This window comes from Vipera berus (assembly GCF_964194415.1).
Source record: "Vipera berus genome assembly, chromosome: 6".
Taxonomy (NCBI): domain Eukaryota; kingdom Metazoa; phylum Chordata; class Lepidosauria; order Squamata; family Viperidae; genus Vipera; species Vipera berus.
This window is the reverse complement of record NC_138208.1, coordinates 90,996,196-91,240,750: the sequence shown is the minus strand read 5'-3', so window position 1 is coordinate 91,240,750 and position 244,555 is coordinate 90,996,196. Positions and strand designations below refer to the sequence as shown.

Here is a 244,555-nt window from a genome sequence, read left to right as displayed (position 1 = left end):
AAGGGAAGGAAAAGGAAGGGAAGGGGACAGGGGAAGGGAAGGAAAAGGAAAGGGCAACTCTGGGGCAGCTTTGGCCTGCAATAAATTGCAACGAAACGTGTTTTTTGTGGGGAGAGCCGGGGGGGTGGGGGGTGGGGGGGCTACCTGCTTCTCTTCCTGAGAGCTGCTCACTTCCTGCTGCAAGAGTTCGACCGCTCGCCCCCTGCCCACCAGGGCCTCCTCCTGCTCCTCCAGCGTCCTTTGCAGCTGCCTCAGGTTCTGTGGGGAGAGAGACAAAAGGCAGGGCTGCTTCCAAAGCCACGAGACAGAAGAAACACGGATTTCTGACTGCTGGCTTTCGCCCAATTTGCATCTGTCCCTGCGGTTTTTCCTGCCTAGCTGTCAAACCTGGCTTTTCTCCCCGTTAAATTTCACCTTGTGGGACAGGGCCCCTCGTTCGGGTTTTTGTCGAGATCCTTTCGGATCCGGAGCTCGTCTTCTGGGGCTGTTCGCGGCAGCTTGGGGCCACCTCTGCAGATCTGATGCTTTTCCAACCCACCTGCTCCATTTCTGCTTCGCGGGCCGACCAAGCCTCCACCTGGCGTATTTCTGCCTGGTGCTGGAGAGCCTGTTCTTCACGGAGGGACTCCTTCTCCAGCACTTCCTTTTGGAGGGAGCTGATCTGCCGAGAGAAGAACGAAGGCAGAGAGATGACAAGGGGAGCCTCGCGCGCGCACAGCCAAGGTGAATGCCGGAGCCTCCAAGCGGCGCTCCGAAGAAAGCAAGGCTAAAATGATCTTCTTCCCGTGTGCAACTGGGAGGTCGGGAAAATGCTCCTGGTATCAAATGTACCAGACCCCCTGGAGGCGAGATCCCAGGGGAGACTCCCCCACGCAGGGTGTGAGTCCCTGTGTGCCCCTTGAGACGCTGCTGCCCTTAGCTAGTATTTCATCTGTATCTTACCCTTTATTGTTTCTACAAATAACTCAAGGTGGTGAACGTGTCCCACACACCTTCCTCCTCCTCCAGGTGGACATATGTACATATACATCTACAAAGGCAGCCAGCTGGTTTTCACGGCTCAGGCAGGACTAGAACTCACCGTCTCCTGGTGATTGGCCCAAAGTCACTGAGATGGCTTTCATGCTTAAGGCAGGACTAGCTCACCGTCTCCTGGTGACTGGCCCAAAGTCACTGAGACACTGAGATGGTTTTCATGCTTAAGGCAGGACTAGAACTCACCGTCTCCTGGTGACTGGCCCAAAGTCACTGAGACACTGAGATGGTTTTCATGCTTAAGGCAGGACTAGAACTCACCGTCTCCTGGTGATTGGCCCAAAGCTGCCCTGCCAGCTCTCATGTCTAAAGTAAGACTACAACTCACTGTCCCCTGGTGATTGGCCAAAGGTTAGCCAGCTGCCTTTCCTTGCTAAGGCAGGACTAGAACTCACCGTCTCCTGGTGATTGGCCCCAAAATCACCCAGGCGGCTTTCATGCCTAAGGCGGGACTAGAACTCGCTGTCTCGCGCTTTCCAGCCGGGTGCCTTAACCACTAGCCCAAGCTGGCATCAAGCTTTAGCAGCCAACCTGGGACCACAATTTCAATCGGTGTGTGGGGAAAATGCCGAAGCCTGTCTGGGCGAGTTGTAGCAATTACGCAAGAGAAGGGACGCACCTGGAAATCTACACTTTCCAGCCGCTGATCTTATGCTCCCTCGCCAACATTAGCCTGCGAAGGTCCCGAGAGGTCAGGGACCCCCAAAGGAGCAGGGTGGGCAGGGCTGGTTCCCTACCTGCGCCTGGGCATCCCCAAGTCTTCCTGCTGCTTCCTCCAGCTGCCCTCGGAGGCCCCTCACCCTTTCCTCCTGCTCCTCCAGTTGCCTCCTCAGCGCTCCCGTCTCCTCCACCGGCCTGTCGCTCTTGCTGCGCTCACCCTGATTGGTGCAGGAGAGAGGCGGGGCGTTTTTAGGGGAAGGTACGTGAAGTCCGCAACTTACGACCATTCATTTAGTGACTGTTCGAAGTTGCAACAGCACTGGAAAAAAGTGTCTTACGGCCGTTTTTCACACAGCCGTTGCAGCCTCCCTGTGGGTCACGTGATCAAAATTCGGACAACCGAGAAGTGGTTCATATTTATGACGGTGGCAGTGTCCCACGTGGGTGATTGCTTGTATTTATGACGGTGGCAGTGTCCCACGTGGGTGAACGGCTCGTATTTATGACGGTGGCAGTGTCCTGGGGTGGTGTGATCCCCTTTTTGCAAACTCCTGACATGCAAAGTCAATGGGGGAGCCTGGATTTGCTTCACAGCCGTGGGACTAACTTATCGGAGAGGACAGGCTTGCCAGCGGAAGCAGGCCGAGGGTCTCTGGATGGGGAGGGGCCACGTGGCCGAGCGGGACCCTCTCACCGGAGCCCAGAAGAAGCCGCTGATCTGCAGGAAAGTCTCTCCTTTGTCCCCCGTGGGACGTTTTGGCCGCCCGGCTTGGAGATGGCGACCCGCTCCTTGGGGAGGGGAGGGGAAGGGGCTCACCTGGACAGGAGGCGGGGGGGTCCCTTCCGGCTGCCCCTCGGCACGCACTGCCCCTCCCTGGGCCGTCAGCTCCTCCAGGCGCTTGTTCAGGTTGCCCACCTTGACTTTGGCCTGCAGCTTCAGCTTCAGCAGTTTAGCTTCTGCCGCCTGCCTCTCCTCCTGGAGGAGAACCACACAGTGTCACACAGGGTGAGAGCTACAGGGTGTGTGTGTGTGTGTGTAGGGATGTGTGTGAGGGAGGGGCAGGAGGATGTCCAGACACCGAAAAACTGAGTGAGCACTGTCCTCTGCATGAGAGGGTGGATAGACTTCTTCCCTAGGAGAAGCGCATTGCTTGGGGATGCTTGGGTGTGTGTGGCTGTGTGTGTGTTTGTGTGTGTGTGTGTGTGTGTGTGTGTGTGTGTCTGCACGGTCCTCTCTAGTTTGATTGATTGATAGCTAATCTTCATTATTTCTACAAATAATTGAAGGTGAGGATACATCCAGCACACTTTCCTCCTACTTCATGGCCTTAGGCCTGGGGTGACTTTGGGCCAATCGCCAGGAGGCTGTGAGTTCTAGTCCCACCTTAGCCCACACAAACACTCGCCCGTGGAAGCTCCTATGCAGGGGAAAGAGGGCAGGGGCTTTTCACCCACCTGAAGCATGGCATCCTTCTGCTGGAGCTGAGCATCCTTCTCCCGCACCAGGGTCTTCAGCTGCACCACCAGCTTCTCCGTCTGCGCCAGCCGTTCCAGCACGTCTTCCGGGCTCTCCTCCCCATTCTGCTGGCTGGATTCGAACTCCACTCCCTGCCAAAAAAAAAAACAGGAAGCAAAGCTGCGGCTGCTTTATTTATTAAACTTCTACACGTTGCCTATCTCACCGATAAGGTGACTCAGGCAGCTCCAGTTGACGTAAAGATCCTTTTACCTTCAGTTGATTTAAATAGTTTACACGGCCATTCATTTTAAAGTGGCTGCTTTGAACACAGAATAACAGAGCTGGAGCATCCACAACTTCTGGAGGCCAGCTGTTCCATTGGTTAACTGTTCTTGCTTGTCAGCACATTTCTCCTCATTTCTAGCTTGGTTCTCTCCTGGATTAGTTTCCACCCCTCGTTTCTTGTCTTACCTTCGGGTACTTTGGAGAATACGTGGAACACCCCCCCACACCTCTTCTTTGTGACAGCCCCTCAAATATTGGAAGACTGTTATCCTGTCACCTCTAGTCCTTCTTTTCACAGTTCCTTCAGCCCCCTAATCATCTTTCTTGCTCTTCTCTGTGCTCTTTCCAGAGTCTCAACATCTTTTTTACATCGTGGTGACCAAAACTGGATGCGGGATTCCAAGTGTGGTCTTACCAAGGCTTTGTAAACTGGTATTAATACTTCATAAGGGACGCGGTGGCTCAGTGGGTTAGGACGCTGAGCTTGTCGATCAGAAGGTCGGCAGTTTGGCAGGTCGAATCCTGAGTGCCGCGTAGCAGAGTGAGCGCCTGTTACTCATCCCAGCTTCTGCCAACCTAGCAGTTCGAAAGCACGTAAAAATGCAAGTAGAAAAATAGGGACCGCTACGGTGGGAAGGTAACAGCGTTCCGTGCGCCTTTGGCGTCTAGTCATGCCGGCCACATGACCACGGAGACGTCCTCGGACAAGCGCTGGCTCTTCGGCTTTGAAATGGAGATGAGCACCAGCCCCTAGAGTTGGAAACGACTAGCATGCATGCGTGGGGGAACCTTTACCTTTACATTAATACTTCACGTGATCTCGATCTATCCCTGTGTTAATGCAGCCTAGCACTGTGTTGGCTTTTTTGGCAGCTGCAGCACACGGCTGGCTCCTATCTAAGGGATGGTCCACTAGGACTCCGAGATCCCTCTCACAGTTGCCAGGTGCCACCTATACTATGTCTGTGCATTTGGATGTTCTTGCCTAAATGTAGAACCTTACTTTTTTCACCATTTCATCTTGTTGGATAGCGTCTAGTGTTCGAGTCTGTCCAGATCCTCCTGTATCTTAAGCCTGTCATCTGGAGTGTTAGCTATTCCTGCCAGCTTGGTGTTGTCTGCAAATTTGATGAGTTCCCCTTCTATGCCCTCATCTAAGTCATTTACGAAGTTATTGAAGTGTACTGAATTTAAGACAAAGCTTTAAGGTACTCCTACGCTGCTCTCGTGGTGTAGAAAGTTTAACAATCCTCAGTTGCAAACAACACATGCATTGTGTTTGCCTTTTCTTGTAAATGGGCTAGAGTCGCTTTGTTCAAGTTAGGCCAGCCGGATAAATCCTTTAAAACAAATTTGCAGAGCTAACCAAAGGGAGGGGTAAGCAAACAGCAGGCATGTTTGGGCAGAACTGGGAAAGAACCTAAAGGCTTTATTTGTAATTTCCAGTCTTCTCCACCAGAAATTGCAGCAAGCAAGGACACCCTGGTGTCTGAACAGAGGGAGAAAAAGCTACGGATAGTCCTCAATTTACAGCCATTCATTCAGGGACCGTCCAAAGCACGCTGTGCCTGGCTGAGGAATTCTGGGAGTTGAAGTCCACAAGTCATCAAAAGGCCAGGTTTGAAGACCCCTGGTCCAAAGTTACAGCACCAACGTGCCTTATGGCCAGCACTCACACTTACAACCGTCACAGCATCCACACTGTCACGTGATCAAAATTTCTCCACTTGGCAACTGGTGTGTATTTACCACAACTGCAGGATCCTAGAATCCTGTGGTCGCCATTTGAGACCTTCTGACAAGCAAAGTCAATGAGGGAAGCCAGGTTTGCTCAATGTGCTTAACCACACTGATTCGCTTAACAGGCGCAGTGACTCGTTTAACGACAATGGCGAAAAGGTCGTAAAACCAGCTGCGAGCCACTTAAAGATCCCGTTTAGCAAACAGAAATTCTGGCCCCAAATAAGATCACAAGTTCAGGACACGAAGACGCTTTTTTATCAAAAGGCAACTGGACTTCCCCGGGGTTTGTTTTTTTTTTCCCCCTTTAAAAGCTTCCCTTCCAAGAAGCTTCTTCACTTCTCCTTCGTTCTGAAGAACTGAAGAAGCTTCTTGGATGAGAAGCGAAATGTTTTCAAAGAAAAAACAAAACAAAACCAAGAATGTCCAGTTGCCTCTTGGAAAAATACACCTTTGGGCCCATCATGACCTGGACGATTTTAGAATCTCGTAATGTGAGGACTAGCTGTTCTTTGTATCCTCTCTGGGACAGCATGCCTGAAAGCATGTCAGTGTTCCAGCATCCAGCTGACTCGAGAACAATTAAGAATGCTGGCTTCGAATAAGAGGAGGCCTGTAATTGTAGGTTGACTGGCATCAAAGCACGGAGAAATCCAACCTAGAATTAAGGAGGAATTTCTTGACTGGCTTGCCTCCAGAAGGCTGCCACAAAAACAAACAAACAGAAAAAAGGCTGGGGAGGAATCAACCTATTCTCCAAAGCACCAGAACGGTTGCTGGAATTGGGTATGTGTAGTTTAATGAAGAGAAGGGTGAGGGGGGACATGATAGCAGTGTTCCAATCTCTCAGGGGCTGCCCCAAAGAAGAGGGAGTCAAGCTCTTCTCCAAAGCCCCTGAAGGCAGGACAAGAAGCAACGGATGGAAACTCATCAAGGAGAGAAGCAACCTAGAACTAAGGAGAAACTTCCTGACAGTTAGAACAATTAATCAGTGGAACAACCTGCCTCCAGAGATGGTGAATGCTCCAACACTGGAAGTTTTTAAGAAGAGACTGGACAGCCATTTGTCTGAAATGGTATAGGGTTTCCTGCCTGAGCAGGGGGTTGGACTAGATGACTTCCAAGGTCCCTTCCAACTTCTTCTTCTTCTTCTTCTTCTTCTTCTTATTATTATTATTATTATTATTATTATTATTATTATTATTATTATTATTATTATTATTATTATTATTATTATTATTATTATTACAATGGATGGAAACTAATCAAGGAGAGAAGCAACTTGGAATTAAGGAGAAACCTCCTGACAGGGAGGACAATTAACCAGTGGAACAGCTTGCCACCAGAAGTTGTGGGTGCTTCAACCCTGGAGGTTTTTAAGAAGAGACTGGACAGCCGCTTGTCCGGAATGGCGTGGGGTCTCCTGCTTGAGCAGACTAGAAGACCTCCAGGGTCCCTTGCAGCTCTATTCTGATGGAAGTTGTGGGTGCTCCATCCCTGGAGGCTTTCAAGAAGACATTGGATTAGACCACTTTCTTTGGCCTATCCTCCAAAACTGGTCTGGGAGAGAAGAGGCGACTTACAGAAGGCGACAGTGCCGGCCCGGCATCCTCTCCATCCCCCGAGAGTTCGTGCAAGACAGTGTTGGCCAGCCCCGATAAACGGCTGAGCATCTTCACCCTCCGGGCAACCAGCGGCACAGAGGGAGAACAAGGAGGTCAGCTGAAGCAGAAAAGGCACAGAGGAGGAAGGAGTCACGGCTTGCCAGCAGCTTGGATCCCCAACAGGCTGCCAAGTTGCATCTCAGTTTCCTCCTTGGCGGACACTCGGCTCCTTCGACGGTTAGTTGTTCTGCAACAACAAATCGTCATTTAACCCAAAGAAAAAGCTGGCATGCAGCACGGCAAACAGCAGCTCTGTGTTTATGTCCCAGAGTGAAAGATCTTCTGGGCGCATCCCAATGCTTAGGTGGATAATTTATTCAATTTCATTTTCCATAGCCACCCACTCAACCCAGTGACTCTGGGTGAAATATGCCCATTGGCCAGGAACAACAACAAAAAAAAAACGAGGTCCAGGAAACATTCTGGCAAATTGGTGTTTAGCCAAGCAGTTTGGGAAGCCATGTAATGAATGCACAAACCCTAGGCAGTCATTTTGTGAGAGCGCCCACGAGGCCCTCCCGGAATCCCACTCCTTCATTGCCAAGGCTAAGCAAACAGGAAGGGACGTTCCAACATGGTTAAACCACCCGAATCCTGGAGCGCCACGCTACATCCTGCTGGAAAGAGTTTTAATCAAAGCTGGTGTCCTCAGAAGACCTTAATCTCATGGAAGGGACCGTCTTCAAAGCAGACTCGGCTTTGAGGCCGCTGCTTGAGCCAGGATTCAAACTAGCTGCTCGCACTGTCACTTCGTTCAAAGGAGGTATAAATGGCACACGAATATTACACACCGTTTAGCCGCCCATTGACAACTCATCCTACCTTCCTTTTCTATCCGTTTATAGAAAGCATTCTGGCCCTCAAGGTCACGACCTAGCCCTAGTCCCAATTTGAGGATGACCCTAAAGGCACAGATGTGCAAGAGGGCATGTAAGCACATACATATATGCGTAGATACGTGTATGCATACTGGTATGTACAAACATATATACATGTGTGCATCGTACATACATGCATACATACTTATACACACAAACATGTACGTACGCATGTATGTGGGAGGAGTCCCTGGTGTAGGTTCGCAGAGAGGAAGAGGGGGAGGGGAGGAAGAAAAGGGGGGAGGGGAGGAGGAAAAAGGATGAACAGGGGAGGAGGAAAATAAATAATAAATAAATAAATAAATAAACCTTTATTGTCAAAGTACAACATGTGTACATTGAGAAAAAGGGGGAGAGGAGGAAGAGGGGATGAGGAAGAGGAGGAAGAGGAAGAGGAGGAGGAAGAGGAGGAGGAGGGGGACTGCGGGGTCCTTGACTCTCTCTGAGCTTCTCTGTTTTCTTGCAGACGTTTCACCACCACAATAGCCACCCTCATCCGGGCGAGCCTGGGCAGAAGGAGGCGCATCTCAAGGGGTCCCCCCGAGATCCGCAAGCCGGTCCCCGCCTGGGCTCTTCTCCCTCCCCCCCCCGCCCGGCCTTTTAGGTCTCCTCATCCACCTGCAGGCAGGCAGAGGCTGCACCGGTTGGGTCTCGGCCTGCAGCGAGCTCTCCCGCAGGCCCCGGGCGGGAGACGGCGGGGGGAGAGGCGAGGCGGCTGCGCCCTGCAGGCCGGAGTCCAACCGGTGCAGCCCCGGCAGCTGCGCCTGCAGAGCCGCGGCCTGAGGGGCCTCTGGGGAAAGGCGACCCCGCGAGAGACTCACCGCTGCACCGCGCCGCCGGGTTCCGGCCACATCAGCACCGGAAGCTTCCCGGTCTCTGCCCTCCAGGCACTTCCGGCTGCCTCACCTCCAGTCCCCGCCTCTTTCTCTCGGCCCCGGACCAATAGGAATAGGCAGCGGTCGAGACAGACAGATTCCCTGCCCAATCGCACGGTGCGGCTTGGGCTGTTGCTGTGGTTTCGCTGAGAAGGGCGCCTCGCGTCACGCCTCTTTTTCCACCAATCAGCAAACGCGGCTCGGGCGCCGCCCTGCCCGCACCAAAACAAACCAAAGGAAGCCAATGGGGGAAAGGCGCTCGTGCCGCTGGGCACCAATCGGCGCCCGCGCCGCCTGGAAGGATGGACCAATCGAAATTGGAGGCGGTGGGGGCAGAATAAAGTTAAACCGTCCCCGTCCAGTAGAGGGCGAGGGCACGATTTGCATATGGTAATTTATGCTAATCTATTGAGGTCTCCCTCCGGGCATCCGATGAATGAAAGGAAGCGGAAAAGCTCTTAAAAAATCCTTTTTAAAATGTATTCAATCATCAGTTCAACCTAATTTGCAGCGGAGTTCCCTTGTAGAGGGAGATGGGAGGCATATAAATTTAATAAATGAAAATATTTGTATAGGAAGGAAGGGAAAGAGAAAGAAAGAAAGAAATGGTGGAAGAAAGGAAGGGAGATAAGGAAGCGAAAGAAAGACAAATAAGGAAAGAAAAAGAGAAAAAGAGAGAGAGAGAGATAGGAAGGGAGGGAGGAAGAGAGATAAGGAAGCAAAAGAAAGTAAAATAAGGAAAGAGAACAAAAGAAAGAGAGGAAGGAAAAGAAGAAGAAAAAAGAAAGGAAAGAGAAATAAAGAGAGAATCATGTTGTTGTTGTTGTTGTTGTTGTTATTATATTATTATTATTATTATTATTATTATTATTATTATTATTATTATTATTATTATTATTATTATTATTATTATTATTATTATTAATTGAATTTCTATACCGCCCTTCTCCCAAAGGACTCAGGGCAATAAAATACAACGTACAAAAGTTAAAAGTAAAATTAAATTAATTTAGCCCTAACAATAAATAGTTAAAAATTAAACCCAACCCTTTAGTCCAGGCCGGCCTGTTCCAACAACCAGGTCTACGCATGAACTGTTATACTCACACACAAAAGTATACATAAAGATGCATCGCTCAAGTCTTTATCAACAAACCAAGCATTTTCTTCTCTCGCAGCCTCCCAGCGCCACACCTTTCGCATGGCAATGCCAGACAGATGCCTGGGGCTACGACTCCCACATTTCCCGGCCAAGATGGGTGTTGTAGTCCATCATTGCTTCCCCACCCCCAGGTGTGCACAGGAGGGGGAAGGATGCAGCCAATGACCTCAAACGGCTGGACTCAGGGGGGGTGGGGGTGGGGTCTCTCCTCTGAAACCCAGACCCCCCCCCTCAGTCTCCGGATGGGGATCCCCCTCAAGCTCTATTTCTCAACTTTTAAGCTGGGTGGACTTCAACTCCCAGAATTCCCATCTTGCCTTTCTGCCTAGGGCAGGGGTAGGCAACCTCGGCTCTTTTATGACTCATGGACTTCAACTCCCAGAATTCCTGAGCCAGCTATGCTGGCTCAGGAATTCTGGGAGTTGAAGTCCATGAGTCATAAATTTAATTTAATTTAATTTAATAATATTTATATACCGCCCTTCTCCCTGAGGACTCAGGGCGGTTCACAGGGCAAAAGTCAAATACAAAGTACAAACATTAAAAAGAGATTAAATAATTGCCCAAGTTAAAACAATTAATACAATAATAAAACCCCAAAAATAAAATTAAGAATACAAAAAAATAAAAACCCCACCAATCCCCATCAGGCTAGGCCGGCTTGTACAAACAAAAACGTCTTGAGATCGCGACGAAAGGAGCGAAGATCGGGCGCCATCCGGAGCTCTACCGGCAACTGATTCCACAGCTCCGGAGCGCCCACAGAGAAGGATCTCCCCCTGGGCGCCACCAATCGACATTCTCTGATCGGTGGCACCCTGAGGAGGCCCTCTCTGTGGGAACGCACAGGGCGCAGGGAGCTTGATGCCGGCAGCAGATGTTCCCTAAGGTACTCCGGCCCCATGCCATGGAGTGCTTTGAACACCATTACCAGTACCTTGAATCTCACCCGGAAGGCAACTGGCAACCAATGCAGCTCACGGAGCAAAGGTGTAACGTGGGAGTATCGGGAGACTCCCAACATAACTCTCGCGGCTGCATTCTGTACCAGTTGGAGCTTCCGGGTGGTCCTCAAGGGCAGCCCCATGTAGAGAGCGTTGCAGTAGTCCAGACGAGAGGCCACGAGCGCATGAGTGACCGTGCATAAATCATCCCGGCTAAGATAGGGCCGCAACTGGCGCACCAGGCGAACCTGGGCGAAAGCCCCCCTAGTCACAGCTCCTATATGGTCTTCCAAGAGCCGAGGTTGCCTACCCCTGGCCTAGGGAATTCTGGGATATGAAGTCTTCCCCAGAACGGAGATGTCTCTCCATTCCAAGCTTCCTTTTCTCTAATTTTTAATATTAAGTGTTTTAAATAAAGGGTGGTGTTTTTTTAAAAAAAACACTTAACATTAAAAATCAGGGAAAAAGAAGCTTGGAGTGGAGAGAAATTCAACCTGGGGGGGGTTGGGGAGGGTCACAACAGCCTCAGAGATGTAAAAAAAAAGGGGGGAGGGGAGTTCCCTGAGGCACGGAAACCAGTTCCGGCCTGCCTGCCTGCCTGGCTAGAACTAATCCAGGCCCAAATTCTCCTCAGCTTTGTCCCTTTGCCCGGACAATTGGACTTTAGCCGTAGCTGAGCCCTGAAAACGGGAGAGGCGGGTTACTGGTTAAAAAAGCTGCCGAGCGTTTCATTCTGGGTGTTTTTGCCTCTGCAGCAAAAGCGAGCCTGCTCATCATACCTGTCATAGTTAAAGAATTTAAAATTATGCAACCCTTCCAATAGGGAAAGTCCCCTTTAAGCCCTTGGGCAGGGGTCTGCAACCTGGACCACTTTAAGACTTGTGGACTTCAGCTCCCAGAATTCCTCAGCCGTGGTCCAGGTTGCAGACCCCTGCCATAGAGAGTCACAGCACAAGAGCTAACCTCTTCAGGCAGCCTTAAGTTTACCCCAAAACTTTCCGTTGCTAAGCGAGACCATTGTTCAGTGAGCTTCGTCCCATTTTATGGCCTTACCGGCCACGGTTGTTAAGTGAATCACTGCGGATGTTCACTTGGTCACACGGTCGCTAAATGAATCTGGCTCCCCCCCCCCTTGACTTTGCTTGTCGGAAGGTCACAAAAGGGGATCACATGATTCTATTCTATTCTATTCTATTCTATTCTATTCTATTCTATTCTATTCTATTCTATTCTATTCTATTCTATTCTATTCCATTCCACTCCATTCCATATTTTCTATTCTATTCTGTTCTGTTCCATTCCATTCCATTCCATTCCATATTTTCTATTCTATTCTATTCTATTCTATTCTGTTCTGTTCTGTTCTGTTCTATTCCATATTTTCTATTCTGTTCTGTTCTATTCCATTCCATTCCATATTTTCTATTCTATTCTATTCTATTCTATTCTATTCTATTCTATTCTATTCTATTCTAAAAATTAGAACTGATTAAATTATTCAATTAAATTATTATTTATTTTTTTTATTGAAAAGTTTTAAAATACAGTTTTCCCTTAAGAAACCCCCCTTCCCCCTCCCTGCTCCCCCCCTACCTCCCCCCAACCTCCCTCCCTCCCCCCCTCCCTCCACCCTCCCCCTCCCCCCCCGACTTCCCAGAGCTAAATACAAGGTATATATATAAAAAGCAATCATAAACAATCATATACTAACAACTATAAGTTCTAAAATCCATCACTCTCTAGCTTATATAGGATAAGACACACCTTAACAATATTAAATATATATAAAAAACTAGAATAAAAAAAAGAAAAAAAAAACAAAAGAAGACTTATTCAAATGCTACGTAAAACTTCTTAACCCTATACTTGATCTGAATAAACTCAATCCATTTTCTCCATTCCATAATATAGCGTTCTTGCGAATGATCTTTCAAATAAGCCGAAATCTTCGCCATCTCTGCCAGGTCGGAAACCTTTAAAGTCCACTCTTCTATGGTCGGCAGTTCCTCTTTCTTCCAATATTGGCCTATCAAAAGTCTTGCTGCCGTAATTAAATTCAACATCAACTTGGTGTCTACAACTGTAGCGTCTGCAATTATTCCCAACAAAAAAAGTTGCGGAGAAAACTTTATCCTCTGTTTAAAAATCTTCTGCATATTCCACCAGATTTTTATCCAAAAAGCCTTAACCTTTTTACAGGTCCACCATATGTGGAAATACGTTGCATCTTCATCACCACACCTCCAACACTTAGGCTGATAATTCGGATACATACTTGCAAGCTTTTTAGGATCTAGATGCCATCTATAAAACATTTTGTAAAAGTTCTCTCTTAAATTTTGAGCTTGTGTAAATTTTACGTTCCTCACCCAAATCTTTTCCCACATGTCCATTGTAATAACTTCCTGGATATTTTGGGCCCATTTTATCATACAGTCCTTAACAAGCTCTGTTTCCGAGTCAATCTCTATCAATGCAAGGTATATCCGTTTAATATGTGCTGACCCCTGATTTCTAATCTGCTTTATCAAATTTCCATCAGTCATTGTAAATCCATTTTTCTGGTCTTCTTTCCACCTGGCCTGTAATTGAATATATTGAAACCAAGATTGAACAACCTTCTCTTCTCGCAAGAGGCTATATGATTTCAAACACCAAACATTCCTTTCCAGGCTTAAAATTTCCTTGTACGTAGTCACATCATGTTTGAAACCAGCATGTATATTTTCTATTGCGTGTTTTGGAATTGCCCACAATGGTATCTTGCTGCTTAACTTATGTCTATACTTCTTCCAAACTCTCAGCAATGCCTGTCTTAAAATATGCATCCTAAACACAGTATCTACCTTCTTATCATACAACAAATATGCATGCCAGCCAAACAACAAATCATGGCCCTCAAGATTTAATAACCTCAATTGCGTCAAATTAATCCAATCACTTATTCCTACTAATGCAGCAGCTTCATAATATAATTTGAGATTAGGCAGTTTAAGGCCACCTCTCTCACGAGTATCCTGCATAATCTTAAGTTTAACTCGTGGCTTTTTCCCTGCCCACACAAATTTATTGATACCTCGCTGCCATTCCTCCAGATTAGAATCTTTCTTAAGAATCGGTATCATTTGAAACAAAAATAAAAATTTGGGCAGGACATTCATTTTCACTGCTGCAATCCGTCCCAGCAAAGACAATTGCAATTTTTGCCAACTCTCCAATTCCTTTTGAATTTTCCCCCATAGTTTTTCATAGTTATTTTTATATAGCTTTGTATTAGAGGGCGACAAAATCACCCCCAGATATTTAACCCTTTTAACAATCTCAAATCCAGTTAATCCTTCTAAGAGAGCCTTCTGTGAAACTGTCATATTTCTAGCCAAAATTTTAGTTTTCTGTATATTTACTTTAAATCCAGAAACCTTCCCATATTGTGTTATTATCTCCATCAGGTCCACAACAGAGTTCTCTGGCTGGGTCACTGTAACAACCAGATCATCTGCAAATGCTCTCAATCTATAGTCCTGATCCCCAACTTGTATCCCTTTAATTTTTTCCGAGTTCCGAATCTTAACCAATAGTATCTCTAATGTTAACACAAATAACAAGGGCGATAACGGACACCCTTGCCTTGTGCCCTTCTCAATATTACATGCTACTGTCAGGCTATTGTTAACTATAATTCGGGCAGTTTGTTTTTGATATAATGCCCTAATCGGCTGTAAAAAATTTTCCCCAAAATCCATTTTATCTAAAACTTTCAACAAAAATTGCCAATTCAATTGATCAAAGGCCTTTTCAGCATCTAAAAAAATTAGCGCTGCAGAGATCTGGTTGTGCCTTTCCAAAAACTCTAACACATCAACTATATGTCTCACATTATTTTTCATTTGCCTACCACTAATAAACCCCGTTTGATCCCCATGAATCACCTGTTGCAGAACCCTCATCAGTCTATTAGCCAAAACCTTAGCAAATATCTTATAATCTGTATTTAAAAGCGATATCGGTCTGTAATTTTTAACTAAAGTAGCATCCTGGTCTTCCTTCGGAATCAAAGAGATAAAAGCTGTTCTCCAAGACGGAGGCACCTTTCCCCCCCTCTGGATTGTCTGGAACAGTTCCTTTAACGGTTTTATCATCTCTAATTGTAAGTTTTTATAATAGGCCGCAGTCAAGCCATCCGTGCCTGGTGCTTTATCCACCTTCAGTTCCTTAATAGCTATAAAAATTTCTTCTTCTGTAATCAGTTGATTAATCCCCTCTTTTTGTACTTGCGTAAGAACCGGGATGCTAGCCTTCTCCAAATACGTATCAATATCTTTTGCATTAATGTCCTCTTTAGTATATAATTTCGAGTAAAAATCCACAAAGGCATCCTTAATAAGATTCTGTTGATACACAACCCTTCCTTTATACTCAATCTTATCTATATTAGATGCCCTTTGTTTTTTCCTCAGTCTATAAGCTAACCATCTGCCTGGTTTATTAGCATTGCAGAAAGTATTATGCCTAGCAAACCGCAGATTGGTCGCCACTTGATCAGCCATTAATTTATCAAATTGTCCTCTTAACAATCTAATAGCCTCCTTGATCTTCACATCCTCTGGGTTCAAAATCAAAGCCTTTTCTTTTTCCTTTATTTCATTCTCCAGTTCTTTCCTTCTAGTTTCCACTGCACGTCTATGTCTATTATTCATATATATCAACACCCCTCTCATATAGGCCTTGCTAGCATCCCAAACCATATCCATAGAGGTACCCTTATTCATATTAATCTCAAAAAAATCCTTCATCCGCTGTTTGCATTCTTCCACATTTCTCTGATTTCTAAACAAATTCTCATTTACGCGCCATGAGCGCCTATCTCCTTTTTCCTTATCAATCTCCAACCACACTGGACTGTGATCGGAGATAGTTCTTGCGCAGATCTTCACCTTTTTAGTTCTCAAAATAAAATCATTAGTCAACAAAATAAAGTCAATCCTCGAAAAAGATTGGTGTCTATCAGAATAAAAAGTATAATCCTTCTCCTGCAGATGTCTCTCACGCCAAATATCTCGCAATTCCAGGTCGTCCTTCATTTCAAAAAAAGATTTAGGCAGTCTAGCATGACTTGGAATGCGCTTAAAGGCTCCAGCCTTATCCAACTGTACATCCATAACTCCATTCCAGTCCCCCATAAAAATAAAGGATTTATAATCCAACTGGGTAAGCTTTGTATGAAGTAAACTAAAAAAGTCAGCTTGTTGTTGATTCGGTGCATATAATCCAACTAAAAGCGTCTTTTTACCTGCTAACAACAGCTCGATCATAACATATCTTCCATGCTTATCTGCTTCGATTAGATCCGCTGTTAAGGCACTTTTGACATAAACAACCACTCCATTTTTCTTATTCTCTGCAGAAGCAACAAATTGCGTACCCAGCCTCGAGTTCAATAAGTACTTTTGGTCCAAAACTCTAATATGCGTTTCTTGCAGGCATATAACATCTATCTTAAATTGTTTTAAATATTGAAAAACTTTCTTCCTCTTCTGCGGTGAATTTAGTCCATTAACATTCCAGGTTAAAAATTTAGTTGCCATGTATATCCTCGAAAAGCTCTTGGACCACAGCTTTGATAGGACTAGCTTCCTTAGGCCGTGCTCCTCCCACAGCTTGGCTATGAATGCGTTGTGAAGAATCTGAAGGCTTTTGCTGATCTTGTTCTTTTATTTTCTTTGCTCGTTTTAAAGCAGCACGTGTCACTCTTTGCTCTCTAGGATCATCCAAAGAAATTATAGCTTGATCTCCTCCAGCACCAATTTCCTCTGTTTCCTCCTCTTGTTGTTCTTCTTCTCCAGATCCCTTTCCAGCTTCCAGAAGCGTTAATGGGGTTGCTTTTAAGACATTATTGTAGAAATCACGCGCTTGTTTCACAGTAATCAGCCTGTACCTTTTACCTTCATACATCACCATCAGCCCATCTGGAATCTCCCATCTGAACCTTATATCTCTTTGCTTAAGCTCTTGCACAAGAAATGTATAGTCCTTTCTTCCCCTTAAAATCCTTGGAGGAATTTCCTTTAAAACCAAGACTTCTTGTTCAGCAATCACGACCTTAGCATCATAGGCAGCTTGTATAACTTGATCTCTAATTTCTCTTTTTGCAAAATAAACCACCACATCTCTAGGCAATTTTCTCTGTCTAGCAATCCATGAATTCACCCGAAACACTTTGTCCATAGCTGCTCTTATTTCAGATGCTGGCTGGTTCAATACCCCTTCGAGAGCCTCAGAGATCAGCTGCTTTAAATCTTCTTTAACATTCTCTTTTAAACCTCTAATTCTGACAGCAAACTGCATCTGGTAATATTGGGTAAGGCTTAACTCCCTTTCCAATTTGCCTCTTACATTTTCATTCTCCCGTGCTTTTACTTCTAATATAGCATTCCTTTGAGCCAAATCATCCACTTTTTCATCTAAATCTTCCACACATTCCGCCACTTTATGCACTGAAGTCAAAATGTCTACCCTCATCACGCTATACTTCTGTTCCATCCTCTCTTCCATTCTTTCCTCGAATTTCTCCAATTTCTCCTCCATCTGTGCAAATTTATCAGCAATTGATTGATTAATTGATTCCAAAAGTACCTGGGCATGTTTATCCAGAGCATCTCGCAAATCCTTCGATGTCAGCACTTCAGGAGGGTGCAACGCCTGTAATGATGATTGTTGCACCGGCGAGGATCCTCCACTCCGGAGAGTTTTAGAGGGAGGTTTAGCCGCCATCTTTTAATCCTCAATTATGACGCACTTTTAATTAAAGTTTAAAAAGTCCAACAAGTTCGAGAGTATAGTAAAATAATCCTCTTCACCTTTTTCCCTCTTGTACCGCTCTGCCTGCTCCTTTAAATCATAGTCCTTTCTTCAGGCAGGGATGGTTCGCAGACGCCTGGCTCTGCTCCAAAAAATTCGGAGCAGAGACGACGGCCAGCTGGGAGCAACCCAGGCTTCGGGGGAGTTCGATCCTTCAGCCGCCCAAGCTCCAAGCTCAGGCGGCCTCGGAGAACTCTACCCCTACCTGGGGCCTCACCCCCTCCTCTTCTCCCGAGGAGGGGGCTTCAATTTCGCCCGAACAGCTGATCGGCGCTGTTTCGGGCGAAAAAACAAACAGCTGAGCCGCGGGCAGCCAGGGGAGGCTGTCTTCGGCGCCGCGCCGCCACCGGAAGCCTTATTCAATTAAATTATTAAATTATTTAGGAAGCCAAAAGATAACTGGAATAACAGGCAAGTTTGGCCTTGGAGTACAAAATGAAGCAGGGCACAGGCTGATAGAATTTTGTCAAGAGAATACGATGGTCATAGCAAACACTCTTTTCCAACAACCCAAGAGACGGCTCTACACATGGACATCACCAGACGGTCAACACAGAAATCAGATTGACTTTATGCTCTGCAGCCAAAGATGGAGAAGCTCTATACAGTCAGTAAAAACAAGACCAGGAGCTGACTGTGGCTCAGACCATGAGCTTCTCCTTGCAAAGTTTAAGCTTAAACTGAAGAAAGTAGGGAAAAGCACTAGGCCACTCAGGTATGAATTAAATCATATCCCTGTTGAATATACAGTAGAGGTGACAAATAGATTTAAGGAATTAGATCTGATAGACAGAGTGCCTGAAGAACTATGGACAGAGGTTCGCGACATTGTACAACAGGTAGCAACCAAAACCATCCCAAAGAAAAAGAAATGCAAGAAAGCAAAATGGCTGTCTGAGGAAGCTTTGCAAATAGCTAAGGAAAGGAGGGAAGCGAAAGGCAAGGGAGAAAAACATACATATGCCCAATTGAATGCAGAATTCCAGAGAATAGCTAGAAGAGATAAGAATGCCTTCTTAAATGAACAGTGCAAAGAAATAGAAGAAAACAATAGAATAGGGAGGACCAGAGATCTTTTCAAGAAAATTGGACAGATGAAGGGAACGTTTAATGCAAAAATGGGCATGATAAAGGACCAAAATGGTAGGGACCTAACAGAGGCAGAAGAGATTAAGAAGAGGTGGCAAAATTACACAGAAGAACTATACAAGAATGAGCTTAATGTCCCTGATAATCACAATGAGGTGGTCACTGACCTCGAGCCAGACATCCTAGAATGTGAAGTGAAGTGGGCCTTAGAAAAGCTGAGCAACAACAAAGCTAGTGGAGGTGACAGTATTCCAGCTGAGCTATTCAAAATCTTAAAAGACAGTGCAGTAAAAGTGCTACACTCAATTTGCCAGCAAATTTGGAAAACTCAACAGTGGCCACAGGATTGGAAAAGATCAGTTTACATTCCAATTCCAAAGAAAGGCAGTGCCAAAGAATGTTCAAACTATCGCACCATTGCACTCATTTCTCATGCTAGTAAAGTCATGCTTAAAATCCTACAAGCTAGACTTCAGCAGTATGTGGATCGAGAACTACCAGAAGTACAGGCAGGATTTCGAAGAGGCAGAGGAACTAGAGATCAAATTGCCAACATACGCTGGATCATGGAGAAAGCTAGGGAGTTCCAGAAAAACATCTACTTCTGCTTCATTGACTATGCTAAAGCCTTTGATTGTGTGGATCATAACAAACTGTGGCAAGTTCTTAAAGAGATGGGAGTACCAGACCATCTTATTTGTCTCTTGAGAAACCTATATGCGGGTCAAGAAGCAACAGTGAGAACTGGATATGGAACCACTGATTGGTTCAAAATTGGGAAAGGAGTCCGGCAAGGCTGTATACTGTCGCCCTGCCTATTTAACTTATATGCAGAGCACATCATGAGAAAGGCAGGGCTAGATGAATCAAAAGTTGGAATTAAGATTGCCGGAAGAAATATCAACAACCTTAGATACGCAGATGATACCACTCTAATGGCAGAAAGTGAAGAAGAACTAAAGAGCCTCTTGTTGCGGGTGAAGAAGGAGAGTGCAAAAGTTGGGTTGAAACTTAACATTAAGAAAACCAAGATCATGGCATCTGGCCCTCTCAATTCCTGGCAAATAGATGGGGAAGAAATGGAGGTAGTGACAGATTTTATTTTTCTGGGCTCCAAGATCACTGCAGATGGGGACTGTAGCCAAGAAATTAAAAGACGCTTGCTCCTGGGGAGGAAAGCCATGGCAAATCTAGACAGCACACTAAAAAGCAGAGACATCACCCTGTCAACAAAAGTGCGTATAGTCAAGGCTATGGTCTTCCCAGTTGCAATGTATGGCAGTGAAAGTTGGACCATAAGAAAGGCTGAGCGCCAAAGAATTGAGGCCTTTGAACTATGGTGCTGGAGAAGACTCCTGCGAGTCCCTTGGACTGCAAGGCGATCAAACCGGTCAGTCCTAGAGGAGATCAATCCTGACTGCTCTTTAGAAGGCCAGATCCTGAAGCTAAAACTCAAATACTTTGGCCACCTAATGAGAAGGAAGGACTCACTGGAGAAGAGCCTAATGCTGGGAAAGATCGAGGGCAATAGAAGAAGGGGACGACAGAGAATGAGGTGGCTGGATGGAGTCACTGAAGCAGTAGGCGTGAGCTTAAATGGACTCCAGAAGATGGTAGAGGACAGGAAGGCCTGGAGGAATGTCGTCCATAGGGTCGCGATGGGTCGGACACGACTTCGCAGCTAACAACAACAAAATTATTCACTGGCCCATCTAACCTTCTCCTTTCTTGGCCAGCTTCCTTATGAAACTGACAGCTAAGCCACAAACAGGCAGCAGGAAACCTCTGACGATCAGACAGGTTTAGGAAGTTTTCAAAGACCGTCTGCGAGTTATCTGATACTAAGTAGGACGAATGCAACCTGGTCCCCATACATGACGAATGAAATCAACCAAACGTGAAGACGAACTTTGTGCGAGAAATCGCATGGTGTAAATAACAAACTTTTGAGCCAACTTTTACTTGGCGTGTTTGGGATGGATTTCCAGCCCAAGCATGAGGCTTCTGCAGAAATAAAGAACTGGAGAAAAGATTTGCTTTCCCCATTGCAGAGTGATGGATTGGCCGTTCACACCAGGAAAAGAGTTCTGAGCTGAGGCCTCGGCCAACAGCCCTGCACGGAAGACCCAGTCTCTGTTGCAGCTGTTTTAAGGGAAGTGGGTTTTTAGGAAGGAGCAAAGAACGCAGCAACTCAGAATGGAGCTCTACTGGCTTCTTCCCTCCCACCTTCAACGACTTTTCTTCAAAGCTAAATTCTCCCATGGTGTCCCTGGGATTCTCTAAGGCCGCCTCCGTACAACTACCCCTACCCTCATGCTTGAATCATCCCACTTTCTGGGATCACCCAATCCATTGAGACATAAATAGGCTAAGGACCTACTGCATGCTAAACCCATATTAAATAAACAGATTGAAGCTCAAGAGAGGTTAAAATTCATCTAATATGCCAGGTTTTTAATTGACGTGGTTAAATGGGTGTGGAATTCAACTCGCAGAATTCCCCAGCAAGGAGGAGGCGGAGGGAGGGAGAGAGGGAGGGAAGGAGGAAGAGGAAAGTAGGAAGAAGGAGGATGAAGGAAGAAGAAGAAGGAAGAAAAAGAGGAGGAGGAGGAGGAGGAGAAGGAGAAGAAGAAGAAGAAGAAGAAGAAGAAGAAGAAGAAGAAGAAGAAGAAGAAGAAGAAGAAGAAGAAGAAGAAGAAGAAGAAGAAGAAGAAGAAGAAGAAGAAGAAGAAGAAGAAGAAGAAGAAGAAGAAGAAGCTCTGAAGATCCAGCTTCTCTTGAACATGAACACAAGACGGGTAGGAAACTCTGAAAAATGAGATTATAAAAACCTAGACTAGCACAATACCACTGAAAAAGAAAGGCAGGAAATCCAAAAAGAAACCAGCATGGCTTTATAAAGAACTCTGAAAAACAAAAATGACACATCTAAAAAGTGGGAAGAGGAACACATAAAGTAGAATACCAGCAAATAGCCCGAATCTGCAAAGAGGAAGCCAGGAAACCTGAGGATTTCCTAGATCAGTGTTTTTCAGATTTGACAACTTCAAGACGTGTGGGCCTCAACAACCAAAACTCCCCATGAAGCAATTCCTAGGAGTTGAAATCCACACATCTCAAAGTTACCAAGTTTGAAAAACTGACTTAGATGGTCTAAGATCTGTTGTCTTTCACTTCACCGCATCCTTCGCTTCTACCGGCTGGAGGCCTGCTGGAGAAAATCCAGATGTTTGTCAAAATATTGTGGCGTGTTTTCATCTCCAAAGGTTGGCACAGGAGAAGGCAAGGAAATACAGGTCCATCCTTCAGAAAGTACATTGCAGAGTCAGGAAGCAAAGCGAGGAAACTTCTAATCCAGAAAAGTAAAGTCTGGAACAAATTGCATCCAGTTTCATAATCTGAACTCTGAGCTTTCTGCGTTAGAACAGCCACCCTCTGCGTTTGACAAAAGCATCAACAGGAAGACACAAAGTGAGTTTTATTTAGTGACCTCAACAACAGGATAGATACATTGTGACACCATGGTTCAGTAGATGGCTACTATTTCGCAGTGATTAGGACTCTAGAGGTCATAAGGGATGCTGGTGCTGGTGGGTCGTTTCTAGCAGAAAACCCCAAAGCCCGTATCAGTGCCTAAGCCAAGACCTATACTGTAGTATTTGTGACCAGCCTTCCCTACCAAGATCTAAATGGGAACAAGTATTAGAGCGCTTTTCACCTGAAGGCAGGACAAGAAGCAAAGGATGAAAACTAATAAACTAAAATTATTCTGATAGCATCTTCCAATATGTGAGGGGCTGCCCCAAAGAAGAGAGAGTCAAGCTCTTCTCCAAAGCACCAGAAGGCAGGACAAGAAGCAACGGATGGAAACTCATCAAGGAGAGAAGCAACCTGGAACTAAGGAGGAATTTCCTGACAGTTGGGACAATTAATTATTGGAACAGCTTGTCTCCAGAAGTTGTGGGTGCTCCAATACTGGAGTTTTTTTAATAAGAAAGTGGACAACCATCTGTCTGAAATGGTATAGGGCAGGGGTAGGCAACCTGGGCTCTTTTATGACTGGTGGACTTCAACTCCCAGAATTCCTGAGCCAGCCATGCTGAGGGGAAAGGGAGAGGTTTCCAAGCTCAGCCACACTGGCTCAGGAATTCTGGGAGTTGAAGTCCACGAGTCATGAGGCGGCCATAGTTCCCCCATGCTGGCTCAGGAATTCTGGGAGTTGAAGCCCACGAGTCATGAGGGGGCCATAGTTCCCCTATGCTGCCTCAGGAATTCTGGGAATTGAAGTCCACGAGTCATAAAAGAGCCAAGGTTGCCTACCCCTGGTATAGGGTTTCCTGCCTGAGCAGGGGGTTGGACTAGAAGACCTCCAAGGTCCCTTCCAACTCTGTTATTCTGCTGGGCAAGGCAGTTAAGCAGGATTACTAAAGAATGAGAGTCCTTTTGCAACTCCAGGGATATAAATAGGCTGAGGAATAACAGAAGCCTCTGGGCCGAGGTGAGGGCCTTCATCTGAGTTCCCAGAAATGAGCAAAACAACTTTGCTGACGTCATCACCTGACCCGGTTCTCAACCATCATGAAGGTCCCACCAATTGGCCAACCTTTCTTCACGCCCTACCTGAATCTGGTCTTCCTGGAAGAATCCTTGGTGGCCCGATGTTTTTCTCCCGTTTTCCCTCCCCCAACCCAGCCCTCCTTGACCGACGTGAGGAAGTAAATAACATCTCCTGGCCCCGAACCCACGGATGGAGGCCTGGCCACGCTCCGGTGGCTGCCCCTTGCTCTGATGAAGGCAGTGACCGAATCTCAACCTCTGCTTGGCTTGGAGGCAAATTTCAATTCTAGGGGCAAAGGAGATTGCCCCCCCCCCCCGAATGCCAGGGGAGCACTTCTCCTTCTAGCAAATGTCAGACATTAATGGTTTGCTCCACGCTGGAGAGGAGTTTGGCCCTGGTGGGTTAACGGATGACTTATTGTCCCGTTAAGACCGGCTTCCCTTGCATAAAACCAAGCGTTATAAACACTGGAGAAGCAGGCAGGCAAAGAGATAGTCCTAAGACTGCTGCCTTCCTCTGCCTCTCGTCTCCCCCAACTGCAAGGATGAAGGTGGTTGGCCCGGTAAGTGAAACACACACACACACACACACACACACACACACACACACACACACAATCCCAGACGAGCAAAGTCTCTGGTGAAGGGGAAGTCACAGGAAGAGGAAAGGAAGGATCCTGGTTGGGAAACAAGAGGCTGCATGCTTGCTAAACTGACAGAAGGTAGAATAACAGAGTTGGAAGGGGCCTTGGAGGTCTTCTAGTCCAACCCCCTACTCAAGCAGGAGACCCTATACCACTTCAGACAAATGGCTGTCCAGTCTCTTCTTAAAAACCTCCAGTGTTGGAGCCTTCACCGCTTCTGGAGGCAGGTTGTTCCACTGGTTAATTGTTCCGACTGTCAGGAAGTTTGTCCTTAGTTCCAGGTTGCTTCTCTCCTTCATTAATCTTCATCTGTTCCTTCTTGTCCTGCCTTCAGGTACTACCCTTGCTTGCCTTTGCCACAGTCTTTATTATTATTATAAAACTTTTATTCATTAAACATGAACCTCAGTCAACTGAACACTCAAATTGACTGGCACTAATGGTTGACACGGGTTGCTGCCAGCATCCTAGGTATCAACTAGGTATCTCCTTAAAATGTAAGATGATGATGATGATGATGATGATGATGATGATGATGATGATGATGAAAGAGTTAACTGAAACAACAGCAAAAATAACACAGCTGATTGCGGGAAATATGAAATCCATGCTTCTCTAAGCCTCTTTTTGTTGGCCCGGGGTGGGATCCAGAACGATCCCTGCTCAGGCCCACCTCACAGGTCTACAAGTTGAAGGAGATTCAGCTTGTGGTGCTATTCCCCCTCCCTAAATTCATATCCTCTGTTGAAACCAAGCCCGGCTCCTTCCTCAAGCAGCGAAAGCACCTCACCCCTTCCAGAATCTTCTTTTCCGCACGAAGATTGTTAATGGTGATCAGCCATAATAGCAGGACAAGGTCACCTATGTCCCTGCCATTGACCAGAAAATCTTGGTAGCTCTTCAAGCAGCTTGGAAGACAGACAAGCTGGGTTAGCGTTGTGACCCTGTGGCCTAATACAGCCTTACTGGCTGGGGGATTCTGGGAGTTGAAGTCCACAAGTTGTAAAAATTGCCAGATTAGGAAACCCTTATTCTAGGCAAAGTGAAATGGCCAGAAATCCTGACATTCCCTTCAACATTTATTGGCACGAGAGTTAAGATGTGCAGGACCCGAATTTTAAATATTTAGATGGTCTGCTGAGCTCTTTGGTCCTAAGGATAAAAAAGGTAAAGGTAAAGGTTCCCCCGCACATGCTTGCTAGTCGTTTCCGACTCTAGGGGCCGGTGCTCATCTCCATTTCAAAGCCGAAGAGCCAGTGCTTGTCCGAGGACGTCTCCGTGGTCATGTGAACGGCACGACTAGACAGCAAAGGCGCACGGAACGCTGTTACCTTCAAACCGGAGTGGTCCCTATTTTTCTACTTGCATTTTTACGTGCTTTCGAACTGCTAGGTTGGCAGAAGCTGGGACGAGTAACAGGCGCTCACTCTGTTACGCGGCACTCGGGATTCGACCCGCCAAACTGCCGACCTTCTGATCGACAAGCTCAGTGTCCTAACCCACTGAGCCACCGCGTCCCCTTGGTCCTAAGGCTACAGGACAGCAAAGTGAGAGACATACAACATCACCCAAGCTCAGCTTTCTGTCCAGTCTAAAGTTGCAGGATCCAATCTGGGTCGGTCACCGGGACCAGAGTCTTCCAAGCTTTCGGACTCACATGGAGCCCATCTTCAAGGAAATTCTCTCTAGCAGGGTGTGTATGCACTAGTCTCAAGGGCCACGTAAAAGCTTTCCTGCCCAGTGTGCCTGGCAAACTGTCTCCATCCCAACATATCCCCTGTATCTTTTTCTCAAATGTTGTTCTGTATCTTGTATCGTGTTCTCAAAAACAGTAACTGGGAGAGTCCTGGTGAACGGTCACTTAAACATGAGCCAGCAGTGTGCAGCAGCAGCCAAAATATCTAATACAATCCTCAGTATAGAATCAAAATCATGTGAAATATTAGTGTCTTAGTAAGGCCACACCTGGAATAAAGCATCCAGTTTTGGTCACTCCGTTACAAAAAAAAAATGTTGAGACTTTGGAAAAAGTGCAGAGAAGAGCACTAGGATGATTAAAGGGCTGGGGAATAAAACATATGAAGAAGAACGGCTGCAGGATTTGGGTATGGCCAGTCTAGAGAAGAGAAGGACAAGGGATGACACGATAGAAGTCCTACAATATTTGAGGGGCTGCCACAAAGAAGACGGGGGGATCAACTTGTTCTCCAAAGCTCCTGAAGGCAGGACAAGAAGCAACGGATGGAAACTAATCAGGCATAGAAGCAACCTGGAACTAAGGAGGAATTTCCTGACAGTGGGGACAATGGAACCTCTTGCCTCCAGACGTTCTGGGTGCTCCATCACTGGAGGTTTTTAAGAAGAGACTGAACAGGCCACTCATCTGAAATGGTATAGGGTCTCCTGCTTGAGCAGGGGGCTGGACTAGAAGACCTCCAAGGCCCCTTCCCAACTCTGTTCAGATTGATATTGATTGATATTATATTATAGCAAAACAAGGATGTGCTGGACCAGCTAACCTCTCCGGGACCCTCTTTCCTCAGCCATGTCAGTCTTCAGAGACTCCGCAGGATGACAATCATCTGGAGAACCCAAAGTCCAAAGAAAACTTCAGGAATTTCAAGGTCAGTGAAATTCAGCGTCAGAGGAACGATGCCTCTATTTTGTCCCATGGTTCCAGAGGGTCAGGTGGGAAAATGCACCAATTTTCCAGGAAAGACATTCCTGCTAGGCAGGAGATTGGGATTAAAAATATGGATATATTTGAAAACCACTTTATAAGTTAGAGGCAATAGTGCAAGAGTGTGCAATTTCTGTCCTGGCAGGGACCACCAGGAGCTGAGGCAAAGGCAACGGAGGCTGGAGAGAGACATGCAACAGGGCCCCCAGTTTGTTAGAGCAAGTGAGAAGGTCACAACACCTAGGTTAAAAAAGTGGTCTTGTCTACTTCATCATACAGCTAGTGGGATGGGGTCCTTGGTGGTGTCTGAGCTTGTTTGGAGGAGGAGGAGGAGGAGGAGGAGGAAGGAGAAGAAGAAGAGGAGGAGGAGGAAGGAGAAAAAGAGAAGGAGGAGGAGAAGAAGGAGAAGGAAGAGGAGAAGAAGAGAAGGAGGAGGAGAAAGAGGAGAAGGAGAAAGAGGAGGAGGAAGAGGAGGAGGAGGAGGAGGAGGAGGAGGAGGAGGAGGAGGAGGAGGAGGAGGAGGAGGAGAACTGCAGGGTCCTTAGTGCTCTGAGTTTGCTGGTTTTCTCACAGACGTTTCATGACCCAACTAGGTCACATCATCAATGCTAGAAGGGAGTGGGGTTTGCTCTCTTAATATGTACAAATGGTTTGTCCTGTCAATGTTGGTAGAAATCTTTGTGATGATCCCTGTTATTTACTGAGCTTGTTTACTGCTTGGTGTTAATCTCTGATTATCTGGGTGCTGATTGCCAGTCAGGAGGTGTTGCGGTCATTTAGCTTTGCGACTGCCTCTTTTGAACGGGATGTAGTTGTTGTTTATCTCTGTGTGCCTGTCGATGGCCGATTTGTCCGAGAGCCAGGCTTCCAGGAACTCTCTAGCACTTTTGGACTTGACTTGGTCAACACCTAGTCTGGGAATTGAAGTCCACCTGTTAGGAATTGTTGTGCAGAGGTCTCCTTGTGCTAGCAAAGAGTTGCACAGACAAGGAAGGTTACTGAGAGCAGTAACAGTCACACAGTAACCACAAGAATAACACTGAGTTGTGAAAGCAAAAAGTACTTTACTTTTGAGGTGGTGTAAAAACAAAAATGCACGGTCAAAAATAAACAGTCCAGGTCATACACAATAGCAACAGTCCAAGGAGTATTCCAAATACAAAGTCTTCTTACCGGTCCAGAGGTCAAATACACAGTTGTTCAGGTTTAACACAGTAGTAAACCAACAGTACAGCAAAACAGTAATAGTAGAGAGAGCAGTGAATTCAGAGAGAAAGAAGCTACGTTCCTAGCTCCCTCTTATGGCCATGAGAACACTTACACACCCATTGGCTAATTAACATCTTAAAGTCACAACATCATAGTTTATATATTTTCAACCCAACTATGTAGGCTATCACCATATGCCTAACACCACCCATCTTAAAAGTGGTCAGGTTTGAAGAACTCTGCCTTGGATTAATCAATGTTACTCACGGCAGTATTTCCAAACTGTCATTTCAGGATGGGGTGCTGATTGACCGCGTGCATCACACATACCTGCTCATGCACACCCATCAGACGGTGGAATTTGTACAGAAGAAGGTGGGTTCACCCAGGCAGACCCTCCTCTAGGGAGGGTCTCTCGGGCACCAAGCACAGTTCAACAACATCCAGGTGATATCAGCAACAAGCCAGGCCTATCTCGAGTTTTGGGGGGCTGTATGGATTGCCAGCAAGAGGCCCATCAAAGTCTGTCTCCCCACTTCAAAAAAAAGAAAGAGAGAGAGAGAGAGAGAGAGATGTTCTGGGTTTCTTACCAAGCTGGTCTGATATGACTTGGTTTTCTTCAGATCCTGCCTCACTTTCAAAATTTGCCTAACCCAGGGGTCTTCAAACCTGGCCCTTTGATGACTTGTGGACTTCAACTCCCAGAATTCCTCAGCCAGGCACGCGTGCCTGGCTGAGGAATTCTGGGAGTTGAAGTCCACAAGTCATCAAAGGGTCATAGTTCCCCCATGCTGGCTCAGGAATTCTGTGAGTTGAAGTCCATGAGTCATGAGGGGGCCATAGTTCCCCCATGCTGGCTAAGGAATTCTGGGAGTTGGAAGTCCACGAATCATGAGGGGGCCATAGTTCCCCCATGCTGGCTCAGGAATTCTGGGAGTTGAAGTCCATGAGTCATGAGGGGGCCATAGTTCCCCCATGCTGGCTCAGGAATTCTGGGAGGTGAAGTCCATGAGTCATGAGGGGGCCATAGTTCCCCCATGCTGGCTCAGGAATTCTGGGAGTTGAAGTCCACGAGTCATGAGGGGGCCATAGTTCCCCCATGCTGGCTCAGGAATTCTGGGAGTTGAAGTCCACGAGTCATGAGGGGGCCATAGTTCCCCCATGCTGGCTCAGGAATTCTGGGAGTTGAAGTCCACAAGTCATAAAAGGGTCATAGTTCCCTCACGCTGCCTGAGGAATTCTGGGAGTTGAAGTCCACAAGTCATAAAAGGGTCAAGTTTGAAGACCCCTGGCCTAAACAGTTAGAGCATAGAATAATAGGGTTGGAAGGGACCCTGGAGGGGTCAAGCAGATAGACCCTATACCATTTCAGACAAACAATTGTCCAATTTCTTCTTGAAAACCACCAGTGTTAGAGCACCCACAATTTCTGGGGGCAAGTTGTTCCACTGTTGAATTGTTCTGTGAAGAAATTTCTCCCTAATTCTCCTAAATAGAACATAGAATAACAGAGCTGGAAAGGGACCTTGGAGGTCTTCTAGTCCAACCCCCTGCTCAAGCAGGATACCTTATAACATTTCAAACAAATGGCTGCCCAGTCTCTTCTTAAAAACCTGCAGTGATGGAGCACCCACAACTTCTGGTGGCAAGCTGTTCCACTGGTTGATTGTCCTCACTGTTAGGAAATTTCTTCCTAGTTCTAGGTTGCTTCTCTCCTTGGTTAGTTTCCATCCCTTCTTTCTTGTCCTGCCTTTTGGGGGCTTTGGAGAATAAGATTAACCCCCCCTTCTTTATTTTCTACTCATGAAGTATTCAGACTTGCTGTAAAAAAAACCTCCTTCACATAAAATGAGAATTTTAGTTCATTGAACGGTCCTGTGTCATCCTTCCAAAGAGATATTCCCAAGCATGCTTAAAACCACAGTTAAAAGCCCTTTGCAGAGTAAACTGGGTTTAAACTGCCTCGTGTCGTTAAAGGAAGTTTCTCCTTAGCTCCAGGTTGCTTCTCCCCTTGGTTAGTTTCCATCTGTTGCTTCTCGTCCTGCCTTCAGGGGCTTTGGAGAATAGGTGGAAACCCCCCCCCTCTTCTTTGGGGCAGCCCCTCAAACACTGGGATGCTGCCATCATATCATCCCTAGTGCAGGTAGTAGTCCTCAACTTAATAACAGTTCATTTAATGACCATTTGAAGTTGCAACGGCAATGAAAAAAGACCATTTTTCAAACCATACCATCATACCATCCTCAAGGTCATGTGATCAAAATTCAGACATTTGGCAACCGGCTCCTTTTTACGACGGTTGACACATCCCAGGGTCGCGCGATCCCCTTTAGCGACCTTCTGATTGCAAAGTTAATGGGGGGGGGAAAGCCGGATTCACTTAGTGGCCATGTTACCAAGATAACAAGTGCAGTGATTCACGTTATCTGCGTTACCTGCTCAGCCACTCTGTCAAGAAAGGTCATAAAATGTGGCAAAATTCACTTAACGAATGTCTCAGCCGCCGAAACGTTGGGCTCAATTGTGGAACCGGTCCCTGGTGCCCAAAAGGTTGGGGGAGGGGCTCTGCTCTAGTCCATAACAGTGTCTCCTCACAGTTCCCTCTCCCTAGAACGAGCAATACGGTGGCTGCAACCTCCGTCAGATGACCATCATGGAGGCCTTGGAGCTGCTGGACCATGTGGTGGACGAATCGGACCCCGATGTGGATTTTCCCAACTCCTTCCACGCCTACCAGACAGCAGAGGGCATTCGGGAGAAGCATCCTGACAAAGGTGAACCCCTTGATTAGACCTGGAGTCCCTAGGACAGGGGTAGGCAACCTTGGCTCTTTTATGACTCATGGACTTCAACTCCCAGAATTCCTGAGCCAGCCATGCTGAGGGGAAAGGGAGAGGTTTCCGAGCTGAGCCATGCTGGCTCAGGAATTCTGGGAGTTGAAGTCCACGAGTCATAAAAGAGCCAAGGTTGCCTACCCCTGCACTAGGAGGACAAGAGACACACCCCGGCTTCCAACTGGATGCAGAAAATGGCAATTCTAGGAGGCTGTTTGATGTCCCTGTAGAAATTTGAAGGATCAGATTATTTGGGTGTCTGTTCATGTCTAGTTTCCAACTCCTAGAGATGATGGAGTCCATCATCCATAATTCCCCATTCTGCCATGGCAGAAGGTTGCTCTGGGACCATTGGTAATGGTAGTGTGTCTTCAACACATGGAGACCTCAAGCAGAGCAGGATGTTTTCCAGGGAGCCATCAGCACTCCTTGTGGTCACCAGGAGAGGAGAATGCTCAGCTGGACCTTTCTGCATGCGAGCCCCTTCTTCCTCACCCTCCAGATCTTCCTGGGTCCTGCTCTGATCCTGGCATCAAGAGGTTCCATGAGGCACTGGGTCTAAGCTGATGGCCCAATTGAAGTCGGACGGACCTGACACAAGGGGCAAAAACAGATTCTCACTCTCTCTGCTCCCATCCTAGATTGGTTCCACCTGGTTGGACTGCTCCATGATTTGGGGAAGATTTTGGCCCTGGCTGGTGAACCACAGGTGAGATGAAGAACGAGGGGCATGGAAGGGGTCAGTATTCCCAAGCCCTGCCCCTTAATACCCAGTGTTTACTTTTAGGAGCAGAAAAATGAGAGTTATGCTCATGGATGGGTGAAGAACCTGAAGCGCTAGCATCTCCACTCAATACACATTGAGGAATCACTAAATCAAGAGATCTCCAAACTCGGCAACTTTTAAGACTTGTGGACTTCAGCTCCAAGAATTAACTGGCTGAGGAATTCTGGGAGTCGAAGTCCACCGGTCTTAGAGTGGATGAGTTTGGAGACCTCTGCACTAAACGAAATTTAATTGTACGCGTGTTTAATTGTACGCTTGCCAACGCTGAGGACAGAAGAAAGGGTTCGGTCCAAAGAGTGACACCATCAAATAAATAGGAACCGAGGTGTTATGGGCTGTTTTTCTGATCTCGGTTGTTCCTACAGTGGGCTGTGGTGGGGGACACCTTCCCAGTGGGTTGCAAGCTGCAGGACTCAATCGTTTTCAAGGACTCCACGTTCCATGACAACCCGGACACAAGGAATCCTGTGTACACGTAAGCTCTTGCTTGGTCTTGCCTTGTAGCAGTCTGGATCCTTGTCTGCCTGGTCATCCTTCCATTGTTGCCTCTCCATCTCTGATGGAAGAACTTATTTGCAATAGAGGTGAATATCTGTACCTCGGGTTTAGGATGCGGGTGAAGTTTTGTTCTCCGAGCTTGTGGGCTGGTTTCCGAACGTTCTGTTACCAGGCTAAGTAACAAGATCACGCAAAGTGTTAATACCACTTTACAAGGCCTTGGTAAGGCCACACTTGGAATCCTGCATCCAGTTTTGGTCACACGATGTAAAAAAGATGTTGACACTCTAGAAAGAGTGCAGAGAAGAGCAACAAAGGTGATCAGGGGGCTGGAGACTAAAACATGTAAGGAACGGTTGCTGGAACTGGGTATCTCTAGGTTAATGAAGAGAAGGACCAGGGGTGACAGGATAGCAGCGTTCCAATATCTCAGGGGCTGCCCCAAAGAAGAGGGAATCAAGCTAGTCTCCAAAGCACCCGAAGGCAGGACAAGAAGCAACGGAGGGAAACTAATCAAGGAGAGAAGCAACTTGGAACTAAGGAGAAACTTCCTAACGGTTAGAACAATTAACCAGTGGAACAACCTGCCTCCAGAAGCGGTGAATGCACCAACACTGGAAGTTTTTAAGAAGAGATTGGACAGCCAATTTGTCTCAAATGATATAAGGTTTCCTGGCTGAGCAGGGGGTTGAACTAGATGACCTCCAAGGTACCTTCTAACATTATTATTATTGTTGTTGTTGTTATTGTTATTATTATTATTTTCAGCAGAGTTTGGGGAATGTCGGTGTCAGTATTCTTCTGTTAATAAGGGCCTCAGGTGTGGGTGTGTCAAGTGTGGGTCTTGTGATGGGTCAGGTGTGAGTCAACAGAGAGAGGCTTGTGATGGGTCTCGTGATGGGGAGGTTACATCAGGTCAGGGTCAATGGGAAATGAACTGCTGGTGGGAGTGGGGGATTGCGCGGGATGGTTGAGGATCAGTGCCGTCTCTGGTTGGCTGGGTGGTTGATTTGGATTCGGAGGGGATCCTTGTAGGCTGGTTGTAGGTTGATGTGTCTGTGGATGGCATTGCTTGTGGAGTGTCATGGAGTGTCGCGAACTCATGAGCATGGTGGGCGGTAGCGTGGCCTCTGATTTTAGTGTTGCTCAGCAGTTAAGAACTTCCCTGCTGAGGGACCTATAACCTGGTCCCATCACATTGGCTCTGAAAACGGAGGCATGGAGGAAGGATGGCTACTGTTGGCATTTATCTAAGGCTTGACCAATGCCTGAGGAGCCACCTGCAGGTGGTCCTCCAGATCCTTGTCACCTTCTTCAAAATGCCAATGGAAAAGCTCTTTCTTCTCCATTCTTCTCGCTTGCTAAAACTTCCAGACCAGAGAATCTGAGATCAGACGTTCTCCTTTTTTTAACCTCCTCAGGACCAAATATGGGATTTATCAACCCCACTGTGGCTTGGAAAATGTCCTGATGTCCTGGGGTCATGATGGTAAGTGCTCTCCACTGCACTTCTCAAAACACACACACACACACACACACACACACACACACACCCTAAGTGAAAGAGAAAATAAATCCTTGTTTGTCTGTGGAGATTCTCAATCATCCAACTTTGGTTGTCCCAAAGTTCCATCACTGGAGACTTTCAGAAAGAGACTAGACAACCATTTATCTGAAATGGTAGAGGGTCTCCTGCTTGAGTAGGGGGTTGGACTAGAAGACCTCCAAGGTCCCTTCCAACTTGGTTATTCTGTATAGGCTACAGAGTAGAAGAAGGATGGATGAGCAACGAAGGAAGCAGTTGAAGCAAGATTGCAACTTCTGCCTTCTCTAATTTGATGCTGTCCTCACGCCACAAAATCAAAGCAATTCTGGGAGTTGAAGTCCGACTTACCTGGAGGTCACGTAGGCTGGTCTGGATACAATTTGCAATTCTGCAACTAACTCTTTGCCATTTCTTTCTTCTTCTTTTTTCCTACCTGCTCCAGAGTACATGTACCAAGTGATGAGAAAAAATAAATTTGCCCTTCCAGAGGAGGTAAGAGACTGAGAAGAAGAATCTACTTCCTTGTTCTCCATGGGGTGGATGTGGGGGACAAACCCCCCACAGCTTCTCTTCTCCGTTGGAGGGATTTCCAGGGTGCAACTTGAACTTGAGGTCTTCAGCTCTCTTCACTGTAGTTGACTCACCTTGCTTGAGGGGGTGGGGGACTGTGAAAATACGTTTTTGGAGAGTTATCCTTCTCCTGGCCCAGGTTAACCTATGATTGGTTCCTTTGATCTCACCCCAAACCCACCTGAAGGCCAAATGTCTGGCGTTTCTCAACCATCCAGGTCATGGTTGTCCAAAGACAACCTCTGGTGGCACACAACCGCATTGCAGGTGCTCAGCACCCATCCTTGGCGATGGGTCCAGGTGGGGGCAGCTGCTGCAATGGTCGTAGCAAATGTCCCTCCCTCCCCCCAATCTCTTTGTGCCTGCAGGCCTTCTACATGGTGCGGTTCCACTCCTTCTACCCCTGGCACACCGGAGGGGACTACATGCACCTCTGCAGCACCAAGGACCTCCAGATGCTTCCTTGGGTGCAAGAGTTCAAGTAAGGAGCTCCAAGCCATGGGGGGAAGGGAAGGACCAGGCTAGACGTGTTAGTACCACTTTACAAGGCCTTGGTAAGGCCAGACCTGGAACGCTGCATCCAGTTTTGGTCAACACGATGGAAAAAAGATGTTGAGACTCTAGAAAGAACGCAGAGAAGAGCAACGAAGAAGATCAGGGGACTGGAGGCTAAAACATATAAGAAACGGTTGCTGGACTTGAGTATGTCTAATTTAACGAAGAGAAGGACGAGGGGTGACATGATAGCCGTCTTCCAATATCACAGGGGCTGCCCCAAAGAAGAGGGAGTCAAGCTGTTCTCCAAAGCGCCCAAAGGCAGGACAAGAAGCAACAGATGGAAACTTGTCAAGGAGGGAACCATAGAACATGGAAGAACAGAGTTGGAAGGGATCCTGAAGGTCTTCTAGTCCAGCCCCCTGCTCGAGTAGGAGAACATATACCGTTTCAGACCAGTGGCTGTCCAGTCTCTTCTTAAAAGCCTCCAGTGATGGAGCAGCCACAACTTCTGAAGGCAACTTCCGTTCCACTGTTTGATTGTCCTCCCTGTCAGGAAGTTTCTCCTTAGTTCTAGGTGGCTTCTCTCCTTGATGAGTTTCCACCCGTTGCTTCTCCAACCTAGAACTAAGCAGAAATTCACTGACAGTGAGGAGAATTAATCAGTGGGGCAGAAGTGATGGGTGCTCCGTTACTGGAGGTTCTTGAGAAGAGATTGGATAGCCATTTTTCTGGAATGGCATAGGATCTCCTGCCTGAGCTGGGGGTGGACTAGAAGACCTCCAAGGTCCTTTCCCACTCTGTTCAACCAGAGCGGAGGAGGCATTGCAATGCCCAACTTCTGTCTTGCACCTTCAAGGAGGTTATCTCCACAGCAAGCTTGCAGGTGCACAGAAGCCTCTTTGCTCCCCAGATGACTTTTCACATTCGTTTGCAGTAACGGTTTCTCTCTGGTTTAATGCTTGTTTGTTTGTTTGCCTGCTGCAGCCTCCTTCCCTCCCACCCGGCCTGGGGCAGGGGACCAAACCTGCCCTTTTCCTAGCAAAGGCTTTGTCTTCTGTCCTAGTCTTCTCCACACCGGTGGCCTCAGAAGCGTCGGAGATCCCTGGAGCAAGATGTTGGCTTCTTTCTGGCTTATCAAAGACAGCCAACATCGGCACGGTTCAGGACAACGGGGAACCCCACCTCTTTGCCACCCTTTTTCCAGAGGGCTGGAAAATAACACCCCCCCCACTTCTCTGTCCCTCTCTTGCAGCAAGTTTGACCTCTACACCAAGTGCGAACAGCTTCCTGATCCACAGCAGCTGAAGCCCTACTACGAAGGCTTGATAGCCAAGTACTGTCCAGGCCAGCTGTCCTGGTGATGCCCTGGACCTCAACGCCTTTGGACCTTCTGCTCCAGCTTCTTCCTTGGCAATCCCAAAGGTGCTTTTTTTCAGGAGGCAAGTGGACTTGGCTTTTCTTTGAAGACGTTTTGCTCCTCAACCAAGAAGCTTCTTCGGCTCCGACTGGATGGTGGGGAATGGAAGCTCACAAGGATCTTCAGCCAACACAACGTAGGCGCACGCTTCAAACCCAAGGAGAGACTAAGGCAGAAGCTTGTCCATCTCGAGGATACAACACCCAAACTCAACGTGGTATGTGCAGCACAATGCGGTGAGCCCTGTGCAGAACAAACCCATCGGGACGAGTCAGCCGTCCGCCTGCATTTGAAAGACAAAAGCCGCTCTTTGGAAGAAAGCCAAGAGGACAGAGAGGACCAGTGGTTTGAAAGAGGGGTCCAAGAGGCCCCCTATGTCAAAACCGAACAGCCCTCTGTCAGTGGAGGGAGGGGGAGGGATACCACATCACCCATCTTCGGTTTACAACACAAACCCTTCCAGCAGCTCCAAGGAGGCTCCACACCCATTTGCACCACTCAGGTGACCCCGAGGGCACAGATAAACCTCCAAGTGGCCTCAAGGGCTCTCTAAACGGATGCAAAGGGCCAGCTCTCTGCAAGGAGTATAAATCCTTCCCTTCCCCACCATCCAGTCAGAACCCGAAGAAGCTTCTCGGATGAGAAGCGAAACGTCTTCAAAGGAAAAATAAGAAAGTCCAGGTGCCTCTTGAAAAAGCACCTTTGGGACAACTGTGACCTAGACTCTCCATAATCGCTCCTTGGCAAACCTCCTGCAGCTGCCCTCCAGATGTGCTGGACCCCTGCTTCCATCATCCCCCCTCCCTCCCAGGAAGGCGAGGAGGCCTTTCTGGGTTACACAAAATGGATGAGGAGGAAGGGAAGGACCGGGGGCTTCTGTGGTCCGACTTGATGCTTGTTTTTATTTTAACCGTCCAGTCGGGTTCGACTCTCGTGGGAATCGTGGGCAAGGGCTCTCCACGCTGCCCTGTCAATCACAGATTCTTTCCCTTGTTGTACGTTGCCTCACTTTTGACCTTATCAAGCCAGCCTGTCCTTTGCTTGCCCGCTCGTGTTCCGCCGACCGCTCTTGGCCTTGCTGACTTTTCCAGTGAATTTGCACTCGGGACATGGCTAAAGTAAACCAGACTTTGGTGACTTTGGCTTCTAAGCGATGTGTCCGGTTTTATACTATTCAGCAGCTCCCCGTTGATTGATCTGGCTGCCCATGGGATACGCAACACAGAGAGCCCACAACGTATGGCCACAATTGAGCCCCAAACCTTCCGTTGCTAAGTGAGACGTTTCTTAGGTGAGTTTGGCCCCATTTTGCGAACTTCTTGTGGATCGCTGCAGTCGTTCAGTTAGTGACACGGTTGTTAAGCGGATCTGGCTCCCCCCCTTCTTGACTTTGCTGGCCGGAAGGTCTCAAAAGGGGATCCTGTGACACACACACACACCACGGGATGCTGCGACCGTCATATGAGTCAGTGGTCAAGCATCAGAATGTAAATCATGTGACCCTGGGAGGGAGGCTGCCACGGTCATAAGCCCCTTTTCTCAGGGGTGTTGTGATTTTGGTCACTAAATGAACTGTTGTAAGTCCGAGGACTACTTGTATTTAATGCCACAGTTCAAAGGCGTCAATTCTTCTCCACCCCCGGATGTTCCTCCGTGGCTTTGCAAAGTTAGTGAATTTCATCCCTGCTGACCCAGGAGTTTTATGCTAATATTAATAAAATGCTACCCAAAAGTTCCTTTTATTTATAGATGTGTGTTTGTGTGTGTGTGTGCTTGTATGTATATGTGTACAGTATACATGTATATGTGTATGTATGTATGTATATATGTGTGTATCTATACATATATACATAAAAAAGGTAAAGGTTCCCCCGCACACGCGTGCTAGTCGTTTCCGACTCTAGGGGCCGGTGCTCATCTCCGTTTCAAAGCCGAAGAGCCAGCGCTTGTCCGAGGACGTCTCCGTGGTCATGTGGCCGGCATGACTAGACGCCAAAGGCGCACGGAACGCTGTTACCTTCTCACCGGAGTGGTCCCTATTTTTCTACTTGCATTTTTACATGCTTTCGAACTGCTAGGTTGGCAGAAGCTGGGACGAGTAACAGGCGCTCACTCTGTTACGCGGCACTCGGGATTCGACCCGCCAAACTGCCGACCTTCTGATCGACAAGCTCAGCGTCCTAGCCCACTGAGCCACCGCGCCCCTACATACATAGATATATCACCAGGGCTCGTTGCCTTGGAAGAGTGAGGAAGATTCTCAGGGATGACTCACACCCTGGACGGTATCTCTTTACTCTCCTACCATCGGGTAGGAGATATAGGAGTATAGCCAGCCGTACCAACAGGCTGAAAAATAGCTTTTATCCGTGGGCTGTTAGGCTTTTAAATGGGACATAGTCTCTGTGAACCTATGCAAAATTGACTTGGGAGGCCGGTGTGTGGTATATTGGTTCACATGGTGTGGTGGGATGGAGGGTTTGTTGTCACTGTGTGTTGGGGGGAGAGAGCAGGGGGGGAGGCTCAGCTAATCTCAATGTACACATGTTGTACTTTGACAATAAAGGTTTATTATTTATTATTATATATAATTATATACATATATACACCCACACCCACACCGTATTCAGAAAGTATTCAGACCCCATTTACTTTTGTCAGTTTTGTCATCCTGTAGCCTGATTCTACAGTTGTTGAAATTCAGACATTCGGCAACTGGTGTGCACTTATGACGGCTGCAGAGTCTCCGGGTCACATGATCCCTTTCGGCGGCCTTCTGACAAGCGAAGTCAGCGGGGAAGCCCAATTCACATAACAACCATGTTACTGGCAACTTAACAACCGAGGCAAAAGAAAGCTTGTGAAATGGGGCAAACTCCCTTAACGAATGTCTCATTTAACGACGTGTCGGGCTCAATTCTAGTTGCGAGGACTATGTGCACACACACACACACACACACACAGAATTGGAATGTACAGGGTTTATTTAGAAAACCAAAGCCGTCTCTTGGGTCCCGCGTGTGGGAAAGACCAACTCGCCCCCCTCCCAAAGGCGTAAGGGATTAGTCCAGCCAGGGCCCCCCCCCCGTTGCGATGCAGCAGAGGGCAGCAAACATGCCCCCCCCAAGGTGGTCCGTGGGGGGAGGAGCCGGTTTGGGGTGGCAGGGGAGTCCCGGTGCCCACAGGGCAGAGCGCCAGCAGAAGCCACGTCCCCCCACCTCCCATTCAAGCCCCTGGTGGGATATGGGGAGAAGGGGGAGGGGCAGCGATGGGGTAGGGAGGAAGATAAGAGAGGAGGAAAGGAGGGAAGAAGGGAGGGGGGAAGGAAGGTGGAGAGGAGGAAAGAAAGGAAGGGGAAGGGAAAGGGAAGAAGGGAGGGAGGGAAGGAGGAGGTGGGGTGGGGAAGGAAGGAAGGGAGAGAGGAGGAAAGAAGGGAAGGAAAGAAGGAAGGCAGGCAGGACTGGAGGGGCTCTTGAGACTCACTTCACCCCACCAGCCAGACTTCACCTCCCACCCCGCCAGCAAGGACAGAACGTTCCCTGGGGATCCCCAAAGAACCGAAAGGGGGCTCCCCAACCATCAGCACGCACCCCCCCAGCCCCCAGACACGGGAGACCCTCGGCAACCCACCCCGGGGGCTCCCAGAGCCACCCGCCCCCTTCTGTCCCCGAGCGAAGGGGGGCCACAGAGCAAGAGAGGGCGGAGGAGAGCAAGCGGGGCGGGCTCTGTGTGCTCAGGCCCATCAGCCTTGCCCCTCCCTCGATGCCCTGGGGAGGACCTTCGGCGGGGAGAGCGGGGTGTTCAAAGGGGCTTCACCCCAAAGCTCGCGCATGCGTGTGTGTGTGTGTGCGTGTGTGTGACAGGAGAGAGGAAGGCGACCAGGCCCGTCGGGGTGGCGAAGCCTCTCGCCACCTGCCTCACGTCCCGCCTGGCATCCTGCAGAGGCTGGGTGGGGGGGGTCCCGGAGCTGCCGCTGCCCCCCCCAGACTTATTTCTTCTTTTTCGTGTGCCGCAGCCCGTTGGAGGGGGGCTCGCCGGCCGCCCGGCTCTTCTCCTCCTTCCTCCGCAACTGCCCGTTCTTCTCTCCGCCCGGCTGGTCGCCGCCACCCCCGGGGTCCGCCACCGCGTCGGCCGGCCGGCTCGGCTTGTGCCTGCCTCTGCCGGGGACCCCTCCCGCCGGCAGACGGGCCCCCAGTCCTCGCAGGATGCCCACGGCTGCTGCGGTGAGGTAGAGGGACCAAATGACAGCCGGGCCGCTGTAGGGACGGAGGTGGTCTCGAACTCGCTGCAACCAGCTGGGCAGGAGGGCGTCCGGGGGGCGCTTCAGGGGGGGTTTGTCCTGGAAGGAGAGGGGGAAAGACCACAGTAGGACAGGCTGCCCCCCCCCCACTCTGGATTTTCACCACCCGGGTAACCTACAGGTAGTCCCCGGCTCATTTTATTATATAAATATAATAAAATAAAATAAAAATAAAATAAATAAATAAATTTAGTGACGGTTCGACGTTACAACAGCACTGAAAAAAGGGAACCTCTGACCTCCCCTTTTCACACTTACGACCGCTGCAGCAGCCCCAGGGACACGAGGTCGTAATTCAGCCCCCAGGCAACTGACTCCTATTTATGACGGTCGCCGTGTCAGGCGGGGTCAGGCGATGCCCTTTTGCGACCTTCGACGGAGAGCCCGGATTCACGAACGGCCCTGTTCCTAACTTGACAAGGGCAGTGACTCGCTTAACAACTGGGGCAGGAAAGGTCGTAAAATGGGGCAAAACTGACTTTACTGCCACGCTTAGCGAAGCGATGGAGGTTTGGGGTTCAAGCGCGGTCGTAGGTTGGAGGACTGCCTGTAATTGGGGGCTGCGCAAACTGTCAAGATTCGCTTTTTAAAATACCGACGTTGAAATATTTTATGGCTTTAATTTCATTCATTCAAATTAATTAAAACCGCCCCTTTTCTACCCCAGCCTGGGCCGACGCCTCCCCTCCCTGAAGCTGGCTGCTTCCCCGAACCACCATACCCATGCTCCTCACCTTGAGCCCGTGATAGGCCAGCTGGTCTTCCAGGATGGGATCGCCCAGGAAGACCACAGGGTAGAATTCCTCAATCCGCTGACGCCGCCACCATTTCTGAGGAAGGGTCCTGCCGGGAGATGGGGAGGGGGTGAAGCTGGAGGCTTTCTCGGCCCATCCGACTGCCTTCCCTGGGCCCGGCACCCCCCCCACCCCACCCCCAGGCTCTCTGGCTTGGGGGCAACCGTTTCCCCTGGGCCTTGCTGGGGGGACCCAAATCCTTAGGCACGAAAGCCGGCTGGGTGACTCTGGGCCAATCACCAGGAGACGGTGAGTTCTAGTCCCACCTTAGGCATGAAAGCCGGCTGGGTGACTCTCACCAGGAGACAGTGAGTTCTAGTCCCGCCTTAGGCACAAAAGCCGGCTGGGTGACTCTGGACCTATCACCAGGAGACGGTGAGTTCTAGTCCCGCCTTAGGCATGAAAGCCAACTGGGTGACTTTGGGCCAATCACCAGGAGACGGTGAGTTCTAGTGCCACTCGAAGCATGAAAGCCAGCTGAGTGATTCTGGGTCAATCACCAGGAGACGGTGAGTTCTAGTTCCTGCTTAGGCACGAAAACTGACTGGGTGACTTTGGGCCAGTCCCTCTCTCTCAGCCCAGCCCACCTCACAAGGTTGTTGTGGTGGGGAAAATAGGGGGAGATACGTTTGCCGCCTTGACTTACTTATTCAAATAATAAAGGCGGGAAATAAATAAAAGTTAGAAGGCAAATCGCCCCAATGGGGGGAGGGGGAAACCATTTTCCTGGATTAAGGATTTCCACCTCCCTCCCTCCCCCAACTGTCCACTCACCCGTCCGGCTCGGCCTGGGTGAACCAGTATTTGTACCGCTGGGCCCGGATGTAGGTTGGGGGGTGGTCTCTGAAGGGGTACTTGGAGTCGTCCACCTGCACAAGGTGGATCACTGCAGGGAAACGGGGGGGGGGGGGAGAGATCGGTCAGTTGGTCATCTGGAGTAAGCAAACCGGGGGTCCCCTGCCCTCTGTCCCTGTTCCCCCACCACTGACACCCCCCCAATAATGCTGGAGATGGATGCAGGAGGCTCTAATCCGCCTGGACCGCAGGTGGGCAGCCCCCCAGACCAGAAAGCCCCCCCCTGCCCCCGCTTCTCCCTTCCAACAGCTTCAACCAGGAGCCGTTTTCTGAAAGATTCGCCCAGACGTGGCCTTCTGGAAGGCGACTCCATCGTTCTCGGCGATCAGAGCGAAGAGGTTGGACATTTTGCGAGTGCAACGCCCTTCCGCACACACCAGGGGCAGCGTTGCATCCCGCAGGGGGTGGGTGTCCTCTCAGGCCGAATCCCACCCAGCCCCCTTCTCTGGCCACTTCCCCCCTCCCCCATACACACACACACACACACACACACACCCCTCACAGCACCATCGTCCTGGGTGTCTGGACTGTGCTGCCACTTAGGACCAAGGGGGTCTCTCTGGGACCCTGAGAAGAAGGCTTGGAAGAGGGGGGAGGGAGGAAGGAAGGAAGGGAAAGAAGGAAGGAAGGAGAAAGAGGAAGGAAGGAAAAAGAGAGGAAGAAAGGAATAAGAAAGGAAAGAAGGAAGGAAGAAGGAAGGAAGGAGAAAGAGGAAGGAAGGAAGGAGAAAGAGGAAGGAAGGAAGGAGAAAGAGAGGAAGGAAGGAGAAAGAGAGGAAGGAATGATGGAAGGAAGGAGACAGGAAGGAAGAAGGGAGGAAGGAGAAAGAGAGGAAGGAAGGGAGGAGAAAGAGGAAGGGAGGAGGGGAAGAAGGAAGGAAGGAGAAAAAGAGGAAGGAAGGAAGGAAGGAAGAAGAGAGGAAGGAAGAAGAGGAAGGAAGGAAGGAGAAAGAGGAAGGAAGAAGAAAGAGGAAGGAAGGAGAGAGGAAGGAATAAGGAAGGAAGGAAGGAAGAAGGAAGGAAGGAGAAAGAGGAAGGAAGGAAGGAGAAAGAGAGGAAGGAAGAAGAGGAAGGAAGGAGAAAAAGGAAGAAGAAAGAGGAAGGAAGGGAGGAGAAAAAGAGGAAGGAATGATGGAAGGAAGGAAAGAGGAAGGAAGAAGGAAGGAGAAAGAGAGGAAGGAAGGAGAAAAAGAGGAAGGAAGGAAGGAAGGAAGAAGAGAGGAAGGAAGGAGAAAGAGAGAAGGAATAAGAGGAAGGAAGGAAGGAGAAAGAGGAAGAAAGAAGAAAGAAGAAAGAGGAAGGAGAAAGAGAGGAATTAAGGAAGGAAGGAAGGAAGGAGAAAGAGAGGAAGGAGAGAAAGGAAGGAAGGAAAGAAGGAAGGAAGGAAAGGGAGGGAGAAAGAAGGAAGGAGAAAGGAAGGAAGGAAGGAGAAAGAGGAAGGGAGGAAGGAGAAAGAGAGGAAGGCAGGAGGGGAAGAAGGGAGGGAGGGGGCAGGAAAGGGGGGGATTCCCCCCCACACGCACCTTCCTTCTTGCCCTGCAGGAGGCGGTAGACGAAGCTGGTGAACCAGGGGCTGTGTGTGTGGTGGCCCAGAGCGGCGAACCACATCTGCCAGTCCAGGCGGGGCTGGTGGGGGGCCACCACGGGGGGGGCTCCGCTGACGTTGCCCGGTTTGTACATGAACTCAATCTCCTGGGGAGAGGGGGGAAAGAGACGCCGGGTCTAAGCAATCCGATGGCTCGGCTCTCCGTCCCGGCTGCCCACAGTAAACCCCCCCCCATCGCGAGCCCCTTGGCGCTGCCTCCTCTGCTCTGCCAGCAGGCCCCTCCCTCGGGTTTGTGCCAGTCCGTACTCCAGGACGTTTATGCGGTCAATGAAGGGCAAAATGTTAGAAGAACCACCCACCCCAAACCAGAGTGAAGCAAATAAATACAACAGCACCTTAACAGCTAGCAAAATAAATCACGGAAGACAAGAGAGTCACTGCTCTGGGGTCCTTCGTGCTCTCTGAGCTTGGCGGTTTCCTTGCGGATCTTTCGTGACCCAGCTAGGGAACATCGTGAGAGCTAGAAGGGGAGGGGGAGGAGGAGGAGGAGGAGGAGGAGGAGGAGGAGGAGGAGGAGGAGGAGGAGGAGGAAGACTGTTGGGTCCTTGGTGCTCTCTGAGCCTGGCTGTTTCCTTGCAGACGCTTCATGACCCAACTAGGGAACAGCGTCAGTGCTAGGAGGGAGGGGGGGCTCTGCCCTCGTTTTATGCTAGTGGCTTCTCCCATCCGTCCTGGTGGACATCTTTCCTTCCGGGTGGCTCCTTCATCAGGCTGCAATTTACTGTTTGATTGTTTGCCTGTTTCGATAGCTTCTTGATTGAGATACTGTAGCTTTACGTTTGCCTCTTTCAAATGGGGTGTAGACGTCATTCATCTCCACCTGCCTGTTGATGGCCGGTCTGAATGCCAGGCTTCCCGGAATTCTCTGGTCAAGGAGATCAGCCCTGCCCAGCCATCCCTCACTCACTCTGACAGCAGCCCGAAGCCACTCACCGTCCACGTTTCCTTGTCGTGGCTGCCTTCCAGCACCACCTCGGGCCGCCCACCGACACCCGTCATTCGCCGGAAGAGCCCGTAGGAATTGGCCAGCTGGTAGCGATCCACAGCCCCAAAGACCTGATGGATGCCCGGCCACAGCTTCCCGTTGGACTCGTACTCAATGTACGTGAAGGGGACCTGCGGGCAGAGCAGAGGGCTGTGATTTGAACCCAGAACCTATCCTGGAAAGAAGCAGCAGCAACATCCGGGTGCCCAACTGGTCCGACCCAGATCTCAGCCCGTCTCCTTTGATCTGGCATAGATATCAGAAGGCGAAGATGGGCGAGGGCTGGGATGGGAGACCACTAAGTAAAGCAAGGACAGGGAAATTAAATGCAGGTAGTCCTCAACTTATGACCTCATTTGACTGACCTCAGAAGGATGGAAGGCTGAGTGAACCTTGAGCCGGTCAGGATCGAACTGCTGGCAGTGGGCAGCGAGTCAGCCTGCAATGCGGCACTCTAACCACTGTGCCATCACGGCTTCCTTCCTTCCTCCTTCCCTCCCTCTCTCTTCTCCTTCCTTCCTCCCTTCTTCTTCTCTCTCCTCCCTCCCTCTCATCCCTCTCTTTCCTTCCTCCCTTCCTCTTCTCTCTCCTCCCTTCCTCCCTCCCTCTCCTTCCTTCTTAGCAATAGCACTTAGACTTGTATACCGATTCTCAGTGCTTTCTCTGAGCAGTTTACAAAGTCAGCCTCTTGGTTCCTGCCCCCCCCCAACCACCTGGGTCCTCATTTGACCGAACTCGGTCAGGATCGAACTACCGAACTGCAGGCAGAGTAAGCCTGCAATGCTGTGTTCTAACCACTGGGCCACCACGGCTGTATGTTGTAAAACAAGGCGGGATCCTTAAATATACTGAGTTATTTAGGCATTCTGGGGATTTGTTGCTCCAAGCCTTAACCTTAACCGGGTATGCTCACCCTGGCCCATCTACTCCACCCCCCCAAAAAGACTCACCAGGCTGATAGTGAACATCCCCAGGGCAGCAGTGGAGAAAATGGCCCATTGCAGGACAGCCCAGAGTTTCCAGAAAAAGCCGCGGACACAGGCACTCCTGGTGGGAGGGAGGAAAAGGGGCATCAGACAGGAGAACCCCAGAGAACTCACCAAATATTTATTTATTTATTTATTTATTTATTTATTTATTTATTTATTCAGTTTATATACCGCCCTATTCCCGAAGGACTCAGGGCGGTTTACAGGGCAAAATTTAAAAACAATACAGTATAAAATTAAAATAAAATAAAATTAAGTATAGCCCCAAAAATTTAAAATCACAATTTAAAATCATTAAAGCCCCTCAGTCCACCCTGGGGGTGGGTGGGTGGGGGCGGGGAAGACATTCCTTTAACAGACAAAGGAGCAAAGCTGGTTCTGGGCAGTTCTGGAAGTTGAACTCCACCCGTTTTTAAACTTGGGAGAGGTTGGAAAACACTAATTTAAAGTATAACAACCGAGCCAGTTAAATGGTGTGAAGTAGCATTCGTGGATCTGAAAAAGACTGTGGGGAAAGGGGGAGGGGGAGGAGGAGAGGGAGGAGGAGAACAACTGTGGGGGTCCCTGGTGTTCTCCGAGCTGGGTGGTTTCCTTGCAGACCTTTCATGACCCAACTAGGGAACATCATCAGGGCTAGAAAGGAGAAGGAAGGAAGGAAGGAAGGAAGGAAGGAAGGAAGGAAGGAAGGAAGGAAGGAAGGAAGGAAGGAAGGAAGGAAGGAAGGAAGGAAGGAAGGAAGGAAGGAAGGAAGGAAGGAAGGAAGGACTGTGGGGTCCCTGGTGCTCTCTGAGCTGGGTGGTTTCCTTGCAGGCGTTTCATGACCCAACTAGGGAACAGCGTCAGTGCTAGAAGGGAGGAGGAGGAGGATTGTGGGGTCCTTGCTGCTCTGAGCTGGGTGGTTTCCTTGCAGACCTTTCATGACCCAACTAGGGAACAGCGTCAGGGCTAGAAGGGAGGGGAGTTTTGTGGAGAGGAGGAAGAATAGTCGTGAAGGAAAGTTGGTGAAGAGAAGGAAAAACGATGGTGAGGAGGAGGAGAACGGAGCCAGTTCACAGTTTGCAAGCCGCCCCCCCCCTTCCTGCCCAAGGTCAGCTCGGATCTCTCTCTGCAGAGACCCCCCCCACTCACCGGTACCCGGCCTGAAGGACCTCCCAGAGCAAGGAGAGCAGCCCCAGGGCCACCAGCGGGAGGGTCACCATCTTCAGCCACTGCGTGAACTCGTGGAAGGTGAAGGCTGGGGAGAGAACCCAGGTTGAGGGCGTCATGTGTGAAAGGGCCAACGGGAGCCGGGAAGAGCTCTCCGTCCCGCTCTCTGCCTGGATCCGACAGGCTCGCACGCGCAGCTGTCGTCACAGGCAACTACGACAACCTCAGTCAACGGGGGAGAGTCCTGGGTCCCCTAATCACAGCCCCCCACCCTGGAAATTGTGCTCCCAGCTCTAAAACCCTGGTGGGGGGGAGGGCAGCTTCAAGGCACCCGAGACCCCTCCACGCTTTGCATGGCAGAGGGCAATGCCCCCCCCTTTGCTAGGAGGGGTTGCAAAGGGAGCCGAGTTCTCGGGGTGGGGGGGACAAATCTTGCACCCACACACAGAGCGGGGGGGAGGGGGAGAGACCGAGCAGGTGGGAAACCCTCGGCTAAGTCTGAGAAAAGGGCAGCTGGGTCAAGGCCCCTCACGGGCCGAAGTGGGGCAAAAGGTCCCCCCACTGCAGCTCGGGGACTGCCAGGGACCCCCAACACCACAGGGAGCCCCCCTGACGTTCTCCCCCCCCCTAGGAAATACCTGTCTTGGATTCGAGAAGTCTCTTCTCCCAGTTGATGGTCAGCCCAAAGTAACGGCTGGTCCAGTAGATCAGGAGACCGTAGACAGCCAGCTCGGCCAGCAAGGTGGCCAAGCGCCAGGGCCAGCCTGCAGGGAGGGAGGGGTCAGCTCCGGCCACGGGGAAGGCTTATGTCCCCCCCCCCGAGGCAGCGGCCAATGGAGGGCACTGAGGACGTGGACTTGGGGCTGGGGAACTAAGGGCCCTGCGGAAGGGGCTCGACAGCAGGTCCCATCCATCCCGTCATGCAACTTCCAGGGGATGAGGCTGGACTACAGCTCCCATCAGCCCTTTCATGCAATGCCCCTCAAACCCATGATGCAGCGGCCAGCAACCCCATCATGCGAAGCCCATCAACCCCATCATGCGAAGCCCATCATGCAACTTTCCGGAGATACGGCCGGACTGCAGCTCCGATCCACCCCATCATGCACCTCCCATGAGATGCGGCTGGACTGCAGCACCCATCAGCCCCTTCCCAGAGTAAGCTGGGCGGCCTATAAACTGAATTAAATAAATCGGCGAAAAGGGGGAGAACCCAGGAACAGAGAGAAAGGAAGGGCAGGACCCAACGGCCCAAAGGAGACTCCCTGGGGCCTGGGGGACTCACCGCCACTGGCTTTCCTCCGCCCGTGGCCCAGCCACAGCCCCACGTGCTCCTCGTCCAGCAGGGAGAAGCTGAGCACCACCGTCAGCAGGTTGAAAAAATTGTAGTTGCCGGTGAAGACGATCAGGACTTGCAGGAGGACCTGGAAGAGGGGCAGATACAGGCAGTCCTCCATTTACGACCACAGTGGAGGAGCCCAACGTTTCTGCTACTAAACGAGACCGCTGGTAAATGAATTTTGCAGCGTTTCATGACCTTTCTCGCCACCGTCATTAGGTGAATCGCTGCGGTTGATAAGTTAGCAACCTGGTCATTAAGCGAATCGGGCTTCCCCCATTGACTTTGCCTGTCAGAAGGTCACTGCAAACTGTCGCAAATAGGAGCCAGCGGCCAAGGGCTCGAATTCTGACCACGGGGGAGGCTGCAACGTTCGTAAGTCGCTTTTTCTAGGCCTGTTGTGACTTTGGTCACTAAATGAGCTGTCGTAAGTCGAGAACTACCTGCATTCTGCCAGAAGGTGGCAAACAGGCCTTAGGCAGGCAGTGCCGAGTCATTGTGGTGAACAATTGTTATGAGACACAAAGAGTGCGTCTCTTTTCCTCCATGCACAGCTGGCTCGCTCCTCAGGACGTCCTCAACTTACGGCCAGCCACTCGGCAACCGTTCAACCTCACAACCCGCCTAGAACATGGGAGTTACGATCCCCTTCCGAAGTCCCGAGGGTTGGGGGGAATCCCCCACGGCCACATGACTACATTCCGGCCACTTGGCAACACAACCACACCGCAGTTGTTGACAGCTACGTTGTTTATAGAGTCCTGCGGTCCACGTGACCCAAAAATAGAACAACAGGTTCGCTTAATGACGGCAACGTTCGCTTTACGACGGCCACATTCACTTAACCACCACCTCAAAACAGGCAGGGAAAAATTTACGGCTGTCACAATGTGCAACTGTACATTGTGGTCGTATGTCGGGGACTGCCTGTAGTGCAAAGAGGGTCTAATTTATTTATTTATTTATTTTATTTGTATACCGCCCTTCTCCCGAAGGACTCAGGGCGGTGAACAGGGCAGTACATGTTAAAAGACAAAATACAAAAGTTAAAAGAGATTAAACATAGTGCCCACAACTCGTACAATAGGTTAAAACACAATTAAAAGCAATAAAACCCAAACCCATCACCCATCAGGCCAGGCCAGCTTGTTCGAAGAGATAAGTCTTTAGATCGCGCCGGAAGGAGTGAAGGTCGGGGGCCATCCAGAGCTCAACCGGAAGACGATTCCATAAATCTGGCGCGCCCACAGAGAACGCCCTCCCCCTGGGGGCCACCAGTCGGCATTCTTTGACCGGTGGCACCCTGAGGAGGCCCTCTCTGTGGGAGCGTACTGGGCGGAGGGAAGTTGACGCCGGCCGCAGGTGCTCCCCAAGATATTAATTAATTAGCAGCAACTGTCTGAATTCCACCCCCTCCCCGGCTTAGTTTCGCTGCCAAGCCCTCTTGGGGGCTTTCAGAGCCCGGCAGGCAGTTCCTGTGCCCTCTGGACGGGCGCCAGTTTTCCCCCTGGTGCTGGCCAGCCTAGCATTCCCAGCGCCCGGCCGTACCTGGCTGTAGAAGGCAACCAGGCGCAAGCGTCTCAGCGGCAGGAAGAAGAGCGGGGGGATGGCTATCTCGATCACGTAGGTGGCCACCACGCTGAGCTTCTGCAACCAGAACGGCAACTGGTGGGCAAACCAGGCGGCTGGGGTGGGAATGCACTGGGTCTCGTAGTGGTAAGTCAGCGCTGGGGAGAGAAAGAAAAAAAGAGAGAGAGAGAGAGAGAGAAAGCAAGAAAGAGGAAGGAGAGGGAATGCAAGAAAGTAAGAGAGACAAAGCGAGAAAAAAGAAAGAGAAAGAGAGAGAAAGCAAGAAAGAGAAAAAAGACAGAAAAAGTGAGAGACAGAGAAAGCGAGAAAGGGAAAGAGAAAGTGAGAGAAAAAGAGGAGAGAAAGAAACAGAGAAAGCGAGAAAGGGAAAGAGGGAGAAAGAGAGAGAATGAGAGAGAGAGAATGGAGGGTGGCATCACACTCGTGACAGGAGCAATCACGGCTGCCAGAGGGATGCCCAGCTGGGGGCTCCTTTCACGTCCTCGGCAAGAGCTGAAGGGAAGGATGGGAGCCCAGCTGCCCCACGACAGCACTCGAATGTGGGCCTGCTGTTTGCCAAGCCAGCATCCTAACCATGTGAGCCACATTGCCCCTAAGACCTCCAGGGATGGAGCACCCACAACTTCTAGAGGCGAGTCGCTCCACTGATGTAATTGTTCTCACTGTCAGGAAGTTTCTCCTTAGTTCCAGGTGGCTTCTCTCCTTGATGAGTTTCCATCCGTTGCTTCTTGTCCTGCCTTCAGGGGCTTTGGAGAATAGCTTGACTGCCTCTTCTTTGGGGCAGCCCCTGAGAGATTGGAAGACTGCTATCCTGCCCCTGTCTCGTCCTTCTCTTCGTTAAACTGGACACACCCAATTCCAGCAGCCGTTCCCTATATGTTTTAGCCTCCAGTCCCCCAATCATCTTAGTTGCTCTTCTCTGCACTCTTTCCAGAGTCCCGACATCTTTTTTACATCGTGTTGACTAAAACTGGATGCCGTATTCCAAGTCTGGCCTTACCAAGGCCTTGTAAAGTGGTATTAACACTTCACGAGATCTTGATTCTATCCCTCTGTTAATGCAGCCTAAGGACTGTGTTGGCCTTTTTGGCAGCTGCAGCACACGGCTGGCTCATATTGAAGGGATCGTCCACTAGGACTCCGAGATCTCTCTCGCCGTTGCCGCTGTCGAGCCCCCTCCCCCTTGCTGCACGGCTGACTCACCTGTGAGCCCCCACCAGGTGGGGCAGCGGCTGGTCAGCTTCACCACCCCGGAGGCGAACATCAACCGGAAGAGCAGCCAGCGCACGAGCCAGAAGGTCACCCCGTCGTGCGGCCTCCAGGCTGTCGAGCGCCACTTGAGCAGGTGCAGGGGGGCCACGAGCACCGCCAGGAAGCCCGTCTCCAGCAGAAGGCTGTCCCTGGGGGGGGGGAGAGGAGGAGGGTCAAAGGAGCATGGGCAGAGTGCCCTGGGATTCCGCCCTTCCCTTGCCAACGCTCAGGCGGGTTACGTGGCGCTCCCCGTGATCTTCGAATTACGATCGTACTTGAGCCACGAAACTCCTGTTACTGAGTGGGACATGTTATTGAGTTTTGCCTCGTTTTACGACCGTTCTTGCCATTTTGTTCAGTTGTTAAGTTAGTCACGTGACCGTTGTGGGAATCTGGCTTCCCCATTGACTTTGCTCGTCAGAAGGTGGCAAAAGGGGATCACGTGACACCCCGGCACACAGTGACCGTCGTATGTATGAGTCAGTTGTCGAATGTCAGAATTTTGATCATGTGACTGGGGTGGGGGGGGGAGAATGCTGCAACAAGTGTGAAAAACGGTCATAACTCCCTTCTTTCAGTTGTAACTTGGAACGGTCACTAAACAAGCTGTAGTAAGTTGAGGACTACCCGTACATTCTTTCCCGCAGAAACACAGAATGGCAAAGAATAGGCAATATAGAATAAAATAAAAAATAAAAGAAGAGAAGAGAAGAGAAGAGAAGAGAAGAGAAGAGAAGAGAAGAGAAGAGAAGAGAAGAGAAGAGAAGAGAAGAGAAAATGTAGAATGGAATGAAATGGAATACAGAATAGAATAGAAAATGTGGAATGGAATGGAATAGAAAATATAGAAGAGAAGAGAAGAGAATTCTTTACTGGCCTAGTGCAGAGGTAGGCAACCGTGGCTCTTTTATGACTCGTGGACTTCAACTCCCAGAATTCCTGAGCCAGCATGAGGGAACTACGGCCCCCTCATGACTCGTGGACTTCAACTCCCAGAATTCCTGAGCCAGCATGAGGGAACTACGGCCCCCTCATGACTCGTGGACTTCAACTCCCAGAATTCCTGAGCCAGCATGGGGGAACTACGGCCCCCTCATGACTCGTGGACTTCAACTCCCAGAATTCCTGAGCCAGCATGGGGGAACTACGGCCCCCTCATGACTGGTGGACTTCAATTCCCAGAATTCCTGAGCCAGCATGAGGGAACTACGGCCCCCTCATGACTCGTGGACTTCAACTCCCAGAATTCCTGAGCCAGCATGAGGGAACTACGGCCCCCTCATGACTCGTGGACTTCAACTCCCAGAATTCCTGAGCCAGCATGGGGGAACTACGGCCCCCCTCATGACTCGTGGACTTCAACTCCCAGAATTCCTGAGCCAGCATGGGGGAACTATGGCCCCTTCATGACTTGTGGACTTCAACTCCCAGAATTCCTGAGCCAGCATGGGGGAACTATGGCCCCCTCATGACTCGTGGACTTCAACTCCCAGAATTCCTGAGCCAGCCTGGCTCAGCTTGTAAACCTCTCCCTTTCCCCTCAGCATGGCTGGCTCAGGAATTCTGGGAGTTGAAGTCCACGAGCCATAAAAGAGCCAAGGTTGCCTACCCCTGGCCTAGTGTGACTGGACACACAAGGAATTTGTCTCCAGTGCATAAGCTCTCGGTGTGCATACAAGCAACAGGTGATAAATCATGATCATAATCATTGTAAAAATTCATTCATCCTAAATCATAAGATACAACATTCAGATAGCCATAGGATACTAAAAAAAAATCAATCAACATAAATCATACTAGGATACTAAATAAAATCAGTCCGCACAAATCGTGAGATGCAAGCAGCCTAGTCCTCGACTTTCAACAGTTCATCTGGGGACCGTCCAATGGCACATACGTGACGTATGACCCTTTTTTAACAGAACCATCATAGCATCCCCCCCAACCTCCCCGGTCACAGGATCAAAATTTCAGACACTTGGAAACTGGCGTGAACTTACGCCGGTTGCAAGGTCCCCGGGGTCACGTGATCCCCTTTTGCGACCTTCGGACGAGCAAAGTTGGGGGAAGCCAGATTCGCTTAGCGACCGTGTTCCTAACTTAACAGCTGCAGCGTACCGCTTAACAACTGTGGCAAGAAAGGTCGTAAAGCGGGGCAAAACTTAACAATCGTCCCGCTTAGTAACAGAAACCTGGGGGTCAGTTCGTAAGTTGAGCATTACCTGTGGAAGGAGCACTTACCACTGGAAGTAGAGGAACACCTGTCCCACCTGCAGAGGGAAAAGAAGGGAAGTCAAATTAACAGCAGGACTTCAGGTGTCTTTTACCTGAGCTTAAACCAGGGCCTTCAAACTTGGCAACTTTAAGACTTGCGGACTTCAAAGCTGGCTGAGGAATTCTGGGAGTTCAAGTCCACAAGTCTTAAAGTTGCCAAGTTTGAAGACCCTGGTTTAGACTTTTTTTCCCCCTGATGTAAGCAATTATATCCCAGCTACTGAATCTACCTGCAAAGGTCTCTATCCTCCACCCCATTAGCTAACCAGCCTCTAACCACTATCTAACCATTAACTAACCCAACCAACCACCAAGTAACCAGAGTTCAACAATTCCTCTCACCCCAATTTGGCCACCCTTACTGGCTAGGAATTTGGGAATGGCCCACTCTGGAGCGAGACCTTTTCCCCCCACACACAACACCCCTGTAAGGTAGGCTGGGCCAAGCATGCATGATGGCCTCCAAGGCCCCCCACGGACCTTCTGGGGAGAGGGTGCGGCTTGAACCCAGGTTGTAGTTCAACACTTCCTGTGGACTGGGAATTTGGGAAAGGGGGCGAGAAGATGGACCAAATCTTTTATGGGGACCTGGTTTGAATGAGTGTTGTTCGAACTTGGCCATTTTAAAATGTGTGGACTTCAAGTCCCAGAATCCCCCAGTTAGCACCTTGAGGTGAGGACGTCAACTCCCAGAATTCCTTCTTAGCACTTTAGAAAGTGAGGACTTCAACTCCCAGAATTCCTTGTTAGCATTTTAGAAAGCATGGATGTCAACTCCCAGAATTCCCTAGCCAGCAGTTAAAAAGGACTTTCTAGAATTCTCCAGCCAGCACCTTAGGAAATAAGGACTTCAAGTCCCAGAATTCCCCCACCAGCACTTTAAAAACTGTCCATTTCAACTCCCAGAGCTCCCCAATTAGCACCTTAAGAACTGTGGACTTCAGCTCCCAGAATCCCCCAGGCAGCACACCTGGAGGGAGAGGGAGGGCAGGGGAGGGTCCGTATCCAGCGCCCACCCCGTACCTGGTAGACGGAGAGGTAAAGGCCCCAGAGGGCAAGGAAGACCAGGCTGTCCCGTAGGGGCTCCAGCACCAGGGCCCCGAAGGAGAGCAGCGAGCCCATCAGGCACAGCAGCTCCAGGCCCTGCTCCGTGTCCAGCCCCAGGTGGGGGCCCAGCCACAGCAGAGTCGGGGAGTCCCGCAGCTGCTCCCAGAATCCTTTGCCAGTGAAACGAAGCATCTTCCGGGCCGGCAGGATTCCATCCTTCCCGTAGAGGCCTGGAGGGGGACACAGAGGGGGGAGGCTGGAACGCACCGGGGGGGGGAATTCCTCCCCCCCCCCGTCACCATACCGCCCCATACTGGGAGATGACGCCTTGCAATACAGGGGTCCTCATCTTACAACCAGGATTGAGCCCCCCCGCCCAATTTCTGTGGCTAAGCAAGGCTAAGTGAGTTTTGCTCCACTTTACGACCTTTCTTGCCGCTGTTGTTAAGCGAATCACTGCAGTTGTTAAGCACGTAACACGGTCGTTAAGTGAATCCGGCTCCCCCCCTTGACTTTGCTGGTCAGAAGGTCGCAAAAGGGGATCACGTGAGACACACACACACCCCCGGGACGCTGGAAACCGTCATAAGTACGAGTCAGTTGCCAAGCGTCTGAATTTCGATCACGTGACCGTGGGGACGCTGCAACGGCCGTCAGTGCGAAAAACGGTCATAAGCCACTTTTTTCCCAGTGCCATTGTAACTTTGAATGGTCACTAAATGAACACTTGTTAAGTCAAGGACTGTGACGCTGCAGTTCCCACAGTCCACTTACTCCAAAGTTCCTCCTGAGATACTCCACTCTCAGTTCAAGATAGCCAAGAGCCAAAAAGCCTCCTCCGATGGCTGGCTAATTTCACCTTTTCAATATCCCTTCTAATCAAAGATTAATTAAATTTCTTTTCTTCCCCCACTGCCCGTCTTAAAAAGTTCTCCGGTGTTTAATAAATGATCTAACTCGCTCTGGTGTTTTTGCTACTTATGGATCACCGGCCATTGTCTGCTCCGGTCTCCCTGCCAACCCACTAGCTTGACCCCAGATAATACACACACCGCACCCTGCAGAAAGTCACACCGCCCTTCGCAAATTTTGTTTTCAACACGCAGAACCCTTTGCTGGGACTTCTCAGCAGCCCCCGAGATTCGCTTCGTTGCTGCATTCCCTCTTTGTGCAGGCAGTCCCCGAGTTGCAAGAGTTTGTTTACTGACCGTTCGAGGTTACAACGGCACTGAAGAGTGACTTATGGCCGTTTTTCACACTTACGACGGTTGCAGCGTCCCCGTGATCATGGGATCAAAATTCAAACTCACTCCGCAACTGTCTTGCTTAGCAATGGAAATTTTGGGATCAGTCGTTACAAGCCAAGAGGTTACCCAACGCTAATCTCGAATGCATAGGTGTAACAGAATCACAGACTCCTAGGGCTATTAGTAGTACTAATATAGTAGCAACTGTGAGAGGGAAATTGGAGTCCTAGTGGACGATCCCTTAAATAGGAGCCAGCCGTGGGCTGCAGCTGCCAAAAAGGCCAACACAGAGCTAGGCTGCATTAACAGAGGGATAGAATCGAGATCGTGTGAAGGGTTAATAGCACGTTACAAGGCCTTGGTAAGGCCACGCTTGGAACATGGCATCCAGTTTTGGTCACCACGATGGAAAAAAAAGACGTTGAGACTCTAGAAAGGGTGCAGAGAAGAGCAACAAAGAGGATCAGGGGCCTGGAGGCTAAAACACAGAAGGAACGGTGGCTGGAATTGGGTATGTCTACTTTAAGGAAGAGAAGGACCAGGGGGGACATGATAGCAGCGTTCCAGTATTTGAGGGGCTGCCCCAAAGAAGAGGGAGTCAAGCTACTCTCCAAAGCACCTGAAGGCAGGAGAAGAAGCAACGGATGGAAACTAGTCAAGGAGAGGAGCAACTTTGAACTTCCTGACAGTGGGAACAATTAACCAGTGGAACAGCCTACTTCCAGAAGCTGTGAACACTCCAACACTGGCAGTTTTTTAAGAAGAGACGGGACAGCCATTGGTCTGAAATGGAACTTTAGAGTTTCCTGCCTGAGCAGGGGGTTGGACTAGAAGACCTCCGAGGTCCCTTTCAGCTCTGTTATTCTGTTAGGGATCTTGGAGATCTTCTAGTCCAGGGGTCGGCAACCTCGGCTCTTTTATGACTCGTGGACTTCAACTCCCAGAATTCCTGAGCCAGCATAGCTGGCTCAGGAATTCTGGGAGTTGAAGTCCACGAGTCATAAAAGAGCCGAGGTTGCCTACCCCTGTTCTAGTCTAACCCCCTGCGTAAGATAGGAGATCTTATCCCATCCGGGACAAATGGCTGAATCAAGAGGGGGAAACGTTTGCTTGTTTTTTTCTCAAAAGGAGGAAGAAGGAAAGGCAGGTTGCGGGGGTGCGGGTGTGGGGGGGGGGGTGGTGGTGAAGCAACCACGGAAGGCCGAACCAAATGGTGCGGGGTGTGGGGGGGATTAAGGGGGAGAGGGTTGGTGGGCCAGAAGCCCCCGCAGTCCACGCCAGAGACCCTTTGCACAACTGCACTGCCCATTGCCACGTGGAGATCTGGACACTGACGTGGGAAAGGGGGGGGGTGAGGCAAAAAAAAAAAAATCCACCGGGATATTCAACCCCGGGAAAAGGGGGCGGGGCTAAAGCAGAGGGGCGGGGCGGAGCGACGTCCCATTCCTGATTGAGGAAAAGGAGCCCGGGAGGGCAGAGACCCAGAGCCAAGCAAGCCCCCCCCTCCTCCCGCATTTGGTTTCTCCCAGGGGGCGGCTGAGAAGTGGGGTGCAGGGAGGGGGGGGCGTCTGCAGCAGGAGACCCAGAGCCCCCCATGGTCCCGTCCTCCCCAAATTTGAAGCCCCCTCCCCAGTGAGTGGCCACGGCTTGTGAGGAGGGGGGGAACCCCACAGAAGATGGGGGCCCCCCTGGTTCAGCCCAGGTTTTGTTGGGGAGGGGAGGGGGGGGAAAGAGATGCCAATGTCTGCCTCTCTGGCTCCAGGGAAGCGGGGCCCGAGAGACGAGTCAGGGCTCCGAAGGGAGGGCAGCCCCATTCAGACGTCCAGGAGAGCCTCGACCCTCCAAACGTAACGCGCTGCCCGGGAGCCCCCCTTCTCCTGCCAGCAAGCAGGAGCCCCCTCCACCCCCCCTCGCCTCCCCCAGGCAAAGCAGGAGCGGAACCCGCCAGGCTGCAAGCGGCTCCCAAAGCCTGGCCCGCTCGCTGCAAAATACGCTCCGGCCCCGGGACAGGTGGACGGCGGGACACACACACACACACACACACACACACCCCACCACGATAGAAACGGGTCCTGCCAAGAGAATCCCGCCGGGCGGCAAAGCCGGAGAAGCTGCCACCGCCGCCGCCTTCACACGAGCGGCTGTCACGCGTCAGCCGCCGAGGCGCTCGTGCGAAGCCGCCCTGCGAGCGCAACAAGGCAGGTCGGGGGGGGGAGGGTCAAACCCCGGACGCCGAGGGGGACACGGCTGCCCCCCCCTCCGGACGCCGCTCTCTCCCTCCCTCTCCCTCCCTCCCTCCTTTTGGCGCAGGGCGCCCCGGGGCATGTGCAAAGCGCCCCCCGCCGGCTCACCGGGCAGCTGGACGTAGAGGGAGGCGAAGGCGGCCAGGAAGGCGGCGGCCAGGCCGCGCAGGAAGAGCTGCCGGGCCAGGCGAGGCCCCTCCGCCGCCATGGCGCCCAATCTCCGCCCGCCGCTCGCTCCGAGGGAGCCGCCGGGGGGGCGGGGCCAGAACGCGGGGGAGGAGCCGGGACAGGGGCGGGGCGCGACGTCATTGGCCAGCTTCCCCCCCTGCCTCCGGCGCGGCGCAGCCTGTGACGTCACCGCCGTCGCCCGGGGAGAGGGAGGAAGGGCGGGCGCGCGCCGATGGCGTCACGGCCGGGCGGGAAAAGCAAAACGGCCGCCGCCGCCGCCGCCGGCATGGAGGACGCGGAGTCGCGCTTCGTCCACTTCTTGCAGCCCATCCGGGACCTGACCAAGAACTGGGAGGTGGACGTGGCCACGCAGCTGGGGGAGTACCTGGAGGAGGTAGGAGGGGAGTGCGGGGGGGTGGTCGGTCGCCGCACAACGACCCCGCGAGGTAGGCTGGAGAGAGAGAGAGAGAGGATATGGGGGTTAGGGTGACCGCCCCGCCGCCTCTCCTCCTCCTCCTCCTCCTCCTCCTCCTCCCTCCCTCCCTGCAGCTGGACCAGATCTGCATCTCCTTCGACGGCGGGAAGACCACCATGAACTTCATCGAAGCGGCGCTGCTCATCCAGGGCTCCGCCTGCATCTACAGCAAGAAGGTTGGGGGGGGGTTTCTTTGGGGGTGGGGGGCGAGCACGGCCTGGGGAGGGGTGGAGATGACCGGGCGAGGGGAGGCGCAGCCTGGGGGGGATGGCCAGGTAGGGGGAGAAGCTGGTCTGCCGGGGGGGGGGGGACAGGGGAGGGGCCGTGGGGCGGGGTTGGGGGCAGGAGGATGGCTCCCTGGACGGAGAGGGGGATGACAAAGGGGAGGGGGCGCCTGGGGAGGATGGCCAGTTGGGGGGAAATGATCTGCCAGGGGGGCAGGGGAGGGGACCTTTTCATTCTGGGAACTTTTAGTGCAAACGCTTTGGGGGTTATTGCCCATTTTGTTCTCTAATCCATTGTATTTGTTTTCTCAGGTGGAGTATCTTTACACACTGGTGTACCAAGCCCTTGATTTTATCTCCAATAAGAAGTGAGTGAGCCCCTCCACGGGCGGACGGATGGATGAGAGGAAGGGAGGGAGGAAAGGGTGAGAAAAAAGGGAGGGAGTAGGGAAGAAAGGAAAACGGAGGAAGGAAGGAAGGAAGGAAGGAAGGAAGGAAAAAGGCAGGAAGGAAAAAGGCAGGAAGGGATAGGAAAAAAGGGATGAAGGAAGGAAAAAGGGAAGGAAGGAAAGAAAGGGAAAAGAGAGGGAGGAAAGGAAAGCGGGAGAATCACTTTCAGCAACGTGTTTGCTTAACAACCACCAAGTTCACTTAATGACCACTGAAAAAGTCATAAAGTCAGGTCGGTTGCAGGACCGACCAATTTTACAACTATAGGCGAGGCTCTGTTACGGTTGTCATTTATAGCAAGGGTCCCCAACCTTGGCAACTTTAAGACCTGTGGACTTCAACTCCCAGAATTCCCCAGCCAGCAATGCTGGCTGGGGAATTCTGGGAGTTGAAGTCCACAGGTCTTAAAGTTGCCAAGGTTGGGGACCCCTGATCTGTAGGGCTGCCTACATTTTCTGGAATAAACTCTGCTTGTTTCCCTCCCTCCCTCTCTCTCGACCTCTCTCAACGTAGACGTGAGAAACAGCCCACCTCAATCAGTGCCGACGGGACTGATGGGGATGCCGGAGCAGCAGCAGAAGAAGAAGAAGAGGTGAGCTCCGGGGTGAACGGTGCTGGTTGTCTTCCTTCTGCTAGGTCAATTTGTGCTCTTGACCCAACAGGCCCTCCTAGGAACTAGCCATCACTAGGTAAGGCCTGGGAAAATTCAAAGCAAGATTCAGCCTGGTCTTTCCCAGAAAGGCAGCAGGGGAGCTGTAGACTGCTTGAAAGGTGATGCTTCAATGGAGCAGAACCCAGGGGAAAGAAGAAAAAAAAAAGCAAATGAAACTGACCGGACCTCTTTCAGGTTCACACCAAAGTTGTTTTTTTCTCGTCCCAAATCTGTAAATGATTATTTATCATTGCCGTATCTGCAGATGCTGGGTTGCTATCCGAAGCAACTGCTAAACCAGGACCGCCTTATTTCGAGGTTGCTTCTCCCTTTGATCGACTTCCACTTTTGCTTGAGCGTTCTTTAAGTGCCTTGAAAAATATGTTGACCTCTCTCTGCGGTGGGGGAGCCCTTCAGATATTGGAATATTGCTACTTACCTCCTCCTTTTTCAGGCAAAAGCCCAACGTTTGAACTAAGCAGAAAATAAAAATGGGTCAAAAGGAACAGAAAGTAAAGCGCAACACACACACCCCTTTTCTTTCCCCCCCTACTGAGATACAATCAGAAAGGCAAAATAAGATTCACGTTACCTGTCTATGTGAGTTGTAAACGATTGGCAAATACGGAGTGTGTGTGGGGGGTCAGCTTTCATTCCATCCAGCCAAGCGCTGAGGCAATTTCTGGCCCAAAAAAGCTAGGTGAGATTCTCCGCCAATCCAGCTCACGGTTGCCCCAAAGGTGCTTTTTTTTAATTTATTTTAATCCCATTTATATCCCGCCCTTCTCCAAAGACTCAGGGCGGCTTACAATCTAAGCACAAATCAAATGTGCTTAGCAATAGCAATTTTTCAAGAGGCAACTGGACTTTCTCGTTTTTCCCTGAAGACGTTTCGCTTCTCGTCCCAGAAGCTTCCTCGGCTCTGGCTGGATCCTTCCGTTCCCCACCACCCAGTCGGAACCTGAAGAAGCTTCTGGGATGAGAAGCGAAACGTCTTCAGGGAAAAACAAGGAGGTCCAGTTGCCTCCTGAAGAAGCCCCTTTTTTGACGACCCCTGTCCGTTTCCCTCTGCAGTTCCTCTCTCTGGACGACATCCAGCAGGCCAGCCGAACCAACATGGACCTGAGGGACGACCAGCAACACCACGTTAGTGGATCCACGGCTCTCTCTCTCGTTAGCTTCTGGCCAGGGTGGGCTGACTAAGCAAGCCTTGGACAGCTTTGTCTGCTCCCAGGACACCCCCCCACACACACACACACCTTTGCAGGTTTACAGATAGTCCTTGACTTATAACTGTTTAGTGACTAGGAATGGAATGGAATAGAAAATATGGAATAGAATACAAAATAGAATATAGAATAGAGTAGAAAATAGGAAATAGAATAAGAATAGAATAAGAATAGAATAGAATAGAGTAGAATAGAATAGAATAACAATAGAGTAGAGTAGAATAGAATAGAATAGAATAGAATATGGAATGGAATGGAATAGAAAATATGCAATAGAATACAGAATTAGAATAGAATATATGAAACAGGGCAGAATAGAATCAGAGTTGGAAGGGACCTTGGAGGACTTCTAGTCCAGCCCCCCCCCAGGACCCTTCCCACGCGCCCCCTTCCCCACCTCCTGTCGTTGCTGCCTCCGCAGACGGTCCCCGTTGTGCCCTTGACTCCAATGGCTCTGGTTCCCCCCGAAGACTCGGACAAGAAGGATAACCCCCTCTTCAGGTGAGAGACCCCCGGGGCCCCTCCTCCTCCTCCTCCAGCCCCCGGCCTCTCGCGGCTGATCTCGGTTTGTCTCCCTGCAGCCGGAAGGGGGAACTCCTGGCCAGCCGGAAGGACTTCCGCATGAACACCTGCACCCCGCACAACGGCGGGCTCTTCATGCTGGACCTGGCGGGGCGCTCCCCTGCCCAATGCCTAGCGGGCAGGAGCGGCGACTGGGGCCGGGGCAACCCAACCGGTACAGCCGGGGTCACCCCCTTCTTTGAAAGTTTAATTCACCCTTTCAACTTGGTCCTTCTGTAACTTCTTCCGATTTTTTTTAAAAAAAATATTTTTTTGTTGCTTGAGCTTGCTTTAGTTTTAATTTTGTTTTGTTTTCACTTTAATTTTGTCTTTTGTTCACTTTATTTTATCTTTTCATTATTCCCGGTTGAGCTGTATGTGTTTTTAATTTAATCTTGCCTTATTTCGATTCCTTTTTCGATTTTACTTTTGTTCCCTTTTTAATGTTAATTTTTGTTGCTTCATTTCGTTTGGTTTAGCTTAATTTTTGACTTTACTCAACCGTACTTTTTACTTTCTAATTATGTTTCATTTTTAATTTTGTTTTATCTTTAATTTTATTCTCATCTTTCTTTATGCATTTACATTTGTTCGTGAATTTGTATTTGTTTTTAATTTTATTTCCAGTTTTTTTTTCTTTTTGATTTTCTTTTTTTATTGTTTTATTGTAATTGATTTTAAGCCCGTTTTTGGTTAGGAATCAGTTGGAAAAGCAGCGAACGCAGCTGCCTAGCCCTGAGTTTTGTTTCCCAGAGAGGTTGGGAAGGCCCCTAGAATGCATTTTGCCTCTGCAAACGTTTTGCCACCCGTGGGAGAATATCGGACTGATGCCAGCGACTGAGGACACTTCTGGGAACCTCCGTTATTGTGTGTCCTTTGCGACTCCTGTCCTGGCGCGGTGGAGGCTTCGCCGTTCTGCACAGGGTTTCTGGCAGGGCTTCAGCAGACCCTCTGGGTGCCCCCCTGGAACTGCTCAATCGGCAGCGGAGTTGTGGTAGGTGCGCTCACACGCGCACACTTTTTGCTTCCGTGCAGGAACTGAGAGCCTCGCTCCAGCGGCAGCCTCCGTGGCCATGGAGGTCAGCACCTGCGAGACCCCCGTTCTTGCTCTCGACTTCTCTGGAGAAGGAAGCGAGTCACAGAGACCCTGTGAGTTGATGGGTGGGTGGGTGGGTGGGTGGGTGGGGGGGAAAGGAATGTTCTAGAAGAGAAGAGTTAGGAGAGAGGTCCCAAGGCAAAATCCCAGCTGGGGTGGGGGTGGGAGGGGGAGGCCGGCTCAAATTACGCAGCGAAGCTCGTGCTCTTGAAAAGCCTTTTATCCGGGGGGGGGGGGTGTCTTTTGTTCCGCAAGCAGTTTCTGAGAATTTAGTGCCAGCTGGGGGGGGGGGGGGTTCTCTAGGCTGATGGCCTGGGCAGAGGGGGCAAATTCGTTTAACTGATAGAAGAGGATCTTTAAAGCTCAACCGTTGAACTACGGCGCTTGGTCTGAGCTTGGCTGGTTTTCTGGCAGGCGCTTCGTGACCCAACTAGGGAGCATCAGCAGTGTTAGAAGGGAGGGGGGGGGTTGGAGGGGAAGAGGAAGGGGGGAAATGGGAGGAGGAGGAGGAGGGGAGAAAGACTACAGGGTCCTTGGTGCTCACTGAGGCTGGTGGCTTTCTTGTAGACATTTCATGATCCAACTAGGGAACACCATCAATGCTAGAAGACGGGGGGGGGGGCGGTTGTGGAGAGGAGGAGGGGGAATGGGGGGAGGAAGAGGGCAGGATATGGGGTCCCTGGTGCTCTCTGAGCTGGGTGGTTTTCTTCCAGACGTTTCATGACCCAACTAGGTAACATCCTCAGTGCTAGAAGGGAGGAGGATTTGTGCAGGGAGGAAAGGAAGGAAGGAAAAGAGAAAAGGGAGGGAGGGTGGAAGGAAGGAAGGAGAGGAGGAGGAGAAGAACTGTGGGGTCCTTGGCGCTCCCTGAGCTGGGTGGTTTTCTTCCAGACGTTTCATGACCCAACTAGGGAACATCCTCAGTGCTAGAAGGGTATATAAACAGACAGCAAGTACTTTTAGGAAGGCCTTGCCTGACATGCTTCCCCAAATTACAATTCTATCCTGGAGCCGGGTTTCTCTTACCGGACACCTACGTTTTTCTCCTCTCCCCCGAGGCCGCTCTTTCTGCCCGGCGTCCCAGGGAGCCACACTGCAGGGCTGAACTCTTCTTTCTCTCTCCGCCCCCCAGCGGGAGCAGCGAACCCTGCGGAGGACCACGAGGACGGCTGCGACCCCTTCCTGGCAGACATCCCCGAAGAGGGTCAGGAGGCCTCGCAGGCCGGAGCGGAGGAGCACGTCGCCCATCAGATGGTACGGAGGGCGGCCCGCGACGGAAGGGCAGCGGGCTCCTTTGGTAGGATCCGGAGACTGGACGCCCCTTTCTCTCTCTCCTAGAGCGCCCCCCGGAACAGGGGATACATGTTGCGGGAGAGACCCCCTGCCCCAGATGCAAACCCCCGCCTCAAGGTAAGGGCCATCCACTCCAGCAGCACCACGGGGGGGGGGCGGGGGGTCCTCAACGGCCACCTTTGGAGCCCCAAATTTCCGCTGCGAACCGAGACGTTTCCTAAGCGACTTGACGCCCCACCTTTGCGGCCTTTCTTGCCGGGGCGGCTAAGAGGAGGGCCACGGTGGTTAAGTGAGGCACGGGGTCGCTAAGCGGGTCCCGCTTCCCCGTGGGCTTGGCCCGTCGGAAGGTGGCGAAAGGGGATCGCGTGAGCCCTGGGGACGCTGCCGACCCTCGTCAACGGGGGTCAGTTGCCAGGCGTCTTGAATTTCGCCCACTTGACCGTGGGGGTGGGGGAGCTGCAACAGTTGTAAGAGTACGAAAAACGGTCGTAAGTCACCTTTTCGGCGCCCTTGCAACTCTGAACGGTCACTAAGGGTGGTGGTAAGTTGAGGACCAGCTGCAGTGGGGACCTTTAGCCTGGCAGTTTGTAACGAAAGACCTCTCGGTGGCTGTAGGCCCCACACAGACACACACACACACACACACACACACACACACACACAGAGGCAGCCCTTACCGGCCGTCCTCCCTCTCTGGGCCCGAGGCCGACCGGCCGCTCTCCCTTCTCTTCCAGGACACGAGGGACCCCTGGCGCGGCCTCGACCCCTTCAGCTCCTCGGAGGACAAGCCCTTGAAGAAAGGTGCGGATCCCTCCGTCCCCCCAGGCCCATCGGCGGGACTCGAACCCGCCACCCTTCCGCCCAGAAGCGCCTCTCTCTTGGAGACCGGGGTTGTCCCCTGGGAGCGGTCAAAAAAGTCAAGTGGCTCGGACCGTTGTTGTTTTCTTGTTGTTTGTACGTTTGTTTGTTTTTTGACCGCCCTCTGCGGACAGCCTGGCCTGGATCGGGTCTCCCTTGCCAGAGGAAAGCCAATGGGAGTTGTAGTCCAAGACGGCCGGGGCAGGCTGGAGGAGCCTTCCAAGCCTGCCCGCGTCTCTTCGCCATCTTCCTGGCGATTCCTGGCTTGTTAGAGTTCAACCCAGGCGGGCAGCCCTTTGGGACCTGGGGAGCGATCCTAGCGATTCCGAGAGAGGTGGGCTAACCTTGCCGGGTCTTGACGGGCCGGCAGGTGGTCCCACCCACCCACCCTCTCCCCTCTCCGGCTTCAGGAAGGCCCTTCGTCGTGCCCCGCGGCCTGGAAGACTTCCCCGGCGGCAAGCGCAAGAGGCGGCCGCCCGGCAAGCTGCAGGATTTCATCTCGTGGTTCGCGTCCTCAGGTGAGCCTCCTGCGGCTTGGGTGGACGTCGCCCACCCGCCTTGACCCACCTGGGGGGGGGGCATGGCATCCGTCAGCTCGCCCGCCGGCTCGGAGGCAGCCCGGCCCTTGCCCTAGCCGTGCTTCAAAACCACGGGGAGTTTGGGAAGAAATGTCCAGGTTTGGGGGGGCAAAACCGTCCTAAGCGTCAGCCAGGCGATGGCGGGACGCTCCATCCGCCCCTACGCGAGGCTGGGTTGCTGAGCCTTTGAAGTGCGGTCGCCTGCCCCCCTCCCCCGGGGGAGAGGGGCTCCCTCTGAACTTCAGAACCAGGTGGTAGCCCCCCCCCCCTTTGCAGGTAGGTCTCACCTTTGAGTGGACCTTAATGATTGGTTATAAGTGAGAAATGGTTAGCCGAGATTTGAAGATTAGTGTAAGGCAGGGGTCTTCCAACTTGGCCCTTTGATGACTTGTGGACTTCAACTCCCAGAATTCCTCAGCCAGGCACGCGTGCCTGGCTGAGGAATTCTGGGAGTTGAAGTCCACAAGTCATCAAAGGGCCAAGTTGGAAGACCCCTGGTTTAAGGCTTCGCTTAACCTGTTGAGTGCTCTATCTTCTTTTTTTCTTTTTTCATAGGCGCACACACACGCACACACACGTATAACATATATAAATATAATAATAGTAATAATAGTAATAATAATAATAATATAATAATAATAATAATAATAATAATAATAATAATAATAATAATAATAATAATAATAATAATAATAATAATATAATCGGAAGGGACCTTGGAGGTCATCTAGTCCAACCCCCTGCTAAGGCAGGAAACCCTATACCATTTCGGACAAATGGCTGTCCAGTCTCTTCTTAAAAACTTCCAGTGTTGGAGCATTCACCGCTTCTGGAGGCAGGTGGTTCCCCTGGTTAGTTGTTCTGTCAGGAAATTTATTATATATTAGATATATTCTACAGAATAGAACGGTAAATCCTGCCTTTTTCATATATACTATACTATACTTATATTTGTACTTTATGGTATTAAGCCAGGAGATCTTAACTGTTTTTTTTCTTTTTCCCCAGAGTCCAGCCTGGGTGGATTCTGCATATTAAATGTTAAAAATTTATTTTGCATTTTGATCGCTTTTTTTGTTCTGTAGACCATTTTTTTCCTTTTTTTGTCGCTTAGTGCTGGGCCTATGTCTTCGTAGTTTTTTTTCTCTTCTGTTTTTCTGTTTTGTATTCTGCCTTTTTATGACCAAAGAAAACCAACAGGCAGGGAAGGGGCTTCTTCTGACGTCCGAGCCCCTCCCTGCCCCCCTCCTTCTCGTTTTGCTCGGCTTCTGCTTCCGGCCAGTGTCCTTTCTGTGCCGTGGGGCGGGAGGGAGGAGACCCCCAAAGCCTCCCCCAGCCCCCTCCTCAAGGGACTCGCTTGTTTTCCAGAGCCCAACCAAGGTGGCCCCCAGAGGAGCTGCAGGAAAGGCGCCACGTTTGCTGGTGAGGGGGACGACTGGGAGGGAAAGTGGGGGGGGTGTCTGGCTTTGGCTGGGGCAGCACAGGGGGGAGGCCCCTGGTTCCTGCAGGGCTTGCAGAGAGGCCTAGTTCTTAGGAGCCCCCAATGCTGGGGTCACTGGTGCCTGGAGGACACTCCTGCTTCCGTGTGACCCTCGTTAGCTTTCTACTTATTTGCATCCCGCCTTTATTGCTTTTACAAGTGACTCAAAAGTGGCAAACAGCCATCGCATCTTCCTCTTCCTATTTTCCCCACAACAACAACCCTGTGAGCTGGACTGGGCTGAAAGAGAGGGGCTGGCCCAATGCCACCCAGTTGGTGTTCGTGCCTAAGGCGGGACTAGAAGTCGCCGTCTCCTGGTGATTGGCCCAAAGTCACTTAGCCAACATTCATGGCTAAGACGGGACTAGAACTCGCCGTCTCCTGGTGATTGGCCCAAAGTCACGCAGCTGGCTTTCGTGCCTAAGGCGGGACTAGAACTTGCCGTCTCCTGGTGATTGGCCCAAAGTCACTTAGCCAACATTCATGGCTAAGACGGGACTAGAACTCACCGTCTCCTGGTGATTGGCCCAAAGTCTTGCAGCTGACTTTCGTGCCTAAGGCGGGACTAGAACTCGCCGTCTCCTGGTGATTGGCCCAAAGTCACTTAGCCAACATTCATGGCTAAGACGGGACTAGAACTCACCGTCTCCTGGTGATTGGCCCAAAGTCTTGCAGCTGACTTTCGTGCCTAAGGCGGGACTAGAACTCGCCGTCTCCTGGTGATTGGCCCAAAGTCACTTAGCCAACATACATGGCTAAGACGGGACCAGAACTCACCGTCTCCTGGTGATTGGCCCAAAGTCTCCTAGCCTAAAGTGGGACTAGAACTCACCGTTTCCTGGTTTCTAACCTGGTGCTTCAACCAGTAGATTCAACGTTTAGAATACTCAGTTCTCCTTGTCCTTTGTTTCTACGTCTTTCTGGCCTACGCGTTGAGTCCCACCCTGACAGGGTTGTATTAGGATGTGGTAAGCCGCACTCAGAGCCACCCGCCCGGGTCAGACGGGCGGTGTAGAGAATTCAACAACCCAAGGCAGGCTTTCTTTCCTTTCTGAGCAGACCTGGAGGTCCTGTACTGGAGGAACGTGAAGGAGCGCCTGGTGGCCCAGAGGAGGCTGCAGAAAAGGGTGGTGAGCCAGGTGGGCAGAGTGGGCCACGGGAGGCTGGGCGGGCATCCTCGCCCGTCCCAAAGGGAGGGAGGGGCGGGCGATGCAGCCGGGAGGAAGCGAGAGCCACGGCGAGGGCCGCGCGGAGGACGAGCTGCGGGTTCTTCCTCTGGCTGGGTCTGAAAAAATGAGGGTGGTCTTACCTAGCTGGGTCAGGAAAAGTCTGCGAGGAAACCAGGTTCAGAGAGCACCAAGGACTCCAGAGCGAGCGAACGAACGAATGAACGAATGAATGAACGAACGAATGAACGAACGAATGAATGACTCCCTTCACCAGCACTGGCAGAGCAAGCCTCTGGGTGTAAGCAGACATCAAACCCCATGGCGTTCTAGCACTGAGGATGCTACCTATTTGGGTCTCCAAGAAAATCACCAAGGTCAGGCAGCACCGAGGACCTTGTAGTCCTCCTCCTCCTCCTCCTCCCTTCTAATGCTGATGATGTTCCCTAGTTGGGTCATCGAACGTCTGCAAGAAAACCAAACTCGGAGAGCGCCAAGGGCCCTGTAGTCCTCCTCCCCTCTTCCTGCTCCACCTCCTCCTCTTCCTCGCAAACCCCCCTCCCTTCTAGCACTGATGTTGTTCCCTAGTTGGGCCGTGGAACGTCTGGAAGGAGACCGCCCAGCTCTGGGAGCACCAGGGAACCCCCCCCCCCAGTTCAACCCTGAGCTACAGAATCATCTGTCGATTCCTTGTGTGACACGATGCTAAAGCGGCCACTCGGCCGTGGTCTGGAAGTCATTTTTCATAGATAAATTTGGGGGGGGGGGAAGGAGCCCGATCTAAGATCAAGGCAAGATCAGGCTGGCTTTTTTTAAAAAAAAAATTCCCCTTGAACCAGGTTCCGCAACTGGAGTGGCCGGGCGGAGATGATGATCCTCTGGACGTGGACCGGGGGGAGGAGGACTTTGATGATGCAGCCAACGATGGGCCAGGTAAGTCTCCCACGCTGCCTGGGGGCTGGGCCAGGGGGCGGCCCTCTCTCTCGGCTGGGTGTGTGTGTGTGTGTGTGTGTGTGTGGTGTGTTTGTGTAAAAGACCCCCACCATGTCAGCTCCAATCTCAACTTGCTCGAACAAGAGGACGACCCACCTTGAGCACCAGGACCCTGCATTTCGGCTTGGCCCAAAGCCGCCTCAGCAAGCGCGTTAAAGCCACCGCAAAGGGAGTAAACGAAAGCGGCCGTGGTTGCTAAGTGAATCACAGCCGTCGTTAAGCCAATCTGTCTTCTCCCATTGTCGGAAGCCGGCTGGGATGCTGCAGCTGTCGTAAATAGTTGCCGAGCAGCCGGATTTTGATGGCATGACCGGGGACGTAAGCGCGAGGAATGGTTGCCAGTCACTTTTGCCAGTGACGCTGAACGGTCGTTAAGCGAACAGTTGCGAGTTTGAGGACGGCGTTGCGTCTTCTCCTTCCCCAGGGGACTTCCTGCCTGAGGAGGAGATCCCCCCGTTGGAAGCCTCTGAAGGGATGCCAGGCGGCGCGGCAGGTAACGGCCAGGCGAACCGGCCCCTTCCTGTCCCCGGGGCTCTGAGCAGGCTGAGGGGGGGGGGTGGCTGGGGCCACGAGGCCTGCGGGGGACCTCCGCTATGGAAAGGCCAAAGGAATGGAGCCCCCGACCCCATCGGGGAGAATCACCAAGGTGCCGGCTCGCTAGCAGGGGGGTGGGGGGGCGGCTGTCCATGGGCTTTCCCACTGTCCTTTCCATCCTCCTACCCACCCACCCATCTTTCATCCATTCATCCACCCTTCCTTCGATCCTTTCATCCTTCCACCCACCCACCCTTCCTTCCATGAATCATTTCATCCACCCATCTACCCACCCACCCATCTATTCTCGGGGGGGGGTGTGTGTGAAAAGAAATAAGCCACAGAAGTTCCTCATGAGGAAGTGGGAGGGGTCCCTCAATTTCTCAGTTCCCTTTCAGGTCCTGGGGAAATCCCCTCTTCCCTTAGCTACGAGGAACTGGTCAGCAAGCACGCGGTACGTATCCTGCACCCCAGACGACGGATGCAATCTCCTCCGGGGTGGCGGCCTCTCCTTTTCGGAACCTCATTCTCCCCGAGGGACGGTTGCCCCACCCCCACCCCGCGTTGCTTTTCCCAAAGGCTCCTGGTCAGCCGAGCCGGTTCCTTCCCTTCCCCGTGAGAGACCCCCCCTCTCTCCCTGCTGCCTCCAGGAGCTCTTCATGGCCCACTCCCAGAAGTACACCCGGGAGACGGCGCTGTCCCGGCGGGTCCGCGACTGGGAGGAGATGATGGGCCCGCAGCTGGAGGAACAGGTGAGGTCAGGGACAGAGAAGACCCCCAGGGGCAGGGGACAGAGAGCCCTGGTGGCCCAGTGGTTAGAATGCAGCATTGCAGGCTGACTCACTGCCCAGTGCCAGCAGTTCAATTCTGACCAGCTAAAACAGGGGTGTCAAACTCAATTTCATTGAGGGCCGCATCAGCATTGCGGTTGCCCTCAGGGGGCTGGGTGGGTGTGGCCAGGGTGGGCATGGCCTACTGGGTGGGTGTGGCTAGAGTGCATATGGCCTACTGGGTGGGCGTGGCCAACTACATCGTTGGCATCAAAGGTGCCTATGGGGGCCTGGGCAGGAGTGGGACAGATCTGAGGGTCTCTGGCAGAAGGAGGGTCTCTGGGCCAGGGCCAAGGCAGTGGGGGCCGTTCCCTCACTGTTTCCAGGATGGCTTCGCGGGCCACATGAAACCACTTCGCGGGCCTCATCCGGCCCCCGGGCCTTGTGTTTGACATGTCTGAGCTAAAAGTTCGACTCAGCCTTTCGTCCTTCCGAGGCCGGTAAAATGAGGACCCGGATTGTTGGGGGCAAGCGGCTGACTCTGTAAACCGCTTAGAGAGGGGGCTGTAAAGCGGTATATAAGTCTAAGGGCTATTGCTAAGTGGGAAGGAAGGATGGACGGACCCTGGTGGCGCAGTGGTTCAAATGCAGCATTGCAGGCTGACTCACTGCCCACTGCCACAAGTTCGATCCTGACCGGCTCAAGGTTGACAGCCTTCCAAGGTCAGTCAAATGAGGACCCAGATTGTTGGGCGGCAAAAGGCTGACTTTGCGAACCGCTTGGAGAAGGGGGCTGTCGGGGATATAAGTCTAGGTGCTTTTGCGATGTGGGCTTCAGCACCCAACTGTCCCCCTCCTTGAACAGGAAGCCCGCAGCGCCTTCGACATCCACAGCTACGGAGACCGGTTGGTGTCCCGGTTCAGCCACCTGGGCGAGTGGCACTCGTTCGCCAGCCTGGTGGAAGGGCAGCCGGCCTTTGAGGTCTGCCGGGCCATGCTGGCTTCCCTGCAACTGGTAAGTATGTCTGCCTCCCTTTGGGGGGGATGAGGGGGCTGGGAGGCAGGAGGCCCTGGCTGGGCCACGTCGTTGCCCAACAGGCAGAGACCAGGAGCAGTGGGCTAAAACTGCAAGGAACTTTGTGATTGGGCGACACAGAGGGGAAGGTTTCTGCGCACAGTTGAACATCTCTTGCGGATGCCCGTGGGCAGGGCTCTCCACACCTGGCAACTGTAAGACTTGTGGACTGCAACTCCCAGAGTTCAATTCTCACTCCGGGGAATTCTGGGGTCTTTCCAGCCCTGAAACCTTTTTGCGTTCCTCCAGGCCAACGACTACACCCTGGAAATCCGCCAGCAGCCTGGCCTGGAGGAGGCCGTGGACACCATGGAGCTGCAGCTCTTGACCCAGGAAAGGGCCCATCAGCGCTTTCACACGTACACGGCTCCTTCGCTCAGCCAGCAGTGACGGCTCTTCCCCGCTGTCTTGGTGTATATATGTACATATATATAAATATACATATATATATTTATATATATAATTGCACGTATGTAAATGTATAAATTTGTATAGCTTCTCCTCCCCCGCCCCCGCCCCCAGTGTTTCAGCAGCAGTCCTTCCTGCTTTCTCACAATAAAGGCTGCCTTGTAGAGATAGTTTGTGTCCCTTTTTTACCCCAAACCTTTTAAGCATCCCCTAGGGATGCTTAAACAGAGTGAGCGCCTGTTACTCGTCCCAGCTTCTGCCAACCTAGCAGTTTGAAAGCACGTAAAAATGCAAGTAGAAAAATAGGGACCACTACGGTGGGAAGGTTACAGCGTTCCGTGCGCCTTTGGCGTCTAGTCATGCCGGCCACATGACCACGGAGACGTCCTCGGACAAGCGCTGGCTCTTCGGCTTTGAAACGGAGATGAGCACCGGCCCCTAGAGTCGGAAACGACTAGCACGCATGTGCGGGGGAACCTTTACCTTTACCTTTAGGGGAGGGGGGGGGTCTCCTGGCAACTTAAAACTTGTGTACTTCAACTCCCAGGATTCCTCAGCCAGCCCCCACCCCCTCAACAAAGAGCCAGAGGCGACCTTCAGAGTCAAGGTCGGGGGGGGGGGGACACTTGCCACTGTAACTTGGCAACAGGTTGTGGGCAACTTCCCGCCCCATCCATGCTTTGCAACTCTAGAGTCAGCTGTTTACTACCAGTTGCCCTTCCAGGAATGCTGCACTACAAATCCCACCTTCCTTGGCCAGGAAGCTCTTTGGCTTGGCTATTTGGGGGGAGAAATGGCTGCTGGAGCGAAACCCAGCCACGTGGCCGTTTGGCGTGGACCTTAAGCGAGTCAGTGGTTTGCCAGAGGAACAGTTTGGCCAAAGTTTTCATCAGAACCGCCGTACACGCAAGTCACGGGGCAGCGGGATCCTGCAGCCGTGTTGCCCAAAGTTCAGTCACGTGACCACGGAGGAGGGGCCCGGCCATCGGGCCCTCAAATCCAGGTCCTGAGCCCCCTTTTTCAGTTGGTCATAATTCAAAGACAAACTACCCGTAGTCCTCAACTAGAAAAGTTCATTTAGCGACTACTCAAAGTTACAAAAAAGTGACTGACTGTTTTTCACGCGGCCGTCGCCTGATTCAAATTCAGGCACAAACCTGGAACAACTGCAAGGATTCACATAACAACCGCAACAAGGAAGGTCGCCAAATGGGGCAAACCTCTCACTTAGCGACAGAAAACCTGGGTGTCAGAATGCATTGATATCACATTCATAAATGTATGGTTAAAATATTGTGCCTACCGGGATTCTGCCATACTGGTAGGAGGAGGAGGGGGGACTGTTTATTCAGTCTATCTGTAGCTGCTTTCAAAGAACCTTTGATATGGGGGAACAAAGGGGGGGGGAAGTGATCTGTCTGTTGGGGCTGGAGGAAGATGGCGATCAACAAAGGAATGCACGAAGTTCCTTTCTTCCCACGGGAGGACCTGACAACCCAATTGATGGGATCCTAACCAAATGGAGTTTTGAGGGGAGTGGGTTGAACCGGGAACATTCAACCTTGGTGGAGCAGTGGGCTAATGCCTCCTTAAGTAACACCAGCCTTCTGCAATTAGTGCAGGTTCGAGTCCCACCAGGCTCAAGGTTGACTCAGCCTTCCATCCTAAAATGAGGACCCAGATTGTTGGGGGCAATTAAGCTGACTTTGTAATAATGCCGCTTGGGGGTGTGTGTGAAAGCCCTAATAAGCAGGCATATACATAGAATGAAGGCTACTGCTAAGCTTGTAAGCCGCCCTGAGTCTTCGGAGAAGGGCGGGATATAAATGGAATTAAAATAAATAAAAATAAAAATATAGATTTGAAATGTGACTCAAGACCAGATCCTGTCTCTTATCTCCACAACCAATCTTATCCTTAGTAATTTTTTTCCTTTTGGACAACTGGGCTCCAAGAGTCCATATTTCATAAGATGTGGATGGGGGGGGGTGGTCCTGACCCTGGGCTCAAATTGTGTTCGTAGCCCGAGGACAAGTATACAAACACTGACTGGATGCAATTTTCTTTTTTTTTTTTTTTTTAAAAAAAAGGAAAGGCCAGCCAAATATGCACACAATACGGAAGACCCTTTCGGAGTGTGATTGTTGTTGTTGTGACAATCCTTGCAGAACCCACCACTCCAAAACGGCACGCAGGTCTGGTCAAAACAGCCACACACAAACAGAAAAACCCTCCACAGCCTGTCTTCTCGCTAGGCTGGGCCCTTTCAGCCGAGCATCCCAAACTGCCTCCCACCCTGGCCGCTTTGGTCCCACCGTCCCCGGCTCAGGCCAGGAGGCTCTTGTAGGTGGTCATGTGTCCCCTGATGCTCTCCGCAATCTTGACGTCCGTCTTATACCGATTGTAGTAGTCCAGGAACAGCCCGTCCGGGGCGAGCAAGTAGAGGATGACCGTGTGGTCCACCAGATAATCATTGTCCTCGTCTTTCGGGCCGGTGCTGTAGTAGACACGGTAGGACCGCCCGGCCTTCCGCACCTGTTCAGGTGTGCCGGTCAGTCCCCGGAGCCGCGGATGGAACTCCTTCACGTACTTGGCCACGGCCTCCACCGTGTCCCGCTCGGGGTCCACCGTGATGAAGATGGGCTGGAGACGGGGCAGTTTGGCGTCGGCGTCCAGCATGTCCACCACCCGACTCATCTTCTCCAGCTCCTCCGGACAGATGTCCGGGCAGTGAGTGAAGCCGAAGTAGAGCAAAACCCAGCTGCCCTTCAGATCCTCTTTGGAGCAGGGCCGGCCCGTGTGGTCCACCAGCTGGAAGCTGCCTTGCCCGACGGCCACTTTCCGCAGCTCCTCGATCCGTTTCTCCTTCTCCTGCTTCTCCTTCTCCCGCAGGAAATAGACCCAAGCCAGGCCCAGCTGAAGGGTGATGAGGCCGACCACCAACAGCCGGGTCCTGAGGGGGTAGTGGCGCTCGGACGGGGGGCTCGGGGACGGGCCTTGCGAGGAGGGTCTCCGGATGCTCAAAGCAAGCTGGCTAGCCGGACCTGAGGGGCGGAAATCCTTCCCCATCCAGAACGGGGAGGACCGCCGGGCCGGGCGGTGACCGGAAGAAGAGAGATGGTGGGACAGTGGGCGGGGACTGCCAGCCTGGCCCCTCCCCCAAAGGGCGGAGCAAGCTCCCAGGCGCCAAGGCCTCAGCCTGCCCCAGCACTGCAACATCCCGGAAAGAGCTGGAAAGACAAAAATGCAAGAATCGGTGCAAAAAAAAAAAAGGAAAAGGACCGGGGGATTCAGTTTGCAATTCCCCATCACGAAAAGGCTGCTTTCCCCCTTCACAATTAAGGAGAAGCTTCCTAACAGTCAGGACGATTAACCAGTGGAACAGCCTGCCACCAGAAGTTGTGGGCGCTCCATCCCTGGAGGCTTTGAAGAAAAGACTGGACAGCCGTTTGTCTGAACTGATACGGAGTTTCCTGCCTGAGGATGGATTGATTCATCATCCTCATCCTCATCATCATTATCATCTCCAAGGTCCCCTTCCAGCTCTATTCCGGATTGATTGAATACCGGGGGGAAACTCCAGGTTTCTCAACCCTGGCTGTTTGAAGACAGGTGGACTTCAACTCCCAGAATTCCTCACGTGGGCGGGAGGGTGCCTGCAGGGGAATTCTGGGACTTGAAGTCCACTCTTCTTCAAGCAGCCAAGGTTGAGGGGGAAAATGTGGCAAACCTTCGCAGGACTTTCCAAGGTTGGGGGGGCACAAAGCAGCACCAGCCCCAACTTGGCGGCTGAAGGAGAACCCCGCTTTTTTGGGGGGTGCGCTATCCAGGTTTTGCTTGCAAGCCGCAGGCTGGAGGGGGGAGCCCCGAATCTGCCCTCCGTGGGGGGGTCAGGCTGAACCCGCCTCCGTTGTAGCCCGGCGGAGCTGCTGCTTGGCTGCTGGCGGAATCCGGGGCCGCGCGGACCAGACCCCGGAGATCTTGGGGGGGGGAAGGGAGTGGGGGGGGTCCCGGCAATCCCGCCATGCCCCGAAGCCCACCCCCCAAATTAGGGGTGTCCACACGTTGCAGCTCCTGCGGACCGCTTTCTAGGGGTTTGCAACCGGGAGGGAGAGGAGGGCCCCCAGCGCAGCCTCTCTGCCCCGATCCTGCGCCCCACTTGCGCAGCCCCCCCCCCGGGGGGGCTGGTTTGCATGCTCAGGGACCTCTGGACTCCCCCTCCCATCCTCCCCGGCCAGTTTGCACGCCAAGCGTGACTTATTGCAGTCCAGGACCCCGAAAGCAAAGACACCCTCCCCGCTTTCTCCAGACACGTGCGCCCCCCCTCCCCCGCCAACTCACTTCCGCGTCGCGCAGCTCCGAGATGCTGGGCGGCCGGGCCGAGCAGCAACCTCCGCGCATGCGCACCGAGGCTGCCGCCGCCGCCGCCGCCGCCGCCCCTCCTCTTTTCCGCGAGCCGCCGGGCCGGCAGGGGGCGCGCGGGAGCAGCGCGCGGCCTGGCGAGTCGCGGAGGCGGCTTTGGATCGGGCGCAGCAGCCCCGCCTAGAGAAGGAGAGGGAGGAAGCCCTCCCCCTTTGGCAGAGGGACGCGGGGGGGGCAGACACCACCCCCCCGGAGGCAGGCCAAGGCCTCGCTGGAGCCCCCCCCCAAACAAGCAGGGGTAGGCAAACCTCGGCTCTTTTATGACTCATGGACTTCAACTCCCAGAATTCCTGAGCCAGCTACGCTGACTCAGGAATTCTGGGAGTTGAAGTCCATGAGTCATAAAAGAGCCGAGGTTTGCCTACCCCTGCCCCAAAGGGAAGCCCCCTCCTCAAAATCAGGATCAGCGTTCATTGCCCCAGGGCAGGGGTAGGCAACCTCGGCTCTTTTATGACTCATGGACTTCAACTCCCAGAATTCCTGAGCCAGCTATGCTGGCTCAGGAATTCTGGGAGTTGAAGTCCATGAGTCATAAAAGAGCCGAGGTTGCCTACCCCTGCCCCAGGGGAGCGCAAGGCTGCTTTGCAGGCATTCAGACAGACCAGGGAGCTGCCCTGATTTTCGGGGAGGCAATTTGGGGAGGGGGGCGAGGGGTGAGCTGCGAGGATCCTCAGCTTGAAAGCTGGTTGGGTGGCGGGGACCTGCCAGCTATGCTCACCTGGGCAAAAGAAGCCCCTTTTGGGTGGGCGAAGAGGCCCTCCCCCTCAACAAAGACCCAGGCGGGACCCTCAGAGCCAAAGCGGGGGGGGGGGCGAACGCTTGCCACCCGCAACTTGCAAAGGGGTTGTGGGCAGCCTCCTTTCCCTTCCCCGCTTTGCAACTCTGTAGAGCAGGGGGTCTTCAAACTTGGCCCTTTTATGACTCGTGGACTTCAGCTCCCAGAATTCCTCAGCCAGCCTGCCTGGCTGAGGAATTCTGGGAGTTGAAGTCCACGAGTCATAAAAGGGCCAGGTTTGAAGACCTCTGCTGTAGAGTCAGCCTTTCTCCACCAGTTGCTCTTCCAGGAGGCTGCACTACAATCCCCATGTTCCTTGGGCAGGAAGCCCCTTGGCTTCTTAGCTACCTACTTGTTTTATTGGGGTTTTAATATTGTATTTACTGTTTTTAGTGGGCATATATTTAATCCTTTTTTAATTTTTGTAACTTTGTATTTTTATTCTTGCCCTGTTCACCGCCCTGAGTCCTTCGGGAGAAGGGCGGTATATAAATATTATTAAATAAATAAATAAAAATAAAATACTGTAGGTGCGGGGGGGGGATGGCTGCTGAAGCAAAACTCAGCCGGGCAGGTGTTTTGGACGGAGCAGGTGAAGCTGGGCATCTTGGAGCCAAGATAAATTGTTCAACGGTTGCTTCTCAACTTTAAAAGTTGTCTGGAGTTCAACAGGGAGGGACCTTGGAGGTCTTCTAGTCCAACCCTCTGCTCAAGCAGGAGACCTGGCCTATATGTCCATTCCGGACATACGGCTGTCCAGTCTTTTCTTAAAAACCTACAAGTTCTGAAGTCAAGTCATTTGTTAAGATATTTAATTGAATAGCTGGAGCAGTTAAGGCGCACAATGGGCCAGAACACGCAGTTGTGGCTGATGGGTTGGAGAGTACCGGCTCCTGTGCAAGGCAATCTGTGATTGGTTGCTGGGTGCGGAGGGGGAGTTTCCTGGTTTTCCCGCCTTTTTCTTCTGTGTGCATGCTGTGCCTTGCTTTACCTGCTGATTTACCTCATGATATATTGTGGTGTGTCTGCCTATCGTGTCTGCTGTAAATAGAGATGTAAAAATATATTTATTGATATAAAGCAACAAGTTCGTGTAGTCCCAGCCAGCCGTGTTGAAGCCTACAAAGTCTCACCGTTGCCACGTTCGGAGAGCCCTGCATGAGACGATCTCCAAGATCCCCTTTCAAATCTGCTATTCTGCCTGTGTGTGTTTTTTTTTATCCTGTTCTAAGAAGTGAAGACAACTCCTTAAGCCAACAATGTCTAAAGTCTTGTTCTCCCCGTACAGTTTGCCATTTAATTTTAAGGTTATTAAAAGGCTTAGCTGGGATTAACACTTTCTTTCATTTGAAAAAAAAAAGAAAGAACACGGAAATATCGCCAGTCAGATTCCTGAATCAACCAGACAAATCTATCCGTCCGTTCCACCTTAGCAGGGTAATTGTGTCAAGGTATAAATCACCTTAGTAGAGGGCGAAGGACCGTGCTTCAGAGGATGCATGATGTGCATGAAGGAAGGAAATAAAACACGACGCATAATCTTACTAAATACCTTTTAATTACAAAAACTAAATGTATATTATAAAGAGAGCTAGCTGACTACATAACATAACAGACAGTAACAGCAAAGTGAAAAAAAGTAAAGAATAACTGAGAAACTTTTTCTAGACATGTGCACAAAACAGTCTGAAACCATAACATATGGGATTCACTATGGTTACCAGATAAGCTATCACCACAGGTGTAGAGAGCAGGGGAAATGTACAGTTAGAAATGAACTTTTCTGACGAACTAAAAAAAACACGTGCAGTGACAAATTGGATGGGTGATTTGGGGTCAGTCACCAGGATGGGTGAGTTCTAATTCCACCTTAGCAGGTTAATTGGATGGGTGATTTGGGAGCAGTCACCAGGAGACAGTGAGTTCTAGTTCCACCTTAGCAGGTTAATTGGATGGGTGATTTGGGGCCAGTCACCAGGAGACGGTGAGTTCTAGTTCCACCTTAGCAGGTTACTTGGATGGGTGATTTGGGGCCAGTCACCAGGAAACGGTGAGTTCTAGTTCCACCTTAGCAGGTTAATTGGATGGGTGATTTGGGGCCAGTCACCAGGAGACGGTGAGTTCTAGTTCCACCTTAGCAGGTTAATTGGATGGGTGATTTGGGGCCAGTCACCAGGAGACGGTGAGTTCTAGTTCCACCTTAGCAGGTTACTTGGATGGGTGATTTGGGGCCAGTCACCAGGAAACGGTGAGTTCTAGTTCCACCTTAGCAGGTTAATTGGATGGGTGATTTGGGGCCAGTCACCAGGAAACGGTGAGTTCTAGTTCCATCTTAGGTTACTTGGATGGGTGATTTGGGGCCAGTCACCAGGAAACGGTGAGTTCTAGTTCCATCTTAGGTTAATTGGATGGGTGATATGGGGCCAGTCACCAGGAGACGGTGAGTTCTAGTTCCACCTTAGCAGGTTAATTGGATGGGTGATTTGGGGCCAGTCACCAGGAAACGGTGAGTTCTAGTTCCACCTTAGCAGGTTAATTGGATGGGTGATTTGGGGCCAGTCACCAGGAAACGGTGAGTTCTAGTTCCATCTTAGGTTAATTGGATGGGTGATATGGGGCCAGTCACCAGGAGACGGTGAGTTCTAGTTCCACCTTAGCAGGTTAATTGGATGGGTGATTTGGGGCCAGTCACCAGGAAACGGTGAGTTCTAGTTCCACCTTAGCAGGTTAATTGGATGGGTGATTTGGGGCCAGTCACCAGGAGACGGTGAGTTCTAGTTCCATTTAAGACATGAAAACCAACTGGGGCTATTCGCCAGGAGAAAATTCTACAGGTGAAACTCGAAAAATTAGAATATCGTGGAAATGTTCATTTATTTCAGTAATGCAACTTAAAAGGGGAAACTAACATTGATCATGCCCAAGATGGCGGACGTGCTAGGCTGAGCTCCGCGACTCCCAGCTGTTTGGCGTCCCACAGGAGCCCCACAGAGGTGCTTTTTGCCCTCTGTGTTGGGGGGATAAGATAGGCGGACAAAGGGCTGTCAGTTTGCCGTTTTCGGCAAGTTTTTGGTTTGCCGTCTTCGGCAGCGGCAGTGGCGGCGTTTTCGGGCGGCATTTCTCAGCGGCGTTTTTCGGCGGCGGCGGCGCAGTCCTCCGTGTGCTCCTTGAGTCCCAGCGGCCTTCGGAAGGGCCTCGGCTGTTCCCGGTGAGGCCTAGGAGAGCCTGGTGGGACCGGAGGAGCCCTGAAGAGCTGGCTCCTTTCAGCAGGTTATTAATCCCGATGGAGCCTGGAAGAGGCTGGAAGGCCCGGAGGAGCCGCGCTCTGGAAGGCTCCGATCAGCTGATGTTCGGGGCCTATGGAGCCACGGCCTGGAACAGCGCTTGGAGTGGTGGAGTGGCAGAGGAATTGCGGTGGCGTCTGAAGCGGCCGGTGTGGAGGTGAGCTGGAGTGCTGAGGCCGCCCAGATGTGGGTATCTGCGGCCCAGTGGCGGAGTATGGACAATTCATGTTGCGGACGGTGGGACGGTACAGACCATCTCTACGTCGCTCATGCTCCAGGAGGCCGGCTGGATCAAGTTTGCGGCCTAGCGGAAGATCGGCGGGGAACTTGGTTTCCTCCCTTGTTTGCCTACTTATCGCCTGACCCTCTCCTCCCACGGAGAAGAACATTTGCAGCCAGGATATTTTGCTATTTTATGATTCATCAGGCTTTTATGCCTTGGACGAATAGCTGCTTAATTTCTTCTGTTGTCTGCCGTGCCCCCAAAGGATTCAGAAGGACCCGGGTATAAAGTCACGGTGAGAGAGTGGCTTAGACTTAACATCTGCTGTCCTCCCTAGAGGTAAGAGATCTATGGAGTATGCCTTATCCTGGGCGTGTGTTCCAGGCCGCTCCCTGGATCAGAGCTGCGACCGTCGTGAGAGGATGGTGGTTGACCTGTTCTGGCGGTTCACCCAGCTTGAGTGGCAGTGGAGCGGGGTTGGCGGTCTGGATACCCACTTACCTTCTGACTTAGACCCTCCTGATTGATTAATTAATTAATTATGGGATTGCCTTTTGCTGGACTTGCCTGGACAATCATGACTCGCCTTTGCTATACTAGCACGGACTTGTTCGCCCTCAGGGGTGCCCCCCCCTCCTGGGTGCGACCCGCCTTTTGCTCCACTTCTCATCTTGATGAAAGGCCCGTTTGTTGGGACCCTGAGAGATAATTGGGCAGGGGCAGGGGCCTCCGGTACAAATTTAATAAGAGGCCCCTGGTCACCTTTTTAGTTAATTTTTTTGTGGGGCTAGGAAGGGGGGAGGAATCTTGTGTTTGGTTGGAAATGGGGGGGAATCCACCAACTGTTGTTCAGGCCAGGTCCAGGATTGATCACGTGGGGGGGGAGCTGGGGTTGGTTGCCTCCGGAGCTCTGGAGCGGGTCGTGGGATTACCTATTCCCACGACGTTAGGGAATGGCAGCAGGTGTACGAACAGAGGGCCGTATCGACATCCGGGAGTGCGTCTCCGCTATTTACAAGCGGTGAGGCGCTCCGACCCTCTGCTTTCGCCCCAAGGTTCCAGGAGCGAGGATGTGCAGCCACCTGAGCTCCGGCTGGTGTACTTGAATGCCAGGTCCGTTGTCAATAATGGCTCCTCTCATCCGGGATCTGGTTGAGGGTGAGCATGCGGACCTGACTTGCATCACGGAGACCTGGTTGGGCCCAGAGGGTGGTATCCCTCTGGTTGATCTTTGCCCACCAGGTTTCCAGGTGCTGCACCGGCCTCGGGCTCAGGGTAGGGGCAGGGGAGTGGCGGTAGTTATGAGGGAGACCTTGTGTCCGCGGGAGGCCACCGTTCCTCAGATAGTCGGGTGTGAGTCCCTCCTCCTGAGATGTGGTCCTAGGGCGCAGTTGGGCTTGCTGCTGGTGTACCTTTCGCCTAGTCGCGCAGCAGCAGCCCTGCCTGAGCTTCTCGATATCCTCTCGGGGCTGGTGATTGAGTTCCCCAAACTTATGGTTTTGGGTGACTTCAATCTACCATCCCTGGGAGGATCATCTGAGTTAGCTCAGGAGTTCATGGCTTCCATGATGGCCATGGACCTGACGCAAGTAATTCATCGACCGACTCATGAGGCGGGCCACACCCTTGATTTGGTTTTTCTATCTAGACGGTGGTTAGATGATCTTGGTGGGGGCTCTCCAATTGTTTTGCCCCTGTCATGGACCGATCATCATCTCCTGCGGCTGGTCTTCCGTTTTGCCACTCCCCACCGTGGGTGTGTTGAACCAACTAGATGGTTCCGCCCCAGGCGCTTAATGGACCCTGAGAGGTTTCAGGCAGCGCTGGGGCCCCCACCTGCCTCCTTTGCTCACAGCTCGGCTGATGCCTTAGTGGAAGCCTGGGAAAGGGCAGCCACGGAGGCACTTGACCGAGTTGTACCCTTGCGGCCCCTGACCCAGTGCAGATCCCAGCGAGCTCCATGGTTTTCTGCGGAGCTCCGGGAGATGAAGCGTCGGAGACGGGGCCTAGAGAGTAGTTGGAGGTCCAGCCAGTCTGAATCTGACCGATTGCGACTAAGAACCTATATTAGGTCTTATCTCGCGGCGATAAGGGCGGCAAGGTCTAATCACTTCGCTACCCTCATCGTGTCCGCAGATAACCACCCGGCCGCCCTGTTTAGGGTGACCCGCTCCCTCCTTAATCAGGAGGTGAGAGAGGAACCCTTGCAGGGTTGTGCCGAGGAGTTTAGCCAACATCTGTCGAACAAAATCGCTCGGATTCGGACCGGTTTGGACTCCGACTGGGCAGAGTCTGACGATCAGGACATGGGTGGTCTTGTCGATGTTATCTGGGAGGAGTTTGATCCTGTGACTCCGGAGGAAGTGGACAGGATTATGGGGAGGCTGAGCTCCACCACATGTTTATTGAATCCGTGCCCTTCCTGGCTGGTTTATGCAGCTCGGGAGGGGACACGAGGCTGGGTCCAGGCGGTTATATCTGCCTCTTTGAGTGAGGGTAGTTTCCCCGCCGCCTTGAAAGAGGCGGTGGTGAGACCCCTCCTCAAGAAGCCTGCCTTGGACCCAGCTGTGTTAAACAACTTTCGCCCTGTCTCCAACCTTCGCTTTCTTGCGAAGGTTGTTGAGAGTGTGGTGGCGCATCAGCTCCCTCTGGTTCTGGATGAAGCGGATTATCTAGACCCGTACCAATCGGGTTTCAGGCCCGGGTACAGCACGGAGACGGCATTGGTTGCTCTGGTGAATGATCTCTGCAGGGCTCGGGACAGGGGATAGTCCTCTGTCCTAGTCCTATTAGACCTCTTAGCGGCTTTTGATACCATCGACCATGGTATCCTGCTGCGGCATCTCAGGGGGTTGGGAGTGGGAGGCACGGTTCTTCAGTGGTTCTCCTCCTACCTCCTGGGACGTTCGCAGTTGGTGTTGGCAAGGGGGGCAGAGGTCGACCTCGAGGTCTCTCGTTTGTGGAGTTCCTCAGGGGTCGGTCCTCTCGCCTCTCCTGTTCAACATCTATATGAAGCCGCTGGGTGAGATCATTCGTGGTTTTGGAGTTGGGTATCATCAGTATCCACAATCTCAGAAAATTAGAATATTGTGAAAAGGTGCAATATTCTAGGCTCAAAGTGTCCCACTCTAATCAGCTAATTAAGTCATAACACCTGCAAAGGGTTCATGAGCCTTTAAATGGTCTCTCAGTCTGGTTCAGTAGGAATCGCAATCATGGGGAAGACTGCTGACCTGATAGTTGTGCAGAAAACCATCACTGGCACCCTCTATAAGGAGGGAAAGCCTCAAAAGGTAATTGCAAAAGAAGTTGGATGTTCCCAAAGTGCTGTATCAAAGCACATTAATAGAAAGTTATGTGGAAGGGAAAAGTGTGGAAGAAAAAGGTGCACAAGCAGCAGGGATGACCGCAGCCTGGAGAGGATTGTCAGGAAAAGGCCATTCCAAAGTGTTGGGGACTTTCACAAGGAGTGGACTGAGGCTGGAGTCAGTGCATCAAGAGCCACCACACACAGACGGATCCTGGACATGGGCTTCAAATGGCGTATTCTGTTCTGTACCAGCCTGCTACCGGCCCTGCAGAAAAGGCAACCCCTTTATAAACGGCAAGAGGCTGGAATGACGTCTGCCAAATTTATTACTACAAAAAACAAACAAGACTCGAACCAAGATTCAGGAGCTTTGAAACACTATCTGAGCGGTTGCTTTCAGCAAACCAGCCCTCCCCAAACATTCCCTTTATAAAGAGTTCAGGGCGTTGCCTCTCTCTGCCTCCTTCCAAGAAGCCCCACAGCCTTCCTCTGTTTACTCCTACTTGACTGCCTCCTGCGTCGGGGATCCTTGAACAGGGCCAGCTGTGGGTCATCTTCATCCACACTGTCAGGCTCACACAGCTGGGTCTCCATAGTGACCAAGTGGGAGGGGCCTGGCTGAGGGCTATCATCAGCAAGATCTTCAACCCCCTCAGCAAGGTCTTCAACACCCCCCTCCTCCTCTGATTCGTCTGACCCAACTGCCGAACCCACAGGCTGACCCTGAATCACAACATATTCCTCTTGTCAAGCCGCTCCTGAACAACACACAACGTCAGAAACGTCTTACCTGTGCGGGTTTTTCGCACCCGGCGGGCTCCTCATGACTTGCCAATAAATGAGGACACGTCTCTCTGAGCGTTCTCGGGATGAGGGCCCAGACCAAAGTCCTCAGCTCTCTTTTATTGAAATACAATACCACACAAACAACAAGCAGCTATCCAATGGTTACATTTCAGCTATCCAATGGTTACATTTCAGCTATAGCCATGTATGGAATGTCATTGTTTCTGTTACTTTCTTGTACGTGTTCCAACGGGATTGTCCGTCTGCACGTAGCAGGATCATCTGATTTCTGGTAAACTGCAACTTATGAACAGAAACGAAACTTATCTCTGCCCTGAGTCAGACCTGCGCCATTTTATGTGAGCCTAAGGTGGAAATATCACAGGTTTCCTACATACCTGGGCTAAAGAAAAACAGACCTGGTCTGTTGCTCAGTGGTCCAAAGTCCTCTTTTCTGATGAGAGCAACTTTTGCATCTCATTTGGAAACCAAGGACCCAGAGTCTGGAGGAAGAATGGAGAGGCACACACTGCAAGATGCTTGAAGTCCAGTGTGAAGTTTCCACAGTCTGTGTTGATTTGGGGAGCCATGTCATCTGCTGGTGTTGGTCCACCGTGCTTCATTAAGTCCAGGGTCAACGCAGCCGTCTACCAGGAGATTTTGGAGCACTTCATGCTTCCTTCCGCAGACGAGCTTTATGGGGATACTGACTTCATTTTCCAGCAGGACTTGGCACCTGCCCACACTGCCAAAAGCACCAAAACCTGGTTCAGTGACCGTGGGATTACTGTGCTTGATTGGCCAGCAAACTCGCCTGACCTGAACCCCGTAGAGACTCTATGGGGCATTGCCAAGAGAAAGATGAGAGACATGAGACCGAACAATGCAGAAGAGCTGAAGGCCGCTATTGAAGCATCCTGGTCTTCCATAACACCTCAGCAGTGCCACAGGCTGATAGCTTCCATGCCACGCCGCATTGAGGCAGTAATTGCTGCAAAAGGGGCCCAAACCAAGTACTGAGTACATATGCATGCTTATACTTTTCAGAGGTCCGACATTGTTCTATGTACACTCCTTGTTTTATTGATTGCATGTGATATTCTAATTTTCTGAGATTGTGGATTTGGGGTTTTCATGAGCTGTACGCCATAATCATCACAATTATGACAAATCACGGCTTGAACTATCTTGCTTTGCATGTAATGAGTCTATCTCATATATTAGTTTCCTCTTTTAAGTTGCATTACTGAAATCAATGAACTTTTGCACAATATTCTAATTTTTCGAGTTTCACCTGTATTGTGATGTGTCTGCCTATTGTGTCTGCTGTGAATAGAGATGTAAAAATATATTTATTGATATAAAGCAACAAGTTCGTGGAGTCCCAGCCAGCCGTGTTGAAGCCTACAAAGTCTCACCGTTGCCAAGTTCGGAGAGGCCTGCATGAGACGATCTCCAAGATCCCCTTAAAAATCTGCTATTCTGCCTGTGTGCGGTTTTTTTATCCTGTTCTAAGAAGTGAAGACAACTCCTTAAGCCAACAATGTCTAAAGTCTTGTTCTCCCCGTACAGTTTACCATTTAATTCTAAGGTTATTAAAAGGCTTAGCTGGGATTAACGCTTTCTTTCATTTGAAAAAAAAAGAACACGGAAATAAATAAATAAATAAATAAATAAATAAATAAATAAATAAATATTGCCAGTCAGATTCCTGAATCAAATCTATCCATCTGTTCCACCTTAGCAGGCTAATTGGATGGGTGATTTGGGGCCAGTCACCAGGAGACGGTGAGTTCTAGTTCCATTTAAGACATGAAAACCAACTGGGTGTCTTTGGGCTATTCGCCAGGAGAAAGTTCTAGTCCCTCCTAGCTGGTTGAATTTGGGCCAGTGACTCAGCCCAACCCACCTTGTTGAGGGTAAAAAGGAGGGAGAGGGAGCATTAAGTATGTTCACCATCTTGAGTTACTTATAAAATAATGAAGGTGTGATAAAAAACGAACGAGCAACACAGAAAGAGCTGGTCCCACATACCCAACTGAAATTGTTTGGTTGGAATTGTTCATATCTTGGTCTGTTCTATCCCTTTTGGGCTGGGCGGCTGCAAAACAGAAATAAAGTGAATGTCCTTACGTTGGCAGGTGTGCAAACTGGATTGTAAACTTCATAAATGTAATATGGGTTTACGTAAAACATTTTGCAATGTGGATTGAGCAAAGTTTTGAGCTGATAATTCCCACAAGTGACATGGGATGATGGAACCAGCTTTGGATTGCTTAAGAATCTGCTTCCTTCTTCCTTCTCCTTTCCTTCCTGTTTTTCTGTCCAAAGGGAAGATGACAACTTTTTGCTTGTGCCGCTGTGTGTCGATGCTTTGTGATGCTCTTTGAGGCTCGAAGGACCAGCTTCAAACACTTTAAAAATGGAAGAAATAAATTAACGAAATTAGCTGTCCCCCATGAAAGGAGTTACACCCTGAGAAGTGACCGTCCTGAGATACTCACACCAGGAAAAAAAAACTCAACTAGATTCAGACAACACGTTGATCAGCTCTGAGAAATATCTCTACCTTTTTTTAACGCAATTCACAATGCTTGACTAGTTCTTCTGTGGCTTAGTGTGCCATGTACAGGAAGCCGGGATGGGGGGGGGGGTTCAGCTTGCACAATACAAATCAAGAAAGGGGGGGCTCAGTCAGTCCCAAATTAAAGTGTGATAGAAAAAATGATTCAGATGAGGAGGGGTGATTTTACAGATAAATCTACATTAAAACAGAGGGGGTCGGTTTGTGGTTCAGTGTTTCTTCAGAACCCAGCCACTCATTCAGCAGATTGTGTGAACGAGGCAGCCGTTACCTTTTCTTAACCTGGGTCGAGGTCCGGGCGTCTTGTGGGAACGCAGCGCTGCCCTCCATTGGGAGGATGCTGGGAGCTGTTCATTCCTGCAGGTTCTGAAGGGAAGTTAGAGAAATCTCGCTCAGAAAAAGGGGAAGTCAGCCTGTCACCAGCAGCCCCAAGACCCAGGGGTGGGGGTGGGGGGCTTGTCTGGATGCGTTCGAAGGCAAGGGGGACAATCAGCTTTCCTTTGGATTGTGGCACTGAGCTGGGGCTGGGCTGGATGACCTCAGGGAACATTTCAAATGGCAGGATTCTCTCTGCGAGACCTACCCTGGCAGCATGTAAATCCTGTCAGATTAAATTTCTTTTGCGCACAGGCGCTGCTTCCTGATGGCTTGACCAAAAATCCCCTTCTCAAGCAACTTCCCTCTCACTCCCCTTCCTCCCCCCACCCCACAGAACCCCCCCCCCACTTGCCTTGCCTATAAATGCCTCCATTCCCCTCGCAGGAGGGAAGCCTGGAGTTGCCTCTGATTAGAGTTGCTACCTGTGGAGGCTGAGAGACAGGTGAGTGCGGCTCTCTCACCTGTGGGCACCTGACAGGTGAGGCCCCCTGTATCCTCTCTCTCTCTCTCTCCACCTGAAGGGACCCCTTCCAGGGCTGCTGGTAATGCTTATTTTTCAGAAGGGGATCTGGGAGGCAAGGACTAAGGGATAATAATAATAATAATAATAATAATAATAATAATAATAATAATAATAATAATAATAATAATAATAATAATAATAATAATAATAATAATAATAATAAGAAGAAGAAGAAGAAGAAGAAGAAGAAGAAGAAGAAGAAGAAGAAGAAGAAGAAGAAGAAGAAGAAGAAGAAGAAGAAGAAGAAGAAGAAGAAGAAGAAGAAGAAGAAGAAGAAGAAGAAGAAGAAGTTGGAAGGGACCTTGGAGGTCTTCTAGTCTAACCCCCTGCTCAGGCAGGAAACCCTAGACCAATTCAGACAAATAGCTGTCCAGTCTCCTCTTAAAAACTTCCAGTGTTGGAGCATTCACCACCTCTGGAGGCAGGTTGTTCCACTGGTTAATTGTTCTAACTGTCAGGAAGTTTCTCCTTAGTTCCAGGTTGCTTCTCTCCTTGATTAGTTTCCATCCGTTGCTTCTCGTCCTGCCTTCGGGCGCTTTGAAGAATAGCTTGACTCCCTCTTCTTTGGGGCAGCCCCTGAGAGATTGGAAGACTGCTATCATGTCACCCCTGGATCTTACCAGGGGATCTTACCAGGGGATCTCTGGGGGAGAGAGAAAGGGACCCATAGGAGAGCCTTTCTTAGGAACTCCCCCCCCAACAAGGATACAGCAGTGCGGGACACCCATTAAAGCTATTGCAAGACCCAGGAGGGAGAAACGGGGTCCAGATGGGGAGCAGAAAACTCTGAGAGAAACTGTGGGGCTCCCAGCTTGGGGCCTGGCAGTGATGGGGTCCCCCTTCCTGAGGAGCCCCTGCCAGGGTCCTTGCTCCCCCTTCTTCTTCTTCTCCCCTTTTTGCTTCTCTCTGGACTTCACCCCATTTCACCCCCTTGCCTTTCTCTCCCCCCCCCCTAGTTCTCTCTGCAGGGAAGGAAGGAAGACCATGGGGCGATTCATCTTCATTACCTTCGGCTTGCTGGTCGTGTTCCTCTCCCTGAGTGGTGAGTTCGAGCGGGGTCTCTCGTGTCTGGAGAGGCCAAAGCTTTCGCATCTCAAACCCCTTCCTGATTTGACACACACACCCCTGAATCCTCTCCCCAAAGTTTCCTTTATTCCTGTTTGGCTCATTCTGCCCTTCGGATCCCAGCTTCTCTCTCCACCCCAAGACTGTTCGCAAGATCAGGCCTGGCCTGATGGGGGATTGGTGGGGTTTTTATTCTTGTATTTTTATTGTTGTATTTTTGGGGTTTTTATTAATGTAGTATATTAATTGTTTTAACGGGCAACTATTTAATCTTCTTTTAATATTTATAACTTTGTATTTTATTCTTGCCCTGTGAACCGCCCTGAGTCCTTCGGGAGAAGGGCGGTATAGAAATATTAATAAAATAAAAATAAATAAAAATAAAATATCTCCCGCTTTCTAGCCAGGTGCCCTAACCACTAGGCCACAAATGGCTCCGTTGGGGCTGCAAAGTTTCTTTTCTGGCTTCGCACAGTTCAGCGAATGACAGGCCAATGAAAGTGGACAGGTGCAGAGCAGACTGGCAGCTTCAGGGAAATTAACCAAGGTTAAAACTGAACCAGGCTTTGGACAATCTGCAAAGCCACTGTGTCTGTAAGCCAAGTCAGATTCAATGTATGGGCATCAAAGATGTTGATACTCAGTAGCGCAAAAAAGTTCTGCAGACCCAGCTGCTGCCTCCTCCTCCCCTCCCTCCTCTTCCTCCTTCCCTCCACTTCCTCTTCTCACCCACCTCCCCTCCTCCTCCTCCCCTCCCCTTCCTCCTTCTCTCTCCTCCTCCTCTTCTCTCCCTCCTCCCCTCCTCTCCTCCCCTCCCCTCCCCTCCCCTTCCTCCTTCTCTCCCCTCTTCCTCCTCCTCCATTTTTCCTGGCTATCTCTTCCTCTGTTCCCACACAGGAACTGGAGCTGATCAGGATTGTCCCTTCGATTGGTCCTTCTTCAATGGGTTTTGCTACAAGGTCTTCAGATTACTCAAGACCTGGGAAGATGCAGAGGTGAGACATGCTTGTGTGCCTGTGGATCTCCCAGCCCAGGCAGGGGAGACGTCCAGGGAGAGCCTTGCAAAGCCCCCAGGTCCCCTCTGGCTACGAGGAGATGGAGGGAGACTCGGCTGGGGGTTCGAAAAGGGAGCAAAGCCCCCGATTTTGGGGAGGTCTGAGACGCAGATATCCCGAGGACTCTTCCTCTGGGCCCCTTTGAGCTTCACTTCTCCGCCCTTTGAGCCAGCAGGAAACGGTGCCAGAATGCCGTTGAATGCCTCCCCCAGTTGCCGGACCCACCGCTGCCTCCGGGCATTAGGTGGGCGGAGGGCAGCAGCCTCATCTGGGTCCGATGAAGGGCCAGGATTTGCTGCTTTCCTGGCTTGTTTTCCTCCCCTCCTGCCCTACATCTCCCCCAATGTGGTTTCTTAGTGTGGCCTTTTCTTAAATTTGTTTTTATTCCACTTTGGTTATTTTTTACAAATAACTGAAGGTGGCCAGCACACACAATCGTCCTTTGTCCGTTTTCCCCAGAACAACAACCCTGTGAGGTGGACTGTCTGAGAGGGAGTGACTGGCCCAAAGATACCGGGCGACTCTCAGGCGGGACTAGAACTCCCGCTTCCTGGCTGGGAGCCTGGTGCCTCCCCCACTAGGCCAGCTGGCTCTCGGCTTCCTTTCGGGGGAGGAGAAAGCAGGTTTTGGCAGATGCCAACCGAGGGATCAGAGACCTGTCAAAACCATTTCAGGCTGGAGAAGTGAGAGGCGTTGGGGGGGATCAGGGAGGGGTCTAGTCCAGTTAGGCAGCCTCCCCCTTCCTGGACAGCCCTTTGTCCGGAATGAGGTAGGGGGGTGGACTAGAAGACCTCCAAGGGCCCTTCCCTCTATGTGAGGCTGTTATTCCGCAGAGGTGAGGCCTGAGTGTGCCTGGAGGTCTCGGATGCTCTGAAAAGCCGGGCAGTAGCTGGCTGGGAGGTCTCCCCAAATCTGGAAGGCTGAGCTGCGTTTGGCCCCCTCCAAGATTCTGCAAATTCTTTTTTCTGCTCCTTCCTCTCGGAAACTCGGAGGAGGGGGAGGAGGAGGAGAAGGAGGAGGAGGAGTAGAGCAGGGTCTGCAGAGCCCCCTGCCCCAAAGGCTGGTCCCGGGTTCAGTCCGGGGCCTCTGTTGAGGGTCCTGAAGCCAAAAGAGGCTTTGCTCAAAAACTGCCTCTTCAGGGAGGGCAACTGTGGGGACCAACGGAGGTAAAAGATGGTGGCCATGCAATCGGATCCCTGCTCTTTTCTGACATGCACAAATACACAAGCATCTTTCTCTGTGTCGTTCTCTCCCAGATGTACTGCAGGCAACAGGAGGAAGGCAGCCATCTCGCCTCCATCCACAGCTGGGATGAGTCAGCTTACGTGGCCAGGATGGCTTCCAAACGTGCTGGTCTCCTACCAGCCATCTTCAATGTCTGGATCGGACTGAATGATCCAGAGAAAGTAGGTCCTCCCTAATGCTAATCCTTATCGATTCCCCTTTGCTGTTTCTAAAGGTTTGTGGTTTTGTTTTGGGAGAATCTTCCGATAGGATAATAATAATAATAATAATAATAATAATAATAATAATAATAATAATAATAATAATAATAATAATAATAATAATAATAATAATAATAATAATAAAAATAAAAATAATAATAATAAAAAAAAATAAAAATAAAAAATAATAATAAGTTGGAAGGGACCTTGGAGGTCATCTAGTCCAACCCCCTGCTCAGGCAGGAAACCCTATAACATTTCAGACAAATGGCTGTCCAGTCTCCTCTTAAAAACTTCCAGTGTTGGAGCCCCCACAACTTCTGGAGGCAAGGAGTTCCACTGGTTAATTGTTCTCACTGTCAGGAAGTTTCTCCTTAGTTCTAGGTTGCTTCTCTCCTTGACTAGTTTCCATCCGTTGCTTCTTGTCCTGCCTTCAGGGGCTTTGGAGAAGAGCTTGACTCCCTCTTCTTTGTGGCAGCCCCTGAGATATTGGAACACTGCTATCATGTCACCCCTCACCCTTCTCTTCATTAAACTACACATACCCAATTCCAGCAACCGTTCCCTATATGTTTTAGCCTCCAGCCCCCCAATCATCTTTGTTGCTCTTCTCTGTACTCTTTCTAGAGTCTCAGCATCTTTTTTACATCGTGGTGACCAAAACTGGATGCAGTATTCCAGGTGTGGCCTTACCAAGGCATTGTAAAGTGGTATTAGTACTTCACTTGATCTTGATTCTATCCCTCTGTTAATGCAGCCTAGCACTCTGTTGGCTTTTTGGCAGCTGCAGCACACTGCTGGCTCATATTTAAGTGATTGTCCACTAGGACTCCGAGATCCCTCTCACAGTTAATACTATCGAGCAAGGTACCACCTATACTATACCTATGCATTTGATTTTTCCTGCCTAAGTGTAGAACCTTACTTTTTTCACCATTGAATTTCATTTTGTTAGATAGCGCCCAGTGTTCGAGTCTGTCCAGATCCTCCTGTATTTTAAGCCTATCTTCTGGAGTATTGGCTATTCCTGCCAGCTTGGTGTCATCTGCAAATTTGATGGGTTCCCCATCTATCCCCTCATCCAAGTCGTTAATGAAGATGTTAAAGAGCACTGGGCCCAGAACAGAGCCCTGGGACACCCCACTACACACTTCCTTCCATGTAGATGCGGTTCCATTGAGGACCACACGCTGAGTACGGCCTGTCAGCCAGCTACGAAACCATCTGGTGGTAATGCTATCTAACCCACATTTTTCTATCTTATCAAGTAGTAGGTTGTGATCTACTTTATCAAATGCCTTACTGAAGTCCAAGTAAATTAAATCTACAGCGTTCCTCTGGTCCACTAATTTTGTCACTTGGTCAAAGAATGCAATAAGGTTTGTCTGGCATGATCTGTTTTTGACAAACCCATGTTGACTTTTAGTGATGACATTGTTCGCATCTAGGTGTTCGCAGATTTATTGTCTGATTATGTTTTCCAGAATCTTCCCAGGTATTGAGGTCAGGCTGATAGGTCTGTAGTTTCCTGGATCTATTTTTTCCCCTTTTTTGAAGATGGGAACTACATCAGCTCTCTTCCAGTCCTCTGGTAGTTCCCCAGTGCTCCAGGATCTTTGAAAAATATAGTTCTGAGATCACGTCTGCCAGTTCCTTGAGAACTTTGGGATGTAATCCATCTGGTCCTGGTGATTTGAACTCGTCTAGGCTGGACAGGTGCTCACTTACCATTTTCTTGCCTATCTTAACTTGCGTTTCTATTCTGTTTTTTATGGCACTGGTTTGGGTAGGTTGGACTGTTTTTTCCCTTTGTGTAAAGACAGATGCAAAAAACGAGTTAAATAGTTCTGCTTTCTCCCTGTTGCTTGTCACCTTCTTGCCACTTTCCCCCACTAATGGACCAATCATTTCCTTAACCTTTTCCTTGTTTCTTATATGTTGAAAGAAGCTTTTTTTTTGTTATTTTTGACTTTGGTCGCAAGCCTTAGTTCATTTTGAGCCTTAGCTTCCCTCACTTCATCTTTGCTGGCACAGGCTATTTGCTAATATTCTGACTTAGTTATGTGCCCCTCTTTCCACTTCTTATACTTGTCCTTTTTATCTTTCAGTTTATCAGAGAGTTCTTTATGCAGCCATGCTGGTTTCTTGTTGGTATTGTGCTAGACTGGGCCTTTATTATCTCACTTTTCAAAATTTCCCAAGCTTCTTGAGTTGTTTTCCCCTTTAGGATTCTCATCCATGGAACCCTTCCCAAGGTCTCTCTGAGTTTATTGAAATTAGCTCTTTTAAAGTCCAAGACTCTAGTTTGGGTGTGTTCTATTGCTTGTGCTTCCATAATGCTGAATTCCAATATTGCATGATCACTTCCCCCCAAGGTTCGTGTGGCTTCGACACTTTCTATCATTTCATCTCTGTTTGTGAGAATTAAATCCAATATGGCTAATCCCCTAGTTCCCTTCTCTACTTTTTGGGAGAGAAAGTTGTGTGCTAGGTTTGTCAGGAATCTGTTTGATCTTCCACTTGTTGCAGAGTTTGTCTCCCAGTTGATATCAGGGCAATTAAAGTCCCCCATTACTCTCTCTCCAACGTTCTTGCCTTGGACAACGGCCGAGAAAGCCAAGGCAGAAATCCTTGAACTGCCATCCTGTCTCTCTCTCCCCCCCCCTCACCAAATCCTTCCCTCCTCCTGGGGGACCCAGCGCTGTCCTGAAGGGCCGCATCCTGCCCTGGCCCCCATCTCGGCCTCCAGGCCTTCCTCCCTCTTGAGGGCGCCTTGGATGGCCCCCAAACCTGGGGGAGACTCTGCTGGGCCTTCCACTCAGGGGCTTTAGAGGCCTGGCCTGGGGGGGGCTGTTCTTTCCTCTCCCCCCCCCCTTTTTATTTAACACAGAAATTCCTCGTTTCTGTCACCGGCAGGATTTCGTCCCCTGCTCTGTTGCATTTTCAGCTCTAGAAAAAAGCTCGATCATCTGCAAAGGAGGGGAGTTTGTGAATAGAATAGAAATATGAATTTCTGGCAAAAACAGAGGAGTAGTCAGCTTCCACCACACTAACTAACTAACTAACTAACTAACTAACTAACTAACTAACTAACCAACCAACTATGAGATACTTTTCCATTCTTAAGCGTTCCATGTGGGAGGGAGAGGGGGGGAGAGAGGGAAGGACGGAGGGAGAGAGGGGAGAGTGGGAGAGAGAGAGGGAGGGAGAAGGAGAGAGAGGGAAGGAGGGAGGGAGATGGGGAGAGAGAGGGAAGGAGGGACTGAGGGGGAGAGGGAGGGAGGGAGAGCGGGAGAGAGAGGGAAGGATGGAGGGAGAGAGGGGAGAGAGTGGGAGAGAGAGAGGGAGGGAGAAGGAGAGAGAGGGAAGGAGGGAGAGAGGGAAGGAGGGACTGAGGGGGAGAGAGAGGGAGGGAGAGGGGGAGAGAGAGGGAAGGACAGAGAGAGGGGAGAGAGGGGGAGAGAGGGAGGGAGAAGGAGAGAGAGAGGGAAGGAGGGAGGCAGGGGGAGAGAGAGAGGGAGGGAGGGAGATGGGGAGAGAGGGAAGGAGGGACTGAGGGGAGAAAGAGGGAGGGAGAGAGGGGAGAGAGTGGGAGAGAGAGAGGGAGGGAGAAGGAGAGAGAGGGAAGGAGGGTGGGAGGGGGAGAGAGAGGGGGGGAGAGAGAGGGAGTGGGAGAGAGAGGGAGGGAGGGAGAGGGGGAGAGATAGAGGGAAGGATGAAGGGAGAGAGGGGAGAGAGGGAGAGGGAGAGAGAGGAAGGAAGGTAGACAGGGTGGAGGGGCAGAAAGAGGGAGAGGGGGAGAGAGAGGGAAGGACAGAGGGAGAGAGGGGAGAGAGTGGGAGAGAGAGAGAGAGAAGGAGGGAGAGAGAGAGAGGGGAGGGAGGGGGAGAGAGAGGGAAGGAGGGAGAGAGAGGGAGAGAGAGGGAGGGAGGAAGGGAGACAGGGGGGAGGGGCAGAAAGAGGGAGAGGGAGAGGGAGAGGGAGAGAGAGGGAGGGAGGAAGGGAGACAGGGTGGAGGGGCAGAAAGAGGGAGAGGGGGAGAGAGAGGGAAGGACAGAGGGAGAGAGGGGAGAGAGTGGGAGAGAGAGAGAGAGAAGGAGGGAGAGAGAGAGAGGGGACGGAGGGGGAGAGAGAGAGGGAAGGAGGGAGAGGGAGGGAGAGAGAGGGAGGGAGGAAGGGAGACAGGGGGGAGGGGCAGAGAGAGGGGGGGGCTCTTCCCGGTGAAACCTGCCAGCTCTTCTCTCTCTGCCCCTGGGCCCTGCAGAGGCAGAGCCCCCTCCTCAGTTGGTAACGTGGCTTCCCTGTCCTTCCAGAATCGCAAGTGGCAATGGAGTGATGGATCCCGCTTCCGCTACAAATCCTGGAAAAGCGGAGAGCCCAACCACCTTTGGCGGAAGGAGTACTGTGTTGAGCTGTGGCTCTTCTCAGGTAAGCTGAGGTGGAGGGGAGGGAGCTGAGGGTGGGCTTCCCATAATGAAGACCCTTCTCGCAGCCCCCACCCCTTAGCCGCAGATGACCTTTCTTGACCTCCTGGATCTCTGATCTGCCACAGTCCGACACGCTGTCCAGACAAGGGAACACAGAACGTCCAAGGGACAAAAAAGTGAAAGCCATGATTCCTTCAAACAGTCAAACTGTATATCGAAATTATTACAGGACTATCAACTCGTAATTAAACGAACAATCTCCATCTTTACCTTGTTCCGAAAGGGCCTCGTTGTCACGGGGCATCTGGCTTTGTGTGACGGCTTTCCTTGCATTAATATACTGCTCAAAAAAAATAAAGGGAACACTTAAACAACACAATGTACTGTATTTAATAGTAGGATGTCTTATTTTCTGTTCCCTTTATTTTTTTGAGCAGTATATATTATCAAATGTCTACCCCGTTGCGGTGAGATAAATCTCAGCCATTTTTAGCACGTATAGAAGAGAGCCTTGGTGGAGCAGTGGGCTAATGCCTCCCTAAGTAACCCCAGCTGCCTGCAATTAGTGCAGGTTCACATCCCACCAGGCTCAAGGTTGACTCAGCCTTCCGTCCTTCCGAGGTAGGTAAAATGAGGACCCAGATTGTTGGGGGCAATTAAGCTGACTTTGTAATAATGCCGCTTGGGGGGGGGGAAAGCCCTAATAAGCAGGCATATACATAGAATGAAGGCTACTGCTAAGCACATTTGATTTGTGCTTTAGATTCTAAGCCGCCCTGAGTCTTCGGAGAAGGGCGGGATATAAATGGGATTTTAAAAAAAATATTAATGCATGCTCAGTCCAGTTATAAACCAATCACAAGAGCAGCCGAAAAACCAGTTTGTTCTAGTGGTTAAGGCACCAGATTAGAAAGGGGGAGATGGGGAGTTCTAGTCCCGCCTTAGGCACAAAAGCCAGCTGGGTGATCAAAATTTCTCTTTTGCTGCCCAGGGTATCTCAGATGGAACGATCAGCGTTGTGGGTCCCTGCGTTATTTCATCTGCAAGTTCCAGCCACAGGTTGAGGGAAGCAGCGGGTGAACTCTGGAGAACAATGACGCCCCCCACCCCACCCCACGTCCCACCTGCCGCAATCTCTACTCTGCACCCTGTCGTTCCATGCACGCTCTCTGTAGTCGGGATCTGGTTTTGCTGCTCCCGATGGGCCAGAAGGTCCAATAAATTCTGCCTAGCATGACTGGCCTTGTTTGTTTGGGGCACCCAGGAGACGGTTGAGGCCCGAAACTCAAGACCCCCGAGTCTCCTTCGTGGCAGGGCTCGGCTTTAAGGGGGGTCTCTTCAGAAGGACCATCCGTTGATGCTACAATGCTTCCTTGCATGTCCACCTCATTCTAGTTGGCGGGTTGGCAATCTGTTGGGCCTCAGCCCCTCTTTCTGTCCCCAAAGCTGATTGGCACCGCTGATACCCACTGCGGGCATGACGGCAGCAGGCTAAAAAAAGGTTAAAATCAGGGCAACTGGACCAAAATGTGTTAATCTGAGACGGGTTGTTCCTCACCCAAGTAACGTCTTCAGTCAAAATAAAAAATTAGTTAGGCAAGGAGTCATAGAGTCGTTGGAATACACCTACTCTTGCTCCCCCCAAAATGTATTGCAATGTGCCGACGAAGACTCAATAATCCAGGCCAAAGGTATCTTTAAAAAGGTTAAATGAATGAATGAACCTTTATTGTCAAAGTACAACCAAGTATACATTGAGATTGGCTGAGCCTCCATTTGTGCCCCCACCCCCAACTTACAGTGACACAAACCCTCCGTCTTATTACACCATGTGAGCTAATTGCACACAACACACCGGCCACGCTAGTCAATCATGCATAAAGTTTATAAAATTATTTCTCGCTCAAAAGCCTAACAGCCCACGGATAAAAGGTGTTCTTCAGCCTGTTGGTATGGCTGGCTATACTCCTGTATCTCCTACCCGATGGTAGGAGAGTAAAGAGATTCCGACCAGGGTGTGAGTCGTCCCTGAGAATTTTCCTCACTCTTCCAAGGCAGCAGGCCCTGGTGAGGTCATCCAGTGGGGTCAGGGGACAGTCCATGATGTCTTGTGCTGTGCTCACTACCCTCTGTAATGCCTTCCTATCCGCGGCTGTCAGACCAGCATACGAAACCACAATATAGTACGAGAGGACACTCTCTATAGCAGACCGGTAAAAGAGGGTCATTAGCCGTTGTTCTACCCTGTTCTTCCACAAGACCCTGAGGAAGTGGAGTCTCTGTTGGGCCTTTCTGGCCACCTGGGTTGTATTAACTGTCCAGGTAAGATCTTCACAGAGGTAGACTCCCAGGAATTTAAAGGAGGAGACTGTCTCCACACAGCCCCCTCCCCCTGATTTAAAGTGGGGCAGGTTCCTCCTTATTCCTCCGGAAGTCTAGTACCATCTCTTTCGTCTTGCCGATGTCCCGGTGCAAGTTGTTGTTGAAACTGTACCTCTCAGATTAACAAATGAATTACTACATGACTGTGACAGTCTGCATGGGGTGGGATGGTGGGACAGGGGGACCTTCAGTTGAGGCCTGGAGAAGGCAATGGATATTCTTTTTTGGGGGAGGGCGTCACTTCTCCTTCTAAAGAGGGTCTCCATTATGGAAAAGGCAAGCAGAAGCAAGGGGGATGCTGGCTGGACTAGGATTGTGTGTGTATGTGTGTTTGTGCACGCACAGGAGCTCGTGTGCACACGTGCGTGCCTAAGTATAATGTGGCTTTAGGTAAAATATTTTGCAATGTGAGATGGGCAAACGTTTGACATGCTAATTCCCGCAAATGACATTTGATGGTCCAACCAATCCAACATTTCAAGTCTTCGCTTCCTTGTTCCTTCTCCTCTTCTTCCGGGCGTTTGTTTTTGGAAAGGGGAAAAAAACAGCTTTGGGCTTGTGGCACTGGGTGTCGATGCTTCGTGGGACTCTCTTGTTCCGTTGTTAACACTGAGCTTGCCAACCACCGCTTAAACGGCTGCTAAGAAGACCCTTCTTAAGTGGTCCCAAATCCTGAAGAAACGGCACTGGAAATCGTGTCCATGGAGTTTAATTGGGCACAGGATAGCAGCATCGGGAAGGCTGTCATAGCAACTAAGACCAGAAATCATGGATGCGGCTAAGAACAATTATTGGAAAACATAGGTTTTAATTATGGGGAAACTCCCAGGGAACACAGGAGAAGACTCTCCCCCTGAAGGCGTGGGCTCTCCGTCTTGGGGGGGTGTCTCACAGGGGGGGATTCGGGGATGATGGTCGGACTGTTGTGTCTGCACCCTGCAGAGGGTGGACCAGCTTCAAACATTGGACGCTTCAAAAAGGGAAGACAGAAATTAGCAAAATCAGCTGCTTCTAGGAGGGCTTGGAAAGAGAGTTCAGCCCCGGAAGAGACCAGGCCGAGCCCCTCACAGCAGCCAAACCTCAGTTAGATTCAGACAACCGCTTGATCAGCTCTCAGAAATATCCCTCCCTGTTTTTAACACAACCCACAATTCTTGGCTAGTTATTCTGTGGCTTAGTGTGTCATGGAGAGGAAGCCAGAATGGGGAGTTCCATCTGGCTGCATCTGGGAAAGTCTAGAAAGGGCAGGGGGTTTCACACAATCCCACAATAAAAGGGGAAATATGAGAAAGTCATTGGTTAAAGTTTGTGTGGGCATTTTGCAGACAATTCTGCATTAAAACAGAGGGGGTCGATTTGCATTTGTTTATGTATATGTTTATTGGACTTATATACTGCCCTTCTCCCGTAGGACTCAGGGCAGTTCACAAGGAATTTAAAATAACAATACAACAATACAATTACAAAAGTTAAGAACAATTAAAATTAATTAAATTTAGTCCTTGAATAAAATAAAACCCCTGTTAAACTCCAATTAAAACCCAAGTAAAATAAAATTACAATTAAAATTCTCAGTCCTGTGGTTCAGTATTTCTTCACACCCAGCCACCCGTTCAGCAGATTGTGTGAACGAGGCAGCCGTTCATTTTTCTGAACCTGGGTCGAGGTCCGGGCGTCTTGTGGGAACGCAGGGATGCCCTCCATTGGGAGGACGCTGGGAGCTGTTCATTCCTGCAGGTTCTGAAGGGACGTTAGAGAAATCTCGCTCAGAAAAAGGGGAAGTCAGCCTGTCACCAGCAGCCCCAAGACCCAGGGGTGGGGGTGGGGGGCTTGTCTGGATGCGTTTGAAGGCAAGGGGGACAATCAGCTTTCCTTTGGATTGCAGCACTGAGCTGGGGCTGGGCTGGATGACCTCAGGGAACATTTCAAATGGCAGGATTCTCTCTGCGAGACCTACCCTGGCAGCATGTAAATCCTGTCAGATTAAATTTCTTTTGCGCACAGGAGCTGCTTCCTGATGGCTTGACCCCTTCTCAAGCAATTTCCCTCTCCCTCCCACACTGGAGGTTTTTAAGAAGAGACTGGACAGCCATTTGCCTGAAATGGTATAAGGTTTCCTGCCTGAGCAGGGGGTTGGACTAGATGACCTCCAAGCTCCCTTCCAACATTATTATTATTATTATTATTATTATTATTATTATTATTATTATTATTATTATTATTATTATTATTATTATTATTATTACTATTATTATTATTATTATTATTATTATTATTATTATTATTATTATTATTATTATTATTATTATTATTATTATTATTATTATTGATGGTTCTTACCACTGTTGTATAGATTATAGGAATCTGAACACAATTAGTGAATGCAATCTGTACCCCTTACCCCGAATGAAGGATATGCTATCCCACCTATCGAAAGGAAGGATTTTCACTAAACTAGACCTGAGGGAAGCATATTACCGCATTAGGATTAAGGAAGGAGATGAATGGAAGACTGCATCCAACTGCCCATTGGGTTGCTACCAGTTCAAAGTATTGCCATTCGGACTGCAAGGGCCCCCCGCAGTATTCATGCAATTAATTAATGACGTGCTAAGGGAGCACCTTCATAAGGGGGTCCTGGTTTACCTGGACAACATCCTTATCTTCACTGAGACCAAAGAGGAACACATCAACCTAGTCAGAGCAGTCCTGAAGAAGTTGCGAGCTGCCCACCTATATGCTAAACTATCAAAGTGCGAATTCCACCAGGAAAAAATTGACTACCTGGGATATCGCATATCCCCAGAGGGCATCGAAATGGACCCTGAGAAAGTCAGGGCAGTATTAGAGTGGGCACCCCCCCCCGCACACGGAAGCAATTGCAAAGTTTCCTGGGGTTTGCAAATTTCTACCGCCAATTCATCCCTGCATTTGGCCAAATAGCCATGCCCCTGACAAACTTGTTGAAAACGAAAGGGGGGTCCCCCGTGAAATCCAGCCAGCCTGTAAAGTGGACAATGGAGTGTCAAGCAGCATTTGAGAGGCTAAAGAGACTTTTTTCTGCTGAACTTGTCCTAAAACACCCAGATCCCGACAAACCTTTTGTAATACAGGCAGATGTGAGCGATGTAGCGGTAGGAGCCGTATTATTACAAGAAAATGATGGGGGGACATTGCAACCATGCGCATACACATCCAGAAAACTCACAGAAACAGAACAATGTTGGCCAATATGGGGAAAAGAGGCATTCTCATTGAGGTGGGCATTACTAACATGGCGCCAATTTTTAGAAGGAAATAAAATACCTTTCCAGGTCTGGACAGACCACAAGAATTTGGAAGCACTAAAAATGCCCAGGAAGCTCACTCCTAAGCAAGCCCGCTGGTCCCAACATTTTCACCGATTCAATTTCACTCTCAAACACTTACCAGGGGGGAAGAACTTCCTGGCAGATGCATTATCCCGCATGCCCCAATATAACAGCACAAGAGTTACTGACTTTAAACCACTTGTGCCGGAACAACAACTGGCAGCACCAGTCACCACCAGGGTACAAGAAAAAATGAAGCCGAAGGTAGATAGCCAAACTGGAATAGAATTCAGGAAGTCTTTGGAAAGTGATGAATGGTTCCAGAAAAATAGACATGTGTGCACAATTAAAGATGGACTGCCATGGGTGGGGGAGAAGCTATATATACCGGCCACACAGAGAATCAATTTCATGCAACTGTGCCATGATACAAAATCAGCAGGACACTTTGGCTTTGTAAAAACCTTACACTTAACTAAAAGGCAATTTTGGTGGCCATCTATGAAAAAGGACATAGAAAGCTATGTGGGTAGCTGTCAAATTTGCGCGATGGCCAAAAGAATGCAAGGGAAACTGCCAGGTCTGTTACAACCAGTGGCAAACCCCTCAGCCCCATGGAAAGAAATAGCCATGGATTTTATCGTAGAACTGCCAGAAAGTAATGGAAACACCGTAGTCTGGACTGTCACAGATCTGTTCTCTAAGCAAGTACATTTCATACCTTGCCAAAAAATCCCGACTGCAAAAGCATTAGCAAAACTTTTTGTACAGCATATTTACAGATTGCACGGGGTACCACAACGCATCATATCTGATAGAGGGGTGAAATTTACATTGGCATTTTGGAAAGAATTTTTATCCCTGTTAGGAACCAACCAAGGACTGTCATCTAGTCACCATCCTCAAATGGACGGGGCTTCTGAACGACTTAACTCTGTACTTGAACAATATTTAAGATGCTTTATTAATTTTCAGCAGTCCGACTGGACGGACCTACTGCCTTTCGCAGAAGTAGGATATAATAATGCAGTCCACTCAAGCACAGGTTACACTCCTTTTCAAGTAGCTACAGGCCAGAGTTTCAACCCAATACCAGAACTAACCCCAAAAGAACCGGTTATCCCTGATCTGAAGGAATGGATTGCTCAATTACAAAACACATGGCCAATCGTAAGGAAAGCGTTGGAAGATGCCAGAAAAGCATACAAGACACAGGCAGACAAAAAAAGAACCGATCCCACACCATTCAGGGTAGGAGAGATGGTATATTTATCCACAAAATACCTGAAATCACTCCAACCCTGTAAAAAACTAGGACCAAAGTATATTGGTGTCACTGCACGTTTTTTTATGTTCGTCAGAAAAGTTCATTTCTAACTGTACATTTTCCTCTTCTCTCTGCACCTGTTGTGATAACTTATCTGGTAACCATAGTGAATCCCATATGACTAGCTATGTTATGGTTTCAGTCTGTTTAGTGCGCATGTCTAGAGAAAGTTCTGGGTTGTTATCTGTATTGTTTTTTTTTCTTTGCTGTTACTGACTGTTACGTTAGGATGTAGCCCAGCTAGCTCTGTATAATATATATTTAGTTTTTATATTATATATTAAGTAAAAGGTATTTAGTAAGATTATGCGTCGTGTTTTTCTTGCCTTCCTGCAAGCATATCATGCATTCTCTGAAGCACGGTCCGTCGCCCTCTACAAAGGTGATTTTTACCTTGACATTTTGGTATCGAGGATGGTTTGATTTATGTTTTTGGAGATGCATGTTTCTGCGGCTGTTATCAGTTAGTTAGTGCTAGTGAGGCAGCGGTGATTAACTGCTGAAACATGTCAGGAAGGAAGCCACGGCTGAAACGGGAGGCCAGGAGCTTGTCTGTTGGGCATCTCCCTTCGACCTTAAGAACTCCGATAGCTTCGGCCACACACCTTGGAGAAGACGCACCTGCTCCTGTCGCCGATGCAAGGTCAGTCACTCCTTTTTCTACTTTTCCAAGCTCCCTGGCAGCTGCTTTTGGAAATGTTCACACTCCAGGGGCTCAAGATGAATTTCAAAGGCTTGGAGCGAAACTTAAAGTCCAGCCGAAGAAAATTCCTTCTGCTCCTTCAAGCCCCAAGCAAACTATGCGAGATAGGGCTATGCAAGGCTACTGTGAACAAATTGGGGTTTTTGAAAGGCGTTTGCAGCAGGCAAAGAAATATGTGTCAATGGTTCAGCAATATGAGAGGACTTATGAGCATGAACCGGCCATATTGCCACACCCACAAGGAGAAGCCATATTGCCTCCTTCTTCCCCAAAGCCAAAGTCACGCCCATCATTGAGTGTCATGCAAGACGAATGGGAACCGGAGGCTCCTATGTCACATGATTATGGGCTGTCCCAAAGGACATACAGAGCCACAGTGATGCCTGAAGCAAATGTTATAGCACCATCTACTGGTGAAGCTGCATTAAGACATGAATTGGAGCTCTCACTCTCGCAATTGTCTATGGAGGAGTCTTTGCTCAGAGATACAAGATTTCTGCCATTATCTGAGGCTCCAGTCCTTGATGGTGCTAGGATTCCTGTTACTATTGCTTCTCCTGTTAATATTGCTTCTATGCAAGCCCCTCTACCTGGCAGAACACAGCCATATTTAACCCACATGCAATTGCCACCGGGTTCTTATATGCAAAGGCCAGTGTCATCTGCAGGTTATGCTAATGCACCAGCCCCAGCGCCAGCGCCTCCTGCTGGCCAGGGTGGAATAGCAGCTCAAAGACAGTCACAGCCAGCACCAAGACTACCGGCAGCTTCAATGCAACTGCCGCATGTCCAGGCACAGGCACAGACGCCACTGGTGCCCCCTGCAGGTTATGGTCGGATTGCACAACCTGCACAGCCAGTACCTCAATTGTATATTCCTCATCAAACACCTTCCATTGTACCACTGGCTGGTGACTCAAAATTAAAGAAGTCAGGACAGAATTACAGGGCATGGGTCAGTGAGGTTGGACTTTTGCTATGCAGAGAAGGTACTCACATGATGGTGTTTAATCCTCCTGCCAAGCCATGGACTCCTGACATATGGGACTTGGATAATAGAGCATGCACAACATTATTGATGTCAATGGACATTGAATTGCAGCTCACGTTTTCACAAGATGCAACTGCCCAACAAATTTGGACTCAGTTAGAGACATGTTATCGGCCTACATCAATTGAGTCTACATGTTTACTTTTGTCTGAGTTCCATGGTTCCAGATTAAAACCTGGTGAACATATTGGAGCACATTTGACTACAATGAAAGGTATTAGAAAAGAACTGGGTGAAAAAGGCTATCCTATTGATGATTTTCAAATGATTAGCATTATCATCAATTCTTTGAATCATGAGTGGAAAGATGCTATTTCCAAGATTAATCAAGTGCCTATTGCTCAACGCACAGTGGATCATGTATGCCGAATTTTAGCCGAAGAAGAGGCACTTATGCAAGCTGCGCCACATTTAAGGGAACCACCTGCATCAAGAGCTTCAGTGAGGCGTGCCTTCCGTGGAAGGACCTACGTTCCAAGGATGCCAAGATGCTACATCTGCAATCGTGTGGGACATGCCACCCGGGATTGTCCCCAACGAGTTCCAGCGCCCGTCACATACCAGCCCAGAGGAACAGATTCCAGAGGAGGCAGAGGTAGAGGCGGACGACAAAGTCGTGGTCGTGGTTCCAGGTGTGATTCACAAGCTCCACTCGTCACATTGGTTGTGACCAACGATCCACAGCCTCAACCAGAGTACGACAGACGACTTCTTTGGACTTTGGACAGTGGAGCAGCATTACATGTTACCTACAGAAAAGAGCTTTACACAGAGATGCACGAGCCTGAACCTGAACTTCGTGAACTTTACTCTTTTTCCAATCATCCTGTTCAGGTCATGGGAAAAGGAACTGTCTACATTGAGGAGCTTGATGCTCTCATTCCAAATGTTTACTACGTTCCGTCTGCCAGTAGTAATTTGCTTAGTCAGAGTCATTTGTCTAGGTTTTCTCATTTTCAGGTCCACCATCTTGAAAAAGCAAGTTATATAGTCAAAGACGGAGATATTGTTGCTGAAACCATGTTGATTGGTGGTGTTTATTACTTAAAACCAAAGCCTAAGCAGCAAGAGCAGGCAAGTATACAAGCTCCAAAAAGGGAAAGCACAGGCCCAGAGAGAGACGTCCCAGAGAGAGATCCTGTTGCTACTCCAAAAGTTCCTAATAATGATAAAAATACAAAAAAGACACAGGTTGCTCACAGCAAGCCTGGGGTTCCTAATAAAAATGCTAATGTTGAGAATTCACTAACAGGTAAACCTTTGCATTCCAGGTGTATCCATAAGTGGCACAGAAGATTGGGTCATGCCAGTTTCCGTGTTCTGAAGAAGATGCCAGAGTTCGCAAGAGGTTTGGATCTAAAGGGGTGTAAGGTGTTTTTGGACTGTGCTGTCTGCAAGAAAGCCAAATCCAAGGCAGCAGCAATTCCAAAACGCGCTACACGCCTGTCAACACGCATTTTTGATTTGGTACACACTGACATAGTTGGTCCTTTTGCACCAACACTTGGTGGTAAAAGATATTTCTTGACAATCGTTGACAATTATTCTAGATATGGATATGTCTATCCTATGAAAGAAAAATCTGAGACCTTTCAGATCTTTAAAGACTTTGCTAGTCTTGTCTATACCCAATTCGAGGTCAACATTGTCAGAATCCAGAGTGATCGCGGTGCTGAATTCATGTCTCAGCGTTTCCAAGACTGGATGCGTGAGAATGGGATAGTACATCAGACATCTGCTCCTTATACGCCAGCTGAAAATGGGGTGGCAGAACGCAGAAATGGAGTTCTGCAAACCATGATGCGTTGCCTCCTTGAAGATGCTAACCTCAGTCTTCCATACTGGGGTGAAGCTATCAAATATGCTAACCATATCATCAACCGTACTTGGAGTAGTGTGATAAATCAGACCCCTTATTTCATGTTGTATGGACACAAGCCTGATCTCTCACATCTCCATATTTTTGGTTCATATGCTATGGTGAATATTCCTTTAGCCCAAAGAAAGAAAGGGGGTCCTGCAGCAAAAAGGATGAGATTTATGGGCATTGATGATAATTCAAAATGGAGCAAATACATTGACTCTCATCATGTTATTGTGGTTTCACAATCTGCTACTTTTGAGGAAGATGCTGACTGGTCCAGGATTCATTCTAACGATCCTGAAGTTTATTTTCCTAGAGACGATGTTGCTGATGCCACGCAACCTGATGATCGAGATGCACAGGATAATGTTCCTTCCACGAGTTCTTCTCAACCTACTGTTCCGTCTTCGCAAGCCGCTGATGTTGCTGCTGGCGACGATGATGAAGACGAGGACGACACAGAAGAAGAATGGACGGTTGGCCCAAGACGTTCTAAGAGGACCACAAAGGGAATCCCTCCAAAACGGTATTCGTGGCAAGTAACAAAAACACCTGTACCTTTGATTTGTAATGTTACACTTCCACCTGAGAAGTTCACACAGATCAAACATCTTCCTGAATCAGAGCAAGATAAATGGTTTGAGGCAATGCAGGCTGAAATGGACAGTCTAAAGAAACTTCAAGTGTTTACGCCTGCAAGCCCTCCAGCAAACAAGAAAGTTATTGGTACTCGATGGGTCTACAGGATCAAAAAGAAGCCGAATGGTGAGTCGTTGTACAAGGCCAGACTCGTAGCCCAGGGTTTCGCTCAACGTTATCCTGAGGACTATACAAATACATACTCACCCACGGTGCGAACTGAAAGTGTGAAAATTGCTTTAGCCACTGCAACTATCCTTGGCCTGGAAGTTTTCCAGTTCGACGTTGAAACGGCTTATCTACACGCTGATCTTGATGAAGAAATCTACGTGAAAGGTCCTCCAGGTTTCAGACAGCAAGAAGGGGATACCTGGTTTCTTCACAAAAGTCTTTATGGTCTGAAACAGTCTGGTTTAATGTGGTACTTATGTCTTTCTGACAAACTAAATTCAATGGGCTTTATTAAGTCCGAAACAGATGAATGCGTGTTTACTAAAAGATCCGGTAATAGGTATGAGATAATTCTTGTTTATGTCGATGATATTGTTTATATTGGTCCAAATAAGCAGATGAGTGAGGTTTTTGCTAAAGCTTTACAAAAGTTTTTCACGTTGAAGTCTTTAGGGTGTATTAACACTTATTTAGGTGTTCAAATTGCCAAAACTCAGAAGGGGTTTAGTCTCTCACAAGAAGAAAAGATTGAACAACTGTTACATCACTGTAACATGGAGGACGCTAAGCCTGTGAGTATACCCATGCAAACTGATTTTCACATTTTGGCACATGAACCAAGTCCTGAGTTCGAAGATCAAACACTATATCGCTCAGTCATTGGGTCGCTGCTGTATATTAGTAGTTGGACTAGACCCGACATTGCACTTAGTGTTAATCTGTTATCACGACACGTAGGCAAGGCAAAACAGTTTCATTGGACATGTGTTAAGAAGTTATTGAGGTATCTAAAACACACCAAAGACATGAAGTTGTTGTTGGAACCCACACATACTGACTATGCAGAGTTATGTTGTTATGCAGATTCAGATTGGGCGAGTGATAAGAAGTCACGGAAAAGTACATCAGGTTACATGATGTTCTTAAATGGATGTCCTGTTTACTGGCATGTGCGTAAACAGAATCTTGTTTCTTGTTCCTCTACAGAAGCTGAGTATGCTTGTGTGTCTGATGCATGCAATTCTTTAACCTGGTTTGATGCTTTAGTCACAGATATCTGGACACATCCGATTCGACCGATTACAGTGATGGAAGATAATGAATCTGTGGTTTATATTTCTGAAACACGTTTTACAGGTTCAAGGTCCAGACACATTGACATCCGATATCAAAACATAAGGCAACTGGTTAAACAAGGTTTTGTGTCATTACAGTATGTGCCTACACGTGATCAAATTGCTGACATGCTGAACAAACCACTTCCTACAGCCCAGCATGAGTATCTGCGTGAGAAGATGTGCCTTACTTGAGTCTTCACTTTGCTGACGAAAGAAGGGGAATGTCACTGCACGTTTTTTTATGTTCGTCAGAAAAGTTCATTTCTAACTGTACATTTTCCTCTTCTCTCTGCACCTGTTGTGATAACTTATCTGGTAACCATAGTGAATCCCATATGACTAGCTATGTTATGGTTTTAGTCTGTTTATTGCGCATGTCTAGAGAAAGTTCTGGGTTGTTATCTGTATTGTTTTTTTTTCTTTGCTGTTACTGACTGTTACGTTAGGATGTAGCCCAGCTAGCTCTGTATAATATATATTTAGTTTTTATATTATATATTAAGTAAAAGGTATTTAGTAAGATTATGCGTCGTGTTTTTCTTGCCTTCCTGCAAGCATATCATGCATTCTCTGAAGCACGGTCCGTCGCCCTCTACAAAGGTGATTTTTACCTTGACAATTGGAATATAAAAGAATCATAAACCCAGTAACAGTTGAATTAGAACTACCCAGAAATCTTAGACGAATACACCCAACCTTCCACTGCAGTCTAATAAAGAGAGAAAAACAATCACCACTACGAGAAAAAATCCCACCACCACCACCCCCCATCATGGTGGAAGGAGAACAACATTTTGAAGTGAAAGAAATCTTAGATTCCAGAAAACACCACGGAACGATACAATATTTAGTGGCATGGAAACACCTCCCCTCCTCAGAAAACGAGTGGGTTAACAAACTTCACGTTAAAGCACCTAAGTTGCTTAAGAGGTTTCATACAGAATATCCGAACAAACCGGGCTAACATTTATATGTTTTCTTTTCCCCGCAGATGGACCCATCTTTTTTTCTGAGAGGAGAGCCGATTGTCAGAATCCATTTATATCACATTTCATAAATGTATAGGTAGAACAATGTGCCTATTCTGGGGATGCTGCCATCTCTCCGAAGGGGGGGGGGAGAGGATGGTTATTCAGATTGCAGTAGGCTGTTTTCAAAGACCAGGAAAGCTTTTGATCTGGGGGGAACAGAGGGAGAGAGAGAGAGATCTGGGTTGCATCTCCATTTGGAACTGAAAGAAAGAAAGCAATAACAATAAACGCAAGAAGATTTCCCTTTCCCACGAAAGGGCCTGACACCTAAGTCAATGATGTGAGCCTGACAAAATGGATTGGAGGGGAGGGGGTTGAACCAGGAATGCTTTATACAGTATTGAAATGTAACTCAATGTCAGATCCCGTCTTGTATTGCCACAACCGACCTCATCCTAGTAAACTTTTCCTTTTGGACAAACTTGGATCCAAGAGTTCTTATTTCCTAAGATGTGGATAGGGGTGGATCCTGACACTCTCTATTTTTCTCTCTCAGTGTAGTTATCCTGAAATGTTTATCTTCCCTTCGGTCTGTTCTTTCTTTTTGATCCTCAGGTTTCTTCTGGTTTATATAGAAAGTCTTTTCCATTTTCAAAGTTGTCAATCCCTTTTCTGAGTTTTCCATTAACTGTGTTTGTTGATCAGTTGAGTCTTCTATGATAGTATTTGATTGCTCCATTTCTTCTATTATGTTCTGTGTAGTTAATTCTTTAGTTCTAATCAAAGTTTGGGTTCGTATATCTAGGCTGATATCTTGTTCTCTTCTGTAGCCTCTTATTTCATCAGTGGCTTTAAGAACAGTTTCATGAATTGCTTTCAACATAAATAAAATCTGTTCCTGATGTTGATCTATGTTCTCTTAAAGATCTGAATTAAAAGCTTTACAGTCAGAGAATGAAAATAATTTTATCACTGAGTATAGAACACAGCTGGGCTTCTCACAGCTGATTGCCAAGGTTACAAAAGTCTTATCTATAGTCTGGGCTTCAAGCCAAGTCTCTTTCAGACAATAACAGTTTGTAATATCAGGTTTAGCCACAAGATATCGCCTATACTGTTAAGATATTTTTTTTAAAAAAACCAAGATTTTAATCGTCTTTTTTCCTTCTTTTTTTATAAATAAGAACCCAAATGTTTAATAAAAATAGCAAATTTTTTAGTCCTCAAATTGTGGAAAGATAGAAATGCAGTTAAAGTCAGGTTATTGTCTCAACATTTTAAACTTCCCTGGATAGTCAGTCACTCCTGTTGTTAGACGATGGGATAGGATTTCCCTTGCCTCTCTCCACAGGGGGGAAAATACTTTGGGCAGCTTATACAGGTGGAAAAAATAGTTAGGATTGAAGAGAGGTTCAGATCTCTCCCAGACTCATTCATGATGCTTTGTAGGTGCTTCGGCTGTCTGCAGCCTGGTGACAGGCCATATTTCTATGGCTGGTCTTTCATCTGCCAGTTTGGAGGGCTACACGAGATCGGGCGGAAGGGCTACCGCCCTCCCGTGATCAAACAGAGATCCCTTCCTTGCTGGTTACCCCTACAGGGCGACTTTTGACCGTTTCCAAGTCCACCTGCAATGTCAAATCAGATGTGGAAGACGGAGCTCACCTTCCACACGTCTGTGGCAGCTGCAGTGGCAAACCGGAAGCCCACTTCTTCTGAAGTAATAATAATAATAATAATAATAATAATAATAATAATAATAATAATAATAATAATAATAATAATTTAATTTAATTTAATTTCTATACCGCCCTTCTCCCGAAGGACTCAGGGTGGTGTACAGGGCAATAAATACAATAAAATACTATGTACAAATGTTAAAAAAGAATTAAATAAGTAGCCCAATTACAATAGAAATCAATAAAATTAATATTAAAATACCCCAAACCCATCAGACCAGGCCGGCTTATTCAAATAAGTAAGTTTTTAGGTCACGGTGGAAGGAGCGAAGGTCAGGAGCCATCTGGAGCTCCACCGGTAAACGGTTCCAAAGGTCTGGCGCACTCACAGAGAACGCCCTCCCCCTGGGGGCTGCCAGTCGACACTCTTTGACCGACGGCACCCTGAGGAGGCCCTCCCTGTGGGAACACACTGGACGAAGGGAAGTTGATGCTGGCAGCAGGTGCTCCCGTAGGTAATCCGGACCCATGCCATTTAGGGCTTTATAGGTCATTACCAGCACCTTGAATCTCACCCGGAGGGCAACCGGAAGCCAATGCAGCTCGCGGAGTAGAGGTGTTACATGGGAGTATCAGGAAACCGCCACCACCACTCGCGTGGCCGCATTCTGCACCAGCTGAAGCCTCCGAGTAGTTCTCAAGGGCAGCCCCATGTAGAGAGCATTGCAGTAGTCCAAACGGGAGGTCACGAGCGCATGAGTGACCGTGCGCAAGGCATCCCGGTCCAGATAGGGCTGCAACTGGCGCACCAGGCGAACCTGGGCGAAGGCCACCCTAGTCACAGCTCCTATATGATCTTCCATGGAGAGCTGTGAATCTAGGAGGACACCCAAGTTACGAGCCCTATCTACGGGGGGTGATACCCCACCTCCCATGATTGTGGAGGCACCATTATGGAAATGGCAGGCAAAAGCCAAAGTGGTGTGTGTGTGTGTGTGTGATATTCTAGGCCAGAAGAAGACAACCCAGATGCCTTGGGAAGGATGGGAGGGAAGACTAGTGATGGGGGTGGAGTGCTGGTACAGCGACAGCCACAAATGAATGCCCATGATAGGCCAGCTGCAATGGGTGTGTGTGGGTGATCTGATGTGGGCACGAAAATATCACTGCAATCAATTGTTCTAGATCCGGCACAGTAAGCCAGAGAATAACTAGCCAAGAATTGTGGGTTGTGTTAAAAACAAGGTGGGATATTTCTGAGAGCTGATCAAGCGGTTGTCTGAATCTAGCTGAGGTTTGGCTGCTGTGAGGGGCTCGGCCTGGTCTCTTCCGGGGCTGAACTCTCTTTCCAAGCCTTCCTAGAAGCAGCTGATTTTGCTAATTTCTGTCTTCCCTTTTTGAAGCGTCCAATGTTTGAAGCTGGTCCACCCTCTGCAGGGTGCAGACACAACAGCCCAACTATCATCCCCGAAGCCCCCCCTGTGAGACCCCCCAAGACGGAGAGCCCACGCCTTCAGGGGGAGAGTCTTCTTATCTTATCCCCAGGAGGTTTATTATTATATATTCTAGTTATTTATAGACTTGGTCGGCCTCCCATCTTACTTCAGGGCAGCTCTGGGCAGCTAACAATCACAACAAGGATATAAATACAATAGTAAACACAACAAAATAAAGGGGGCCAATTAAAGGTTGGGGTGGGTGGGAGAAGGATGGGGGAGGTGGCACCTGTTGTTAATTGATGAGAAACCGCCCCCCCATTGTGATGCTCCCCCATTGGAGACCCAAGGCAGAGCCATGTCTGTAGGCCCTTGTAGAAGGAAAGGAGGGTTGGGGCTGACCTCATTCCTGGGGGGAGGAAGATGTTCCGCAGGGAGGGGCAACGGCAGAGAAGGCCCTTCTCCTGGACCCCCCAGCTGGGATTCCCCACCCCTCTTGCCGGAGGTCCTCAGCAATTGAGCCCGGCGCTCTCTCTCCCCCAGAACCGGGCCTGAATCCTGGCTGGGGGGGTCTCCGTCACCCGGGACCCTTTTCCACAACCATCCCTGGAACGGGGAGCTTGGCAACTGGATGAAAGTTGCCCAGGCAGGCGGGATGCAGGGGTGGCTTTTTTAAGGAGGGGGCCAGCCAGGGATTCCTGAAAAGGACGAGGAGGGAACTGGCAGCTGGGGGCCCTGAGACCCTCCCGGCCTCTGCCCACTTCCGGGCTCCAGCAGGGACCAACCGATCCCAGACAGCCAGGCAAGAACTCTCCCAGGTCTTAAGATCCCCGTTTCCCAGTGCCTGAATCTTGGTAGCTGCACCCGGAATTCCTGGACTTCCTTTTCCGGGGAGAAGGTTTGCCAGGAAATCCCTCCTGAGGGGCCCATCCTGAAGCCCAATTCAACTCCGCAGAGTAAATAGACAATCCGTTTCTCCACGATCTCGGGGTGCCTGAGAGGGATCCCCAAATTCCCAGAGTAGGGGCTTCAGCTGCTAGTTGGAAAACTCAACACCCGGAAAGCGCCTCATGGACCCAGCCCCCCCTCCCACCCCCCTGCCCTCTTTAGCGGGATGCCGCCATCTTGCCCGGGGGGGCACCGGGGTGCCAATCGGCTCTGGGGGCAGGGAAGGGGTGCTGAGGCCCAGCAGGTTCCACCCCCTTCGGATCCAGGGAGGGGGACGGGAGGAAAGCATCTGCGCCTGAGTGGGTGGTACCACCTAAGAGTCGCCCTCCCCCCTTAAGGCCGAGCCCTGCCACGAAGGGGGCTGGGGGGTCTTGAGCTTCGGGCCTTGACCGTCTCCTGGGTGCCCCAAAGAAACAAGGCCAGTCGTGCTAGGCAGAATTTATTGGACCTCCAGGCCCATCAGGAGCAGCAAAACCAGATCCCGGCTACAGAGAGCATCCATTGAGCGAAGGGGCCAGAGCAGAGATGGTGGCAGGCGGGGGTGGGGGTCGGGTGGGGGTCTTCCTTGCTTCTCCAGACTTCACACAGCAGGATCTTCACACTATACCCGGAACTTGCAGACGAAATTGTGTGTCCTACTGCAGTCCATACGTGACCAATGGTTATCAGCTGGACAGCAAAAGAGAAGTTTTGATCACTTTTTGCAGAGATTCCCTGAGAGACCCAGAAGATCTTTTCAGAGGCTCCTCCCTCATTTACAGGAGGACATGAAGATACCACAGGTGGAGACTCTCCTCTGCTAAAAGAGGCTGGGGGTTCAACAGGTTGTTCTAACCCAGATCACTTACCTGGCCATCACGTTTCTTTCATTTCTTTTGTCTCTTTTTTAATTTAATTTGTATTTATATATATATCCCCCTTTTTACTCTCCAACTAACCCAAGGCAGCAAACCAGCAAACACCCATTTACTCCTCCTTTTTTCCCCACAACAACAATCCTGTGAGGTAGGTTGGTCTGAGAGGGAGAGGCTGGTCCAAAGTCACCCAGTCGGCTTTAGCGCCTAAGGTGGGACTAGAACTCCCCGTCTCCTGGTTTCTAGCCTGGTGCCTTAACCAGAGACCAAGTCGGCTTTTAAGATGCTCTTTTGGTTGGTTTATAATTCGACCAGGCATGTGTTAATATTTCTCTTCTGTACACACACACACACACACACACACACACACGCAGAAACACACAAACACACAAATGTGGCCGAGGTTCTTCTCACCGCAATGGGGTGTTGCAAGATTGATCTATATCTGAGCAAGCAAACCAGGCAGGAATAGCCAGATGCCCTGAGACAATGATGGCCTTTCGGAACAAGGTTAAGATGGAGCTTGTTAGTTTAATGATGGGCTGATGGCCCCGTAATAATTTTCATATAGAGCTCCAGTCTCGTTTTTAAGGGTTTGTCCCATGGTTGTGTTGTGTTCCCTTGTCTGTACAGAGTGTGGGACTGAGGCAGCTGAGAGATCCAGGAGGTCAAGGAAGGTCACCAGTGGCCAAGGGGTGGGGGTTGTGAGAAGGATACCTTTGGTCCTTGAGGAGGGAAGCCCACCCTCCTTGACGTAACACAGTGTGCACCACCACACTGACTTACCTATCTTGAATACGAAACAATTGATTCCTTCATTCCAGGCTTTGTAGTCAAGCTTGGCACCATCGGTCCACCCCCAGTTGCATTCCTGGAAAGACAAGGAAAGACCCTGAGCCGACTGAGGAGGGGGCTCTGCCCGTGTAGGAACCAGGGACAGAACAAATGTATTCTCTCTCTTTCCTTCTCTCTCTCTCTCTCTCTCTCTCTCTCTCTCTCTCTCTCTCTCTCTCTCTCTCTCTCTCTCTCTCTCTCTCTCTCTCTCTGTCTCTCTCTCTCTCTTTCCTTCTCTCTCTCTCTCTCTCTCTCTCTCTCCTTCTCTCTCTCTCTCTCTCTCTCCATGAACCTCACTTGACCCGGAGCAGCTAAGCAGGGTCACACTTGGTGACCGCTTGGGGAGGGGACAGTCAGGAGATCCAGAGGGAAAAGAGGAGGAAACGGCCCGGAGGTGTCCGAGGAGTCACCAGCTCAGCTTGAGGCCACTTTGCCCGATGCCCAACGTGGTGACCGCTCCGAACGACACTCATTGGTCTCCGGAAGAGAAAGCGCCTCAAAGCCCATCAGTCCCTGCATGGGGGAAGCAGAATTAGAACCCAGGGCTACGGGGGACTCTCGGGAAGAGAAAAGCATCCTGGATATCTTCAGTCACGTATTCGGATGAGCTACTTCGCTCTTGTTGCCAGAAATTCATATTTCTATTCACAAAGTCACCAGGAGCTGATTTCAACTCCAGGCAAAATCCCCTCCTTTGCAGATGATGGAGCTTTTTTCTAGAGCTGAAAATGCAACAGAGCAGGGGACGAAATCCTGCCGGTGACAGAAACGAGGAATTTCTGCGTTAAATAAAGTGGGGGGAGGAAAGAACAGCCCCCCCCCAGGCCAGGCCTCTAAAGCCCCTGAGTGGAAGGCCCAGCGGAGTCTCCCCCAGGTTTGGGGGCCATCCAAGGCGCCCTCAAGAGGGAGGAAGGCCTGGAGGCCGAGATGGGGGCCAGGGCAGGATGCGGCCCTTCAGGAGAGCGCTGGGTCCCCCAGGAGGAGGGAAGGACTTGGTGAGGGGGGGGGGAGAGAGAGAGAGACAGGATGGCAGTTCAAGGATTTCTGCCTTGGTTTTCTCGGCCGTTGTCCAAGGCAAGAACGTTGGATAGAGAGACCTCGGCCTCCCACCAGAGGATCCCTCATAATACATACATTCATACATGCATACCTCCTCAGAAAGTGTACATTTGAATTCATAAAGATTAGCATTGGAGAGGACCTACATTCCAGACATCGTTCAGTCCCATCCAGATAACACCGTCTTTCAACATTGCCAAGGTCTTCTTGACCACAAAATCTGCTTCTGCAATGTTGTGCAAGGAGACCAGATGGCTGCCTTTGTGCTGTTCAGTGCAGAATTTCTGGGAGAGACCAAACAGAGAAAGAGACTTGTTCAGCTGAGAAGCAGATTTGTGTCTATATGGTGTGTTGTGTGTGTGTGTGTGTGTGTGTGTGTGTGTGTTTCTGCCTCCGAGAACAGAGCAGGGCTCTGACTGGCTGATCCTGGCCACCCTCATGATCTCCCTGAGACCCGCAGTTGCCCTCCCTGAACAGGCAGTTCTTGAGCAAAGCCTCTTTCGGCCTCAGGACCCTCAACAGAGGCCCCGGACTGAACCCGGCACCAGCCTTTGGGACAGGGGGCTCTGCAGACCCCGCTCTCCGCCTGCTCCCTGTCCTCCTCCTCCTCCTCCTCCTCCTCCTCCTCCTCCTCCTCGTTTCCGAGAGGAAGGAGCGGAAAAAAGAGTTTGCAGAATCTTGGAGGGGGCCAAACGCAGCTCAGCCTTCCAGATTTGGGGAGACCTCCCAGCCAGCTACTGCCCGGCTTTTCAGAGCATCCGAGACCTCCAGGCACACTCGGGCCTCACCTCTGCGGAATAACAGCCTCACAGAGAGGGAAAGGGCCTTGGAGGTCTTCTAGTCCACCCCCTACCTCATTCCGGACAAAGGGCTGTCCAGGAAGGGGGAGGCTGCCTAACTGGACTAGACCCCTCCCTGATCCCCCCCAAAAGCCTCTCATTTCTCCAGCCTGAAATGGGTTTTGACAAGTCTCTGATCCCTCCGTTGGCGTCTGCCAAAACCTGCTTTCTCCTCCCCCGAAAGGAAGCCGAGAGCCAGCTGGCCTAGTGGGGGAGGCACCAGGCTCGCAGCTAGGAGGCGGGAGTTCTAGTCCCGCCTGAGGTGTGAAAGTCACCGGGTGACTTTGGGCCGGTCCCTCCCTCTCAGACCAGTCCACCTCACAGGGTTGTTGTTCAAAGGGGCTCAGAGGAAGAGTCCTTGGGATATCTGCGTCTCAGAGGTCCCCAAAATCGGGGGCTTTCCTCCCTTTTCGAACCCCCAGCCGAGTCTCCCTCCATCTCCTCGTAGCCAGAGGGGACCTGGGGGCTTTGCAAGGCTCTCCCTGGACGTCTCCCCTGCCTGGGCTGGGCGATCCACAGGGACACAAAGACGTCTCACCTCTGCATCAGCCCAGTTCATCTCTTCCTTAAAGACCTTGTAGCAATTCTGATCATAGGCAGACCAACCAGAGGGACAACAGAAAGCAGCTTCAGTTCCTGCATTGGAAGACAGGACACCCAATGAGAAGAGAGGAGGAAGAGGAAGGCGGCGGAAGAGGAAGGAGGAGGAGGGAGACAGGAGAAGGAGGGGGGAGGGGAGAAGGGAGAGGAGGGGGGAGGAGGAGGAGGAGGAAGGAGGAGGGGGAGGGTAGGAGGAAGAGGGAGGGAGGAGGAGGGGGAGGAGGAGGGAGGAGGAGGAGGAGAGCTGGGTCTGCCTAACAAGCTTAACCTGCTGTGTTGCAAAGATCTTTGATGACAATAAATTGCAACTGACTTGCAGCTTCCTTTGCAGATTGTCCAAACCTTGGTTAGAGTTAACCTTGGTTAATTCCCTGGAAGCTGCATGTCTGGTGTGATGATGATGATGATGATGATGATGATGATGATGATGATGATGATAACGACAACAACAACAACAACACCTAGACCGGAAAATGCGTAAACTTTTGAACATGCACCACGCTCTACATCCACGAAGTGACATCGACAGGTTGTACCTGCCAAGAAGAATAAGGGGCAGAGGGCTACTGCAAATCCACCAAACTGAAGAAGAAAAACGAAGTTTGAACGACTATGTGAATCAAAGTACAGAAAAATTGCTGCAGGCTGTGAAAACAGAGAGCATTATCAAAATAACAGAAACAAAGGCAGAATATAAGGGAAAACGGCTGGATGACAGATTAAATAGATGGAAAATCAAAGCTTTGCATGGACAGCATTTGAAAAACATTGAAGGAAAATGTGACAACAACTTGACCTGGGCATGGCTTAAGATGGGAACCATCAAGAAAGAAACGGAAGGCTTAATACTGGCTGCTCAAGAACAAGCACTACAAACTAATGCCATGAAAGCGAAGATACAAAAATCTACTGACAATCCAAATTGCCGACTGCAACAACAAAGCTGAAACTGTTTCACATTTAATATGTGAGTGCAGCAAAATCGTGCAAACTGATTACAAAGCTAGACATGACCGAGTTGCTAAACTAATCCACTGGGCATTGTGTAACAAATACGACTTGCCTGCGTCCGAAAAGCCGTGAGAACATAGGGTGGAAAAAGTTGTGGAGAATGAGAGGGTGAAGATCTTGTGGGACTTCCGAATACAGACAGATCGCCATTTGGAACGCAACACGCCAGATATCGCAGTCCTAGAGAACCGAAGTGTACAGTTGATTGATATTGCTGTACCAGGAGGTGCCAGAGTCGAAGAAAAAGAACTGGAAAAAATTATGAAATACCGCAACCTGGCCATCGAAACTGCGCGATTGTGGATGAAACGCGTAACAGGGATACCCATTGTCATCGGGGCACTGGGAACTAGGTCCAAAAACTTTGCAAAATACATCAAGAAACTGCAGCTTCCTGCAATACCTCCAGCAAAGCTACAAAAAAGTGTGCTAATTGGAACATCTTACATTTTAAGGAGATACCTGGTGGATACCTAGGAGGCTGGCAGCAACCCGTGTCAACCATTAGTGCCAGTCAATTTGAGTGTTCACTTGACTGAGGTTCATGTTTAAGGAATGAAAGTTTTATAATGATGATGATGATGATGATGATGATGATGATGATGATGATGATGACAGGATACAAAGGAATAAATAAACAAACAAACAAACAAACAAACAAACAAACAAACAAATAAATAAATAAATAAATAAATAAATAAATAAAAACCATGAAGTCTCCTGAGCCATTTAGACTTAGCAAGAATTATCCCCACTATGGTTGCCACCTATCCAGACTACTACAATGTCCTTGATGTGGGGCCACCCTTGAAAGCCTCCCGAATTTGCAATTGCTGTGGAAGGAAGCAGCCAGGCTGTTGACCAGTGCAAAGGAAGGGGGATCCGGTGGGTCTGTCCGAAGAGATCTCCTCTCGCCTCCTGGGTTCCCCCAAACAACTACAGGGGTTCAGTGGCAGATTTCCAGTGGGGCTGCCCCCCTGCTCCCCCCCCTGCCCAAGAAGGGCCCCCCTGGGACTTCCGGTGGCGGTGCGGCGCCGGAGACAGCCTTTTCGGGCTGCCCGCTGCTCAGCTGTGTAATTTTCACCCGAAACAGCGCCGATCAGCTGTTCGGGTGAATTTGAAGCCCCCTCCTCGGGAGAAGAGGAGGGGGTGAGGCCCCAGGTAGGGGTCGAGTTCTCCGGGGCCGCCTGAGCTTAAAGCTTGGGCGGCTGAAGGATCAAACTCCCCCGTAGCCTGGGTCGCTCCCAGCTGGTCAGCGTCTCTGCTCCGGATTTCTTGGAGCAGAGCCAGGCGTTTGCGACCACCCCTGCCTGAAGGAAAGACTATGGAATAAAAGGAGCAGGCAGAGCGGTACAAGAGGAAAAGGTGAAGAGGATTATTATATTTTACTCTGGAGCTTGATGGACTTTTTAAACTTAAAGTGAAAGTGCGTCACAAGTGAAAGTAAAAGATGGCGGCTAAACCTCCTTCAAAAACTCTTCGGAGTGCTGGAACTTCTCCGGTGCAACAGACATCGTTGCAAGCCTTGCTTCCTCCTGCTGCATTGACATCTAAAGATTTAGAAGATGCCCTTGAAAAGCATGCCCAGGTAATTTTAGTAACATTGAGTGATAAACTGGCAAAAATGGAGGAGAGAATAGAAGAGAGGATGGAAGAGAAATTTAGTGCGATGAGGGTAGACATTTTGTCTACAGTGGAAAGTGTGGCTGAATGTGTACAAGGTTTGGAAGAAAAAGTGGAAGATTTGACTCAAAAAAATGCTGTACTAGAAGTTAAGGTATTGGAGAATGAAGATAAAGCGGACAGAGAGTTAAGCCTTGTTCAGTTTCACCAGATGCAGTATGCTATTAGAATTAGGGGCTTAAAAGAAAATATTAAAGAAGATTTAAAACAGCTGATTTCTGAAGCCCTGGAAGCAGTATTGGGTCAGCCAGCATCTGAAATAAAGGCATGTATGGATAAAGTTTTTCGTGTAAACTCATGGATTGCCAGACAGAGGAAGCTACCTAGAGATGTGGTGGTTTATTTTACAAAAAGAGAAATTAGAGATGAAGTTATTCAAGCTGCCTATGATACTAAAGTAGTGGTTGCTGACCAAGAAGTTTTGGTTTTAAAGGAAATTCCTCCAAAGATTTTAAGGAGAAGAAAGGACTTTGCATTTCTGGTGCAGGAACTTAAACAACGTGATATAAGGTTCAGATGGGAGATTCCAGTAGGGCTGGTGGTAATGCATGAAGGTAAAAGATACCGTCTGGTTACTGTGGCACAGGTGCGTGAATTCTACAATAATGTTTTAAAAGCAACCCCACTATCACTTCTGGAAGCAGCAAAGGGACCTGGAGAAGGAAAACCTCAAGAGGCGGAAGATGGACAGACAGAGGAGAATGGTGCAGGAGGGGATCAAACTATAATTTCGATGGCTGATGCTGGAGAGCAGAGGGTGACGTGTGCTGCTTTAAAAAGAGCAAAACAAATAAAAGAACAAGACCAGCAGAAGTTTTTGGAATTTTCAAAGCGCACTTACAGCGAGGCAGTGGGAGGAGCGCGGCCTAAAGGCGGCAGGGCCATTGGTGAGGTGCTCCAAAAGCTTCGGGGCGATAAGAATGGCGACTAAATTTTTGACTTGGAATGTTAATGGATTGAACTCGCCTCAGAAGAGAAAGAAAGTTTTTTTATATTTAAAACAATTTAAGACTGATGTTATATGTTTGCAAGAAACGCATATTAGGGCTATGGACCAAAAGCTTTTATTGAACTCAAGACTGGGTACGCAATTTGTTGCCTCTGCAATGAATAAGAAAAATGGAGTGGTTGTTTATATTAAAAGTGCCATAACAGCGGACTTAATTGAAGCAGATAAGCATGGAAGATACGTAATGATAGATTTGTTGCTAGAAGGCAAAAAAACGCTTTTAGTTGGACTGTATGCCCCTAATCAACAACAACAACAGGCTGACTTTTTTAGCTTACTTCATACAAAGCTTACCCAGTTGGATTACAAATCGTTTATTTTTATGGGGGATTGGAATGGTGTATTGGACGTACAGATGGACAAGGCTGGTTTTTTTAAGCGTATTCCGTGTCATGCCAGATTGCCTAAGTCTTTTTTTGAAATGAAGGATGATTTGGAATTGCGAGATATTTGGCGTGACATACACCCGCATGAAAAGGATTATACCTTTTTTTCTGATAGACATCAATCTTTTTCTAGGATTGACTTTATTTTGCTGACTAATGATTTTTTTTCTAGGATTAAGAAGGTGAAGATTTGTGCAAGAGCTATTTCTGACCATAGCCCAGTATGGTTAGAGATTAATAAGGATAACAGAGATAGGCGCTCGTGGCGCGTAAATGAGAATTTGTTTAGAAACCAGAAAAATGTTGAAGAGTGTAAACAGCGAATGAAGGATTTTTTTGAACTTAATATGAATAAGGATACTTCTATGGATATGGTCTGGGATGCTAGCAAGGCCTATATGAGAGGAGTGTTGATATATATGAACAATAAACATAGACGTACTTTGGAAGCTAGAAGGAAAGAATTGGAGAATGAAATTAAGGAAAAAGAGAATGCTTTGATTTTGAATCCATTGGATGTGAAGACTAAGGAGGCTATTAAGCTATTAAGAGGACAATTTGATAAATTAATGGCTGATCAAGTGGCAACCAATTTGAGGTTTGCCAGGCATAATACTTTTTGCAATGCTAATAAGCCAGGTAGATGGCTAGCTTATAGACTAAGGAAAAAGCAGAGGGCTTCTAACATAGATAAAATTGAACACAAGGGGAAAATGGTGTTTCAACAGGATTTTATTAAGGAAGCCTTTGTGGATTTTTATTCTAAATTATATGCTAAGGAGAAGATTAATGAAAAAGACATTGATGAATATTTGGAGAATGCTAGCATCCCGGTGCTTACACAACTACAAAAAGAGGAGATTAATCAACTGATTACAGAAGAAGAAATATTTACAGTAATTAAGGAGTTGAAGGCTGACAAAGCGCCAGGTACAGATGGTTTGACTGCGGCCTACTACAAAAATTTACAATTAGAGATGGTTAAACCGTTAAAGGAATTGTTCCAGACAATTCAGAGAGGGGGAAAGGTGCCTCCATCTTGGAGAACTGCCTTTATCTCTCTGATTCCGAAGGAAGACCAAGATGCTACTCAAGTAAAAAACTATAGACCGATATCACTATTAAATACAGACTATAAGATATTTGCTAAGGTGTTGGCTAACAGATTGATGAGGGTTCTGCAACGGGTGATTCATGGGGATCAAACTGGGTTTATTAGTGGTAGGCAAATGAAAAATAATGTGAGGCATATAGTAGATGTGTTGGAATTTTTGGAAAGGAACAACCAGATCCCTGCGGCGCTAATTTTTTTAGACGCTGAAAAAGCTTTTGATCAATTGAATTGGCAATTTTTGATGAAAGTTTTAGATAAAATGAATTTTGGGGATAAATTTTTGCAACCAATTAGGGCATTATATCAAAAACAAACAGCCCGAATAATAGTTAACAATAGCCTGACAGAAGTATGTAATATTGAGAAGGGCACAAGGCAAGGGTGTCCGTTATCGCCCTTGTTATTTGTGTTAACATTGGAGATATTATTGGTAAAAATACGAAATTCGGAAAGAATTAAGGGTATACAGATCAGAGATCAGAATTATAGATTGAGAGCGTTCGCAGACGATCTGGTTGTTACAGTGACCCAGCCGGAGAGCTCTGTTGTGGACCTGATGGAGATAATAATGCAATATGGGAAGGTTTCTGGATTTAAAGTTAATGTACAAAAAACTAAAATTTTGGCTAAAAATATGACAGCATCGCAAAAGGCCCTTTTAGAAGGGTTAACTGGATTTGAGATTGTCAAAAGGGTTAAATATTTGGGGGTGTTTTTGATGCCCTCTAATACAAAATTATATAAAAATAACTATGAAAAATTATGGGGAAAAATCCAAAAAGAAATGGAGAGTTGGGAAAAACTGCAATTGTCTTTGTTGGGGCGAATCGCAGCAGTAAAAATGAATGTCCTGCCTAAATTTTTATTTTTATTTCAAATGATACCGGTTCTTAAGAAAGATTCTAATTTGGAGGAATGGCAGAGAGGTATCAACAAATTTGTTTGGGCAGGGAAAAGGCCACGAGTTAAACTTAAGATTATGCAGGATACGCGTGAAAGAGGTGGTCTCAAGATGCCTAACTTTAAATTATATTATGAAGCTGCTGCGTTATCAGGTATAAGTGATTGGATTAATTTGACACAAGAGAGATTATTAAATCTTGAGGGCCACGATTTGCTGTTTGGCTGGCATGCATATTTGTTGTATGATAAGAAGGTAGATAATGTGTTTAGAGTGCATATTTTAAGACAGGCATTGCTGAGAGTTTGGAAGAAGTACAGACATAAGTTAGATTGTAAGATACCATTGTGGGCAATTCCAAAACAAGCAATAGAAAATATACATGCTGGTTTCAAACATGATGTGACTACGTACAAGGAGATCCTAAGTTTGGAAAGAAATGTCTGGTGTTTGAAATCATATAGCCTCTTGCGAGATGAGAAGATTGTTCAAAATTGGTTTCAATATACTCAGCTACGGGCCAGGTGGAAAGAAGATCAGAAAAATGGTTTTACAATGACTGATGAAAATCTGATAAAGCAAATTAGAAATCAGGGACCAGCACACATTAAACGGATATATCTTGCGTTGATAGAGATTGATTCAGAAACAGAACTCGTTAAGGATTGTATGATAAAATGGGCCCAAAACACCCAGGAAGTTATCACAATGGACACGTGGGAAAAGATTTGGGTGAGGAACGTAAAATTTACACAAGCTCAAAATTTAAGAGAGAACTTTTATAAAATGTTTTATAGATGGCATCTAGATCCTAAAAAGCTTGCAAGTATGTATCCGAACTATCAGCCAAAATGCTGGAGATGTGGAGATGAAGATGCAACATATTTTCATGTATGGTGGACTTGTAAAAAGATCAAGGCTTTTTGGATAAAAATTTGGTGGAATATGCAGAAGATTTTTAAGCAAAGGATAAAGTTTTGTCCGCAACTCTTCTTGTTGGGAATAATCACGGATGCTACGGTTGTGGACACTAAGCTGATGTTAAATTTAATTACGGCAGCAAGACATTTGATAGGTCAGTATTGGAAGAAAGAGGAACTGCCGACTATAGAAGAGTGGACTTTAAAGGTTTCCGACCTGGCAGAAATGGCGAAGATTTCGGCTTATTTGAAAGATCACTCGCAAGAACGTTACATTATGGAATGGAGAAAATGGATTGAGTTTATCCAGAATAAGTATAGGGTTAAGAAGTTTCATGTAGCATTTGAATAAGTCTTCTTTCTTTTTTTTCTTTTTCTATTTTAGTTTTTCTATATATATTTAATATTACTAAGGTTTGTCCTATCCTATATAAGCTAGAGAGTGATGGATTTTAGAGGTTATGGTTGTTAGTATATGGTTGTTTATGATTGTTTTTTTTATATATACCTTGTATTTAGCTCTGGGAAGTCGGGGGGGGGGAGGGGGGGAGGGGGGAGAGGTAGGGGGGGAGGGAGAAGGGAGGGGGAGGGGGGATTGTTAAAGATAAACTGTATGTTAAAACTTTTCAATAAAAAAAAGAAGGGCCCCCCTGAAGACGCCCCCAGCAAGGGCTCAGCTCTTCAGCAGATGGGGAAGGGTCTTCTGACCCCTTGTGTGGCCCCCATGGAGAGAAATCCCTAGCAAGAGGTGGGGGAGGGGCACTCTACTTTTAATTCATCAATGCAAGCATTTTCTCCAAGGGTTTAACTTCATTCTTAATTAATTCATTCTGCATTTCAATGGTGTTAATTTCGCTTTGGTTTTGCATCGTTGCTCGCAGTCCTGAGTCTTCGGGCGGAGAGAGAAGCTGGGATCCAAAGGGCAGAATGAGCCAAACAGGAATAAAGGAAACTTTGGGGAGAGGATTCGGGGGGGGGGTGTCAAATGAGGAAGGGGTTTGAGATGCGAAAGCTTTGGCCTCTCTGGACACGAGAGACCCTGCTCGAACTCACCACTCAGGGCGAGGAACACGACCAGCCAGCTGAACCTGACGGAGATGAATCGCCCCATGGTCTTCCTTCCTTCCCTGCAGAGAGAACTGGGGGGGGGGGAGAGAGGCAAGGGGGTGAAATGGGGGTGAAGTCCAACCTGAGGCCAAGCTGGGAGTCCCACACTTTGCTTTGCACTTTTTCACTTGCCCAGCTGGACCCCGTTTCTCCCTCCTTCTTCAGGCATAAGCCTTGGGGGTGGGGGTCACAGGGGATCCTCCATTGCTACGTACAGGACAGAAGGGCCCCCCCCAAAAGACTCTCCTGTGCCCCTCTTTCTCTTCCCCAGAGATCCCCCTGGTAGATCCCTTTGCAGGAACCTGGACATTGCCTGCAGCCCCCTGAAAGAGGTCCCTTCAGGTATGGGGGGGGCAGAGAGACAGACACACACACACACACACACACACACACACACACACACACAGAGAGAGAGAGAGAGAGAGAGAGAGAGAGAGAGAGAGAGAGAGAGAGGCTGTAGGGATCTTATGCAAGGGCCTCACCTGTCAGGTGCCCACAGGTGGGAGAGCCGCACTCACCTGTCCCTCGGCCTCCACGGGTAGCAACTCTGCTCAGAGGCAACTCCAGACCTTTATAGGCATTTATAGGCAAGGAAAGGGGGGGAGGATTTTTGTGGGGGGGGGACAGTGGGAGAAAAGGCTCTGTGTGAGAACGGATTTTTTTGCCTAGGGATCAGGAAGTAGCTTGTTTGCACAAAAGAAGTTGACAGTTTTACTCTCTGCCAGTACTGATGTCACGGAGGGAATCTTGCAGTTTGAACTGTTCCCTGAGGTCATCCAGTCCAGCCCCTGCTCAGTGCAGCAATCCAAAGGAAAGCACCCCGGATACGTGGCTGATTAGCCCCCTCCCCTCTGGGCATCCAGACAGTGGGATTTCCCCCACACACACACCTCCTCTGGTCTTGGGGCTGCTGTTGACAGGCTGACTTTCCCTTTTTCTGAGCGAGATTTTTCTAACTCTCCTAGAGAACCTGCAGGAATGAACCGATCCCTGAGCTGGGTGTTTCGTTGCAGACGTTTCCTGACCCAAATACAGAACATCATCAGTGCTAGAAGAGAGTGAGTTTCTGGAGGGGAGGGGGGGAGGAGGACTCATTGGGCTGCTACCTGCCATGCTTCAGTCCTGCCTCCCCCCCCAGGTTGGAAAAATCTCTTACTGGATTTTGCCCCTGGATGGCACAGCTTGAACCATTTTCTGCCCAAGTCAGCAAAGGAGGCATACCAGATGTGTGCAACCTCCTTCCCCATCGCTGCTTTGCAACTGTGCAAAATCAGCCATTCACCACCGGTTGCCCTGCACTACAGCTCCCATGTTCCTTGGCCAGGAGGCCCTTTCACTTGGCTTCTTGGGATGGGGGGAGGTGGCTGCTCTAGGGAAACCCAGCCATAGGGTTGACCCCCTGGTTGTTTGGGGGGGTGGGTGGAGGGAGCAAGCTGGGCCTCTGGGAACCAGGCTCAGGGGTCCACAGGTGCTTCCTCAGCCTTGGCCCTTTAGGCGGCCTGGACTTCACCTCCCAGAATCCCCCAGTCTCGGCCTTGTCCCAGTCCAGGCAGCAGCCCTGAACTGAAGGGACCCCCGGCTTCTGCCCGGGGCCAGGAGGTGGGGGGGAGGGAGCCTTGAAAGGGGTTTGGCAAGACTCACAAAGGAGCAATTCTTGCCTCGGCACCAGGAAGAGTTGCTGTTGTTCCCAAAACAACACTGAGCAAAGTTGGATTCCTTACAAGCCGGATTCGGGTTTGGCCTCGTCCCGGCTCAGCTGAGGATCATCAGGAAGAGCGCAGGTGATGCTCGGCCCTCAGCCAGGTCATTTGGCCATCTTGCTCCCCCTCAGAGGAAAGATGGGCCAGGGGGGCACCCCAAGACCTGGAGGTCCAGGTGGGGGGAAGGAGGTCAAGGAGAAAGTCTGTCTCTCCTCCGGTCACTAAGAAGGGACACCCCTTGGTGGGCCTAATCAGTCCAGGACTATTCCTGACCACCCAGCGGTCGGAGAAGTTGGCTGCCCTGCGGTCAAGGTTGCCCCAAACTGAAATGAAACCATTTTTCATTTTGTTTTCATTGCCATAGCAATTCTTCTTGTGAGAATCAAGGTCAGCCCTGATAAGGGTTTTGGCAGTTTGAAAAGCTGGGAGGAGAACCCCTGTTTTGAAATAATTGGTGAATGTGGTTTATGACAGCAATTTGGGGTGGGAATTGCAACTTGGTACTTTGCAGCCTGAGGGAGGGGATTTCAGTCCTGGGTTCACCTATGTAAGTGCCGGTCCTTGGTTGCCTAAATTAAATGTTCTTTAAGGAAGAAACAACAAAAACAACAACAAGAAGAAAAATGTTGGAAGGGACCTTGGAGGTCATCTAGTCCAACCCCCTGTCCAGGCAGGAAACCGTCTCCTATTTCAGACCAATGGCTGTCCAGTCTCTTCTTAAAAACTTCCAGTGTTGGAGCGTTCACAGCTTCTGGAGGCAGGTTGTTCCACTGGCTAATTGTTCTAACTGTTTCTCCTTAGTTCTAGGTTGCTTCTCTCCTTGACTAGTTTCCATCCTTTGCTTCTTCTCCTGCCTTCAGGCACTTTGAAGAATAGCTTGACTCCCTCTTCTTTGGGGCAGCCCCACAAATATTGGAAGACTGCTATCATGTCACCCCTCGCCCTTCTCTTCATTAAACTACACATACCCAATTCCAGCAACCGTTCCCTATATGTTTTAGCCTCCAGTCCCCCAATCATCTTTGTTGCTCTTCTCTGTACCCTTTCTAGAGTCTCGACATCTTTTTTACATCGTGGTGACCAAAACTGGATGCAATATTCTAAGTGTGGCCTTATCAAGGCATTGTAAAATGGTATTAATACTTCACATGATCTTGATTCTTTTGTTAGTTGCGAAGTCGTGTCCGACCCATCGCGACCCTATGGACATTGTTCCTCCAGGCTTTCCTGTCCTCTACCATCTTCTGGAGTCCATTTAAGTTCATGCCTACTGCTTCAGTGACTCCATCCAGCCACCTCATTCTCTGCCGTCCCCTTCTTCTATTGCCCTCGATCTTTCCCAGCATTAGGCTCTTCTTCAGTGAGTCCTTCCTTCTCATTAGGTGGCCAAAGTATTTGAGTTTTAGCTTCAGGATCTGGCCTTTTAAACAGCAGTCAGGGTTGATCTCCTCTAGGACTGACCGGTTTGATCGCCTCGCAGTTCGAGGGACTCGCAGGAGTCTTCTCCAGCACCATAGTTCAAAGGCCTCAATTCTTTGGCGCTCAGCCTTTCTTATGATCTAACTTTCACTGCCATATATTGCAACTGGGAAGACCACAACCTTGACTATACGCACTTTTGTTGGCAGGGTGACGTCTCTGCTTTTTAGTGTGTTGTCTAGATTTGCCATGGCTTTCCTCCCCAGGAGCAAATGTCCTTTAATTTCTTGGCTACAGTCCCCATCTGCAGTGATCTTGGAGCCCAGGAAAATAAAATCTGTCACTACCTTCATTTCTTCCCCATCTATTTGCCAGGAATTGAGAGAACCGGATGCCATGATCTTGGTTTTCTTAATGTTAAGCTTCAACCCAAGTTTTGCACTCTCCTTCTTCACCCGCAACAAGAGGCTCTTTAGTTCTTCTTCACTTTCTGCCATTAGAGTGGTATCATCTGCATATCTTAGGTTGTTGATATTTCTTCCGGCAATCTTAATTCCAACTTTTGATTCATCTAGCCCTGCCTTTCTCATGATGTGCTCTGCATATAAGTTAAATAGGCAGAGCGACAGTATACAGCCTTGCCGGACTCCTTTCCCAATTTTGAACCAATCAGTGGTTCCGTGTCCAGTTCTCACTGTTGCTTCTTGGCCCGCATATAGGTTTCTCAAGAGACAAATAAGATGGTCTGGTACTCCCGTCTCTTTAAGAACTTGCCACAGTTTGTTATGATCCACACAATCCAAGGCTTTAGCATAGTCAATGAAGCAGAAGTAGATGTTTTTCTGGAACTCTCTAGCTTTCTCCATGATCCAGCGTATGTTAGCAATTTGATCTCTAGTTCCTCTGCCTCTTCGAAATCCTGCCTGTACTTCTGGTAGTTCTCGATCCACATACTGCTGGAGTCTAGCTTGTAGGATTTTAAGCATAACTTTACTAGCATGAGAAATGAGTGCAATGGTGCGATAGTTTGAGCATTCTTTGGCACTGCCTTTCTTTGGAATTGGAATGTAAACTGATCTTTTCCAATCCTGTGGCCACTGTTGAGTTGTCCAAATTTGCTGGCAAATTGAGTGTAGCACTTTTACTGCATCGTCTTTTAAGATTTTGAATAGCTCAGCTGGAATACTGTCACCTCCACTAGCTTTGTTGTTGCTCAGCTTTTCTAAGGCCCACTTCACTTCACATTCTAGGATGTCTGGCTCGAGGTCAGTGACCACCTCATTGTGATTATCAGGGACATTAAGCTCATTCTTGTATAGTTCTTCTGTGTAATTTTGCCACCTCTTCTTAATCTCTCCTGCCTCTGTTAGGTCCCTGCCATTTTGGTCCTTTATCATGCCCATTTTTGCATTAAACGTTCCCTTCATCTCTCCAATTTTCTTGAAAAGATCTCTGGTCCTCCCTATTCTATTGTTTTCTTCTATTTCTTTGCACTGTTCATTTAAGAAGGCATTCTTATCTCTTCTAGCTATTCTCTGGAATTCTGCATTCAATTGGGTGTATCTTTCTTTTTCTCCCTTGCCTTTCGCTTCCCTCCTTTCCTCAGCTATTTGCAAAGCTTCCTCAGACAGCCATTTTGCTTTCTTGCATTTCTTTTTCTTTGGGATGGTTTTGGTTGCTACCTGTTGCTACCTGGTGTACAATGTTGCGAACCTCTGTCCATAGTTCTTCAGGCACTCTGTCTATCAGATCTAATTCCTTAAATCTATTTGTCACCTCTACTGTATATTCAACAGGGATATGATTTAATTCATACCTGATGGTCATCTTAATTAAATTCACCCATTCCTGTCCTTTTTAGTTTGCTGATACCTAAGATGTCGATGTTCAGTCTTGTCATCTCTTGTTTGACCACGTCCAGCTTTCCTTGATTCATGGATCTTACATTCCAGGTTCCTATGGAGAAAAAATCTTTACAGCATTGGACTTTCCTTTCACCACCAGACACATCCACAGCTGAGCGTCCTTTCGGCTTTGGCCCAGTCGCTTCATTCTTTCTAGCACTACTAGTACTAGCCCTCTGCTCTTCCCCAGTAGCATATTGGATGCCTTCCGACCTGAGGGGCTCATCTTCCAGCATCATATCGTTTTGCCTTTTGGTACTGTCCATAGGGTTTTCATGGCAAAGATACTGGAGTGGGTTGCCATTTCCTTCTCCAGTGGATCACGTTTTGTCAGAACTCTCGGCTATGACCTGTCCGTCTTGGGTGGCCCTGCACGGCATAGCTCATAGCTTCATTGAATTACGCAAGCCCCTTCGCCAAGACAAGGCAGTAAGCCATGAAGGGGGATCTTGGTTCTATCCCTCTGTTAATGCAGCCTAGCACTGTGTTGGCTTTTTTGGCAGCTGCAGCACACAGCTGGCTCATATTGAAGTGATTGTCTACTAGGACTCCAAGATTCCTCTCACAGTTACTACTATTGAGCAAGGTACCACCTATACTATACCTGTGCATTTGATTTTTCCTGCCTAAATGTAGAACCTTACTTTTTTCACCATTGAATTTCATTTTGTTAGATAGTGCCCAGTGTTCGAGTCTGTCCAGATCCTCGTGTATCTTAAGCCTATTTTCTGGAGTATTGGCTATTCCTGCCAGCTTGGTGTCGTCTGCAAATTTGATGAGTTTATTTATTTATTTATTTATTTATTTAATTTATATATAGATAGATGAGTTCCCCATCTATCCCCTCATCCAAGTCGTTAATGAAGATATTGAAGAGCACTGGGCCCAGAACAGAGCCCTGGGGCACCCCACTACACACTTCCTTCCATATAGATGCGGTTCCATTGAGGACCACACGCTGAGAACGGCCTGTCAGCCAGCTACGAATCCATCTAGTGGTGATGCTGTTTAACCCACATTTTTCTATCTTATCAAGTAGTAGGTTGTGATCTACTTTATCAAATCCCTTACTGAAGTCCTAATAAATTATATCTACAGCATTCCTCTGGTCCACTAGTTTTGTCACTTGGTCAAAGAATGCAATAAGATTTGTCTGGCATGATCTGTTTTTGACAAACCCATGTTGGCTTTTAGTGATGACTTTGTTCGCATCAAGGTGTTCGTAGATTTATTGTCTGATTATTTTTCCAGAATCTTCCCAGGTATTGAGGTCAGGCTGATAGGTCTGTAGTTTCCTGGATCTATTTTTCCCTTTTTTGAAGATGGGAACTACATCAGCTCTCTTCCAGTCCTCTGGTAGTTCCCCAGTGCTCCAGGATCTTTGAAAAATATAGTTCAGTGGTTCTGAGATCACGTCTGCCAGTTCCTTGAGAACCTTGGGGTGTAATCCATCTGGTCCTGGTGATTTGAACTCGTCTAGGCTGGACAGGTGCTCACTTACCATTTTCTTGCCTATCTTAACTTGCGTTTCTATTCTGTTTTTTATGGCACTGGTTTGGGTAGGTTGGACTGTTTTTTCCCTTTGTGTAAAGACAGATGCAAAAAACGAGTTAAATAGTTCTGCTTATTCTTGCCATTTCCCCCCACTAATGGACCAATCATTTTCAGCCTTAGCTTTCCTCACTTCATCTTTGCAGGCTCGGGCTACTTGCTGATATTCTGCCTTAGTTATGTGCCCCTCTTTCCACTTCTTATACTTGTCCTTTTTATCTTTCAGTTTATCAGAGAGTTCTTTATGCAGCCATGCTGGGGGTTTTTTTTGAGAGCTGTTACTTTTCTATACACCTATGGCAATGTCATTTTCCCCCCTTTTACATTGACCCAAATACATTCAAGTTTACAGTTTTCATCATTGTTGTGCTCTATTTCTGTTCTATTTCTGAAATCACCTGCGGGAGGGGATTTCAGTCCTGGGTTCACCTATGTAAATGCCGATCCTTTGTTTCCTAAACAAAATGTTCTTTAAGGAATAAATCTTTGCCTTGAAGTTCTTTTAAATGGTTTCATCTATCGGAACCGTGACACCTGCTTGGCCTGGGACCCCAACAGGGCCCTGCTGACCCGGGAGAGGAGCCCCCTCCCCGGGATGCCCAGCATGGTGGTTTGTAGCCTGCTTCCTCCATTTCTCTCATTTTAATTCTTTTCTGGCATTTATTAAAACGTTTTCTTATATTGTAAGGGGCCCAGAGAGACAGTATCAGTGAGACAGGTGGCATAGAAAATGAAGAATAAAAAAAGGGAGTTAGGGAAGGAGGAAGGAAGGATGAGGCCAAACCCGAATCCAGCTTGTAAGGAATCCAACTTTGCTCAGTGTTGTTTTGGGAACAACAGCAGCTCTTCCTGGTGCCGAGGCAAGAATTGCTCCTTTGTGAGTCTTGCCAAACCCCTTTCAAGGCTCCGTTCCCCCCCCCACCTTCTGGCCCCGGGCAGAAGCCGGGGGTCCCTTCAGTTCAGGGCTGCTGCCTGGGATTCTGGGAGGTGAAGTCCAGGCCGCCTAAAGGGCCAAGGCTGAGGAAGCACCTTTGGACCCCTGAGCCTGGTTCCCAGAGGCCCAGCTTGCTCCCTCCCCCCAAACACCCAGGGGGTCAACCCCATGGCTGGGTTTCCCTAGAGCAGCCACCTCCCCCTGACAAGAAGCCAATTGAAAGGGCCTCCTGGCCAAGGAACATGGGAGCTGTAGTGCGGGGCAACCGGTGGTGAATGGCTGATTTCGCTCAGTTGCAAAGCAGCGCTGGGAGAGGAGTTTCTGGTTGAGGGTGGCAAATTTCCCCCCTTGGTTCTGTGTCTTTGATGTGGGGCTGCGGGCTTCCCCCTCCCCCAGGGGCTCCCCAGCTCAAATATGCTTCCTTTGCTGACTTGGGAAGAAAACGGTTCAAGCTGGGCCATTGGGGGGCAAAATCCAGTAAGAGATTTTTCGAACCTGGGGGGGGAGGCAGGACTGAAGCATGGCAGGTAGCAGCCCAATGAGTCCTCCTCCCCCCCTCCCCTCCAGAAACTCACTCTCTTCTAGCACTGATGATGTTCTCTAGTTGGGTCAGGAAACGTCTGCAACGAAACACCCAGCTCAGGGATCTGTTCATTCCTGCAGGTTCTCTAGGAAAGTTAGAAAAATCTCGCTCAGAAAAAGGGAAAGTCAGCTTGTCAACAGCAGCCCCAAGACCAGAGGAGGTGTTTGTGGGGGGCAAATCCCACTGTCTGGATGCCCAGAGGGGAGGGGGCTAATCAGCCACGTATCCAGGGTGCTTTCCTTTGGATTGCTGCACTGAGCAGGGGCTGGACTGGATGACCTCAGGGAACAGTTCAGACTGCAAGATTCCCTCTGTGGCATCTGTCTTGGCAGAGAATAAACCCGTCAACCTGTTTTGTGCAAACAAGCTACTTCCTGATTGCTAGGCACAAAAATCCGTTCTCACACAGAGCCTTTTTCCCCAACCTCCCCCCCACAGAAATCCCCCCCCTTGTGTTGCCTATAAATGCCTCCATTCCCTTCAGAGGAGGAAAGCCTGGAGTTGCCTCTGAGCAGAGTTGCTACCTGTGAAGGCCGAGGGACAGGTTAGTGCGGCTCTCCCACCTGTGGGCACCTGACAGGTGAAGCCCCTGCATAAGATCCCTACAGCCTCTCTCTCTCTCTCTTTCTCTCTCTCTCTCTTTCTCTCTCTCTCTCTCTCTCTCTCTCTCTCTCTCTCTCTCTGTGTGTGTGTGTGTGTGTGTGTCTCTCTCTCTCTCTTTCTCTCTCTCTGCCCCCCTCATACCTGAAGGGACCTCTTGCAGGGGGCTGCAGGCAATTTCCAGGTTCCAGCAAAGGGATCTACCAGGGGGATCTCTGGGGAAGAGAAAGAGGGGCACAGGAGAGCCTTTTGGGGGGGCTTCTGTCCTGTACGTAGCAGTGCAGAATCCCCTGTGACCCCCACCCCCAAGGATGCTGCCTGAAGAAGGAGGGAGAAACGGGGTCCAGCTGGGCAGGGGAAAAAGTGCAAAGCAAAGTGTGGGACTCCCAGCTTGGCCTCCGGTTGGACTTCACCCCATTTCACCCCCTTGCCTCTCTCCCCCCCCAGTTCTCTCTGCAGGGAAGGAAGGAAGACCATGGGGCGATTCATCTTCATTACCTTCGGCTTGCTGGTCATGTTCCTCTCCCTGAGTGGTGAGTTCGAGCAGCGTCTCTCGTGTCCGGAGAGGCCAAAGCTCTCACATCTCCAACCCCTTCCTGATTTGAAACCCCCCCCCCCGAATCCTCTCCCCAAAGTTTCTTTTATTCCGGTTTGGCTCATTCTGCCCTTCGGATCCCAGCTTCTCTCTCCGCCCCAAGACTCAGGACTGCGAGCAACGATGCAAAACCAAAGCGAAATTAGCACCCCTGAAATGCAGAATGAATTAATTAAGAATGAAGTTCAACCCTTGGGGAAAAAGCTTGCATTGATGAATTAAAAGTAGAGTGCCCCTCCCCCACCTCTTGCTAGGGATTTCTCTCCATGGGGGCCACACAAGGGGTCAGAAGACCCTTCCCCATCTGCTGAAGAGCTGAGCCCCTGCTGGGGGCGTCTTCAGAGGGGCCCTTCTTGGGAAGGGGGGGAGCAGGGGGGCAGACCCACTGGAAATCTGCCACTGAACCCCTGTAGTTGTTTGGGGGAACCCAGGAGGCGAGAGGAGATCCCTTAGGACGGACCCACCGGATCCCCCTTCCTTTGCACTGGTCAACAGCCTGGCTGCTTCCTTCCACAGCAATTGCAAATTCGGGAGGCTTTCAAGGGTGGCCCCACATCAAGGACATTGCAGTAGTCTGGATAGGTGGCAAACATAGTGGGGATATTTCTTGCTAAGTCTAAATGGCTCAGGAGACTTCATGGTTTTTATTTTATTTTTTTATTTTTTCCTGTGTATCCTGTCATCATAATCATTATTATTATTATTATTATTATTATTATTATTATTATTATTATTATTATTATTATTATTATTATTATTATTATTATTATTATTATCAATAATTCAAGGCAATGAACATACTTGATATTCTTCTGTTTTCCCACAACAACAACCCTGTGAGGTGGATTAAGCTGAGAGTGATTGAGACAAAGTCACCCTGCTTTCCTGACGAAAGTGGGACTATTATTATTATTATTATTATTATTATTATTATTATTATTATTATTATTATTATTATTATTATTATTATTATTATTATTATTAATTTTATTTATATACCGCCCTTCTCCTGAACTCCCTGTCTCCTTGTGATTGGGCCAGAGTCACCCAGCTGACTTCCAGGGTTAAAGCGGGACTAGAACTCCTGGTCTCCCACTTTCTAGCCAGGTGCTCTAACCACTAGTCCAAACTGGCTTAGTTGGGACTTGAGGCCCAGGCAGGGCTGCAATCTATTCGTGAAAGAACCCAATTTCCGACTTTGCATCGTTCACTGCTACTGCTAAGCTTGTAAGCTGCCCTGAGTCTTCGGAGAAGGGCGGGATATAAATGGAATTTAAAAAAAAAGCAACCAACATGGACAGAGTCACAGCAGACATGCAGCTTCCAGGGAATGAACCAAGGCTAGCTCTAACCGAGGTTTGAACAATCTGCAAAGGAAGCTGTAAGTCAGTTGCAATTTATTGTCATCAAAGATCTTTTCAACACAGCAGGTTAAGAGTGGTCCGCAGACCCAGTTCTCCCCCTCCTCCTCCCTCCCTCTTCCTCCTCCCCTCCTGCTCCCCCTCCCCACTCTGCAGGTTAAGAATGTTCCACAGACCCAGCTGTCTCCTCCCCCCTTCACTCCCTCCCCTCCCCCCCTCCTCACCCATCCTCCTCCCCTTCCTGCACTCCCTCACCCTCCTCCTCCTTCTCCCCATCCTCCTCCCCCCTCCTTTCACCCTCCTGTCCCTCACCCTCTTCCCCCTCCCTTCCTCCTCCTCCTCTTCCCCTCCCCCTCCCCCTCTCTTCTTATTGGGCGTCCTGTCTTTCCATGCAGGAACTGGAGCTGATTTTGATTGTCCCTCTGGTTGGTCTGCCTATGATCAGCATTGCTACAAGGCCTTCGATGAACCGAAAAGGTCGGGCGATGCAGAGGTCAGCCATGCTTGTGTGCCTGTGGATCTCCCAGCCCAGTCAGGGGAGACGTCCAGGGAGAGCCTTGCAAAGCCCCCAGGTCCCCTCTGGCTACGAGGAGATGGAGGGAGACTCGGCTGGGGGTTTAAAAAGGGAGCAAAGCCCTTTTGGGGACCTCTGAGACACAGATATCCCGAGGACTCTTCCTCTGAGCCCTTTTGAGCTTCCCTTCTCCACCCTTTGAGCCAGCAGGAAACGGTGCCAGGATCGTGTTTCCTTCCCCCCTCCCCCCGGATAACGGACCCTCCACTGTTTCCAGGCATAAGGTGGGCGGAGGGCAGCAGCCTCATCTGGGGCCGATGAAGGCCAGGATTTGTTGCTTTCCTGGCTTGTTTTCCTCCCTTCCTGCCGTACATCTTCCCCAATGCCTTTCCTTATTTCGCCTTTTCTTAAATTTGTTTTTATCCCACTTTGCTTATTTTTTACAAATAACCTCAAGGTGGCCAGCACACACAATCGGCCTTTGTCCTTCTGTTTTCCCCAGAACAACAACCCTGTGAGGTGGACTGGTCTGAGAGGGAGTGACTGGCTCAAAGACACTAGAACTCCCGCCTCCTGGCTGCTAGCCTGGGGCCTCCGCCACTAGGCCAGCTGGCTCTCGGCTTCCTTTCGGGGGAGGAGAAAGCAGGTTTTGGCAGACGCCATCGGAGGGATCAGAGACCTGTCAAAACCCATTTTAGGCTGGAGAAGTGAGAGGCGTTGGTCGGGATCAGGGAGGGGTCTAGTCCAGTTAGGCAGCCTCCCCCTTCCTGGACAGCCCCTTGTCCGGAATGAGGTAGGGGGTGGAGAAGAAGACCTCCAAGGCCCCTTCCCTCTCTGTGAGGCTGTTATTCCGCAGAGGTGAGGCCTGAGTGTGCCTGGAGGTCTCGGATGCTCTGAAAAGCCGGGCAGTAGCTGGCTGGGAGGTCTCCCCAAATCTGGAAGGCTGAGCTGCGTTTGCCCCCGGAGGAGGAGGAGGAGGAGGAGGAGGAGGAGGAGGACAGGGAGCAGGTGGAGAGCGGGGTCTGCAGAGCCCCCTGCCCCAAAGGCTGGTCCCGGGTTCGGTCCAGGGCCTCTGTTGAGGGTCCTGAAGCCAAAAGAGGCTTTGCCCAAAAACTGCCTCTTCAGGGAGGGCAACTGCGGGTCTCAGGGAGATCCTGAGGGTGGCTAGGATCAGCCAGTCAGAGCCCTGCTCTGTTCTCAGAGGCAGAAACACAGACACACAGACACACATAACACACCATATAGACACAAACATCTGCTGCTCAGCTCAACAAGTGTCTTTCTCTCCCAGAAATTCTGCACGGAGCAGGCGAACGGTGGGCATCTCGTCTCAATCGAAAGCGTGGAAGAAGCAGAATTTGTGGCCAAGCTGATCTCTGAGAATATAAAGACATCCGCAGACTATGTCTGGATCGGACTGTGGAATCAACGCAAAGCAGAGGTAGTCCTCAATTTACAACCACAACTGAGTCCACAATTTCTGTTGCTAAGTGAAACATTTGTACAGAGAGTTTTGCTCCATTTTGTGACTTTTCTGGCCACAGTTGGTAAGTGAATCACTGTGGTGAAGTTAGTAACACGGTTATTACAAGTAAATCTGGCTCCCCCTTTGGCTTTGCTTGTCAGAAGGTCGCAAAATGGGATCATGTCATCCTGGGGCCACTGCGACCGTCATAAATATGAGTCAGCTGCCAAGCGTTGGAATTTCGATCCTCTGAGCAAAGGGACGCCGCAGTGTGAAAAATGGTCGTAGGTCCCTTTTTCTTCAGTGACGTTGTAACTTTGAATGGTCATTAAATGAACTGATGTAAGTCGAGGATGGATTGCAGGTCCTCCCTAATGCTAATCCGTATAGATTCCCCTTTGCTGTTTCTAAAGGTTTGTGGTTGTGTTTTGGGAGAATCTTCCCATAGGAGGCCGAGGTCTCTCTCTCCAACGTTCTTGCCTTGGACAACGGCCGAGAAAGCCAAGGCAGAAATCCTTGAACTGCCATCCTCCTCTCCCCCCCCCCTTCACCAAATCCTTCCCTCCTCCTGGGGGACCCAGCGCTGTCCTGAAGGGCCACATCCTGCCCTGGCCCCCATCTCGGCCTCCAGGCCTTCCTCCCTCTTGAGGGCGCCTTGGATGGCCCCCAAACCTGGGGGAGACTCCGCTGGGCCTTCCACTCAGGGGCTTTAGAGGCCTGGCCTGGGGGGGACTGTTCTTTCCTCTCCCCCCTTTATTTAACACAGAAATTCCTCGTTTCTGTCACCGGCAGGATTTCGTCCCCTGCTCTGTTGCATTTTCAGCTCTAGAAAAAAGCTCGATCATCTGCAAAGGAGGGGAGTTTCCCCGGAGTTGAAATCAGCTCCTGGTGACTTTGTGAATAAAAATATGAATTTCCGGCAACAAGAGCGAAGTAGCTCATCCGAATACGCGACTGAAGATATCCAGGATGCTTTGCTCTTCCCGAGAGTCCCACGTAGCCCTGGGTTCTAGTTCTGCTTCCCCCATGCAGGGACTGATGGGCTTTGAGGCGCTTTCTCTTCCGGAGACCAATGAGTGTCGTTCAGAGCGGTCACCACGTTGGGCATCGGGCAAAGTGGCCTCAAGCTGAGCTGGTGACTCCTCGGACACCTCCGGGCCGTTTCCTCCTCGTTTCCCTCTGGATCTCCTGACTTTCCCCTCCCCAAGCGGTCACCAAGTGTGACCCTGCTTAGCTGCTCCGGGTCAAGTGAGGTTCATGGAGTGAGAGAGAGAGAGAGAGAGGGAAGGAGAGAGAGAGAGAGAGAGAAAGAGAGAGAGACAGAGGGAAGGAAAGAGAGAGAGAGAGGGACAGAGAGAGGGAGAGAGGGGGGGATACACATCTGCTATGCCATTTTAAACCTACCAACTTTTCTGTCTGTGTAGCCATGGCTTGTTTCTCATTCCAGTACTGCATTTCAAAGTGGACTGATGGCTCCAGCGTCATTTATAAGAACGTGATTGAACGATTTATAAAAAACTGTTTTGGGCTGGAAAAACAGACGAGTAAGTCAGTGTGGTGGTGCACGTTGTGTTACGTCAAGGAGGGTGGGCTTCCCTTCATGAGGACCCAAGGGATCCTTCTCTCAACCCCTTGGCCACTGGTGACCTTCCTTGACCTCCTGGATCTCTCAGCTGCCTCAGTTCCACACTCTGTACAGACAAGGGAACACAACACAACCATGGGACAAACCCTTAAAAATGAGACTGGAGCTCTATATGAAAATTATTACGGGGCCATCAGCCCATCATTCAACTAACAAGCTCCGTCTTAACCTTCTTCCGAAAGGCCATCATTGTCTCAGGGCATCTGGCTTTTTCTCCCTGGTTTGCTTGCTCAGATATAGATCAATCTTGCAACACCCCATTGCGGTGAGAAGAACCTCGGCCACATTTTGTGTGTGTGTGTGTGGGTGGGTGGGTGTAGAAGAGAAATATTAACACATGCCTGGTCGAATTATAAACCAACCAAAAGAGCATCTTAAAAGCCGACTTGGTCTCTGGTTAAGGCACCCGGCTAGAAACCAAGAGACGGGGAGTTCTAGTCCCTCCTTAGGCGCTAAAGCCGACTGGGTGACTTTGGACCAGCCTCTCCCTCTCAGCCCAACCTACCTCACAGGATTGTTGTTGTGGGGAAAAGAGGAAGAGGAAGGGGGGTTGGATATGTTGGCTGCCTTAGGTTAGTTGTAGAGTAAAAAGGTGGGATACATATAAATAAATACAAATTAAATTTAAAAAGAGACAAAAGAAATGAAAGAAACATGATGGCTAGGTAAGCTATCTGGGTTAGAACAACCTGTTGAACCCCCAGCCTGTTTTAGCAGAGGAGAGTCTCCACCTGTGGTATCTTCATGTCCTCCTGCAACTGAGGGAGGAGCCTCTGAAAAGATCTTCTGGGTCTCTCAGGGAATCTCTGCAAAAAGTGATCAAAATTTCCCTTTTTTATCCAGACTATCGCACGTGGTTCAATCTTAGATGTGGAGATGATTATCCTTTTGTCTGCAAGTTCCCGCCACGGTGTTAAGATCCAGCTGTGCGAAGTCTGGAGAATCAAGGAAGACCCGCACCCCCCACCCCCACCTCACCTGACACTATCTCTGCTCTACCCCCTTCGCTCAATGGATCCTCTCTGTAGCCGGGATCTGGTTTTGCTGCTCCTGATGGGCCTGGAGGTCCAATAAATTCTGCCTAGCACGACTGGCCTTGTTTCTTTGGGGCACCCAGGAGACAGTTGAGTCCCGAAGCTCAAGACCCCCCAGCTCCCTTCGTGGCAGGGCTCGGCCTTAAGGGGGGAGGGCGACTCTTAGGTGGGACCACCCACTCAGGCGCAGATGCTTTCCTCCCATCCCCCTCCTTGGATCCGAAGGGGGTGGAACCTGCTGGGCCTCAGCACCCCTTCCCTGCCCCCAGAGCCGATTGGCACCCCCGTGCCCCCCCGGGCAAGATGGCGGCATCCCTCTAAACAAGGCAGGGGGGTGGGAGGGGGGGCTGGGTCCAGGAAGCACTTTCTGGTTGTTGAGCTTTCCAACTAGCAGCTGAAGCCCCTATTCTGGGAATTTGGGGATCCCTCTCAGGCGCCCTGAGTTCGTGGAGAAACGGCTTCTCTATTTACTCCATGGAGTTGAATTGCGCTTCAGGATGGGCCCCTCAGGAGGGATTTCCTGGCAAACCTTCTCCCCGGAAAAGGAAGTCCAGGAATTCCGGGTGCAGCTACCAAGATTCAGGCACTGGGAAACGGGGATCTTAAGACCTGGGAGAGTTCTTGCCTGGCTGTCTGGGATCGGTTGGTCCCTGCTGGAGCCAGGAAGTGGACAGGGGCGGGGAGGCTCTCGGGGCCCCCACCTGCCAGTCAGATCAGGGGCCCCCATCCCCCAGTCAGGAACCCGTTTGGAACTGGGCCGCAGAAGTGGGCAAAGACGTCCGGGAAGCTGCATTTGTGAAAGTGGCACGCCTGCACCTGTGAAACCATCCCCTCTGCCCACCCACATCCGACACCACTGGTCTGCCAAGCCGGAAAGGTTGGGGACCCCTGAGTTAGACCCCCTGCCCTTATTTACAAATTACCCTTTACAGCTGATAGTTCCTCGGGGTTATTTTTTATTGTATTTTTATTTTTATTACATTTATATCCCGCCCTTCTCCGAAGACTCAGGGCAGCTTACAAGCTTAGCAGTATCTCTAGACTAGAGTAACTTATCATGTCAGCAAACTCTGGTTAGGACTGGTTTTCAGCGTAGGAGAGAGCTTCCTCAATCCAGTTCTCAAGCTTCAGCCTGGCTCCGGAGATTAAAATTCACAGAATGTATTTGCTTCACAGGCTAGCATGTCTTCCTACAGGTCAGTAAAAAGAATGAGCTCTTCCCCACATATGCAACACAAATCCCTCCTCTCATTTTCCCCACAACAACAACCCTGTGAGGTAGGTTGGGCTGAGGGAGAATGTCTAGCCCAAAGTCACCTGGCTGGCTTTTCATGCACAAGGTGATACTAGAACTCCCCATTGCCTGCTGATTGGCCCAAGGTCTCCTTTCCTGGCTAAGGCAAGACTAGGACTCCTCGTCTCCTAGTTTCTAGCCTGGTTTCCACATCCAGACCCAACTGAAGGGGCGCCTGTGCTGCGTCTCTCTCCCCCTTTGCCTGGTGATTGGACCAAAGTCACCTAGCTGGCTTTCCTGGCTAAGGCGGGACTAGAACTCCCGGTCCTCTAGGGAGTTGGGCGGTGAGCCGGGACACACGGTTGCGCTTGATTGGTTGGAGAATGCTGGCAATCTGGACTCTGCCTGAGGCAATCTGTGCTGTTATTTGTTGCCCTGGGTGTGCTGGGGGCGGTTCCATGTTTTCCCGCCTTTTTTCTTTTGCCCTGTAGGCCCTGACATTTACCTCAGGATGCTTCTGTTCGCCTGACTATCGTGTCTGCTGTATATATAAATGCAGAATATATTTACTTATGTACAACTACAAGTTTGTGTCAGCGCCTCTGACTTCATTTGGACAGCTGCTGTGATGTTCCCTGATAGGTTATGGTCCCAGAAGCGCCCGTGCTACTATTGCTACTACTACTAGTAGTAGTTAACTTTTCTGAGGGAAAGGTTTCCTTGTGAACCTGAGGGAGGTTGAGGCCTGTAAAGACAATGAGCGGGAGGAGGATCTCCTGTGCCTCGCCTTAAGGAGTCCAATTATCTCTCGTGAGCCCTAAAAATGGGGGTGTCTCTGTGGAGGGAGGATTTGGGGACAGCTGTAAGCCTTCCTCCAGCCGGTCTCAGTGAGGAGCAGGAAAAGCGAAAGGAGAAAGCCCTAAAAGGGCTGATCATCTGTGGGACCCCCGCAAGAGGTCCCTTTGATGGGGGGTGGGAGAGAAAAGAAGATCTGGCACAGGGGATGGATTTCTGCTGGGTTCCTTGAATTCTTGGCAAAAATAATAAAGGTGGGATGCAAATACTGAAATGAAAACCGTGAAGCTCCCTGAGCCATTCGGACTTGGTAACAATGATACCCCCCCTTTGCGACTGGCTGATTGTCTGTGGGACAGCGGCAAGAGGTCCCTTCAGGTGGGGTGGGGAGAGAGAGAGAGAGAGAGAGTGGAGCGACGTAATGCAGGGGGCCTCACCTGTCCGGGGCCCACAGGTGGGAGAGCCGCACTCACCTGTCCCTCGGCCTGCACAAGTAGCAAGTCTGCTTAGAGGCATTGATCAGCAAGGAAAAGGGGGGGGGGTTATTTTGGGCTGGGTGGCAAAGGGAGAGAGAAATGGCTTTGCTTAAGAAGGGAAATTGTGGTCCGGCCACCAGGAAGGAGCCTGTTTGCACAAAACAGCGTTAATCTGACTGTGGATTTACATCAGATATGTCAAACACAAGGGCCGGGGGCTGGATCCGGCCCAGGAAGTGGTTTTATGTGGCCCGCGAAGCCATCCTGGAAACAGTGAGGGAACGGCCCCCGCTGCCTTGGCCCCGGCCCAGGCCGGCCGGGAGCCAATGTACAACTGCGTGGTGGTCGTCTATGCTGAAATACATTCAGTCTTAACTCCACAAGGCCGTCTGGAAACAGCGAGGGACCGGCCTGTGCTGTGTCGGCACTGCCCGCTGGGCGCACGCTGGGGAGGTATCACCCTTTGTGAGGAATGAAGAAAGGCACCATCGCCTGGAAGTTGCCAGCACATGGCCCTGCCTACTTCAGGAAGGCCAGGGGCTGGGCAGCGTTGCGCTTCTATTCAGATTCGTGCCACCCGGCTCCGCCTTTCGAGACTGTGAGGAGAGTGCCCTGCTGCCTGCCAAAACTGGGCAGGCTAGGGGCTGGGCAGCATCGCGCTTCTCTTTTGATTTCCACTGCCTGGCTCAGCCTCTTGGCGCTGTGAGAGAGTGCCCTGCTGCTTGCCGAAACTGGGCAGGCTGGGGCTGGGCGGCATCATGCTTCTCTTCGGATTTCTGCTGCGTGGCTCAGCCTCTAGGCATTGTGAGGAGAGCGCCCCGCTGCCTGCCAAAACCGGGGAGGCTGGGGGCTGGGCAGCATTGCGCAGGTAACGTCGACTCTCACGCTGCTCGTGGCATCCCCTCCCCCAGAGCCCACCAAGTCGGATACGTGAAGTAGGTCAGGGCCATGTGCTGGCCACTTCCAGGCGATGGTGCATTTCTTCATTGCTCACGAAGGACGACACTTCCCCAGCTGTGTTTCTTGCCTGTTTTTCTCCCTCCCTCATCTCTGATATTTTCCCACCACAGGAAGGAAGGAAGGAAGGAAGGAAGGAAGGAAGGAAGGAAGGAAGGAAGGAAGGAAGGAAGGAAGGAAGGAAGGAGAGGGAGGGTCTGAGGGAAGTCCTGCCCTTTCACCATCCCCTTGCCCCCTCCTCCTGGCCCATCCTGGGGGGTCCCCCATCCTATTGCTAAGGAAGCTTTGGATACAAAGCTGGGTCTCCTCACTTTGCCCTCGTACCCATCATGAGCAACCTGGCTAAGGAGAGCAAGCACAGCAGCTGGGCGCCCCCTTGGGGAAGTGGGGCCGGGCTTAGTGCCGCGGGTGCTTGAGGGCCGGGCTGGGCATTTGACCCCCGTGCCACTGTCCATCCCCCCCCCCACATAGCCTGAGAGGAACAGTGAGGCTCCTCCAGTGGACCATGCCTTGGCACTTGCCCCGGTCCCATCTTCTGCCAGAGACCCTCAGATCTGTCCCACTCCTGCCCAGGCCCCCATTGGCACCCTTGCCCCGAACCATGTAGAGCTGGCCATGCCCACCCAGTAGGCCACACCCACTCCAGCCACGCCTACCCAGTAGGCCACGCCCACCCTAGCCACACACACACACACACACACCCCGAGGGCAACCGCAGTGCTGATGGGGCCTCAATGAAATAGAGTTTGACACCTCTGATTTACATGCTGCCAAGAGAGATCTCACACAGAGGCTCCTGAAAGTTGAAATGTTCCTTGAGGTCATCCAGTCCAGCCCCTGCCCCAGATACGTGGCTGATTAGACCCCACCCTTCTAGGGTACCCAGACAAGGGCATCCCCCCTCACATCCTCTGGGTCTTGGGCTGCTGTTGACAGGCTGACTTTCTCTTTTTCTGAGCGAGATTTCTCTAACTTCCCTTCAGCACCTGCAGGAACGAACAGCTCCCACCATCCTCCCAATGGAGGGCACAGCTGCGTTCCCACAAGACGCCAGAAGGCACAGAGGTGGAAGGGGGGGGCTGGGTCCAGGAGGCGCTTTCTGGCTGGAAGGGACCTTGGAGGTCATCTAGTCCAACCCCCTGCTCAGGCAGGAAATTCTACACTATTTCAGACAAATGGCTGTCCAGTCTCTAATTAAGTGTGCTGCAGCTGCCAAAAAAGCCAACACAGGGCTAGGCTGCATCAACATAGGGATAGAATGAAGATCATGTGAAGGGTTAATACCACTTTACAAGGCCTTGGTAAGGCCACACTTGGAATACGGCATCTAGTTTTGGTCACCACGATGTAAAAAAGATGTTGAGACTCTGGAAAGAGTGCAGAGAAGAGCAACAAAGATGATCAGGGGACTGGAGACTAAAACATATAAGGAAAGGCTGCTGGAATTGGGTATGTCTAGTTTAATGAAGAGAAAGACCAGGAGTGACATGATGGCAGCCTTCCAATATCCCAGGGGCTGCCCCAAAGAAGAGGCAGTCAAGCTATTCTCCAAAGCACCTGAAAGCAGGACAAGAAGCAACGGATGGAAACTCATCAAGGAGAGAAGGAACTTGGAACTAAGGAGAAACTTCCTGACAGTTAGAACAATTAACCAGTGGAACAACCTGCCTCCAGAAGTGGTGAATGCTCCAACACTGGAGGTTTTTAAGAAGAGACTGGACAGTCGTTTGTCTGAAATGGTATAGGGTTTCCTGACAGAACAATTAACCAATGGAACAACTTAACTGGTTGCAGTATTTCAGGTGTGTCCTTACTAGGGCTTTACAAAACGGTACTGCTGGCTCATGGTCAAGCAACCGTCCACTAGGACTCCAAGGTCCCTCACAGTGGCTGTTTTTGAGCCAGGTCTCACCTCACCTGTACTTATATCTTTGATTTTTCCAGCCTAAATATCGTGAATCCCCCCCCCTCTTCTAGACTTCCCCAGCTGCAGCCAGATGGACCCCCCCAATCCTGGCTTTCTCTCCATGACACACTAAGCCAGAGAATAACTAGCCAAGAATTATGGATTGTGTTAAAAACAAGGTGGGATATTTCTGAGAGCTGATCAAGCGGTTGTCTGAATCTAGCTGAGGTTTGGCTGCTGTGAGGGGCTCGGCCTGGTCTCTTCCGGGGCTGAACTCTCCTTCCAAGCCTTCCTAGAAGCAGCTGATTTTGCTAATTTCTGTCTTCCCTTTTTGAAGCGTCCAATGCAGACACAACAGCCCAACCATCATCCCTGAAGCCCCCCCTGTGAGACCCCCAATACGGAGAGCCCACGCCTTCAGGGGGAGAGTCTTCTTATCTTATCCCCAGGAGGTTTATTATTATATATTCTAATTATTTATAGACTTGGTCGGCCGCCCATCTTACTTCAGGGCAGCTCTGGGCAGCTAACAATCACAACAAGGATATAAATACAATAGTACACACAACAAAATAAAGGGGGCCAATTAAAGGTTGGGGAGGGTGGGAGAAGGATGGGGGGGAGGTGGCACCTGTTGTTAATTGATGAGAACCCCCCCATTGTGATGCTCCCCCATTGGAGACACAAGGCAGAGCCATGTCTTTACAACCTTGTAGAAGGAGAGGAGGGTTGGGGCCGACCTCATTCCTGGGGGGGGAAGATGTTCCGCAGGGAGGGGCAACAGCAGAGAAGGCCCTTCTGGACCCCCCAGCTGGGATTCCCCACCCCTCTTGCCGGAGGTCCTCAGCAATTGAGCCCGGTGCTCTTTCTCCCCCAGAACCGGGCCTGAATCCTGGCTGGGGGGTCTCCGTCACCCGGGACCCTTTTCCACAACCATCCCTGGAACGGGGAGCTTGGCAACTGGATGAAAGTTGCCCAGGCAGGCAGGATGCAGGGGTGGCTTTTTTAAGGAGGGGGCCAGCCAGGGATTCCTGAAAAGGACAAGGAGGGAACTGGCAGCTGGGGGCCCTGAGACCCTCCCGGCCCCTGCCCACTTCCGGGCTCCAGCAGGGACCAACCGATCCCAGACAGCCAGGCAAGAACTCTCCCAGGTCTTAAGATCCCCATTTCCCAGTGCCTGAATCTTGGTAGCTGCACCCGGAATTCCTGGACTTCCTTTTCCGGGGAGAAGGTTTGCCAGGAAATCCCTCCTGAGGGGCCCATCCTGAAGCCCAATTCAACTCCACGGAGTAAATAAAGAATCTGTTTCTCCACGATCTCGGGGTGCCTGAGAGGGATCCCCAAATTCCCAGAGTAGGGGCTTTAGCTGCTAGTTGGAAAACTCAACAACCGGAAAGCACCTCCTGGAGCCAGCCCCCCCTCCCACCCCCCTGCCTTTTTTAGTGGGATGCCGCCATCTTGCCAAGGGGGGGCATGGGGGTGCCAATCGGCTCTGGGGGCAGGGAAGGGGTGCTGAGGCCCAGCAGGTTCCACCCCCTTCGGATCCAGGGAGGGGGACGGGAGGAAAGCATCTGCGCCTGAGTGGGTGGTCCCACCTAAGAGTCGCCCTCCCCCCTTAAGGCCGAGCCCTGCCACGAAGGGGGCTGGGGGGTCTTGAGCTTTGGGCCTCGACCGTCTCCTGGGTGCCCCAAAGAAACAAGGCCAGTCGTGCTAGGCAGAATTTATTGGACCTCCAGGCCCATCAGGAGCAGCAAAACCAGATCCCGGCTACAGAGAGGATCCATTGAGCGAAGGGGGCAGAGCAGAGATGGAGGCAGGTGGGGGTTGGGGGGGGGGTGGGGGGCTTCTTTGCTTCTCCAGACTTCACACTGCTGGATCTTCAGGCTATGCCGAGGACTTGCAGACGAAATGTCCCAACATTCTGCAGGGTCTACTCCTCCATCCTTTTTTAGCTGTGTAGCAAAAGGGAAATTTTGATCACTTTTTGCAGAGATTCCCTGAGAGACACAGAAGATCTTCTCAGAGGCTCCTCCCTCACTTGCAGGAGGACATGAAGATACCACAGGTGGAGACTCTCCTCTGCTAAAACAGGCTGGGGGTTCAACAGGTTGTTCTAACCCAGATAGCTTACCTAGCCATCACGTTTCTTTCATTTCTTTTGTCTCTTTTTAAAGTTAATTTGTATTTATTTCTATGTATCCCACCTCTTTACTTTACGACTAACCCAAGGCAGCCAACATATCCAACCCCGCTTCCTCCTCATCTTTTCCCCACAACAACAACCCTGTGAGGTGGGTTCAGCTGAGAGGGAGAGGCTGGTCCAAAATCACCCAGTCAGTTTTAGCGCCTAAGGTGGGACTAGAACTCCCCGTCTCCTGTTTCTAGTATTTTAAGCTGCTCCTTTGGCTGGTGTATAATTCGACCAGGCATGTGTTAATATTTCTCTGCTACACACACACACACACACACAAAATGTGGCCGAGGTTCTTTTCACCGCAATGGGGTATTGCAAGATTGATCTAAATCTGAGCAAGCAAACCAGGGAGGAATAGCGAGATGCCCTGAGACAATGATGGCCTTTCGGAAGAAGGTTAAGATGGAGCTTGTTAGTTTAATGATGGGCTGATGGCTCCAATCCCTTTTTAAGGGTTTGTCCCATGGTTGTGTTGTGTTCCCTTGTCTGTACAGAGTGTGGGACTGAGGCAGCTCAGAGATCCAGGAAGTCAAGGAAGGTCACCAGTGGCCAAGGGGTTGCGAGAAGGATCCCTTGGGTCCTCGTGGAGTGAAGCCCACCCTCCTTGAGGTAACACAATGTGCACCACCACACTGACTTACTTGATGAGAAATAGACACAATAAGATTTTTCAGCCCAGGCTTTGTATTCGAGCTTGGCACCATTGCTCCATCCCCAGTTGCATTGCTGGAAAGACAAGGAAAGACCCTGAGCCGACTCAGAGCAAATTTATCCTCTTTCTCTCTCTCTCTCCTTCCCTCTCTCTCTCTCCTCTCTCTCTCCATGAACCTCACTTGACCCAGAGCAGCTAAGCAGGGTCACACTTGGTGACCGCTTGGGGAGGGGACAGTCAGGAGATCCAGAGGGAAATGAGGAGGAAACGGCCCGGAGGTGTCCGAGGAGTCACCAGCTCAGCTTGAGGCCACTTTGCCAGATGCCCAACGTGGTGACCGCTCCGAACGACACTCATTGGTCTCCGGAAGAGAAACCGCCTCAAAGCCCATCAGTCCCTGCATGGGGGAAGCAGAATTAGAACCCAGGGCTACGGGGGACTCTCGGGAAGAGAAAAGCATCCTGGATATCTTCAGTCACGTATTCGGATGAGCTACTTCGCTCTTGTTGCCAGAAATTCATATTTCTATTCACAAAGTCACCAGGAGCTGATTTCAACTCTGGGGAAACTCCCCTCCTTTGCAGATGATCGAGCTTTTTTCTAGAGCTGAAAATGCAACAGAGCAGGGGATGAAATCCTGCCGGTGACAGAAACGAGGAATTTCTGCGTTAAATAAAGTGGGGGGAGGAAAGAACAGCCCCCCCCCAGGCCAGGCCTCTAAAGCCCCTGAGTGGAAGGCCCAGCGGAGTCTCCCCCAGGTTTGGGGGCCATCCAAGGCGCCCTCAAGAGGGAGGAAGGCCTGGAGGCCGAGATGGGGGCCAGGGCAGGATGCGGCCCTTCAGGAGAGCGCTGGGTCCCCCAGGAGGAGGGAAGGACTTGGTGAGGGGGGGGGGAGAGAGAGAGAGACAGGATGGCAGTTCAAGGATTTCTGCTTTTGTTTTCTCAGCCGTTGTCCAAGGCAAGAACGTTGGAGAGAGAGACCTCGGCCTCCCACCAGAGGATCCCTCAAAATGAATGAATGAATGAATGAATGAATGAATGGAATGAGTGAATGAACGAACGAACAAACAAACAAACAAACAAACAAACAAATAAATACCTCAGAAAATGTAAAGTTGAATCGATAAAGATTAGTATTAGGGGGGACCTACATTCCAGACTTTGCTCAGTCCCATCCAGACAATTTCGGATTCCAAAGTTTGGAAGGCCAGCTTGACCACAAAATCCGCTTCTTCACTGCTGTGGAAGGAGACCAGATGCCCTCCTTTCACCTGCTCCGTGCAGAATTTCTGAGAGAGACCAACAAGAGAGAAAGACACTTGTTCAGCTGAGAAGCAGATGTGTGTCTATATGGTGTGTTGTATGTGTGTGTGTGTGTGTGTGTGTGTGTGTGTGTGTGTGTGTTTGTGTGTGTTTCTGCCTCTGAGAACAGAGCAGGGCTGTGACTGCCTGATCCTGGCCACCCTCCCCATCTCCCTGAGACCCGCAGTTGCCCTCCCTGAAGAGGCAGTTTTTGAGCAAAGCCTCTTTCGGCCACAGGACCCTCAACAGAGGCCCTGGACTGAACCCAGAACCAGCCTTTGGGGCAGGGGGCTCTGCAGAACCCGCTCTCCACCTGCTCCTCCTCCTCCTCCTCCTCCTCCTCCTCCTCCTCCTCCTCCTCCTCCTCCTCCTCCTCCTCCTCCTCCTCCTCCTCGTTTCCGAGAGGAAGGAGCGGAAAAAAGAGTTTGCAGAATCTTGGAGGGGGCCAAACGCAGCTCAGCCTTCCAGATTTGGGGAGACCTCCCAGCCAGCTACTGCCCGGCTTTTCAGAGCATCCGAGACCTCCAGGCACACTCGGGCCTCACCTCTGCGGAATAACAGCCTCACAGAGAGGGAAGGGGCCTTGGAGGTCTTCTAGTCCACCCCCTACGTCATTCCGGACAAGGGGCTGTCCAGGAAGGGGGAGGCTGCCTAACTGGACTAGACCCCTCCCTGATCCCCCCCAATGCCTCTCACTTCTCCAGCCTGAAATGGGTTTTGACAGGTCTCTGATCCCTCCGTTGGCGTCTGCCAAAACCTGCTTTCTCCTCCCCCGAAAGGAAGCCGAGAGCCAGCTGGCCTAGTGGGGGAGGCACCAGGCTCACAGCCAGGAGGCAGGAGTCTTTGGGCCAGTCCCTCCCTCTCAGACCAGTCCCCCTCACAGGGTTGTTGTTCTGGGAAAACAGAAGGACAAAGGACAATTGTGTGTGCTAGCCACCTTGAGTTATTTGTAAAAAATAACCAAAGTGGAATAAAAACAAATTTAAGAAAAGGCCAAATAAGGAAAGGCATTGGGGGAGATGTAGGGCAGGAGGGGAGAAAAAACAAGCCAGTAAAGCAGCAAATCCTGGCCCTTCATCATCCCCAGATGAGGCTGCTGCCCTCCGCCCACCTTATGCCTGGAAATAGTGGAGGGTCCGTTATCCGGGGGGAGGGGGGAAGCAAACACGATCCTGGCACCGTTTCCTGCTGGCTCAAAGGGTGGAGAAGGGAAGCTCAAAAGGGCTCAGAGGAAGAGTCCTCGGGATATCTGCATCACAGACCTCCCCAAAATCGGGGGCTTTCCTCCCTTTTCGAACCCCCAGCCGAGTCTCCCTCCATCTCCTAGTAGCCAGAGGGGACCTGGGGGCTTTGTAAGGCTCTCCCTGGACGTCTCCCCTGCCTGGGCTGGGAGATCCACAGGCACACAAGCATGGCTGACCTCTGCATCCGCCCAGCTTTTCGGTTCATCGAAGGCCTTGTAGCAATGCTGATCATAGGCGGACCAACCAGAGGCACAATTCAAAGCAGCTCCAGTTCCTGTGTAGGAAGACAGGACACTCAATGAGAAGAGTGGAGGGGGAGGGGTGAGGAGGAGGAGGAGGAGGAGACAGCTGGGTCTGCAGAACACGGCTAACCTGCTGTGTTGCAAACATCTTTGATGACAGTAAATTGCAACTGACTTGCAGACCTTTGCACACCTGCCTGGGCCTCAAGTCCCGACTAAGACAATTTTGCCTAGTGGTTAGAGCACCTGGCTAGGAAGCGAGAGACCATGAGTTCTAGTCCCACTTTAGCCCTGGAAGTCAGCTGGGTGACTCTGGCCCAATCACAAGGAGACGGGGAGTTCTAGTCCCGCCTTAGTCACGAAAGCAGGGTGACTTAGTGTATCCGCTTAATCCACCTCACAAGGTTGTTGTTGCAAAATAGAAGGAAGAAAGAATATCAGGTATATTCAGTGCCTTGAATTATTGTAGTAATAAGAATAAAGGTGGGATACAAAAGAATAAATCAATAAAAACCGTGAAGCCTCCTGAGGCATTCAGGCTTAGCAAGAATTATCCCCAGCAGGGGCTCAGCTCTTCAGCAAATGGGGAAGGGTCCTCTGACCCCCTGTGTGGCCCCCATGGAGAGAAATCCCTAGCAAGAGGTGGGGGAGGGGCACTCTACTTTTAATTCATCAATGCAAGCATTTTCCCCAAGGGTTTAACTTCATTCTTAATTAGTTCATTCTGCATTTCAGGGGTGCTAATTTCGCTTTGGTTTCGCATCATTGCTCGCAGTCCTGAGTCTTGGGGTGGAGAGAGATGGTGGGATCCGAAGGGCAGAATGAGCCAAACCGGAATAAAAGCAACTTTGGGGAGAGGATTCGGGGGGGGGGGGTTCAAATCAGGAAGGGGTTGGAGATGCGAGAGCTTTGGCCTCTCCGGACACGAGAGACCCTGCTCGAACTCACCACTCAGGGAGAGGAACACGACCAGCAAGCCGAAGCTGACGGAGATGAATCGCCCCATGGTCTTCCTTCCTTCCCTGCAGAGAGAACTGGGGGGGGAAGAGAGGAAAGGAGGTGAAATGGGGTGAGGTCCAACCTTCAGGCCAAGCTGGGAGTCCCACACTTTGCTTTGCACTTTTTCAGTTGCCCAGCTGGACCCCGTTTCTCCCTCCTTCTTCAGGCAGAAGCCTTGGGGGGGGGGTCACAGTGGATCCTCCATTGCTACATATAGGACAGAAGGGCCCCCCAAAAAGGCTCTCCTGTGCCCCTCTTTCTCTTCCCCAGAGATCCCCCTGGTAGATCCCTTTGTCCTTGCCTCCCATGGATCCCCTGCTGGAACCTGGACATTGCCTGCAGCCCCCTGAAAGAGGCCACTTCAGGTATGGGGGGGGGAGAGAGAGAGAAAGAAAGAGAGAGAGAGAGAGAGAGAGAGAGAGAGAGAGAGAGAGAGAGAGAGAGGCTGTAGGGATCTTATGCAGGAGCCTCACCTGTCAGGTGCCCACAGGTGGGAGAGCCGCACTCACCTGTTCTTCAACCTCCACAGGTAGCAATTCTGCTCAGAGGCAACTCCAGGCTTTCCTCCTGGGAGGGGAACGGAGGCATTTATAGGCAAGGAAAGGGGGGGGATTTCTGTGGGGGGTAGGTTGGGGGAAAGGCTCTGCGTGAGAACCGATTTTTGTGTCTAGGGATCAGGAAGTAGCTTGTTTGCACAAAAGAAGTTGATGGATTTAGTCTCTGCCGGGATGGATGTCATGGAGGGAATCTTGCAGTCTGAACTGTTCCCTGAGGTCATCCAGTCCAGCCCCTGCTCAGTGCAGCAATCCAAAGGAAAGCACCCCGGATACGTGGCTGATTAACCCCCATCCCTTGAGGGTATCCAGACAAGGGGATCCCCCCACACCTCCTCTGGGTCTTGGGGCTGCTGTTGACAGGCTGACTTTCCTGTTTTCTGAGCGAGATTTTTCTGACTTTCCTAGAGAACCTGCAGGAATGAACCCATCCCTGAGCTGGGTGTTTCGTTGCAGACGTTTCCTGACCCAACTAGAGAACATCATCAGTGCTAGAAAAGAATCAGTTTCTGGAGGGGAGGAGGGGGAGGAGGAGGAGAGGACAGTGGAGGACTGATGGGCTAGTTTGGAAAAATCTCTTCCTGGATTTTGCCCCTGGATGTCATGGCTTGAACATATTTGACCTGGGGAGGGCCGGGGGGAAAAGCCCACTTGCCCACATCAAAGACCCAGAGCCAAGGGGGGGGGACACTTTCCACCCTCAACCTGCAACCACGTATGTGTAACCTCCTTCCCCAAATGAGCAGAATCAGCCATTCAACACTGGTTGCTCTGCACTACAGCTCCCATGTTCCTTGGCCAGGAGGCCCTTTCACTTGGCTTCTTGGGAGGGGGGAGGTGGCTGTTCTAGGGAAACGCAGCCATGGGGTTGACCCCCTGGGTGTTTGGGGGGAGGAGGGAGCAAGCTGTGCCTCTGGGAACCAGGCTCAGCGGTCCACAGGTGCTTCCTCAGCCTTGGCCCTTTAGGCGGCCTGGACTTCACCTCCCAGAATCCCCCAGTCTCGGCCTTGTCCCAGTCCAGGCAGCAGCCCTGAACTGAAGGGACCCCCGGCTTCTGCCCGGGGCCAGGAGGTGGGGGGGGGAGGGAGCCTTGAAAGGGGTTTGGCAAGACTCACAAAGGAGCAATTCTTGCCTCGGCACCAGGAAGGGAGCTGCTGTTGCTCCCAAAACAAGGATGAGCAAAGTTGGATTCCTCACAAGCCGGATTCGGGTTTGGCCACGTCCTTCCTTCCTCCTTCCCTAACTCCCTTTCTTTGTATAAGTATTTTATTAGAATTTTTTTAACATAACATAAATCATTCAGTAATTTGTAAAACAGATTGTTGTCTGGGTAACATTTATAAGACAGTGCTTAACAATTAATTTCTGCGATCTATATTCCATATGTTAATTTCATTTGATTTCCCCTTCCCCCAAAGTATCTTTCTTTGCAAAACATTAGATTAAGACAATTCTCATTGTTTTAATTTGTCATTTTAGTTGCCTTATCATAAATCCTGTTACCGTGTTTATTTCAGCTTTTTTCTCCCCCCAAATTCTAAATATTCTTACCAGTAACAATCTTTTCAACACTTAACTATATTTACATTGGTGGGTTTCCTTCTGTTTCTTTCCATATAAACCTTCTCGTGCTTTTATATTTGTTAATCAATAAGTAAAAAAGTAAAAAGAGACAAGAAAAGAGAGGGACAAAAAAGAAGAAGAAAAAAAGAAAAAGAAGAAAGAAAACGGAAACAAGAAAAAGAGACAGGTGCACGGAGATACAAAAAATAACATATAACTTAAAATACGTATCCCTCCTAATTTAATATATATTTATTCCCTCACTTTCTTATTCTTTTTGACCATAGCTAAGAATGTATTTAATCTGTTTAAACTTTAAGCATTCCATTCAATAGTTCTAATCCTCTAATCCTTTAACTCTCATTCAAAACACATTTTTTATGCTTTTCTTATCGTCACATTTAAATAGCTAAAACATTTGCTTTTGTTTAAATCATTTCAACTTTTTTCAGAAGGAAAAAAAAACATATTATATTAGTTAAGGGGGGAAAAAATCAACCCTCTAAGAGTAGTATATTTCAAAGTTTTTCCATTTCTTTAGCCATATTTATTTATTTATTTATTTATTTTATTACATTTATATACCGCCCTTTCCCGAAGGACTCAGGGCGGTTTACAGGGCAATTAAAAACCAAAAATACAAAAGTTAAGAACCAAGTTTAAAAAAGATTAAATTTATCCCTGTATAATAAAACCCCAATTAAAATAAATTAATCCTCAGCCTGGGCCAGAGAGCTCGAAGAGCCAGGTCTTCAGGCCCCGGCGGAATGACCAGAGGTCGGGGGCAGTCCTCAACTCCACTGGCAGCTGGTTCCAAAGGGCAGGCGCCCCCACTGAGAAGGCCCTACCCCTGGGTGTTACCCGCCGGCAATCTTTAACCGGCGGCACCCTGAGAAGACCCTCCCTGTGGGAGCACACTGGACGAAGGGAACTTGATGCCGGCAGCAGGTGTTCCCTCAGATATCCTGGACCCAAGCCATTTAGGGCTTTATAGGTCATCACCAGCACCTTGAATCTCACCCGGAGGGCAACCGGGAGCCAATGCAGCTCGCGGAGTAGAGGTGTTACATGGGAGTATCGGGAAACCCCCATCACAACTTGCGTGGCCGCATTCTGCACCAGCTGAAGCCTCCGAGTGGTCCTCAAGGGCAGCCCCATGTAGAGAGCGTTGCAGTAGTCTAAACGGGAGGTCACGAGTGCATGAGTGACTGTGCATAGGGCATCTCGGTCTAGATAGGGTCGCAACTGGCGCACCAGGCGAACCTGGGCAAAAGCCCCCCTGGTCACGGCTCCTATATGGTCTTCAAAATTGAGTCGTGAATCCAGGAGGACGCCCAAGTTGCGAGCCCTATCAACAGGGGGTAACACCTCACCCCCCATTGTTAGAGGTGAAATAGTCTGGTTGACCCGAGATGCCGATATGCACAGCCACTCAGTCTTGGTGGGATTGAGACGAAGCCTGTTTCTCCCCATCCAGACCTGGACCGCCTCCAGGCAACGGGACATCACGGCGAGGGCATCGCTGGGTTGGTTCGGGGTGGAAAGAAAAAGTTGGGTATCATCAGCGTACTGATGATACCCCACCCCGAAACCACTAATGATCTCACCCAGCGGCTTCATATAGATGTTGAACAGGAGGGGCGAGAGAACCGACCCCTGAGGAACTCCACAAATGAGAGGCCTCGGGGTCGATCTCTGCCCTCCCGTCAACACTGACTGCGAACGGCCCAGGAGATAGGAGGAGAACCACCGTAAAACGGTGCCTCCCACTCCCAACCCCCTGAGCCGCCGCAGTAGGATACCATGGTCGATGGTATCAAAAGCCGCTGAGAGATCTAATAAGACCAGGACAGAGGAACAACCCCTGTCCCGAGCCCTCCAGAGATCATTCACCAGCGCGACCAATGCCGTCTACATGCTGTATCCGGGCCTGAAACCCGATTGGTACAGGTCCAGATAATCAGTTTCCTCCAGGAACAGAGGAAGCTGATGCGCCACCACACTCTCAACAACCTTCGCCAAAAAGCGAAGGTTGGAGACTGGACGATAGTTATTTAAAACAGCCGGGTCCAGGGCAGGCTTCTTGAGGAGGGGTCTCACCACCGCCTCCTTCAAGGCGGCAGTGAAGACACCCTCCTTCAAAGAAGCAGTTATTACTGCCTGGAATCAGCCTCGTGTCTTCTCCCGGGCCGCATAAACTAGCCAGGAGGGGCACGGATCCAACGAACAGGTGGTGGTGCTCAGCCTCCCCATGATCCTGTCCACTTTATCAGGGGAAACAGGATCGAACTCAGTCCAGATAACATGCTCAAGACCGTCCGATTCCTCCACGTCAGACTCTGCCCAGTATTCAAACAAATGTTTCTTTTTAAAGCATTCTTTCTCATAAGCTCCATCTTTTTTCTGAATTTTCATTTTAGTCTTTTTTCTCTGGCCATTGCCTTTCTTAATCAATATGTTTTGCTGCATCATTTGTTTCCCTGTAAGGAATTTTTTCTCATTCTTTTCCTTATCTGCAAAGTTGCTTAGACATGTTGAAATATTTCCCATTTGGATTAAATCATATTTTTTTATTTTATATGGTTCCATCTTCAAATCTCTATCCTCAGAATTATATTTAGTCATCTCTACTGTATTTTCCTGAGAAATTTCTTGGAGTAAAATTAGGTTAAAAATAAGTTGATTCATGGTCTCAAGGTTGTTTTGCATTTCCTTGCAGTTCACAGTCATTGTCCTTTGAAATTTTTGCTGCTTATCATATGTTTCCTTTTATAAAGTAATCATTTTATACGGTTCCATCTTTAAGTTTCTATCCTCAGAATTTTGTTCAGTCTTCTCTACTGTATTTTCCTGGGAAATTTCTTGGAGTGAAATTAAATTGGAAATAAGTTTATTTATTTATTTATTTATTTTATTATATTTATATACCGCCCTTCTCCCGAAGGACTCAGGGTGGTGAACAGGGCACATATAAAAAATACAAAATACAAAAATTAAAAAAGAATTAAATAGTAGCCCAGCTAAAACAATCAATAACAATATAAAAATCCCCATTAAAACCCCAACATATCCCCCATCAGGCCAGGCCAGCTTGTTCAAATAGATGGGTCTTCAGACCGCGTCGGAAGGAGCGAAGGTCAGGTGCCATCCGGAGCTCGACCGGCAGCTGATTCCATAAAGCCGGAGCACCCACAGAGAAGGCCCTCCCCCTGGGGGCCACCAGCCGACATTCTCTGACCGGAGGCACCCTGAGGAGGCCCTCTCTGTGGGAACGCACAGGGCGGAGGGAAGTTGACGCCGGCAGCAGGTGGTCCCCAAGGTACTCCGGACCCATGCCATGTAGGGCCTTAAAGACCATTACCAGAACCTTGAATCTCACCCGGAAGACAACTGGTAACCAATGCAGCTCACGGAGCAAAGGTGTAACATGGGAGTACCGGGAGACTCCCAAGACAACTCTCGCGGCTGCATTCTGTACCAGCTGGAGCCTCCGAGTGGTCTTCAAGGGAAGCCCCATGTAGAGAGCATTGCAGTAATCCAGACGAGAGGTCACGAGCGCATGAGTGACCGTACACAGGGCATCCCGGTCTAGATAGGGCCGCAACTGGTGCACCAGGCGAACCTGGGCGAAAGCCCCCCTAGTCACAGCTATTATATGATCTTCCAGAGTAAGCCGTGAATCTAGGAGGACTCCCAAGTTGCGAGCCCTATCTACGGGGGGTAAAAGCTCACCCCCCCATAGAGAGAGGTGGAATATTCTGAATATCCTGGGATGCCGGAATGCACAGCCACTCAGTCTTGTCAGGGTTGAGCTGAAGTCTGTTCCTCCCCATCCAGACCCGAACCGCCTCCAGGCAATGGGACATCACGTCGAGGGCATCACTGGGGTGGTTTGGGGTAGAAATGAAAAGCTGGGTATCATCAGCGTACTTGAAGTTCTTTTAAATGGTTTCATCTATCGGAACCGTGACACCTGCTTGGCCTGGGACCCCGACAGGGCCCTGCTGACCCGGGAGAGGAGCCCCCTCCCCAGGATGCCCAGCATGGTGGTTTGTAGCCTGTCTCTTCCACTTCTCTCATTTTAGTTCTTTTCTGGAATTTTAAAAAGAGTTTTCTTATATTGTAAGGGGCCCAGAGAGACAGTATCAGTGAGATGGGTGGCATAGAAAAGGAAGAATAAAGAAAGGGAGTTAGGGAAGGAGGAAGGAAGGATGTGGCCAAACCCGAATCCAGCTTGTAAGGAATCCAACTTTGCTCAGTGTTGTTTTGGGAACAACAGCAGCTCTTCCTGGTGCCGAGGCAAGAATTGCTCCTTTGTGAGTCTTGCCAAACCCCTTTCAAGGCTCCCTTCCCCCCCCCACCTCCTGGCCCTGGGCAGAAGCCGGGGGTCCCTTCAGTTCAGGGCTGCTGCCTGGACTGGGACAAGGCCGAGACTGGGGGATTCTGGGAGGTGAAGTCCAGGCCGCCTAAAGGGCCAAGGCTGAGGAAGCACCTGTGGACCCCTGAGCCTGGTTCCCAGAGGCCCAGCTTGCTCCCTCCCCCCAAACACCCAGGGGATCAACCCCGTGGCTGGGTTTCCCTTGAGCAGCCACCTCCCCCCATCCCAAGAAGCCAAGTGAAAGGGCCTCCTGGCCAAGGAACATGGGAGCTGTAGTGCAGAGCAACCAGTGTTGAATGGCTGATTCTGCTCATTTGGGGAAGGAGGTTACACATACCTGGTTGCAGATTGAGGGTGGAAAGTGTCCCCCCCCTTGGCTCTGGGTCTTTGATGTGGGCAAGTGGGCTTTTCCCCCCGGCCCTCCCCAGGTCAAATATGTTCAAGCCATGACATCCAAGGGCAAAATCCAGGAAGAGATTTTTCCAAACTAGCCCATCAGTCCTCCACTGTCCTCTCCTCCTCCTCCCCCTCCTCCCCTCCAGAAACTGATTCTTTTCTAGCACTGATGATGTTCTCTAGTTGGGTCAGGAAACGTCTGCAACGAAACACCCAGCTCAGGGATCTGTTCATTCCTGCAGGTTCTCTAGGAAAGTCAGAAAAATCTCGCTCTGAAAACGGGGAAGTCAGCCTGTCAACAGCAGCCCCAAGACCCAGAGGAGGTGCGGGGGGGATCCCCTTGTCTGGATCCCCTGAAGGGGTGGGGGCTAATTAGCCACGTATCCAGGGTGCTTTGGATTGCAACACTGAGTTGGGGCTGGACTGGATGTCCTCAGGGAACATTTCAAATTGTAGAACTCCCTCCATGGCATCAGTCTTGGCAGAGAGTAAATCCATCAACTTCTTTTGTGCAAACAAGCTACTTCCTGATCCCTAGGCACAAAAATCGGTTCTCACACAGAGCCTTTTCTCCCAACCTCCCCCCCCCCACAGAAATCCCCCCCTTTCCTTGCCTATAAATGCCTCCGTTCCCCTCCCAGGAGGAAAGCCTGGAGTTGCCTCTGAGCAGAGTTGCTAACTTTGGAGGCCGAGGGACAGGTGAGTGCAGCTCTCCCACCTGTGGGCACCTGACAGGTGAGGCCCTTGCATAAGATCCCTACTGCCTCTCTCTCTCTCTCTCTCTCTCTCTCTCTCTCTCTCTTTCTCTCTCTCTCTCTCTCTCTCTCTCTCTCTCTCTTTTTTCTCTCTCTCTCTTTCTCTCTCTCTCTCTCTCTCTCTCTTTCTCTCTCTCCGCCCCCCCCATACCTGAAGGGACCTCTTTCAGGGGGCTGCAGGCAATGTCCAGGTTCCAGCAAAGGGATCTACCAGGGGGATCTCTGTGGAAGAGAAAGAGGGGCACAGGAGAGCCCTTTGGGGGGGCCTTCTGTCCTATATGTAGCAATTCAGCATCCCCTGTGACCCTGAAGGAGGAGGGAGAAACGGGGTCCAGCTGGGCAACTGAAAAAGTGCAAAGCAAAGTGTGGGACTCCCAGCTTGGCCACAGGTTGGACTTCACCCCATTTCACCCCCTTGCCTCTCTCCCCCCCCCCCAGTTCTCTCTTCAGGGAAGGAAGGAAGACCATGGGGCGATTCATCTCTGTCAGCTTCGGCTTGCTGGTCGTGTTCCTCTCCCTGAGTGGTGAGTTCGAGCAGGGTCTCTCGTGTCCGGAGAGGCCAAAGCTCTCGCATCTCCAACCCCTTCCTTATTTGACCCCCCCCCCCCGAATCCTCTCCCCAAAGTTTCCTTTATTCCTGTTTGGCTCATTCTGCCCTTCGGATCCCAGCTTCTCTTTACGCCCCAAGACTCAGGACTGCGATACAAAACCAAAGCAAAATTATCACCCCTGAAATGCAGAATGAATTAATTAAGAATGAAGTTAAACCCTTGGGGAAAATGCTTGCATTGATTAATTTAAAGTGCCCCTCCCCCACCTCTTGCTAGGGATTTCTCTCCATGGGGGCCACACATGGGGTCTGAAGACCCTTCCCCATCTGCTGAAGAGCTGAGCCCCTGCTGGGGGCGTCTTCAGAGGGTCCCTTCTTGGGCAGGGGGGAGCAGGGGGGGCAGCCCCACTGGAAATCTGCCAATGAAACCCTGTAGTTGTTTGGGGGAACCCAGGAGGCAAGAGGAGATCCCTTAGGACAGACCCACCGGATCCCCCTTCCATTGCACCGGTAAACATCCTGGTTGCTTCCTTTCACAGCAATTGCAAATTTGGGAGGCTTTCAAGGGCAGTCCCAAATCAAGGACATTGCAGTAGTCTGGATTGGTTGCAACCAAAGTGGGGATAATTCTTGCTAAATCTGAATGGCTCAGGAGACTTCAAGGTTTTCATTTATTTATTCCTTTGTATCCCACCATTATTATCATTATTATCAATAATTCAAGGCAATGAACATAGCTGATATTCTTTCCTCCTTCTACAACAACAACCCTGTGAGGTGGATTAGGCTGAGAGAGAGTGATTGACACAAAGTCACCCTGCTTTTGTGACTAAGGCGGGACTAGAGCTCCCTGTCTCCTTGTGATTGGGCCAGAGTCACCCAGCTGACTTCCAGGGCTAAAGCGGGACTAGAACTCCTGGTCCCTCTCTTCCTAGAGTTCTAGTCAGTTGCAATTTATTGTCATCAAAGATCTTTGCAACACAGCAGGTTAAGCTTGTTAGGCAGACCCAGCTCTCCTCCTCCTCCCCCCTCCTTTTCTCTCCCCCTCCTCTGCCTCCTCTCTCCTCATTGGGCGTCTTCTCTTTCCACACAGGAACTGGAGCTGATTGTCCCTCTGATTGGTCCTCCCATGAAGGGCATTGCTACAAGGTCTTCAACCTACACAATACCTGGGAAGATGCAGAGGTGAGACGTCTTTGTGTGCCTGTGGATCTCCCAGCCTAGGCAGGGGAGACGTCCAGGGAGAGCCTTGCAAAGCCCCCAGGTCCCCTCTGGCTACGAGGAGATGGAGGGAGACTCGGCTGGGGGTTCGAAAAGGGAGCAAAGCCCCCGATTTTGGGGAGGTCTGTGATGCAGATATCCCGAGGACTCTTCCTTTCAGCCCCTTTGAACAACAACCCTGTGAGGTGGACTGGTCTGAGAGGAAGGGTCACCCGGTGACTTTCACACCTCAGGCGGGACTAGAACTCCCGCCTCCTGGCTGCTAGCCTGGTGCCTCCCCCACTAGGCCAGCTGGCTCTCGGCTTCCTTTCGGGGGAGGAGAAAGCAGGTTTTGGCAGACGGCAGCGCAGCGGAGGGATCAGAGACTTGTCAAAACCCATTTCAGGCTGGAGAAGTGAGAGGCGTTGGGGGGGATCAGGGAGGGGTCTAGTCCAGTTAGGCAGCCTCCCCCTTCCTGGACAGCCCTTTTTCCGGAATGAGGTAGGGGGGTGGACTAGAAGACCTCCAAGGCCCCTTCCCTCTCTGTGAGGCTGTTATCCCGCAGAGGTGAGGCCCAAGTGTGCCTGGAGGTCTCGGATGCTCTGAAAAGCCGGACAGTAGCTGGCTGGGAGGTCTCCCCAAATCTGGAAGGCTGAGCTGTGTTTGGCTCCCTCCAAGATTCTGCAAATTCTTTTTTCCGCTCCTTCCTCTCGGAAACTCAGAGGAGGAGGAGGAGGAGGAGGAGGAGGACAGGGAGCAGGCGGAGAGTGGGGTCTGCAGAGCCCCCTGCCCCAAAGGCTGGTCCCGGGTTCAGTCCGGGGCCTCTGTTGAGGGTCCTGAAGCCGAAAGAGGCTTTGCTCAAAAACTGCCTCTTCAGGGAGGGCAACTGCAGGTCTCAAGGAGATGGGGAGGGTGGCCAGGATCAGGCAGTCACAGCCCTGCTCTGTTCTCGGAGGCAGAAAGACACACACACACATACAACACACCATATAGACACAAACATCTGCTTCTCAGCTCAACAAGTGTCTTTCTCTCCCAGAAATTCTGCGCGGAGCAGGCGAACGGTGGGCATCTCGCCTCAATCGAAAGCGTGGAAGAAGCAGAATTTGTGGCCCAGCTGGTCTCTCAGAACATAAAGGAATCCAGAGGCATAGCGTTTGTCTGGATTGGACTGAGGGATCAAAGCGAAAGACAGGTAGTCCTCAACCTATGAACACAACTGAGCTCAACGTTTGTGTTGCTAAGTGAAACATTTGTTAAGGGGGTTTTGCCCCATTTTATAACTTCTTGCCACAGTTGGTAAGTGAATCACTGTGGTGAAGTTAGTAACACGGTTATTACAAGTAAATCTGGCTCCCCCTTTGGCTTTGCTTGTCAGAAGGTCGCAAAAGGGGATTATGTCATCCTGGGGCCACTGCGACCGTCATAAATATGAGTCAGCTGCCAAGCATTGGAATTTCGATCCTCTGAGCAAAGGGAAAAAGTGTGAAAAATGGACGTAGGTCCCTTTTTCTTCAGTGACGTTGTAACTTTGAATGGTCATTAAATGAACTGATGTAAGTCGAGGACTGGTTGCAGGTCCTCCAAAATGCTAATCTGTATCGATTCCCCTTTGCAGTTTCTAAAGGTTTGTGGTTGTGTTTTGGGAGAATCTTCCCATAGGAGGCCGAGGTCTCTCTCTCCAACGTTCTTGCCTTGGACAACGGCCGAGAAAGCCAAGGCAGAAATCCTTGAACTGCCATCCTGTCTCTCTCTCTCCCCCCCCAAATCCTTCCCTCCTCCTGGGGGACCCAGCGCTCTCCTGAAGGGCCGCATCCTGCCCTGGCCCCCATCTCGGCCTCCAGGCCTTCCTCCCTCTTGAGGGTGCCTTGGATGGCCCCCAAACCTGGGGGATACTCCGCTGGGCCTTCCACTCAGGGGCTTTAGAGGCCTGGCCTGGGGGGGGCTGTTCTTTCCTCCCCCCCCCTTTATTTAACACAGAAATTCCTCGTTTCTGTCACCGGCAGGATTTCGTCCCCTGCTCTGTTGCATTTTCAGCTCTAGAAAAAAGCTCGATCATCTGCAAAGGAGGGGAGTTTCCCCGGAGTTGAAATCAGCTCCTGGTGACTTTGTGAATAGAAATATGAATTTCTGGCAACAAGAGCGAAGTAGCTCATCCGAATACGTGACTGAAGATATCCAGGATGCTTTTCTCTTCCCGAGAGTCCCCCGTAGCCCTGGGTTCTAATTCTGCTTCCCCCATGCAGGGACTGATGGGCTTTGAGGCGGTTTCTCTTCCGGAGACCAATGAGTGTCGTTCGGAGCGGTCACCACGTTGGGCATCGGGCAAAGTGGCCTCAAGCTGAGCTGGTGACTCCTCGGACACCTCCGGGCCGTTTCCTCCTCGTTTCCCTCTGGATCTCCTGACTGTCCCCTCCCCAAGCGGTCACCAAGTGTGACCCTGCTTAGCTGCTCTGGGTCAAGTGAGGTTCATGGAGTGAGAGAGAGAGAGAGAGAGGGGGAAAGAGAGAGAGAGAGAGGGAAGGAAAGAGAGAGGGAGGTAGGATACATTTGCTCTCCTCTTTTTAACCTACCAACTTTTCTGTCTGTGTAGCCAGAGCCCCCTCCTCAGTCGACTAACGTGGCTTCCTTGTCATTCCAGCACTGCAGCTCGGAGTGGAGCGATGGCTCCAGCATCAATTATCAGGACTGGATTGAAGCAGAATCCAGAAAGTGTTTTGGGCTGGAAAAAGAGACAGGTAAGTCAGTGTGGTGGTGCACACTGTGTTACGTCAAGGAGGGTGGGCTTCCCTCCATGAGGACCCAAGGGATCCTTCTCGCAACCCCTTGGCCACTGGTGACCTTCCTTGACCTCCAGGATCTCTGAGCTGCCACACTCTGTACAGACAAAGAAACACAACACTACCATGGGACAAATCTTTAAAAACGAGACTGGAGCTCTATATGAAAATTATTACGGGGCCATCAGCCCATAATTCAACTAACAAGCTCCATCTTAACCTTGTTCCGAAAGGCCATCATTGTTTCAGGGCATCTGGCTTTTCCTCCCTGGTTTGCTTGCTCAGATATAGATCAATCTTGCAACACCCCATTGCAGTGCAAAGAACCTTGGCCACATTTTGTTTGTGTGTGTGTAGAAGAGAAATATTAACACATTCCTCATCGAATTATAAACCAATAAAAAAGGGCAGCTTAAAAGCCAATTTGGCTTCTGGTTAAGGCACCTGGCTAGAAACAGGAGACGGGGAGTTCTAGTCCCACCTTAGGCGCTAAAACTGACTGGGTGACTTTGGACCAGCCTCTCCCTCTCAGCTGAACCCACCTCACAGGGTTGTTGTTGTGGGGAAAAGAGGAAGAGGAAGGGGGGTTGGATATGTTTGCTGCCTTGGGTTAGTTGTAAAGTAAAGATGCTGGTAATGACCTATAAAGGCCTAAATGGCTTGGGTCCGGATTATCTAAGGGAACACCTGCTGCCGGCATCAACTTCCCATCGTCCTGTGTGCTCCTACAGGGAGGGCCTTCTCAGGGTACCGTCAGTTAAGGAATGCCGGCGGGTTATTCCCAGGGGAAAAGCGTTCTCTGTGGGTGCGCCAGCCCTATGGAACCAACTTCCCACGGAACTTAGGACTGCCCCCGACCTTCGTTCATTTTGCCGGGACCTGAAAACTTGGCTCTTCGAGCTGTCTGGCCCAGACTGTGGGGTTGTTAATTTTTAATTGGGTTTTAGTTTTAAATTTTGGGGACTTTAATTAATTAATTGTTTTAACTGATTTTAATTTTTGTATGTTATGCTTTTAATTTTCCCTGTAAACCGCCCTGAGTCCTATGGGAATAGGGCGGTATATAAATTTAATAAAATAAAAAATAAATAAATAAATAAAAATAAATACAAATTAACTTAAAAAAGAGACAAAAGAAATGAAAGAAACCTGATGGCTAGGTAAGTTATCCAGGTTAGAACAACCTGTTGAACCCCCAGCCTGTTTTAGCAGAGGAGAGTCTCCACCTGTGGTATCTTCATGTCCTCCTGCAAGTGAGGGAGGAGCCTCTGAAAAGATCTTCTGGGTCTCTCAGGGAATCTCTGCAAAGTGATCAAAATTTCCCTTTTTTATCCAGGGTATCGCAAGTGGGTCAATATTTACTGTGGACTTCGTAATCCTTTCACCTGTGAGATCTAGGCAGCCTGAAGATTCAGCTGTGTGAAGTCTGGAGAAGCAAGGAAGCCCCCCACCCCACCCCCACCTGCCGCCATCTCTGCTCTGCACCCTTCACTCAATGGATGCTCTCTGTAGCCAGGATCTGGTCTTGCTGCTCCTGATGGGCCTGGAGATCCAATAAATTCTGCCTAGCACGACTGGCCTTGTTTCTTTCTTTTTTTTTCCACAAGATGGCAGTGCGTTCACATGCAGCGGCTTTGAGCTCCCGGTACTGGTGTGTGGTGATTGGATTAATGTGTGTATGGATGAATGTGCACAGTGTAGTGCAAGGGGCTAAAATTTAATAATTTAATAATTTAATAATTTAATTTGTATACCGCCCTTCTCCCGAAGGACTCAGGGCGGTGAACAGGGCAATACATAATAAAAAACAGGATACAAAAATTAAAAAGTGATTAAACAACTATGCCCGTAGTAATTAATACATATTAAAAGTTAAAACTAATTATAAAAAACCCAACCCCATCCCGTCAGACCAGGCCAGCTTGTTCAAAAAAGAAGGTTTTGAGATCGCGCCGGAAGGAGCGAAGGTCGGGGGCCATCCAGAGCTCGACCGGTAAGCGGTTCCATAGGTCTGGCGCGCCCACAGAGAACGCTCTCCCCCTGGGGGCCACCAATCGGCATTCTTTGATCGGAGGCACCCTGAGGAGGCCCTCTCTGTGGGAGCGCACTGGACGGAGGGAAGTTAACGCCGGCCGCAGGTGTTGCCGTAGGTAATCCGGACCCATGCCATGTAGGGCTTTGTAAGTCATCACTAACACCTTGAACCTCACCCGGAGAGCAACCGGTAGCCAATGCAGCTCGCGGAGCAAAGGTGTAACATGGGAGTATCGGGAAACCCCCAAGACAACTCGTGTGGCTGCATTCTGCACCAGTTGAAGTATCCGGGTGGACCTCAAGGGCAGCCCCATGTAGAGAGCATTACAGTAGTCTAGACGAGAAGTCACGAGCGCATGAGTGACTGTACGCAAGGCATCCCGGTCTAGATAGGGCCGCAACTGGTGCACCAGGCGAACCTGGGCGAAGGCCCCCCTAGTCACAGCTCCAATATGCTCTTCCAAAGAGAGCTGTGAATCTAGAAGGACCCCCAAGTTGCGAGCCCTATCTACGGGGGGTAATAGCTCACCCCCCATGGCCAGAGATGGAATAATCAGAATTTCCCAGGATGCCGGCACGAACAGCCACTCAGTCTTGTCAGGGTTGAGTCGAAGCCTGTTCCTCCCCATCCAGACCCAGACCGCCTCCAGGCAGCGGGACATCACGTCAAGGGCATCACTGGGGTGGTTTGGGGTCGAAATAAAAAGCTGGGTATCATCAGCATATTGATGATACCCAACTCCAAAACCACGAATGATCTCACCCAGCGGCTTCATGTAGATGTTGAACAGGAGAGGCGAGAGAACCGATCCCTGAGGAACTCCACAAATGAGAGGTCTCAAGGTCGAGCTCTGCCCCACTGCCAACACCGACTGCGAACGTCCCAGAAGGTAGGAGGAGAACCACTGGAGAACTGTGCCTCCCACTCCTAACCCCCTGAGACGTCGCAGCAGGATACCATGGTCGATGGTATCAAAAGCCGCTGAGAGGTCTAAAAGGACTAGGACAGAGGAGCAGCCCCTGTCCCGAGCCCACCAGAGATCATTCACCAGCACGACCAATGCCGTCTCCGTGCTGTACCCGGGCCTGAAACCCGATTGGTACGGGTCTAGATAATCAGCTTCATCCAAGAACAAAGGGAGCTGTTGCGCCACCACGCTCTCAACAACCTTCGCCAGAAAGCGAAGGTTGGAGACCGGACGAAAGTTGTTTAATATTGCTGGGTCCAAGGCAGGCTTCTTGAGGAGGGGTCTCACCACCGCCTCCTTCAAGGCGGCGGGAAAGCTACCCTCGCTCAAAGAAGCAGTAATCACTGCCTGGAGCCAGCCTCGTGTCCCATCCCGAGCCACATAAGTCAGCCAGGAGGGACACGGGTCCAACAAACACGTGGTGGAGCTCAGTTTCCCCATGATCTTGTCCACTTCTTCAGGAGTCACAGGGTCGAACTCTTCCCAGATTAAATCGACAAGGCTGCCCGTATCCTCATCGTCAGACTCTGCCCAGTCGGAGTCCAGACCGGTCCGGATCTGAGCGATTTTGTCCGACAGAAATCGACTAAACTCCTCGGCTCGACCCTGCAAGGGGTCCTCCCTCACCTCCCGATTAAGGAGAGAGCGAGTTACCCTAAACAGGGCGGCCGGGCGATTATCTGCGGATGCGATGAGAGTGGCGAAGTGGTTAGACCTCGCCACCCTCATTGCCGCGAGGTAAGTTCTCGTAAACGACCTTAGTCGTAACCGGTCGGATTCGGATCGGCTGGATCTCCAACAGCTCTCTAGGCCCCGTCTCTCTAGCCTACACATGTATAGAGCTGTTCAACATCGGGCTTGCAAGGCAATCTGGAATTACTAGTGATTTTCAGCAGTCACATAACATACCGAACTGCATAGTGAGGCCTCCAGGATCTCCATGGATTGTCTTCGGGCCGGGGAGGAGACGACGTAAGCGAAAAAGAAAGGAGCGAAAGCAAAAACGTGGCTGCAGGGCTGAGATTCTGATTCGACTTTGAAGGCAGCCTTTTACACCAGCATTGCCGAGTCTTTTTCTGAGCAATTCCAGATCCCTCGTCTATAAAATTGACAAATTACAGCTGCAGTTGGCAGCAAGCAGGCTTCTCCGTGAATGTTGTGTGATGGTTGTCACGGAGACCTGGCTATATCCAGAGATACCGAATGCAGCAGTGGAGCTGACAAGCCGAGTCATTCACTGCTTTGACAGAGATAAAGGCTCCAGTAAGAGCAAAGGAGGAGGACTCTGTGTGTATATACACTGTGAATGATGTGTCAACAGCAGATTGGTGTACACGTATTGCTCCCCAGATGTGGAACTGATGACTGTTATATGTAGGCCTTTCTATCTGCCTAGAGCAGACATGTCAAACACAAGGCCCGGGGGCCGGATCCGGCCCGCAAAGTGGTTTCATGCGGCCCACGAAGCCATCCTGGAAACAGTGAGGGAACGGCCCCCACTGCCTTGACCCTGGCCCAGAGACCCTCCTTCTGCCAGAGACCCCCAGATCTGTCCCACTCCTGCCCAGGCCCCCATAGGCCCCCTTGATACGAACGATATAGAGCTGGCCACGCCCACCCAGTAGGCCACGCCCACCCTGGCCATACCCACCCGGCCCCCTGAGGGCAACCGCAATGCTGATGCGGCCCTCAATGAAATTGAGTTTGACACCCCTGGCCTAGAGAAATTACTGTGGTAATTATTACAGCTGTTTATGTTCCACCTGATGCCAATGTCAGCACGGCACTTTCCAAGCTGTATGACGTCATCACCAGGCAGCAGCAAACTCACCCAGAGGGCGCTCTTGTCGTGGCTGGGGACTTCAATCAAGCTTGTCTGAAGACAGTTCTCCCCAAGTTTGTACAGTATGTGCAAGTTCCCACCAGAGGGAAGAACACTTTAGACCACGTGTATTCCAATCTGAAACAGGCATACAGAGCTTTCCCTCTCCCCCACCTGGGTACATCTGACCATCTTTCACACCTGTTGTGCCCAAAGTATGTCCCTCTCAGGAAAAGAACTCAGGCAGTCAGAAAAAGGGTCAAAACCTGGCCAGTGGGTGCTCTCAGCCAGTTGCAGGACTGCTTTGAAACCACTGACTGGAGTGTATTCGAAGAACAAGATCTGAATGCATATACAGATGCCGTGCTCTCTTATATTAGAACATGCACTGATAGTGTAACGACAGATAAGTGCATTAGAGTTTACGGGAACTGTAAACCCTGGATGACTGCAGAGATACGAACACTCCTGAGAGCCCGGGATTCTGCCTTTAAGGCAGGAGACAGGGATGCATACAGAGAGGCCAGGGCAAATCTCAGAAGAGGCATTAGGATGGAGAAACAACAATATAAACACAAGGTGGAGAACCACTTAGCAGACAACGATCCGAGGCAAGTGTGGCAGGGACTGCAGCAATTAACCAACTACAAGGGCAGTACGAGGAGCATGGTTAACACTGATGCCTTGTTGGCTGAGGAGCTGAATATCTTCTTCACTCACTATGAGGTAAAAAGACCAGACCCCGTAGCCTCTGCTGGCCGGCCTTCTGACTCTCAGCCGCTCACCCTGTGTGAACACCAAGTGAGAGCTGTATTGAAGGCTGTGAATCCCAGCAAAGCCGCAGGCCCAGATGGGGTGCTGGGGATAGTGGTCAGGAATTGTGCTGACCAATTAGCAGGGGTCCTGACAAGGATTTTTAACATCTCCTTGCAAATGGCATGTGTACCATCGTGCTTGAAAGCAGCTACCATTGTCCCAATCCCCAAGAAAACCACAATTGAGTGCCTGAACGACTACAGACCTATTGCATTAATGTCTGTAGTCATGAAATGCTTCGAAAGACTGGTTCTCCAACATCTCAGGACATGCCTCCCACTGGATTTTGATAAACATCAATTTGCCTATAGGGGAAATAGGTCGACAGATGATGCCATAGCTACTGCTTTACACTCTGTAGCAAGTCATCTTGAGAAACCTGGAAGTTATGTCAGGATGCTTTTTGTTGACTATAGCTCAGCTTTTAACACCATTTTGCTGAGCATTCTCATCGAGAAGCTGACTGACTTGAAATTCTCCCCCGCCATCTGCGATTGGATTCAAGACTTTCTTAGGGACCGGTTACAAACAGTACAAACAGTGAGGGTCGGGTCTGCTTTGTCCACCCCCGTGAAGCTTTGCACCGGTTCGCCACAGGGCTGCAGCCCCTACCTGTACTCTTTATACACATATGACTGTGTATCATCTGACCCATCCACTGCGATAATCAAGTTCGCAGATGATACAACTGTGGTGGGTCTCATTACAGGTGGGGATGAGACAGCATACAGGGCAGAGGTACAAAAACTATCCATATGGTGTAGTAACAACAACTTGCACCTGAACATCGGCAAGACGAAAGAGATGGTGCTAGACTTCCGGAGAAAAAAGGAGGAACCTGCCCCACTTTACATCGGGGAGGACTGTGTGGAGAGAGTTTTTCCTCCTTTAAATTTCTGGGAGTCTACCTCTGTGAAGATCTGACCTGGAAAGTTAACACAACTCAGGTGGCTAGAAAGGCCCAACAGAGGCTTCACTTTCTCAGGGTCTTGCGGAAGAACAGGGTAGAACAACGGCTAATGACCCTCTTTTACCGGTCCACTATAGAGACCGTCCTCTTGTATGGTATTGTGGTTTGGTATGCTGGTCTGACAGCCGCGGATAGGAAAGCATTACAGAGGGTGTTGAGTACAGCACAAGACCTTGTGGGCTGTCCCCTGACACCATTGGATGACCTCGCCAGGGCCCGCTGCCTTGGAAGAGTGAGGAAAATTCTCAGGGATGATTCACACCCTGGACGGTATCTCTTTACTCTCCTACCATCCGGTAGGAGATATAGGAGTATAGCCAGCCGCACCAACAGGCTGAAAAACAGCTTTTATCCATGGGCTGTTAGGCTTTTTAATAATAATAATAATAATAATAATAATAATAATAATAATAATAATAATAATAATAATAATAATAATAATAATAATAATAATAAGAATAAGAAGAAGAAGAAGAAGAAGAAGAAGAAGAAGAAGAAGAAGAAGAAGAAGAAGAAGAAGAAGAAGAAGAAGAAGAAGAAGAAGAAGAAGAAGAAGAAGAAGAAGAAGAAGTTGGAAGGGACCTTGGAGGTCATCTAGTCCAACCCCCTGCTCAGGCAGGAAACCCTATACCATTTCAGACAAATGGCTGTCCAGTCTCTTCTTAAAAACTTCCAGTGTTGGAGCCATTCACAGCTTCTGGAGGCAGGTTGTTCCACTGGTTAATTGTTCTAACTGTCAGGAAGTTTCTCCTTAGTTCTAGGTTGCTTCTCTCCTTGACTAGCTTCCATCCGTTGCTTCTTGTCCTGCTTTCAGGTGCTTTGGAGAATAGCTTGACTCCCTCTTCTTTGGGGCAGCCCCTGAGATATTGGAACACTGCTATCATGTCACCCCTCACCCTTCTCTTCATTAAACTACACATACCCAATTCCAGCAACCGTTCCCTATATGTTTTAGCCTCCAGTCCCCCAATCATCTTTGCTGCTCTTCTCTGTACTCTTTCTAGAGTCTCGACATCTTTTTTACATTGTGGTGACCAAAACTGGATGCAGTATTCCAGGTGTGGCCTTACCAAGGCCTTGTAAAGTGGATTAGTACTTCACTTGATCTTGATTCTATCCCTCTGTTAATGCAGCCTAGCACTGTGTTGGCTTTTTTGGCAGCTGCAGCACACTGCTGGCTCATTTTGAAATGATTGTCTACTAGGACTCCGAGATCCCTCTCACAGTTACTACTATCGAGCAAGGTACCACCTATACTATACCTGTGCATTTGATTTTTCCTGCCTAAATGTAGAACCTTACTTTTTCACAATTGAATTTCATTTTGTTAGATAGCGCCCAGTGTTCGAGTCTGTCCAGATCCTTCTGTATCTTAAGCCTATCTTCTGGAGTATTGGCTATTCCTGCCAGCTTTGTGTTGTCTGCAAATTTGATGAGTTCCCCATCTATCCCCTCTTCCAAAGAGTGGAGGGGAGCTGAGTCCAGAAGGCACTTTCCGGTTGTTGAGTTTTCCAAGTAGCAGCTGAAGCCCCTACTCTGGGAATTTTGGGATCCCTTTCAGGCGCCCCGAGATCGTGGAGAAACGGCTTCTCTATTTACTCCATGGAGTTGAATTGGGCTTCAGGATGGGCCCCTCAGCAGGGCTCGGCCTTAAGGGGGGAGGGCGACTCTTAGGTGGGACCACCCACTCAGGCACAGATGCTTTCCTCCCGTCCCCCTCCCTGGATCCGAAGGGGGTGGAACCTGCTGGGCCTCAGCACCCCTTCCCTGCCCCCAGAGCCGATTGGCACCCCCATGCCCCCCCTGGGCAAGATGGCAGCATCCCGCTAAAGAGGGCAGGGGGGTGGGAGGGGGGCTGGGTCCAGGAGGCGCTTTCCGGTTGTTGAGTTTTCCAACTAGCAGCTGAAGCCCCTACTCTGGGAATTTGGGGATCCCTCTCAGGCACCCCGAGATCGTGGAGAAACAGATTCTCTATTTACTCCATGGAGTTGAATTGGGCTTCAGGATGGGCCCCTCAGGAGGGATTTCCTGGCAAACCTTCTCCCCGGAAAAGGAAGTCCAGGAATTCCGGGTGCAGCTACCAAGATTCAGGCACTGGGAAACGGGGATCTTAAGACCTGGGAGAGTTTTTGCCTGGCTGTCTGGGATCGGTTGGTGCCTGATGGAGCCCGGAAGTGGGCAGGGGCCGGGAGGGTCTCAGGGCCCCCAGCTGCCAGTTCCCTCCTCGTCCTTTTCAGGAATCCCTGACTGGCCCCCTCCTTAAAAAAGCCACCCCTGCATCCCGCCTGCCTGGGCAACTTTCATCCAGTTGCCAAGCTCCCCGTTCCAGGGATGGTTGTGGAAAAGGGTCCCGGGTGACGCAGACCCCCCTGCCAGGATTTAGGCCTTGTTCTGGGGGAGAAAGAGCACCGGGCTCAATTGCTGAGGACCTCCGGCAAGAGTGGGGAGGGGAGTGCCACCACCCTCGCCCTCTGGCAGCGCTCAGTGGCCCTCAATCCCATCAACCGCGGCATCCTTTGGGGCCGGCCCTGTTCTGTGCTGGTTCGGCTCCTTTCTCCATCGCCGGCTGCAGCCAGTCTGGACAGGGAGGGAGAGGTCCAGCCCTGGGCTGCGGTGTTGTGGTGTGCCGCAGGGCTGAGTCTTCGCTCCAGCTGGGAGACCCTTTGCGGACCTTCGAGTTGTACTCCAGTCGTGGCCTTTCTTGTATCGGGCATTTCAGATGCCCTTCAAGGTGTGGTGATGACCTTTCAAGGCCTCCATTGCAGGGTCCAGGCCACTCCGGGACCCTCCCACCCCACTGGGCTTTGCCCCTCCCACCCCTGCTGGCAGAGAAGAGCTGCTGTGGACCCCCTTGGGTGGGGAAGACCGGGCTCAAAAACAGCCACTGAGAGAGGGACCTTGGAGTCCTAGTGGACGATCGCTTGACCATGAGCCAGCACCGTGCGGCAGCAGCCAAAAAAGCTAACACAATCCTGGGTTGCACAAACAGAGGCATAGAATCAAGATCACGCGAAGTATTAGTACCGCTTTATAAAGCCCTAGTGAGGCCCCACCTGGAATACTGCAGCCAAAAAAGATGTTGAGGCTTTGGGAAAAATACAGAGAAGAGCAACTGTGATCATCAAAGGCCTGGAGACTTAAACACACAAAGAACGGCTGCAGGACTTGGCTTTGGCTAGACCAGGGGTAGGCAACCTCGGCTCTTTTATGACTCATGGACTTCAACTCCCAGAATTCCTGAGTCAGCTTGGCTGGCTCAGGAATTCTGGGAGTTGAAGTCCATGAGTCATAAAAGAGCCGAGGTTGCCTACCCCTGGGCTAGACTAAAGAAAAGAAGAAATAGGGGAGACAGGATAGCAGCATTCCAGTATTTGAGGGGCTGACACAAAGAAGAGGAGGGGGTCCAATTATTTTCCAAAGCACCTGGGGGAAGAATGAGAAACAATGTTTGGAAATTGACCAGAGAGAAGCAACCTGGAATTAAGGAGAAACTTCCTGAAAGTGAGCACAATTAACCAGCGGAATAGCCTGCCACCAGAAGACGTGGGCACTCCATCACCGAAGATTTTTAAGAAGAGGCTGGACAGTCATTTGTCTGAGATGGCATAGGTTCTCCTGTTTGAGTAGGGGGCTGGACTAGAAGACCTCCAAGGTCCCTTCCAGCTCTATTCTATTCTAAGGTTTGTGTGGGGATTTTGCAGACAATTCTGCATTAAAACAGAGGGGGGTCGATTTGTGGTTCAGTGTTTCTTCACACCCAGCCACCCATTCAGCAGACTGTGTGAACGAGACAGACGTTCATTTTTCTGAACGTGGGTCCAGGTCCGGGCATCTTGTGGGAATGCAGCAATGCCCTCCATTGGGAGGACGCTGGGAGCGTCCAGCTGGTGCAGAATGCGGCCGCACGGGTAGTGATGGGAGCATCCCGATACTCCCATACTACACCCCTCCTGCGTGAGCTGCATTGGTTACCGGTCGTCCTCCGGGTGAGATTTAAGGTGCTGGTACTTACCTTTAAAGCCCTACATGGCTTAGGCCCGGGATACTTGCAGGACCGTCTGCTGCCGGGAACGACTTCCTGTCGCCCGGTGCGCTCACACAGAGAAGGCCTCCTCAGGGTGCCGTCGGCTAGACAATGTCGGCTGGCAACCCCCAGGGGGAGGGCCTTTTCTGTGGGAGTGCCAGCCCTGTGGAACCAACTCCCCCTTGAGCTCCGGATGGCCCCGGATCTCCGGTCCTTTCGCCGCGGCCTTAAAACTTTCCTTTTCCATCAGGCTGACCTGGACTGACGACAGGGATTTTTAAATGTTTTTTAATTTTTAATTTTTTAATTTTAATTTATTTTATTGGGGCTGTTAATGTAATTCTTTTTAACTTTTGTATCGCTGTATTTTATTGTTGTTAGGCGCCCTGAGTCCTTCGGGAGATAGGGCGGCATATAAGCCCCAAAAATAAATAAATAAAGCTGTTCGTTCCTACAGGTTGTGAAGGGAAGTTAGAAAAATCTCGCTCAGAAAAAGGGGAAGTCAGCCTGTCAACAGCAGCCCAAGACCCAGAGGAGGTGGGGGGATCCCCTTGTCTGGGTACCCTAGAGGGGTGGGGGCTAATCAGCCACGTATCCGGGGCAGGGGCTGGGCTGGATGGCCTCAAGTAACATTTCAAATTTTAGGATTTCCAGAGTAGGGGCTTCAGCTGCTAGTTGGAAAACTCACCAGAAAGTGCCTCCTCGACCCAGCCCCCCTCCCACCCCCCTGCCCTCTTTAGCGGGATGCCGCCATCTTGCCCAGGGGGGGCACTGGGGTTGCCAATCGGCTCTGGGGGCAGGGAAGGGGTGCTGAGGCCCAGCAGGTTCCACCCCCTTCTGATCCAGGGAGGGGGACGGGAGGAAAGCATCTGCGCCTGAGTGGGTGGTCCCACCTAAGAGTCACCCTCCCCCCTTAAGGCCGAGCCCTGCCACGAAGGGGGCTGGGGGGTCTTGAGCTTCGGGACTCAACCGTCTCCTGGGTGCCCCAAGGAAACAAGGCCAGTTGTGCTAGGCAGAATTTATTGGACCTCCAGGACCATCAGGAGCAGCAAAACCAGATCCCGGCTACAGAGAGGATCCATTGAGCGAAGGTGGCAGAGCAGAGATGGCAGCAGGCGGGGGTTGGGGGGGTAGGTCGGGGGTTTCCTTGATTCTTCAGAGTTCGCACAGCTGGATCTTAACACTGTGGCGGGAATTTGCAGACGAAACGATATTGTTCTGCACAGCTAACATAGTCCCACTTGTGAAAATCTGGAAAAAAAAGGAAAATTTTGATCACTTTTTGCCGAGATTCCCTGAGAGACCCAGAAGATCTTTTCAGAGGCTTCTCCCTCAGTTGCAGGAGGATGTGAAGATAGAACAGGTGGAGACTCTCCTCTGCTAAAACAGGCTGGGGGTTCAACAGGTTGTTCTAACCCAGATCACTTACCTGGCCATCAAATTTGTTTCATTTATTTTGCCTGTTTTTTAATTTAATTTGTATTTATTTCTATGTATCCCACCTCTTTACTTAACACCTAACGCAAGGCAGCAAAGTATCCAACACCCCTTCCTCTTCCTCTTTTCCCCACAGCAACAACCCTGTGAGGTGGGCTGGCCCAAAGTCTCCAGCTGTCTTTCATTCCTAAGGTGGCACTAGAACTCTCTGTCTCCCTGTGATTCGACCAAAGTCACCCAGTCGGCTTGAGCGCCTAAGGTGGGACTAGAACTCCCCGTCTCCTGGTTTCTAGCCAGGTGCCTTAACCAGAGACCAAATTGGATTTTAAGCTGCTCCTTTGGTTGGTGTATAATTCGACCAGGCATGTGTTAATATTTCTCTTCTACACAAACACACACACACACACACACACAATGTGGCCGAGGTTCTTCTCACCGCATTGGGGTATTGCAAGATTGATCTATATCTAAGCAAGCAAACCAGGCAGGAAAAGCCAGATGCCCTGAGACAATGATGGCCTTTCAGAACAAGGTTAAGACGGAGCTTGTTAGTTTAATGATGGGCTGATGGCTCCAATCCCTTTTTCTGTTTTTGGTCTTTAAGATTGTCTGTCATAGTAGTGGTTCCTTATACTTTAAAAATTGTTGGTTCTTTGAGTAAAGTCAGGTTTTGGATATTAGTTTTTTCAGTACTTTGTTGTTGTTGCTTGTATTCCTCTGTCTCAATAGTAATATCTTCCAATTTTGTTATATTCTGAAGTGTAAATTCTTTAGTTGCAATCTGGGTTTCAATTTGTGACTTAAGGTTGGCATGTAAATTATTAAATCTGGAGATAGACATCTCAGTGATTCTGTAGATTGTTTCAAGTATAAGGTTATAGTCAAGCGAGGTTTGTGGCTGATCCTTCTCCATTTTATAATCATTATAAATAGCCCTTGGTGGAGGCTATTTTTCAAACAAAAATCAGTAAGTGTCCACCCCCACAAGTCTAAGCCAAATTCATCCCCAACTGTTTCAGGTGTTTATCTTAATGCCAAGGTCAGTCCAAAATGTAAGCAAGCTTGTTTGCCAATAGTATTCACTAGGTATCCCCAGAGTACTTCAAATCCTTTTCAGACTGTGTCTTTTTATTTATTTCTCTTTTTTGTCCCCTTTTTTAGACTAATAGGTAGAATAGTCCATTTCTGTAAATATAGGAACTTTTTAACGGATTATCCCATGGTTGTGTTGTGTTCCCTTGTCTGTACAGAGTGTGGGACTGAGGCAGCTCAGAGATCCAGGAGGTCAAGAAAGGTCACCAGTGGCCAAGGGGTTGCGAGAAGGATCACTTGGGTCCTCATGGAGGGAAGCCCACCCTCCTTGACGTAACACAATGTGCACCACCACACTGACTTACTTGTCCATTTAGCCAACCCTTGACACATTTTGGATTCTCCTTCTTTCCAGTTTACGTAAATGATCTTGGAGCCATCACTCCACTCCGACCTGCATTGCTGGAAAGACAAGAAACCCCCTTAGCCGATTGAGGAGCGGTCTCTGGCTGTGCAGGGCCCAGAGGCAGAGAGAAAAGTTGGCCGATCTTCAAGGGGCAGAACAAATGTATCCTCCCTCCTTCCCTCTCTCTCTTTCTATCTCTCTCTTTCCTTCCCTCCCCCCCTCTCTGTCTCTCACTTAACAACTGTGGCAAGAAGTTATAGAATGGGGCAAAACTCACTTAACAAATGTTTCACTTAGCAACAGAAATTCTGGATTCATTTGTGGTCATAAAGATGAGGACTACCTGCTCTTTGCGTCGATCCCTCAGTCCAATCCACACATAGATTCCGTGTTTCGGGATGAAGCCAGACACCAGCTGGGCCACAAATTCTGCTTCTTCCACGCTTTCGATTGAGGCGAGATGCCCGCCGTTCGCCTGCTCCGTGCAGAATTTCTGGGAGAGAAAGACACTTGTTCAGCTGAGAAGCAGATGTTTGTGTCTATATGGTGTGGTGTGTGTGTGTGTGTGTGTGTGTGTGTGTGTGTGTTGTGAGTGAGTGTGTTTGTGTTTCTGCCTCTGAGAACAGAGCAGGGCTGTGACTGCCTGATCCTGGCCACCCTCCCCACCTCCTTGAGACCCGCAGTTGCCCTCCCTGAACAGGCAGTTTTTGAGCAAAGCCTCTTTCGGCTTCAGGACCCTCAACAGAGGTCCCGGACTGAACCCGGGACCAGCCTTTGGGGCAGGGGGCTCTGCAGACCCCGCTCTCCGCCTGCTCCCTGTCCTCCTCCTCCTCCTCCTCCTCCTCCTCCTCCTCCTCCTCCTCCTCCTCCTCTGAGTTTCCGAGAGGAAGGAGCGGAAAAAAGAATTTGCAGAATCTTGGAGGGGGCCAAACGCAGCTCAGCCTTCCAGATTTGGGGAGACCTCCCAGCCAGCTACTGCCCGGCTTTTCAGAGCATCCGAGACCTCCAGGCACACTCGGGCCTCACCTCTGCGGGATAACAGCCTCACAGAGAGGGAAGGGCCCTGGGAGGTCTTCTAGTCCACCCCCCTACCTCATTCCGGACAAAGGGCTGTCCAGGAAGGGGGAGGCTGCCTAACTGGACTAGACCCCTCCCTGATCCCCCCCCCAACGCCTCTCACTTCTCCAGCCTGAAATGGGTTTTGACAGGTCTCTGATCCCTCCGTTGGCGTCTGCCAAAACCTGCTTTCTCCTCCCCCGAAAGGAAGCCGAGAGCCAGCTGGCCTAGTGGGGGAGGCACCAGGCTCGCAGCCAGGAGGCGGGAGTTCTAATCCTGCCTGAGTGTCACCCGGTATCTTTGGGCCAGTCACTCCCTCTCAGATAGTCCACCTCACAGGGTTGTTGTTCTGGGGAAAATGGACAAAGGACGATTGTGTGTGCTGGCCACCTTGAGGTTATTTGTAAAAAAATAAGCAAAGTGGAATAAAAACAAATTTAAGAAAAGGCCACATTAAGGGAAGGCATTGGGGGAGATGTAGGGCAGGAGGGGAGGAAAACAAGCCAGGAAAGGTACAAATCCCGGCCCTTCATCGGCCCTAGATGAGGCTGCTGCCCTCCGCCCACCTTATGCCTGGAAACAGTGGAGGGTCTGGCATCCGGGTGTGTGTGCAGAAAACACGATCCTGGCACCGTTTCCTGCTGGCTCAAAGGGCGGAGAAGGGAAGCTCAAAGGGGCCCAGAGGAAGAGTCCTTGGGATATCTGCATCACAGTGGTCCCCAAAATCGGGGGCTTTCCTCCCTTTTTGAACCCCCAGCCGAGTCTCCCTCCATCTCCTCGTAGCCAGAGGGGACCTTGGGGCTTTGCAAGTCTGTCCCTGGACGTTTCCCCTGCCTGGGCGGGAAGTTCCACAGGCACACAAGCATGGCTGACCTCTGCATCCGCCCAGCTTTTCAGTTCATCAACGGCCTGGTAGCAATACTGATCATAGGCAGACCAACCAGAGGGACAATCAAAATCAGCTCCAGTTCCTGCATGGAAAGACAGGACGCCCAATGAGAAGAGAGGGGGAGGGGGAGGGGAAGAGGAGGAGGAGGAAGGGAGGAGGAAGAGGGTGAGGGACAGGAGGGTGAAAGGAGGGGGGAGGAGGACGGGGAGAAGGAGGAGGAGGGTGAGGGAGTGCAGGAAGGGGAGGAGGAGGGGGGAGGAGGGGGGAGGGGAGGGAGTGAAGGGGGGGGAGGAGACAGCTGGGTCTGTGGAACATTCTTAACCTGCAGAGTTAATTTGCTGACAACAAACTGAATCTGACTTGGGTTACAGATATAGCAGCTTCCTTTGCAGATTGTCCAAACCTCGGTTAGAGCTAGCCTTGTTTAATTCCCTGGAAGCTGCATGTCTGGTGTGACTCTGTCCATGTTGGTTGCTTTTTTTTTAATTCCATTTATATCCCGCCCTTCTCCGAAGACTCAGGGCAGCTTACAAGCTTAGCAGTAGCAGTGAACGATGCAAAGTCGGAAATTGGGTTCTTTCATGAATAGATTAAACTTTGCAGACCTGCCAGGGCCTCAAGCCCCAACTGAGCCAATTTGGCCTAGTGGTTAGAGCACCTGGTTAGGAAGCGGGAGACCAGGAATTCTAGTCTCACATTATCCCTGGAAGTCAGCTGGAGGACTCTGGCCCAATCACAAGGAGACGGGGAGTTCTACTCCCGCCTTAGTCATGAAAGCAGGGTGAATTTCTGTCAATCACTTTCCGCTTAATCCACCTCACAGGGTTGTTGTTGTTGGAAAACAGAAGGAGGAAAGAATATCAAGTATGTTCGCTGTCTTAAATTATTGGTAGTAATAATAATAAAGGTGGGATACAAAGGAATAAATAAATAAAAAACGTGAAGCCTCCTGAGTCATTCAGGCTTAGCAAGATTTATCCCCATTTTGGATGCAACCTATCCAGACTACTGCAAGGTCCTTGATGTGGGGCTGCCCTTGAAAGCCTCCCGAATTAGCAAAGGAATGGGGATCCGGTGGATCTGTCCTAAGAGATCTCCTCTCGCCTCCTGGGTTCCCCGAAACAACTACAGGGGTTCAGTGGCAGATTTCCAGTGGGGCTGCCCCCCTGCTCCCCCCCGTTCAAGAAGGGCCCCTCTGAAGATGCCCCCAGCAGGGGCTCAGCTCTTCAGCAGATGGGGAAGGGTCTCCTGACCCCTTGTGTGGCCCCCATGGAGAGAAATCCCTAGCAAGAGGTGGGGGAGGGGCACTCAATTTTAATTCATCAATGCATGCATTTTGCCCAAGGGTTTAACTTCATTCTTAATTCTGCATTTCAGGGGTGCTAATTTCGCTTTGGTTTTGCATCGTTGCTTGCAGTCCCAAGTCTTGGGGCGGAGAGAGATGGTGGGATCAGAAGGGCAGAATGAGCCAAACAGGAATAAAAGCAACTTTGGGGAGAGGATTTTGGGGGGGGGGTTTCAAATCAGGAAGGGGTTGGAGATGTGAGAGCTTTGGCCTCTCCGGACACGAGAGACCCTGCTCGAACTCACCACTCAGGGAGAGGAACACGATCAGCCAGCCGAAGCTGACGGAGATGAATCGCCCCATGGTCTTCCTTCCTTCCCTGCAGAGAGAACTGGGGGGGGGAAGAGAGGCAAGGGGGTGAAATGGGGTGAAGTCCAACCTTCAGGCGACCCTGGGAGTCCCACACTTTGCTTTGCACTTTTTCCCTTGCCCAGCTGGACCCCATTTCTCCCTCCTTCTTCAGGCAGCAGCCTTGGGGGTGGGAGTCACAGGGGATCCTCCATTGCTACATACAGTATAGGACAGAAGGGCTCCCCAAAGGCTCTCCTGTGCCCCTCTTTCTCTTCCCCAGAGATCCCCCTGGTAGATCCCTTGTTCACTGCCTCCCGCAGATCCCCTGCAAGAGGTCCCTTCAGGTATGCGGGGGTGGGAGAGAGAGACAGAGACAGAAAGAGAGAGAGAGAGAGAGAGAGAGAGAGAGAGAGAGAGAGAGAGAGAGGCTGTAGGGATCTTATGCAGGGGCCTCACCTGTCAGGTGCCCACAGGTGGGAGAGCCGCACTCACCTGTCCCTCAGCCTCTACAGGTAGCAACTCTGCTCAGAGGCAACTCCAGGCTTTCCTCCTCTGAAGGGAATGGAGGCATTTATAGGCAAGGAAAGGGGGGAGATTTCTGTGGGGGGGAGGTTGGGGGAAAAGGCTATGTGTGAGAAAGGATTTTTGTGCCTACCAATCAGGAAGTAGCTTGTTTGCACAAAACAGGTTGACGGGTTTACTCTCTGCCAAGACGGATGCCACAGAGGTAACCTTGCAGTTTGAAATGTTCCCTGAGGTCATCCAGCTCAGCCCCTGCTCAGTGCAGCAATCTAAAGGAAGGCACTCCGGATGTGTGGATGATTAGCCCCCACCCCTCTAGGGTACCCAGACAAGAGGAGGTCCCCCCCACCTCCTCTGCCTCATTCGCACAATCTGCTGAATGAATGGCTGGGTTTTGAAGAAACGCTAAACCACAAACCACAGGACTGTTTTCACTGAGTCTCACTGCAAACCCCCTACACAGAAACATCGAAGCTTGGCTGCTCTTTCTGCAAAGTCCAACTCTCTGACACGACTTTGCAACATTCCTCTTGTGAGTTTGACTTTCTGCCTCCACGTTGTTGTGTTTTGCTTAACCCAGGGGTCAGCAACCCGCCGCTCTGGAGCCGCATGTGGCTCTTTCATTTTCTGCCCAGTCCTCCACCACCTAAAAAAAAAAAGGTCCGATCAATCAATTCCAATTCCTCACGGAAAAATAGATCTCCCAAACTTGTAATTGATTAATTGAACTTTTTTTTAGTCCCACAAACAAAAGAGGTTTGTGGGCAGTCCACACAAGATTCTTTTGTTTGTAAGACTGCACATGGCCGTGGAGGAAGTGACGGAGCACCGCATCGGAGCTGGAGAGAAGGTGCCGTGTGGGCCCGATCGGGGGTATGGGGGGGGTTGCCAAGCATCTTGTACGGAGCTAGGGAAACGGGCCAAGTGGAAGAAGCTGCCAATTCCACTGCCCTGAGGCTTGTCAGGATCCCCCCAGTGGCCATGATACCCCAAGCCATCCACCATTGCGCGACCTACCCCTCGCCTGCCCGGCTGGCTGGCACAAAGCCTCACTGCTCTTCTCCTCATTCCCCTCCCCACTCCGCTCCATCCAAGCTGAAGAAAACGGAGGCACAGCAGCGGGATTGCTCTCAGTAAGGCGGGCGCAGACAAGCGAGCAGCGCGCCCAGCTCTTATCGCTTGAGAGCAATCCCGCCGCTGTGCTTCCACTTTCTTCAACTCGGATGGAGGCGAGGAGCCGCTGGGGGCCTCTTGAGTGGGAAGGACAAGCTTCGCTGCCGGGCCGGGCCTGGGCTATGCCCTGCCGCTGCCTCCCAAATTCCACCTTTGCTGCTGGGGAAAACCGCAGTGGCAGGGCGCTCTGCGCGAGGGAGGTAGGAGGGAAAAGCGGCGGCAGGGCACGCTCCACGTGGGGAAGGTGTAGGAAGAAAGCAGCAGCGGCAGGGCGCTCTGTGTGGGAGGGGGAGTAAGCAGCGGCGGCGGTGGAGTGCTGGCGGGGGGAAAGCAGCAGGGTTTTGTGGCTCCAAGTGTTTTCTGTGGGAAAGGGCTCCAAATGGCTCATTGAGTGTTTAAGGTTGCCGAGCCCTGGCTTAACCCAATGGCTTTCCCACACTACCCCTTTACTCGAGGGCAGAATGAGCCCCACTCCTTTCTGGATTTGGTCCAAGTTGAAACCCCCCCCCCATCCTGGCTTCCTCTGCATGACACACTAAGCCACGGAAGAACCGGCATAGCTTGCTCCTGCAAAGAAGGCCCAAGGCTCTGCTGATGGCCCCCAGCTTCCAAGTCCCGGGGTGATAGAGAAGGAGCAGCACATCTCCGAATCAGGCCGTTGCTTCTGAGAGAGGGGAGCCTTTGCCACTGAGGTGGAACTGTGGGGTTGTCAGGACCCACCCCAATCCATGTCTTAGGAAGACAAAAACTATTGGAGTCAGTTCTAGTCCAAAAGGAATCTTTACTAGGACATGCTTGGTTGTGGGAATACAAGACAGGACTTGGTATTGTTTTACAAATTGAAACTTTATAAAGGGTTCCCGGTTCAACCCCCCCTTCCCTCAACCCCATTTGGTCAGCCCCCATCCTTCTACTTCGTGTTATCCCTTTTGTGGAAAAAAGGGAACTTCGAATCTTTATGGTTATTGTCTTCTTCCTCTCCAGAATTAAAAGAAGACACATGCGCTCCTCCTTCCTCGGGAGATGGCAGAATCCATGGGGGGGGAAATAATGTTTTAAACATACATTTATGAATGTGATATAAATGGATTCTGACATCAGTCCCTGGTGGTCCCTGAGCTGGGTGTTTTGTTTCACGACCCAACCAGGGAACATAATCAGTGCTAGAAGCGAGTTGAGTTTGTAGAGAGGGGCGGGGAGGAGGAGGAGAACAATGACAATGACGATGATTGATGGGGCTGTTGGATTCCTTGCAAATTGTTTTCTGGCAATTTCAATAAAGAAAAAGGGAGGGAGGGAGGGAAGGAAGGAAGGAAGGAAGGAAGGAGGAAAGAGAATTTGAATAATCTGAATTTGAAAAATAAAACCGTAAAGATTTTCATGCTAAATTGATCTATTAGTCAATCAATCAATCGACCAGAATAGAGCTGGAAGGGACCTTGGAGGTCTTCTAGTCCAGTCCGCTGCTCCAGCCAGAGACTCTGTACAGTTTGAAACAAGTGGCTGTCCAGTCTCTTCTTAAAGGCCTCCCATGATGGAGCAGCCACAATGTCTGAAGGCCAGCTCCTCCACTGGTTAGAGCCCCTTGTTCAAGTCGGTCAAGATCTCTTTGGATCCGGAGCTTGTCTTCTGGGATCTGGGCTCTTCCAGCCAGCTTTGTGTCGTCTGCAAATTTGATGAGTACCCCTCCTATTCCCTCATTTATTGAAGAGTCCTGGGCCTAAGACCCCCTGCTTCCTCCCCTCCTGGTAGATGGAGTAGCTTTAAGGACTACTCACTGAGTACGGCTTGTCAGCCAGTCACCAATCCATCGGGTAGTGATGCTGACTGTCCCCATTTTTCTAGCTTACCCACAAGTACATTGTGGTCTACTTTGTCGAATGCCTTGCTGAAATATACTATCTCCACGGCATTTAGTCGCTTTGTCAAAGAATGAAATAAGAATGGTTGGGCATGAAGTGTTTTTAACACACCCATGATGGCTTCTGCTTATAACTTCATTTGTTTCTAGATGTTTCCAGTTCTGTCAGGTCATGAAATTTCTGCAGGAAAACCGTCCAGCTCAGAGAGCACCAAGGACCCCCCAGTTCATTCCTGAGCTCCTGGGGTTCTCTGATCAGATTCACAGGGTTAAGGGTGACATGCTGTATTCCTTCCTTCCTTCCTTCCTTCCTTCCTTCCTTCCTTCCTTCCTTCCTTCCTTCCTTCCTTCCTTCCTTCCTCCCTCCCTCCCTCCCTCCGTCCCCCACTTTCTTTATTCTTCCTTTCTGGGCCCCTTACAATATAAGAAAACTCTTTTTAAAATTCCAGAAAAGAATTAAAATGAGAGAAATGGAAGAGACAGGCTATAAACCACCATGCTGGGCATCCTGGGGGACGGGGCTCCTCTCCCAGGTCAGCAAGGCCCTGTCAGGATCCCAGGCCAAGCAGAGGAGCCAACTTCTCCGACTCCGCTGGGAGGTCAGGAATAATCCTGGACTGATTAGGCCCACCGAGGGGTGTCGCTTCTTAGTGACCGGAGGAGAGACAGACTTTCTCTGTGACCTCCTGCCCCCCTCACCTGGACCTGCAGGTCTTTGGGGTGTCCCCCCATCTGAGGGGGAGGAATATGGTCGAATGACCTGGCCGAGGGCCGAGCAGCTCCTGCGCTCTTCCTGCTGCCCCTCAGCTGAGCCGGTGTAGGAAGAAAAGTCTTCATCATAGTTCCATCTAAGCTGGGGATAAGCAACATGGCGACTGCTTGAGGAAGAAGGTTACAGTTTATTGCAGAGGAAAGCCAGACAGAAAGATGGTTCCAGAAAAAAAAAAAGGACTGAGCACATGTAGGGAGTGGGTTTTTATACCCTCTGGAGTCTTTTGTTTGGAGTTATTTCCTATGTCAGGCTTTCTATTTCCTGTGTCACGTATTTTGACTCGAGTCTGGGTGTGCCTTCCTGGTATTCTTGATGGTTGTGGGTCAATCCTATTATGTCCAAAGGTATCCTGCATTTCTGGGGCTGGGGTATGTAGATTTTGGGTCTTTGTCTTCCTAAGCTTCCAGCTCCAACTTTCTTGATGGTTTACATTTGCATGTCTATAGAACTGGTTTTCTGCTTGGGGGAAGGAAACTATTAAGAAAACAGGGCATGCTTTCCTGGTTCTTCAATATCTTTTGAGGAAATATGTTTTTCTGCCCTTTTTAATATTTCCTTCTCTGGGGAGCTGACTTCCCTCAATCCCCCCTTTGTGCCATATAGTGTGGGTGACACACTTACTGGCACAAGATTAAAATTGGTCTGATCAGGGATACTTGGTAAACAAGCTTTAAACTGTTAATGCAAAAAAGAAGAAAAACACTAATGGAGGCAGGGGGGGGGGAAAGATCCCTGCCATGGCTCTTAAAAGGGGAGCTTCCAACCCATAGAGTTCTAAAAGTCAGGGCAAAAATTTTGTTAGGTGGAAAAGAAATTTATAGTGTCCAATATTCTGTGCCAATCCTTTTCAAACGTTGGATGTCACCTTTAGCTTCCAGTCAGGTTTGCACATTCCTCCCAAAATTCCTCACAGCCATGGTTTGTCTCAGTACATAACCACTGGCTGCCCATTTTCAGAAGTTATTTCCTGCCTTAGCTCTTAGTTCAGTGCATCCAGGTTTGTGATGTCCAACTGAAGTTAGCCAGTATGCAAGCCAGGCTATTAATTTTTTTTTCCTAACTTGCACACAGTGAGTCCACCAGTGCAAGATATTCAGGGCTTAGGTTTGGAGATCTCTTTCCTGCTACCTCCTTAGTCAGGGCATATGAATTGCAAATCACCTGAGGGGGCCTGGTTCCCTCCCCCTTGGAATTTTGCTGGAGGTTGTTCCTATAAAGTTTTAATGACACAGCTTTACTGAAGGTAGATGGAGGAGACTCAGTGTGATTATGAATGGTGTGTGTGTGTTTGTGTCTGTGTGTGGGTGTGCACACGTGTGTGCGTGCAGCTACTAATACAAACAGGCAATACAAACATTCTGGATAAATTTTCCCCCCCACCAGACAGAAGTCCCAAGGTGTTCAGGACTTGCTGTGCCAACTATTTCGAAATGCCATCTCTCCATAAATACATTCAACTGGCTTATTATAATACAAACGGGGCAAGAAAAAAAACTTTACAATGAGTTTCCACCCTCCCCCCATAGTTTTCCTAATTTTCTTCTAAGGCTTCAAGTGGGGACCCATGGCTCCAGGACTCCTTCCTTCTTCATTTTTTTACTGGCATCTGGCGGACTGGTAGGACTTGGGAAGATCTGTTCCACTCAGGTTACATGGTGGCTTTTTAGTGGATGGCTAGATTCAAAACTCAATTCCATGGCTTAAATGGATGGAGGCAGCATTTGGGTAAGTGTGCTCTGCTTGCAAAGATGTGGGGGGGGATCATCTGTGCAGGCCTGAAAGACATGAGAACCAGAACTCCTTGCCCCTTTCTGGATGGACTCTCCCAGGAAAGGCAGACAAAGACATGGAGAACAAAGGTTAAGACAAGAGAAGTAGAAGGTGGGGGATGATCATGCAATATTCAACATTATGGAAGCAGAAGCAATAGAACACAGTCAAACTAGAATCTTGGACTTTAAGAGAGCTAATTTCAATAAACTTAGAGAGAGCTTGGGAGAGATTCCATGGAGGAGAATCCTCAAGGGGAAAACAACTCAAGATGTTTGGGAAATTTTGAAGAAAAAAAAACAACCAGTCTAGCACAATACCAACAAAGAAGAAAAATAATAGTTCTCAAAAGAAACCAGCATGGCTGCACAAAGCTCTCTCTGATAAATTGAAAGATAAAAAGGACAAGTATAAAAAGTGGAAAGAGGGGCACAGAACTATGGAAGAATATCAGCAAATAGCCCGTGCCTGCAAAGATGAAGTGAGGGAAGGTAAGGCTCAAAATGAACTAAAGCTTGTGACCAAAGTCAAAAAAAAGTGACTTCCGGGTGGCAAGGCTCCGTCAATGGCGGTCATTCCGACCATCAGCCCCGTTGATTCTGTTGAAATCGCGAAAACAGCGACAATCAGCTGTTCTGCGGTTTGGGAACCCCCCTCAGGAGAAGAGGGGAGGGTGAGCATTCAGGTAGAGGTAGAGTTCCCCTAGACCCCCAGAATGATTAATCTGGGGGCCGAAGGGTGAGAGCCCCCTCAGAGCCTGAATTTAACTCCGGACTCAGGGACTCCTCTGTTTCAAGGTTTTGGAACAGAGCAGGACGCTGCAACCATCCCTGCATTCAATATTGAACTTTGGATTACTTAATTTAAAAGAAAGGGAGGAAGATGGTGCCAGAATGATTTTTCAGAGAAAACGGGAAGATCAAGGAGGAAGACAGAAAGTGGGTCTCTAAAAGTTGTAAAAGACTTTTTAAAAAAAAACATATGAAGCTGGTATAAAAGAGATTTAAAAGATTTGGAGATTTAAAAGGGAAGTAACAAAGTTGCTTAGGTATCAGCGAACTAAAATGGACAGGAATGGGTGAATTTAATTCAGATGACCATCAGGTATACTACTGCGGGCAAGAATCCCTCAGAAGAAATGGAGTAGCCTTCATAGTCAATAAAAGAGTAGGAAAAGCAATACTGGGATACAATCCTCAAAATGACAGAATGATCTCAGTTCGAATCCAAGGCAAACCATTCAATATCACAGTAGTCCAAGTCTATGCCCCAACCACCGGTGCTGAAGAGGATGAAATTGACTGGTTCTATGAAGCCCTACAGCACCTTATAGAACTAACACCCAAAAATGATGTCCTTATCATCATGGGGGATTGGAATGCTAAAGTAGGAAGCCAAAAGATAACTGGAATAACAGGCAAGTTTGGCCTTGGAGTACAAAATGAAGCAGGGCACAGGCTGATAGAATTTTGTCAAGAGAATACGATGGTCATAGCAAACACTCTTTTCCAACAACCCAAGAGACGGCTTTACACATGGACATCACCAGACGGTCAACACAGAAATCAGATTGACTATATGCTCTGCAGCCAAAGATGGAGAAGCTCTATACAGTCAGTAAAAACAAGACCAGGAGCTGACTGTGGCTCAGACCATGAGCTTCTTGTTGCAAAGTTTAGGCTTAAATTAAAGAAAGTAGGGAAAAGCGCTAGGCCAGTCAGGTATGAATTAAATCATATCCCTGTTCAATATACAGTAGAGGTGACAAATAGATTTAAGGAATTAGATCTGATAGACAGAGTGCCTGAAGAACTATGGACAGAGGTTCGCAACATTGTACAAGAGGTAGCAACCAAAACCATCCCAAAGAAAAGGAAATGCAAGAAAGCAAAATGGCTGTCTGAGGAAGCTTTGCAAATAGCTGAGGAAAGGAGGGAAGTGAAAGGCAAGGGAGAAAAAGAAAGATACGCCCAATTGAATGCAGAATTCCAGAGACTAGCTAGAAGAGATAAGAATGCCTTCTTAAATGAACAGTGCAAAGAAATAGAAGAAAACAATAGAATAGGGAGGACCAGAGATCTTTTCAAGAAAATTGGAGAGATGAAAGGAACATTTCATGCAAAAATGGGCATGATAAAGGACCAAAATGGCAGGGACCTAACAGAGGCGGAAGAGATTAAGAAGAGGTGGCAAAATTACACAGAAGAACTATACAAGAATGAGCTTAACGTCCCTGATAATCACAATGAGGTGGTCACTGACCTCGAGCCAGACATCCTAGAATGTGAAGTGAAGTGGGCCTTAGAAAAGCTGAGCAACAACAAAGCTAGTGGAGGTGACAGTATTCCAGCTGAGCTATTCAAAATCTTAAAAGACGATGCAGTAAAAGTGCTACACTCAATTTGCCAGCAAATTTGGAAAACTCAACAGTGGCCACAGGATTGGAAAAGATCAGTTTACATTCCAATTCCAAAGAAAGGCAGTGCCAAAGAATGTTCAAACTATCGCACCATTGCACTCATTTCTCATGCTAGTAAAGTTATGCTTAAAATTCTACAAGCTAGACTCCAGCAGTATGTGGATCGAGAACTACCAGAAGTACAGGCAGGATTTCGAAGAGGCAGAGGAACTACAGATCAAATTGCCAACATACGCTGGATCATGGAGAAAGCTAGGGAGTTCCAGAAAAACATCTACTTCTGCTTCATTGACTATGCTAAAGCCTTTGATTGTGTGGATCATAACAAACTGTGGCAAGTCCTTAAAGAGATGGGCATACCAGACCATCTTATTTGTCTCTTGAGAAACCTATATGCGGGCCAAGAAGCAACAATGAGAACTGGACACGGAACCACTGATTGGTTCAAAATTGGGAAAGGAGTCCGGCAAGGCTGTATACTGTCGCCTTGCCTATTTAACTTATATGGAGAGCACATAATGAGAAAGGCAGGGCTAGATGAATCAAAAGTTGGAATTAAGATTGCCGGAAGAAACATCAACAACCTAAGATATGCAGATGATACCACTCTAATGGCAGAAAGTGAAGAGGAACTAAAGAGCCTCTTGTTGCGAGTGAAGAAGGAGAGTGCAAAACTTGGTTTGAAACTAAACATTAAGAAAACCAAGATCATGGCATCCGGCCCTCTCAATTCCTGGCAAATAGATGGGGAAGAAATGGAGGTAGTGACAGATTTTATTTTCCTGGGCTCCAAGATCACTGCAGATGGGGACTGTAGCCAAGAAATTAAAAGACGCTTGCTCCTTGGGAGGAAAGCAATGGCAAATCTAGACAGCACACTAAAAAGCAGAGACATCACCCTGCCAACAAAAGTGCGTATAGTCAAGGCTATGGTCTTCCCAGTTGCAATGTATGGCAGTGAAAGCTGGACCATAAGAAAGGCTGAGCTCCAAAGAATTGAAGCCTTTGAACTGTGGTGCTGGAGAAGACTCCTGCGAGTTCCTTGGACTGCAAGGCGATCAAACCGGTCAGTCCTAGAGGATATCAACCCTGACTGCTCTTTAGAAGGCCAGATCCTGAAGCTAAAACTCAAATACTTTGGCCACCTAATGAGAAGGAAGGACTCACTGGAGAAGAGCCTAATGCTGGGAAAGATTGAGGGCAATAGAAGAAGGGGACGACAGAGAATGAGGTGGCTGGATGGAGTCACTGAAGCAGTAGGCGTGAGCTTAAATGGACTCCAGAAGATGGTAGAGGACAGGAAGGCCTGGAGGAACGTTGTCCATAGGGTCGCGATAGGTCGGACACGACTTCGCAACAAACAACAACAACAACAAAGTTGCAACCTGGGTTTCTAAGCTAAATCATGACTTTCATATAAGGACTGGGTGGAAAAGTGAAAGTGAGAAACGAAAGTTAATGGGTGTTAAAATGGCTTCTAAACCGCCTAGAGCTCCCGTTTCCAGAAGCATGGGGGCATCACCAGTTCAACAACAATCTGCACTTCAGACCTTGATGCCACCCCCCGCAGCACCTCCACCAACATTAACATTAAAAGACTTAAAAGAGGCTTTAAAACTTCCATCTGAGCAAATGGCGGAGCTCATTAATGAGAAAAATAAGGAAATAAGAGAGGATATTTTATTGGCATTTCAGGGGTTGGCAGGTTGTATTGAGTGTTTGGATGAACGCGTGGAAGAAGTTAACAAAAGTAATTTGATACTGGAAGCTAAAATGTGCAAAGCTGAGAATAAAATGGATAAGATTGATGATGAGGTGGTAATGATACAATATAGAGACATGGAGTTTGCTTTGAGGATAAGGGGTCTGAAAGAAAACCCACAAGAAAACCTGGAAGAGATATTTGCAAAGGCTGTGGCACCTATATTGGGATGGCGAGTTGAAGATTTTATAATGGAAATAGATAAAATATTTCGTGTCAACTCCTGGATTGCTAGACAAAGAAATTTACCAAGAGATGTGATTGTTTATTTTACAAAAAGAACGATCAGAAATGCAATTATCCAAGCTTTTTATCATAACAGATTTAAAGTGGCTGATCAAGAGGTGTTGATTTTGAAAGAAATTCCACCAAGAATTTTAAGAAAAAGGAAAGAGTTTGTTTTCTTGGCAGATGAATTTAAAAAATGACAGCTCCAGTTCAGGTGGGAAATACCAACGGGGATAGTGGTGAATTATGTAGGTACAAGATATCGTCTTAATACAGTTCTGAAGGCACGAGATTTTTATTGTAATGTACTGAAAGCAGGTTCATCGCCACCCCCAGAATTCAAAAGAGGAAAGGAAGAAGGAGCGTGACAGGCACAAACGGAAGGTATACAGCAAGGTGAAGAAATCACCTCGCTGATTGTAAAAGATGTACAGCAAACTCTGGAAACTGCACAACCCCTGGCATTATTAGAAGAACCAAGGGGTCAAAGAATGACATGGGCTGCAACCAGATGAAAGGAACAACAACAAGAACAGAAACAGTATCCTATAATCACAGCTCAAGAATCTACTAATAATGAAGCAGTGGGAGGAGCGAGACCAAAGAGGCAGGTGCATATGGACCTAACAAGATACGCTCTGAAAGCTTCAAGTTGCAAAAGATGGTGACAAAGTTTCTAACATGGAATGTTAATGGCCTAAATTCTCCGCAAAAGTGAAAGAAAATATTTCAGTATCTAAAACAATTAAAAATGATGTTATATGTCTGCAGGAAACGCATATTCGTGTATCAGATCAAAAATATTTGACAAATTCCAGATTGGGTATACAATTTACTGCATCTGCTCCAGACAAAAAAATGTAGTAGTTATTTATGTGAAGAAGGACTTAACAGCTAACCTAATTGAAGCAGATAAACAAGGAAGATATATTATAATTGAACTTTTAATAGAAGGGAAGAAAATACTTTTAATTGGAATATATGCACCTAATCAACAGCAAGGAGAATTTTACAAACTTCTTCATAATAAAATAATTCAATGGGATTATAAATCGTGTATTTTAATGGGAGTGGAATGGAGTGTTGGACACACAAAAAGATAAAAAAGGATCTTTTAAAAGTACTCCAAACCATGCTAGATTGCCTAAATCCATTTTTGATATGAAAGACGATTTGGAACTGAGAGATGTCTGGAGAGAACAAAACGTGGAAGAAAGGGATTTTACTTTTTTTCTGATAGACATCAATCTTTTTCTAGAATTGATTTTGTACTAACTACTAATGATTTTTTTTTCTAGGGTTAAGAAGATTAAGATATGTCCAAGAACTTTATCTGATCACAGTCCAGTATGGATGGAATTGGACCAGGGGAATGGAGATAGGAGATCCTGGAGGTTAAATGAAAATTTGTTTAGATATGAGGAAAATGTGGAAGAATGTAAAAAACAAATGAAAGAATTTTATACTATAAATATGCATAAGGGTACTCCAATCGAAATGGTCTGGGACGCAAGTAAAGCTTATTTTTTATTTATTTATTTTATTTTAATTCCATTTATATCCCGCCCTTCTCCGAAGACTCAGGGCGGCTTACAAGCTTAGCAGTAGCCTTCATTCTATGTATATGCCTGCTTATTAGGGCTTTCGCCCCCCCCCCCAAGCGGCATTATTACAAAGTCAGCTTAATTGCCCCCAACAATCTGGGTCCTCATTTTACCTACCTCGGAAGGATGGAAGGCTGAGTCAACCTTGAGCCTGGTGGGATGCGAACCTGCACTAATTGCAGGCAGCTGGGGTTATTTAAGGAGGCATTAGCCCACTGCTCCACCAAGAGGAGTTTTAATATATTTGAATAATAAACATAGACGTAGATTGGAATATAAGCATAAGGAGCTAGAGGAGGAAATGAAGATGAGAGGGCTTTTATTTTGAACCCATCTAACAAGAGGGTGAAAGAAGCAATTAATTTGTTAAGAGGGCAGTTTAACATGCTGATGGCAGATCAAGTGGCAACTAATTTACGATATGCTAAACATAATACCTTCTACAATGCTAATAAGCCAGGTAGGTGGCTAGCTTATCTGTTAAGGAAAACACAAAAATCACGTTAGGAAGAAGGTTACAGTTTATTGCAGAGGAAAGCCAGACAGAGAGATGGTTCCAGCAAAAAAAAGGACTGAGCACATGTAGGGAGTGGGTTTTTATACCCTCTGGAGTCTTTTGTTTGGAGTTATTTCCTATGTCAGGCTTTGTATTTCCTGTGTCACGTATTTTGACTCGAGTCTGGGTGTGCCTTCCTGGTATTCTTGATGGTTGTGGGTCAATCCTATTATGTCCAAAAGTATCCTGCTTTCCTGGGGCTGGCGTATGTAGATTTTAAGTCTTATCTTCCTAAGCTTCCAGCTCCAACTTTCTTGATGGTTTACATTTGCATGTCTATAGAACTGGTTTTCTTCTTGGGGGAAGAAAACTATTAAGAAAACAGGGCATGCTTTCCTGGTTCTTCAATATCTTTTGAGGAAATATGTTTTTCTGCCCTTTTTAATATTTCCTTCTCTGGGGAACTGACTTCCCTCACCGGGATGAGGCCAAACCCGAATCCGGCTTGTACGGAATCCAAGCTTGCTCATCCTTGTTTTGTGAACAACAGCAGCTCCCTTCCTGGTGCCGAGGCAAGAATTGCTCCTTTGTGAGTCTTGCCAAACCCCTTTCAAGGCTCCCCCCCCCACCTCCTGGCCCCGGGCAGAAGCCGGGGGTCCCTTCAGTTCAGGGCTGCTGCCTGGACTGGGACAAGGCCGAGACTGGGGGATTCTGGGAGGTGAAGTCCAGGCCGCCTAAAGGGCCAACGCTGAGGAAGCACCTGTGGACCGCTGAGCCTGGTTCCCAGAGGCCCAGCCTGCTCCCTCCCCCCCCAAACACCCAGAGGGTCAACCCCATGGCTGGGTTTCCCTAGAGCAGCCACCTCCCCCCCAAATTGCCAAAACAAAACTCAAATCTCTTTTCCAGGAGGCAACTGGACTTTCTTGTTTTTCTTTGACAAAGTTTTGCTTCTTGTCCAAGAAGCTTCAGCTCTGGCAGGATGGTGGGGAATGAAAGGATTTATATTCTTCCACGGTATATAAATGTCTATATACCACAGACATTTAGCCAAGCAAAAGGAGGGCCAAGGAACATGGGAGGTGTAGTGCAAGGCAACCAGTGGTGAACGGGTGATTCTGCTCAGTTGCAAAGCAGCAATGGGGGAGGAGGTTGCACACATCTGGTTGCAGGTTGAGGGTGGAAAGTGTCCCCCCCACTTGGCTCTGTGTCTGATGTGGGGCTGCGGGCTTTTCCCCACAGGATTCCCCAGCTCAAATATGGCTCCTTTGCTGACTTGGGCAGAAAACGGTTCAAGCTGTGCCATCCAGGGGCAAAATCCAGGAAGAGATTTTTCCAACCTGGGGGAGGGGGGGGAGGCAGGACTGAAGCATGGCAGGTAGCAGCCCAATGAGTCTTCCTCCTCCCCCTCCTCTCCAGAAACTCACTCTCTTCTAGCAGTGATGATGTTCTCTAGTTGGGTCAGGAAACGTCTGCAACGAAACACCCAGCTCAGGGATCCGTTCATTCCTGCAGGTTCTCTAGGAGAGTCAGAAAAATCTCGCTCAGAAAAAGGGAAAGTCAGCCTGTCAACAGCAGCCCCAAGACCCAGAGGAGGTGTGGGGGGGATCCCCTTGTCTGGATACCCGGAGGAGTGGGGGCTAATCAGCCACGTATCTGGGGTGCTTTCCTTTGGATTGCTGCACTGAGCAGGGGCTGGACTGGATGACCTCAGGGAACAGTTCAAACTGCAAGAATCCCTCCGTGACATCCGTCCTGGCAGAGAGTATATCCGTCAACTTCTTTTGTGCAAACAAGCTACTTCCTGATCCCTAGGCACAAAAATCCCTTCTCACACAGAGCCTTTTCTCCCACTGTCCCCCCCACAGAAATCCCCCCCTTTCCTTGCCTATAAATGCCTCCATTCCCCTCGCAGGAGGAAAGCCTGGAGTTGCCTCTGAGCAGAGTTGCTACCCGTGGAGGTTGAGGGACAGGTGAGTGCGGCTCTCCCACCTGTGGGCACCTGACAGGTGAGGCCCCTGCATAAGATCCCTATTGCCCCCCCCTCTCTCTCTCCTTTACAGAGCAATGCAGGATTCACTGTGATCCCCCCACCCCCTCAAGGCTGCTGCATGACCTACTTTCCTCTCTCCCCCCCCCAGTTCTCTCTGCAGGGAAGGAAGGAAGACCATGGGGCGATTCATCTCCGTCAGCTTCGGCTTGCTGGTCATGTTCCTCTCCCTGAGCGGTGAGTTCGAGCAGGGTCTCTCGTGTCCGGAGAGGCCAAAGCTCTCACATCTCCAACCCCTTCCTGATTTGACCCCCCCCCGAATCCTCTCCCCAAAGTTTCTTTTATTCCTGTTTGGCTCATTCTGCCCTTCGGATCCCAGCTTCTCTCTCTGCCCCAAGACTCAGGACTGTGAGCAACGATGCAAAACCAAAGTGAAATTAGCACCCCTGAAATGCAGAATTAATTAATTAAGAATGAAGTTCAACCCTTGGGGGAAAAGCTTGCATTGATGAATTAAAAGTAGAGTGCCCCTCCCCCACCTCTTGCTAGGGATTTCTCTCCATGGTGGCCACACAGCGGGTCTGAAGACCTTTCCCCATCTGCTGAAGAGCTGAGCCCCTGCTGGGGGCATCTTCAGAGGGGCCCTTCTTGGGAGGGGGGACCAGGGGGGCAGCCCCACTGGAAATCTGCCACTGAACCCCTGTAGTTGTTTAGGGGAACCCAGGAGGCGAGAGGAGATCCCTTAGGACGGACCCACCGGATCCCCCTTCCTTTGCACTGGTCAACAGCCTGGCTGCTTCCTTCCGCAGAAATTGCAAATTTAGGAGGCTTTCAAGGGTGGCCCCACATCAAGGACATTGCAGTAGTCTGCATAGGTTGCATCCAAAGTGGGGATAATTCTTGCTAACTCTTAATTGGTCAAGAAGCTTCACGGTTTTTATTTATTTATTTATTATTTATTCCTGTGTATCCTGTCACCACGATGTAAAAAAGATGTCAAGACTCTAGAAAGAGTACAGAGAAGAGCAACAAAGATGATTGGGGGACTGGAGGCTAAAAGATATAAGGAACGGTTGCTGGAATTGGGTATGTGTAGTTTAACGAAGAGAAGGACGAGGGGGGACATGATAGCAGTGTTCCAATATCTCAGGGGCTGCCCCAAAGAAGAGGGAGTCAAGCTATTCTCCAAAGCACCTGAAAGCAGGACAAGAAGCAACAGATGGAAACTAGTCAAGGAGAGAAGCAACCTGGAACTAAGGAGAAACTTCTTGACAGTTATAACAACTAACCAGTGGAACAACCTGCCTCCAGAGGTGGTGAATGCTCCAACACTGGAAGTTTTTAAGAGGAGAGTGGACAGCCATTTGTCTGAAATGGTATAGGGTTTCCTGCCTGAGGAAGGGGTTGGACTAGATGACCTCCAAGGTCCCTTCCAACTTATTATTATTTATTATTATTATTATTATTATTATTATTATTATTATTATTATTATTATTATTATTATTATTATTATTATTATTATTATTATTATTGTTATTACCAATAGCTCAAGGCAGCGAACATAGCTGATATTCTTTCCTCCTTCAGTTTTCCCACAACAACAACCCTGTGAGGTGCATTAAGCAGAGAGTGATTGACAGAAAGTCACCCTGCTTTCGTGACTAAGGCAGGACTAGAACTCCCCGTCTCCTTGTGATTGGCCCAAAGTCACCCAGCTAACCTCCAGGGCTAAAGCGGGACTAGAACTCCTGGACTCCCGCTTTCTAGCCAGGTGCTCTAACCACTAGGCCAAATTGGCTTAGTTGGGGACCTGAGGCCCAGGCAGGTCTGCAAAGGTTAATCTATTCGTGAAGGAACCCAATTTCCACCTTTGCACGTTCACTGAATGAAAAAAGCAACCAACGTGGACAGAGTCAAAGCAGACATGCAGCTTCCAGGGAATTAACCAAGGTTAGCTCTAACCGAGGTTTGGACGATCTGCAAAGGAAGCTGCAAGTCAGTTGCAATTTATTGTCATCAAAGATCTTTGCAACACAGCAGGTTAAGAGTGGTCCGCAGACCCAGTTCTCCTCTGTGAGGTGATCTCACGAGGATGATGGATCGTTAAAGGTGCTTCCAAGTAAAAGCATCACGCAGAGATGCAATCATATTAGCTTTATTCAATGATAGATCAAAGAGAAAGAAATACTTGGCATGAAAGCATTCATGCCTGCATGTGAGAGAGAAATAAAATAAAAGCAAGCTAGCATTACATAACTAAAACAGAAGAAGAACTAGGAGCTAGGAGTAGAGGTAGAACTGGAAGAGGAACTGGAACAAAGAGCAGCCCCTCGTGCAGAGGTATTTATGGGGGGTCTTGGTCCCTCCCTGACCATAAAACACTCTCGCCAATGGGGCTGTCGGGTCTGAGACCCTTGGCTCATCAGTGGAAGCAAAGAAGCCTCTTTGCTCCCATCTGATGACCTTTTTGGGGAACTGCCATGGCTGGCACTAATCATCTAACATCCTCCTCCTCCTTTCCTCCTTTCTCCTCCCCCTCCTCCTCTTCCCCCTCCTCCTCCTTGCTCTTCCTCCTCCTCTCTTCTCATTGGGCCTCCTATCTTCCCACACAGGAACTGAAGCTGGTTTCTGTTGTCCCAATGGTTGGTCCTCCTTTGGTCAGCATTGCTATAAGGTCATTGAACCACTCAAAAACTGGACTGATGCCGAGGTGAGACATGCATGTGTGCCTGTGGAAGTTCCCGCCCAGGCAGGGGAGACGTGTAGGGAGAGCCTTGCAAAGCTCCCAGGTCCCCTCTGGCTACGAGGAGATGGAGGGAGACTCACCTGGGGGTTCAAAAAGGGAGCAAAGCCCCCGATTTTGGGGACCTCTGAGATGCAGATATCCCGAGGACTCTTCCTCTGAGCCCCTTTGAGCTTCCCTTCTCCACCCTTTGAGCCAGCAGGAAACGGTGCCAGGATCGTGTTTGCTGCCCCCCCCCCTCGCTCCCCGGATGCCGGACCCTCCGCTGCCTCTGGGCAGAAGGTGGGCGGAGGGCAGCAGCCTCATCTGGGGCCGATGAAGGGCCGGGATTTGCACCTCTCCTGGCTTGTTTTCCTCCCCTCCTGCCCTACATCTCCCCCAATGCCTTTCCTTAATGTGGCCTTTTCTTAAATTTGTTTTTATTCCACTTTGCTTATTTTTTACAAATAACCTCAAGGTGGCCAGCACACACAATCGGCCTTTGTCCTTCTGTTTTCCCCAGAACAACAACCCTGTGAGGTGGACTGGTCTGAGAGGGAGGGACCGGCCCAAACTCACCCGGCGACTTTCATGCCTCAGGCGGAACTAGAACTCCCGCTTCCTGGCTGTGAGCCTGGTGCCTCCCCCACTAGTCCAGCTGGCTCTGGGCTTCCTTTCGGGGGAGGAGAAAGCAGGTTTTGGCAGACGCCAACGGAGGGATCAGAGACCTGTCAAAACCCATTTCAGGCTGGAGAAGTGAGAGGCGTTGGGGGGGATCAGGGAGGGGTCTAGTCCAGTTAGGCAGCCTCCCCCTTCCTGGACAGCCCTTTGTCCGGAATGAGGTAGGGGGGTGGACTAGAAGACCTCCAAGGCCCCTTCCCTCTCTGTGAGGCTGTTATCCCGCAGAGGTGAGGCCCGAGTGTGCCTGGAGGTCTCGGATGCTCTGAAAATCCGGGCAGTAGCTGGCTGGGAGGTCTCCCCAAATCTGGAAGGCTGAGCTGCGTTTGCCCCCCCCCCCCAGATTCTGCAAACTCTTTTTTCCGCTCCTTCCTCTTGGAAACTCGGAGGAGGAGGAGGAGGAGGAGGAGGAGGAGGAGGAGGAGGAAGAGGAGAGGGAGCAGGTGGAGAGCGGGGTCTGCAGAGCCCCCTGCCCCAAAGGCTGGTCCCGGGTTCAGTCCAGGGCCTCTGTTGAGGGTCCTGAAGCCGAAAGAGGCTTTGCTCAAAAACTGCCTCTTCAGGGAGGGCAACTGTGGGTCTCAGGGAGATCCTGAGGGTGGCCAGGATCAGGCAGTCACAGCCCTGCTCTGTTCTCGGAGGCAGAAAGACACGCACACACACACACACACACACCCCACACCATATAGACACAAATCTGCTTCTCAGCTGAAGAAGTGTCTTTCTCTCTTGTTGGTCTCTCCCAGAAATTCTGCACACAACAGCACAAAGGCAGCCATCTGGCCTCCATCCACAGCAGTGAAGAAGAAGCTTTTGTGTCAAAGGTGGCCTCCAAAGTTTTGAAATTCGGTTCTGTGTGGATCGGACTGAATGATCCATGGAATGTAGGTCCTCTCTAATGCTAATCTTTTACTGTTTCTCAGGAGGGTTTTTAAATAGATGTTATTAGTTTTTATAGGGTTAGGGATAAGGTGGGTCAGGATTAGGGTTGGGATTTGGGTTAGGGTTGGGGGTTTTTTGTGTTGTTTTTTTAAATCACATTTATATCCCGCCCTTCTCCGAAGACTCAGGGCGGCTCACAATCTAAGCACAAAACAATGTGCTTAGCAATAGCCTTCATTCTATGTATATGCCTGCTTATTAGGGCTTTCGGGGCCCCCCAAGTGGCATTATTACAAAAAAAATAGTTTATATAGTTTTTGATAAAATTGCTTGTTTGTCATTTATTTCCACCATTAATATTCTCCCCTCTTCATCCGCGTAAATTTATTTGGGATTCATCGTTTCTTTAATATATAGAGCTGCTCCTCTTTTCTTTTGAAGTGCTAATACAAAGTAAAGTTTACCAATTTTCAGTTGTTCTAACAATTTATAATGTTGTCTCTTAACGTGTGTTTCTTGAAGACAAATTATATCCATTTTTAATTTTTGTAATCATGTGTTACCCGTCCCAGCTTCTGCCAACCTAGCAGTTCGAAAGCACGTAAAAATGCAAGTAGAAAAATAGGGACCACTCCGGTGGGAAGGTAACAGCGCTCCGTGCGCCTTTGGCGTCTAGTCGTGCCGGCCACATGACCCGGAGACGTCCTCGGACAAGCGCTGGCTCTTCGGCTTTGAAACAGAGATGAGCATCGGCCCCTAGAGTCAGAAACGACTAGCACGCATGTGTGCGGGAACCTTTACCTTTTAGTCCATTTATATTCATTGACAAAATCCCACTCTCCTCCATCTCTTTCAGTTATATCTAGGTCTTAATCTTCTAGTCAATCTTAACTGTCTCTGATCTCTTGGTCTTGCTCCTTCTTCTGTATATGTGTTTTTAATTTCTTCCTCCTCTCTTGGTTTGACTGCTCCTTCTACTACCATTTCTTCCTGTTTCTTTCCCCCACTAATGGACCAATCATTTCCTTAACTTTTTTCTTGTTTTTTACATGTTGAAAGAAGCTTCTTTTGTTATTTTTTACTTTGGTCACAAGCCTTAGTTCATTTTGAGCCTTAGCTTTCCTCACTTCATCTTTGCAGGCTCGGACTATTTGCTGATATTCTGCCTTAGTTATGTGCCCCTCTTTCCACTTTTTATACTTGTACTTTTTATCTTTCAATTTATCAGAGAGTTCTTTATGCAGCCATGCTGGTTTCTTTTGAGACCTGTTATTTTTCTTCTTTGTTGGTATTGTGCTAGACTGGGCTTTTATTATCTCATTTTTCAAAATTTCCCAAGCTTCTTGAGTAGTTTTCCCCTTGAGGATTCTCATCCATGGAATCCTTCCCAAGCTCTCTCTAAGTTTATTGAAATTAGCTCTCTTAAAATCCAAGACTCTAGTTTGGCTGTATTCTATTGCTTGTGCTTCCATAATGTTGAATTCCAATATTGCGTGATCACTTCCCCCCAAGGTTCCTGTGGCTTCGACACCTTCTATCATTTCATCTCTGTTAGTGAGGATTAGATCCAATACGGCTATTCCCCTAGTTCCCTTATCTACTTTTTGGGAGAGAAAGTTGTCTGCTAAGTTTGTCAGGAATCTGTTAGATCTTCCACTTGGTGCAGAGTTTGTCTCCCAGTTGATGTCAGGGTAATTAAAGTCCCCCATTACTATTGTGATGTGCTTCCTACATACCTTAGTTAGCTGACTAGCAAAATTTCATATATTTCCTCTGTTTGGTTGGGTGGCCTATAGCAGCGCTTTTCAACCAGTGGTACGGTTACCGCCTGTGGTACATTGCCACCTGGCAGGTGGTACGCAACTATCCTAGAAAAGTGGTAGCAGGGGAGGGGAATGAGCTGAACCGGTGGCAACACCACATAGGCCTGAGTGAGAGATGGCTGGAGCTGCAGGGCTCGGCGGAAGCACCAGGATCAGCACCAGGCTCCAGGATCAGCGCCGGGTGGGCAGGCAGGTGTCTTGCTCAGCTGTGGCTTGGGGGGCACTTTTTTCAGTGCCATTGTGACTTTGAACAGTCACTAAGCGAACTGTTGTAAGTCAAGGACTACTTGTACTTCATCAATTTTTCCCTTTTTTTTGTCATCAGGTTTTTGACACCTTGCTAGGCGACTGGTGGTACTCGGATGTTGCCATATCCTAAAAGTGGTACAATGGGTGAAAAGGTTGAAAAGCCCTGGCTTATAGTATACACCTATGGCAATGTCATTCCCCCCCCCTTTTATATTGACCCAAATGCATTCAAGACAGTTTTCATTATTGTTGTGCTCTATTTCTGTAGAGATGTAGTTATTTCTTATAGAGCAACTCCACCTAGTTTGAGGACTACAATTTCTTTTTCTTTGTATTTCAAAGGTTCACTTCTTACTTTTCTCAAAATCTCATCTCCTTTAGATCTGTTAAGAAATCTAACATGCACTTCCCTGGGGACTTTATTTCTTCTAGCATAGTTTGAGTTAACTCCATAGATCTGGTCTAATTCTCCTTCCATTTGCTGTTTCCCAGTTCCTAATGCATCTGCCAATAATTCAGTTATCAAGCCTAGCAGATCCTCTTCCTTATCTTCCATTATATTTTGAAACCTTAAAAAGTATGAAGCTTTTTCCATCTCTATCCCCGCTATCGAGTCTTCTAGTTCTTCATTTATTTGGATAAACTTCTGATTTTCATCTTGTAAAACTTCTAGTTTCTGGTCAGCCTCAGTTGATTTATCTTCTATCTTTTGAATTCTTTGCTATTTAAAATTTTCAAATTGAGAATCCGTATTGTTAATTTTTTTATTCATTTTATCAAAATCACTTTTCAACTCCACATGGTTTTTCGATGTGACCGCCACGTGAGTAGCGATTGCCTCTCGAATTGCTTGTAGGGTCGCTTGAGTGTCCTTTTGGAAGCTATCTTTTCTTGTTGAAGCATTGTATATATTGTTCTCTGACAGTCTGGACTTGTAGAAGCCGAAGATTCTTTTTTTCCCCTAACTTTAGATACATTTGGAGAGTTCATCTTTATCTTTAAATCATACATTGTAATCCACCAAGTAAGTCAAAATTTATAATCCAATAACCTTCTAACAAATAGGAAAGGTAAACAATAAAAATAGTAAATAGTGAAAAAGAGCAGAAGGGCAAAAAGAAAAAAAAAGAGAAAAAAATACGACAATTTGTAATGCAAAGTATTCTGTTCAGAGGGGTTTCTTGTTATTCACTCTTTCAAAACAGCTTATAAAGATTCCAGGTCAAGTGGTATTTGTAATCCAGAGAAGTCCAATGACTTCAATCATCGTTTTTATTTATAATCATGGCTTTTTTTTCTCATTGAATGCTCAGAACGGAGTTCCGGCACCTTTTTTGGATGAAACCTTGTAGGGTAGGCAAGGTTGTATGATATATGTGAGTTCCGGCACCTTTTTCTTTTACAAAAAAAGCACTGTTTATAATTATAATCCATGCTGTAAGACAGGGCAATCCAAAAAGGGTCTTTTTTCCCCAGCCACAGGACTTTAAATTCCAAGGACACCAAGATATTTAAAATATAAGCAATGTCTAGGCATACAGCCAAGTTTTACTCTGATCAGAACAGACTGCATATAGTTCTCGGTTTTGCCACTAGATGTCACTAGATGTCCATTCCCACCATACTTTCAAAAAGTTTAAGAAGTTAAAATCCCGCTGGTTTTCAAACAAGAAATAAACAAAAAGGCTCTATAAAACCAAAAGTTTTCCAGGAGGGTTTTTTTTTAAGGTTCGTCTGGTGGGAGGCCAAGGTCTCTCTCTCCAACGTTCTTGCCTTGGACAACGGCCGAGAAAACCAAAGCAGAAATCCTTGAACTGCCATCCTGTCTCTCTCTCTCTCTTCCCCCCCCCCTCACCAAATCCTTCCCTCCTCCTGGAGGACCCAGCGCTCTCCTGAAGGGCCGCATCCTGCCCTGGCCCCCATCTCAGCCTCCAGGCCTTCCTCCCTCTTGAGGGCGCCTTGGATGGCCCCCAAACCTGGGGTAGACTCTGCTGGGCCTTCCACTCAGGGGCTTTAGAGGCCTGGCCTGGGGGGGGGCTGTTCTTTCCTCTCCCCCCCCTTTTTATTTTATGCAGAAATTCCTCGTTTCTGTCACCGGCAGGATTTCGTCCCCTGCTCTGTTGCATTTTCAGCTCTAGAGAAAAGCTCGATCATCTGCAAAGGAGGGGAGTTTGCCTGGAGTTGAAATCAGCTCCTGGTGACTTTGTGAATAGAAATATGAATTTCCGGCAACAAGAGTGAAGTAGCTCATCCGAATACGCGACTGAAGATATCCAGGATGCTTTTCTCTTCCCGAGAGTCCCCCGTAGCCCTGGGTTCTAATTCTGCTTCCCCCATGCAGGGACTGATGGGCTTTGAGGCGGTTTCTCTTCCGGAGACCAATGAGTGTCGTTTGGAGCGGTCACCACGTTGGGCATCGGGCAAAGTGGCCGCAAGCTGAGCTGGTGACTCCTCGGACACCTCCGGGCCGTTTCCTCCTCGTTTCCCTCTGGATCTCCTGACTGTCCCCTCCCCAAGCGGTCACCAAGTGTGACCCTGCTTAGCTGCTCCGGGTCAAGTGAGGCTCATGGAGAGAGAGAGGAGAGAGAGGGAAGGAGAGAGAGAGAGAGAGAGAAAGAGAGAGAGAGAGAGGGAAGGAAAGAGAGAAAAAGAGAGGGGGTGGGAAAGAAGGGAGGATACATTTGCTCTGCCCCTTTAAGCTCGGCCAACTTTTCTCTCTCTGTCCCTGGGCCCTGCACGGCCAGAGCCCGCTCCTCAATCAGCTCAGGGGGCTTCCTTGTCTTTCCAGGATTGCCACTGGGAGTGGAGTGATAATGCCAGGTTCGACTACAAAGCCATGACTCGAAGACCCTATTGTACAGTAATGGTACTCAAGCCAGGTAAGTCAATGTGGTGGTGCAAACCTTGTTACGTCAAGCAGGGTGTGTTTCCCTCTGTCAGAGTCCTTACCAGCCCTGGTTCCACAAATGATAAATGATGGTCAAGAAAGTAGCTGGCTGGGCAGGACCTTTCTGACCAGTGTTTATTGACGGCAATTAACAGCAAATAAAGTCAGGACTGGGAGTGACTTTCTCCCAGTGCCTTATATACAGGCAATCCCCTTAGCTCCACCCCCCCATCCAACCAGCCGGCTTCCCTCCCTAAAACCAGCTTAGCTGGCCTCCGCCTTCCCCCTCCAGCGTTGTCTCCAGCAGTCCAGCATGCAGCCAGGGGCCTCAGCTGTTCAGTGGCCTTAGAGAGACCAGTCAGCGTGCTTGGAGGTCAGGCAGAGGGATTCCCAGGCAAAGGGGGATTCCCCTCCCTTTCCCTTCCCTGAAGTGGCAAGCCCACAGGGCTTGACACCCTCCATGGAGACCCAAGGGATCCTTCTCTCAACCCCTTGCCACTGGTGACCTTCCTTGACCTCCTGGATCTCTGAGCTGCCTCAGTTCCACACTCTGTACAGAGAAGGGAACACAACACAACCATGGGACAATCCATTAAAAACGAGACTGGAGCTCTATATGAAAATTATTACGGGGCCATCAGCCCATCATTCAACTAATAAGTTCCATCTTAACCTTGTTCCGAAAGGCCATCATTGTCTCAGGGCATCTGGCTTTTTCCTCTTTCCTGCCTTGCCACTGAAAAGATCTTCTTGGACTCTTGGGGAATCTCTGCAAAAAGTGATCAAAATTTTTCTTTTGCTGCCCAGATAACATCTTTTGGTTCAATAGAGGTTGCGAAAAGTCTGTATCTTTCGTCTGCAAGTTCCGGGCATAGCCTGAAGATCCAGCTGTGTGAACTCTGGAGAAGCAAAGAAGCCCCCCACCCCACCCGACCCCACCCCCGCCTGCCGCCATCTCTGCTCTGCCCCCTTCGCTCAATGGATGCTCTCTGCAGCCGGGATCTGGTTTTGCTGCTCCTGATGGGCCTGGAGGTCCAATAAATTCTGCCTAGCACGACTGGCCTTGTTTCTTTGGGGCACCCAGGAGACGGTCGAGGCCCGAAGCTCAAGACCCCCCAGCCCCCTTCGTGGCAGGGCTCGGCCTTAAGGGGGGAGGGCGACTCTTAGGTGGGACCACCCACTCAGGCACAGATGCTTTCCTCCCGTCCCCCTCCCTGGATCCGAAGGGGGTGGAACCTGCTGGGCCTCAGCACCCCTTCCCTGCCCCCAGAGCCGATTGGCACCCCCGTGCCCCCCCTGGGCAAGATGGCGGCATCCCACTAAAAAAGGCAGGGGGGTGGGAGGGGTGGGTGGGTCCAGGAGGCGCTTTCCGGGTGTTGATTTTTCCAACTAGCAGATAAAGCCCCTACTCTGGGAATTTGGGGATCCCTCTCAGGCGCCCCGAGATCGTGGAGAAACAGATTCTCTATTTACTCTGCGGAGTTGAATTGGGCTTCAGGATGGGCCTCTCAGGAGGGATTTCCTGGCAAACATTCTCCCTGGAAAAGGAAGTCCAGGAATTCCGGGTGCAGCTACCAAGATTCAGGCACTGGGAATCGGGGATCTTAAGACCTGGGAGAGTTCTTGCCTGGCTGTCTGGGATCGGTTGGTGCCTGATGGAGCCCGGAAGTGGGCAGGGGCCGGGAGGGTCTCAGGGCCCCCAGCTGCCAGTTCCCTCCTCGTCTTTTTCAGGAATCCCTGGCTGGCCCCCTCCTTAAAAAAGCCACCCCTGCATCCCGCCTGCCTGGGCAACTTTCATCCAGTTGCCAAGCTCCCCATTCCAGGGATGGTTGTGGAAAAGGGTCCCGGGTGACGGAGACCCCCCAGCCAGGATTCAGGCCCGGTTCTGGGGGAGAAAGAGCACCGGGCTCAATTGCTGAGGACCTCCGGCAAGAGTGGGGAGGGGTAGGATTAGGAATAGGATTTATTAAATTTATATGCCGCCCTTCTCCCCAAGGACTCAGGGCAGCTCACAACAATAAAAATTGAGAGACATAAAATACAAAAATTAAAAAAGAATTAAACAATGAATGTAATAAATAAATGACAATTTAACCCAATAAAAGCCATATTTAAAACCATAGTCAGTCCAGGCCCGCTTGTTGGAACAACCATGTCTTCAGGTCATGGCGGAAGGACCGAAGGTCAGGGTCCGTCCGCAGCTCCGGAGGCAGTTCATTCCAGAGGGTCGGCGCGCCCACAGAGAAGGCTCTCCCCATGGGGGTCGCCAGCCGGCATTGCCGGGCCGACGGCACCCTTAGGAGACCGACTCTGTGGGAGCGAATCAGGCGATGGGAGGTTGACAATGGCAGCAGGTGGTCTCGCAAGTACCCCGGGCCTAAGCCATGCAGGGCTTTAAAGGTTATTACCAGCACCTTGAATCGCACTCGGAGGGTAACCGGAAGCCAATGCAGCTCATGCAGGAGAGGTGTAACATGGGAGTATCGAGATACTCCCATAAGCACCCGCGCGGCCGCATTTTGCACCAGCTGAAGCCTCCGGGTGCATTTCAAGGGCAGCCCCATGTAGAGAGCATTGCAGTAATCCAGACGAGAAGTGACAAGGGCGTGGGTGACCGTGCCACCACCCTCCGGCAGCACTCAGTGGCCCTCAATCCCATTGACTGTGGCATCCTTTTGGGCCGGCCCTGTTCTGCGCTGGTTCGACTCCTTTCTCCATGGCCAGCCGCAGCCGGTCTGGACAGGCAGCCAGAGGTCCAGCCCTTGTGGTGTGCCGCAGGGCTGATTCCTCCATCCGGCTGAGAGACCCTTTGCGGACCTTCGAGTTGTGCTCCAGTCGTGGCCTTTCTCAGATCGGGCATTTCAGATGCCCTTCAAGGTGTGATGACCTTTCAAGGCCTCCATTGCAGGGTCCAGGCTGCTCTGGGGACCCTCCCACCCCACTGGGCTTGGGCCCTTCCACCCAGGAGAAGGGCCTTCTCTGCCGCTGCCCCTCCCTGTGGAATATCTTGCACCCCCCCAGGAATGAGATGGGCCCCAACCCAACCCTCCTCTCCTTCTACAAGGGCCTAAAGACATGGCTCTGCCTTGGGACCCCAATGGGGGAGCATCACAATGGGGGGGGAATCAATTAACAACAGGTGCCACCTCCACATCCCACCCTCCCCAACCTTTAATTGGCCCCCTTTATTTTGTTGTGTGTACTATTGTACTACCTTGTTGTGACTGTTAGCTGCCCAGAGCTGCCCTGAAGTAAGATGGGCGGCTGACCAAGTCTATCAATAATTAGAATATATAATAATAAACCTCCTGGGGATAAGATAAGAAGACTCTCCCCCTGAAGGCGTGGGCTCTCCATCTTGGGGGGTCTCACAGCGAGTGCTTCGGGGATGATGGTTGGGCTGTTGTGTCTGCACCCTGCAGAGGGTGGACCAGCTTCAAACATTGGAGGCTTGAAAAAGGGAAGACAGAAATTAGCAAAATCATCTGCTTCTAGGAAGGCTTGGAAGGAGAGTTCAGCCCCAGAAGAGACCAGGCCGAGCCCCTCACAGCAGCCAAACCTCAGCTAGATTCAGACAACCGCTTGATCAGCTCTCAGAAATATCCCTCCCTGTTTTAACACAACCCATAATTCTTGGCTAGTTATTCTCTGGCTTAGTGTGTCATGGAGAGGAAGCCAGGATGGGGGAGTCCCATCTGGCTGCAGCTGGGGAAGTCAAGATGGGGGGGGGGCGTTCACGCCCACATTAAAAGGGCCATATGAAAAGTGATTGGTAAAAGTTTGCAGATGACACCAAACTGGCGGGAGTAGCCAACACCCCAGAAGACAAGCTCAGGATTGAAAAAAGATCTTGACAAGCTTGAACAATGGGCCCTATCCAGCAAAATGAGTTTTAATGTGGAGAAAAGCAAAGTTTTACATTTAGATATAAGTACAGATGAGGTGAGTCCTGGCTCAAAACCATCCACTCTGAAAGGGACCTTGCAGTCTACCTAGTGGACGATCGCTTGACCATGAGCCAGCCGTGTGCAGCCGCCGCCAAAAAAGCTAATACAATCCTGGTTTGCATAAACAGAGGCATAGAATCAAGGTCACATGAAGTATTCGTACCGCTTTATAAAGCCCTAGTGAGGCCACACCAGGAATGCTGCAGCCAATTTTGTTCCCCATATCGCAAAAAAGATGTTGAGACTTTGGGAAAAGCAACTAAGATCATCCAAGGCCTGGAGAGTAAAACACACGAAGAACGGCTACAGGACTTGGTTTGGCTAGTCTGAAGAAAAGGGGAGACAGGATAACAGCGTTCCCGTATCTGAGGGGCTGCCAGAAAGAAGAGGAGGGGGTCCAATTATTCTCCAAAGCAACAGAGGGAAGGATGAGAAACAATGGTTGGAAACTGACCCAAAGAGAGAAGCAAGCTGGAATTAAGGAGAGAGTGAGGACAATTAAGTTGCCTCCAGAAATCATGAGTGCTTCATCACGGGAGGTTTTTAAGAAGAGGCTGGACAGTCGCTTGTCTCAGATGGCATAGGTTCTTCCGCTTGAGTAGGGGGCTGGACTAGAAGACCTCCAAGGTCCCTTCCAGCTCTATTCTATTCTTAGGTTTGGGTGGGGATTTTGCAGACAATTCTGCATTAAAACAGAGGGGCTCGATTTGTGGTTCAATGTTTCTTCACACCCAGCCACCCATTCAGCAGATTGTGTGAACGAGGCAGCCATGCCCTTCTCCTTACCTGGGTCAAGGTCCGGGCGTCTTGTGGGAACGCAGGGATGCCCTCCATTGGGAGGATGCTGGGAGCTGTTCATTCCTGCAGGTTCTGAAGGGAAGTTAGAGAAATCTCGCTCAGAAAAAGAGAAAGTCAGCCTGTCAACAGCAGCCTAAGAACCAGAGGTGTGTGTGGGGGGATCCCCTTGTCTGGATGCCCTCAAGATGTGGGGGCTAATCAGCCACGTATCCGGGGTGCTTTCCTTTGCATTGCTGCACTGAGCAGGGGCTGGACTGGATGACCTCCAGGAACATTTCAAATTTCAGGAGATCTCCCTGTGAGACCTATCTTGGCAGCATGTAAATCCACAGTCAGATTAACGTTGTTTTGTGCAAACAGGCTCCTTCCTGGGGGCCGGACTACAATTTCCCTTCTTAAGCAAAGCCATTTCTCTGCCAGCCCCCCCCAAAAGACCCCCCCTTTTCCTTGCCTATCAACGCCTCCATTCCCCTGGAGTTGCCCCTGAGCAGAATTTTTACCTGTGGAGGCCGAGGGACAGGTGAGTGCAGTTCTTCCACTTGGGAAAGTCAGCCTGTCAACAGCAGCCTAAGACCCAGAGGAGGTGGGGGGGATCCCCTTGTCTGGATGCCCTCAAGATGTGGGGGCTAATCAGCCACGTATCCGGGGTTCCTCCTTTAAATTGCTGCACTGAGCAGGGGCTGGACTGCATGACCTCAAGTAACATTTCAAACTGCAAGATTCCCTCCGTGGCATCCCTCTTGGCAGAGAGTAAATCCATCAACTTCTTTTGTGCAAACAAGCTACTTCCTGATCCCTAGGCACAAAAACCAGTTCTCACACAGAGACTTTTCTCCCACTGCCCCCCCCCCCAGAAATCCACACACACCCTTTCCTTGCCTCCATTCCCCTCGGAGGAGGAAAGCCTGGAGTTGCCCCTGAGCAGACTTGCTACCTGTGGAAGCCGAGGGACAGGTGAGTGTGGCTCTCACACCTTTGGGTCCCACAGATGATCAGCCAGTCGGCCATTCAGGGCTTGATCAGTTTGGGGGCATCCAGGAGGGGAGAGGAGATCCCTTAGGACAGAACCACCTGATTCCCCTGTCTTTTTACCAGTCAACAGATCCTCCTCCCGCTCATATAACAGCAACGGGTTGTCTTTACAGGCCTCAACCTTCCTCAGGTTCACAAAGAAACCTTTCCCTCAGAAAAGTTAACTACTACTAGTAGTAGTAGTAGCAATAGTAGCACGGGCGCTTCTGGGACCATAACCTAACAGGGAACATCACAGCAGCTGTCCAAATGAAGTCAGAGGCGCTGACACAAACTTGTAGTTGTACATAAGTAAATATATTCTGCATTTATATATACAGCAGACAAGATAATCAGGTGAACAGAAGCATCCTGAGGTAAATCTCAGGGCCTACAGGGCAAAAGAAAAAAGGCGGGAAAACATGGAACCGCCCCCTGCACACCCAGGGCAACCAATAACAGCACAGATTGCCTCAGGCAGAGTCCAGATTGCCAGCATTGTCCAACCAATCAAGCACAACCGCGTGTCCTGGCTCACCGCCCGACTCCGTAGGCGACCGGGAGTCCGAGTCCTGCCTTAGCCAAGAAAGCCAGCTAGGTGACCTTGGTCCAATCACCAGGCAAAGGGGGAGAGAGACGCAGCACAGGCGCCCCTTCAGTTGGGGCTGGATGTGGAAACCAGGCTAGAAACTGGGAGACGAGGAGTCCTAGTCTTGCCTTAGCCAGGAAAGGTGACCTTGGGCCAATCAGCAGGCAATGGGGAGTTCTAGTATCACCTTGTGCATGAAAAGCCAGCCAGGTGACTTTGGGCTAGACATTCTCCCTCAGCCCAACCTACCTCACAGGGTTGTTGTTGTGGGGAAAATTAGAGGAGGGATTTGTGTTGCATATGTGGGGAAGAGCTCATTCTTTTTACCGACCTGTAGGAAGACATGCTAGCCTGTGAAGCGAATACATTCTGTGAATTTTAATCTCCGGAGCCAGGCTGAAGCTTGAGAACTGGATCGAGGAAGCTCTCTGCTCCGCTGAAAACCAGTCCTAACCAGAGTTTGCTGACATGATAGTTACTATAGAGATAACTATCAGCTGTAAAGGGTAATTTGTAAACAAGGGCAGGGGGTCTATCTCAGGGGTCCCCAATCTTTCCAGCTTGGCAGACCAGTGGTGTCGGGGGTGGGTGGGCAGAGGGGATGGTTTCACAGGTGCAGGCGTGCCACTTTCACAAATGCAGCTTCCCGGACGTGTTTGCCCACATCTGCGGCCCAGTTCCAAACGGGTTCCTGACTGGGGGATGGGGGCCCCTGATCTGACTGGCAGGTGGGGGCCCCGAGAGCCTCCCTGCCCCTGTCCACTTCCTGGCTCCAGCAGGGACCAACCGATCCCAGACAGCCAGGCAAGAACTCTCCCAGGTCTTAAGATCCCCGTTTCCCAGTGCCTGAATCTTGGTAGCTGCACCCGGAATTCCTGGACTTCCTTTTCCGGGGAGAAGGTTTGCCAGGAAATCCCTCCTGAGGGGCCCATCCTGAAGCGCAATTCAACTCCGCGGAGTAAATAGACACAACCGAGATGCCGTTTCTCCACAATCTCGGGGTGCCTGAGAGGGATCCCCAAATTCCCAGAGTAGGGGCTTTAGCTGCTAGTTGGAAAACTCAACAACCGGAAAGCGCCTCCTGGACCCACCCCCCCTCCCACCCCCCTGCCTTCTTTAGTGGGATGCCACCATCTTGCCCAGGGGGGGCATGGGGTTGCCAATCGGCTCTGGGGGCAGGGAAGGGGTGCTGAGGCCCAGCAGGTTCCACCCCCTTCGGATCCAGGGAGGGGGACGGGAGGAAAGCATCTGTACCTGAGTGGGTGGTCCCACCTAAGAGTCGCCCTCCCCCCTTAAGGCCGAGCCCTGCCACGAAGGGGGCTGGGGGGTCTTGAGCTTCGGGCCTCGACCGTCTCCTGGGTGCCCCAAAGAAACAAGGCCAGTCGTGCTAGGCAGAATTTATTGGACCTCCAGGCCCATCAGGAGCAGCAAAACCAGATCCCGGCTACAGAGAACATCCATTGAGCGAAGGGGGCAGAGCAGAGATGGCGGCAAGCGGGGCTTGGGGGTGTGAGTGGGGGGCTTCTTTGCTTCTCCAGGCTTCGCACAGCTGGATCTTAACAGTATGGTGGCACCTTGCAGACGAAAGGATAACGTGCTTCACAGTTAAGATTGAACCACGTGCGATACCCTGGATAAAAAAGGGAAATTTTGATCACTTTTTGCAGAGATTCCCTGAGAGACCCAGAATATCTTTTCAGAGGCTCCTCCCTCAGTTGCAGGAGGACTGAAGATACCACAGGTGGAGACTCTCCTCTGCTAAAACAGGCTGGGGGTTCAACAGGTTGTTCTAACTCAGATAGCTTACCTAGCCATCACGTTTCTTTCATTTCTTTTGTCTCTTTTTAAAGTTAATTTGTATTTATTTCTATGTATCCCACCTCTTTACTTTACACCTAATGCAAGGCAGCAAAGTATCCAACACCCCTTCTTCCTCTTTTTTCCCCCACAGCAACAACCCTGTGAGGTGGGTTCGGCTGGGATGGAGAGGCTGGTCCAAAGTCACCCAGTCGGCTTTAGCGCCTAAGGTTGGACTAGAACTCCTCGTCTCCTGTTTCTAGCCTGGTGCCTTAACCAGAGACCAAATTGGCTTTTAAGCTGCTCTTTTGGTTGGTTTATAATTCGACCAGGCATGTGTTAATATTTCTCTTCTGTACACACACACACACACACACACACACACAAATGTGGCCGAGGTTCTTCTCAGCACAATGGGGTGTTAAAAGATTGATCTATATCTGAGCTAGCAAACCAGGGAGAAAAAGCCAGATGCCCTGAGACAATGATGGCCTTTCGGAACAAGGTTAAGACGGAGCTTGTTAGTTTAATTATGGGCTGATGGCTCCAATCCCATTTTTAAGGGTTTCTATCATCATCATCATCATCATCATTATTATTATTATTATTATTATTATTATTATTATTATTATTATTATTATTATTATTATTATTATTATTATTATATTTGTATACCGCCCTTCTCCCGAAGGACTCAGGGCAGTGAACAGGGCACATATAAAATGCAAAATACAAAAGTTAAAAGGGAATTAAATAGGAGCCCGAGCTAAAACAATAAATAATGGCTTGTTCAAATAAATAGGTCTTCAGATCGCGTCGGAAGGAGCGAAGGTCAGGCGCTGTCCGGAGCTCAACTGGCAACTGATTCCATAAGTCCGGGGCGCCCACAGAGAAGGCCCTCCCCCTGGGGGCCACCAGCCGACATTGGTTGTGTTGTGTTCCCTTGTCTGTACAGAGTGTGGAACTGAGGCAGCTCAGAGATCCAGGAGGTCAAGGAAGGTCACCAGTGGCCAAGGGGTTGTGAGAAGGATCCCTCGGGTCCTCATAAAGGGAAGCCCACCCTCCTTGACATAACACAATGTGCACCACCAGACTGACTTACCTGTCCCTTTTTCCAGCCCAAAACACTTTCTGGATTCTTGTTTATGTAAGTTGTCATAACTGACACTGGAACCATCGCTCCAATCCGTCCTGCATTCCTGGAAAGACAAGAAACCCCCTAAGCCGTCTGAGGAGGGGGCTCTGGCTGTGCAGGGCCCAGGGACAGAGAGAGAAAAGTTGGACGATCTTCAAGGGGCAGAACAAATGTATCCTCCCTCCTTCCCTCCCTCTCTCTTTCTCTCTCTCTCTCTCTCTCTCCTTCTCTCTCTCTCTCTCTCCTTCCCTCTCTCTCTCTCTCTCTCTCTCTCTCTCCATGAACCTCACTTGACCCGGAGCAGCTAAGCAGGGTCCAACTTGGTGACTGCTTGGGGAGGGGACAGTCAGGAGATCCAGAGGGAAACGAGGAGGAAACGGCCCGGAGGTGTCCGAGGAGTCACCAGCTCAGCTTGAGGCCACTTTGCCCGATGCCCAACGTGGTGACTGCTCCGAACGACACTCATTGGTCTCCGGAAGAGAAACCGCCTCAAAGCCCATCAGTCCCTGCATGGGGGAAGCAGAATTAGAACCCAGGGCTACGGGGGACTCTCGGGAAGAGAAAAGCATCCTGGATATCTTCAGTCGCGTATTCGGATGAGCTACTTCACTCTTGTTGCCGGAAATTCATATTTCTATTCACAAAGTCACCAGGAGCTGATTTCAACTCCAGGCAAACTCCCCTCCTTTGCAGACGATCGAGCTTTTTTCTAGAGCTGAAAATGCAACAGAGCAGGGGACGAAATCCTGCCGGTGACAGAAACGAGGAATTTCTGCGTTAAATAAAGTGGGGGGAGGAAAGAACAGCCCCCCCCAGGCCAGGCCTCTAAAGCCCCTGAGTGGAAGGCCCAGCGGAGTCTCCCCCAGGTTTGGGGGCCATCCAAGGCGCCCTCAAGAGGGAGGAAGGCCTGGAGGCCGAGATGGGGGCCAGGGCAGGATGCGGCCCTTCAGGACAGCGCTGGGTCCCCCAGGAGGAGGGAAGGATTTGGTGAGGGGGGGGAGAGAGAGAGAGACAGGATGGCAGTTCAAGGATTTCTGCCTTGGTTTTCTCGGCCGTTGTCCAAGGCAAGAACGTTGGAGAGAGAGACCTCGGCCTCCTATGGGAAGATTCTCCCAAAACACAACCACAAACCTTTAGAAACAGCAAAGGGGAATCGATACAGATTAGCATTAGGGAGGACCTGCAATCCGTCCTCGACTTACATCAGTTAATTTAATGACCATTCAAAGTTACATCACTGAAGAAAAAGGGACGTACGTCCATTTTTCACACTTTTTCCCTTTGCTCAAAGGATCGAAATTCCAATGCATGGCAGCTGACTCATATTTATGACGGTCGCAGTGGCCCCAGGATGACATGATCCCCTTTTGCGACCTTCTGACAAGCAAAGCCAAAGGGGGAGCCAGATTTATTTAATAACCATGTTACTAACTTCACCACAGTGATTCACTTACCAACTGTGGCCAGAAAAGTCACAAAATGGAGCAAAACTCTCTGTACAAATATTTCACTTAGCAACAGAAATTGTGCACTCAGTTGTGGTTGTAAGTTGAGGACTACCTGTTTTTTGTCTTCAATCCTCAGTCCGATCCAGAAATGGGTTATGAATTTCTCTGTGATGTTAGAGAGCAGCTGGGCCACAAATTCTGCTTCTTCCATGCTTTCGATTGAGACAAGATGCCCGTCGTTCGGATGCTCCACGCAAAACCTCTGGAAGAGATCGTTGGGAGAGAAAGACACTTGTTCAGCTGAAAGCAGATGTGTCTATGGTGTGTTGTATATATGTGTGTGTGTGTCTTTCTGCCTCTGAGAACAGAGCAGGGCTCTGACTGGCTGATCCTGGCCACCCTCAGGATCTCCCTGAGACCCGCAGTTGCCCTCCCTGAAGAGGCAGTTTTTGAGCAAAGCCTCTTTCAGCTTCAGGACCCTCAACAGAGGCCCCGGACTGAACCCGGGACCAGCCTTTGGGGCAGGGGGCTCTGCAGACCCCGCTCTCCGCCTGCTCCCTGTCCTCCTCCTCCTCCTCCTCCTCCCCCTCCTCCTCCCCCTCCTCCTCCGAGTTTCCGAGAGGAAGGAGCGGAAAAAAGAATTTGCAGAATCTTGGAGGGGGCCAAACGCAGCTCAGCCTTCCAGATTTGAGGAGACCACCCAGCCAGCTACTGCCCGGATTTTCAGAGCATCCGAGACCTCCAGGCACACTCAGGCCTCACCTCTGCGGAATAACAGCCTCACAGAGAGGGAAGGGCCCTTGGAGGTCTTCTAGTCCACCCCCCTACCTCATTCCGGACAAAGGGCTGTCCAGGAAGGGGGAGGCTGCCTAACTGGACTAGACCCCTCCCTGATCCCCCCCAATGCCTCTCACTTCTCCAGCCTGAAATGGTTTTGACAGGTCTCTGATCCCTCCGATGGCGTCTGCCAAAACCTGCTTTCTCCTCCCCCAAAAGGAAGCCGAGAGCCAGCTGGCCTAGTGGGGGAGGCACCAGGCTCGCAGCCAGGAAGCGGGAGTTCTAGTCCCGCCTGAGAGTCGCCCGGTATCTTTGGGCCAGTCGCTCCCTCTCAGACAGTCCACCTCACAGGGTTGTTGTTCTGGGGAAAACGGACAAAGGGTGATTGTGTGTGCTGGCCACCTTCAGTTATTTGAAAAAATAACCAAAGTGGAATAAAAACAAATTTAAGAAAAGGCCACATTAAGAAACCACATTGGGGGAGATATAGGGCAGGAGGGGAGGAAAACAAGCCAGGAAAGCAGCAAATCCCGGCCCTTCATCAGCCCCAGATGAGGCTGCTGCCCTCCGCCCACCTAATGCCTGGAAACAGTGGAGGGTCCAGCATCCGGGGGAGGCATTAAACGGCATCCTGGCACCGTTTCCTGCTGGCTCAAAGGGTGGAGAAGGGAAGCTCAAAGGGGCTCAGAGGAAGAGTCCTTGGGATATCTGTGTCTCAGAGGTCCCCAAAATCGGGGGCTTTCCTCCCTTTTCGAACCCCCAGCCGAGTTTCCCTCCATCTCCTCGTAGCCAGAGGGGACCTGGGGGCTTTGCAAGGCTCTCCCTGGACGTCTCCCCTGCCTGGCCTGGGAGATCCACAGGCACACAAGCATGTCTCACCTCTGCATCTTCCCAGGTCTTGTGTTCTTTGAAGACTCTGTAGCAAAAGTAACGATAGGGGGACGAATCAGGGGGACATTTTAAACCAGCTCCAGTTCCTGTGTGGGAAGACAGGATCCCCAATGAGAAGAGAGGAGGGAGGGAGGTGGAGAAGGAGGGAGGGAGGAGCAGGAGAGCTGGGTCTGCATAACAAGCTTAACCTGCTGTGTTGAAAAGATCTTTGATGACAATAAATTGCAACTGACTTGCAGCTGCCTTTGCAGATTGTCCAAACCTCGGTTAGAGCTAACCTTGGTAATTCCCTGGAAGCTGCATGTCTGGTGTGATGATAATAATAGTAATATAATATAATAATAATAACAACAACAATGACAGGATAGAAAGGAATAGATAGATAGATAGATAGATAGATAGATAGATAGATAGATAGATAGATAGATAGATAGATAGATAGATAGATAGATAGACAGACAGACAGATAGATTAAAAAAACCATGAAGCTTCTTGAGCAATTCAGACATAGCAAGAATTTTCCCCACTTTGGATGCAACCTATCCAGACTACTGAAATGTCCTTGATGTGGGGCCACCCTTGAAAGCCTCCTGAATTTGCAAAGGAAGGGGGATCAGGTGGATCTGTCCTAAGGAATCTCCTCTCGCCTCCTGGGTTCCCCCAAACAACTACAGGGGTTCAGTGGCAGATTTCCAGTGGGGCTGCCCCCCTGCTCCCCCCCTGCCCAAGAAGGGCCCCTCTGAAGACGCCCCCAGCAGGGGCTCAGCTCTTCAGCAGATGGGGAAGGGTCTCCTGACCCCTTGTGTGGCCCCCATGGAGAGAAATCCCTAGCAAGAGGTGGGGGAGGGGCACTCTACTTTTAATTCATCAATGCAAGCTTTTTCCCCAAAGGTTTAACTTCATTCTTAATTAATTCATTCTGCGTTTCACTGGTGTTAATTTCGCTTTGGTTTTGCATCGTTGCTCGCAGTCCTGAGTCTTGGGGCGGAGAGAGAAGCTGGGATCCGAAGGGCAGAATGAGCCAAACAGGAATAAAAGCAACTTTGGGGAGAGGATTCGGGGGGGGGGGTTCAAATCAGGAAGGGGTTGGAGATGTGAGAGCTTTGGCCTCTCCGGACACGAGAGACCCTGCTCGAACTCACCACTCAGGGAGAGGAACACGACCAGCAAGCCGAAGATAATGAAGATGAATCGCCCCATGGTCTTCCTTCCTTCCCTGCAGAGAGAACTGGGGGGGGGGAGAGAGGCAAGGGGGTGAAATGGGGTGAAGTCCCACCTGAGGCCAAGCTGGGAGTCCCACACTTTGCTTTGCACTTTTTCCCTTGCCCAGCTGGACCCCATTTCTCCCTCCTTCTTCAGGCAGCAGCCTTGGGGGGGGGTCACAGGGGATCCTCCATTGCTACGTACAGGACAGAAGGGCCCCCCCCAAAAGGCTCTCCAGTGCCCCTCTTTCTCTTCCCCAGAAATCTCCCTGGTAGATCCCTTTGTCCTTGCCTCCCATGGATCCCCTGCTGGAACCTGGACATTGCCTGCAGCCCCCTGAAAGAGGTTTCTTCAGGTGGGGAGAGACAGACAGACAGACAGACAGACAGACAGACAAACAGACAGACAGACAGACAGACAGACAGACAGATAGATAGATAGATAGATAGATAGATAGATAGATAGATAGATAGATACAGAGAGAAAGTAGCGATGTAATGCAGGGGCCTCACCTGTCAGGTGCCCACAGGTGGGAGAGCCGTACTCAGCTGTTCTTCAACCTCCACGGGTAGCAACTCTGCTCAGAGGCAACTCCAGTCTTTCCTCCTGGGAGGGGAACTGAGGCATTTATAGGCAAGGAAAGGGGGGGGATTTCTGTGGGGGGGACAGTGAGGGAAAAGGCTATGTGTGAGAACCGATTTTTGTGCCTAGCAATCAGGAAGTAGCTTGTTTGCACAAAAGAAGTTGACAGATTTACTCTCTGCCAAGACTGATGCCATGGAGGGAATTCTACAATTTGAATTGTTCCCTGAGGTCATCCAGCCCAGCCCCTGCTCAGTGCAGCAATGTGAAGGAAAGCATCCGACCCATGGCTGATTAGCCCCCAACCCTTAAAGGTATCCCACCTCCTCTGGATCTTGGGGCTGCTGTTGACAGGCTGACTTTCCCGTTTTCTGAGCGAGATTTTTCTAACTTTCCTAGAGAACCTGCAGGAATGAACCGATCCCTGAGCTGGGTGTTTCGTTGCAGACGTTTCCTGACCCAACTAGAGAACATCATCAGTGCTAGAAGAGAATCAGTTTCTGGAGAGGAGGGGGGGGAGGAAGACTCATTGGGCTGCTACCTGCCATGCTTGTCCTGCCTCCCCCCCTCCCCCAGGTTGGAAAAATCTCTTCCTGGATTTTGCCCCTGGATGGCACAGTTTGAACCGTGTTCTACCCAAGTCAGCAAAGAAAGCGTATTTGAACTGGGGAATCCTGTGGGGAAAAGCCCGCAGCCCCACATCAGACACAGAGCCAAGGGAGAGGGACACTTTCCACCCTCATCCTGCAACCAGATGTGTGCAACCTCCTTCCCCATTGCTGCTTTGCAACTGAGCAGAATCACCCGTTCACCACCGGTTGCCCTGCACTACACCTCCCATGTTCCACCTCCTTTCGCTTGGCTTCTTGTGGGGGGGAAGTGGCTGCTCAAGGGAAACCCAGCCATAGGGTTGACCCCCTGGGTGTTTGGGGGGAGGAGGGAGCAAGCTGTGCCTCTGGGAACCAGGCTCAGCAGTCCACAGGTGCTTCCTCAGCCTTGGCCTCTTTAGGCGGCCTGGACTTTACCTCCCAGAATCCCCCAGTCTCGGCCTTGTCCCAGTCCAGGCAGCAGCCCTGAACTGAAGGGACCCCCGGCTTCTGCCCGGGGCCAGGAGGTGGGGGGGAAGGGAGCCTTGAAAGGGGTTTGGCAAGACTCACAAAGGAGCAATTCTTGCCTCGGCACCAGGAAGAGCTGCTGTTTTTCCCAAAACAACACTGAGCAAAGTTGGATTCCTTACAAGCCGGATTCGGGTTTGGCCTCATCCCGGCTCAGCTGAGGATCAGCAGGAAGAGCGCAGGAGCTGCTCAGCCCTCGGCCAGGTCATTCGGCCATCTTGCTCCCCCTCAGAGGAAAGATGGGCCAGGGGGGCACCCCAAGACCTGGAGGTCCAGGTGGGGGGAAGGAGGTCAAGGAGAAAGTCTGTCTCTCCTCCGGTCACTAAGAAGGGACACCCCTTGGTGGGCCTAATCAGTCCAGGACTATTCCTGACCTCCCAGCAGAGTCGGAGAAGTTGGCTGCCCTGCGGTCAAGGTTGCCCCAAACTGAAATGAAACCATTTTTCATTTTGTTTTCATTGCCACAATTTAGTTTAGAGACTTTAGATGAAGGAGGGGGAAGGGGGATGTTAAGTTTCCAGTTAGCCATAGCAATACTTCTATGTGAGAATCAAGGTCAGCCCTGATAAGGGTTTTGGCAGTTTGAAAAGCTGGGAGAGCCCCCCTTTTGAAATAATTGGTGAACGTGGTTTATGACAGCAATTTGGGGTGGGAATTGCAACTTGGTACTTTGCAGCCTGAGGGAGGGGATTCAAGTCCTGGGTTCACCTATGTAAGTGCAGGTCCTTTGTTTCCTAAATGAAATGTTCTTTAAGGAAGAAACAACAACAGCAATAACAGCATTGTCTGTATATATAGCCAAGATATTGCAATGGAGCTTGGCTTGGACAAATGTGCCACACTTTCTCTCAAACAAGGAAAAATAGTGAAAACTGAAGGAATCAAGATGCCCCACGAAAATAACATTAAGAATCTGGATGAGGAAGATCACTACAAATAGTTGGGTATTCTTCAAGCTGACAACATCAAGCACACTGAAGTCAAGAAAAAGATTAGAAGTGAATACATCAGGAGAATGAAGAAGATCTTAAAGTCCAAACTCAATGGAGGAAATAACGTTAAGGCAATCAACACCTGGGCAATTCCAGTCATTAGATACACAGCTGGAATAGTGGACTGGACTAAAGCAGAACTAAAAGCAATGGATAGGAAGATCAGAAAAATAAGGACAATGAATCATGCCCTTCTGCCACGCAGTGACATTGACAGACTCTATCTACCAAGGCAAATAGGTGTACGTAGAATGCTGCAAGTACATCAGATGGTTGAAGAATTAAAAATGGCTTTGGAAGAATATCTGAAAGATGAAGATGCACTGAAATTAGTATATCAGGAAAGCTTACTGACTACTGGAGAGACCAAACTGGCCTACACGAAAGACCAAATGAAGAACAGAATAGAGGCATGGAAAGACAAAGCACTACATGGCCAGTACAATAAAAAAACAGCTGGGAAAACAGATAACAACAAGACCTGGCAATGACTAAGAGCAGGAAAGTTGAAGAGACCAAGGGACTAATTCTGGCTGCACAAGACCAAGCCTTAAGGACAAATCCATACAAAGTCAAAATTGAGAAGACAGCAACAAGTGCCGCCTGTGCAAAGAAGCTGAAGAAACAGTGGACCACCTGGTAAGCTGCTGCAAGAAGATCACACAGACTGACTACGAGCAGCGGCACGACAAAGTAGCAGCAATGGTGCCTTGGAAGATCTGCAAAAAATATAATTTGCCTGTAAGCAAGAACTGGTGGGATCATAAAATAGAGAAAGTCATAGAAAATGATAAAAGTTAAACTGCTCTGGGACTTCAGAATTCAAACAGTCAAGCACCTGCAACATAACACCCCGGACATAACAACTGTCGATAAGAAAGACAAAAAAGTCTGGATAGTGGACGTGGCAGTGCCTGGAGACAGCAGAATAGACGAGAAAGAACTGGAGAAGATGACAAACTACAAAGACCTACAAATAGAAACAGAAAGACTGTGGCAAAGGCAAGCAAGGGTAGTACCAATAGTAATAGGCACCTTTGGTGCAACCCCAAGACAACTGGAACACCACTTGAACACCACTGGCATTGACATATTCAACATTAGTCAATTGCAAAAGGCGACCTTACTAGGAACTGCTTCCATCCTGCGATGATATCTGTAATACCATCAAACATCCACATTTGCCTATCCCAGGTCCCAAGGACTCAATAGGTAGACAAAAATGTTAAATCCAGTCTGAACATCTGGCTGACTGTGCAATGAATAGTAGTAGTAGTAGTAGTAGTAGTAGTAGTAGTAGTAGTAATGATGATGTTGGAACGGACCTTGGAGATCATCTAGTACAACCCCATGCTCAGGCAGGAAACTCTATACCATTTCAGACAAATGACTGTCCAGTCACTTCTTAAAGACTTCCAGTGTTGGAGCATCCACCACTTCTGGAGGCAGGTTGTTCCACTGGTTAATTGTTCTGTCAGGAAGTTTCTTAGTTCTAGGTTGCTTCTCTCCTTGATGAGTTTCCATCCGTTGTTTCTTGTCCTGCCTTCAGGTGCTTTGGAGAACAGCTTGACTGCCTCTTCTTTGGGGCAACCCCTGAGATATTGGAACACTGCTATCATGTCACCCCTCACCCTTCTCTTCATTAAACTAGACAGTCAATTCCAGCAACCGTTCCTTATATGTTTTAGACTCCAGACCTCTAATCATCTTGTTGCTCTTCTCTGTACTCTTTCTAGAGTCGCAACATCTTTTTTACATCATGGTGACCAAAACTGGATGTAGTATTCCAAGTGTGGCCTTAGCAAGGCATTGTAAAGTTATATTAATACTTCACGTGATCTTCATTTTATCCCTGTGTTAATGCAGCCTAGCAGTGTTGGCTTTTTTAGCAGCTGCAGCACACTGCTGACTCCAAGATCCCTCTCACAGTTACTACTATTGAGCAAGGTGCCACCTATACTATACCTGTGAATTTGGTTTTTCCTGCCTAAGTGTAGAACCTTACTTTTTTCACCATTGAATTTCATTTTGTTAGATAGCGCCCAGTGTTCGAGTCTGTCCAGATCCTCCTTTATCTTAACCCTGTCTTCTAGAATATTGGCTATTCCTGCCAGCTTGATGTCGTCTGCAAATTTTATGAGATCCACGTATATCCCTTCATCCAAATTGTTGATGAAGATGTTGAAGAGCACTGGGCCCAGAAAAGAGCCCTGACCCCACTACACTCTTCCCTCCATGTAGATGTGGTTCCATTGAGGACCAAACACTGAGTACGGCCGGTCAGCCAGCTACGAATCCATCTGCTGGTGATGCTGTCTAACCCACATTTTTCTATCTTATTGAGTAGTAGGTTGTGATCTACTTTATCAAATGCCTTACTGAAATCCAAGTAAATTATATCCACAGCATACTTCTGGTCCACTAATTTTGTCACTTGGTCAAAGAATGCAGTAAGATTTGTCTGGCATGATATGTTTTTGACAAACCCATGTTGGCTTTTAGTAATAACTTTGTTTGCATCTAGGTGTTCGCAGATTTATTGTCTGATTATCTTTTCCCGAATCTTCCCAGGTGTTGAGGTCAGGCTGATAGGTCTGTTGTTTCCTGGATCCATTTTTCCCCCTTTTTTTGAAGATGGGAACTACATCAGCTCTTTTCCAGTCCTCTGGTAGTTCCCCAGTGCTCCAGGATCTTTGAAAAAAATATAGTTCAGTGGTTCCGAGATCACGTCTACCAGTTCCTTGAGAACCTTGGGGTGCAATCCATCTGGTCCTGCTGATTTGAACTTGTCCAGGCTGGACAGGTGCTCAGTTACCACTTTCTTGCCTATCTTGTGTTTCTTTTTTATGGGTTGCACTGCTTTTTTCCCCTCTGTGTAAAGACAGATGCAAAAAAACCTCCGTTAAATAGTTCTGCTTTCTCCCTGTTCTCACCTTCTTGCCACTTTCCCCCACTAATGGACCAATCATTTCCTTAACTTTTATCTTGTTTTTTACATGTTGAAAGAAGCTTTTTTGTTGTTGTTGACTTTGGTCACAAGCCTTAGTTGATTTTGAGCCTTAGCTTTCCTCACTTCATCTTTGCTGGCACAGGCTATTTGCTAATATTCTCCCTTAGTTACGTGCCCCTCTTTCCACTTTTTATACTTGTACTTTTTATCTTTCAATTTATCAGAGCTTTATGCAGCCATGCTGGTTTCTTTTGAGAGCTATTATTTTTCTTTTTTGTTGGTATTGTGCTGGACTGGTTGTTGTTTTTTTCAAAATTTCCCAAGCTTCTTGAGTTGTTTTCCCCTTTAGGATTCTCATCCATGGAATTCTTCCCAAGGTCTCTCTTAAATTTATTGAAATTAGCTCTTTTAAAGTCCAAGACTTTAGTTTGACTGTGTTCTATTGCTTCTGCTTCCAAAATGTTGAATTCCAATATTGCATGATCACTTCCCCCCAAGGTTCCTGTGGCTTCAACACCTTCTATCATTTCTTCTCTGTTAGTGAGGACTAAGATCCAATATGGCTAATCCCACAGTTCCCTTCTCTACTAACCCTAACCCTAGTCTACGTTTTGGGGGACAAAGTTGTCTGCTAGGTTTGTCAGGAATCTGTTTGATCTTCCACTTGGTGCAGAGTTTGACTCCCACTCGATGTCAAGGTAATTAAAGTCCCCCATTACTATTGTGATGTGGTTCCTACATACCTTAGTTAGCTGACAAGCAAAAAATTCATCTATTTCCTGTTTGGTTGGGCAGCCTCTAATATATACCTATGGCAATCTCATTCCCTCCCCCCCTTTTATATTGACCCAAATACATTCAAGTTTACAGTTTTCATCATTGTTGTGCTCTATTTCTGTTGGGCTCTTTGCCTTGAAGTTCTTTTAAATGGTTTCATCTATCGGAACTGTGACACCTGCTTGGCCTGGGACCCCGACAGGGCCCTGCTGACGCGGGAGAGGAGCCCCCTCCCCGGGATGCCCAGCATGGTGGTTTGTAGCCTGCTTCCTCAATTTCTCTCATTTTAATTTTTTTCTGGCATTTATTAAAATGTTTTCTTATATTGTAAGGGGCCCAGAGAGACAGTATCAATGAGATGGGTGGCACAGAAAAGTAAGAATAAAGAAAGGGGGGTTAGGGAGGGAGGACGTGGCCAAACCCGAATCCGGCTTGTAAGGAATCCAACTTTGCCCAGTGTTGTTTTGGGAACAACAGCAGCTCTTCCTGGTGCCGAGGCAAGAATTGCTCCTTTGTGAGTCTTGCCAAACCCCTTTCAAGGCTCCCTCCCCCCCACCTCCTGGCCCCGGGCAGAAGCCGGGGGTCCCTTCAGTTCAGGGCTGCTGCCTGGACTGGGACAAGGCCGAGACTGGGGGATTCTGGGAGGTAAAGTCCAGGCCGCCTAAAGGGCCAAGGCCGAGGAAGCACCTGTGGACTGCTGAGCCTGGTTCCCAGACGCCCAGCTTGCTCCCTCCCCGCCAAAAAAACATCCAAGGGGTTAACCCCGTGGCTGGGTTTCCCTAGAGCAGCCAACTCCCCCCCACAAGAAGCCAAGCAAAAGGTCCTCCTGCCAAGGAACACGGGAGCTGTAGTGCAGGGCAACCGGTGGTGAACGGGTGATTCTGCTCAGTTGCAAAGCAGTTAGGAAAGGAGGTTGCACACATCTGGTTGCAGGTTGAGGGTGGAAAGCGTCTCCCCCCACCCTTGGCTCTGGGTCTTTGCTGTGGGGCTGCGGGCTTTTCCCCCTGGCTGTCCCCACCTCAAATATGTTTAAACCATGACATCCAGGGGCAAAATAGAGGAAGATTTTTTTCCAAACTGGGGGGTGGATAGGACTGAAGCATGGCAGGTAGCAGCCCCATCAGTCCTCCACTCCCCCTCTCCTCCTCCTCCTCCTCTCAGAAACTCAACTCTCTTCTAGCATTGATGATGTTCTCTAGTTGAGTCAGGAAATGTCTGCAATTAATCTGGTTCTCAGCCCTCAGATGTACAGATTGTAGTCCAACAGTCAGGAGCTTGTTCGTTGTGCAAACTATTTAACCACTACGATGCCTCCCCCTCTAAGTTCACCATTATTACATCAACCATAGTGGCAGGGTCCAGATAAGCATTGGAATTTCTGTTCATGTAGGAATGCACCTGGTTCAAGAAGGTTAGCTTCTCAGGACCTCCATTGAACGTGAGTTTGAAAAGAGGAGCTGCCATGGGTTGCTGTCTGTCTAAGAGAGCGTGCAACCACCCATACTGTTGTACTAGGTCATGCTGGATTCCTCTTACCCGATCAGTCCTTGGCAGGGTCCCTGGACTGGTGTGATGTCAGTAACGGCGATCGAGACAGGCCTGGTATCGATAACAGCCTGGACTAGCCCGATGTGGGTATTGGTCGGGGCTATCAGGGCGTTGGCAAAGACCAGGGCTTGCCCTGTGCCAATGGCGATCCGCGCTAATGTGGCGTGAGTACCGGTCAGGGTTCACGTAGAGGCGGCACCAGTCAATTCTGATCTCGACAATCAGGGCTGTCATGACATGGTCAGGGCTAGTCCGCCACTTTTGATGATCCAGGGTTCACCTCTGCACTGGACTTGAAGTTAAAACTAGTGGCTTTGGATGCAGGGAGGCACCCTGGCTCCAGCTGACTGGGACCGGTATTGGAAATGTTTGTCATCGTGCTCACTGCTCAGTAACTGACGGGTGATCTGCTCCTTGCTTCCCACGTCCAGCCCTTCAGGTTTCTCCCTCAAACACTCGACAGACTGGCCTCGAATTGCCCTCAGATATTTCCACTCACCCAAGTCATACTAAAGTGCCACACGCTTAGTGCCTCTCCAATCAGGAGAGCGTGACCCACGTGCGGCAGCCGGTGAACATTCAGCTTCAGTGGCCTTCGTAAAACTCTTCTGCTGGGCCACCTCTGAACACCAAGAGTCTCCACTAGGCAAGGCCCATTCCGATGACCAGATCTGCTCCCGCACATTGGTTTCGCACCTGCCGCCGGAGTTCCTGAAACCACACTATAGGCACGATGGCCTGCACTCCATCCGCCGATGTAGCAGTGGTGGCTAGGGTGCCGGGGACAAGTTCTTCCTTCTTCTCCATCGTGGTTTCTTCCGAGTCTTTCTCATCCTCCCAAGGCTTTGGATAGGCAACCGGAGCTCAGGACCCCGTGGATTTAACATGATTAGGAGCCTTGGGTTAATGTCACAGTTCCAATAGATGAAACTACTTATAGAACTTCAAGGCAAAGATTTCCTCCATAAAGAACATTTCGTTTAGGAAACAAAGGACTGGCACTTACATAGGTGAACCCAGGACTGAAATCCCCTCCCTCAGGCTGCAATGTACTAAGTTGCAATTCCCACCCCAAATTGCTGTCATAAACCACATTCACCAATTATTTCAAAAGGGGGGCTCTCCTCCCAGCTTTTCAAACTGCCAAAACCCTTATCATGGCTGACCTTGATTCTCACATAGAAGTATTGCTACGGCTAAGTGGAAACTTAACATCCCCCTTCCCCATCTAAAATCTCTAAACTAAATTGTGGCAAGGAAGACAAAATGAAAAATGGTTTCAGTTCAGTTTGTTGCAAAGTTGACAGCAGGGGAGCCAACTTCTCCGACTCCGCTCGGAGGTAAGCAATAGTCCTGATTAGGCCCATCAAAGGGTGTCGCTTCTTAGTGACCGGAGAGACAGACTTTCTCCGTGACCTTCTGCCCCCCCACCTGGACCTCCAGGTCTTTGGGGTGCCTCCCTGGCCCCCCTTTCATGAGGGGAAATGGCCGAGGGCCGAGCAGCTCCTGCGCTCTTCCTGATACCCCTCAGCTGAGCCGGAACGCGGCCAAACCCGAATCCAGCTTGCAAGGAATCCACCCCTGCTCGGTACTGTTTTGGGAACAACAGCAGCTCCCTTCCTGGTGCCGAGGCAGGAATTGCTCCTTTGTGAGCATTGATGTTCTCTACTTGGGTCAGGAAACGTCTGCAACGAAACACCCGGCTCAGGGATCTGTTCATTCCTGCAGGTTCTCTAGGAGAGTTAGAAAAATCTCACTCAGAAAACGGGAAAGTCAGCCTGTCAACAGCAGCTCCAAGACCCAGAGGAGGTGGAGGGGGGATCCCCTTGTCTGGATGCCCTGAAGGGGTGGGGGCTAATCAGCCACATATCTGGGGTGCTTTCCTGAGCAGGGGCTGGGCTGGATGACCTCAGGGAACAGTTCAAACTGCAAGATTCCCTCCATGACATCCGTCTTGGCAGAGAGTAAACCCGTCAACCTGTTTTGTGCAAACAAGCTACTTCCTGATCCCTAGGCACAAAAATCAGTTCTCACACAGAGCCTTTTCCCCGCACAGAAATCCACCCCCCCCCCTTTCCTTGCCTATAAATGTCTCCATTCCCCTCACAGGAGGAAAGCCTGGAGTTGCCTCTGAGCAGAGTTGCTACCTGTGGAGGCCGAGGGACAGGTGAGTGCAGCTCTCCCACCTGTGGACACCTGACAGGTGAGGCCCCTCTGCATTACATTTCTCTCTCCCCCCACCACCGGAAGGGACCTCCTTCAGGGGGCTGCAGCCAATGTCCAGGCAAGGACAAAGGAATCTACCAGGGGGATCTCTGGGGAAGAGAAAGGGGCTCAGGAGCACCTTTAAGGGGTCGCTTCTCTCCTGAATGTAGCAATGGAGAATCCCTTGACATACACACCACCCAAGGCTGATGCCTAAACAAGGAGGGAGAAATGGGGTCCATGTGAAAAAGTGCAAAGTGTGGGACAACCATCTCTCCTTCTTTCCTTCCCCCCCCCCCCCGTTCTCTCTGCAGGGAAGGAAGACCATGGGGCGATTCATCTCCATCAGCTTCGGCTTGCTGGTCGTGTTCCTCGCCCTGAGTGGTGAGTTCGAGCAGGGTCTCTCGTGTCCGGAGAGGCCAAAGCTCTCGCATCTCCAACCCCTTCCTGATTTGACCCCCCCCCCAAATCCTCTCCCCAAAGTTGCTTTTATTTCAGTTTGGCTCATTCTGCCCTTCGGATCCCAGCTTCTCTCTCCGCCCCAAGACTCAGGACTGCGAGCAATGATGCAAAACCAAAGCTAAATTATCACCCCTGAAATGCAGAATGAATTAATTAAGAATGCAGTTAAACCCTTGGGGAAAATGCTTGCATTGATGAATTTGAGTGCCCCTCCCCCACCTCTTGCTAGGGATTTCTCTCCATGGTGGCCACACAGGTGGACTGAAGACCCTTCCCCATCTGCTGAAGAGCTGAGCCCCTACTGGGGGCGTCTTCAGAGAGGCCCTTCTTGGGTGGGGGGGAGCAGGGGGGCAGCCCCACTGGAAATCTGCCACTGAACCCCTGTAATTGTTTGGGGAACCCAGGAGGCGAGAGATCCCTTAGGACCAACCCACCAGATCACCCTTACTTTACACCGGTCAACACCCTGGCTGCTTCCTTCTGCAGCAATTGCAAATTTTGGAGGCTTTCAAGGGCAGCCCCACATCAAGGACCTTGCAGTAGTCTGGATAGGTTGCATCCAAAATGGGGATAATTCTTGCCAAGTCTGAAAGGCTCAGGACACTTCATGTTTATTTATTCCTTTGTATCATGTCATCATCATCATCATCATCATCATCACCAATAATTCAAGGCAGTGAACATACCTGATATTCTTTCCTCCTTCTGTTTTCCAACAACCCTGTGAGGTGGATTAAGCTGAGTGATTGAGTCACCCTGCTTTCGTGACTAAGGCGGGACTAGAACTCCCCGTCTCCTTGTGATTGGCCAAAAGTCAACCACCTGACTTCCATGGCTAAAGCGGGACTAGAAATCCTGCTCTCCCACTTTCTTTCCAGGTGCTCTAACCATTAGGCCAAATGGCTCAGTTGGGACTTGAGGCCCAGGCAGGTCTGCAAAGGTTAATCTATTTGTGAAAGAACCCAATTTCTGGCTTTGCACCATTCACTGATTAAAAAAAACAACCAACATGGACAGTCACACCAGACATGCAGCTTCCAGGGAATTAAACCAGGGTTAACTCTAACCACCGTCTGGACAATCTGCAAAGGAAGCTGCAAGTCAGTTGCAATTTATTGTCAGCACAGATGTTTGCAACACAGCAAGTTAAGTGTGGTCCGCAGACCCAGCTCTCCTCCTCCTCCTTTCCTCCTCCCCTCCCCTCTTCTCATTGGGCATCCTGTCTTCCCACACAGGAACTGAAGCTGATTTCGATTGTCCCTCTGGTTGGTCTGCCTATGATCAACATTGCTACAAGACCTTCAATGACATGAAAAATTGGACTGATGCAGAGGTCAGCCATGCTTGTGTGCCTGTGGATCTCCCAGGCCAGGCAGGGGAGACGTCCAGGGAGAGCCTTGCAAAGCCCCCAGGTCCCCTCTGGCTACGAGGAGATGGAGACTTGATTGGGGGTTTGAAAAGGGAGCAAAACCCCCGATTTTGGGGAGGTCCGAGACGCAAATATCCTGAGGACTGTTCCTCTGAACCCCTTTGAACAACAACCCTGTGAGGCAGACTGGTCTGAGAGGGAGGGACCGCCCCAAAGTCACCTGGTGACTTTCACGCCTGAGGTGGGACTAGAACTCCCGCCTCCTAGCTGCGAGCCTGGTGCCTCCCCCACTAGGCCAGCTGGCTCTCGGCTTCCTTTCGGGGGAGGAGAAAGCAGGTTTTGGCAGATGCCAACCGAGGGACCAGAGACCTGTCAAAACCCATTTCAGGCTGGAAAAGTGAGAGGCTTTTGGGGGGGGATTAGGGAGGTCTCTAGTCCAGTTAAGGGGCGCGGTGGCTCAGTGGGTTAGGACACTGAGCTTGTTGATCAGGTCGGCAGTTTGGCGGGTCAAATCCCGAGTGCCGTGTAACAGACTGAGCGTCTGTTACTCGTCCCAGCTTCTGCCAACCTAGCAGTTCGAAAGCACATAAAAAATGCAAGTAGAAAAATAGGGAGCACTCCGGTGGGAAGGTAACAGCGTTCCGTGCCCCTTTGGCGTCTAGTCATGCCAGCCACATGACCACGGAGACGTCCTCGGACAAGCGCTGGCTCTTCGGCTTTGAAACAGAGATGAGCATCGGCCCCTAGAGTCAGAAACGACTAGCACGCATGTGTGCGGGAACCTTTATCTTTACTAGTCCAGTTAGGCAGCCTGCCCCTTCCTCTTATGCTCAGGTCTGGACAGCCCTTTGTCCGGAATGAGGTAGGGGGGTGGACTAGAAGACCTCCAAGGGCCCTTCCCTCTCTGTGAGGCTGTTATCCCGCAGAGGTGAGGCCCGAGTGTGGAGGTCTCGGATGCTCTGAAAAGCCGGGCAGTAGCTGGCTGGGAGGTCTCCCCAAATCTGGAAGGCTGAGCTGTGTTTGGCCCCCTCCAAGATTCTGCAAACTCTTTTTTCCGCTCCTCCCTCTCGGAAACTCAGAGGAGGGGGAGGAGGAGGGGGAGGAGGAGGAGAGGGAGCAGGCGGAGAGCGGGGTCTGCAGAGCCCCCTGCCCCAAAGGCTGGTCCCGGGTTCAGTCCGGGGCCTCTGTTGAGGGTCCTGAAGCCGAAAGAGGCTTTGCTCAAAAACTGCCTCTTCAGGGAGGGCAACTGCGGGTCTCAAGGACATGAGGAGGGTGGCCAGGATCAGGCAGTCACAGCCCTGCTGTTTTCAGAGGCAGAAACACAAACACACTCACACTCACAAACACACAAACAGACACACAAGCATCTGCTTCTCAGCTGAACAAGTCTCTTTCTCTGTTTGGTCTCTCCCAGAAATTCTGCACAGAACAGAACAAAGGCAGCCATCTGGTCTCCTTGCACAGCAGTGAAGAAACAGATTTTGTGGCCAACCTGATCTCCCAAACTCTGAAATACCCTGTTGCCTGGATTGGACTGGGCAATATGTGGAAGGTAGGTCCTGCTAATCTTTTATCAACTTTACACTTTCTGAGGTTTTCATTTTATTTTACACGGATCCTCTTGCCTTGGACAACAGCAAGAAAACGAAGGCAGAAATCCTTGAACTGCCATCCTGTCTCTCTCTCTCTCTTCCCCCCCCCCTCAACAAATCCTTCCCTCCTCCTGGGGGACCCAGCGCTCTCCTGAAGGGCCGCATCCTGCCCTGGCCCCCATCTCGGCCTCCAGGCCTTCCTCCCTCTTGAGGGCGCCTTGGATGGCCCCCAAACCTGGGGGAGACTCCGCTGGGCCTTCCACTCAGGGGCTTTAGAGGCCCGGCCTGGGGGGGGCTGTTCTTTCCTCCCCCCCTCTTTATTTAACACAGAAATTCCTCGTTTCTGTCACCGGCAGGATTTTGTCCGCTGCTCTGTTGCATTTTCAGCTCTAGAAAAAAGCTCGATCGTCTGCAAAGGAGGGGAGTTTGCCTGGAGTTGAAATCAGCTCCTGGTGACTTTGTGAATAGAAATATGAATTTCCGGCAACAAGAGCGAAGTAGCTCATCCGAATACGTGACTGAAGATATCCAGGATGCTTTTCTCTTCCCGAGAGTCCCCCGTAGCCCTGGGTTCTAATTCTGCTTCCCCCATGCAGGGACTGATGGGCTTTGAGGCAGTTTCTCTTCCGGAGACCAATGAGTGTCGTTCAGAGCGGTCACCACGTTGGGCAACGGGCAAAGTGGCCTCAAGCTGAGCTGGTGACTCCTCGGACACCTCCTCTTTTCCCTCTGGATCTCCTGACTGTCCCCTCCCCAAGCGGTCACCAAGTGTGACCCTGCTTAGCTCCTCCGGGTCAAGTGAGGCTCATGGAGAGAGAGAGGAGAGAGAGGGAAGGAGAGAGAGAAAGAGAGACAGAGGGAAGGAAAGAGAGAGAGAGAAGGAAAGAGATAGAAAGAGGAAAGGAGGGAGGATACCTTTGCTCTGCCTCTTGAGGCTCAGCCAACTTTTCTCTCTCTGCCCCTGGGCCCTGCACAGCCAGAGACCCCTCCTCAGACGGCTTAGGGGGATTCTTGTCTTTCCAGGAATGCAGGACGGAGTGGAGCGATGGTGGCAATGTCAAATACAAAGCCTTGGCTGAAGAATCTTATTGTCTCATAATCATTTCATGTAAGTCAGTGTGGTGGTGCACACTGTGTTACGTCAAGGAGGGTGGGCTTCCCTCCATGAGGACCCAAGGGATCCTTCTCGCAACCCCTTGGCCACTGGTGACCTTCCTTGACCTCCTGGATCTCTGAGCTGCCTCAGTCCCACACTCTGTACAGACAAGGGAACACAACACAACCATGGGACAAACCCTTAAAAATGGTATTGGAGCCATCAGCCCATAATTAAACTAACAAGCTCCGTCTTAACCTTGTTCCGAAAGGCCATCATTGTCTCAGGGCATCTGGCTTTTCCTGCTTGGTTTGCTTGCTCAGATATAGATCAATCTTGCAACACCCCATTGCGGTGAGAAGAACCTCGGCCACATTGCATGTTTGTGTGTGTGTTTCTGTGTTTTTGGCAGAGAAATATTAACATGCCTGGTTGAATTATAAACCAACCAAAAGAGCAGCTTAAAAGCCGACTTGGTCTCTGGTTAACGCACCAGGCTAGAAACCAGGAGACGGGGAGTTCTAGTCCCACCTTAGGCGCTAAAGCCGACTGGGAGACTTTGGACCAGCCTCTCCATCCCAGCCGAACCCACCTCACAGGGTTGTTGTTGTGGGGAAAAGAGTAAGAGGAAGGCAGGTTGGATATGTTTGCTGCCTTAGGTTAGTTGTAGAGTAAAAAGGTGGGATAAATAGAAATAAATACAAATTAACTTAAAAAAAGAGACAAAAGAAATGAAAGAACCTTGATGGCTGGGTAGGAAAAGATCTTCTGGGTCTCTCAGGGAATCTCAGCAACGTGATCAAAATTTTTCTTTTGCTACCCAGATAAAAAAGGATGGAGGAGTATGACCTGCAATAACATGGCCCCTGTCGTGTGCAAGTTCTAGCCTGTCTGATGATCCAGCAGTGTGAAGTCTGGAGAAGCAAGGAAGACCCCCACCCACCACCCAATCCCCGCCTGCCGCCTTCTCTTCTCTGCCCCCTTCGCTCAATGGATGCTCTCTGAAGCCGGGATCTGGTTTTGCTGCTCCTGATGGGCCTGGAGGTCCAATAAATTCTGCCTAGCACGACTGGCCTTGTTTCTTTGGGGCACCCAGGAGACGGTCGAGGCCCGAAGCTCAAGAACCCCCAGCCCCCTTCGTGGCAGGGCTCGGCCTTAAGGGGAGAGGGCGACTCTTAGGTGGGACCATCCACTCAGGCGCAGATGCTTTCCTCCCGTCCCCCACCCTGGATCCAAAGGGGGTGGAACCTGCTGGGCCTCAGCACCCCTTCCCTGCCCCCAGAGCCGATTGGCACCCCCATGCCCCCCCTGGACACAATGGCGGCATCCCACTAAAGAGGGCAGGGGGGTGGGAGGGGTGGGTGGGTCCAGGAGGCGCTTTCCGGTTGTTGAGCTTTCCAACTAGCAGCTGAAGCCCCTACTCTGGGAATTTGGGGATCCCTCTCAGGCACCCCGAGATCGTGGAGAAACAGATTCTTTATTTACTCCGCGGAGTTGAATTGGGCTTCAGGATGGGCCCCTCAGGAGGGATTTCCTGGCAAACCTTCTCCCCGGAAAAGGAAGTCCAGGAATTCCGGGTGCAGCTACCAAGATTCAGGCACTGGGAAACGGGGATCTTAAGACCTGGGAGAGTTCTTGCCTGGCTGTCTGGGATCGGTTGGTCCCTGCTGGAGCCCGGAAGTGGGCAGGGGCCGGGAGGGTCTCAGGGCCCCCAGCTGCCAGTTCCCTCCTTGTCCTTTTCAGGAATCCCCGGCTGGCCCCCTCCTTAAAAAAGCCACCCCTGCATCCCACCTGCCTGGGCAACTTTCATCCAGTTGCCAAGCTCCCCGTTCCAGGGATGGTTGTAGAAAAGGGTCCCGGGTGACGGAGACCCCCCAGCCAGGATTCAGGCCCGGTTCTGGGGGAGAAAGAGCACCGGGCTCAATTGCTGAGGACCTCCGGCAAGAGTGGGGAGGGGAGTGCCACCACCCTCGCCCTCCGGCAGCGCTCAGTGGCCCTCGATCCCATCGACCGCGGCATCCTTTGGGGCCGGCCCTGTTCTGCGCTGGTTCGACTCCTTTCTCCATGGCCGGCTGCAGCCAGTCTGGACCGAGAGCCAGAGGTCCAGCCCTGGGCTGCGGTGTTGTGGTGTGCCGCAGGGCTGAGTCCTCCGTCCGGCTGGGAGACCCTTTGCGGACCTTCGAGTTGTACTCCAGTCGTGGCCTTTCTTGTATCGGGCATTTCAGATGCCCTTCAAGGTGTGGTGATGACCTTTCAAGGCCTCCATTGCAGGGTCCAGGCTGCTCCGGGGACCCTCCCACCGCACTAGGCCTGGCCCCTCCCACCCCTGCCGGCAGAGAAGAGCTGCTGTGGGCCCCATCGGGTGGGGAATCCCAGCTGGGGGGTCCAGGAGAAGGGCCTTCTCTGCCGTTGCCCCTCCCTGCGGAACATCTTCCTCCCCCCAGGAATGAGGTCAGCCCCAACCCTCCTTTCCTTCTACAAGGGCCTACAGACATGGCTCTGCCTTGGGTCTCCAATGGGGGAGCATCACAATGGGGGGGTTCTCATCAATTAACAACAGGTGCCACCTCCCCCATCCTTCTCCCACCCTCCCCAACCTTTAATTGGCTCAGTGGGTTAGGACGCTGAGCTTGTCGATCAGAAGGTCGGCAGTTTGGCGGGTCGAATCCCGAGTGCCGCGTAGCAGAGTGAGCGCCTGTTACTCGTCCCAGCTTCTGCCAACCTAGCAGTTCGAAAGCACGTAAAAATGCAAGTAGAAAAATAGGGACCACTACAGTGGGAAGGTAACAGCGTTCCGTGCGCCTTTGGCGTCTAGTCATGCCGGCCACATGACCACGGAGACGTCCTCGGACAAGCGCTGGCTCTTCGGCTTTGAAACGGAGATGAGCACCGGCCCCTAGAGTCGGAAACGACTAGCACGCATGTGCGGGGGAACCTTTACCTTTTTATTTTGTTGTGTGTACTATTGTATTTATATCCTTGTTGTGATTGTTAGCTGCCCAGAGCTGCCCTGAAGTAAGATGGGTGGCCGACCAAGTCTATAAATAATTAGAATATATAATAATAAACCTCCTGGGGATAAGATAGGAAGACTCTCCCCCTGAAGGCGTGGGCTCTCCGTCTTGGGGGGTCTCACAGGGGGGGCTTCAGGGATGATGGTTGGGCTGTTGTGTCTGCACCCTGCAGAGGGTGGACCAGCTTCAAACATTGGACGCTTCAAAAAGGGAAGACAGAAATTAGCAAAATCAGCTGCTTCTAGGAAGGCTTGGAAGGAGAGTTCAGCCCCGGAAGAGACCAGGCCGAGCCCCTCACAGCAGCCAAACCTCAGCTAGATTCAGACAACAGCTTGATCAGCTCTCAGAAATATCCCACCTTGTTTTTAACACAATCCATAATTCTTGGCTAGTTATTCTGCAGCTTAGAGTGTAATGGAGAGAAAGCCAGGATGGGGGGGGTTTCCCATCTGGCTGCAGCTGGGGGAGTCTAGAAGGGGGGGTCCACGCCCACATTAAAAGGGCGATATGAAAAGTGATTGATAAAAGTTTACAGATGACACCAAACTGGATTGAAAAAGATCTTGTCAAGCTTAAACAATGGGCCATATCCAAAATGAGTTTTAACGTGGAGAAAAGCAAACGTTTTACATTTAGGCTGGAAAAAAATCAAAGATATAAGTACAGATGAGGTGAGACCTGGCTCAAAAACAGCCACTGTGAGGGACCTTGCAGTCCTAGTGGACAATCGCTTGACCATGAGAAAGCAGTACCGCTTTGTAAAGCCCTAGTAAGGCCAGACCTGAAATACTGCAACCAGTTTTGGTCACCATACTACAAAAAAGATGTTGAGACCTGAGAAGAGCAACCAAGATGATCCAAAGCCTGGAGACTGCGGGAGTTGGGTTTGGCTAGTCTAAAGAAAAGAGGAAATATGGGAGACATGATAACAGTGCTCCAGTATTTGAGGGGCTGCCAGAAAGAAGAGGAGGGGGGTCACGTTATTCACCAAAGCACCAGAGGGCAGGACGAGAATCAATGGATGGAAGCTGATCAAGGAGAGAAGCAACCAGGAATTAAGGAGAAACTTCCTGACAGTGAGGACAATTAACCGGTGGAACAGAAGTTGCCTCCAGAAATCATGGGAGGTTTTTAAGAGGAGGCTGGACAGTCACTTGTGTGAGATGGCATAGGTTCTTCTGCTTGAGTAGGGGGCTGGACTAGAAGACCTCCAAGGTCCCTTCCAGGTCTATTCTAAGGTTTGTGTGGGGATTTTGCAGACAATTCTGCATTAAAACAGAGGGGCTCGATTTGTGGTTCAGTGTTTCTTCAGAACCCAGCCACTCATTCAGCAAATTGTGTGAACGAGGCAGCCGTTACCTTTTCTTAACCTGGGTCGAGGTCCGGGCGTCTTGTGGGAACGCAGCGCTGCCCTCCATTGGGAGGATGCTGGGAGCTGTTCATTCCTGCAGGTTCTGAAGGGAAGTTAGAGAAATCTCGCTCAGAAAAAGGGGAAGTCAGCCTGTCAACAGCAGCCCCAAGACCCAGAGGAGGTGTGTGGGGGATCCCCTTGTCTGGATGCCCTCAAGATGTGGGGGCTAATCAGCCACGTATCCGGGGTGCTTTCCTTTGCATTGCTGCACTGAGCAGGGGCTGGACTGGATGACCTCCAGGAACATTTCAAATTTCAGGAGATCTCCCTGTGAGACCTATCTTGGCAGCATGTAAATCCACAGTCAGATTAACGTTGTTTTGTGCAAACAGGCTCCTTCCTGGGGGCCGGACCACAATTTCCCTTCTTAAGCAAAGCCATTTCTCTGCCAGCCCCCCCCAAAAAAGACACCCCCCTTTTCCTTGCCTATCAACGCCTCCATTCCCCTGGAGTTGCCCCTGAGCAGAATTTTTACCTGTGGAGACCGAGGGACAGGTGAGTGCAGCTCTTCCACTTGTGGACACCTGACAGGTGAGGCCGCCTGAATTTCATCGCTCCTCTCTCTCTCTCCTCTCCCTCCCTCTCTCTTTCTCTCTCTCTCTCCTTCTGTCTCTCTTTCTCTCTCTCTCTCCTTCTGTCTCTCCTTCTCTCTCCTCTCCCTCCCTCTCTCTTTCTCTCTCTCTCTCTTTCCCTCCCTCTTTCTCTCTCTCTTCCTCTCTCCCTCCCTCCTTCCCCCCCCTCTCTCTCTCTTTCCCTCCCTCTTTCTCTCTCTCTCTTCCTCTCTCTCTCTCTCTCTCTGCCCACCCGAAGGGACCTCTTGCGGGTGTCCCACAGATGATCAGCCATTTTAGGGCTTTCTCCTTTCGCTTTTGCTGTCTGCTGGAGGAAATCCTCCACAGAAACACCTCCATTTTTAGGCTCCACGAGAGAGAGATAATTCGACTGATTCAGGCGAGGCAGAGGAGATCCTCCTCCCGTAGCATCGGGTTGTCTTCACAGGCCCCAACCTCCCTCAGGCCCACAAACAAACTTTTACCTCAGAGGAATTTGCTACTGGCTCTTCAGGGCATTTCTGGGCCCGTAACTTTTCAAGGAAATGCACAGCAGGTGTTCCAATGAAGTCAGAGAATCTGACGCGAACTGTAGTTTTTATAGAAATAAATATATTTTACACCTATATTTGCAGCAGACAAGATAGCCGGGCGGACAGGAGCATCCTGAGGTAAATCTCAGAGCGCCAAAGGCAACCCCGAAGAAAAAAAAGGCGGGAAAAAAGTGAACCGCCCCCTCCACGCCCACGGCAGCCAATCACAGCGCAGATTACCTCGCGCAGAACCGAGATTGTCAGCACTCTCCAACCAATCAACCACAGCCGGGTGTCCTGGCTCACCGCACAGCCCCGCTGGGCCAGCTGCTAAATTTGAATTTAGGAACAGCATCGGAGCTGAAGTCTAGATTCGGTTTCTTGTTATCTGTGCACAAAAGTAAAGAGGGGCAGTGTTATATAGTGAATAAGAGTTAAAGCTTGGTTATGCTGACAGCCAGCTGAACATCAGCTGTGAGACGCCCGGCAACAACAGGTGACGTCCTAACTGTCCCATTGGACCGCCCATTCTGGCGGGACCATTTAAGGATGTGGATTGGTTACCGGCTTGTTGGCAACAGTATTTAAAGGAGCCGAGTTGTGGAGACTCCTCAGTTCAACCACAATAAAGATTCAGTTGAAACCTCGACGGCTTGTCATCTGTCCTCACCGGTCTACCCACAATACTTAACAGGCAGCTCACCCCAAAGAGGAGAGAAGGGCTCCTTAAAAAAGGCGGAAAATGGCTTTCTGTATAAGCGTTCACACATATCGGGTTTGGAACGCCTTCTTCCAAACAAGAAAGCTCCTTCCTGAGGGTTGGACCCAAAATCCCCTTCTCACAAAGAAAAAGAAACCCACCCCCAGCCTATAAATGCCTCCATTCCCCTTGCAGAAGGAAAGCCTGGAGCTTTCCTTCTGCAAGGGGAATGCCTCCATTCCCCTTGCAGAAGGAAAGCCTTGGCTGGCTCAGGAATTCTGGGAGTTGAAGTCCATGAGTCATAAAAGAGCCCAGGTTGCCTAACCCTGATTTAGGGTTTGAGCGGTTTGGGGGCATCCAGGAGGTCAGTGCAGATCCTTGAGGACAGACCCACCTGATTTTATAACGCCTCGGCCAGACCTTACTTGGAATATGGCCAGTTTTGGGCGCCACAACGTAAAAAAGATGCTGAGACTCTAGAAAGAGCGCAGAGAAGAGCAGCAAAGATGACTCGGGGACCGGAGGCTAAAACATACAAAGAACCGTTGGGCACGTCTAGTTTAATGAAGAGAAGGACACGACAGCAGTCTTCCAATCTCTCAGGGGCTGCCCCAAAGAAGAGGGAGTCAAGCTATTCTCCAAAGTCCCTGAAGGCAGGACAAGAATCAACGAAGGGAAACAACCAGGAACTAAGGAGAAACTTCCTGACAGTGAGGACAATTAACCAGTGGAACCACCTGCCTCCAGAAGCTGTGAATGCTCCAACACTGGAAGCTAATAATAATAATAACAACAATAAAAGTTGGAAGGGACCTTGGAGGTCATCTATTTCAACCACCTGCTCAGGCAGGAAACCCTATACCATTTCAGACAAATGGCTGTCCAGTCTCTTCTTAAAAACCTCCAGTGTTGGAGCCATTCACAGCTTCTGGAGGCAGGTTGTTCCACTGGTTGATTGTTCTAACCGTCAGGAAGTTTCTCCTTAGTTCCAAGTTGCTTCTCTCCTTGATTAGTTTCCATCTGTTGCTTCTTCTCCTGCCTTCAGGCACTTTGGAGGATAGCTTGACTGCCTCTTCTTTGGAGCAGCCACTGAGATATTAGAAGACTGCTATCATGTCTCCTCTCGTCCTTCTCTTCATTAAACTGGACATACCCAATTCCAGCAACCGTTCCCTATATGTTTTAGCCTCCAGTCCCCCAATCATCTTTGTTGCTCTTCTCTGTACTCTTTCTAGAGTCTCAGCATCTTTTTTACATCGTGGTGACCAAAACTGGATGCCATGTTCCAAGTGGGGCCTTACCAAGGCATTGTAAAGTGGTATTAACTCTTCACATGATCTTCATTCTATCCCTCTGTTGATGCAGCCTAGCACTGTGTTGGCCCCTGCCTTCTTTAGTGGGATGCCACCATCTTGCCCGGGGGGGGCACTGGGGTTGCCAATTGGCTCTGGGGGCAGGGAAGGGGTGCTGAGGCCCAGCAGGTTCCACCTCCTTCGGATCCAGGGAGGGGGACGGGAGGAAAGCATCTGTGCCTGAGTGGATGGTCCCACCTAAGAGTCGCCCTCCCCCCTTAAGGCCGAGCCCTGCCACGAAGGGAGCTGGGGGGTCTTGAGCTTCGGGCCTCGACCGTCTCCTGGGTGCCCCAAAGAAACAAGGCCAGTCGTGCTAGGCAGAATTTATTGGACCTCCAGGCCCATCAGGAGCAGCAAACCCAGATCCCGGCTACAGAGAGCATCCATTGAGCGAAGGGGGCAGAGCAGAGATGGCGGCAAGCGGGAGTAGGGAGTGGGGTGCGGGGGCTTCACACGTTTGGAACTTCAGTCTTTGGCTGGAACTTGCAGACAAAATTATGCCTGAATCCGCAGTCCTGATCATTCCATCCGACATAACCTGGGCAGCAAAAGAGAAATTTTGATCACTTTTTGCAGAGATTCCCTGAGAGACCCAGAAGATCTTTTCAGAGGCTCCTCCCTCATTTGCAGGAGGACATGAAGATACCACAGGTGGAGACTCTCCTCTGCTAAAACAGGCTGGGGGTTCAACAGGTTGTTCTAACCCAGATCACTTACCTGGCCATCAAATTTGTTTCATTTATTTTGCCTGTTTTTTAATTTAATTTGTATTTATTTCTATGTATCCCACCTCTTTCCTTAACACCTAACGCAAGGCAGCAAAGTATCCAACACCCCTTCTTCCTCCTTTTTTCCCCACAGCAACAATCCTGTGAGGTGGGCTGTCCCAAAGTCTCTAGCTGTCTTTCATTCCTAAGGTGGCACTAGAACTCTCTGTCTCCCTGTGATTCGACCAAAGTCACCCAGTCGGCTTGAGCGCCTAAGGTGGGACTAGAACTCCCCGTCTCCTGTTTTCTAGCCAGGTGCCTTAACCAGAGACCAAACTGGCTTTTAAGCTGCTCCTTTGATTGGTGTATAATTCGACCAGGCATGTGTTAATATTTCTCTGCTACACAGAGAGAGAGAGAGAGAGACAAACACACAAACAATGTGGCCAAGGTTCTTTTCACCGCAATGGGGTATTGCAAGATTGATCTATATCTGAGCTAGCAAACCAGGGAGCCTGATGCCCTGAGACAATGATGGCCTTTTGGAACAAGGTTAAGATGGAGCTTGTTAGTTTAATGATGGGCTGATGGCTCCAATCCCATTTTTAAGGGTTTGTCCCATGGTTGTGTTGTGTTCCCTTGTCTGTACAGAGTGTGGGACTGAGGCAGCTCAGAGACCCAGGAGGTCAAGGAAGGTCACCAGTGGCCAAGGGGTTGCGAGAAGGATCCCTTGGGTCCTCATGGAGGGAAGCCCACCCTCCTTGACGTAACACAGTGTGCACCACCACACTGACTTACGCGACCAGGCTGACAGCACAGCACAGTACTCCATGTTTGCATGGTTGTTGGGCTCTCCTGGGAGAAGAACCAGCCAACACCGGAATGGGGAAATTGAGACAAGATTGTTGGGACAACCCCCCCCCCCCTATTTCTGTCTTCCCCCTCTGGTTCCACCTAGTAGTTCTGAACATGGGTGGATATTTGCTCCGCTGTGCACACACAAAGTCCATGGACAAATGAATAGATTTGACCGGTTGATTCAGGAATCAAAGGCTCTGACTGGCGATATTTCCGCATTCTTTTTGTGCAAATGAAATAAACTGCTGCTCACAGGCACAGCCTTTAATAGCCCTAAAAACACAAAGGCCTTCAGGCTAAATGGCAAACTATAAGGAGAAACTTGACTCCTTGTTGGCTTAAAGGTCTCTTCATTTCTTAGAATAGAATTTTTTTTTTAAAAAAAGATACAAAATAACAGAGTTGGATGGGCTCTTTGAGATCGTCGAATGCAGGGGTCTCCAAACTTGGCACCTTTGAGACTTGTGGACTTCAACTCCCAGAATTCCCCAGCCAGCCAGCCAACTACGCTGGAGAAAAAGGAAAGGAAAGTGCACCACCAGGAGAGCCAAGCCTTCAGAAGGTGCTGAATGGACAGCCATTTCACTTCAGTGCTTATTTCTCAGCTTAGGCAAATGTAAGACTGGGGAATTCTGGGAGTTTTAAGTCCAGAATACTTCAAGTTGCTAAGGTTGAGAAACAACCTTTGCACCAATTATCTTGATTCCCAGACGCCCAGCTTGTTCTTGTTGTTGTTAGCTGCAAAGTCGTGTCTGACCCCTCGCGACCCCATGAACCACGTTCCTCCAGGCCTTCCTGTCCTCTACCATCTTCTGGAGTCCATTTAGGCTCACGCCTCCTGCTTCCATGACTCCATCCAGCCACCTCCTTCTCTGTCGTCCCCGTCTTCTCTCGCCCTCAACCTTTCCCAGCATGAGGCTCTTCTCCTGTGAGTCCTTCCTTCTCCTTAGGTGACCAAAGCATTTGAGTTTCAACTTCAGGA

At 49.9% G+C, this 244,555-nt stretch overlaps 12 protein-coding genes across 30 annotated transcripts in view; 6 read left to right on the top strand and 6 right to left on the bottom strand.

Annotated features, from left to right (window-relative positions):
* The window catches only part of GOLGB1 (golgin B1), a 34,612-nt gene extending 24,852 nt beyond the window's left edge, over window positions 1-9,760 (bottom strand). The window contains exons 1-7 of one of the 4 annotated variants that reach the window (XM_081331773.1): window positions 8,628-9,760; window positions 6,763-7,030; window positions 3,151-3,303; window positions 2,513-2,671; window positions 1,773-1,913; window positions 539-661; window positions 145-258 (exon numbers count right to left, since the gene is read on the bottom strand). In XM_081331773.1, coding sequence (XP_081187899.1) covers window positions 145-258; window positions 539-661; window positions 1,773-1,913; window positions 2,513-2,671; window positions 3,151-3,303; window positions 6,763-6,852 — 780 coding nt within the window. In that variant the 5' untranslated portion in view covers window positions 6,853-7,030; window positions 8,628-9,760. Of the gene's footprint in view, window positions 1-144; window positions 259-538; window positions 662-1,772; window positions 1,914-2,512; window positions 2,672-3,150; window positions 3,304-6,762; window positions 7,031-8,542; window positions 8,572-8,627 lie in introns of those variants that run through there. The other 3 variants (XM_081331772.1, XM_081331775.1, XM_081331774.1) reach the window with 3 other exon arrangements.
* A 13,467-nt stretch (window positions 9,761-23,227) lies between these two features.
* Window positions 23,228-35,833, top strand: MIOX (myo-inositol oxygenase; the record flags this gene model as incomplete). Its single annotated transcript, XM_081330686.1, has 10 exons — window positions 23,228-23,356; window positions 26,394-26,474; window positions 28,034-28,114; window positions 30,351-30,513; window positions 31,215-31,282; window positions 31,726-31,835; window positions 33,280-33,347; window positions 33,847-33,896; window positions 34,343-34,455; window positions 35,725-35,833. 10 exons carry the CDS (start codon window positions 23,228-23,230, stop codon window positions 35,831-35,833), a joined length of 972 nt encoding a protein of 323 aa, XP_081186812.1.
* Window positions 35,834-38,448: 2,615 nt separating this feature from the next.
* Window positions 38,449-57,796, bottom strand: LMF2 (lipase maturation factor 2). The gene is made up of 14 exons (XM_081331170.1): window positions 57,663-57,796; window positions 54,041-54,294; window positions 52,985-53,013; window positions 50,696-50,892; window positions 49,451-49,629; window positions 47,849-47,987; window positions 47,202-47,327; window positions 46,546-46,651; window positions 45,379-45,475; window positions 44,377-44,559; window positions 43,361-43,529; window positions 41,758-41,869; window positions 40,924-41,032; window positions 38,449-40,228 (listed from the first exon to the last, which is right to left on the bottom strand). Exons 1-14 carry the CDS (start codon window positions 57,760-57,762, stop codon window positions 39,878-39,880), a joined length of 2,151 nt encoding a protein of 716 aa, XP_081187296.1. The 5' UTR covers window positions 57,763-57,796; the 3' UTR covers window positions 38,449-39,877.
* Window positions 57,797-57,993: 197 nt separating this feature from the next.
* NCAPH2 (non-SMC condensin II complex subunit H2) lies at window positions 57,994-71,727 on the top strand. Of its 2 annotated transcripts, none has more exons than XM_081331850.1 (20): window positions 57,994-58,116; window positions 58,272-58,373; window positions 58,734-58,789; window positions 59,385-59,463; window positions 60,598-60,669; window positions 61,174-61,253; window positions 61,334-61,488; window positions 62,349-62,462; window positions 63,542-63,663; window positions 63,748-63,819; window positions 64,437-64,503; window positions 64,971-65,078; window positions 66,507-66,560; window positions 67,678-67,748; window positions 68,624-68,717; window positions 69,202-69,270; window positions 69,710-69,765; window positions 69,962-70,063; window positions 70,947-71,096; window positions 71,406-71,727. In XM_081331850.1, the coding sequence occupies exons 1-20, from the start codon at window positions 58,009-58,011 to the stop codon at window positions 71,544-71,546; spliced, it is 1,872 nt and encodes a 623-aa protein (XP_081187976.1). In that variant the 5' UTR covers window positions 57,994-58,008; the 3' UTR covers window positions 71,547-71,727. The 2 variants fall into 2 exon arrangements, with proteins under 2 accessions (XP_081187976.1, XP_081187975.1); XM_081331849.1 differs by having other exon boundaries at window positions 67,678-67,757.
* Window positions 71,728-72,626: 899 nt separating this feature from the next.
* Window positions 72,627-75,971, bottom strand: SCO2 (synthesis of cytochrome C oxidase 2). Its single transcript, XM_081331525.1, has 2 exons — window positions 75,906-75,971; window positions 72,627-74,794 (listed from the first exon to the last, which is right to left on the bottom strand). Exon 2 carries the CDS (start codon window positions 74,781-74,783, stop codon window positions 73,890-73,892), a length of 894 nt encoding a protein of 297 aa, XP_081187651.1. The 5' UTR covers window positions 74,784-74,794; window positions 75,906-75,971; the 3' UTR covers window positions 72,627-73,889.
* Window positions 75,972-87,671: 11,700 nt separating this feature from the next.
* LOC308670181 (snaclec A15) lies at window positions 87,672-141,119 on the top strand. 4 transcript variants are annotated; one of them, XM_081331477.1, is made up of 6 exons: window positions 87,672-87,768; window positions 88,806-88,891; window positions 89,812-89,909; window positions 91,226-91,375; window positions 95,728-95,842; window positions 96,833-98,326. In XM_081331477.1, exons 2-6 carry the CDS (start codon window positions 88,834-88,836, stop codon window positions 96,919-96,921), a joined length of 510 nt encoding a protein of 169 aa, XP_081187603.1. In that variant the 5' UTR covers window positions 87,672-87,768; window positions 88,806-88,833; the 3' UTR covers window positions 96,922-98,326. The 4 variants fall into 4 exon arrangements, with proteins under 4 accessions (XP_081187603.1, XP_081187604.1, XP_081187606.1 ...); XM_081331478.1 differs by having other exon boundaries at window positions 87,716-87,804; XM_081331479.1 differs by lacking the exons at window positions 87,672-87,768; window positions 88,806-88,891; window positions 89,812-89,909; ... (1 more) ...; window positions 95,728-95,842; window positions 96,833-98,326 and adding exons at window positions 134,331-134,393; window positions 134,897-134,982; window positions 136,801-136,898; ... (1 more) ...; window positions 139,832-139,928; window positions 140,873-141,119.
* Window positions 113,868-126,348, bottom strand: LOC308670187 (snaclec 3). 3 transcript variants are annotated; one of them, XM_081331496.1, is made up of 6 exons: window positions 126,277-126,348; window positions 125,705-125,790; window positions 117,566-117,663; window positions 116,335-116,472; window positions 115,082-115,166; window positions 113,868-114,110 (listed from the first exon to the last, which is right to left on the bottom strand). In XM_081331496.1, exons 2-6 carry the CDS (start codon window positions 125,760-125,762, stop codon window positions 114,043-114,045), a joined length of 447 nt encoding a protein of 148 aa, XP_081187622.1. In that variant the 5' UTR covers window positions 125,763-125,790; window positions 126,277-126,348; the 3' UTR covers window positions 113,868-114,042. The 3 variants fall into 3 exon arrangements, with proteins under 3 accessions (XP_081187622.1, XP_081187621.1, XP_081187623.1); XM_081331495.1 differs by having other exon boundaries at window positions 126,241-126,341; XM_081331497.1 differs by lacking the exon at window positions 126,277-126,348 and having other exon boundaries at window positions 125,705-125,811.
* A 7,020-nt stretch (window positions 141,120-148,139) lies between the features above and the next one.
* LOC308670188 (snaclec B2) lies at window positions 148,140-153,706 on the bottom strand. Its single transcript, XM_081331498.1, has 6 exons — window positions 153,574-153,706; window positions 153,014-153,099; window positions 152,000-152,097; window positions 150,429-150,566; window positions 149,267-149,351; window positions 148,140-148,383 (listed from the first exon to the last, which is right to left on the bottom strand). Exons 2-6 carry the CDS (start codon window positions 153,069-153,071, stop codon window positions 148,316-148,318), a joined length of 447 nt encoding a protein of 148 aa, XP_081187624.1. The 5' UTR covers window positions 153,072-153,099; window positions 153,574-153,706; the 3' UTR covers window positions 148,140-148,315.
* Window positions 153,707-160,535: 6,829 nt separating this feature from the next.
* LOC308670185 (snaclec A2-like) lies at window positions 160,536-166,814 on the top strand. 2 transcript variants are annotated; one of them, XM_081331492.1, is made up of 6 exons: window positions 160,536-160,654; window positions 161,149-161,234; window positions 162,354-162,445; window positions 163,500-163,655; window positions 165,102-165,198; window positions 166,577-166,814. In XM_081331492.1, the coding sequence occupies exons 2-6, from the start codon at window positions 161,177-161,179 to the stop codon at window positions 166,636-166,638; spliced, it is 465 nt and encodes a 154-aa protein (XP_081187618.1). In that variant the 5' UTR covers window positions 160,536-160,654; window positions 161,149-161,176; the 3' UTR covers window positions 166,639-166,814. The 2 variants fall into 2 exon arrangements, with proteins under 2 accessions (XP_081187618.1, XP_081187619.1); XM_081331493.1 differs by having other exon boundaries at window positions 160,544-160,690.
* Window positions 166,815-176,857: 10,043 nt separating this feature from the next.
* Window positions 176,858-220,430, bottom strand: LOC308670183 (snaclec coagulation factor X-activating enzyme light chain 2-like). 6 transcript variants are annotated; one of them, XM_081331486.1, is made up of 6 exons: window positions 182,823-182,939; window positions 182,285-182,370; window positions 180,679-180,776; window positions 179,093-179,242; window positions 178,709-178,805; window positions 176,861-177,125 (listed from the first exon to the last, which is right to left on the bottom strand). In XM_081331486.1, the coding sequence occupies exons 2-6, from the start codon at window positions 182,340-182,342 to the stop codon at window positions 177,052-177,054; spliced, it is 477 nt and encodes a 158-aa protein (XP_081187612.1). In that variant the 5' UTR covers window positions 182,343-182,370; window positions 182,823-182,939; the 3' UTR covers window positions 176,861-177,051. The 6 variants fall into 6 exon arrangements, with proteins under 6 accessions (XP_081187616.1, XP_081187612.1, XP_081187611.1 ...); XM_081331485.1 differs by having other exon boundaries at window positions 182,787-182,936; XM_081331487.1 differs by lacking the exons at window positions 176,861-177,125; window positions 178,709-178,805; window positions 179,093-179,242; ... (1 more) ...; window positions 182,285-182,370; window positions 182,823-182,939 and adding exons at window positions 213,891-214,138; window positions 215,408-215,504; window positions 217,001-217,150; ... (1 more) ...; window positions 219,699-219,784; window positions 220,272-220,430.
* On the top strand, window positions 196,745-207,217 carry LOC308670186 (snaclec EMS16 subunit beta-like). The gene is made up of 6 exons (XM_081331494.1): window positions 196,745-196,907; window positions 197,076-197,161; window positions 199,538-199,635; window positions 201,069-201,206; window positions 206,065-206,155; window positions 206,971-207,217. The coding sequence occupies exons 2-6, from the start codon at window positions 197,104-197,106 to the stop codon at window positions 207,036-207,038; spliced, it is 453 nt and encodes a 150-aa protein (XP_081187620.1). The 5' UTR covers window positions 196,745-196,907; window positions 197,076-197,103; the 3' UTR covers window positions 207,039-207,217.
* Window positions 196,903-235,513, top strand: LOC308670189 (snaclec coagulation factor X-activating enzyme light chain 1). Of its 4 annotated transcripts, none has more exons than XM_081331500.1 (6): window positions 196,903-196,943; window positions 230,231-230,312; window positions 231,626-231,723; window positions 233,174-233,311; window positions 234,375-234,459; window positions 235,272-235,513. In XM_081331500.1, the coding sequence occupies exons 2-6, from the start codon at window positions 230,255-230,257 to the stop codon at window positions 235,331-235,333; spliced, it is 441 nt and encodes a 146-aa protein (XP_081187626.1). In that variant the 5' UTR covers window positions 196,903-196,943; window positions 230,231-230,254; the 3' UTR covers window positions 235,334-235,513. The 4 variants fall into 4 exon arrangements, with proteins under 4 accessions (XP_081187626.1, XP_081187625.1, XP_081187627.1 ...); XM_081331499.1 differs by lacking the exon at window positions 196,903-196,943 and adding an exon at window positions 229,818-229,890; XM_081331501.1 differs by lacking the exon at window positions 196,903-196,943 and adding an exon at window positions 229,838-229,926 and having other exon boundaries at window positions 230,243-230,312.
* The last annotated feature ends 9,042 nt before the right edge of the window (window positions 235,514-244,555 follow it).

What these genes read in the sequence shown, in the direction of transcription:
- LMF2 (XM_081331170.1), bottom strand. Translation starts at nt 57,762, where the DNA reads ATGGCGGCGGAGGGGCCTCGCCTGGCCCGGCAGCTCTTCCTGCGCGGC. An exon ending in ACTTCTCGAATCCAAGACAG is followed by an intron (nt 46,652 to 47,201) that starts GTATTTCCTAGG and finishes TTCTCTCCCCAG; the next exon opens with CCTTCACCTTCCACGAGTTC. An exon ending in ACGACAAGGAAACGTGGACG is followed by an intron (nt 43,530 to 44,376) that starts GTGAGTGGCTTC and finishes CCCTCTCCCCAG; the next exon opens with GAGATTGAGTTCATGTACAA.
- NCAPH2 (XM_081331849.1), top strand. Translation starts at nt 58,009, where the DNA reads ATGGAGGACGCGGAGTCGCGCTTCGTCCACTTCTTGCAGCCCATCCGG. An exon ending in TGGGGGAGTACCTGGAGGAG is followed by an intron (nt 58,117 to 58,271) that starts GTAGGAGGGGAG and finishes CCCTCCCTGCAG; the next exon opens with CTGGACCAGATCTGCATCTC. An exon ending in TGCAGCCAACGATGGGCCAG is followed by an intron (nt 68,718 to 69,201) that starts GTAAGTCTCCCA and finishes CTCCTTCCCCAG; the next exon opens with GGGACTTCCTGCCTGAGGAG.
- SCO2 (XM_081331525.1), bottom strand. Translation starts at nt 74,783, where the DNA reads ATGTTGCAGTGCTGGGGCAGGCTGAGGCCTTGGCGCCTGGGAGCTTGC.
- LOC308670181 (XM_081331477.1), top strand. Translation starts at nt 88,834, where the DNA reads ATGGGGCGATTCATCTTCATTACCTTCGGCTTGCTGGTCGTGTTCCTC. An exon ending in CGTGTTCCTCTCCCTGAGTG is followed by an intron (nt 88,892 to 89,811) that starts GTGAGTTCGAGC and finishes GTTCCCACACAG; the next exon opens with GAACTGGAGCTGATCAGGAT. An exon ending in AGACCTGGGAAGATGCAGAG is followed by an intron (nt 89,910 to 91,225) that starts GTGAGACATGCT and finishes GTTCTCTCCCAG; the next exon opens with ATGTACTGCAGGCAACAGGA.
- LOC308670187 (XM_081331496.1), bottom strand. Translation starts at nt 125,762, where the DNA reads ATGGGGCGATTCATCTCCGTCAGGTTCAGCTGGCTGGTCGTGTTCCTC. An exon ending in TGAACTGGGCTGATGCAGAG is followed by an intron (nt 116,473 to 117,565) that starts GTGAGACGTCTT and finishes GGTCTCTCCCAG; the next exon opens with AAATTCTGCACTGAACAGCA. An exon ending in GACTGAACGATGTCTGGAAT is followed by an intron (nt 115,167 to 116,334) that starts GTAGGTCCTCTC and finishes TTGTCTTTCCAG; the next exon opens with GAATGCAACTGGGGGTGGAC.
- LOC308670188 (XM_081331498.1), bottom strand. Translation starts at nt 153,071, where the DNA reads ATGGGGCGATTCATCTCCGTCAGCTTCGGCTTGCTGGTCGTGTTCCTC. An exon ending in AAAGCTGGGCGGATGCAGAG is followed by an intron (nt 150,567 to 151,999) that starts GTCAGCCATGCT and finishes GGTCTCTCTCAG; the next exon opens with AAATTCTGCACGGAGCAGGT. An exon ending in GACTGAGCAAAGTCTGGAAT is followed by an intron (nt 149,352 to 150,428) that starts GTAGGTCCCCCC and finishes TTGTCTTTCCAG; the next exon opens with CAATGCAACTGGGGATGGAG.
- LOC308670185 (XM_081331492.1), top strand. Translation starts at nt 161,177, where the DNA reads ATGGGGCGATTCATCTCTGTCAGCTTCGGCTTGCTGGTCGTGTTCCTC. An exon ending in ATACCTGGGAAGATGCAGAG is followed by an intron (nt 162,446 to 163,499) that starts GTGAGACGTCTT and finishes TTTCTCTCCCAG; the next exon opens with AAATTCTGCGCGGAGCAGGC. An exon ending in GGGATCAAAGCGAAAGACAG is followed by an intron (nt 163,656 to 165,101) that starts GTAGTCCTCAAC and finishes TTGTCATTCCAG; the next exon opens with CACTGCAGCTCGGAGTGGAG.
- LOC308670186 (XM_081331494.1), top strand. Translation starts at nt 197,104, where the DNA reads ATGGGGCGATTCATCTCCGTCAGCTTCGGCTTGCTGGTCATGTTCCTC. An exon ending in CATGTTCCTCTCCCTGAGCG is followed by an intron (nt 197,162 to 199,537) that starts GTGAGTTCGAGC and finishes CTTCCCACACAG; the next exon opens with GAACTGAAGCTGGTTTCTGT. An exon ending in GACTGAATGATCCATGGAAT is followed by an intron (nt 201,207 to 206,064) that starts GTAGGTCCTCTC and finishes TTGTCTTTCCAG; the next exon opens with GATTGCCACTGGGAGTGGAG.
- LOC308670183 (XM_081331487.1), bottom strand. Translation starts at nt 219,756, where the DNA reads ATGGGGCGATTCATCTTCATTATCTTCGGCTTGCTGGTCGTGTTCCTC. An exon ending in CGTGTTCCTCTCCCTGAGTG is followed by an intron (nt 218,643 to 219,698) that starts GTGAGTTCGAGC and finishes CTTCCCACACAG; the next exon opens with GAACTGGAGCTGGTTTAAAA. An exon ending in TGGGCTGGAAAAAGGGACAG is followed by an intron (nt 214,139 to 215,407) that starts GTAAGTCAGTCT and finishes TTTTTTATCCAG; the next exon opens with GGTATCGCACGTGGTTCAAT.
- LOC308670189 (XM_081331500.1), top strand. Translation starts at nt 230,255, where the DNA reads ATGGGGCGATTCATCTCCATCAGCTTCGGCTTGCTGGTCGTGTTCCTC. An exon ending in AAAATTGGACTGATGCAGAG is followed by an intron (nt 231,724 to 233,173) that starts GTCAGCCATGCT and finishes GGTCTCTCCCAG; the next exon opens with AAATTCTGCACAGAACAGAA. An exon ending in GACTGGGCAATATGTGGAAG is followed by an intron (nt 233,312 to 234,374) that starts GTAGGTCCTGCT and finishes TTGTCTTTCCAG; the next exon opens with GAATGCAGGACGGAGTGGAG.